This window comes from Gambusia affinis, linkage group LG13, assembly GCF_019740435.1.
Source record: "Gambusia affinis linkage group LG13, SWU_Gaff_1.0, whole genome shotgun sequence".
Lineage (NCBI taxonomy): Eukaryota > Metazoa > Chordata > Actinopteri > Cyprinodontiformes > Poeciliidae > Gambusia > Gambusia affinis.
Window position 1 is genome coordinate 15,694,841 of NC_057880.1, and position 281,881 is coordinate 15,976,721.

General features: G+C 37.5%; 24 protein-coding genes across 36 annotated transcripts in view; 15 read left to right on the forward strand and 9 right to left on the reverse strand.

Moving 5' to 3' along the window:
• The first annotated feature begins 5,973 nt into the window (after positions 1-5,973).
• On the forward strand, positions 5,974-10,675 carry LOC122842305 (tissue-type plasminogen activator-like). The gene is made up of 11 exons (XM_044136068.1): positions 5,974-6,115; positions 6,699-6,792; positions 6,879-6,912; positions 7,280-7,424; positions 7,506-7,588; positions 7,677-7,742; positions 7,825-7,999; positions 8,110-8,255; positions 9,169-9,309; positions 9,397-9,545; positions 9,768-10,675. The coding sequence occupies exons 2-11, from the start codon at positions 6,739-6,741 to the stop codon at positions 9,960-9,962; spliced, it is 1,188 nt and encodes a 395-aa protein (XP_043992003.1). The 5' UTR covers positions 5,974-6,115; positions 6,699-6,738; the 3' UTR covers positions 9,963-10,675.
• A 3,168-nt stretch (positions 10,676-13,843) lies between these two features.
• LOC122842294 (vinculin-like) lies at positions 13,844-41,492 on the forward strand. Of its 4 annotated transcripts, XM_044136049.1 has the most exons (23): positions 13,844-14,350; positions 21,508-21,578; positions 24,125-24,275; positions 24,796-24,904; positions 25,792-25,914; positions 26,874-27,034; positions 27,271-27,273; positions 28,925-29,015; positions 29,118-29,265; positions 29,359-29,512; positions 29,643-29,818; positions 31,296-31,486; positions 32,838-33,037; positions 33,268-33,396; positions 33,536-33,685; positions 33,788-33,896; positions 33,995-34,297; positions 34,395-34,519; positions 35,329-35,514; positions 36,583-36,759; positions 38,453-38,656; positions 39,107-39,211; positions 39,306-41,492. In XM_044136049.1, the coding sequence occupies exons 1-23, from the start codon at positions 14,183-14,185 to the stop codon at positions 39,450-39,452; spliced, it is 3,381 nt and encodes a 1,126-aa protein (XP_043991984.1). In that variant the 5' UTR covers positions 13,844-14,182; the 3' UTR covers positions 39,453-41,492. The 4 variants fall into 4 exon arrangements, with proteins under 4 accessions (XP_043991984.1, XP_043991986.1, XP_043991987.1 ...); XM_044136051.1 differs by lacking the exon at positions 36,583-36,759 and having other exon boundaries at positions 13,893-14,350; XM_044136050.1 differs by lacking the exon at positions 27,271-27,273 and having other exon boundaries at positions 13,895-14,350.
• A 192-nt stretch (positions 41,493-41,684) lies between these two features.
• Positions 41,685-48,529, reverse strand: ap3m1 (adaptor related protein complex 3 subunit mu 1). 2 transcript variants are annotated; one of them, XM_044136065.1, is made up of 9 exons: positions 48,233-48,529; positions 47,592-47,904; positions 45,815-45,986; positions 45,595-45,732; positions 45,414-45,499; positions 45,197-45,330; positions 44,388-44,595; positions 43,631-43,775; positions 41,685-42,894 (listed from the first exon to the last, which is right to left on the reverse strand). In XM_044136065.1, the coding sequence occupies exons 2-9, from the start codon at positions 47,862-47,864 to the stop codon at positions 42,794-42,796; spliced, it is 1,257 nt and encodes a 418-aa protein (XP_043992000.1). In that variant the 5' UTR covers positions 47,865-47,904; positions 48,233-48,529; the 3' UTR covers positions 41,685-42,793. The 2 variants fall into 2 exon arrangements, with proteins under 2 accessions (XP_043992000.1, XP_043991999.1); XM_044136064.1 differs by having other exon boundaries at positions 47,592-47,901; positions 48,233-48,453.
• Positions 48,530-49,250: 721 nt separating this feature from the next.
• LOC122842307 (adenosine kinase-like) lies at positions 49,251-59,614 on the forward strand. Of its 3 annotated transcripts, none has more exons than XM_044136070.1 (11): positions 49,251-49,410; positions 51,590-51,664; positions 52,422-52,475; positions 55,100-55,178; positions 55,273-55,445; positions 55,518-55,626; positions 56,647-56,817; positions 56,899-56,934; positions 57,027-57,141; positions 57,220-57,306; positions 57,382-59,614. In XM_044136070.1, exons 1-11 carry the CDS (start codon positions 49,319-49,321, stop codon positions 57,504-57,506), a joined length of 1,116 nt encoding a protein of 371 aa, XP_043992005.1. In that variant the 5' UTR covers positions 49,251-49,318; the 3' UTR covers positions 57,507-59,614. The 3 variants fall into 3 exon arrangements, with proteins under 3 accessions (XP_043992005.1, XP_043992006.1, XP_043992007.1); XM_044136071.1 differs by lacking the exon at positions 49,251-49,410 and adding an exon at positions 49,525-50,321; XM_044136072.1 differs by lacking the exon at positions 49,251-49,410 and adding an exon at positions 49,530-50,275.
• A 756-nt stretch (positions 59,615-60,370) lies between these two features.
• On the forward strand, positions 60,371-63,448 carry LOC122842306 (serine/threonine/tyrosine-interacting-like protein 2). The gene is made up of 7 exons (XM_044136069.1): positions 60,371-60,586; positions 60,729-60,854; positions 60,944-61,185; positions 61,900-62,116; positions 62,201-62,323; positions 62,399-62,616; positions 62,973-63,448. The coding sequence occupies exons 2-7, from the start codon at positions 60,730-60,732 to the stop codon at positions 63,209-63,211; spliced, it is 1,164 nt and encodes a 387-aa protein (XP_043992004.1). The 5' UTR covers positions 60,371-60,586; position 60,729; the 3' UTR covers positions 63,212-63,448.
• Positions 63,449-63,594: 146 nt separating this feature from the next.
• On the forward strand, positions 63,595-65,625 carry LOC122842321 (dual specificity phosphatase 29-like). The gene is made up of 4 exons (XM_044136091.1): positions 63,595-63,716; positions 64,002-64,243; positions 64,357-64,580; positions 64,675-65,625. Exons 2-4 carry the CDS (start codon positions 64,068-64,070, stop codon positions 64,914-64,916), a joined length of 642 nt encoding a protein of 213 aa, XP_043992026.1. The 5' UTR covers positions 63,595-63,716; positions 64,002-64,067; the 3' UTR covers positions 64,917-65,625.
• A 105-nt stretch (positions 65,626-65,730) lies between these two features.
• Positions 65,731-67,392, reverse strand: LOC122842322 (dual specificity protein phosphatase 13-like). Its single transcript, XM_044136092.1, has 3 exons — positions 67,187-67,392; positions 66,576-66,793; positions 65,731-66,473 (listed from the first exon to the last, which is right to left on the reverse strand). Exons 1-3 carry the CDS (start codon positions 67,390-67,392, stop codon positions 66,262-66,264), a joined length of 636 nt encoding a protein of 211 aa, XP_043992027.1. The 3' UTR covers positions 65,731-66,261.
• A 648-nt stretch (positions 67,393-68,040) lies between these two features.
• On the reverse strand, positions 68,041-69,899 carry LOC122842324 (dual specificity protein phosphatase 13-like). The gene is given in 3 exon segments (XM_044136097.1): positions 68,041-68,243; positions 68,330-68,544; positions 69,706-69,899. Coding segments are annotated over 3 exon segments (612 nt in total).
• A 345-nt stretch (positions 69,900-70,244) lies between these two features.
• On the forward strand, positions 70,245-76,362 carry LOC122842303 (sphingomyelin synthase-related protein 1-like). 3 transcript variants are annotated; one of them, XM_044136061.1, is made up of 6 exons: positions 70,245-70,398; positions 72,768-73,397; positions 73,552-73,647; positions 73,737-73,854; positions 73,975-74,125; positions 74,644-76,362. In XM_044136061.1, exons 2-6 carry the CDS (start codon positions 72,772-72,774, stop codon positions 74,946-74,948), a joined length of 1,296 nt encoding a protein of 431 aa, XP_043991996.1. In that variant the 5' UTR covers positions 70,245-70,398; positions 72,768-72,771; the 3' UTR covers positions 74,949-76,362. The 3 variants fall into 3 exon arrangements, with proteins under 3 accessions (XP_043991996.1, XP_043991998.1, XP_043991997.1); XM_044136063.1 differs by having other exon boundaries at positions 70,249-70,398; positions 72,771-73,397; XM_044136062.1 differs by lacking the exon at positions 70,245-70,398 and adding an exon at positions 70,508-70,776.
• A 3,157-nt stretch (positions 76,363-79,519) lies between these two features.
• Positions 79,520-84,701, forward strand: npy4r (neuropeptide Y receptor Y4). Its single transcript, XM_044136060.1, has 2 exons — positions 79,520-79,649; positions 82,912-84,701. Exon 2 carries the CDS (start codon positions 82,916-82,918, stop codon positions 84,302-84,304), a length of 1,389 nt encoding a protein of 462 aa, XP_043991995.1. The 5' UTR covers positions 79,520-79,649; positions 82,912-82,915; the 3' UTR covers positions 84,305-84,701.
• Positions 84,702-87,131: 2,430 nt separating this feature from the next.
• On the forward strand, positions 87,132-121,392 carry mcph1 (microcephalin 1). The gene is made up of 15 exons (XM_044136054.1): positions 87,132-87,242; positions 88,096-88,148; positions 88,235-88,326; positions 89,118-89,236; positions 89,351-89,435; positions 89,855-89,966; positions 90,039-90,170; positions 90,242-90,322; positions 90,551-91,654; positions 93,710-93,825; positions 97,535-97,572; positions 97,718-97,880; positions 97,974-98,051; positions 120,472-120,709; positions 120,801-121,392. The coding sequence occupies exons 2-15, from the start codon at positions 88,118-88,120 to the stop codon at positions 120,851-120,853; spliced, it is 2,442 nt and encodes an 813-aa protein (XP_043991989.1). The 5' UTR covers positions 87,132-87,242; positions 88,096-88,117; the 3' UTR covers positions 120,854-121,392.
• Positions 99,300-112,310, reverse strand: angpt2a (angiopoietin 2a). The gene is made up of 9 exons (XM_044136058.1): positions 111,624-112,310; positions 108,060-108,215; positions 107,069-107,190; positions 106,731-106,969; positions 105,967-106,094; positions 105,527-105,628; positions 104,685-104,851; positions 102,949-103,079; positions 99,300-100,500 (listed from the first exon to the last, which is right to left on the reverse strand). The coding sequence occupies exons 1-9, from the start codon at positions 111,879-111,881 to the stop codon at positions 100,328-100,330; spliced, it is 1,476 nt and encodes a 491-aa protein (XP_043991993.1). The 5' UTR covers positions 111,882-112,310; the 3' UTR covers positions 99,300-100,327.
• Positions 121,393-123,365: 1,973 nt separating the features above from the next.
• Positions 123,366-134,509, forward strand: agpat5 (1-acylglycerol-3-phosphate O-acyltransferase 5 (lysophosphatidic acid acyltransferase, epsilon)). The gene is made up of 8 exons (XM_044136104.1): positions 123,366-124,137; positions 125,276-125,345; positions 125,432-125,547; positions 125,645-125,734; positions 127,410-127,500; positions 128,317-128,478; positions 131,768-131,891; positions 132,716-134,509. Exons 1-8 carry the CDS (start codon positions 123,919-123,921, stop codon positions 132,939-132,941), a joined length of 1,098 nt encoding a protein of 365 aa, XP_043992039.1. The 5' UTR covers positions 123,366-123,918; the 3' UTR covers positions 132,942-134,509.
• Positions 134,510-134,965: 456 nt separating this feature from the next.
• tmem14a (transmembrane protein 14A) lies at positions 134,966-137,505 on the forward strand. The gene is made up of 5 exons (XM_044136106.1): positions 134,966-135,123; positions 135,475-135,557; positions 135,744-135,845; positions 136,838-136,925; positions 137,015-137,505. The coding sequence occupies exons 2-5, from the start codon at positions 135,488-135,490 to the stop codon at positions 137,055-137,057; spliced, it is 303 nt and encodes a 100-aa protein (XP_043992041.1). The 5' UTR covers positions 134,966-135,123; positions 135,475-135,487; the 3' UTR covers positions 137,058-137,505.
• On the reverse strand, positions 137,506-139,560 carry gsta.1 (glutathione S-transferase, alpha tandem duplicate 1). The gene is made up of 6 exons (XM_044136105.1): positions 139,358-139,560; positions 139,221-139,272; positions 138,874-139,006; positions 138,650-138,785; positions 138,450-138,575; positions 137,506-137,819 (listed from the first exon to the last, which is right to left on the reverse strand). Exons 1-6 carry the CDS (start codon positions 139,442-139,444, stop codon positions 137,682-137,684), a joined length of 672 nt encoding a protein of 223 aa, XP_043992040.1. The 5' UTR covers positions 139,445-139,560; the 3' UTR covers positions 137,506-137,681.
• Positions 139,561-140,394: 834 nt separating this feature from the next.
• On the reverse strand, positions 140,395-148,298 carry LOC122842333 (serine/threonine-protein kinase ICK-like). Its single transcript, XM_044136107.1, has 14 exons — positions 148,109-148,298; positions 147,008-147,285; positions 146,798-146,852; positions 145,377-145,498; positions 145,178-145,257; positions 144,962-145,094; positions 144,712-144,883; positions 144,028-144,195; positions 143,586-143,945; positions 142,542-142,753; positions 142,298-142,440; positions 141,473-141,589; positions 141,275-141,382; positions 140,395-141,118 (listed from the first exon to the last, which is right to left on the reverse strand). Exons 2-14 carry the CDS (start codon positions 147,106-147,108, stop codon positions 140,967-140,969), a joined length of 1,923 nt encoding a protein of 640 aa, XP_043992042.1. The 5' UTR covers positions 147,109-147,285; positions 148,109-148,298; the 3' UTR covers positions 140,395-140,966.
• A 902-nt stretch (positions 148,299-149,200) lies between these two features.
• On the forward strand, positions 149,201-154,024 carry fbxo9 (F-box protein 9). Its single transcript, XM_044136108.1, has 13 exons — positions 149,201-149,386; positions 150,254-150,325; positions 150,518-150,640; positions 150,767-150,824; positions 151,028-151,127; positions 151,419-151,549; positions 151,638-151,752; positions 151,848-151,966; positions 152,638-152,728; positions 152,819-152,914; positions 152,990-153,083; positions 153,325-153,479; positions 153,575-154,024. The coding sequence occupies exons 1-13, from the start codon at positions 149,384-149,386 to the stop codon at positions 153,681-153,683; spliced, it is 1,266 nt and encodes a 421-aa protein (XP_043992043.1). The 5' UTR covers positions 149,201-149,383; the 3' UTR covers positions 153,684-154,024.
• A 2,111-nt stretch (positions 154,025-156,135) lies between these two features.
• elovl5 (ELOVL fatty acid elongase 5) lies at positions 156,136-171,621 on the reverse strand. 3 transcript variants are annotated; one of them, XM_044136110.1, is made up of 9 exons: positions 171,336-171,492; positions 168,827-168,991; positions 166,640-166,704; positions 166,321-166,508; positions 162,809-162,886; positions 162,346-162,517; positions 161,906-162,030; positions 160,002-160,136; positions 156,136-158,455 (listed from the first exon to the last, which is right to left on the reverse strand). In XM_044136110.1, the coding sequence occupies exons 3-9, from the start codon at positions 166,695-166,697 to the stop codon at positions 158,336-158,338; spliced, it is 876 nt and encodes a 291-aa protein (XP_043992045.1). In that variant the 5' UTR covers positions 166,698-166,704; positions 168,827-168,991; positions 171,336-171,492; the 3' UTR covers positions 156,136-158,335. The 3 variants fall into 3 exon arrangements, with proteins under 3 accessions (XP_043992045.1, XP_043992046.1, XP_043992044.1); XM_044136111.1 differs by having other exon boundaries at positions 168,827-168,987; positions 171,336-171,465; XM_044136109.1 differs by lacking the exon at positions 168,827-168,991 and having other exon boundaries at positions 171,336-171,621.
• Positions 171,622-176,049: 4,428 nt separating this feature from the next.
• Positions 176,050-190,549, reverse strand: gclc (glutamate-cysteine ligase, catalytic subunit). The gene is made up of 16 exons (XM_044136113.1): positions 189,902-190,549; positions 187,965-188,077; positions 183,099-183,281; positions 182,680-182,793; positions 182,391-182,449; positions 182,045-182,181; positions 181,861-181,935; positions 181,424-181,540; positions 179,348-179,486; positions 178,824-178,936; positions 178,638-178,730; positions 178,448-178,552; positions 178,282-178,363; positions 178,092-178,201; positions 176,889-177,009; positions 176,050-176,778 (listed from the first exon to the last, which is right to left on the reverse strand). The coding sequence occupies exons 1-16, from the start codon at positions 190,049-190,051 to the stop codon at positions 176,597-176,599; spliced, it is 1,893 nt and encodes a 630-aa protein (XP_043992048.1). The 5' UTR covers positions 190,052-190,549; the 3' UTR covers positions 176,050-176,596.
• Positions 190,550-193,972: 3,423 nt separating this feature from the next.
• On the reverse strand, positions 193,973-199,410 carry klhl31 (kelch-like family member 31). Its single transcript, XM_044136115.1, has 4 exons — positions 199,376-199,410; positions 197,699-197,747; positions 195,516-196,716; positions 193,973-195,444 (listed from the first exon to the last, which is right to left on the reverse strand). Exons 3-4 carry the CDS (start codon positions 196,682-196,684, stop codon positions 194,712-194,714), a joined length of 1,902 nt encoding a protein of 633 aa, XP_043992050.1. The 5' UTR covers positions 196,685-196,716; positions 197,699-197,747; positions 199,376-199,410; the 3' UTR covers positions 193,973-194,711.
• On the forward strand, positions 198,856-206,409 carry eloal (elongin A, like). Its single transcript, XM_044136114.1, has 11 exons — positions 198,856-198,988; positions 200,430-200,486; positions 200,569-200,681; positions 200,770-201,658; positions 201,737-201,839; positions 201,910-202,077; positions 202,147-202,244; positions 204,152-204,332; positions 205,362-205,476; positions 205,906-206,015; positions 206,182-206,409. Exons 1-11 carry the CDS (start codon positions 198,911-198,913, stop codon positions 206,241-206,243), a joined length of 1,974 nt encoding a protein of 657 aa, XP_043992049.1. The 5' UTR covers positions 198,856-198,910; the 3' UTR covers positions 206,244-206,409.
• A 1,555-nt stretch (positions 206,410-207,964) lies between these two features.
• lrrc1 (leucine rich repeat containing 1) lies at positions 207,965-236,922 on the forward strand. The gene is made up of 14 exons (XM_044136116.1): positions 207,965-208,740; positions 217,632-217,749; positions 219,053-219,131; positions 220,696-220,785; positions 225,412-225,468; positions 225,546-225,609; positions 226,854-226,928; positions 227,581-227,725; positions 228,752-228,870; positions 230,324-230,407; positions 231,633-231,748; positions 232,826-232,989; positions 233,835-233,974; positions 235,600-236,922. Exons 1-14 carry the CDS (start codon positions 208,582-208,584, stop codon positions 235,756-235,758), a joined length of 1,569 nt encoding a protein of 522 aa, XP_043992051.1. The 5' UTR covers positions 207,965-208,581; the 3' UTR covers positions 235,759-236,922.
• A 370-nt stretch (positions 236,923-237,292) lies between these two features.
• On the forward strand, positions 237,293-242,713 carry LOC122842752 (disks large homolog 2). Its single transcript, XM_044136893.1, has 8 exons — positions 237,293-237,334; positions 237,615-237,806; positions 238,869-239,108; positions 239,284-239,373; positions 239,589-239,666; positions 239,887-240,144; positions 240,322-240,417; positions 241,520-242,713. The coding sequence occupies exons 1-8, from the start codon at positions 237,293-237,295 to the stop codon at positions 241,610-241,612; spliced, it is 1,089 nt and encodes a 362-aa protein (XP_043992828.1). The 3' UTR covers positions 241,613-242,713.
• Positions 242,714-252,444: 9,731 nt separating this feature from the next.
• The window catches only part of LOC122842340 (muscular LMNA-interacting protein), a 31,961-nt gene continuing 2,524 nt past the window's right edge, over positions 252,445-281,881 (forward strand). The window contains exons 1-12 of one of the 3 annotated variants that reach the window (XM_044136119.1): positions 252,445-252,606; positions 258,029-258,154; positions 263,790-263,927; positions 264,253-265,821; positions 266,933-267,007; positions 268,654-268,731; positions 268,810-268,893; positions 269,017-269,061; positions 270,102-270,146; positions 271,168-271,230; positions 271,307-271,429; positions 274,781-275,746. In XM_044136119.1, coding sequence (XP_043992054.1) covers positions 258,041-258,154; positions 263,790-263,927; positions 264,253-265,821; positions 266,933-267,007; positions 268,654-268,731; positions 268,810-268,893; positions 269,017-269,061; positions 270,102-270,146; positions 271,168-271,230; positions 271,307-271,429; positions 274,781-274,798 — 2,352 coding nt within the window. In that variant the 5' untranslated portion in view covers positions 252,445-252,606; positions 258,029-258,040 and the 3' untranslated portion in view covers positions 274,799-275,746. Of the gene's footprint in view, positions 252,607-258,028; positions 258,155-263,789; positions 263,928-264,252; positions 265,822-266,932; positions 267,008-268,653; positions 268,732-268,809; positions 268,894-269,016; positions 269,062-270,101; positions 270,147-271,167; positions 271,231-271,306; positions 271,430-274,780; positions 275,747-281,881 lie in introns of those variants that run through there. The other 2 variants (XM_044136117.1, XM_044136118.1) reach the window with 2 other exon arrangements.

Genomic DNA, 281,881 nt, shown 5'->3' on the forward strand with positions numbered 1-281,881 from the left:
CTTATCAAGCAAATACTTACAGTTTATTAGAACAGATTAAAGTACTTGCAGTGACAATATATAGTCTTTAATGTATGTCCACTTGACTTTAAAATGGGTTAATAGACAATGACATTGCAACATAGAAGCTTGTGTAAAGAAATAGTTTCACTTTAACATTCAGTAAAGTAGCCTGACATTTAACTCAAACTATAAGTGTTGATACTTTATGATATTATTACTCAATCAAAAGGCAAAATTATGGTGCAGTAAAACTACTCAACTTTTTTTTTTTTTTTTTTTTTTTCTAAAAAGTTACTCAAGTAAATGTAACAGTAAATTTAGCTATAGTCTGCCGGTGGTTTATTAACTTCTGGTGGTAGTCATGAGAAATCTTGGTCTAAATGATTTAATAAATACCTACAGCAGAAAAGATTAATGTAGTTAGGATAATTTTTAAAAAGTTGCCTGTGAAAAAGGAACAAGATCTTACCCAAAATAACAAAAATCATTCTAAGTTTTGAAACATTTAGCAAGGAAGTGATGATGAATGCTCCAGCTTGATCTGATTTAACTTGAGTGATAAAAATAGGTCCTTTTTTTCTGTATATGAAAATATCCAGGCAACTAAAACATCAGCTGATAGAGTATATTTTAAAATCATAGGCTACTGATCTAATGGTAAATTTAAAATCAGTTTTGTCAGACCTTAAAAATTAACCCCAGCTATGTCACTGACGGGAAAATTCTCAAGAAAACAAACCACAATAGGAAATAAAAAGTGGCTTTGGTGGGTAGCACAATAACCAATTCTGAAACTGAAGGCAAAACAGGATCTGTTCATTTACTGACAATAACATACCTACAATCAGCTTTACTTCATTGGAAATTTCTCAAAAGGCAAATGTGGGTGAGAAAGATTTAGAAGTGTTAAGGATGATGTATTTATCATTTGCAGCCATGAATACTTGCATTCATGGCTGCAAGTATTCAGGTAAATATTTTATTGAACGGTATGAATTTTAGTCTAATTCAAAGCAGCCAGAGCATCAAGAAGGAAAAAAGGTTCAGTTTGTGAGTGTTTGTAGCATCACACTGGCAGCACCTCAAACAAATAACGATTTATTTATCTTCACAGATAAATTAATACTTTATACACGTGCTATTATTAAACGCCAAAAAGAACATCAAAAATAGAAGAAAATGTATGAAACTAACTTGATACTAACTTGGTCATTAAAAACAAGAAAAAAAACTATAATAACGAACACACCTGAATATGTCTGGACTTTGAATTAAATGAAATGAAACGTTACTTTTCAAAAGTCCATAAAGAAATGCTATGAAATTAACATATAAAGGAGCAGAAGTTAATGGTAATTGTATTTTCACTACTGAAATAACGTCATTTTGTTGTGTCTATTGTTGTGCAATAGATGTGTTAAATTTACAGCTGATTCAGTTTTTCAGAGGAACTTCAAATTTCACAATGATAAACTAAACAATAAGCTCATTGCACTTTTCAAGAATATGCAGTCACTCACAAAATGTGATAACTCGACTATGGTTCAGTTCTACCAGCTGGTGCAACAAAGTCCAGCTGCTTTCTTTGTCATGATGAAAACAAATGTTATGCAAATCATCTGTCATGTTGATGAGATTCGTATTTACTTCAAAACAAGTGATCTGAGGTTTTAGGCTCCATTTCAACTTTGAATACGATGATATTGTGCAATTGTTTCCAAACTTAGCAAATTAATCTTATGTTTAATTATTTTATGGCCACAAATATTACAAATAATAAGTCAGTGCAGTTTATTTATGTGTAATATCTTTAACTAAAAAAAAAAAAAATCTACAAAATAATTCATATCTGATATGCTACATCATATACTGAAACTAAAACAAGAGCATGGAGATTGTGTGTGATGGTGATGGCAATATACCAGATTAATTTATTTCTGGCTCAGAAGTGGACAAAAAGAAATTTCTACTTCCAGTTTCTCGGAGATGTTTTGTTCAAGCATTGCTTAAGGAAGTTCAGCACATAATAGTATTTTTTTTTTTTTTTTTTTTTTTTTTTTTTTTTTTTTTAATAGAAATTTGCAGTATTCAACAGTAAGAAGGTGAAATACAGGTGCTGTTGCATATGTGAGAACAAGAAAAATTGACATTCCCTGTAAAGACACAAGCTTTTTTAATCACCATCTGGCATTAAATCAGACAAAACTTTTATTACGTTAAATCAGTTAGTAAAAACAAAATTATTGATATTTTTTGAATGCAAGAACTACAATAGATTTTGTTGCTTTATTTTATATTGCTTTTCTTACATTTAGTTACATACTTTTCTGTAGTATTTGGTGGAATGTCAAACTACTAGTGGCACCACCACATTGTTGTTGTTTTTTTCGCAAATGAGGGAGGTGAAAGAGCTTGCTGTTTATATGTGTTTCTCTATGACACATACAACATACCCTAAGTATGGTAACTAACCGTGTTCACAACAGGAAAACGAGGTTGTTGTGGTCAAAATTGATCTTGAGTGGGTGCTGAACCGTTTCTCATAAAGTTTTTTCCAGCAAGGCAAAAAAGAGAAACTGTATTCACAGCTCACTGATAAACTGAAATGTCAAAGACACTGATCAACTTATAGACGTCTAAAAATACATCTTTGTAATGCTGCATAAAATATAAGAAAATCTGAGAGTCATAACGTAACATTTGCTTTGCAAATGTTGCTAACCTGCTGGATCTCTGCCTCCTAGTTCTTCTCGCTGACTAAAGTGATGCAACATAAGCAAAAAGTATTTTTTATAGCTTTTTATGAAGATTAGACAAGAGGATGTGTTTGACGAACTGGCCTTTCTGCCTGCATGGTCCAGTTCCTCCACCTACTTGTTTACAGGATGTGAAATGAGGTCATGGGCTGTTCATCATTTACCATTGTCTTGTCTTTTATGTTGTTAACTATTGCTGTTAGCTATATTCTCAATAGAGTGTTCACTAGGGATTATTTTTACATTTACATAAACATTTATCTGGTGGAAGCTATGGCAACCCACTTGCACTTTGTGGACCTATACACTGAGTTTCCTTCCACAAGCCACTGACAGTAGTTCGCTGGTATTTTCCTCCTGACAGGAATTGTGCAATTCTTGGTTTGCAGGATGCCTTTAAAGCCATTTTTAATGTTTTGGTGACACTAATTACCTTTTTTTCAATGGTAGCTGGACAGGAGGTAGGACAGAGAGAGAAGGGGAAGACGTGCAGTAAATACGTTGAGAACTGCAACGACAGCAGTGAACTGCACTGCGTTGAGAACTGCAGCCTCCCCAGGTGGTGTGCCAGCTCTACCACTGATCCACACAAGGCACCAAATGTTCTTAGTATTTAATTTTCCTGAAAAGGAGAAGCAGCTACAGCTCTCTTGTGAGCAAATAGAGAAGCTGAATCATGTGAGTTTATTTTATAATGTGACTCAGAATGAAGCTACTTGTTAAAAGTAGTTCACTGACCTGTTGTACGTAACAGTTTCTAAAGCGATGGTTGTCACTAGCACCTTTTAAAAGGTGTGAAAATGATGTTTGCAAATGACAGGTGATAACTATTTATTAATGGGAATATTGTTTTCTCTCTCTTTTTGAGTAAGAAGGGTTAACTAAAGAAGTTGTATTCACACTTTTACCCAGATCACTTGCAGTTCTCTGAATGTATCCTAATTCTGTTATTTTTTGTCCTCAGAGGCATTAGTCACTTTTTTCCTTTCTCATTGTCTATCAACGCATGGGTATGCTTCCTGCAAAAATCTAGATGGGGTAGGTTGAATTACAAAGGAAGAACGCAATAGAGAACCTCAGAAACTTGAATTAGTTTTAAGTTTACTAGGAATTTCTCATGTCTTAAACCTGACTTAAATAGAACTTGAATAAATTTATAGTTGCAACTTTTACACATTTACACATTTACTATTTACATAAGCCTAAATTTGGAAATTTTCTTTCATACAGGCAGGTTGAAGCAGTTGTGTTAACTTTTTCTTATCAAAAACAAGATAACACTGGATATTTTTACACCTCCTCTCACAGCTGCAATAAATATTGCAATGTTGAAAATCTGGGGGAAAATTAGTGACTCAGACAGTCTAGAGCTTTAAAATCTAGTGTAATATGTCTGCAGGTGTGTGGAGTTTTTTTTTTTTTTTGTTTTTTTTTTCAAAAATGATTTATCAAACAAGCTTGGTTGCAGCTGTGTTGACCTAAAATGTCCTGGGTTTTCCTAGATGAGGCAACTTTACCATTTAGTTTCTTATTTCACAAAACTCCTACAGGGAAAGATGTTACTGCCTGAAATAATTAACATAGGGTATATTACTCAACTTTTTTTATGGTTCTTTTGTTTTTTGTTTGTTTGTTTGTTTGTTTGTTGGTTTTTATTTAATCTTTATTTTACAGGGAAAAAATTCATTGATATTAAAAGCTTATTTTTTATGGCAATAATGTTAACAACATCCTTGCACAAAGATATTATCAGAATCAAAGTGGAGGAAACATGAGTAACACAGGCAGCAGTCATTAATTACCGGAAAGTCAAACATGAGGGAGATTTCTACTCCAAAATTCCCCTACAAAATGTAAGACAATGCCCATTGTTCTAGAGGAAGTTGTATTACATTCCATTGGAAAGAATTGGAAAACTAAGATTTAGGTCTACCAGAGGATCAATACGGCTAGCAAGCATGTAACACTCCTGGACTGGCTTGTCTGAAGCTACGTTGATTTGTTTCTGAGCCAGAAACAGAAAGCAGGAGACCCACACGCTCATACCCAAAGTTAGGTTAGAGTTATCACGTAGCCAAAGTTATGGAGCTTACTCCTGTGCTGAGGAAGCTGGAGTGCCTGAAAAGAAAACATTTATCCAACATTTATTTGGATAAGCATTTATTATGTTTATTGTAAACATTTATTTATAATAAATTTGACCACATTGCAGGAAAGGCATGCTGATTGCAACACAGAAATACCCTGGACCTTTTTGCACCAAGGTAAAGCACTACAGTCAACAATGTCATGCCAATTGCAAAGAATCATTGATTATTGATGTGGTTTTATTTGCAAGAACATTTAAATAAACGTTATAAATGTGTACCCCTCCTCCACAGAAATTTTACATTTATTTTAGATTTTGGGCAGGTATTAGCTGACTGTAAAACAAATAACATACGTTCACAAGTTTCACTCAAGTTCAAAAATAAACATGAATGCTCACACAAGTTCACTCTCCTATTTATATTTGAGTATATAGCCATTATGACTTGTAGAGAAATCTCACACTTTTTGTAGCCATCAATAAGCTTCTTGCGTAATTCTGGCAGAATATTTGTTTATTGTCTGAAATGGTACAGTTAATGTGTTCTGGTTGGTTATCTGAAATGTACAGTTGCCCTGTTTTGCAGTTCAAAACCAGTCGGTCTATGGGATACCCAGTGGATTTACTTTTTTATTGTTCCATCTGCTTTGTGCAATACATCAGTACCACTAACAGCAACACAGACCATCATTATGATGCCTGATAATTTGAGAAGATTTCTATTTTGAAATCCTGAATTTGGCAACCCAAAAATTCAGGATTTTTGAATTGATGTTTGTCATTATTCCTGATGCCAAACATCAAATTTAAACTCTGGTTATTTATTCTGAAATAAATCTGAATCCGGAGGAGTTCTTCCATAATGATGAATGCATACAACTGAGCACTTTGTAAGATGCCTATAAATGCCTAAATGTCACTACTTGTCACATATTTCCATCAATAATCTAGCATGTCACTCTGTCAGATGCTTTCTTTGACCACATTGCCTATTTTGGATATGCTTTTTGAAGTGCTGCTTTTTAAGAGGAAGAGGGTGTTTCAGTATGTGTCACAGGACATGACAAATAATCTGATTTGCTCAGTTTCTGGATGTATGTAATGTTTTTATTAAGTCTCCTTAGCACCTCCTCCTTGTAAAATCTTTAAATTGGAAGGAGCAGAGGGAGGATCAGCACTGCAACATTACAAAAACAAGTTTAGTTTAGCCACAACTCTCTATCACGTCAGCGAAAGCAGAAAGAAGTCGAACAGAGGCGCCAAAGAGGTGAGCAGAAAACCACCAGCATGCTTTATGATTTCCATGGAATATTTCAAGATTTTCCAGCAAGTACATCTTTCACTGCGTAAAAATATATATGATTTTTATCGTGTCGATAATGTTTATCTGGTAGATCAAGGAGATAAATGTTTGATATGAGCATATTCCTGAACTAATTTGATGTAAAATGTGCCAGATGTCATAATCTACTAACCTAAATTCATATGAATTCATTGTACTGATAGAAACTATGTTTACAGAACAGAAGACAGGATGCTGTAACCATCCTCTGAGAGATGTTTGCACTATTTTTACTAAATAAGTTTGAAACAAGTAAATGTGTGCGCTGCAGACTATTGCTTCTTGCAATACTTACAAAATTTAACTTTCTTATAATACTTCACTGTCTAGTGCAGAATGAGATAGTGGCTCAGAGGTCTGAGTTTTTTTTGGAAGTTTGAAACCAAGAAGTAACAAAGAACATGTTGAGAATCTGTTTTGGTTCCATATTAGGACCATGGAAAGTTTACTTTAGACCAGTTCAAGCTTTTGCAATATTTCATTTCTGTATTTTTTTTTCTCTTCACAGACAAAAATATCCTCAATAAGCAGAAGTAAAACCGAAATTTATGATGAACCTGTTAGTCATCTTGTCTATCCTGACAGCACTCAATATCAACATGGTGAGCAGCAAGTGAAAAAAAAGCTTTAACTTTATAGGAAAACACAACCAGTTTTTGAATCTCTTGTACCACATCTCTCCTTTTAGGTGTTATCTCGACGCTATTTTACAAACAAACAAGGTAAGTTACTTTTTTTTTTCCATCTCTGTCTGATTTCCATTTCACTCTTTGCTCCTTCTTTTCAGCCCTGTTAACCCTGTTTGCAAAGGCTATAATAGCCAGTTTTTGATTTTGTGGAGTGGTGAAATGGCTAAGGAAAATGATCTTATTGACACCAAAATATTAGACATTTCAAGGACAGACTAGCAACAAAGGGAGAAGAGCTGCAGATGTCATATATATGCATATTTCCTGAATTAAGTACCAATGAATGGCAGGAGGGGGGAGTATAGCAGCAGGGATAACCCCTGGAAATGAGATTCAGCCCAAAACTCCTTGTAATTTCACTACATGTATTAATTTCTTTTCTTTTGTGCTTTGCTTTTAGCACCAGCAGAGTGTCGGGTTGGGAAAGGAACAAGCTACAGGGGAACAGTCTCTGTATCATCAAAGGGTTACAGGTGTCTCAAATGGGGCAAGACTCAACACTTTTTGGGTTATTCAAATGGAGTTGGCAACCATAATTACTGCAGGTACTCCATGTTTTACATGTAATGCTTCCACACGTTTGAAAGAAACAAGACACTTTTAATATATTTGCCCTTCAATTCTAGGAATCCCGACAACAGCCGGAGGCCGTGGTGCTACATTACAAGAAGAAAGCAGGTCAAGAAGGAGTACTGTGATATTCCCAAATGTAAGATTTGTAACTCCTCTAAGACACATTTCTCTGTATTTGATTAAAATTTCCTAATTGTGCCTGGTTTTTTTCTGCCCTAATACAGGTCCTACAGTAACTGCAAAACCAACAACAACAACAACAACAACACCTCCCAGAGCTGTAGATACAGGTTTGTTTCTAAAATCCTCTGATATCTCAGTGGCATCAGGTGAGTTCATGCATCAGGTATTCACACACTTTCATCCCTCCAGAGAGAACGTGTGGCGAGCGTTCTGAGCGGAGGACGAATAAGATCGTGGGAGGTTCTTTCGTACCCATCGAGTCACAACCATGGATCGCTGCTATCTTTCAAAAGAACTTCCTCTGCGGTGGTTCTCTCATCGCGCCCGGCTGGGTTCTCACAGCTGCACACTGCTTCTTTGATGGGTGAGAAAACGCCACCCCTACCGCTTCCTCTGCTAATTATCACACAAGAACAATGTTCACATGAGATGTTTCGTGAGTGTTTGAACCACTTTATATGTGTGTCCATTTAGAAGCCAAACCCGTCTCCATCGTCTCAGGGTGTATCTGGGAAAGTCTGAAATCAACCAGACAGATTCTGATAGGGAGCAACTTTTCTCTGTGGAGAAACTTATCATCCACCAGAAATACAACCCATCCACCTATGATAACGACATTGGTGTGTATGAGCATGTTTTGCTTACAATAGTATTTATACCTTTTGAACCTTATTATATATTATAACTAAAACTTCAGTGTATTTTATTGGGATTTTATGTGACAGACCAACATAATATCCACTTTATTCTGTAGTGGAAGGAAGGCTCTGTGACTTTCAGTTTTTTTAGAGACAGTTTTCAGAAAACTGTGGTATGCAATTGTAATCCTGTCTGATTCTACATTTTTTCTTTTAGTGCGTTTACAGCTTTGGCTCACAGAATGACAGTTTTGCACTTTCTTCTTTAAAAATTAGTTGAAACCCAGTTAGATGTTAGTTTTTCACCTCACCAAGTATTTTACCTACGTATATGTGGAAAAGTGTGGTGTTCTCATTATATGAGGCTCTCATATAATGAGAACACCACACGTTTGCTGTGTCTCTTGCATGGCTTGTGGGGTTAGCCTAAGAGAGCTGTAAAAAATATCCTTGCAGTTCATGAGAAGAGCAATATCTCAGAAAATATGTTATCTTTATATTCTCAGATTATTCAGTGTGTGTGTGTGTTGTAAGATGTTCAAAGTTTGAGATATGATTCTTAATGTACCAAGATCAAATTACACACAAAGAGATTCTAGAAGCAAATTATGTTATTTCTGCACAGAATTTGACTCGGGTGAATTGTGACATTTGTTTCTCATTTTTATTTGTAAAAAATATCATTCTTTTTCCACTTGACAATTATTCACAAGTTTATGTTGGTAAAGAACATACAATCCCAATAATATACCTGAATGTTTGTAATTTAATAGGTGGCAAAATGTGAAAAATAAATTGTGCAAAAAATTCATAAGGATGTTGCAAGACACTGAAGATGTGACATTAATAAGAAAGCTCTCTATGTGCAGAACTTAAATTTAAATTTACTTTACAGCTCTACTGAAGATCTCAAACACAAAAGGACAAGGTGCATTGAAGACAGCTTCAGTTCGGACAGTTTGTCTTCCTCCGGTCAACACTTACCTACCTGTTGGATTCACATGCAGCATTGCAGGATTTGGGAAGGAAGCCTATAGTAAGTACAGTAATATGAATAACCTGAGAGCCATTAGTGAATCACCCATTTCAGCGTCGCTTACACCTCACGCTGTGTCGTCTGCAGGTTCGTTTTCTTTCGCCAATCGGCTGAAACAGGCTAATGTGAAGCTGCTCTCCTCCACCAACTGCAAAGTGGAAGAGTCCTATAAAACTTTACTCACTGACAACATGATTTGCGCTGCGAGCCCTGATTGGAGCATCGACTCCTGCAAAGTAAGCATATAATGAAGTGTGTAAATATCTGTGGATATCTAGAGAAATCATATACATAATTCTTTCCAGACTGTAATGTTTCTTTTTGATGTTCACCAAAAACATAAATAATATTATTTTTCTCTATATCTGATTTATCCAAACATAGAAATATTCCTTAAAAGACTAATTTTTCTTTATTAATGATAAATTATCATTGATTCGCCGACCCTCTTTTCACAGGGAGACTCTGGGGGGCCGCTGGTGTGTGAAGCGTCGGGACGCATGTTTCTCTTTGGGGTGGTGAGCTGGGGCGAAGGATGTGCTAGTGAGAACAAGCCAGGTGTTTACACCAAGGTGACCCACTACAACAACTGGATCGCAGACAAAACCGGGCTTTCTGAGTACACAAAAGGATTGATGTATCCTCAAAAATGAAACTCCAGTGCATGTCAAGTAGTCTTCTGGTAAATGCATGTTTATAAAAGAAAACTCTGGCATCCATTTTAAGATGGTACCTGTACATAAGCATATGCTGATGCAGCTGGATTGGCTGCACAATAATGGTGTCAGCCTAAAAGGAACATTGACAGAAAGTGAAAAATTTACTTGAGCTTAGTCAAGATTGCTTCTTGGTTGTTTTACTTGGCTGGGAAAGTAGGACAATGTTTGCTGTCAGGTTTTCTGCAGTCAAAGTGCATTTTCAGCCTTAATTTGTGTTATAACATTTTCCTCCATTCACATATTCTAACTTTGACGGCCTAATATATAACCTTGTGATTACAGGGCTTTATTATATACCACCACTGACTGAGCTAAAACCAGCTAAAGCTGAAAACATTGACAAATAAATAATTATTTATATAGCCCTTATTTTGAGGGCAGCCGACAAGCTTTGAAGTGTATTTAAAATTATCTTTGCATAATTGTTTATTTTTATAGAGTTTTAAAAAATTTGTTTTTGTAAATATACAGTGATGCATTTTTATATATGTAAGAATGTATGCAGAAAAATAATATGTATTTTTTTTTCCAACATTTTACTTATTTAACTTAAAAAACATTTTCTTATTCTGAAGGCTGGTCCTGCTTGTTTCTTTTTTTTTTTTTTTTGAGTTATATAAAATATGAAATAAACCTTTTGAACAATATTGTGACATTTTATTTCTGGTCTCTAAATCTTTCTTTCTTTTTATATTTTTTTAATAAAAAAATATAGAACAAATACTTTTTTCTATATAATGATAACTAATATTATTAATAGCTGGTATAATAATAATAATAATAATAATAATAATAATAATAATAATAATAATAATAATAATAATAATAATTACTATTATTATTATTATTATTATTATTATTATTATTATTATTATTATTATTATTATTATTATTATTATTATTATTATTATTATTATTATTATTATTATTATTATTATTATTATATTGCTCTATCAGAATATTTGTATGTTAATGTCAATGGTTGAAACAGAGCGAGAGGATCTGTTTCAGTTACTTAGATGTCTGACTGGTTGCCTTTCGCCTTGCAAAAGCACCAGAGGGCGCTGTTGTGCTAAGCTGAAATGCTGACACTTAGATGGCCACAATATTGAAACTGAATGAGTTCAAAGTGCAAAAGCTTCAAACTGCACATGGCAGAAACAGTATGTCTCAAATCGTTATAAAAACTGTGATTTAAGAAAAATAAAAGTACATTCATTTCTCTGGGACAAGCCGGAGAGTCATAGTAAAGTCTTCAACAATTGTTAATTCGTGACCTAATTGTTAATTAATTACCTATTAATTAACACAAGATTACCTGATCATTACCTGCTCTTCTAGAGAGTCAAAGGCAGACATTTTCTTTCTGTGTTTTCCATGTCTCTAAGATCTCAGGGTGAACCACTCCTCTCAAAGATATTTCTGACCCAAAAGGAGAACGAAGTAGATAGGTGCTAAAGTTTATTTAGTGTTATGGAGAAGAGAACGAATAAGTGCACATGTTTTAGACAGGGCCTAATAAACATCCATTTAGAAAGATAATTGATAACTTTTGAAGAAGTAAAATCAGATAGGAGAACAGTTTTTTTATTTTCTGCAGTGCTTCAAGATTCCTGGTGAAGCTCAAGAATCAGGACTTCAATTCACATTTGATGTGTTTCCTAACATTTTCTTAAGGGATGTGGGGAATATCTGAATATGTAGTAATCATGCATATTTGTCTTTTTTATTTCTTTTTAAATAAATTTATATTCTATTCATAACTGTGGTACTGACTAAACAACTGACACAGAATATCTGCAATGCTTCCAGTATGCAGCGAAATTAACACTTATCTTAATTTCTCTGCTAATTGCAATCCAAAGTTGAAATAAAAAAGCTGTGAGCTTGGATTAGATGAGAGACAGGAAAGAGACATCCTTATTTTGCTTTCAGAAACATCCAGGCTTTCAACAAGGCTGTTTCACAGCTGTGAGCCATAAAAGGGGAAAATGCTTCCCTGCGTGTTTTAGTTCTCACTCTAAGTACCAGCAGAAGACCCTTACTGAAGGGGTGTGGAGGTTAAAACTAAGAGTTAAAATAAAAACAAAAACACCTAAAAAACTATTCTAAAATTTGCAGGTAGCCAATATAGAGACTTAAAAAGTGCACTTTGTTTTTAGTGAATATTTTGATATTTAAGAAATTAGAACGCTATTGTCAAGTTTGTTTTTTTCAGTAACTCAATTAACTGAATAAAAGCCATAACATAGATCAATTACACACAGACTGGTGTTTTAAAGCCCTCATTTCTGTTGGCTATGTTGATTTTCTGCTTGTAGCTAATGAAAACACAATATTGGAGATGAGACTATTACATCAGACCAATAAAGACATTATTAAAACAGAAAAGTGGGTTTTACATCTGTTTATAACGAGTGTACGTTTAGAAAAAAGGAGAACATAAGTAAGGTTATCACAACGGTACTCATTGTGCAGCATTGTGCAGACAAAGCAGATCAGCTCAATACAGCAGGTCTAACGTCACATTTTGTCACACTGCCTATGACTCACACCTCTCCGTCTGAGACCCCGTACCTGCGACTCTGTAAAAGGAACACTTCACAGGAAAGCTACATCACTTCTGCAGCAATGAAAACAAATCATTAGTGGTCTTCGAAGCATCCCAGCACATTTTGTTGTAAGCAATCGCATTCCAGCTGGTTGCTGCTGAAAGCATACTTGACCAAAAGGGACCAAAAGCAATGCTTTCTCTCAAACTGTGTTTAGACAAGCGCACATATACAAATTGCTAACAGTAGGACCTCTGGGACCAATCACAGCCTGCCTTACTCCTCCTCATCACTTACCCGCTAGTTTATATTACTGCTTCGTTTACTCGGGCTAAATCCATATACGGGTTTGAGATGCAGCGAGCGCAACACTTTACTCCTGTTTAAGGGCAATTCCTCCGGAGAGGAGATGAGATGGCAGATAAAAGACTGCAGGAATACCAGAATGTCCAGTCTGTCCTGTTTGGACAGCAGCTTCTCACCAGGACACTGCATACATAAACACAGCAAGGGTCACTTGGCCCCAGGCCCTTTGGTCAGTATGAGGTGTCGAGGGTATAAATACAGCTCGTTTTGCTGTTGAGGTCTCCAGTTTCCCCAACGCAGGATCAGATTTCAGAAACAGAGAGAACCCCACCAACAACCATACACACTCACACTCAGAAAGACCAAACCAGTGTGCCAAAAGTAAGATGTGAGGCATTATAACATGGGCTTTCACAGTTTCACGTTGGACTTGTCAGGTGGTTGTTGAAATACTTGAATATCCAGCTTTATCTGTGTTTTTAAGGCAATAGGTCAGTGAAACGCTGGGGCCCCTGTGGTGATCTTTGAGACTCCTTTCAGCTCCAGGCTGCAGCAAGCTGAATCCTTGGTCTTTATTTAGACCTGGACATTGAGGCCTGGAGACATGAACTCCTGACCTACCTTTTAGTGAACAGGGCTCAAATGTCAGATCGAGATTTAAAGCTTCATGAAAAAGATCGAAACCCCCCGTTTAGGTTCATACATTATGAGCAGAGTTGCTGATTTGGCTCTCCACCATGAGAGGCTGACCTTTGGGGAGTGGGGGTGTGGGGGGGCTGCACGGAGCGAACCCTCATGGCTTGGAGATGTTTTACCTGCAACCAGATCTTCCCTTATGTCTTAGAATTACAATCTCTTCCCATCGAGACTCATTAACTTACCCCAACACTTTCCTTTTAGGGTGCACTGGCACGCATGACGTAATTTAGGAAGAGCTCTCGTTTGCGGAGTGTGTGCTACAGCAGGCAGAGCGTCAGAGCGCACCAAGCAGCCTGGCAGCTGTATTTCTTGGCTCTGATTGGGCGGAGGGCGGTGATTCCTTCTGTCACGATTTGGGTCGCTCCCACCGGAGGACACCGTCCGCTCGAGTCCAGCTTTCACCGAGGTACTCAAGAGAGGAGGCAGGATTCCTCTGAAAGGGCTGGGCTGTCAGCTCGGTGTCTGTGTCCGAGGAGGAGAGGAGCAGGAAAGAGAGAGAGAAAGAGAGAGAGAGAGAATAAAAGATCATCAGCACTGGAGCTACCAGCTGCCTTTTATATTTTTCCTCCGTCGGGGCTGTGTTGAAAGTCGTTCACGATGCCGGTGTTTCACACCAAGACCATTGAGAGCATCCTGGAGCCGGTGGCCCAGCAGATCTCCCACCTGGTCATCATGCATGAGGAGGGGGAGGTGGATGGGAAAGCCATCCCGGACTTGTCGGTGCCGGTGGCCGCGGTGCAGGCGGCTGTGAGCAACCTTGTGCGGGTGAGTCCCGAGTTTGAAAAAAGCCATGGCGAAAATCCTGCCCGAGCGTCACATTTCTGTCCCAAACTTCCAGCGGTTCTGGGGACCAACTAGATCGATGAGGGGTGCAGACAGCCGCCGGCTTTATGGTTTATTCTTTCAGCTCCATGAATCATGAGGAGAAGAGACCATAAAACTGTCCTGGAGCTGCAGCTGATTATTTTCTGTGGCTTCCAGAAATATGGCTTGGAAATCCCAAGTTACTCCTCACTCGCCATTAAAAAGACATAAAGCTGTCGTGCACCAGCTGAGGTTCATGCTTGCATGTGTGTATTTGTTTGTGCCAGGCTCCTGATTTAGTTTTTGTGTTTCTGTCAGGGCGCAACATGAAATGTCAAACTTTGCACAGACTGGAAGAGAGACCTGCCAACTTTTCAGTGGAGCTTGGAGTTGGAGGGGTGGGGTCAGTATTAAAAAAAAAAAAAAAAAAAAAAAACAACAACAAAAACAGTGAGATGTGCTGATGCCCAGTGGCGGTTTGGTCATGAATGGTCCCCTGGGCCAGCCCCTCCTTCTGCTCCCTGTCCTCTGTTCAGTATTGAACTGTAAAGTTCAGGATCGCGCAGTCCGTTTTTTACTGTTATTTACGTAATTTAGATGATTAATACTGATCGAAACAAAATAATAAGTGTGAATTGTCATTATGATACCAGTTAGTAGCCAACATAGCCCAGAGATTGAGACTTGAGTCTGCATCCTAGACTCTTTTCACACTTCAGTCACAAAAACAAAGACCTAAGGCTTGACTTAGATCACCCTCTGAAAACTTGAGGTCTGAAACTTGTCATGATCAATCTTTACCTTCATGTAATTGAGTGAAAGTGAGCCAGTAAGTGGAAATATTTTTAGTAATTAATTAGTAATTAGTTGTCCCCTCAGAGTTTTTACCTGCACAAAGTTGCTGTGTTCGCAACATTGTGCGGTGTTGTGTTTCCCATCTTGCTGTTTTGACAACTTCTGCCAATTAAAAAAAAAAAAATGTTAAAGAAGTCTTTCAAGTTTGTCTGTGTTTTACATCTGAGCAGAATTTACAGTGAGTAATCCAGCGACCACAGCCTTGACACAGATGTGTGTTCTGGTGCTCAGTTGTGTTAAATGTTCTTATGTTAACTTAGGCTATATAGACTTGAGCCTTGACGTGGACTTGCAAAAAATGACATTTCATGGTACTCCAGTAGAGAGAGATTTGGCAACCCTGATGGCAGCTGAGCCGTAGGAGATTTGTGGGGTGGAAGAAATGAGAGTCGATTGAATTCAGAGGACGCTCCTCTACATGGGAGACCAGTGACAGGAGAAAAGTCACTTGGAGACACGTTTTGCTTTTTTAGCTTCAACAAACTGAGTCAAACTACCAGAAGCTTTGAGGCTTCATGAAGAAACTTAGCAATAAGATTTCCCTCATCTCGTTGTCTTGTGTTTTTTTTTTTTTATCCCTTTTTTTGTCTTCACTTTCTTCTTTATTTCATCTGTGACACAACTGAGTCACATTGGTTTTTTTGAGTAGAAAGAGCCCAATTTCAGTCAAATATTGATGCTTCCTGTGTGTGCTCTGGCTGGAAGAAAAAAAAAATCAGTATGGGCTGCATCATTTATGCTAATCTGGGTCGTTATCAATGCGATCTTCACTCTCTCGCTTGGCCACTCAGGAGAATTCAGGGGCAGACAAAAGTAAACATGCTATCCCTTACATTATAAAAACTGAAAAAATGCAGTCAACAGAAATCATCCTAACGGATGATTTTGGATGCTTTATCAGTGAACTGATATTTGATTATTTAGACCCTCATTTTCTGTATTTCTTGTTTGTCATTTGCAATTTAAAGAATCTGCTCTTCAAGTTTACTCTGAAAGAGAAAATTGTTCCATCAACTCCATTTATGTTAGGAGTTGAAATATTAATTTGATGAATGGGTAATTTGCAGTCCGCATTAGAGATAAGAAAGTGAGTCTACTCTGGTGCAATGCTATTCATCTTGATAGGGCCCTCAGTGTCCGCTGGCCATCAGACACTTTTTCCTTCTCTCTCTGTTCTTGTGGGTCCACTTCATTCAGACAGCAAGCAGAAGGAGGCTAAAAGCCGCCTCAGGCTTGTCACTGGGTATCACATCATGGATATGAAAGTCCTGAAGGAGGGATCAGGCAGTTTCACAGGAAGCTATTGAACACAGAACAAGCTCTCAGGATGGAGATTTACAGTAAAAATCAGAATGATGAGGAAGATATCACGATAGAGGCGAAGAAGGATGCACTTAAAAGTCTCAGCATTGAGAATCGCTGATGTATTTTTAGAAAAAAGGAAGAGAAAAGCTTTCAGACTACTTACTGTAGGCAGAGGAGAAAAAGATGCATTTGCTGACAGATTTGCAAGTCTAAAGAAGTGGGTGATAAGAGAGCACTAACGCTGCTTGAGAACGCAGCTTGTGAAATATCCACCACTCTGTTGCTGGGTAGATCAAGTTAACTGGATGTAAAGAACACCCAAAACCTAAAAGTGAAGCTGTTTGGAGCACACAGGCTTTATTTTAGAAGGATGACTCATATCTAGCCTTGTGCAGACCAAGTTAACAGAGTATGCTATACAGCAAGATGCCAACATCACCACCAGGGTCCCAATGCACACTGATACGGTTAAAGTTAACCCCATCCAGGGTGGGCTGAAGAAGGGAGGGGCGTTTGCATGCATTTAAGATCTTGGACCACGAAGACTCTTAAAATCGTTCAAGGCAGTGTCACTTTTGATTCCCCCTGAGGTTGAACGTGGGCTGATGCAGATTCAGCTAAAGATGTGGGACATACTGCTGCTTCTGGTGCATCTGGTTGGAAGTGCAAGTGTTCATAGCGTTCTGCTGATTGAAGAGCTGGCTCAGGGATAGAAGTGTCTGCTCCTGGAGGAGTCAACATAGGCTCCTTCAGGAGTGCATCTTTGGGGGGAGGGGAGAGGAGGAATAAATAGATTTAGCACTGAGTAAAGAAAGTGCATACTTTACTGAACAGAGAGGGAGGCGAGGTATGTGAGAAGTAGGCCTGTCAACTAAAATACAGTGATGTTATGATGCATAACAAGCTGAATATAATAGAGTGGAAGAAATGCCAACATTTTGCCAAAGAAAATGTTTTAAAAGGAAATGTAATTTAATTCATGTGTCAGCTCTCACCAAGGACAGTAAGGTCCATGTTTCTGCCAAACCTCAACATGTAAAACAAAGACTTTTCTTTTTGTTCTTTGGCACACCAGAGATGAGTCAAAGTTGGTGACTTCATGATGAACTGTGACCTTTTTACTTTAAAATTGGAATATTTGAAGCACTATGCGATAATGTCAATTTCTTCCTTGTAATGTCAGAGCTGATATCTGTGTCTTTAAACCACCAGAAAACCCTCCTTTTTAAGCAATGGGAGATAAAATGATGGCTGACACATTCATTGGGCATAACATTATGACAACTGATGAGAGGTAAAATGGATAACACTGTTAGTGGGAGATATTGGATAGCAAGTAAAAAGTTGTGTCTTCGAAGCTGAGTGATTTTGACAAGGTCCAAACGAGGAAGACTAGAAGACTCTAGACTACTGAGACTCAAATTGCTGCACAGGGTAATGCTGGTTCTGATAGAAAAATGTCAGAAAAGAAAAGGTCAACCCACAATAAATTCATGTTTTATAGGGTAAGACGGAGAAATGCAACATAAAAATTCAGCCAGCTTTAGCATTCAAATTCAGGACCCTCTTTCTGTTAAGCAACAATGCAAAGTGTTTCACTACTGTGCAGCCAAAACCCGAAGATGACCTGCATAGACGTAACTGGTTTGCTTTTGACTTTGAAAGTAAAGTTTGGTAGAAAATTATTAGAAAATGTTAGGTATTTTTATTTTTATTATGAAAGGTGGCATTAAAGTAAGTCAAACATATTATTAGGCTAATCCTAGATCTTCAGTATCCCCAAATCCACCAGTGTCATGGTGACTGAAGCAGATGATTTAAAGACAAAATCAATGTTGCAATAAGATGTTGGTCCACCACATTTCAGTTTTATAATTTCAGAACAAGCTGACATTAAGTTTACTTTCAATAATTAGATTCCACTTTTCCAAGTAAACTATAACTATTTTGGAGCTTTTAGAACATCATCTATCAGAATGGGGTGAGATGCCTTGCTCATCGGGGTTATTGCAGTATGGTGCTAGATAAAGCTGGAATTAAACCCACAACTTTTGAGTTGTAGATCAAACCCTCCTTCTATTGAACAGCAGTCGTCCTAGGCCCAGTTAGGATACTTTATTCTTGTCAATGATCAACTATGTTCAGACTTTTAGGTTTAAAGTTGTCAATGACTTTAAGAGGAAGAGAATGTGCCACTCGGTCACTCAGGAAGTGGCCGAGGTGTGCAGAGGTAGTTTAAGGTCGGACAGGAACAATTCTTCATTTACTTAAAACATCTAAAACGTTGTGGAGGGATGAGTTTTTTTACAGTCACTCAGCAGAAGCATTTTTGTGTAATTCAAAATAATCTGACGAATTTGAAGAAAGTGTTTTAAGTTGTGAGTCTTATGTGAGACTAAACACAGTTTGATAGATGTGATCGATAGCTGTCAGTTTCCTGCTGGAGCAATCACTTCTTTTAAAGATGTACAAACCCCACATACAGCCCGCTTCAATGTCCTCTGCAAACCACTTTACTCTGCATTATTAATGCATTGCACAATCAATAGAAAGTGTTGCTGCTTACAGGAAACAGAATTTGTCTGGACGACCCTTCCGGGTCGCCACACTTGTAGAACTGCTTTCCTTAGGAGTGTTTTTTGAACAAAGAAAGTTTCAAGACAGATCAGTTTCATCAGGTCATTTTGACATTTTCAGTTTCACTTTTTTGCAACTATATAGTAGGGTTTTAATAATAAAGTGCATCGTTACTTCATTCATTTTTATGAGTGTTTTGTTCACACAAAAGTGTAAACTGAATTTAAAGTTCCACCAAATGAATTTGTTCAGTTCCTACACCATGTTATTTTTATATTCAATGCATGGTTTCTGGAAAATAAGTTGTAAGTAATTCAAATGCAGGTATACATTCTGTGAGACTTCTGATGCTTCTCCTCTCAATGTCTGTTATGCAACTGAATATAACATTTGTCATACAAAATGTTATATGCAGTGTTTGATTTAAAAGGCTCACTCTTTCTTCTAATTAGACAAAAAGGTTTTAAAATTTTCTTTATTTAAACAATTTACCCTCTGAGATTTTATGTGATAGACAAACAGATTAGAACATGATTAGCAGGCTAAGCAAGAGCAGCTAAGATCCTGTTGGTAACTCTGGAGGAGCTGCAGAGATCCACAGCTCAGGTGCGAATAACCTGCTGACACAGCAATCCATGTTTCTTTTGGCTCATATGATGTCTAAATTTGGTTTGTACTTAACAATTATTTTATTTATATATCATTTATATTATTTAAAATTTTTAAAGCTGGCCACATTATGCAAAGGGCTCATAAAAAATATGGGGAAAAAAGATGCTCTGGCCAGATGAGAACAAAATTTAGCTTTCTGGCATACATGCAAAATGCTCTGTGGGATGGAAACCTAACATTGCATGCTAAATATACCACCCCCAGGGAGAAACATGGTCATGGCAGCATCATTCTGTGGGAATATTTTTCTTTGACAGGGAGCCGCTCAGAGTGGATGGGAAGACAGATGGGCCGAAATACAGAGCAATTCAGTAAGATAAACTGTTAAATGCTGCACAGGACGTAAGTCTTTAGTGGCAGGACATCTAGAACTACTATGGAGTAATTTGGTCTGCTCTGCCAAGGTCAACACCTAAATCTAATTGAGAATCTCTGGCTGTCTCTCAGGTATTCTCTTTACTCCATCTGTCTGAACTGTTGCAAAGAAGAATTGGTCAACATCTTAGTAAATATGCAAAGCTGATAGAGACAAAGACTAGCAGCTATAATAGCAGCTAAAGGTTGGAGTGCAGAGTATTGACTCACGGTTGAACACAAATACATGCAAGCTATTCAAATCTTAATGCATAAAAAAAAAATTCAAAGCAAGTACCATTCTCCTTCCACTTTACAATTATGCTCTTCTGTTTTTGGTCTATCACATAAAATATCAGTAAAAGCAGTTGGTGGTTGTAATGTGTGAAAATATGAGAAAGGTTAAACAGTATGAATATTGTTCAATTGACACTGTGAGAACAATAAGCATTATGGAGCTTTATTCTGTTTGCAAGATCAGCTAACACTGACCAGAATGATTTCTTGTTAGATTGCTAAGTCTAACCAATAAACCATATCTCTGAGTAAAATTTTTGTGGTCCAAATAAGAAAATGCTGCAGCTCAGATACCACAGCCCATTTGCCGTTTCCTGAATCTCTGGAGCCAAAAAGTCTATTAACAAAATTTCACTGAAGCAGCAGGAAGAAACTGATGTCATCATTTTGCTGTAATTGCATCTCAAACGTGTGAATGCTCAGGCATATGTGTGTGTGTGTGTGTGAGAGAGAAAGAGAGAGAGAGAGAGAGAGAGAGAGAGAGAGAGAGAGAGAGAGAATTTATTTTATATGTTTGAAGGCTTTCAACCAGGAGTCTCTTGGGATTCAGAGTCTATGTGGAGACTGAAATGCCAGACCACACACATTTATTTGACTATTTGAGGGCTGTAAGTTAATTTCAAATAATTAAAGCTGTGATTATGAAGTTTAGTGGAAAGGGTGTGCTTGTCCTTATGAGGCTGATCACGCTTGTGTGTGAAGGATGTAGTTTAGTAGCACTGAGCGTCTTCAGAAGAATCATGCAGCGAATTACTCTCTTTGGCTGTAATAATGTTACAAGTTGCAAAAATGAAATAAAACTAAATTTCTCATTTGTTTTTCATCTGATTTAATCCTAAACACAGTTAGTTTTGCTTGCAGAGTAACAGACAGGAGAAATGAACTGGAGCCCAAGCTGCTTTTCCCAGCTCATGAGAAATGACATGCATGCATGGTTGGAATAGGCGTGAATTGATACACACTCATTCACCCTTTCAGTCTATTAATAGTGCCCTTTAAAAAACATTTCCTGTCTTGCTGCAGCTAATGATAATAGAATAAACATGTGTGTGTTTCAGGTGGGGAAGGAAACTGTTCAAACCACAGAGGACCAGGTGATGAAGAGAGACATGCCTCCTGCTTTTATTAAGTAAGCCTATCGCTGAACCAGAGCTCATGTTCTGGAAAAATAAATGACTGCCACTGTATCTTTGTCTGACAGGGTCAGAATGCTGGAAATGATGGACTTTATCTCAGCACACAGAGAACTTGTTGAAAAGAGGATTCCAGGCGTTTTAATGTCAGGAAGCCTGGCTCTGTTCCCAGCTACAACAAAAAGCTACTTCTGAGGCCGAGCCCGGGTGCTTGTCCGGCTCCAGCATCCAGACTACTGAGAGGCTGTTAGCTGTTTTCCAGCTCGCATCCAAAGAGCTGACATAAAAGCTCAGGGTTCACCGAGGGGTTTAATACAAATGTTAATGCCCCAGCTCTGTGGTTTTCCAACTCTGGTACAAGTACCTTTCCTGGTACTTAGGTTGCATTGGTATCAGCCATTTACAAGGTGAATGTAAAAGTAATCAATAGCCAGAAGGACGAGTTGTTCGAGGACACTAAAATTTGCATCAAACAAAAACTACTCCTTCTTTTTTTCTTTTCTTCCCTTAATTTTCTTCTTCATAAAACTTTGTTGCAAATTGCTTTGGGTTCATTTCATATGCAGTGGACTCTGACAGCACGAAAGCTGTAATGCTCCACTTATGATAAGTATGATCTGGAGTGGACAACAGTGTGTGTGGCCACTGTTTGCCTCTAAAGTCTGGACATGGGTTTGTGAATTTCACCAAAATCAAGTAAACCATGCCCCAGTTTTAAGTCAAAAAACCGCTAAACTAAGCTAACTGCTATTAGCAATACAAGCTAGTAATTCGCTTTGTGTTTTAGATTTGTAAATACTGCAGCACCATCTTCACTGACAGAGGTTGAATTGTGTATATATCTAAAATAAACATAAACCATCAGCAGTGCAAATAAAAGGCTTAATGTCACTGCTATCACTCTGCTTCAAATACCTAGCAATGTTACATTTTGAGGTCAGGGTCAGAGTAGAACTTTCCACTTTGACATTTCAACATGAAAATTTAGATTTCTGAGAAAAAAAACACAATTAAGCAGCATCCTTGAACCAAACTTACAGAATCAAATGATACAAATGTTTTTGATATTTTCCTTTTCTATTTTCAGTCCTTTTGTATCAACACTGAAATAGTAAAAGTCCCGCTTTTTTAAAAAATTTTTTTATTGATGTTGATGCATATAAATCTTGGTATGCTTTAACGTATCTGACACATCAACATACAGCTTATTTCCCCACCCACTCCTCATTTTTCATTGTTGCCTGTTGATCAATTTTAAAATATTTTGCAGGTTCACAGAAATTATTCACATCTCCAGCAGGTCAAATCCGCTGGACTTCTCTCACGAATGCACAGGCTACTACACCGTAAATCTCGCTTGTGGGGCGTAGGAGCATGTGGGAATGTGAACCCGCCTAAATATAGACGAGCCATCGGGCATTGATACCCTGACCAATGGGGTCAGAATGAGGGGGGATTTAGCTTTATTTGAATCCTCATAAAATGCATCCCCTCAGGGTCAATCATTGACTGAAGATTAAAATTCATGCTTAGAAGTCGAGCCCACATTTTTTCTTAAAATTTTTAGAAACTGAAGATGGTAAAGTTGATCAAGTTGTCACTTGAATTGATTTGAAATTGTAAGCCTCTCAAAACAGAGCAGTCACACTCTGAAGTATATTCTTAATTTATAAAAAGTATGGCAATGGGCATTTTATAATCTTATTTAAGTCTCACTTTTGTCCTCATATTCATCTTGTGTTTAAGATATCTTTTATTTTCATATAGCAATATATCTGTCAAACATATTGTCTGCCTCACCATTCAAATTCTATATGCACACCTATCATTAATTTTCTCACAGAAACACATAATTTGACTCTGAAATACGACACAATCAGGAGGAACTTGCAGTCAAAACCTCTCTCCTTACTTTGCCTCAAATACTGTGCAGCTACTTATCTTTTAAAAGAAAGCATTTTCTTGGTTGACAAACTTTGTGGTCACTAACAACATCAAGTTGGTGGTCTGGCTGTTGACTCCCTGTTCAAGCTATCTGTTGTCGCTGTGAGATGAGTCTGTCTTTGTTGAGTGAGGAGAAATCCTCACCCACATTTTCCGCATATATAATATTTGTATCCAAAGTGCTTCCTTGGTCCCTTTCCTCTCCAATTAAAGGACACACATTCATTAACACAACTAAAAAGGTGGGTTTTTCAGGGGTGGGGGGTTTATCAAGATGACAATCCATTCTGGTCAATAAATACTAAATGTTATGCCAGTACTCACATGTGGAAGGGCTTACCTGGTTTTGAGATAGTGACTTAACAACTCAGTTTCTGAAGAGTGTATTTTCAAATTATTTTATCAACTTCATAGAACCATTTTTTCTTGTTTCATGCTTTTTTTATTTAATTTTTTTGCCTCTACAATATGTAGAATATGACGCAAAATAAATATTTGACATTTACCATCGCAAATCACTTTACTTAGTGATTGACTGTAGGTGCTCATCAATGCTTTTGTTGTAAAAAGATGTTCTAAGCCTGCTGCATGTTTTCAGGGTGGAGAACTCGTGTTCGAAGCTCGTTCAGGCGGCTCAGATGCTTAAGGCAGATCCATACTCTGTTCCTGCGAGGGATTACCTGATCGATGGATCCAGAGGGATTCTTTCTGGAACGAGTGACCTACTGCTTACCTTTGATGAAGCAGAGGTGTGTGTTTTCCTACTTACACCAATATACATTAGTGTCTTCATGCTCGCCATCCCTTCAGAGCAAGCTTTGGTCTCTTTCAGGGAATTAAAGCTTTATTTAGCAGCTGCACAGAGAAAGGAGGAACTCTTGGAGCCGTAATGGAGGCTCAACTGCAGCTAGATCTAATCACAGAGATCAAATGACCTCCCTGTGTCATAATTCAGGATGTTTGTGTGTTGGCGTGTGCATGTGTGTTAATGGTGGGGGTGGGGGTGTGTGTGTGATTGCATGAAGGTTTGATGGCAGCTCCATAAGTGAAATCACATTGGGCACGTGATTAAGCTCACCATGTCTAATCACCAGCCTCATTTTCAGAAGAGTCACAAGATGAACATCACAAGATTGTCGACGCACACACAAACCCCGCAGAAATAACGAGGGGCGAGAAAAGCTCTCAGAAGGAATGCATTTGCTCTTGTTATGAAAAGAAGCGCTTTGGCTCCTCGAGATCTCACCTGTTATTACATTGTGCTTGCAGGTGCGTAAGATAATCCGTGTGTGTAAAGGTATCCTTGAGTATCTGACAGTAGCTGAAGTGGTGGAGACCATGGAAGACCTCATCACTTACACAAAAAATCTCGGACCAGGTTAGTAAAACACAAAGCAAGTTATTGAACAGCTTGAGACAATTATCCACTGCTTTCCTTTGGTCTGTCACATTAAATCACAACCTTAGAATATACACATTCAAGGGAATTTAGTACTTTTGCAAGAATGGTCCTCTGTAAGCATTTTATTTATCCACTCTTTAGAGCAAAATGCAAACAGTTGTCTTAATTTGATCTAATAGGGAGTCATAAATATTGCAACTTTAGGCCTAAAGTCAGAAAATACTGTCATAAAATCAACCATTGTAATTTCTGAACACTTGTGATACTTTGCTAAAGACATATCAAAAGGTTTGTGAACTTTTAAAAAAATACTCTTAGTAATTTACTAAACAGTGTATTAAACCATCACATTAAGGACTTACATACCTCAGTATTAAAGGTTCAATACTGAGTTGAATGTGTTTATAGGAGGTTTCTAAATGAAACAATTAACCTTCCATTTTTTGTTTGGGTCAAAGTTTAATCTGTTAAGATGGAAAGAAATGAATTAACCATTGACTCCTCTGACATCAAGATACTCTTAGTGAGTCTTTCCACTGGCAGGAGGATCATAAACAGACCATTTATCATCAAAGCATCGGGTTAATTACATTTTCAGAATGCTGTGACTTAATATGCTGGGGGAAGTCTGATGCCAAGGCTTCCTCACACACCACTGGTTCAGACATTGTTCGAGCTCAGTGGTTCATGAAGGAACGACGTTTGAATGTGTCTGTTAATCACTGTACCAGCTGGGTCAAATTCAAAGTCACAAAGCATTTTCTGCCACCTACCCAGACTCAAGAGGAGGGGTTGAGTCATACTCACCTCAAACTCTCGTTGAAAGTCATTTCGCCGTGCTTTTTGTCTCTGTTTTTCACCAGGCATGACGAAGATGTCAAAGATGATTGAGGAGCGGCAGCAGGAGCTGACCCACCAAGAGCACCGACAGATGCTCGTCAGCTCCATGAACACCATCAAGGAGCTGCTTCCCGTTCTCATTTCAGGTGCATACGGGTGATCGTGTGTGGGCAAACGACAGTGCAGGTTGCAGAGCATCCAGCCGTTGTTATAGTAACACTGGTAATTACAGTCATTAGGTGCTTGGGATGTGAGACTGATGATGCATCGCCCACTAGCGCCTCATCTACAGTCTGACATGTTGAATATACATTGAGACGATTAAACATTTCAGCTATTACTGTAGCTGCAAAAGATTTCAAGTAAGGTAGCTTGGGATACAGGCTCTAACTAATATTTTTATATTAATAAGTCACAGAGTTTTTACAAAATTTCAGTGTCAGCTGGAACTCACAGGTTTGCTCCAAACAGCTTTACAAAGGCTTTTTGCGTCATTTTAGTTGGTTTGTGTTGCTTTGTTCCAGATCCCAAGAGTATGATTCACTTATGCTGCCTGGTCAGAAGTTTACATACACCCATCATTCATGTGATTTTAATTTTGTGCTGGTAAATGATTTAGCTAAATAACGTTTTTGTCTCCAGAGTCAAATTATCACATTATACATATTCAATAGACTTTGAAAAAACAAAAAAATACAACTGTGAATTCTGATTTTCTCTAATCCACACGCTGTCAAAATTGTACATACACCTCCACAAATATTTGATTACATGTTCATTCAATTACAAGATGTGATCTTAACTTGTTCTGGAATGGATAAAGCGGTTCCGGCAGAATGGCTTTTTGGTAAAATATTACCATGTGAAATGAAGACCAAAAATGCCAAAACATCTAATGTTAAACTTAATTTAATTTACAAAGTTTTGAGGTCAAATCAAATCTGCTCTCCATTGTGTGAGGCTGAATTGCGTCTGCATCAGCACTAACCTAAAGTCCAGGAATAAGTGAGGGATTTCGAGAGGAATAGCTAATTTGGCAGACAGTTTATTCATCTAAAATATTCATCTGGCAGTACCTGTAATTCGGTCAAATTTGTGTCTTCAGCTATAAAGATTTTTGTGGCAACCAAAAGCAGCCGAGGAGCCGGCATTGAGGAGGCTGAGAAGAACCGAAGGTTTACGTTTGAAAAGATGAGCGCCGAAATCAACGAGATCATCAGAGTCTTACAGCTCACCACGTGGGATGAAGACGCCTGGGCGAACAAGGTAAAATCTGCTTGGCACATGAGCAAAACGACTTTCCTCATTTTTTTGCCCACCAACATTTGACACAAAGTCGAACTTAAGACAATCACTCTCCCACGGAGGGGCATCTCTGAAAAATTCACTCTTTTACTTTCTGTCTCCATTTTTGTTTTTGCTCGCTAGTGTAACTCTTGGTTTTTCTTTTTCCCTTTCTTTTCTTTCTTTACCTTCTTCCTTCATTCTTTTCCTTCCTGTAGAAGGTAAGCCTGTCTCTTTCCCCCTCTGCGGTCTCCAGCATGCAAGCTTGTGGGTGTGTGAGTTTCTTTGTGTCTGATCGACACAGGAATGTGTCCTCACGCTTACATTCTGCATATCTGTCACTCAGGTATCCAAAAACAAGTGCGTCCAGTGTTTGTGTCAACTTATAAGCAGATGTGGTGATGTAAGGTGCTTCGTCACTACAGTAAATGGTTTTATGTGCATCTGTTTGTCAGTATATGTCCGACGACCAAAAATGAGGGTTTTTTTTTTTTACCCCTTTTAGCAGCAGCTGATTGTTGCTTGATAGAGAATCAAAAACTGTGCAGAAGTGATGGCCAGAGCATCAGCTAAAGAGTTTCCAGCAGAAGTGAAATCTGTTTCACTCGTCCAACCTGTAACCCCTGCATGTTTCTCGCACAGCGTGCTCAGACAATGATCTGTCCGTCTGTCTGTATATGTTTGCTGTGGGGATACTGCGTACATAGTGTGGGGGCTGTGACAAGAACTTACTGTCAGTTTGCGAGGGGAAAGCGCTGGCAAACGATGACTGCCATCCTCACGCCGGGTCATGAATTATAGAAATAAGCTGGTTGCTGTCCAGACACATTCATAATTGATGGCTTGTATTGAGCTGTTCCACTTGAGCGTTTCATTCTCCTCCCAGCTGGAAAAAGCTTTTTGTTTTCCTTGTTGGAAGCAGTCAAAAGTGTTTCTTTGAATATGCGAGGAGGTTGAGCTTCATTATTTTCCCCGTTTCCTTTCAGTAAAGCCTTTGGCTAATTGCTGATTTATAAAAATTAACTGATAACTATCAACTCAGCGTCCACTATTTGCAGAAAAAGTAGCAAGAGCTTATTCAGAAGATTATTTTACTGATTTATAAGTTCCTATGTAATGAAGTTTTCAGAAGCCTTTTTTTTTTACCTATATTAGCTGAAAGCCACTCTAAAGCCACTAAAGGTTTAAAATCTTATCATTTTTCCTGTGTTAGATCTTCTGTTTTTTAAATAAAATTGTATGGTGTAAGCTAATTAAAAACACTTTCTTTTGGTGACATTTATTAATGTAGGACACAGTCAAATCCCTGTTTTACAGAACATCCCCCCCGTTTGCCATTCTTCTCTTCTCAGAGTAAACAAGTCCAACAAGCTTACATTAGCTTGTTAATTAAACAGGATGTCTGCTGCTTGGGTAACTGCAGCCTTCTGCTTATGACATGCCAACTATGTTTATATGATCGATGGTTAAGCGGGTCTCTTTAGTTTCCCAAATAATGGCTCTTTGTGATTTCCAAGATCGGATATATTTATGAATATATTTCAAAATATTTTTTTTGTAAGTGAGGGAAAGTGCCATATTCCTGTTTCAGCCACCTGACCATGCACAGCACTTGGTGAGGGAGGGGCAATGCTGCAGTAGTCTAGTAGTAGTAGTAGTAATGTAAAATTCATTAGTTTTGAAACAATATATGTCCTAAATCTTAAGCTTTGGTACCCAGTTTCCAATAAGTCAATTACAGAATCTTTCCTTACAACTCCAAAACTCAACAGGCCGTATCGTAGCTGTAGAAATAGCTTCGTATATATTATCCTGCATCAAAAAGCTAAACTCTAAGTTAATACACATCATTGTTTTCTTTCTTTTCTTCAGGACATGGAGGCCCTGAAAAGATCTCTGGCTTTGATCGAATCAAAGATGGTGCAGGCTAAAAGCTGGCTCAAAGACCCACAAGGACAGCCAGGTAGCCCTGGATTTAATTTGAAAACTACAAACCTTCAGCTGAAACACATTAATTTTATTCAACATGTCCATCTCTGTGATTCTGCCACTATGTCCTCCTCAGGAGACCCTGGCGAGGTGGCGCTGCGTGTCATTCTGGACGAAGCTGGTAAGGTGGGAGAGCTGTGCGCTGGGAGGGAGCGGAAGGACATACTGGCGACCACCAGGGCTCTGGGGCAGATGACTGATCAGATTGGAGATCTGCGTGTCAGGTACTGTGCTTGTGTGTACTTCCTCCTTCTGGGTGTTTAAGTTGCATATTCTGATCTCATACTTCGGTTGACTGAATTTCCGGGCTTTGACAGAGGCCAGGGCCAGACTCCAGGATGCATGCAGCGCGCAGGCCAGTGCTTACAGGGCTTAGATCTGCTCTTTGGCAAAGTGGACAGTGCTGCTCGGAGACTAGAGGCTCTAATCAATGCAAAGCAGGCCATTGCCAGGAGGCTGGATGCTGCCCAGGTCAGATAAACAAACATTCAGTTTCCTGCAGTTTTTTTTTTTTTTTTATTCAGTTTATTTTCAAGAAAAGCTTGTACTATTTTTAGTGTTGTTCATCAGACATAAATGCTGTTGAATCCTGCCTTTTCAGGCATGGTTGGCAGATCCTAATGGTGGTCCTGAGGGAGAGGAGAACATCAGAGCGCTTCTAGCAGAGGCCAAACGCATCGCAGACCTCTGTGAAGACCCCAAGGAGAGGGACGACATTCTGCGCTCCATAAACGAGATAGCAGGACTCACCGCCCGGCTCATGGAGCTGCGCAAACAGTATGATTTCCTCTTACTGCAACCACAAACAATAATTAAGATTAAATATTTAATTCGTAGGGCCTTGTCTTCCAGATGGAGTTTGCAACCACGAGCCACCAATAGGTGGCCTTTTTTATCCATTTGGAAAATATGTTGTTGCTTGTCAACCGTACCCATCGCTCCTACCTTAAGGTTTCTAAGAATTTAAATGTGGTGAAAAGGGTTGTCGTGTCACATAAAGGAGGATACCGGGCAGAATTTAAAGGGAAATATCTCTTGATAAACAAGCTGTTTAACTGATGGAAAGAGAAAAGCGCAGCAAGAATAGCTACAATTCCTCGCAAAAGCATTCACACCCCTTTACTTTTTTCACATTACAACCATAAACATGTATATTCAATAGGACTCTATGTAAAAGACCAACACTAGTGTATAGTTGTGAAATAGGAAGAACATCTTTGAAATGTACAAATATTTAAAAATTTTAAATATTTTTCAGACACTTTTAGTCTGAAAATGTGGCGTGCATTTCTATTCAGCATTTTTTTAGTCTGATACCCTGAAATAAAATCCTGCTCCAGCTGAATTTTTGACCATTAGAGCCACTTTTCAATGCACTGTATGTTTAGGTAAATGGAGGTGATATAACAGTTGAGAAAGAGCAGAACAAATATATTGAACAAAAATTTTATCTGCTTTGAGCCACAAATTAAACCCAATTATAGACTCATTTCTCCATTTCTGGCCGTCTGACTTTCATGACTACAAAGGATAATGTTTAATCCTGGTTTAATGTCCATCAATATGAATTTGTATGTAATGCATCAGTCAAAAGACGCATCTTGAAGTGGGGAAAAGACATATAAGTCGCTCCTGATTATAAGTTGCACTGTCATCAAACTACAAAAAATTGCAACTTAAAGTCTGGAAAATGCATACTTTCCCTCAGTCTGTCACGTATGTCATGTAATTCTCTGAAGTTTTAAGGGTATAAATATTTTTGCAACCCACTAAAAGCCACTGAAATACAGCACTAGATAGTCATGAGGAAAGATATACATTTAAATGAAAGCCATGTGGCTGTACTTGTAAACACAGCTGAATTATCAAGCCTAATCTAATCTGGAACAGGGCGTACTGTATGCAACAACACAGATCATTCCTGTGTGATTTCCAAGAACCCAAAATAAAGACGTAATTTAAGTCCCTAAGTCTGTTAGATTGATGTTAGAAATATTTCTACATTTTTTGTGAAAGTAGAAATTATTCGTCTTTTTTAACACATTCATTTTATTGGAAAAATAAAGGTCAAATTTGAAATAAATGCTTCCAAGAGGCATTTCCCTTTTAAGATGCCGTCTAACATGTTAATAGCAAGACCTTTACCAGGTGATGGGTTTGAAGGCCAGATTTTAAAAATGTTTTTTTTCTCTGTGTAATGTAAATTTCCTTTTTCCTCCAATGAAGTCATTTACTGTATGTGCTACCATGACAGGGGTAAAGGCGACAGTCCAGAGGCCCGAGCTCTGGCGAAGCAGATTGGAGCAGCTCTGCTAAACCTGCAGTCCAAGACCAACCGGGCGGTGGCCAACATGAGACCAGCAAAGCCTGCTGTCACGCTGGAGGGTAAAATGGAGCAGGCTCTGCGCTGGGTGAATAATCCCGGGGTGGATGACAGAGGCGTAGGTGCGTTCACATGCATTGTGGCTGAAAGGACATGATGATGTTCTGCCTTTTTGTGTTTTTGGTGTAGCCTGTGATGATGATGATGATGGATACTGTGCAGAAGTAGTGGATGGCTTGCATCAATAACTGAACATGGTGACGTGGGATGCTTATTGTCCATGCTGTAATGACAGCAAGTGTCTTGCTCCGGAAACTGACATTCACACTGTGATTCAACTCATGCATGATTCATTAAATGACTCGGTTTACTCAGTCAGAGTGTTGTTTCCTAATCCTTTGTTACGCTGTCTTCCTGTCTTGTCTTTTGATTGTTTCCTCTCTTTCCCATGCTTCCCTCTGGGAGCAGAGTGTGAGAGGATAGAGTGGAACACAGGTACCTGCTCACTGTCAGCCATGTTGAAAGATAAAATGAAACACTACAACATGCATGGGCTGCTTTGAAATTCTCACAGTATGATAAAAAGTAACTAAATTGGTAGAATACCCATGTGCTAAAATTAGTAGCAGTTTTGAATTGCTGAAGGTTTTGCATTTCTGCCAAATATGACATGCTATTATCTCATTAAGCTAGTAGCTTAGCTTAGGTAGCATACAATGATCTTCTCAAACAAGATTGTAGCTTTTTAATTGTAGTTTTAATAATGTCACTTTAAAAAATGGAGTGACTGAATGTTTCCAAGCCACTGAGGTCAGTAGCTTTAGAAAGAGTTATCTTTCTTATCTGTGAGAGCAAAGCATAGGAGCCTAGCTAAACCTCGATGAGATGACAGAAACCAGCCCAAGCAGTGCTGTGAAAGAGTATTTTCTTCTCCAGAAGAAATTTTTTCTGTCTTTCTATTTCTTTTATTACTCTTAAGTGTATCAGATTCTCATATCAAACACTGTTAACAGACAGAGATTACCTGAGTAACTACACAGCAACAAAACTTGAAGATTTAATATATTATGTGAAAAAGCAATCAAAGCCATCCTGTACCCTGTGTATTGTGTATATGTATTGTTTGGGAAGGATTACAAAGACATTTCTAAGGGACTCTTTGGGACTCCCGTGAACCACAGCAAGTGTTATTTTTGACAACTGAGAAGAAACAGAACAATAAAAATTTATTTTTTATTTACTCAGGTTATCTGGCTAACAAAATAAATAATTAAAGTGTCAAGTAATTTCACAACACTGTTGATTTTTCTGCAACAAAATACAGAATCAGCTTCTCCCTTTTACAAAGAAAAAATCTGGAGTCAATACACACGCAGTGCTTGATACCGTTGCCTTAATATTCACTTGTCATTGTTCTGACTGAACACCAATAAGGTATTCTTGTCCTTAGATATTTTTCTCGCGACTCCACAGGCCAGGCAGCAATCAGAGGAATGGTTGGAGAAGGGAAGAGGCTGGCTGGAGGCCTGTTGGGTCCGTACCGACAGGACATGGTGGGGCGCTGCGACCGAACAGAGGGGCTGATGACAGCTTTGGCAGACATGGCGAGCAGGGGAGAGGCTGAGGCTCCTCATGCACGAGCCACAGCGGCACAACTGCAGGACACCCTCAAGGTATTGCTGCACTTAAAAAATAAAACCTGAATTATATTAAAATAAAGCTTTTCTTGGGCTTATTGTTCAGCATAAATGAATGTAAGTTAAGATCATAAACTTGCCTAGCAAATGCTGTGGAGAAAATAATCCTGTAAGAAAAATAGATAAAACTCAGTTGAGGATGATGTAACATCCTTAGTGCAGAGCTCCATCTTGTGGATAGATGCAGCATTTTCTGCTTCTACCAGGACCTGAGGCAGCACATGCAGGAGGTGATGACCCAGGAGGTGTCCGATGTTTTTAGCGACACCACCACGCCTGTCAAGCTGCTGGCGGTGGCTGCAACTGCTCCTCCTGATGCGCCCAACAGGCAGGAGGTCAGTAAACAAACAAAACAACAACAAATAAAACATGGTCTCAGCTTTGAACAATTGTTTTCTTATCACACCAGACTTTTTTGGTGTTATTCTTTAAAAAGGATTGCTGTGTTTAGACCAAAACAAGTGTTTCTCAAAGGTCTTTGAAGAACGAGCAGGGAACTTTGAAACCCATGCGGGACGACTGGGAGCAACCGCAGAGAAGGCCGCCGCTGTGGGAACGGCGAATAAGAGCACAGTGGAGGGTATTCATGCTGCCGTGAAACATGCCAGGGAGCTGACGCCACAGGTGTGCATGTTTATTTTAATTTTACCTGCACCATGATGCAGAATGATGAGGCACATGATCAGTCAAACTCAATCCGAACACGTCATGTTTGTTTATCTCCAGGTGACTTCTGCTGCTCGGATCTTGCTAAAAAATCCAGGAAACAAAGCAGCCTATGAGCACTTTGACACCATGAAGAACCAGTGGATTGACAATGTGGAGAGACTGACCGGTAAGGGCTTTCTAGATCCACTTTAAATTTTAATTTTCACAGTAATTTCAGCAACTGCATGTTCAGTTGATGTACATTTTCGTCCATGTGTGCCTTAGGTCTGGTCGATGAAGCCATAGACACCAAATCCTTGTTGGATGCTTCTGAGGAAGCCATTAAAAAAGACATTGACAAGTGCCGAGTTGCCATGGCAAACGTTCAACCCCAAATGCTCGTTGCCGGGGCAACAAGCATAGCGAGACGAGCTAACCGGGTCTTGTTGGTGGCCAAGAGGGAAGTGGAGAACTCTGAAGATCCCCGGTTTAGAGATACTGTAAAACATGCGTCTGACATCCTCTCACACACCATCTCGCCCATGGTGATGGACGCCAAGGCTGTGGCTGGGAACATACAAGACAAAGGTTACTGCTCCAAATGCAGCCATGTAGGATGCTGCAATAATGAGTTACTGTTATTTTCTCTCTCACCTCTGTCTCTTCTGAATGATTTTGGTCACAGGTCTACAGAAAGCATATTTGGACTCTTGTCAAAGGATCTTGGCTGCAGTGGGAAAAGTCAGAGAAGCTTTCCAGCCTCAGGAACCTGACTTCCCGCCTCCTCCTCCTGACCTGGACCAACTCCATGTACGCACATTCAAATTACTCAAACTGTCTGCCTTCCTCTAGTTTTAGTTTTTACATTTCAGACACTATTTCTCCAGTTTGTAAGGATTATACAGCAAACAATCGCCATAATTTTTAGAAACAAGATATGAGTGAAGTTTGAATTTATTATGGAGTTGCTGTCATCCACGCAGTATCAGCATATTTAGAGGCTCTAGTAAATATGTCTGGGTTATTTGGAGTAGATAACCCAAATACAGTATTAATCTCATTGATATTTGGGTTAAACTTTAACCCAAGTTCCTTTGAATTAAAGTCCATTTAAATTTATTTTCTTCTGTAGTTTTTAAGTAAAGTAAGTAAGTAAAATTGTATTTGCAGAACAATTAAAACGAAACGTACATTCAACAAAAGCCACCCTGAATAAAAATGTCATTTAAACCAAAGTTCAAAGGTTTGTCCAGGGAGCCCATTTAATATTGGCCTGCTTTTTCTTCTACCAAACCAAAGTAGATGTATCTGAGGACCTCTTATGATAAAATTTATTTTTTTCCCCATTAGAGTCAACCATCTTTGAGTTAAAATTTGAGAATTTAGAGACACTGTTTGGAAATGACTTCAATCGTCACTGAGTCCTTTAGGCTTTCTAATTTTAAACTTGTAGGTCTCCATCTTGTCAAGAAAAAAATACATTTTTGAAACGTTAGGAGAAATATCTGTTTTTGATTTGGCATACAATGTATGCCATACATGAAGCATTGACATTTGTGGAAATTAGATAAAAAATAATCAGAGTGTAAAAAGTATGAAGATGAATTCTGTTCTTCCAGGTTAGTGATGAACAGGCGCCACCTAAACCCCCGCTGCCAGAGGGAGAGCTGCCTCCACCCCGTCCTCCTCCCCCGGAGGAGAAGGACGAGGAGTTCCCGGAGCAGAAGGTCGGCGAGGTGCTCAGCGAACCCATGATGGTGGCGGCCAGGCAGCTGCACGACGAAGCGCGCAAGTGGTCAAGCAAAGTCAGTTCAAACAAACACACTCATAAATACTACTTTACAGAAAAGATCTATGCCAAGTGTCTGTTTCAGTGAAAATATTTAAACTACTATTGCAGAGTGTGCCATTGCTCTCCATTGGCACCAAGACGCTTTTCCTGCAATTTTGTTTGAGAAAATCTGAATTTTTCTTTTGTTATCCTGAAATGTGGAGATCAGTGGTTCGACTCCACTTTCAGAGGACAACTGGAAACTGTCATCTGTTCAGTTTGAAGGCATGCACACTTACATGGAGAAATTTAAGAAAAGTGCATAACATAAAGATAAAACAAGGAGTCTGTACTGCATGTGCTATATTAAGGTTTTTCTTAATACGGGACTTGATCTTGCATTGATTGATTTATTAGCATTAGCACTTTATGACCAAGTTTTGTCACTGAGGATAAAAACAAGGAGAATCAAGGATGCTCTTACCATCTCTTTGTGTCTCATAACTTTTCTCCTTTTCAGTCCCTCTGAGACGTTTTTTTTTTTTAAAAGCTGATTTTGATCTTCTGTACGCATGAGAAATTTGTTTGAAAACAGGTGCAAAACAAAAGTTAATTCATTAAGGTGCTCCTTCATGCTCATTGCTCAACTCTTTAGCCTACCAGTAATAAGCCAGACATTGATTTTGGTGGCAGTTAGATCCCTTTTGATGGTAGATCATGAACTGTCCACTCAGCCATCCCCTCAGGCACGTCATGCACTTGCAGCCCTCCTTGCAGATCTCTTCTGTCCTCTTTTCTTTTCCTCTCCCATCAAAGCTGTTTTTTGCCCTTTGGCGTGCCATTTCACCACCCTATCCCTGTTCTTTTCACCATGCTTCTGTTAAACTACCGGTCCTCTGTTCTTTCATTCAGTGCTGCTCATACTGTACTAAATGCCTCCCTCTCCACCTGCTTTCCCTTGCTTCCCCCTACCCTTCCTCCTTCTTTATTTCTCCCCTTTCCTCCCCCTTTTGTTCTCCTTCCCTCCCTGTTTCCTGTCAATCCTCCGACCACCACAAAAATCCCCCGCCCCTCCACTCGTCTTACTCCCCGCCTGGCCCAGCCTGAGGATGAGGAGGCAGTAGAGGAGAGGGAGGTAGATGATGAAGATGAGTTTACTGATGGTGAGGATGACTATGAGCCAGAGCTGCTGATGATGCCGTCCAACCAGCCTGTCAATCAGCCCATTCTGGCAGCTGCCCAGTCTCTCCACCAGGAGGCTCGCAAGTGGTCCAGCAAGGTCTGCGCACGTACATGCACATGAGCGTACACACACAGTTGAGACTGGTGGGAGAATCTACTAGCCCTGTTTGAGCCCACTCACACACCCACACACTGAAATACACTGCATTGCAAAAGTATTCAAACCCGTTCAAAATGTTTAAATTGGGCACTACCAAAGACTTAATTCAGATCGATGTGAAGTAGTTCAGAATTCTGAAGTGAAAGGAAAAGGATATGTGGTTTTCAAATGTCTTTTTATTGAAAATAAAGATCTAAAAAGTGTTGTATGCATTTGTATTCAACACCCCTGAGTCTTTACTTTGGAGCACCATCTTTTGCAGTTGTTAAAGTGCCTATCTTTTTGGGTACGTCTCTACCACCTCCACATACGTACAGACGTATTTTGAGAAGCTCAGCAGAGTGTCTGTAAACAAAGAAATTCAAGCCTTTAAAAAGATTCTCCAGTAAATTAAGCCCTGGACTTTGACTGGGCCATTCTAACACATGTGATTATGTTTAGGCTAAATTTGAATCTCCGCTCAAGTTTAGCCAGCCTCTTTCAGGATTACCCTGTATTTAACTCTATCTGTCTTTACATCACCTTTGCCTGTTTCTGATGAAGAAAAGGATCGCTACAGCAAGTTTCAACTCACAGATATTGTGTCCAGGGAAGTGGCCAGTATTCATTTTTTTCTTCTACTGTTACTGTTTCCCCTATATGACTCAAAGCAACTTTTTGGGACTTTTCTTATGATAATGCGTAAGAAAATGTTCACAATTTTAAAGAAAAGACATTGTCTTTAGCACGTCTCGATTTTGAAAACCACATATCATTTTCTTTTACTTCAGAAGTATGCTCTACTTGGTCAATTGGCGATTGTTGGTCTATTCCATAAAATATATATAAACGCATTCAGATTTGTTGCTGCTAGGTGGCAAAATGTTCAAATCTTTGAGAGGTATGAATACTGTTGCGAGGCACAGCACACCCAAGCATGCAGACCACGGCCATGCAGGACGAGAAACACTTCCTGGAGTTTTAGCAGACGGTGACTGTGGCTGTGTGAACCATCGACTGTGCATCTCCCACCATGGACACGCCCCACCAGCTGCAGCTGCTGTTTCACTGCTGCTGTGTTTCTTTACTCAGAGATGACTGACACACACAGGTATGCTGATCCCATTGCTAAAAGTTTCACAGTGGGTCAACGACTGTCCTCTCCACATGTTCATGAATAAAACGGTTCAGTGGAGGAGCTTCCGTCTCACTCTTGTTGTCACGGCCGGCCAACCAAAAAGACCAAAGATGACAGTTTCCTAAAGACTCCAGGGTGATGCAGCTTTGACATCTAACCACCTGCTTACTCAGTATGACAACCTGCTTCCGCTTCCTATCGTTCAAGTTTGCACTAATCATCTCAGCACCATGGCATTACTTCACAGGAACTAACCTCAGTTTGACTGTGATGTCAGGATGATCGTTAAAGTGAAAAACGTGATAAACTGCTGGAACGCTGCATGCAGTGGGCTGTTAAACATTCTTACATTTAATGCTTGTCATTCATTACCTCACAGCATTATTTTGTTGTTCTACATTATATTATCGGAGTATTTTGCGAAGACATGGCTCACAGTGAATGCTTTGCAACGCCCTGCTCCCCTGATTAAGCCTGCTTTGACTTCTCGCCACCCCCTTTTTCTCTGCACAGGGTAATGACATCATAGCAGCAGCCAAGCGGATGGCTCTGCTGATGGCTGAAATGTCTCGGCTGGTGCGTGGCGGGAGCGGAAACAAGCGAGCGCTGATTCAGTGCGCAAAAGACATTGCCAAGGCCTCGGATGAGGTGACGAGACTGGCTAAAGAAGTGGCCAAGCAGTGCACAGACAGGCGCATCAGGACGAACCTGCTGCAGGTAGAACATACAGCAAGGCCCAAAATTATTCATACAATGCAGTTTTGACTCAGGTTTACAGCAATTTTTTAAAATATTTTCTAACAGATTTAGTCTAAATGTAAGTTGTTTAACTTTTTTGAGTGAAGCAGCCAGAATCCAGACTTGAATTTACTGGAAGGGAAGCTAAAGATTAGGGTTATGGCAAGGAGGGCTTAGAATCAAGATACATCAGCCAAATGCCTGGTGAAACATGCAAAAAGCTCCTCAGGTGTTTGCATGTTTGAGTGCTGTAATGGTAATAAGATTGTTCTTTTGTCTTTTGAGAAGAATATGAATCAATTTCAAAATTCATATTTGAACTAAAATATAAATAAATGTTTTCTGATGCTCCTTTGACCAGACTCCCAAATGAATCTTAATGTGAAACTTTGATTGCTGTAGTTTCTAAATGATCTCCCCCTGGTACAGGTTTGTGAACGAATTCCCACCATCAGCACTCAGCTGAAGATCCTTTCCACTGTCAAAGCTACCATGCTGGGACGAACAAACATTAGTGAAGAGGAGTCAGAGCAGGTAACACAGAATAACACATCTGCACTTCAGGAGAACAATATTATCCTGTTACAAATTCACTAACAGCTCCTCGTTCGTTTAATTCCCATTCCAGGCTACGGAGATGTTAGTTCACAACGCCCAGAATTTGATGCAGTCTGTAAAGGAGACGGTGCGAGAAGCAGAAGCAGCCTCCATTAAAATCCGCACAGATGCAGGATTCACCCTCCGCTGGGTGCGCAAGACACCCTGGTACCAATGAACTCACCTGCTCTCGCTGAATAAAAGTAGTAACACGCGCTCTCATTTGGAGTAGGAGTATCAAGAGGAAACTGCAGGATTTTGAGCCATTCTCCACTTTAGTTTTAGGTGGGAATCTTTGATTTATTATGGGCGAGAATTTAGCTTGGCTCGCTTTTGTCCTCAAGTGTGCAAACACGCAGGTTTATCAGGAGACTTTTTAATATATATTTTTGGTATTTTGGGTTATTAGACTTTATCTAAATCTTAGGTATATATTTTTTGCATGACTCATTTTCTATTTTCTAAAAGCAGATTCTGACATGGAGACTCTTAATGCTTCGAGGATGTTTGGAATTTGCATTGTTTTTCAGTCCTGGTTTTGTAATGTATGTTGTATATACAATAATTGTCTGCTTCATGGATGATTCACCAAGTTTGACACTAAAGTGTAGAGTTTTGAGTGAGCTTCATGAATACTTTCAGTCATCTGAAAATCTATGAAATCAACAGAGGTGCATCATCACTGTTGCCACTGGTGATGTTTATATTTCAGTAACGAAAAGATCTTGTGGGTTTAAAAGTAAAAAAGCTTATTAAAAGTTAGTAATATAATAATAAATAATATAGTAATAATAAAAGATGACAGTATTGATTTGTGAGACAGTGACGTTTAGCTGATTAACATGTGTTTACTTTTATGAACTTTCACATTTAATGATGCCAAAGGATTTGTTTTACATTATTTACAAGCCTCTTTGAATTGTTTGTACACTTAAAATCCAGGTTATTACAAAAAATAATGCAGATCAGTTTCACTTGAGATGCTGTAGTAATGGTTGATGTTTGTTAATAGCAAAAAAAAACAACTAAGGTTCGTGAATGTTTTCTCTGCTTTGCATTTTTATCTAATTGTAGTTCTTTTGTGGCTGCATTCTGCAACAGTTGAACTGTCTGGGATTTACAGTATTAGAGCAAACATAGCTTTTACCCGTCCCAATCCGAGTTCTCTGATGCAACTTTTTTTTTTTTTTTTTAGATGACCCCGGTGGTTTGAGTAGTAGTTCTGTAATAACCAGAGCAACAAACTATATTTTTTAAATATATATACATTTAAATAATTGTTAGTGGTTTTAGTTAGTAAACTAAAAAGAAGCGGAGAGAAAAACTGATGTCACATACAGATCCAGTCAGAAGTTTACTTGCACTCATCAGCATAAATGTCATTCTTGCTCCATTCAATTTATTTGATCTGCATTTTATTTTTCTTTTTTTCAGGCAACTTTAATGGCTTTTAAGATAAGAATCAACTGCACAAGCTTGAGTCTATCTTGGGTTCTTTTTCTTTTTAAAAGCCCCACCTTAACTCCTCCAAACATTCTTCTTTTCTGTCAAAATCAGCTCAGGATTTGTCTCCCTAGATTTATTTTCTTCAGAAATCCTCAGGCTTGAAGGTGTTTATTTCTTTCCTCTCAGCTGATGTAAACCTACCCTGGTGTTACAAGATTGAGGGTTCCTGTGTTTTTTTTTAACCTCCTTATCAGTTTCCTGGATCTGACCATGGCAGCTGGAGAAAGATCTTTAAATCTGCTTTGTGTATTTATTAAATTAATCACAAAAAAAACCCCATGGCATTTATGCCCAGGATGAGTGTATGGAAATTTCCAAGCAGAACTGTACTTACAACTAAAGGAGTAAATGCATATTTTCATTCCATTAACAAATTCTTAAAAAAAAAAAAAAAAAACAGTGGGTGGGTAAATGTATTTGTCTCATTGAGACTGCGTGTGTGTGTGTGTGTGTGTGTGTGTGTATAGTCTCATTTTAACACTATTACTGAGCCGTCCCTGGTATGATTAGGGATGAAGTTCTGAATTGCAGCACAGACTGTTAGCCGTTTTCTTTCTTTTTGGGGGGGGGAAGAGGCGTACTGTAGTGGTCACTGACTCGGGATGTGGAGCTCTACGTCGTAGATGTTAATCCACACGCTGAATGTACTCCGATAGCCTCTAGCCCTGCCAACATCTGCTGTGCCTTGAAAGAATAAAGACTATAATAAAAACAAAAGAGTCGACATGTTTTTATGCATAAAACAAAGGAGGTCAGAAAAGCGGCGCTCCTCTCCGCCTCTGATGTCAGTTTGCAACGTTTCCTCAGTTCATCTCTGAATAACGTCATTAGCTGCATTTCAGAAAATACATTCAAAATATAACAGATGAGTCGTGTTAAAAAAAAAAAATCTAGACTTGTGGCACACGATTGGGAGGAAATTTATTACATTTTCTTCATCATAGATAACATTTGAGCTTTGGACAAATGTCTCATTTAGATTTTGGGATAAAAGTTGACACAAAAATAAAAGGAGAAAATTCAACAATGTAAAAGGCACCGCAAAAAGGATCTTCAAACATAAAGCTAATTGGCAGCTTGGATACAAGGACAAAAAACACAAGGAGGAATATAAAGATTTTACAATAAGGCATCTGGTTTACAGGTTCTTACATTATTTTTTTTAATAGGATATTTTTCTAATAGTGACTAAAAATTCTCTGCTCAGAAAAAACCCCCACAGTATCCAACAACATGTAGTTTCTACAGTTACTTCCAAAAAACACCAGAATAATTAAATTGGACCCACATCATCCCAATGTCACACTTTTCCTGTGTTCTTTAAACAATAGTTTTCAACATACTTCCCTCAAGTCTCCTGAGCTTGCAGCTTGTGCTGTAGTGTGTGTTTACAGAGCTCTCAGAACTCCTCTTACAAGGAATTAAACGCAGAATGTGTGCAGAAATATCTGCATTGCAAACATTCAGAATGTAGGCAGTACATACATTTTTCCCCAAAGTTTCATCTGAAATAAACCAATAAAATGGGCTTCCTAGTATCATGTAAAACCTTTTCTGAGGTATTCCTTCAAACTCTTAAGGCAGCGTGCAGATTGTACTGTTCAAGTTCAGAGATGTCACGTAAAGCAAGGCAGAGAGCTTGTTTTTAAAGCAAAATATTCCCCTTCTGCAACATTTTGAGCATCTTAGACAAAGAAATACACATGCTTACATATCAACTGATGCAGCAAATGGAAAATTCTCCATATGATGCATTACATCTAAACCCAACATTCAACAGAAATCACATTAATTTTAAGGCTTCCCTTTACAGGCCAAAGTTTTTCAGTCTTAGAAATTTAAAATACAATACCAAGCATGGTTTATGTGGTGTAATAAATAGCTGTTAGAATGCAGAGTTCTTCCATTATTGACCATGCAGATGTAGATAAGTAAGACTTGTCGCTGACTCGGCAGTGTGGTAACCCTCGCTCCCTGTTTGGTCATTCGGAATGCTGAGCTTTCCTCCCTCGCTCAGGTCCGGACCTGGAACTTTCCCGCTTTAGTCACATATTTAACCCCTTTAAATGGTTTGTACTTCTCTCCATACATGTCCAGACGACTCACTTTGAGACCTGAAAAAAAAAAGAGAGGGAAGCTAAATTGCAATGAATTTACTGCTACTTCAACCTTTAAAATCCTAAAATTAGTTCCATGGAATATTTGAGTATTTGGTTATTATAACATTTAGGCCCTGAAATAAGTAAGTGATTGACAACAACACTGATTTTGATGCATCATTTTCTTTCTATAATGAAAGAAAAAATATTTTTTTAAAAGACTCACTTCTGAGACCCTAAAGACAACAATGTCCGCTTCCTAAAATCTCCTGCAAAAATATTGTATGGTAATATTTTTTTTACTTTAAATATTCATATTTATAACGCTTATTATTATTATTTTCATGTAGTACTAAATAAGCAAACAAGTAATTTTCCTAAGTCCAAAATTAAATCTTAAGAGGCTACGATAGTTTTTGCAACATTACTCACAAAAAATTTGAGATATTTGGCTTTTCTGTGAAATTTCCAGATGAACCTAAACTTCATTAAAACATTGACGGGTTCACTTAATGTCAGCTTCTGCAAACATTTGAATGCTTTTCTAACTTTTCAATGTTTCACTTCTTTTTGCTGTTCTTTAATAAGATGCTGAACAACAAAATTCACAACAGGATTTAAACACCCCTCTTCATTATGATGCTCACATTCTCACATCATGAATTGTGAAAATTGTCACCATTTCGACACCTAAAAATGTCAAACTTCAGTAAAAGCTCAATTTTAGTTCCTGCTGATCTTTGATCTTTACCTGATATGGCCAGTTGTTGTATCTTCATATCAATGTTGATCGAGGGGTTCTCTTCAGGCTTCGGGGCCCCCGTCTGAATGCTGATACTTCCTCGCAGGTTGGGGAGCTTCTGGGGGTTAAGCTTCCCGACGTCCCAAAAGACCACCTACCACAGAACGAGTGCTTGAGGTCGGGATAGTACAACAAAACGCCGCTTTTATTCTCACCGTCAGGTTCTAACATCTGCACTGACCAGCCGGTGATTTATATAAAAATGCTTCACTGCCCTCCACAATTACTAGCATTTACTAGCAGACATTGTCAAATGTCTTTTGATTGATTCCTATTTTACTGCAACAGCATAATTATATTTTGAATAAGGCTTTATTTAGGAGTACATTTATTTATGCTGTGAGGGAAAATTATTATTTTTAATAAAAAAATAAATGGTGCCGACAACGTTCCCTCTAAAGCAAGACCCTCATTCCTTTTTTAACAGTAGGCTCATTGGGGACTTGTCTACATACTGACCCTTTGTTTCACACCAAACCCATTTTCAGCATTTGTTGTTAAAAAACTTAATCTAGTTTCAGCTCATAACGCATAAAAGTCCCAATAGGATTTTGAATCTCTGTGTTTATAATAGGACAGATAAGACAGGGATGCGTTTGAGTTCCTACCAGTTTTTACCTAAAGTACAGCATCTATTGCTAGCACAATAAAGTCAGTTACTCTTCATCGTGTATCACTGGTGAGGAAGGCCATGCTGGCTGATTACCTTGGTTGTTAAGTCAAAGGTGTAGGTTCCCTGAGTGGCTGTGAGATTGACACTGAGCACAGATTTAGGCATTGGAATAGTGACCGTCAAGCTCTCCACCGTCTTCCCCATGGTCTGCTTGGGTCCAATTGTGATGTCCAGACGACCACAAGAACCCGTCTCTAAGAAGCTGATGTTCTGCTTCACGTACACCGGAATGGCTACAAGACTGGGACAGGAAACACACACAGAGCAGGCCTCCGTCAGTAACGAGTGGACAGCACTTTGTTGACAGCAAAAAAAAAAAAGCTCTCTACTGGATGCTATGGTATATTCTCTAGTTTTGGAGAAATACTCCTATGTTCAGTGGAAGATGAGGCTAAATGCAGGGGAAAGTTTTAAAATTGATGAATAGACATTCGCCATCCAACCTGACTAATCTTGAGAAGACTGGGCAAAAAAAATAAAAAAAATCATCCTCTAGGTCAGGACTGCTCACTTACATGTTAAAATGGGCCAGATTTTCTCACACAGAGATTTCACAGGGCCAGACATCGTCTTTGGCCTGCTCAAGTAAGAATTACAACTCAGGAGACAAAACAATCCGCTGCATCAAGGGTTTACTACACGTGTTGTGTTCATGGTCCTAACAATTAAAAGAATTGCAATTTCTGCTCTAAATGTTCAACAAAATAGTAGGAGGCGTAATTTTGACAAAAAGTGGTTCCAAAATGTAATAACTACCTAAAATATTAGAGCTTGAGACAAAACATAGAAAACTCAAGATGGTTTTGTAAGTCAATGTACAACACAGGGACATCTGTGCTTACTTTTGAGAGCTGACATGATACGACATGAGCCTGAAGTTTCCATCTGGCGGGATGAAAGACAAGACGTGCTCCGACTCCCAGCGCTTAAAACGCACGCACGGGTGGAAACTCACGTCATCAAGGAGTCGTGGATTCTTAAAAGATTAGGAAAAACTTGGTTAAAGGCACACCGTGTCAAATTTAACATCTACTGTATGGTGAAATAAAACAGACCCACCATGAAGGACAGGGTGAGATCAGGCATCCCAGTGAGCTTCACACAGGCCTCAATCACACCCTGAATCTCCGCAAAGACAGTTGTACCTGGAGAAGACACGATTCTAGTTACATTCTGAAATACATTAAAACCTTTAGCAAATATATTCAATGAGATTGTTAAATAAGCTGATTTGTTTCACCCGATTTGTCCAGAATGGCATCGATTTCCTCTATCACATCGAAATAAGCCTCATTATTGGTGTATTTAACACCTGCCCGCCTCCAGGGAACATTAGACAACTGGCCTGTAGGCAACGTTCCCCCGACGTTGCTACCTCCTGGAAAACACAGGACGTAATTAGGAATAAAGACTTTACATACGGTTTGGCTCTTACTGCCTCAGCTGACTTCTGATTTTACCTGTGAGCGTATTTACGACCGATCGCAGGATGGTCGGAGGCCTTATCATCTCCTTGAGGACGTTGGACTCTGTTGCCAGAGGAAACCCGTTGTCCAGCATCTCCTCCAGAAGCTCGTAAACAGTCACCGTGTTCTCCTTGATCAAAACCTCTGAGCAGTCACCAAAGTAATCCTGTGGATAAAGAAGAAAAATGTCTCACGGAGGTCCGAACAGCCTTCTCGGCTCCAGGGGTCAACATGTGGAATTTCTTACTGGCAAAACAGAAAATGAACTCCGACTGGTGTCTCTTTAGATTAAAACTGAAGCAGGTTTTTCAGTTTTTAAATTGTGGGTCTTAATGGACTTTATTCCATATCCTTGTCTAACTATTTTATTCTGTAAGAAACTGAGGTTTAAGTTTTTATTGGTTGCAAGGAATAATCATTCAAATTGATAGAATTAAATCATGCAAAGCCGACAACAATAGTGGTATGTTTGCAGAACAATTCCTGTTTTCCGCACCAAAACAGAGCTTCGTTGAAAAAAGGAGAAGCACAACAAAACAATTTGATGCATCATGAATAAAACCACATGCACATGATTCCAATCTGTTCTCCTCTGCATGCAGTACATAAGTGAAGGCGTGAGGAGTTAGTGGTATCGAGGTATAACATTGTTATAAAAAATTTATGGTTTTGAAACCACTAAATTGTTCTGTAACATTGTTCCTATGTTGGTGAGTTCTTTAAATAAAATGCCAGAGAAAGTTCAGGAGTGACATGGGTTTCTTCAGCTTTATGGCATATAGAGAAAAATAAGCACTCTCCCTTCCCCCACTTGTTGCTGTGTACTATTTGGATCTATTCCCCAAACCCGTCACAACCTCCAAGTCTTCTGTTAATGCTTAAAATGAGACATAAAACTAACAGTGAGGCATATTTATTTATATTATCCCTCATCGTTGGAACATTCTTCCTTAAGATCGCCTTTTATATTTATGGATTTGTTTTTATTTTATTTTACAATCTTTGCACATTTCAGTATTTACTTCAGGTGCTGTTCAATTGGACACAAATTTGTTTAATCAGTTTTTCATCCCTAGTAATTATTTGATTTGTCTACCTATTTTTTTATCTACTGAATTTCATCATAGATAATATGTTATTTACAGCATGCTAGTCCATCTGTTTTTAAATGACTTGAATACATTTGTGAGCATGAAAAATGCTCTATAATAGGACTGATAATGTAAATGAACAAAGACATGTTTTAATTTAGCAGCAAGAATAATCTCTGCTTTTCACACCTCACAATCAATACACATTAGAATCTAATTCTAGTCCATTGCTGCAAATGTGTTTGTAGTTGTAATGTGTGTAAATATTTTTAATAAATATATGGCTAATACAATGCAAAATACATTTTTCAAATGCAACACAGGAAACAAAGAGTGCAGGGAAAAAGATTCCAAGTAAATATTTGCATAACGACCTCCACCCTAAAACCACCGTGTAACACTCAGCTAACATCTGTTGTCATCTGTTTGTTAGGGTCATAAAAAGGTGTGGGCTGATTGTTTAGTTATGCTTCTCCCTTTTTCAAAGAATAAAAATCTTAATACAAAAGTACTACAGCTCAATGGCATGATCACAAAAATTAAAACAAAAAACTGCATAACCGATCTATATGTACATTTTAAAAAATACAAAAACAGCAACTATCCATTCTGTTGCAAAAAAATAAAAAATAAAAATTATTATTACAGGTATAATCAACTATAACAGTTTACACTCCCACCTGAAAAGTATCTGCCACCCTGTGCAGGAACTCAATGACAAAGAGTGGGGGGACTTCAGTCTGGGTAACTGAGAGGAAGAAGAGTTTGCCCCTGTAGATAGAGATGAGATAGTGGTGTGGGGTCTGCAGCACAGGGGCCACATTCTCTGGGTCCCCTGCCTTCTCCTTGGCCTCCAAAAAATAGTCACACACACTCCTGCTAATGACACTCTTCCAGTGCTTCTCCAGGAAGATGTCTCCAGAGTGGCTGATCAGAAACAGGCTGTTGATCATCTCAGCTGGGACAGTGATGAGGATTGTTGTTGGTTTGCTGCTGAAAAAGTTCCATAGACCAACACAGCATCAGCAGACTGACAAGCATAACTTTTTCGCACGGGTTTTATAGTAACTTACTCTAATTAATACACGCAAAATGTTATTATTTCAAGTTTTTAGCCAGCTTTACTTCCTGTTAAGTCTGTGAAATTAACTTTCGCATCAGTTAGTTGACCTCTCGGTCTGGTTAGCAGTCGGACTTCGCACATATTTACCAGCTTTACTTTTAAAAATAAATTAATCGAACACTTACAAGTGTCATGATTATTCTAAAGTTTTAAACATGACATATTAAAATGAAAGTTGTAAGACTGTACAAAGTTTACCTGCTAACTGCAGCTGATAGTGCTGGCAAGATTTCTTCTTCTTCTTCTATAGCGTTTTCTATTAGTTTTCAAACTTTGTGTATTACCGCCATCAACAGGACGGAAATGTAATTCAGAAATTCATTTTTCCTATGTATCTTCAAATCTTAAAATAACAAAATTATATACATACTTATACACTCACGCATACACCCATACATACATACTAAATCCTCTCAGCTAACTTTGTATCGCTGGCAAGATTTGATGGAGACGCCTGCAGATGTTTGCCCACGTAAACACAACTGGATCACGTGTAAAAAAAAAAAAAAAAAAAAAAAAAAAAAAGTCAGAGTCACAAAATAAAGCCTACTTAATTTTTTTTAAAGTGTTCTAATATTTCCATGGGTCTTTTACAGATTGGAAAAACAATAGGTGTAGTAGACTGACTACCTTAAAGATTTGTTCCACCTCTTTTATGATCAGGCACAATTTGTGGGCAGCTATGAGCCGGCGCCTTGCGTTTGGCTGTGGAGAGCTTATTCCCTAAGTAAAGTCTTGCAGGTATTATTTGTAGTTCCAATAGTCGTAAACACTTAATTTACTTTCAAGGAAATTCGCAGACTTTGTACTACGTTATCTTTTTAAGGCTATTTTTAAGAAGTTCAATGATTTTGAAGCTTATAAAATTCAAAATCAGTGTGTACCCTTCACATAATTAAAATTCATTTGTCACTGAAGAAAACAATTGTATAGGAAACAAAACACATGTACAAATAAACAAACATGCACAAATCGGAAAATAATAAATTATTTAATAAATAATAAATATAGCAATTCTTAAATAAACAAATACATTTTATTTAACAACAAGTGGAGATGTTGTGAATGACTGTGGATGTGACACAAAGATTAAAACATACGAAGACCCAGTAAAATACATTCTTAACCTTTGTATAATTATTAACTTAAATTATGTATTTCTTTAAAACGGCTCAACTTTTAGCTGTCGGTGCCTGCGAGTCCTTACTCGCGGTTTAAAGTCAAGACACACGTAGTCTGACCGCTTTTCGTAAGGTGATTGCAACGTGCTCAGTCTGAACAGCCATGGCTTCTGATGAACCCAAAGCAAAGAAACTCAAACTTTCCGAGAATGAAAAGACAGAGTCTCCGAGCAAAAAGGCTGCTGCCGAACTAAGGTGACTAAAATCCGCTGTGACTGCTCTTCTGTTTTTCAGCAACACGGGACGAAACAGCGTTTACCCGAGTTGTGATTTGTGCGCCAAATCAAGTGTTGTGTTAAGCGTTACCCCGGGTGCAACAGTTTAGCCATTTATGTAACGACTTTGCACATTTGTGCAGTGGTGTCTCCAGTCTGTTAGTGTTCCTCAACCAACGCTGTGGAAATAGTCCTGCTGCAAAGTGTTTTTATCTTGTTATTCTTTAACACCGACAGCTAAGATTTAACCATTAGCCGCCCCTTAAGGTTAACAGTGAAGGCTGCGCTAGCTGGGAAAATATTTAACCTTAGTTCAGCATGACCAGCTGCAGAAATAAATGCCCGGACCGGTGTCCTGGAGACTGTCCACGCAGGATCCATCCTGCGCCAGCCTCCAAAGACAACAAAGGACAGCCAAGCGATCACGTGGTCTGCATTAGACAATGTTATCATTCTTCTTTCTTCTTCCGTTTCACTGTGAAGAAATCAGATCAGTCTAATTCATATAAGCAGCCGTTATCGGGACGCTTCTCACGAGGGTTGAAGCCAGTAAAATATAGCAGGAGTCTGAGAAGCAAGCCAATCATCGGGCGGAGGCAGGTTGCAGTGGCCCTTCCTTCTTCAGATGCCTCCAATCAGTCAGTCCCCAGTAGGAGGAGCTGTATATGCAGGGAAAAGACATCGATCCGCCTGCACGCTGAACTGAGCTCAAATTGTTTCTTTCCACCCACCCCCAAAGCTTAGCCTTTCCAGAACCGTTTTTTTTTTAAGGTTGCTCAACAGGTCTGTCAGTGTCTTGCTGGTGCATACATACCGGGAGAGAAGAACACCATGTCTGCTGTGAGGTAAGAGCATACTGATGGAGGTACAACCAGCAGAGCAGATGTGGAGGTAGGCATGGGCTCTGGGTTAGTGTAATTGGCTGCACAAGCCCATTAATCATCAGACTGCATACTACCAGATGGATGTGTTGAGGGAGATGATAGTAAGGGTGTGGTGTCCTCTGGTTAGATGTCATTTTCAGATTTTGGTGCGCCTCTCTGTAGCTCTGGTGACCGGTTTCTGAAAAGCTTTCATGTTTATCAGAGAGGCTTCCTGGCAGCACATGTTCATATGGAGCGAGCATCTGTCAATGGCACTTGCCATCTGCAGTTTTCTCACAAACACTGACAAGTTTATGGAAACGGCGAGTAGGCTCAGGCTTGTAGGAGCGAAACAAGCGCCATTACTAATCTGACTTTGTATTACTCATATTCTTATTCTCTCTGGCCTGCTTACTCATAGTAAATCCAGGGGCGGTAACTTGTTAGTTCTTTCTGTTCTCAGAGAGTAGAAGTTACACCATAGCCTTTCTTTCTGTTAGAGGTTACCTAATTGCCTAACAGGTTTTAGGTGCTGGTGTTATTACATGACACAAAGTGCAGACGTGTAGTTTAGCAGCTTTTTTTCTTCTTCTTCTTCTTGTCTGTTGGCATCACAAGACTATGATCTTCTCAGATGGTCAACCCCTGCGGTTAGTTTTGTTGTCTCGGAAAAAATGCAGAAATATGCAGTTTTCTTCTGTCAGTGGACTGGCTCGCTGCGAGTGTCATAATATAATGACATGCATGATTGCCCAGATCCTCATCACTGACCACATACATCTATTTTTTTCATGAATGCTGTATAAACATCTGCTTTATTCGAACTATTTCTGCTTTTCTCTTGTGAGGTTACTGTTTTTGCAAAAGTATTACTGCACACTCAGGGTTTTTATTTTCTTCCGAATATGAAAAAAAAATTGTCTCCACTCTATAATGAGCTTTGTAGCTGTTGTTATATGTAATAAACTTTAATTTAGAAAAATGTTTTTAATGCATTATTTAAAAAATACAGACATATGATAAATATTATGCACATTTAATTGTATATAAATACTTGAAATAATCATTAATAAAAATATTTCTAACAACAAATGTCTTTCAGCAACATATTTTAATAATTTAAATAAAAATATTTAAATAATGTAATGGTTATGTTTCAACATATGAATAGTGTTATTTTTAGATTTGTTAAATTATTTATCAAGCTTTCTCTCTCAAAACCGGTTTTGTCTGAGGATCCTTACAGTTTGTTAATCAGTGGTTAAAATGTCAACCATGTTTCTGTTTTTCTTGCAGCTCTAACTCGCTCTTTGGGATGGGAAACCCCTTACTCGACATCTGTGCTGTTGTTGATAAAGACTTCTTGGACAAGTAAGTTCAAATAATAAAACAATACAAAAAAAAAAAAAATTATTTTCCCGTGCAAGTGGCTTTTATTGATTGTTGCTGCAAATGTTCTAAATAGGCAAAACAAAATAAGTACGCAATAAGCGACTCCAGATCAATTGACATCCAGCCTTTTGTTATCAGTGAGGTCACAGGGAGATTTTAGACAAAAGAGATTCATTTAGGCCTGTGATCGATAAGGAAGGAAGCCAATAAGCACAGAAAAATCAGCTGATCCATTGCTTTAATGCATCCTGAACATGAATTAGCTGTCAGTCCATGGCTCTGTGTTTTGGTACAGTATTCCTGCAAAATGATTTACTCTATCAGTCCAGAGACTAATCTGAGTCTTGAATCTGCCCTGAGGGCTTGCTCTCTCAGTCTCCAGTGGACCAGATTTAATAGGGCAAAGGGCTTCTTTGGTTTCCATCTCCGTGTCCAGTCAGAAGCCCCTTGCGTAAACTCCTGGATTAGAGCTGAACCGACCAGCATCAGCTCTAATTCGGTCTCACTAAAGCAGGACTAAAACTGCACTTTAATCCCCAGCAAACCTTTGTGTTTCTTTCAAGGAAATCGCTCTCTAATTAGCCCATTGATTTGGAAAAAGACTTCTTATGCAGACAGAAATGGATTTACTTTGTGATATGAATACTGTTGGATGTTTTAGGAAATGTATTTTTTGCAATCTTTTGCAATAATTAATATTATATTCCTTCTTTTTCCCTTTTTTAATCATCTGCAGGTACACTCTGAAGCCCAATGATCAGATCCTGGCTGAGGACAAGCACAAAGCACTGTTCGTATCTCCCGTGTTGCAACATTTACTGTAGAGTATCTACGATATTAGCACCATCACACACGTGATCTTGTGTCACGGTTTTTTGCACAGCGAGCGAAAAATGCGTCCGAATTCATCCTGAGTTTGCGCCTCTCTGTTCTGGAGAGGGCCAGCCAAAACAGGCACACACAAGAAAGCTGCTACCACTGACCTCTGTTCCTGCGCAGACGGCCAATGGCAGCGCAGCGAACTGAGCAGAGTGAGACGGTCTCGTCCAATAACAGAGCGGGACACTTCACCTCCCCAGTCCCGCCGAGACCAGATCCACAAAACAAACATTTAACAGCAGGAGATAAGAGACCAGAATGTGACAGTTTTTTCACACTGATCTGGACTGACTCTCTCTCTTTTTGTTCCTTATAAATTAGAAATTATGTTGGTAGACATTTCAGATCTAAATCTTTTGGTTGATAAATGATTTAAAATTAATCCTCTCTTCTCTGTATCTGTGGAGCAGAAGCTGTTACTCTTTGCACCTCCTTGTTCATCCTGTCAGATTTTCTCATAATTATTTCTGAGAGCAGCATCATATTGACTATGTATATATAAATTTTTCGTACAACAGACAACTAGATGTTTTTCCCCGTCTGCTTCATCGCTTCCCTTCTCTGACCCTTCACTTCCTCTCAGGACCTTTACCAGCAGTGGGGTTGTTGCTGTTCCTAATAATACATCTGAAAACACACACTTGACAGCGCGAAGGCGACTGTTCTTCTGCAAACTGAAATATATGAGTGAAATAAACAGGCTGTAGCACAAAAGGGAAACATGAAAGCACGGCTGTGACGCATTACATAACTGACAAAAATGACATGGATTGCATCATCAGCAGTCGGTCATGCGTGTGTTGTGCATTAATTTTGAGAAAAGTATGACGCTGCTTTTTTCAGAGATGCCATGTTACAATGTTCCTGGCTTTCCAGTCACAGCTGTTATCAGACAATCTAGAAAGGGGCACAGACGAGTCATTAGTATGTTATAAAAAGATCTGAATACGTTGTTTAAATGGTGATGAGTAATTCTTGTTGGCCTAATCAGTGATGCTTCAATAAGAGACACCACTGGTTTTAATTTTCGCTGTGGCATAAAGCTGACATCACACACCAGCCGATTTCTGTTAGCTAGTCTTCAACTTGGGTAAGACAAGAGAACATTCTGATAAGGCATTAATGTGATCTTAAATCAGAAAATTGCTTCTCACCTAAAGTTGCTCAAATCTACAGTAATGACCATAATGTGCTGTTGACAAACAAGGCTGGACTTTGTCAGACAAGGGAGGTACAATAAAAATCTGTAAAGGTCACTATTAGAGAACTGCTGTAATTATCTCAGGAGTAGATTGTGCTACTTTAGTCTTTTCAGCCTCTTCTCCACTAGAGCACCTTTAACCACTTCTGGCCCAACCTGCCCTGACCAGATTCATCTCCATTAGCATGTCTAATAGTAGATTCTATATGGCTCTTCTCTGTTTTTGTGCATATTGCGCAAAAATGTTTTTGCTTGACAGCTGTCCGCATTCGTTGATTGGCTCGTGACTTACTTCACTGAAAACTCGAAACAGCATTTCTCATCTAGATTAGCGGTGGACCGGCAAACAATGCCGTTTGCTGTCAGACATAACTATGAGTTTAATCCCGAGCACCGCCAGGAGCAGACGCGTGAACCGTTGGACCGGAATGGCCGTGATTTAGCAGCGCTGCAAGCAGAAGGTCTCTCAGAAGAACGAGCAGCAATAAGGCAGAGAGACACAGTTCAGCTCTGGTCAACCTTAACGTCACAGTTACAGTTTTATGTTGACCAGCATGAAAATCTGAAACTACAGATCCACACCACATCTGGTGTGGTGTGCATTTTATTCTGTGTTTGTTTTAAAAAAAAAAAAAAAAAAAACAAAGTTCATGCAAACATTGCACGTTTTAAAAAATAATCAGCTGATCTCAATAGTTTTCATTAGACTTTGACCAGCAGTGAAATTCTATTAGACAAAATTAAATATCTATATCTGGACTTAATTATGCAAACAAAGCTATGATGATATACTGAAGTGTGCATTGTTAAATAACTTTCATATATAGATTTATTACTACAGCAAGTAATTTTCTGATGTATTCTCTCTTTATTATCTTTTTGTTGAAAACTAAGTGGATTAAAACATCCCCCAGATCTCGTTTAAGGATTTGTCTTGGTACCAGAGATGAACACATCTGGTTTTACTGGTCGACGCAGATATTCTTAGAGGTTTGATTAAGGCTGATTCCAATTTTCTCTCTAAAGATTATAACCTAAATAAGCTAAATGTGAGTGGCATCAACCACAAAAGAAGGAAAACATGTTGCTGGTTTCTTGATAGATGTAGAAGTTTTGAATCCAGGAGATAATCTTTGTTTATGAAGCAAATCCTTGTTCTGATTTTTAATAGGCATAGAAAATGAATATAGTGCTTTGATGTATTTACAGAATAAAAATGGGGTGAAAAAAATTTGATTTTTCAACATTAAAATCTCTGCATTGATATAAACTTGACGTTGTATTGGTTACTCTTGCTTTTATGAATAAATTCAATTTTTTTTTCACTTGTCTAGATTTGATGAGCTTGTAAAGAAATTCAAAGTAGAGTATCACGCCGGGGGAGCCACTCAGAACTCGATTAAGATCGCCCAGGTCAGTCACACACACTCTGATGTCACAAATGCTCGTTTCTGTGTGGAGATTTAAGTTGGCCAGTGCTAATCTAAGCTGTTGCGGTGACCCACAGTGGATGATCCAAGAGCCCCACAAAGTCGGCACGTTCTTCGGCTGCATTGGGAAAGATAAGTTTGGAGAGATCCTCAAGCAGAAGGCGGAGGAGGCCCATGTGGACGCTCAGTACTACGAGCAAGACCAAGAGCCGACAGGGACGTGTGCTGCTTGCATCACCGGAGATAACAGGTCGGTGATTAAAAGGAGAGTTGTAAGGCGTGTTAATGATGAATGTCTGATTATATTATTTCTGTCTCCCAGGTCTTTGGTAGCTAACCTAGCGGCTGCTAACTGTTATGAGAAGGAGAAGCATTTAGACTTGGAAGAAAACTGGGAGCTGGTGGAAAAAGCTAAAGTCTACTATATTGCTGTGAGTCTATTAACCTACCAAGGGGTTTTTTTAGAGCTTCAAAATTAGGACACTTAATGCCCAGTGAGTGTCTAATTTGTATGAGTGCTGCTGCTGCAAACTGAGGACACAGATATCCACCCATGCAAAGGCAGAATCCTTTTAAATACGGTGCAATCAGACTAATACAGGCTTAATCTCTGAATTAAAATCAGTTTTACCTAAGAGGATTTGTTGTATCTTTTGCATATCTTTAATAATTAAAGACGGAGCAGTAAGTCTCTTGAGGAATAGCATCCAAACACAGCAGCTGTGGAGCTTCTGCTCCACTTGGTCCTAAAATTAGTGAATGCTCAGCAGTTGCTGTCCACAGTTGCTGAGATTGCTTTAATCTATATGCATAAATGCTGGGAAATATTTTTAGTTAACCAGTTAAAATCTCTTCTAGTAGCTTTAATGAGTTACTTTATCTCTAATTGAAGTGGAGATGAAGTGCAGTTGACAGGTTTCATAAGTACGTTCACAATGCAGGGAGGAGAAAAGCAAGAGAAGGACCTAAAGAGAAGGATGGAGCAAAACAAACAAGAAACAAAAAAAACTAAAGCGACTGAGGGTGAAGATAGATGTGTAAGGTGAAGGAAAGTTAAAGCTTAATCAACGGTAAAGCTAAACAAACACAATAAAGGTTGGAGTGAAAGTGGGTTGAATTACTGGAGAGAAAATCTAACTTAATAGTAAAGTTAGACTCAATGGATTAAAAAGATATCTTAAGTTTTTGCTTTTTTTATCATTTTAATTCTATTCATCTTCCTGTCTTAATCAAACAATTGTACTATTAATACAGGAAAAGAGGATGGGGAAACAATCTGAGTCTTCAATTGAGGACCTAAATTTAGGAATATTATTGATATTAGGTGTAAAAGTAGGAGATTAGTCTTGATTTTCTGTCTGTTAAAATTAGCCCTGTCCATTTATTGTTGTAAAAGATTCATTAGTTGCTCTAGATGTCCGGCCTGTTTTAAGAATGGTGTGATTTTCCAGGGTTTCTTCCTGACTGTGTCTTTGGAGTCCATCCTGAAAGTGGCAAAGCACGCTTCTGAAAAGAACAAGCTATTCTGCATGAACCTTTCTGCACCTTTCATCTGCCAGTTCTTCAAGGACAACCTCATGCAGGTTATGCCTTACATCGACGTGTTATTCGGCAACGAATCGGTAAGACAGTGATTACCACATATTGATCTGTTGTACTTGATGTAAATCAGAATCATGATTCTCTTATATTTGCTTATTCAGGAAGCAGCAACGTTTGCTAAGGAGCAGGACTTTGAGGTGAGTGGACTTTCTTCTGCGTTTTCTTGTTTTTTGTGCATCCACTAACAGGTTCTGTTAAGTTGTTGTTTTCTTTTACTTTTTTTTTTCAGACTAAAGACATTAAGGAGATTGCCAAGAAAGCCCAGGCATTACCCAAAGTTAACACAAAGAGAAAGAGAATTGTTGTATTTACCCAGGGAAAGGACGAAACTATCATGGCCCACAGTAAGATATTCTTTCTCTTCATGGTTTTGTCTTTATTCTCTATTTTCATGTTCCCAGACTAAAGTCTCGTCTGCTTAGGTGATAAGATTGAGACATTCCCTGTCCTTAAGATTGACCCAAAGGACATTGTTGACACAAATGGTGCAGGCGATGCTTTTGTTGGAGGTAAGAATATTTGACTTTGCGTATCTCTTGTTTTACCTGTGCAGTCATATTAATGTTGTCCTCTGGGTGGTGCAGGCTTCCTGTCTGGGCTCGTCCAGGAGAAACCTCTGGATCAGTGCGTCAGGGCAGCACATTACTCTGCTAATGTCATCATCAGACGATCAGGTTGCACCTTCCCAGAAAAGCCTGACTTTAAATGAGGAACGCCGCAAAGCTTTTCCTTCAGCCTGAAAACCTCATAACCCACACTGCCTCCGCTTGTCAGATCCCCATTGTTTTTATGTTTTTTAATTGGTCAAATAATGTCAATTCTTTTTAAAGCGTCTGCATGTCTTTACTTGCCTGTTGATGTTTCGTCTGTCTCCGTTTTGTCCTCAAGAGGTCAGCAGAGGACCATTCAGCCAAGATCAAAGGGTTTTTGTTTTTTTTTGTACTTTTGATGCTGACAATTAAGAAAATAGGGTTGCAAGTTTCTATTTTTCTTTATGCAAAAAAATCCAATACCTTTTTCTTGTTGGAGTTCCTCCTCCAGCGTCTAGCTGCGCAGACACCTCGCGGACGTGGCTACTAGCACTCTTATGTCGTCTCTCGAGTCTGCAGCCACTTTCAGAGACTGACTTCAAGCACAAATGAGGACTACAGAGCAAAACGTCACTATCACGATGGGCTTTTGAAGATATATCTCTGAAACTTTCAGCGAGGATTTTAGATAAGTGTTTAATCTGCTTTCAGGAGTTGAGAAACCAAATGTTTTTATTTCTAATGCACAATTTTTAGTCGCAGCAAAGCTTCCACCACAGCTCATCCTGTTTAAACGGGTCAGTTTAACGTGTTTTAGTTGAGCTGTGGGCCTTTTTTTTCTTCTGTTAGTCCTGTCTCTGAAATTACTACACGTGGTGCTGATTGAATGAGCATAGCTCTGGTCCTGGACTATGAACCAAAATTAATGATTTTGGTAAAGTAATAGTAAGTTTATTGCAAAAAGCATCTGCAGGAGCAAGATGTCTTCATGCCCTAAGGGAAATACTTAAACTGGCTGAAACCGTTTTGTTCTGTTCATTGCAGATATAAATTTGGAGCATTTATCATGACATTAATTTCTTAAAATGATCTCTAAACATTGAAATATTTTCATTTGGATTCATTTCAGAGTGTGTATTATGAAAGGTTGAATCCTGGTTAAAACTTCTGAAAACAAACTACTGGACTAAATCATTTTATTTTGTCTTTGTTATAAAGTGATGTTTAAATCAGGCAGCACTCCATCTGATGGAACAAGGCCTCAACGTTTCCTATGTCTCAAGAAAACAACCTCATCATGTTCATAGGAAAAATACTAAACAAATAATTTTAAAAGACCGCTTTGTGCTTTAATGATAATTTTTTTTTTCTTTCTGCTGAAGAGCAGAATCGCCACAGCATGATGCCACCTCCACCATGTGCCATTACAGCCAGGGTGTGTTCAGTGTTATTGTTAACATCTTTAATTTATACATTCACACTTTTAATTCTTTAAATTATTAATAGTTTAGAATTTTCTTTTTGTTATTAAGATATTGCACCTCCACAACCTGACCGTGACTTAGCTTAATCAGTTTTACATGTGATTACTTGATGACTTTCTAATCAGTATTTTGTTACTTCTGGGCATTTTTTCAACCATTTGACTTAAGTGAGAAAAACAAAAGATTACCTGAAGTTGTTAAACCTGTTTTGTGGCACTGGTATTTATGTTCATGTGGAGCTAAGCTTAAAATACTTAAAACACCTGTATCTGGTAAATGTAAACGGCATTTCAAAGAGGTTGGAGTTGTTGGACGTTGTCTCAATGGGCATTGAAATGAACACTGACTGTTCATTTATTTTCTTAAAGCCGCCCTGGTCAGGACTGATCAGGAGAATGGAAAATGGATGTTGTTTTTTTAATCTGGTTTAAAAAAAGAGATGAGGAGGAAATTTTTGGAAGAAAACCACAGGGTAACTTTATTATACAGCCAAACAGCGTGAACAATTTCTACCTGTATTAGATTAGATCATGTTGAGAAAATTCTAATTGAACAGCTCTGACTATTGACAAAGTTAATACATTTTCTTTAGAAAAGTGCAGTTTCAGAGTAATGGAGAATATGTTTCAAAACTTGCCTGCTGGGAATGTTTCTCCATTTGAGGCTTCTCCATGTCCAGATGCACCAAAAAAGCCTTATGTGACCTTTTCTTTCTGGTCTCAAGTGTTGCTCAAGTTGTCCCATAACAGTTGCAGACTGTGATATTTGAAAATGAATAATAAAATTCAATTTAATTTTGCCAATTTCATTTGAACTTGATTATTTATGTCTTAAAGTCTTCTAAAATCCTTCTAACATGGTTTTTAGTAGACATGTGAATGAAATCTAAATTGGGGTCACTGCTCTTTATTAATACAGAAATAAACATCAAAATACTGTAAGAACAAGCAATTGGTTGATAAAAGCACATAATCTTAAAGTTTATTTTAGCCGAGGCCATGTTTAACTATCTGTCCATTGCACTGCAGATTCAGATAATCTTTCATGAAACACCTGAAAGGTATAATAGCAGAAAGTTGTTGCATCTCTTGTCCTAAAAATGATTTTTCTTGAGTTTCTGCATGGAAGCAGTTTTTAATCTCTCTCGTTTGTTGTATTTATGATTACTTGAATTTTGTATGTGTCAGAAAGGAAGCCAGTCTCTGCCAAAGCTGATTTATACCTTTTTAAGTACATTACCAATAAAACAAAATATCTTCATATAGCAAACACCATAATGTTAAACTAAAGTGGATAGTAATTCCATTCACAATATAAAAAGTAAATGTTAGATGAAATGCGTAACTAAGATATTACCGCAATGACTTACTTTGGGAAAGAAAAGCAAGGAGAAACGTAATATAAATGCACATACATAATTATGAAAACTAAGCAAAACAACAACAAAAAACAGTATTTTTGATTTGATTTGATTTGATATTGTCTGGTCTCAAAGCAAGACGTCCACTGACACAAGCAGAGCTCAGATGTCTAATATAGCCTGAGGTCAGTATGAAAATACACAACCTGATTTTAGAGTTCAAATCTGCAAAGCTGTCCACATGACTGAGAACTTGGACGTGTAGCTGAAACGTGTTTTAGTTTTAGTGTGTTGTACATGTATCGCAGTGTGTTTGTCATCAGTGAGTGTATGATTACTGAGTTATAAAAGGAACGAAGGTGCAGAAGAAGAAGCAAGAACTGAAGGAGAAATGTTTTTACTGCAATAAACCAAGGTAAGCCTGAGTGATTTATATTGCGAACACATTGGACTGGGGCGGCTTTAGGTTTTTGTCATGTCTGGCTAAGTTTATTACACACTGACTTGTACAGAATGTACTCTTAGATGGTGGTCATTGTATTTGTATGTCTGTACAGAATGTCTCTTAGGGATCCTCCATATGAACCTCCCTCCGTCTCTGAACTACAGGAGTTCTTGCTGGCAGACAGACGCCCAACTGGTCATGTCAATCAAGTCTGGCCTAATGTTTATATAGGCAACGAGTAGGTTGACCCCTATTAACATGCATGGACATGTGTAAAGTAACATCCTGCATCCTTACTACAGACGTGAACCTGTGATCATGTTTCAGGGTGGCAGCACGTGACAAAGGAGCTCTTCACAGTCTGGGTGTTACGCACATCGTAAATGCTGCTCATGGGCCTCCAACACCCGGCAATGGTCCCTGCTTTTATGTCAACACTGGCCCACGTTTCTACAGAGACATGAATGTGGATTATTATGGGGTGGAGGCTGATGACGCAACAAACTTCATCCTCAGTCCTTACTTCTATCCAACAGCGCGATACATCAGAGCTGCACTGGCAATGGGAGGCAAGTCAGCACACTTAGAGTTGCGCAGTGTGTAAAGCCCAGCTTGCTTTATATCAGTGCTTATTTCACAAACACAACCAAACAATCAATTGGTTAGTGTGTAAATGTAAAAATAACCTGGTTGCATGTGTGTTCAAACCTTTAAATGGACACTTTATTGAAACACTGTTGGTTCCATTATCCAAAGCCAACAGAAGACCAAAAGCATTTGATTGAACAGATGCCAGGATGACAGTAAAAAGTTCCATGTATACATGCTCTATGCCATTTTGGTCTGTCCAAAGTTCAGTTCAAGCAAATACTACCAGACTGCGATTTGGAGAGTTGAAAAAGCAAACAGGAGTTGCATTTTGTTTGCTGCAAACAAACAAAATCCAATGTTTGTATTTGGAAGACCAAATGCAAACAAACATTGTTAGTCATATTTTAAGGTTGTGTACATTCATGCAACAAGGGTGTAGCATCTTTTTTGTTTTTCTTTTTTTTTTTTTTAGATTTGTTTTCAGTTAAACTGAAAAGGATAAATATCACAGAAGCTGTAAAAAGTTTTGAAATAATGACCGGGGTCTAATTTTTTTACAAACCTGGCAGTTCAATTTGCCAAATTGAACTGCCAAATTGAACCTGGCAGTTCAATTTGGCAGATCCTACATTACTGATGTTTATGTGTACATATGAATAAGATGAAGGCAATAGGTAACATTTGTGTCCCAGGAAGGGTGTTCGTACACTGTCTGATGGGAGTGAGCCGCTCTGCAACCCTGGTGTTGGCCTTCCTGATGATCACTGAGGGCCTGCGGCTGCAGGAGGCTGTGGCTGCTGTAAGGCCACACAGAGACATCTGTCCCAACCCAGGCTTCTTGCTGCAGCTGCGTTGCCTTGACATGAGCCTAGAGAGGGAGAGGAGAAGAAAAAGACAGGCGCAGGCATTGTAAAACCACACTCGTACATAAATTAAGAAATTAGCATTAACCCATTAAGGCACCAGGGCAGACACGCATCTGTGTTGCTCCAGAGGTCATTTAACCAAGCAGGGAGAAACACCATCCCTGACAGAGCTGAGGGAAATTCTCTGGACCAACAGGAAGCCTGTGGGCTCGGTCAATGAAGTGTGGCCAAAACTCTACATTGGAGATGAGTGAGTAGTTAAGTCTTTTGTAATGTGGGAGAAATATATAGAGTGAAACACTTTGTGTGTGACTTGTGTCTGAAGGTCTGTTGCTCGAGATAAAACCAGACTGTCATCTCTGGGTGTTACTCATGTGCTGAACGCTGCAGCAGGTCAACATCGGATCAACACCGGTCAGAAGTTTTACACTGATATTGAAGTCGTGTATCATGGCGTTGAGGCTGCAGACCATCCAGAGTTCAATCTGCAGCCATTTTTCAACTCTGCTGCACTGTTCATAGACCGCGCCTTGAAGGAAGATGGTCAGTGAGACAATCCATCACAATCCATTCAAATACCTGGACATTTGTAATAAAAAAAATAATAGGTGGACTCAGCCAGAAAACAGATAATGAGTTGATCTTTCAAATAATGACCCAAAACATTTGACCAGTCACCACAAATTGTTGTTAACAAGTCACAAAACCTTCTAAAACCTGATAAAAATATTTATGCATCTTTACCGGGTGCAAGAATAAATATGAAAAGCACTATGCATGCTGCCTAAATAAAGAAATATTTATATTTCCTGATTCTTCAAATCACAAATAATACCTGTGTGTACAGCAAACATGCTATTCTTACTGTAAATGAGTATACTAAATAAAGTTTCTTTCAGGGAAAGTTCTCGTTCACTGTGCCATGGGTGTGAGTCGCTCTGGCGCGTTGGTTTTGGCCTATCTGATGATCCACCAGGGCCTGACGTTAGCGGAGGCCATCGTGGCTGTGCGTCTGTGCCGAGACATCGGCCCCAACTCTGGATTTCTGGAGCAACTCAGAAAGCTGGAGTTGAGCCTTCGTACACAGAGCAAACAGATCGCAGAGGACAGCAACGGAGGAAAACCTGTTTCTCTGTAATAACGTTTTACTGGAATGTCTCCCCTTTGACAAACTGGTTTTTTGAGATGTCCGAGTTCTAAACCAGTTTACAAAGATCTACCTACTTAACCGCTTAATGTTTTTCTCCATGAACAGTTGTCAACAAATGTTTATTGATCCACACCTGATCATACATTCTTGACTTGGACATTGTCTTAATAATTGTGTTGCTTCATTCTGTTGATTCAACTATGGTGTCATAATAAAAGAATTGAACAGTGGAAAAAAACTGCAAAAATCATTTGCCTGCTTGGACTATTTGTGTGTGCGGGCGTGGGCACGCGTGTGTGTGTGTGTGTCATGTTGTCCAGTTCAGATTTTGGCCCAGCTGTCTAAAAATAGACATCTGGGTCCAGATCCTTGTCAGTGTCTTTAGTCTTTCTGTGTTAGAAGATCTCTGTTCATATTCTCACTCACATATTCATTGCATGTGTTTCTTAAGAGAAGGTGGTCTGCTTTCTGCTTAGTGACAGATTTAAATAAGGTGAGTATTTTATCTTTATTTGCTTGTATCTATTTAATGCATCAGAGTAATGTGAGTCCAGCTTTCCTTGTCATTTAGTGATTCAAAGATGAACAATACAATACACAAAATCTGGTGTGTCTTCCTATTCAGGCTCCCTGAGCCTACACTTCGTAAAACCTGAATTTTACAAAATGAATTTCCAGCAGCATGTCTTGCCACTGATTTTTAGTTGGATTGTCTGAGTCATTCTAATACATGAATGTGCTTTGATGTAAATTTATGTTTGGGAACTCTTGTTCTCAGGGCCGACTGTGCTGCATGTTTCAGGTGTTTTCCTGCTACCATCCTTAATGGTAAAAGGAAGAGGTAATGACCTCGTGTGCAGTGACATCTAAGAGGAATCCATATGCAGCAGTGCAGGTTGACCCCGACAGTGATTACATCACACCAGGTACATTAGACCTGGAGCAGCTCTTCTGGGCAGGCACCACAGCTCCATACATCCATGTCAACCAGGTCTGGCCAAGAATTTACATTGGAGATGAGTGAGTTAACTCAGACAGCTTTGTTTGTATGCATGCACGCATACTATTAATTGTGTAAATAAATACAAGGTTTGTGCTGAAAGCTACCTATTGGATATGTTGCATGAAAACAGGAAAACTGCTCTCGAGCGTCCTGAGCTTAAGGACTTGGGTGTCACTCATGTCCTGAATGCAGCAGAAGGAAAGTGGAACAATGTGCTGACTGGTGCTAATTACTACAAAGACCTGAACATCCATTATCTTGGTGTGGAAGCTGATGACAAACCCACATTCAACATCTCCCAGTACTTCCTCCCTGCAGCAGAGTTTATCCACGAGGCCCTCAGCCAACCACAGAGTGAGTAAGGGAGTCTGATATACAGAAATTATTGCATATAAGCTTAACCTCTAAGCTTCTTTGGTCTAATGTGTTCATGTGATTTTTTTTTCAGACAAGGTGCTGGTTCACTGTGTGATGGGCCGAAGCAGGTCAGCCACTTTGGTCTTGGCGTACCTGATGATGAAGCACAGCTTAACTGTAGTGGAAGCTATTGAGCATGTGCAGCAGAAGCGCTGCATCCTGCCTAATCACGGCTTCCTGAAACAGCTCAGAGCACTGGACATCACACTGCAAGAGGACAAGCTGAGACAGAAAAGACACATGGAAAACCAAGAAGGCAAAAAAACAACATGATATACCTCTGTACTTTATTCTCTCTGTGATGTAGCCTGATTTTTACATAAGTGTGTATTTTTTAATGTGGATTTTTTAAAATCCACACAGGAACAATCTAACGACTTAACGGACTACAAACTGAACCTCTGAAAAGGGCATTTTGTAGCATCTTGGATTACCTTGACTTCTACATTTCTTATTATGATTAGTTCAGTTCATATAAATCTGTCGATTTTCTTGCACTCACCTGGTTTGCACGCATAAATCAAATCCCATTTTTATCAAAGTTGAGCTTGAGGCTATGGGTGGATCACTCCAAAACCTTAACATTACCTAATCTTATATGGTTTTGAGTTCAGCTTTGGGTGTGTGTGTGTGTGTGTGTGTGTGTGTACTGGTTTTCCTGTTTTAAGATATCCCTGCATGTCTGCGCCTTTATCATTCCATCGGTTTCTGGGATTTGTTTCATTCATTTTTCTGAGTCATTTTTCCTCTGTTTCTCCCTTGTAGTCTAAGCTTTCTGCTTCTCCTCAAAATAGCTATGTGTTAGTAACCAATTATCTGTTTTCACACCAGGAACCTTCTCCCCAGCAAACACTTACCCAGTGTCCTCATCTTTGTTAGATCTTCATTTTTTCCTCCTCCTGTCTTGCCAGTTACCTCTTTGGAGGTTCATGTCTCTATGTTTCCTGTTACTTATGTTAGTTTACTCCTCAGGTTTTCATTAAAATTCACCTCATCATAAAGCTTGTCTCTCTTCTGTTTGCATTTGCTTCCTCCTACAAAAAGTAATGAAATAATAAATGAAGTACACAAAAAATTACAACTAAAAGTTAATTGTAAAATCTATTTTATTTGTTTATCTTGTCATTGGGATTTATTAAAAGGTATGTTACTGCATCAAAGAACAAAGGAACAGCTCAATAAATGAGAAACAAACAATAATTTAACATGAGAAGGGCGTTCAGTTCATAAATTAAGGCAGTGTTATATATTTGGTCCGAGATGTAAAGAAGAGCACACAGAAATACATGTTCAAGCTGATAAATCAGCATCATGGTGTGGTGATACTTTTCTTTTAATTTTGGAGTTCAGTGATCAACATTAACACAGAAATAGATAAGAATATTTGGGTTGACAGACGTGAAGAGTAATTACATATAACGTATTGAGGGACCTTGAAATTACAACAACACATTCATAAAGTGCAAAAATAAAGAAAAAATAAAATAGAATAGAGACTCTAAATGTTTGACTATGGTTTACACAGATACACTATTTACAGCCCCTCCCTAAAGTGATTGGAGTGAAACACGCTGAGCTCATGTGAAACCAAGGACTGAGTTAAACGGAGAGAACAGCGTCAGAGAACAGGGCACAGCATCCTTTTTTGAGTCAGCTCTTCGTCCAGCTTCAGGAGAAGTGTCAGGAAGTTCCGGTTGGGATAAATGGCCCGTTTTTTGACAACATGTCTCAGAGCATCTCTTAGTGAAAAACGATGCCTCAGCATGAGGTAGGCCAGGACCAAAGTGGCTGATCGACTCACACCCATGATGCAGTGGACCAACACTTTCCCTGTGGAAAAGAATAATAATAATAATAATAAAAAAAAAAACGTGAGGGAAAAGGGAAATGAAAACTTAATTTTGCTTAATATATTTGTAAAATATAATGTACCATCTTTGCTTTTCAGGGCTTTATGAATGAAGTCAGTGGCAGATTTAAAGTATTGGCTGAGGTCAAAGTGGTCTGAGTCTTCGGCCGGGATGCCAAAGTAAACACACGTGTTCCCATAAAAGCTCTGGTCACCGATGCTGCCCTGCTTGGAGTGTGCTGCGTTCAGAACATGAGTGATGCTAAGCTTATGTAATCTGTTTTTGTTCTGTGCAACAGCCCTAAGAATCACAAAGAGAACATATATAAAACAAAACTGTAGGATTATACTAAATAATAATACTAAACAGTTTAGCAGCACAGACAGCTATGTAAGCATTGAATAAATGTTATATACCGGCAGTATGAACACACATTTTTGACAGCTTCAAGATAATATATAATTTCAGCATTTATATGAACTGATAGGCCTCGTAATAACTGATTGTGTTGGTTATCAATAATGGCAGTTATTTTTGCTTTGACGTGTGCTATAAATCATAGACCTGATCAAATCTTCCATATTCTAGATTAATAAAGGTTCTCCATCAAATTAGACAATAAAATAAAATATAGAAATTTAATTAAACAGCTTGATATGACATTGTTTCTGCTTTCATCCACAGCACACTCACACATTTCCTATGTATAAGTTGGGCCAGACTTCATCCACAGGTGTGAGCTCCAGCGTGCAGGAGTCCAAGATGAGCTCAAGTTCCTTGATGACCACCAGGTTCTGTCGCTGGCCGTTCCTCGACATTCTTCCTGCATGCAGAATCCGGCTCTGAGCAGACGCCTGTGTTGCCCCCTTATGCCACAGCCCACCGCCTCTGAGAGGCATGAGCAGCTGGTTGATTTATTGAGTGGCATTCAGCCCGGCTCCAAAATTAGCCCAGTGTTTTCAACGTGCTCTTGCTGGCGGGACGTTAGGAGTTATTTAATGGTGCTGGTGGATTGATTAGTCTGTTCACATGTTATTCTCTCTCTCTTGTTTTCTCTCTCTTGACACAAGGGTCAAAACAGATAGCGGAGGAGGAACACAGCTGAATAGTGTAGGTCACAAATGCAGAAAGTGATTCTCGTGGAATGATAGCAGCATTTGTATTTTAGTTTTTATGTTTTCTGTGTTCATATTCTGTTGGTGGATTATCTCTGTTGTTTAGACACCTGCTCATGTTCTCTCCCTCAGCTGTTTCTCCCCCAGTCATTACCCTCTCCTGTTATGCTTTCCAATAATATTCCTCCCCATGCATTAAAGTCCCTCTATTCAGTCACTCCTTAGTCAGATCCTCTTTTGGCTGTTTTCTTTGGTTTTTTGCTCCATACTCATTGCTGTTTGTTGTAAGTCCTTTTTTTCATCTAGTAAAACTCCAATAACAGTGATTCTGCCTGCCTCCTGCCTGCATTTGGCCCAACTCATCCACAAACAATAAAAACAACAGGAAACAAGAATAACCAATTTAACCAACTGATAAAAGAAATTTTCATTTCAGCTCATGTTGTCTTTTGACATCAGTGTTTGCTCAAGGTCTACAAGCTGTCGTAGAAATCCCCTGTTAGGGAAAATCCAGCGCTTCTGTTGCACACAGCGTATTGAAGAGCGAAGACTGAAGCCATGATGGATCATCAGGTAGGCCAAAACCAGCGCAGCCGAGCGGCTCACTCCCACAGCACAGTGGACAAAAATCTTCCCTGAAAACCATTTAAAAAAAAAACATAAATATGAAACTCTACTTGTTTGTCACTTGTTGTAATTTGTCAAAGCATGTCATCTCTACCTCCTGATGATAAAGCCAGGTGAATAAACTCTGCAGCAGGGTGGAAAAAAGGTGAGAGGTCGAAAGTTGGCAGGTCGTTGGCGGGCACGCCGTAATACTTCACTGTGGTTCAATAGAAATCATCACTGCCTTTGCAGCAGAGTTTCCCGTGGGAGGCGTTCACCACATGAGTGATTCCCAGCTGCCAGAGTCCAAACTTATCATGAGACATAAACCTGAAACAAGAGTAAAATATGTTGATTTGACAAGCATCACATAATACTTTGCAAAATTATTCATACTCCTTTTAACATCGAGATTTTTGAGGAAATTGTATGTAATAGACAAGCACAATACATGATTGTAAAGTGTAGGGAAAAAGATATATTGTTTTCTTTTTTTAACCATTAAAATGCAAAAATAGATTCATAAAAATGAATGAATCTCCCTTTTAGTTTCTCTCGATATACATGTACATATAATATGTTTTAATAATTTAATATGCCACTTTCCTCAAATAATCACAGTAGATTGAGATTACTGTTTATCCTTGAAACCGGTCCCAATTTTGCCATTCAATACTGTCAAAAATATATAAATAATTTTATATATTATAAAACAAATATATTATTTATTATTTGACATGGCATTGGGAGCTCTACTATTTAAAACCACCCATTGCTGCAATTCCAGTCGTTTTGGGCTATTCCTCTTTGCTGAACTGCCAGAGTTTGGTCAGATAAAGTGATCATCGGTTTTCAATTCTTGCCACAGTTTCTCAGCTGAATTTAGGTCTGGAGTCAAACCAGATACTTCAAAATTTGATCTATACCATTTTTTTTTTTTTCCTCTGGGTGTATGTTTAGAGTTGATACTATAAGAAATTGAACCTCCACCAAAGTCTCACATATTTTCTAGCCCCTAGCAGCCTTTCTTCTAAGATTGTCCCTAATTTAGCTTTGTCCATCTTCCCATCAACTCTGCTCAGTCTTTCTATTATCACGACTGAAAATTAAGGCCACATTATGATGCTGCCACCACTATGTTTCACAATGAGGATGCTTGTAGCTAGATTTATGGACTTCATAACAAACGGTCAACCTGTTGACATTTTATACCACCTGAGCTATGGAGCTCTGCAGCTTCTCTGTCCTTGCTCAGCTTTGCTCAGCATTAACTGATTTTTTTTTTTTAATCCGTGTCATATAAACCCAAATAAAAAGTTTGTGGTTGTAATGTGACATCATGGGGATGTATGGGAATATATCCCCATCTATGAAAAAAAACAAAACAACTTTTTGCATTCTGTCTCTACAGTCAACATGTGAAATACATTTCAAATGCACAATATTAGTGTATGTAACTATGTCAAGCTAATTGCAGATCAGGATACTCACATGTCTCCCAGAAAAAGACTTGGCCACACCTCATCTACATGGTGACATGAGCGAGGAGCTGAATGTAAAATCTCCTCAAGCTCATGAAGAGTTGGAGTCTCACCTGTGCTGCACATGTGTTCTTCCTTCTCCTCTGTGTCTGTCCACTTTGAGTCCTCTGTAACACATTTCTCCCCCATTACAACACCTGACATTTCTGTGTTTTAAGTGCTTACACCACTCTGTAGTTTTCCTGAAGAGGAAATGACCTTCCCCTCCACTCTGCCAGTGGAGTGGACTGCCACAAATAGGTGGTGCACTTTAGCACAGGCTGGTAAAAACTCTCTGTCATTTGGACACATCTTTGCAAACATTTCAGTCTTTAAAAGCCACAAAATAGTTCTTGTAAATCAGCCAAACAACGTCATAATTTTGTTCCTTTTTTTTTTACTTATTTGGTGTAACACTGCCTGTAATCAGATCCTTGCTTTTCCTAGGACTGGCCTGCAGATGTCAGTATGTTCCCAGCTGCAAGTCTGCATGAGGCAAGAAGGTCTTCTTTGCGGATGTTGTTTGTTAGTGGAGTCTTCCTGTTTGGTGTTGCCTAGCTGTCTGAAACATGTTGGCCATGACACAGTCCTGGGAGTGGAGAAACAGGCAGAAAGTGTATCTAAGACGTCCAGTACCACTGTGACACTTGGCCTTTTTGACAAGGTAGGCTAACATTATTTATTTAAATTATTTTTACAGGACGTTTAGAACAACATTCTATGTCTTATGTGACCTATTTCTTCTCAGCTCAGTATATTCCCCCCCTTTTTTAGGGTTCTAAAATAATATCTCTTTGTGTCTCTGCTTTGGGGACACTGTAAGCCCTTTGTCGAGCGGTCTTTGTCTGAAACACACTGGGAGCTTTCTCTGCCCCAGTTGGGTGTCACTGCTCCCTGTGACTCAGTGTAAGCTGACCAAATGTGCTGACATGGCACTTATTCGTCCCAAGTAAAGCCCCGGCCACAGAAGATGCCAACAAACACTGGAGCCTAGATAAAAATAAGCGATTTCTCTTTTAGGATCAGAGCAGAAGCTGTGCTGGTGAGTTATTTACTTTGGCCTGCTTGCTAGTTTTATTACTTGCTCTGTTGTTCACTGGTGACGGTGAATGTCAAATGATTTGCATTTAGTGTGTTGTAAAATAAAATAATGTATGTTGGAAACAGAGAGGTTTCAGTAGCAGCCTGAACCAACATTTCTCATATTTGAACCAGTACGACCGCTATTAGTAGAATAATGTCATAGTGGGCAAAACTGTTGTCCTGGGAAGATCCTCTAAAATGCCATTATGATAATCTAACCTTATAATTTTAGTCTTACTTATAGTTCTTTTTTTTCTGATTACCACTATTTCTAGTTCTGTTTATAGAACTAGGATGTCAACATTATTCCAGCGCTTTCAACAAAATGTGAACATTGAACTTAGGTTTTGTGGTATTTCTCAGTTGTTTGTTCTATTCAATAAGGATCAAAGGGTGTGGATACATCTTAAAACATAAATGGAAATAAGGGTGCAACCAAATAATTGGAAAAGCACCTATCAGGCTTTTCCTGATTTTCTGGTTACTTTTCAGATCTGGCTTTGTTATTCTTTTTTTTTTTTTTTTTTTGTCTAAAACAATTAGAAAAGACATACTACCACTTGATGGTGGTATAATGAACTTCATAAAGATAGAAAGCATCATGAGCAAAAGACATGCTCAAAAATTGGAACAGTGTCTCAAGGCATCAACCAATAAAATAAATCTTCCAAATGGACAGTGACCCAAAGTGTATCACCAGATTAGATAGAAAGTGGATTAAGGACACACATTTCCATCACATACTATGGAAACGCAATCATAATGCTGAATATAAAGACATTTATAAACACTTGTCTCACTCATTACTTGCATCATCTTGCAATAAGTTTTATATATATATATATTTTTGTATTTAAATTTGCAGCTCTTTGTCATAGTAAGCAAAACATATCGGTAAAAATGTAATATACAAAAATGTGTTTTTACCAGGTGAAAAGCCGGTTTTACAAAAGTGTTTTAGTCTAAAACTGGTCACGATGTTGGCAATCAATACTGCTAAATGTATATAGAAAACATAAAAAAATGTCCATAATTTTGTTAAAGAATTACGCTTGTACACAGACATTTATTGCAAGGTCAGTGCAACAAATAAGAGTGTTCAGCAGCCTCATATCTCCTTTAATAGTTAATTAATTGCAACATAAAATGTTATAATGTCTTAAATGAGTGTCATTTCATGGATTCTGTGTTGCAGATCATGGTAGTGATTTCAAGCCAGTCAAATGTCTCCTGAGCATGAACACTATCATTTATTTTATAAAGTTGACACAACTCTTGTCACGTTGGTGCAGAGTTGCAGACCTTTGGAGCAACATCATTGCGAGCTTATCAAAAAGGTCAAAGAGTGAAAACTGGGGGGGTAAAAAGAGCTGAAGCACCATAGCTAATTAATCAATGTTGAGTCTTTGTGCAGTACAGAAGGTCACTTACTTTGTTTCTGTCTGAAGATTTGCATACTTTGTAACTCTTGCTGTGTTTCTCCAAGTTATATGTTCATTTATTTTCTTTAATCGCTAAAACAACAGCTGTAGAATATAGAGGACAATTGTTTGTTTTGGTTTAACCTTCTACTGCTTCATGCGCATACAAGGTACTGTTTTGTGGTGGTGTGAACCGCCATGAACAAACAATGCGGGGTGTTTTCAAAAATAACATAAAATAAAAGACTTAGCAAACATAACATTTAATGACACAGCCGTACCAAAACATGGCATCTAAAATTGGGAACAGAATGAGGGATAACATTTCTAAATTTGAGCAAATTAATAAATAGATGTTGTAGGAAATATAAGAAAGCTAAATCTTCTCCCCAAAATTATCAAATAGTAGTGTGGCTTTGTGGCTTTACGGCAACAAATTTTAGAAAAAATTATACCTGTAAGTCTGTGAACTTAAACATTTTTTCAGATGAAAACAGGCATTCATGATGCTTTGTGCTTCTGTGTGCAGCAGGATGTCAGAGTTAAATGGCCGAGTGAGCGCCTGGACCAGTAGCCAAGTGGCCCAGTGGCTACAAGACGAAGGTTTCGGGGAGTACGTGGACTTGTTGTGTTCGCAGCACCGGATCGATGGCGTCAGTCTGCTGGCTCTGACTGAAGCCGACCTGCGGGGTCCTCCCCTTAGCCTCACCGTGCTGGGACACATCAAACGACTGAGTCTAGCCCTCCGCTGCCTCCAGAGGGAGAATAAAGCTGAGCTGGAGGAGCTAGGTCTGTGGCCTCCAGATGCTAACTCTGCTGGACTCTCGCTGGGCACTCCAAGGGCTGAGTGGAGCTGTGATGGAGCTGAAAGAAGGGGGTGTAATGGAGGAGATCATCTGTGCAAAGGGATGGAGCTGCGGCTGAGGAACGGTAGCAGTCTTGGGTGTGCGCCTGGGGCAGCGCTTTGTCAAACACACTCCAATGGGAGGTTTCAACAGCCAATGGTGGGCAGATTGGATCCTGAGGTCTGGAAGACGGTCATTAGTTCTGTATATGTATTCTTAGTGTGTGGACTGACCTCTTTTGTCATGGTTATTGTACATGAGCGTGTCCCTGACATGAGGACTTACCCACCTCTTCCTGATATATTCCTGGACAGGTATGAACCCACCTGCTTATCTTGTGTGTTTTTCCATGTAAACATCAGTGAAAATCCACACGAGGATTTCAGTACTTGTTCTGCAACACGTATTAGTTTGCAAACACATTCTCCTAATCTACAGACTGATATACATATTTTCCTTCTTTCACAGTGTACCCAGAATCCCTTGGGCATTTGTAATGGCTGAAGCTTGTGGCCTTATCTTGTGTTACATGTTTTTGTTGATCCTGCTCCTTCACAAGCACAGGTACTCCCTTTTCCAATAATCCAATAATGATCACTCTGCTCATTGTGCCTGGAGTTTTGATACAAGCTTTCATTCTGTCTGCAATTCAGGTCAATTCTCCTAAGACGGCTGTGTTCTCTGATGGGAACAGTGTTTTTGCTTCGCTGTTGCACCATGTTTGCCACCTCGCTCTCTGTGCCTGGGCAGCACCTGACATGTGCCAGCCTGGTGGGTTGAACAGAAGTGTTGCTGTAAACAACAGAGTCGCTGTTTTTATCCTTGAGTAAGAAGCTGGTAACTACAATCATGAGTTAACTGTGTGACTCAAAGTATGTTTTGTCCCTCAAGTCTTATGGTGATACGTGGGGAAAGATCCAGAGAGCCCTGGCCATATGGAGTGGGTTTGGGATGACTCTTACAGGTGTCCAAACCTGTGGAGACTACATGTTCAGCGGCCACACTGTGGTCATCACAATGCTCAACTTCTTTGTGACTGAATGTAAGTTGGTTTTGGGTTTGCTATGACTGTCTTGTTTCTTAAGAATAATGGAGGCAAAGACATTGCTCATTGTTTCTCTTGTGTCTGTTGTTGGAGCAGTTAATGAATTCTCAAGACTATGTAAAATATCCATCAGCATCACCTCAGCTTATATGCCAGGCACTCAGTTCTGCTAGCAGGAGTGTTCTCACTAAAACTAGGAGAACAGAGCACATCAACTCACTTTATAGTCCTTACACTGACTATAAATTATAAGTAATGGAGTAGATAAAGAACTGAAGACTTAGAATTAGCTCAAACTAATCTTAACCTTAATAAAATATCCTACTGAGTGTATCAATTTGAAGGTACACTCAAATTGTCTTTTTATCTTTTAAATACACAAAATCCAAAAAGATAACATGAATATGGAAGAAAAATGCATTTACTCTAGAAATCTGAGTTTGGAAAACTATGGAAATTTCACATCAAAATGTAAAGGAACCCTGATTTGTTCTGCTAATTTCTTGTACTTCCAGACACACCGAGAAATTGGAATTTGATCCATACCATTTCCTGGGTGTTGAACCTGTTTGGGATTTTCTTCATCCTGGCAGCCCATGAGCACTACTCCATCGATGTCTTCATAGCCTTCTACATCACCACACGGCTCTTCCTCTACTACCACACATTAGCCAACACCCGTGCCTTCCAGCACAGTCGCAGGGCTCGCATTTGGTTCCCCATGTTTTCCTTTTTTGAGTGCAATGTGAATGGACCTGTTCCTAACCAGTATAACTGGCCCTTCAGTAAACCAGCCTTTATGAAAACTCTAATTGGATAAAGAGTCTTGAACGATAATTGAGCTGTTTTGTAGCAGTGCCAAATAATTATTTTTTTATATTAATAACATTATTTTCAAATTAATTATTGTTTTTCTCAGGTTCAAGTGTACAGCTATGAAGTTTAAGTTGAGTACTTTAGAAATCTTTAAAAAGATGAGACTGTTTACACCACTTCTGTCAGTCTGCTAAATAGAGCTGGCAGCTAGTTAGCTTAGCATACAGGAAACTAAAACACAGACAAGGAGTTGGATAAAAAGCAGAAATAAGGCACAGTTTTTGTGCAAAGCACATTTAATCAATCTGACCTGAAATATTCAGATTCAGACTGGTGCTAGCTTGCACCAATGAACCGTTGACTCATAATTAGCATATTTCTATTATGACTGAGTTGGATGAGTTTTGTTATTTACAGCATGTTTAACTATTCTTTCATATTTAAATTGCACTTCTCTTGATGAATTAATAATGCTGACTTGAATATCATAAAAGCGGAGAATAGTGGCATTTTCTGGAAGATTGCTACACTATGTAGCATTTTTATTAACTTCCACTTTTTGGTAGTTTACAGTTCAAAGGTAATTTGTAAAATTCTGTACACAAAGTAATGCATGTAACAGGTTCTTTTTTATAAAGAGTGAATTTGCCAAAAGTTTACATTTTGCTGCAAAGAGCACTTTAGTAAGTGCAACCAAAATAGCCTTTTTATCAATATGCAACCAAATACTTGACCACCTCATGTTTTACAAAAAAAAAGAAAAAAAGATCTATTTCAGGGACATTTTTTTTCTGTCATTTTACCTTACAAGTGAATAGTTGACTTATAATCAATTTGAAATGTAAAATTAAGTTTATGATTCAGTTATTTTTTGGTATTTTTATCTTACTTTTGGATAGAGTGTAGAAATACTTGACATTTGTTTTGTTACTTGGTTGAAAAAACACTTTGTCAACCAAAGTCTGGAAGTTTGTTTACAATAACATACCTTTTTTTGTTTTATTTTTTGTCTTTTATCTTATGAATGAAGATTTTGCTTAGGAAAACTTTCATATTGGTCTTCTTCAGCTTTCTTTACACTGTAGCTGTGTACATGTGTCTTTATGTAAATGACCAAAAAGAGCATGTTGCATCATGTATTCTCTTCGTTCTAAAAAATGTCTTGAACACGCAATTTTAACCTGTGCACTTGTTCCCCACCTTAAACCAAATGTCTGACAAATCCCCGTTCAAATATTTGAATTGAAGAAATGCAGGGCTGCACACCCACTGATATAAACCATCATTGTAACTCTCAGCTTTCATACACTAACCTCTTGGTGACTACATCAAATCTCATCTTAAGATAGTATGTATTTGACAAATTAGGGCTGCTGTAATTCTTAATATATTTGGAATAAACAAATCTTTTTTTTTAAGACTCTGGTTATGATTTCATTTTTTTAAATGGCTCATATACCAATGTTATAAAATTGCCTAATTGTGTCATTATAATCACAGTGTAAATGTGTTTTTTGAACTTCTGACTAAGATTAAAAAACAGCATTTTTATTCTGTTATTTTAGGTAGTTCTGTGGCAGAAGTGAGCCTTTTTTTAAACAGGGGAAAATGTTTTATCTCCTAGTAAAACTAAAAATAATAATTCTGTCTGTGGGGTAAAACCAATTTGAAATTATTTAAGCAATTTTTCTCTGCTAGAACAATTAATCATGCTTGATTCAGTCAGGGAAGGCTTATGACTTTTGTGCTGCAGATAATAAATATAGATTATGTGTTTGCAGAACAAACAATGTGAGTTGATGCATTCTTTCACGTGCTGTAACAATATAAAACATAAAATTTTCACAAATCATAACACTGCAGGCAATTGTAATTGCAATGTTGTTTTTGAAACAAAATTTAAATTTAAACTATTTGAATTCATCCAATGTTCATAAACCCTAGACACCATAAAGCACCTTGTTCACAGATGTCTTTTTCTACAGGCTTCTCTCCATGTACTTGTTTTTTGTCTGCTGGGTCTTTCTGTCCTGTGTCACTCTGACTGCTTCTTCCAGGAGTTGGTGAAGAAAGATTTGACAAACCCTCCAAAAGGTGAGTAATATCTTGCCACCTGCAGAGGCAGACAGTAGCGTAAACAATAAAAGTGCAGAGGATGAATTGGGAAGGTGGAAAGCTTTCTTCATTACTCAAAGTGCTTTTAGAAAAAACAGCTGGGGTTTGCTTTAGTTTTTAAAGATACAAACAAAAGGTTTGAGTGCTCACAAGTGTTTAGGATGAGCATGATAGGAATTTCATAAGCTCTTGGACTTCAAGAATTCTTGGTGACACCTAACGCAAGATTCACATCACTTAGAAACCACACCACATAAATCCACACAGAGAAAGGATTAGCAGCTGTCGTGGATTTATCAGATAAACACATCACCTGCTTCGCTGAAATGGGTTCCATTTGTTTACACGCAGGATGTGTGGATGAAGATGGGAAGGAGCGGATTTGGGTCTAAATGGGTGAGAGTGCATGGAGTGCTCCTGCACCAAGGAGGATTTGAGCTGCCGCAGCATGAAAGGCTTTTATTCTCTTTCATACAATATTTCCCTGAATATTACTAATATACAATTGTCACCCCTCACAAAACAAAAATTGTGTTCCTTCTGAACATTTCAAACATAAGCTTCAAATTGCATGAAATCAGATCTCGTTCTCAACACCTACTTAATCTAACATAAATCTCATATAAACCGAATTGTAAGATTTAAAGTGGATATTTTCTCCAGGTGCATGTGTGAAAAAGTAATTGTTGTAAAGACAGATAATGTTCATGCATAATAAACGCAGACATCTGTGTTGGGGCATCACACACCTGTCTGTATTTGAAAGATTTGTGGAAATCTAATGGATGTTTTTCCGTTTTTTTAATTAAAAAAAAAGAGTAGCACTTTTATGCTGAAAGATTACTTACTGGGAATTAAATAGGCAGGCTACATAAAGATTAGAAGATAAAATACAGAGCCTGCTGAAGAGACTTTTCACATTGTATCATATTCCAAACATCCATTTTAATGGATTTCATGGGGATTTTTTATAGATCAACACAAAGTAGCAAATAATTGCGAAGTAAAAATGAGGACGCGTGTGGTTTTGTTTAAAAATACAAATTTTTTCAAACAAAATTATCTCAATGCCATGGAATGCATGTTTTTAAACTCCCCAAATGAAATTCAGGGTCAACTAAATAGAGTAAAACAAAATCAACCTGTGTGTTATTTAATGCTGGTATAATTTCAGTTACTGTGTGAACCCAGCTGAAAGATGGCCAAAAAGGTTCTGTTTGTGATAAAGTGAGACCAAAACTAAACTTTATAGCCTTCTTGAAGATCACTTTGATTTAAGCCAGCTGCTTTGTATGGGAGAAAATTCAAACTGCACTTCACTCTGAAAGCACCATATTGATAGAGAAACATGGTGGTGGCAGCATCATTGTGGTGATGATTTTCTTCATCTGAGACTTTGAAACAGGTCAGAGTTGATTTCAGCAGGATGATCATAATCATTCACCCATGGAATGTATTTTTATTATATAAGGTAACGGAATGAAACATATTCATATGTTCATCAGCTTAATAAAGGTCCAGGTCCTTTTGATAATCACCATCAAGACCTGAAAAATCCTGATATGATGGTGCAAATTTTGCAAAATGTAATGGATGAAACATGCCTCCATGTTCAGAGCTGGCAAAAACGCACCCCAACAACATACAGCTCGAATAGCAGAAAACAGGTAGTTCTACAAAGTACTGACTCATGGTGGCTGAATACATATGGATGCCACAATTGAAAAAAAGAAAAATGTTGTAATTTAAATAAAATCCTTTCTCCTGAAGTTCACAGTAATGTGCCACTCTATCTTTGTCTTCACATAATACTATAATGTGAAAAATTGTGAAATTGGGAAAAAACTAACCCAGTGACTTTATTTGTTCTCCTTTCTTTTTTTTTCTTTTTTTTAAAAACTATATTTAGCTTACAAAACCATCTTAACAATTATGTTCTTTCTCCCTGTTGGGTCTGAAGGATGCCTGATGAAACCAGATATCTCTGAGGAGTGTGGGCTTGTTGTGGATAAAGACGCCTGCTCTGCCAAGATGGTGCAGAAGTCAGACAAAACGCAGCCGTGTTATCCTTCCTGAAAACCCAATACAGACTCTAATGTATTAGAGTATACATTACTCAATACCCAATACAAGATATTGGACTTCAGTCCAATATCTTGATGCTATTTCACAATTGTATTATGGAGTTATGCAGTTTACACTCAGCATATAGCCAATAAAACAGCAGTACCTATCTTACTTTGTCTTGTCATAATTGAAAATTAACTGGTAATAAAGGTCCACCTTCCAGCTGTGATTCGTCTTTGCCAAGAAATTTGCCCACAGTCTTTGCAGCAGCTGCTGTAGTTTAATGATCCCACCACTGTGTGACAGCAGAGATCGACTCTCGGAGGGTCTCTGGCACCCAAACGGCTCCAACAGCCCAATTATAGCTGTTCTATCCTCGCTGCTGTTTCTGACAGAAACGCTCTGGCTATTATGATATTCAGCTCCGTCTTTAACTCTCCTCCCTGTGGACTCACACCTGTTCAGAGCATCATCTTTTGTGTTCAAGGCATCACAGAAACTCCTTATTCAGCCTCCGCCACACGTGAGTGACTTATGTCTTCCAGACAATAATGATGTAATGAATAAGATAATAATTCAGTGGAAGTGATTCTAAATATTTAGTCACTTATATTGCATGCAGTGTTGTTTATGTCTTGTAATCATTTTTGCTTATTAAGTATTTATGTTCATAAATATTTTCTGTATGACACATTTAAACAATAGTGTTTGATTGTTGTTGTTTTATAAGAAGTGTGTGCAGTTTTAGCAGCTAAAATGAAGAAAAGAAAAAAAAATCTGGGGAAAAGATAAGCCTTTTTTACAGCGCTGTGTGGAAAGGTAAAGATAACAAATCTCATTACAGTGGACATGTATTTCGAGGACTCACCTACAATCCATGACACCCCAAGCAGAGAACAATGGGAGTCAAGTCATTATTACAGATTGAGAAGACCAAACAGATTCCAGCTGCCTTCACTCTGAGCCTCCACATACAGAGGGCAAAAAATAAGAAAATTGGTCCTGAATAGCATGCATGTGGACAATTTCACTGGGTATATCTACAATGGATTCACGGAAGCAATATATATATATATATATAAAAAAGATATAAGCAGCATGGCTTCTAAGAATTAAAATTAAATGTCTTCTGAATAAGTTTAATTATACTAAAGCCTTTTTGTTTCAAGCGCATCAAGTAAACTGTGTCCCTGTCATTTTCATTCTAAGGCACATTCATTTAATCTGTGACTTCACTTATACATAAAAACACATTTAATTTCCTCAAAGGCTTATTACTACAATAAATTTTCTCAATGAATATTAATCACAACATCATCAAAGTTCAATTGTTTCTGATAAATGGAATATGAAATTGTAATTCACTCAATAAAATGTATTTTCTAAATAAAAAAGGGGGAGAATAAATGCTCTTATACCCTGTGTGTTCTGCACAATGCTGCTTCCTATGTATAAAGAAAAACCCAAGGTGAACATAAATTATGGTCGGCCATTTGTACATTACTATGCTGGCTATTTTCTGAGCGATGGACACTTTGATGAGGGAGAAAATAAGAGTACAATGGAGCAAATAGAGCCAGGCAGGTCATGATGTTCCCTCAATCTACAGCTTCAGCTCAAGGATGGGACCAAGACTAACACACCTACAAGCTGAATGTCCAGTCTGTGGTTTTGGATCAGTGCAATATGAAACAGTTAATATCAAGGGGTATTTTATCCTTGGTGTTTCTAGTTCTGAATTAAGCTCTGCTAGTTGTGGAAATACAATTGCTTTGCCACCCCTTAACAAAGGATGATCAGTGCTATGCCATACTGCCCACAGCTCAGTCCACACACTGACAGGGTAGGTTAGTAAGCAGGCAGTGTGAAGTGACTGATAGCTGAGTGCGTGTGCTGCTAATAGAAAGTGACAGTTTCATTTTGTTTATGATGTTGGCTTTCACAGCACATGTCCAAGGTTTGAGGGGAGACAGCTTGAATCCATTTTTAGGATTCTGACAATGTCACGCCCTTTCACTTTGACGTACCACATCAGTCATTGTGATAAAAAGAAAAAGACAAATCTGTACTGCAGGGTATGCACAATAATTTTAGAGTCACAAAGCTGTTGTCTTTATCTTGAAATGTGTGTGGATTTTTGGGCAATGAATGGAGAGGTCTTTGCGTGTAAAAATAAACAATGAAAAGAGGTTGGTTACTACTCCAAGTCAAACAATAAGGTGAAAAAAATATATGTATATTTTGGTTTTGGTATTTATAGGATTTCTTGCTAGGACTTGTTTAAAGTGAGATTTTCCCTGCACTGTTTGACTGAATTCAGGTCCAACAAAGTGTATTTTGCAGCATGAATATATAGGTATGAATTTTTATTTTTTTTTTAAATAGCTGGAACAAAAGAAATTTTCACAATGACCAAGTGATTCCTTGTTTGCTCAGATTCAAACTTCCTACAGAAAATGACTTCTGGCAATTTTAGGTTCCTGCTTAAATTATTCAAAGTAACAGCTTGAGCATATTCAGAAATATTCTTGCTAACATAATTTAAGTTTCAGCTTAGTGATTAGTTTTATGTGTTTTAAAAAAAGTGGTTTATGACTGGTAAAGATGGTTAAATCTAATTGTTAGATTTAACCAGGTGCTAGAATATAAATTCTAGCACATAGGTATGCTTTGATCTTAGGAGGAATATATGGCATTTAATCAGTAAACATGACCTATACGTATTGTGCACATTTCCAACTAACAGTTACCAACCATATTCAGTCTGCAGTTTTTCTGATGTCAAGAGATATTTTGACCAAAGTGCAGTTTCAACAGAACAGTCTTGTGTTTCTAAATTTTTCCGTCTCACACATTCAGCTAGTCAGGTGGTAGATTGCCACTAGCATGCCTTTTCTCTGTTTTTGTTTAAAATTCAGCTTGTAACATATTTTTACATGATTGCAGTTAATCACATAGTGACAAAACATCCTAAATGTTATCATGCTCCCTAAACTTTGCTTAAAGTCTAACTGTTGTTTTTAAGCTAAACTCTGAAAATCTCTCCCCTGCTCCGTGTGAGTCGTCCACATAGAGCAGGTCCCATGACTCAGACAGACAGGAAGGTGTAGCAGTAACACAGTCTCTTCATTTATAGTTAAAAAATTGTGTTCACTAAATATGTAGTTTTGCAAGCCTTACACACAAAATAGGCTGCTTTGAAAATTAGCAGTGCAAAACTGACCACACAGCTAGCTAGTTAACCATTGACATAGCAGACAGAAAAATGATTGGAACTACAACAATATGGGTCCGGAGGAGTCTACTTTAGCCAGATTCTCTGATGTTTGAGATTGGATCAGTATTACAAGTTAATACTGTATTTTTTGACAGAAGAGTCCACTGAATGTGTTTTTTACGTTTTGCTCAATTAATTCACTGCTAAGGCCCCCCCAGCCTGACTTAATGACAAATTAGTGAAGTTTTATGGCAATCAATTCAACTGACATTTATAAAACGTGAGCCTTTAGAAGATGCATCACGAGGCACAATAAATGCATTGCTGTCAAACATTAATGTCAATCATTAGTCATTTAAGAGGTGATTTGATGATGCTCATAAGCTTTTCTCTAAATACAAACTTCAATATAAGACCTATCTTTTGCAATTGTTTCAGTAATAGGTATAGCTTAGTACTAATACAGTTCTACTAAATATTGTCATTAATTTCTACATGATCAGATCATTTGACCTTTAGAATCCATTGCACCTAAAAGGTTTTTATCTGTTGTTCTTCTCTGTCTCAGATGTATGTTTCCAAAAGATTGGAATGGATGGTTAGGTCCAGAGAGATTTGGTGACATGTCCGTCAGTGCCAACACAAGCCTGTCTTCTTTACCTACATCGCCTCTGCTCTTCAATGGTTCTACCTCTTCACATTCTCTGTTCTGGGAGAAGGAAAGTGCCAATCATGAATCTGTGCAGGAATGGCCGGGGAACAAAACCCAGCTCATGTCAGACCTCTCTGTTCTTGAGCAGGAAGAGCAGTGCCATATGTCTCCTGTCCTCACAACATGTCTTGTGGTGTGGTACAGTGTTACAATGGTGCTGGGGTTGGTGGGGAACATCGGCCTCATTTGCATCATCACCCATCGCAGAGAGAAAGTCAATGTCACCAGCATTTTCATCTGCAATCTGTCATTCTCTGACATTTTGGTGTGCATGTTCTGTCTCCCCTTCACTGTCATTTATACACTCATGGACCATTGGGTGTTTGGATCTCTGTTGTGCCGTCTGGTGCCATTCATCCAGTGCGTATCTGTGACAGTGTCAGTGCTGTCTTTAGTCTTCATTGCTCTAGAAAGACATCAGCTCATCATTAACCCATCTGGATGGAAACCAAGCATTCCCCAGGCCTACATGGTTGTCATTTTCATCTGGATTCTTGCCAGCTTCACATCCACACCCTTTTTAGCCTTTCAACTGCTCACAAATGAGCCATACACCAATGTAGTCCTGCCACTTCATCCTCAGCTTTATCCTCCTGTTTATCTCAATGCATCTCCAACTCAGCTTGTCTCCACTACTTACAAAAACTCATCTGTGCCTTTAAATCTCTATCGCTCTCTCTTCTCTTATGTCCCCACCTCTCCTCATATGGAAGCCTGTGTGGAGCACTGGCCATCTCACGAACAAAGGGTGGCTTACACCACATGGCTTCTGCTGTTTCAATACTGCGGTCCACTCCTGTTGGTGCTGCTCTGCTATGTCAGAGTTTTTATTCGCCTTCGCCACCGCAAAGACATGTTGGACCGTGCCAGGACCCCAGAAAACCAGCGCTTGACCAACAGCCGGCGAATCAACATCATGCTGGTCGCACTCATAACAGCCTTCGCTCTTTGCTGGCTTCCGCTCACCATCTTCAACGTGCTGTCCGACTGGAACCTGGAAGCTCTGCCTGTCTGCCATCACAACCTGCTGTTTTCCCTCTGCCACCTGCTGGCCATGTCCTCCACCTGCATCAATCCCATTATTTATGGCTTCCTCAACTCCAACTTTCGTCAGGAAGTGCGGGAGGTGCTGCTCTACTGCCGTTGTTTCCCACAAGAAGAGGAGTTTGAGCATTTTCCCATGTCCACAGTAAACATGGAAATGTCTCGCACCTCTGTGCCTCTACAGTGCAGAAGTAATTCAGTCTGACTTTAGAAAAGTCTTGCCTCTATAATAGGATGTAGTCAGATAAACTGTCCAGTTTTGGGACTTTGATTTTCTTTGTTTTATTAGTGATTTAAAGTATAGTGTACTACAGTGTTGTTTTTTCTCGTTCTGTGCATCCTTATAATTAAATAAGGAATGTTAATAGTACAAAACCATCAGTTTTAAAAGATTTAGGCTAATGTGGAAGTATTAGGTAAAAGTTGCTGTAAAAAAGTATTGTGACAGACTATTTGTTTTCAAGTGGACTACTGTGATAAAGTTGTAGTATTTTTTGTATTTATTACAGTTGTTATGTAAAAGTGAACATTTTACAGTGAAGAATAAATTAAGTTTGTTCTGTGATTTTTGTGAAAAATAAAGATAACATATTGCTTTACAATATTGCTAAGACTGCTTTTGATGACCTTGGTTGTTTTTGACTGTGTTTATATTTTATTTTATGGTGTTATTAAAATTAGTATTTAGCTTTTGCTCAAAGGGGTGTGAGCAATACATATGCACTAGCTTAGCTTGGCAATGTTGTATTGTTTACCAAACACCTGCAAAAATTAAGAATTCACATTATAATCATTGAAATAATGACATTTCCAAATCCACTGAAACAGTAGCCTGATTGGTTTATTACTTTTGCTGCGCAAACTATTTTTCCACATGTTTTGCTTGTATTCTGATATTATTTTTAGACTAAACGTATTTTGTTTTAGCTTGGTTAGCATTACCAAAATTATTTAAAAGCTTTGAGAGATGACAATAAGATTTCTATCAAGTTTCTTCAAATTTGGAGTTTTACATTATTATAGTTTTTGGTAAATTACCTTTCAAACTGTGTGACTTTGGCCAAACATTCTGGGTATCATCTTTCAATGTTACATGCTTGATGACATCAAGACATCAACCAACTGTTTGGTTGATGTCTTGATATACTGCTTCAACATTTCCACATGACGTTCTTTACTCATGATGCTCCTATTTTATTAAATTCACCAGTGTTTTCTGCAGCACATCAGTCCAACAACATGATGCTGCTTGCAAATTTCCCTCTTTTTCCTCTATATCTAAATAATGCTTATTATTCTCAAATGTTTCAGTTCATTAGACCACAGGGCATATCACCACAAATTAAGGTATTTGTCTCTGATTGCATTCACAATCTGTAATCTGGCTTTTTATCTTGTCTTGGGGTCATTTTTTTCTATGTTGTTTATTAGTCTTTCAGCCCATGTCACTAGTTTCTTTTACTAGTCCCTGCTAATATTTTCACAAGGTTTTAGTTTTGTTCTGAGGTTAATATGCACATTTCATACCAAAACGTTCTTATTGTCATTATGGTGTTCACGCTCGTGTGTAATTATCTGAACAGATGAACGTGGCACCTACAGGCATCTGGAAATTGTACCACAGGCAAATTGTGGAGGTCAACAATTTTCTTTCTGATTTCTTCCCTGATTGAATTGTTATATTTTCCCTATGATGACACAAGGAGGAAATGTGTTTGATGTGTGCCTGAAAATACATCCACAGGTGTACCTTTGTTTACCTTGTTGTGAATTATTCTATCAGAAGCTTACAAAGCAACATCATTATTATCAAGGCTTTTCCAAATTGTTTTTAATTAAGGAGTGATTGCGCCAAATCAGCGACTTGATAAGAGTCAGGTGGATTTCCCAAGATAGAATACCAGTTTGAATAATAAACTGAACTTAACTGCGTTGTTTGAAGACTAGGATCCAGATGGAATCTACGTAATTGACTTCAAATCTGTTCGTACAATTGGACTGAAATTATTATTTTGTAAAGTGCCTTGCCTGGTTGTGAATTGGTGCTACATAAATAAACCGAATCAAATTTAAATTATAGTAGTCTTTGTTTCAGTAAACAAGAATTTGAAGAAAGTTTTAAAAAAATTCTCTAAAACCTTCTCTCACTTTATTCTGGGTTTAACAAAATAATTCTGGTAACCCTGAATGGTCTAAAACAGAATAGAATTAGTTCAATATGATATCAAATAGATATGTGTCATTTAATGCAATATGTTGGTTCAATTGTATACACTACAATATATTTTAAATATCAACTGGAATCGCTATTCTGTACTAGTTACTGTTTCATTAAATATTGGTGGTGACACACCTTAAGTTTTATTTACTATTTCAACTTGTGTCTGATGTAGATCTGTCTCTGTTCTGTTCTTTAGTACTGGTTATATCTAAACAATGTCCAATAGACTTTGGATACTTTGCACATTTTTATCTAAAAAAAAAAAAAAATTACATCCATTTTGGCTCTTTAATGGCACCTTCCAAGTGGTCAGAAAAATCTGTAGCTACAACAGCAGGAAGTTAGAATAATGAGTAGCTTAAGTAAAAGAGTAATCTATTTAAGTTCCTTATTACTCACATTAATGTATTTAAATGGACATTTAAAAAGAATGACAAAATTGTTTTAGTATAGCTCGTGTTGTCAAATAAATTCAATATATGGTTTTAGGATGAAATATAATTCAGTTTTATAGTTTTATACCTGACTGTCTTTATTTAGGATTCTTCAAAAAGTAATTACAGATGATGATAACTATAGTAAGGATCTATAGTTATCCTTACTAACTATAGATTACTAACTAATCTACTAACTGATAGACTACTCAACGCTGTGGCACTGTTGAGTCCTGGAGTCATTACTTTGTGACTATTTTATTGTTCAACAAGTGGTTCCGTATCGATGGAACAGCCTTCAGCTTTTTCTTCGAAAAAAGAAACAAACAAAAAAACAACAACCTGTCTTCCGCTGAACGGAAATGACGTATGTCACGTATCAGCCAATCATGCCCGTCATCCCAGAATGCGTTTCAACTCAAACTGCACGCGGCATGTATATTCGCTGGCTGAAGTTAGTAACATTTTAAACTACGCTGACATATTAAGTAAGTAACAGAGAGTTATTAAAACATACGTTGTATTGCTTACTGCGACATTATTGTCATCCTAACAATCAAAATATGAGTGACGAGTAATATTATTTAACGGAAGTGTGACGTTTCGGGGTCCACACCAAAACAGTGCTAACGGAAGCAAATTGTTAGCTTGTTAACTTAGCAGAAAATTGGTCAGGTTTGTTAATAAAGTCATACATTCACGGATTAATGCTTAATTACTGTTGTTAATTTGCTTTTTGTTATATTCTAGGGTAATGCATGAAGCAATTCCTAGTCGAGAGTTATGTCAGCTAAAGAACGTGTGTTGTAATCTTCTAGTGTACTGTCATCTTCAAGTTGTTCTTTCGTTAGCCTAAAATAGTTTGATCGCAATATATAGTGTCGGAGATATTTTAGTGTAGTTGAGAAAAAAGAAGAATGCTGGACTTAAAACTGCCTTACTTCCTGACATGAATTTTGAACCCAAATAGGACATATATTTTACCGTCATTATCTTTTACGTAGAAACGCAACAGTTCATGGCATTAATCTTTGAAATACAGCACAGATTAGATTTTAAATTTGATATGTTGCTAATATAACACATTTAGATGTGGGCCAGAGAGTAAATAAAATATCAGGACACTCTAAAATATTTGATTTGTGCAAGTTAGTTATCATACAAAAACAGTAACTGTAATATGTTTTGTTTTGCCTGCTTTTACTTCCTCCTCTATGAGACAAATCTACTGACTTTTAAAAAGAATTATTTAAATATTTACAGAAAATTTTATATTCTTTAAAAACATAATTCATTGAGTGATAGTCAACATCGTACAGTTTTTTTCTCACTGCTTTTCAGTAACTGAAGACTAAAGACTGTGATGAACTCAAGCAAATCCTCAGTTCTTAAAGGTATTATCTTTTTTTACTGTAGTGGATTTAGAGTGATTTGTACTGCTTCCAGTTGAAATGTGTAATTATGTCCAACGTCTTTGCAGATGTTGTTGCCTATGTCGATGTGTGGTCTTCGGATAAAAGAGCAAACTATTCAAAACCTTTCATCCAGCAGCTGGAGGAAATGGGTGCTCAGGTCAGACAACACTGCTGTGTTTTCAGATTGTAAATACAGTTGAACACAGTTATCTGCACACATTGTATGAAAATAAGCATAACCATTTTTTTTCTCACTGTCTGACATTAATTCAAAATATACTTTTATCTGTTTTAGATTAGAGAGGATTATCAAAAGGATTTAAATTACAAAATGCCAGAATAATCATCAAATTTTTTCCACTATTTTCATTATCATTATTTTAATTTTATTTATTTGTCTTTTTTGGATTCTAAATTCTTAAATGTCTCTTAAGAGGTTTGCATACATTTTCTTAGTATTTGATTTAATTGCCTTATCAACATCTGATTTGTGTCAGAAGTTTTGGTTATTCTTCCACATGCTTCTCACTGTAGTTTTCAGATTTTAGGCTCATTTCTTCTAACAGAAATAATGCAAGTGTCTGATTTGCTGGCAACCTTGATTCTTCACTGCTTGTGAGATCAGCCAACAAATCACTTTATGGCCTAGAGATCACTGCCATTCCAAAACATCCACATTGTTCATGATGAAGCACTTTCAAATAATCTGGTAGTATATTTAGGATTGTTGTCCATTTATTATCCTCATTGTTTTTGTATTTAGTAAACAGTGCTCATTTTTTATTATCCTAACTGAACTGAAGCAGAAAGTTTATTCAGATTTTTTATAAATATTTTGTCAGACAGACACTGAGAAATTTGTATATGTTTTTACACCCTGTATGTAAGTATCTAGTTTCAACTGTTTTGTCTGCAATAATTCAGTTTACTTTAACCTTTTCTTTAAAGGTATCAAAAGGATTTAATAAACAAGTCACACATGTTGTATTCAGCAACGGACATCAAGCTACATGGAGGAAAGCTAAGAAACGGAACGTCCAGCTTGTGTCTGTTCTTTGGGTTGGCAGGTGACAGGAGCTTTTTAGACTTACTTTGTTTAAGCAATGTTGCTAAATCATGAGAGAGCCCTAAAAGTTGAGAAGATGGTGTTCTCAACCCTTTCTATTTTGTGCTCTGTCCAGGTGTTACGATGATGGTTTACATGCGGATGAAAGTTTATTTCCAGCTTTAAATGATGAAAAAAACCCTGTGATGAAAAACAGACAGGTGAGAAGATTGAGATTTAATGGTTTCTAAAATTGAATCTGGAGAAGTAAAAAAAAAATGTTGGAATAGAAACGTTATCAAAAAAAGTATAGTAAATTTCTCACTTCTTATAAAATACCCACTGCTTAAATGATCATGCCTAAATCATAACAGGTATTGAGTGAATGAATGAAAGCTTTTTAAATGAATTTCACCTAATGCTTTTTAGATTTCAACTATCTTTGAAGTGATATTTGGTTTAATTAATTCATAGCATTTCCTTATATTTTGTTATATCTTTATTTAAAGCTGTACAGGTAAAGAGTCAGTGTTTTCCCACAGTTAAAATTTTGTCAACAAAGTAAGATGTATAAGGTGTTTGGAGTTTGCCTTTAATGCTTTTTATTAAAACATTTTTGTGATTTTTGGGATTCGTGTAGCATCGCTGCATGCTGCCAAAACATTCTCCTGAAAGGACTATTGAGAATGATTGGCGTTTGAAGAAGAAATTTGAAAAAATGGTGAAAGAACTGCCTTCGTTAGAACCTCGGGGTAAGAATGCCGGATTTTTCATTTTTATTTTACAGCACAGAATGTGATTGTCTTAACTTATTTTTCTTGCAGTTGTGGATACGTCACCAATCATTATCGATCAAGAAAATGGAATAATTTACAGCCCTGCTTTAAAAAGATCTGATTACATGGCACGGCGCTTGAAAGATATGAAAGAAAAACGGGAAAACATTTCACCCACAGGTAATCAGAAACGGAAAATTTAAATCTAGTGAAACTGATAAATACCTGATACACCTGTTCTTGATTTTCAGCGTCACAAGACCCTGATTCCTGCTCACCTACCGGTTTGAAGCCTTCTCTTGGAAGCACACCAACTTTCCTCAAATTCATCTGTAAGAAGACTTAGTCTAACCATATCACTAGTAGTCTTTAGTCAATTTTCAGATTATTTGCCTTTTGTTAGACTGTCTATTTCTTTCATAATGTTCAACTTTGTCATTCATCTTCTTTTAACTGCAAGAAGAGTAAGGTAGAAAAATAGTGATGAATCTACTGAAATTCTTTTTCTTTTTTTCAGAAATAAAATATTCTGAGTTTATTTTCTTTTGTCCAATATGCAGCAGATGACGAGTCTGATGAGGCTTTAGTTGCTGAACCTGGTGGTTCCCCTGCTGTGGAAGAAGAAAGGTCATCTGATGATGAAGACCACAATCTAAGTGGACGAGACTCTACGAAGCCTTGGCTCTCACCTTGCCAAGACGTGCCAGCACAGATTTCAAGGCCGCCTGCAGTTCCTATCCTTCACAACGAAGAAGTTAAAAAAGTGAAAAAACAAAGAAAGGCCAGAAGAATATCAGTAAGAAAAAAATCATCAGAGACCATTAAATCTGGTGATTTTTCACAGAGTCCTGTCCAGGATATTCCTGGTAAGAGCCAAATACTCCACAAAGAAAGACGGCAGTCACATGTAAAACCAACTAGAGTGTTACCCAAGGAGTCTGAAAATAACAAGTTAAAAATACCAGTGGAAAAGCCAAGTACAGACACTGAATCCCAAGTTTCGCCCAAGTCTTTAAATTGCCGTTCATCATCAGCAACAGTAGTTAGCGCTGCAACTGAAATGTCTAAAACTTCCCTGGCAAAGAAAACTGAATGTAGAACACCCAAAAAAGCCAGATTGTCATTTTCTGCCTTGGTTCGATCTTTCACTGTGCCCAGCGAATGTAAAAGTGTTGCCTCTAGTTCCACGGATGGAGGTAATGATGTGTTCGAGGACTACTTCTCTCCCTCTAATCACAAAAGACCTGTTTTGCCCAGTTTACCCATAGAGAGAAAAATTGAAATACCCTTTGAGTTGGACCCTCTTCCAAAGAGGCAAAAACCAAGGAAAAGTGCAATCTGTGGATCTGAAAAGAAAAAAAGGAAACTGAAAGAAAGTCATTGTGACAAATATCTCAATCGTGAATCTAGAAGAAACAGTGGGTCTGTTCAAGGAGACCTTGAAATCCCCCTCCTAGGACCTAAGAGTCCTGCTGTTGATGTGAAGCAAGTGACTCAAAGACGAAACTCTCTGGAGTTTTCCATCAACAGTAAAACTACAGAAGATGCTGAAAAACTGAGACCAGCGTCAACATCAGGAAACCCGCCCTTAGAAAAAGAGGATGTCACAGAATCAGAGCAGCAGAAAAACTTTGATTTCACTGCAAATTGTCATAGCTCCGAAAGTGAGTAGTACAAATATTCTTGTCTAGAATATTTTGCAATAAGAATCCAGTGCTGTAATTATTTCTGGCATTTTGAGCATCCTGAATTGCAGAAGCCATAGCAGTGTTTGAGTGCTAGAAGTGGTGGATATTTGTTAAAATGTGGTTTATCTTATTTTTATTTTAGTTGTTACATAAAATGGAATATTAAATGAATAAAGGTTTACCATAAAATGAGGCCTGATCTATTAATTTTCTCCTCAGAAACTCCAGGTATACTTACAGTTGGTCACTTTTAATGAAAGAAAGAAAATCTTACATTTCTTAGTTTTTATTTAGCAAGACCACCACTTTCATGCAGGTAAATAATCAGTTGCTTTTAAGTAAACTTTATTTGTAATCTCTGGGGAAAAAGTGATTTTGAACACAGAAGGGATCTTCTACTTAACTCAACAAAATGCATTTTTTAGCTAAGTAAAAAAGGACACCCCAACCCCTGTTAGTTGGTCTCACCTTCTCTTTTGGCTGAAATAACTTTATTGTGATACTTCTTACCCATCTTCCAGGCTATGGACTTATAGCTGTGAGATGTTTGCGAGGTTTCCTACATGTTCAGCCAGTTTTAAGTCGTCCCACAACAAGATCTGGACTTTGACAGTCAAACCATGAAGCTTCCACCTGCGATCGCTGATTTCCTGTTATTTTGAGATTTTATTCAATCGCTTTATCAGGCTGTAACTTCTGCTTTCTTCTCTCTGAAGACCTCAGTCAGCTGTTTTGATCTTCACTAATACGCGAGATTCAAACCTAGCGATCCTTCTTCATAATACTTAATAAAACAGCTCTAATGTACACCAGATAAGAAATGCCTGTCTAAAATTGTAGCCATTTTAAGTGGAAATAAATGTATTCCCAACCTGAAATTACACTTAAAACATTTAAGAGGGTAATCCCTTAATTTAATTTTATTGTTTATTTATGTTGCATACATTTTTTGAGCTTGGTCAAAATTAATATTGAATTTATGTCCTAATTTTTTTAACTACTGTAAATTAACAGCAGGCTACTTTTACAATAAACTTGTTTTTTTCCTGGATAAAAACATTCTTCAGGTATTTCTTTAATTGGTGTATTTGGGAAAACTGTTGAGCCGGTTTGAGTCTTTGTGACTGTGAAAACTTGTTTGATTTTGATCAATTTCAGTTTGTCACCTTATTCAGACACTTGCTATGTGATATATTTGGTTAATATTTGGATTTGAAGTAACCGAATTTCTCCTTTAAAGAAGTTTTTCAATGGTTAGATGTGACCTTTTCTCTCTGTGTATTCAAGTGAACCCGACTGTTGCATGTCGAGGATAATAGACCCACCGGAGCCTTTCGCCTAATAGCTGAAACATTAGGACTCTCTTTGGCTCTTTCTGGTATTTCTGAAAAGGTTTTCTATCTTGGCTTTGGCCTTTCTGAGGCCTGATCCTTTTCTGCAGTTTCTTCCCACAGTCTGAAGACACGGATATTTGGTTAATTGTTGATCTGAAGTGAGTCTGATTGTCAGTATGCAAGGAGGTCCGGCTCTGTTCGAGCCATCTGATGTACTGGGAATGGTTCTAGGTAACGGCCTGCTGAGAGCCAAATTACTCTCTAGAGGTTGGGTGGAAAACATATTTATTTGTGTAAATTATGTTTGGGGTTGTGTTTCCTTTTACAGAAATAATCTAACTCAAATTTACTGATCAGATAGTTATAATCTTAAATTGGCATTATTACAAAGCAATTATTATTGTAGGACAAATGCCCACCATGATTGGTTACTGGGATAACTTTATCTCTGATGTTAGTATGTTTTTGTTTCAGTGTTTTTCCTTTGATGCAGTGTGCTCTGTTAGAAGTTGCATTCTTTGTACTGAAATTCCTGCAAGTAATTTTGTGTAAAAATGGTGTAATATCCTCCAACTGTATGTCTTAAAGCAGATCACTGTTGAAAGGAAGACAGCCACAGCTGTTTGACAGCCTGACTGACACTCCCATTCTCCAGCTCGTCGCTATTTTAAATAGTTTGTTGTGTTTTCATATGTAGGTGGAGGAAATGAATGCACCGTCGCAGCTGGTTTCACAGAGATCGCCTCCGTCGCGGAAGAAAATCAAAATAAGCAAGCCGACGGGAGCCTTCAGAAGATGGTTAACACAACAAAGGTAAATAGATGAAATGCTTCTTTCTTTATTGCTAAATTGGATGTCAGTGTAGACAAAATCCAGGAAATGTTGATTGGATGAATTTGAATCCTTTTCTCTGGTATGAAATTCTGTGATAGATTAGAGATTGATTTTTTTGTCCCTCAATTTATTTTTTATGGATAATAAATAGATTTTCAGGCAAAGTAAATGTTTTTGCAAACAGTTTCTTTTGTGTGGCTCCTACCTCAGTGTTGAGCATTTTGCCATGAATTGTTTATCTTTTCTTATCCTAGACATCCATGCATGGGTATGTAGTTAAAAAAAACCTGTCTGTCTGATGTAGAAAGTTTTGGAAACAAACAAAATATCAGCTGTGTTTATTTAATACATGTGTGCGGACTTCCTCTTAAAGGACATACATGCTTCAATGGCTGACGACGTTGGAAGCACATAGATGAGAGTTTCTGTCTGGTCCTTCCTGTGTTTTGGCTGTTTGATGGTAGCAGAACTTCCTTGCTTGGGAAATGCACCTGCAGCTCTGTTTACGTTACGCTGCTAACCTCAACAAGCTGTTGCTGAAAACGGCTCAACTTTGTTTCACGCCCATCTGCGATCACACCTTTCAATTCATTGTTGCTCCTCTGTGTTTTATTCATAACTTCAAAGTATTGGTAATCTCAATTCAATATTTCCAGGGTGCAATAATTACCTTTTCAATCATCAGATCCATAGGATATTAGGAGGAATGCTTAGTTATTTGGTTTATTACTCAGGAACTTTGTTATGGCAGACCACTTTCTAAGAAGCGACACAGAATTTCTCTACAATCTTACAAAAATACTTCACACCTACCTGTAACTATGTAGGTCAAATACTTTTGCTGAGTTTAACGGTCGTCTTTCTTCCATTTTTCAGAATCTGAGGGTTTTTCAGAAATATAAGTTGTTTTCACCTACATTGTGTCACAAAGAAGAGTTGTGGAAATCAGAGTTTTTTCTTTGATAGAGGAGATCATCCAGAGTCACCTGATTGTCAGTACATGAACAAAACTTAATTAGGTTTTTTCATTCTATTTACTGCTGCACAATATCCTGCAAATAAGTCATCATTACAGTTAATATATCAAAAGACTGTCGGCAGTGCTCCACTCATTTATCATTATAAGTGTCAGGAAAACATGCTGTACCTGCCTGTCAGAGCTTTACCGCAGTAGAAAGCCACAGCTGATGCTGGTGATGGTTCCCAAGAAAATAAAGGTCACAGAGAGAGTTGGAAGCTGAGTAATGCAGATCATCGAAGTGGAAAGAAAATGTTAACTTATGGCAACCGATATTCAGTGATATTGCCTTTCCATTATTTTCTAACATTGCGCTGCCCTGAGTCCAATTAATTCTTATCTTATAAATGAGTGAATATTCAGATTGAAATAGTTCCTAACCCTAATAATAAATGCTTGAAAAGCAGTCACGCTTACTTGGACCTCTGTACGACGTTTTATCTCCTATCTGACTCATTAGCTGGAGATCTTAACAGGTTACATTTATGGAGTCTCAGTTTCTGACCGTGGCCCTGAATCTTAAAATACTTAATCTGATTCTGACTTTTTTTTTTTTTTTACAATTATCAGTGTTTTTTGTGTTCATACTACTTGGTATCCTCTTTAAATGTAATGTTGTCATTGTTTTGTTGTCCAAAAATTAAATTTTTTATTTTTACTTGTACATCAATTAATTCTCAGTCAGTCTAATTGTCAGCCACTAAAAAAACTACTTTTAGTAGCTTACTAAAAAGTAGTTTCTTTGTCTGATGATGCATCAAAACTAAAACTAGACCACTAACTAGCAAGAAGTTCTTTGATTCTTTGAATTTAGTACAATATCCTCATTTTCTGTTGGTCTCCAAACAACTACCTCTTTTATGTTCAGTATGATTTACATTCAATTGTTGAATGAAAGCATTTTGTATCTAGTTGTGCCTGTGTGGATTCTGGAAAACCAAAACCAGAAAAAACTGCTTTCCAGTCAGTTCAGTTCAGAAATACTTTATCGCAAAGGGAAATTAAAGGTTAACATAATTCATTTCATCCAAGATCTTCAGAGCTGCTGTGGGCAGGAAAGACCTCCAGTAGCAGTCAGTATTGCATTTCAACTGCATAACTCTCTTGCTGAAGACTGCTGCTGTATGACAGTCTCATGCCATCAGTTGATGACAAGCACTGCTCATCCATTTTGTTTACTTTTGTCGCTTCTTTTTAAATCTGTCTGGTCGCATGGTTAGGATGCAAAAATTCTGATTGGTTCATCTCTAACTTTTATTCTGCTATCTAGTATGTATGTCTATTATATTTCAACATTTGAAGAGAGTAAAGATGACAGCTCCTCTTGGATTGTTTGAATAGTGCTAAGTTCAGTGTGTCCACAACAGTAACTATAGAGAAGATTCAGTCAAAAAGTGAAGCACTTTCTTCATTCGCGCTCGGAGTGTTTGTGCTTAAAGGTCGTGCTGCATTTCACACCAGCTCCTTGTCACAGGCTCATTATGCACAGCTCATGCTCTTGCAGGATTTTTGTGCAGCTGCCAGAAATGTACATGCTATATAATAATCTCAAGTCGATTTTTTTTTTTTAAGGAACCCTTAGAAAAGCTGTCAGAATACTTCAGTTTTTGTACTTCACTTTACTCACCTTACTGGTAATGATGACCAATTAACCTGTTAAAACTCAGATCTCTCTTCTTTGAAGATAAAAGTGTGTTGAACAAACGAGGAGCGATCGAAGACAGTGCAGCAACGCCATTAGATGTTATTGTCTGAGTGGCTGCTTAATGTGCCATGTCAGGAATAATGTGATGTTTGACGACCACGGGTGTGCTTTGTGTACTGTTTTGACACCTCTGTGCTCAGCAGGCGTTAACCTCTGACATCCAGCTGGTAAACTGGATAGCAGAGTGTGGCAGGAAAAGGGCTTGGTGGTCCTGTTTGTAGCTGTCGCTGAGGTGTTTGTGTTGATGATAGCTCTCTGTATCTGGGCCAAACTATGTGCCTGGATGGTCTGCAGTCATCAGGGGAGAGATTTATAATTTGGTTTCAGTGATTCAGAATGTGGTTCATTTTTCACTTATCACATTAAGATTTTGTGTTTTATTTTATTTTTCATATCCAGAACATGAGAACGTGAGTTGTAAACAAATGAAGGATTTCCTCCCTATTAAAAAAAAAAAAAAAAAAAAAAACTTTTGCTTTCATTTAGATTTGATTGAGATATGTAACAAAATAATGTATTATTATTATTGGCCACTAACCAGGTTGACCAAAAAATTCCTGTGCCTGCTTTAATGAACCTTGTTATCACTGTACTCATTTGCCCAGCAAACTGGCCTTATCTAAACCTCTCAGAGAATCTATGTGTGAATTTCTAGAGTTACGTAAAACACCAGATTCTCCAATGCATATGAGCAGAATGCTCACAGTTCCATTTTAATACTCATATTTTTTTTATTTCTATGGATCTTATGGAATATTGTAAGAAACTGCATTTTTTGGTTTTCATTAATTCTTAGCCATAATCATCAGTATTAACATAAAATAATTAGAATATGCTACTCTGTGTAGATTTTATTTAATGTAGGAGATTTACATTTTTGTTATTGAAAAGTGAGAAGTTATTGAATTGCACCTGTCTAGCTGAAGTCATCCTTTTCATTATTTGCATGTTGCCGTTTGTTTCAGGCTCCGAGGACACTTGTCATGACCAGTATGCCCACTGAGTAGGTTCTTCTTGGCTGTTTATCCCATTACAAGAGTAAACATTCAGATAAATAAGTTTGAAAACATGTATGCAGTGGTTGGCAAAAACAGGAGATGTTTAACTGTTTGTTTACGATGTTTTTTACCCCCCTCTGCCTCCTTTAGGAAGCAGCAGACCGTGCTGCAGGTGGTAAAAGCTCTGGGTGGTTTTTCAATCATCGACCGAGTATGTGAGAGCACAACTCATGTGGTGTCTGGTGAACACAGACGGACTCTGAACATCCTGTTGGGTATCGCACGTGGCTGCTGGATCCTGTCTTTTGAATGGGTGTGGAAATGTTCAGAAGCCATTACAATACACTTCTGAAAAAGACAAAAGGACCTTTTAAGCATCTTTAACATACGTTTTATTTGTGAGTAGATTCTGTGGTGCTTGGAGCAAAGGCAGTGGATTCCAGAGGAGCCATATGAGCTTTCAGACCAGTTTCCTGCTGCACAGGTAGGAGCCAGTAATACAGACAATTATTCTCAACCTTAGTCTAATTCATGGTAAGTAGTATTTAGAAAATGATTTACCAAAGTTATATTCACTAAACTCCCATCATATTTACAGAATTTCCATCCATCCATCCATTTTCTTTACACCCTTCTTCCCTAAATGGGGTCGGGAGGGTTGCTGGTGCCTATCTCCAGTTGCGTCCCGGGCGAGAGGCGGGGTACACCCTGGACAGGTCGCCAGTCTATTTACAGAATTTAGAGTTCTAAATTTGAAAACCCAAATGTTGGCATTTGTTAATAATTTAATTTCTTTCATTATCTTTGGAGTTTAGCTATCTAGTTAAAAAAGACAAGCCACTGCCTTTTTTTAAATCAAAGCAGTAAGAAGTAGATGTTGCTAGTTGTTTCCCTGTCGCAGCTTTCTTGCTTTTTCCTTAAGCATCCTAAAAGTGATGCAGGTGTTGCTTCTTCCCAAATTTTACCTTTATGAATGTAGATTATTCTTTCTTTCAACACTTTACATGAGTGGAACATGGCTGGTCTTTGCATTGTTAAATAATATGCACCTTCCTTTTATGGAACATTACTGGAATTTACCAGTCTAGTAATGCAGCAGAGGACGTTTAGTCCTACACATATGAAACGGTTCTGCATTGCTTGTAGGGCTTTTATGAGAAAGTTTTGGACAGCTACTTAGTCAGAACTATCCCATAAACTACCCGGGTTCCTGGATAGTAATTACTCCTCATATTTTATGTATTCCCTGGGGTACAAATCTGATTTAGAGGCCCACGTGTTTCAGCCACGCTTTATAGTAGGAAAAACAAGAGAACATGACATTCAAGTGTGTTGATTTGTCAAAGTTACTCAGTGGCGAAAAGAAAACAAACCTTAAGAAAGAACTTTAGTTTCAGTCAATGTGAGCTTTGATCAACAAGGCAGGAAAGAGTGGTATCCTAGGGTTAGGAACCAGTTACAGTATCTTCACTACTTCTCTTTACTTGATGCACTATTAATTGTGGAGTGTGCTATCAATATTGTACAGAGTTCTGTAGATGGTCAGAGCCTGAATTTTTTCTGTGCAATATGTTTGATGTAAAAGCATAGTTTCTTTTGCTTGCTTTTTTATTGAAGCGATATATAATCTTTATAACAACATGGTCTGTTTTACCTAGGACTCTGCATCATTTTAATAAAGCATTATAAACACAAGCTTTCTATTTAGAAATGTTTCCTCTCCCCCATTTTTAATATATCACGCATATTTGTAGGAAGTAGACATAGATGACATATGGAAAAAGTTACATTGCATTCTACTTAAAAAAACAAATTTCTGTGTTAATCATTTTCATATGGTTGGTTACTGTTTGTTTATACAAAGGAACATTACACTGATTTTGATCCGTTTTGATTTATTGTTTATGTTGCACTTGTGAAACCTAAAAAAAAAAACATTTTTGCTAAACAATGTAGAAAATATTCTTGTTGAAGCAGCAAAGAGACGTGGAAACTTGAGTCCTCACTATTTGATGGTATTCAGCTTAAGTAACAAAATGACTCCTAAGGCATTTCTAATAAACCTGCAGAGCCAGTGTTAACAATTTAAGCTCCATCAAAGCAAAAATAATTATTTCGAAATGCCTTCGTAATGCAAAAACATAATCATCCTGCTTGTGTTTTAGTTCTGGCAGAATATATTAAAATATAGAATTTTTGAGTTTGCTTGCACAGTCATTATTAAGAAACTCAGATTCTAACACTCGATTTCCTCTATATGTATAGTAGACATAAATATTATCCCTAACATGAACATATAAATTAAACATCAAATGTACATACATTCTGAACAAAACAAAAAAACAATTTGTAGAAAAAACATTCTTGTGGTTTTAACATTTAGATCATAAAAATATCTGGAATATATCTAAAAATCGCTTTGAGCCAGTTATTTATCTTGTACCATGACCTATCTATACAATATCATCTGCTGGTATTCTGATCACAGTCGGATAAATACTGAAATTGTGCTGAAGTATTTATCTTTGTGTTGAACTTCTACGATGGCATTTACAGAATATAAATGCTGTGTCTGAGCTGTCAGCATTTTTTAATGTGCACAAACCCTTGAGATCAAATTTATAAAGACATAAATAAGGAGAAATTTATGTATGAAGAGACATATTCATGAAGTACTTTGGCTTCCACTGGAACCTTTGTTTTTGGTACTGGTGTTTTCTGGGCAGCATTTTTGAAACGCTTTATGTAATGAAGATGGGCTCAAAGCAAGGCTGAGAAGTCTGTCGGTCTGATCATCATGGTAGTCGACTTCAGTGAGTATCCTGATCCTTTCCAGTAGTACCATTTGATTCCATTGAAGCGGTTGGAGTTCTGGCCGTTTTGGTAATACATCCCATTCAAATTGGATGGGCCGCAGGCATCAAACCACCAGCCTGGAACATCAGAACGCATTAATATTAATGCATTCAACTGAATATGGTTTTAACTTCTACTTTTTCTATCACCATTAGTGAATACTTATGTGATTAAAGGAATAGTTTGGTAGTTTTCAACTTTTCATTTCTCAAGAGGACTTTAGCAGTTAATATCTTACCTACAGTAAACTACTCCTCAGCTTCTTCATTTAGTATATGTCTGTACTTGTTGGAATTGAAGGCCATAGCTTGGTCCAAAGAGGCAAAAACTAAAGTGAACGTCTACTGACTGAAAGTGGGAGTCTTCTGTAAAATAAACTTTTTTTTTTAGCTTCTTTTATGCATATTTGAATTTCCCATGGCAGCCATTCGGGGCTGCAGGTGCCTAAACGCTTGCTCTCTCAAAGTCCTGCTTATTTCCACAAAGCTCCTCCCCGGAGCTGCAGCCGCATAGTTCTGCCCTCCCCCATGCCTCCCCCACTCAGTTCCAGCAAATAGTAAACATCTGGTGGAACAGAGAGTCCACTGAGCTCAGTGCTTTTCACTGCACCACTCATAAGAATGGTTGTAAACGGCATAATGAACAGCACTGTCCTGATGACCTGATCAAAGCGGAGTGTTGGAAAAAGTAGGAGCTTAAAGAGACAGAGGCCCTATTTCAAGTCAAATTTTTTTGAAGTCATGTTATATATATAATGCATTTTTACAGCAACTGAGAGTAACATACTTACTCGATTGTGATATGAAATGGCATTATGTGCCTAGAAAATGCATAATACCACACTTTTAAAACAACTCCAGTCTCTAAATTACCTAGCAGTTTTTGCTGACTCTAGTAATGAACCTTCTAATGTCATCAGTGTTTCCATGATGCCTTTATTTAAACAGAGTCTGACTGTTATTTACACAGAAAATGGAGAAGGTTGCACCTGGTGCACCAGCGATGATACTCCTGTGTAAGGTCAAAATGAACTGCCGTAATCTTTTTGACCTTTTCTACCACTACTTTTATTTAAGACTGTTACTGTGGGGTTTTTTTTTGGTGGGGGGGGGGGGGGACTGCTATGCCATTTTTGTGACATGGCGGATATTGTTTTGAGACTCAGAAACCAATTAATCTGAATTTAGATGCCAAGAGATTCATCTCCTTCAGGTAACATGTTAACCTTTTAGAAGTGGAGGATTTTTGCAGAGGTTCACTTCATAAAACTGATTCCTTGAAGATGAAAAGCAATTTGTGGCCTTTGGAAGAGATACCAGCCATATAGTATATTAAAAAAATATTTAAGACTTGGAGCACCTTCATAAGACATAAACATATACTAATTTATGCATGAAACAAAGTTATAGTTTACATACCTATAAATAAAATCTAAGTAGCTTTCTTGTAACTTAGATACAGGTTTACTTTATACCCAGAAATAACAGAATGCTGTTTTTTTAAACAGTAATGAATGCAATTAAGTCAAAATCAGGCTATCTTTTCAATAGTGTTTAATCTCAGTCATTAGAAATAGTTCAGATTAAAAAGTTGTATTTTTTTCCACTTTTTCAAGTATTATTGACAATGCAACTTGATGAGTGAAGGCTCAGCCAGAGGTCTGGTTATATTAGGCTTGTGGGAGTTGATTATAATACACTTACTGATACTGATGAGGAGCATTCTACATAATTATATCCTTATTAAATCCACCCGTGCACTTCTTTTTCATTACGCAGCTTTTATCTGACTACAATAATTACAGGATTTTTTCCGTAGTTCATACCGATGAGGTTTGCTGTGACATTTCTATTGACATTTTTCAGCGAATATTCATATTTCCCTCCAGAACAACTAGTACATGTCTGTTTCTGACATTCTTTATTTGTTTTTGTGTATATTTAAAAATTGGAGGCATTTCTACCCATTTTCCATACAAATTTGAGACATTAAACTTTTTGTGTATTTTCTATTCACTCAGTTTTGTACTCACAAATTACTTCTTCTTTTTTTTCTATTTTTGTTTCCTTTTCTGATCCAGTCCCACCCAGTCATGACTGTTTTTTAATGGGCCTTTGAACCCTCGTAGTAGAAAAGGAGATGAGGTTACGGTTTTTATCATTCTGAACTTCTCTTGGCAGTCCCGGTTTCAGATAAAGAAAAGTTGAGTCACTTTCAGGGGAATTGTGAAGGGCTTTTTAAGCTGCTGGAGGAGAGAGGGAACAGCTCTGTTCCCAGGCTGTTAATGTCAGCTATTGTCAATGTTGAATTCCCCAATGAGCAGATCGGTGATTAAGCCCGAGTTAATTGTACTCCTTGACACAGCCATGAAAGGTACAGCGGCCTTTAAAATGTCCTTGAAGACTTTGGGGCTAGTGCCAGGATTTTTGTTCTTGGAATTGTTTTTTTTATCAACGGATTTATTTATCTTTTTTGGTTGCAAAATTACTCAAGCGCATAAAGTGTTTACAGAATGTATTTCTTACCTCCTGTTGTCAGTTGTGAGCACTTGCAAACACATTTGTCATTGTCTGCATCCTTTGTACTAAAATCACTTCCTGGCTGCCCAATGCTGCTTATTTTGCCTGCAGTTCCACTGTAGTCTTTAAGGTGTATCCTGTAGAAAGGAGAAGAAAAAATGGAGGAAGAGGAGGAGGAAGTCTGTGATTACCGTTCCTCAAAAGGCAATACTTAGTCCTTATAGTTTTTTTTTTCTTCCAGAAATCACTTGGGTATAATGCATGAAAACTAAACTATTATTAGTTTTTATAATTTCTTTAATTACTTATTTGATTAGTTTTTCTTGAGAATTTCATAAGAAATGTTTTCATGTTATGGAAATGTTTTTTGTTTGCTCTTTTGCAGTTTATCCTTTTTGAGCCACCAGCTTTAAGAATAACATCAAGCTCAACAGAATAAATACGTTGTTAAACAGGAAGAAACCTTTTCCCAGCCCGCATCTGGATATGAAGGTTTTGTTATTGCCAAATCTTCAGACTGAATGTCAAAAAAGGACATTTTATGTGCTTCCTATTTTTCAAACACTGACCTGGTTTATTCGATTTTCTTTGGGCTAATGCCAGTACTTCAGTGTGGAGAACCGCTTTTAAAAAAATTTACTATGGTATGTTTTGCCTATTAGGTGTAAAGGTAACTGTAACATTTACAGTTTTATGCATTTACTTTAGAAGTTGATTTAATAAAATTGCATCTGATTATTTATGCAGATATACTGATAGCTCGGGATAAGATGGTGATTAAAAATACCCTGTTCATACTGCTTGAGAATCTGCTTACAAATTTGAAAATAAAAATAAAATGTCTTCCTAAGATTTTGCAACTTTAGTCCTAAAATATTATTGTGTGTTTTTGTTATTTTGATACTTAGAGTAAGTCAAATTATAGAACGAATACCCACTGGGTTTCCAGGTGACTCTTGTGGATCATAATTAACCTTCTTGCCGTTCTGCTCTTTATAGAATACCTGAAGCTGTACAAATTGATAATTACCTAAATGTTTTGTCTGTGTATGTGTACAGGTAGCCAGTCTGCTGTTCGTGCATCGCTTGTCAACCGTAGCTTTAAATCAATGTTGCCTTAATAGGAATGATGGGTAGAGCTTTCGTTTCCACACTGTTTTACACAATCAGAAATAAGTTTAAAAAGAGAAGGTTGTCTTTAATTAGGGAAGTAATAATTGTATTCCGCTTCTTTTACATTAGTTGGAGAAAACTCCAGTTTCTCTGGCTCTTTGTCTAGCATCTTATTAAAAAGTCTACAGTATGTCTTTCAAAGCTGTCAAAACTTTTTATTTTTAAGTTTTGTATATCTTCATACCGTGAACCAGCCTGGGCCTACCTGTAGTGCTGCGAAGAGCTCATGATTTTAATGTTGTTCAAGATGGTGCACATTTAATTTGGTTGATCAAAATTACTTCTGTAATATTTTGAATTGTCTGAATGTTGACAAAAAAATTATAATTCAGAATAATTGCAAAGCGTGAGCTTTTATGCTGAACTTTCATAGCATCTCTTTGATGATAAATTGTCTTTAGTATTCTGTTTTTATACTAGTTATCTTCAGATAATACTCTTCAAAGCCACTGTTGTAAGACTATACACTGACTTCTTTTTCATGGTAAGCAGAATTTTGTGAGCTTTAATTATTTTTACTTAATCAAAATGGCATGTGCAAACGATTTTGCTGAAGTGCCCGAACAAACCTGTAATTTTGTGCCTCGCCATCCAGAGAGAACTGATCATATTGAGAGAAAGCAGAGTTTCCTTCCCAGTCGCTAAGCTGGACTCTTAATTTGTATGATTGTTGAATTGTCAGTCTGGAGACAAATTCATTTCCCAGCCAGTATTCACCTGACGGTTCTCCAAATCCCTGAAAAGACACAAAGAAATCTAATTAAACTCCATCAATAAGCTGATGGCAATATTCACCTCTTTTCCTCTTTAGCAAAGCCAGCAGAGTACTACTCCCTATTTTTTTTCCTTTTAACTGAAAGTCTCCCCACTCCTACTAACATATTTCATCAAAACAAAACAGACACTGATCTTCTCCACCAATACAACCTTTCAGTGTCGGAGTGAAAAAAATGAGCATGGTTTTATAATGACTGTATTTAGGGGTTATGGATCTTTTCAGCATCTTGTTGGCTCAATTCTCTCCCATTTTGAGTCATCAGCACTACACGCTACGCTTGAGGTTCATCCATACTCTTTGATGATGGCATATCATCAGCACAGTTTTTAGACGTGCCGACTGAAATAATAAATACACTGTGGTTGAGTTGACTCCTTTAATGATGGCAAATTGCTGACATTATCATGACTTCAAAATGCAGGGAGCCTGTGCTCAACTCCTATGCACATCTTGGTTGTTCTCTTTGAATAGAGTTCAGGAAACACCTCAGACTGACTATGCAGACTAAGCCAAGTTGGGAAAATGGTCAATGACCCAGACTAATTCAGGCTGCTGGTATGTAGATTTGGAGTGAAAACTGTAACCTAGGTTATGTTTTTTCTGTGTAAAGAATTTCTTCCTGATTGCCTCTACCTTTTTGTACTCCTGCCACGTACGGTGAAAGTCAACACGGCCCTCGAAGCGTTTCTGTAGTACCGTCCAGCCGCCTCCTTCTGTTTCCATGTCACAGAAAGCCTTCAGACACAAAGAAAACTGCTGTGATTGAAGGTTCGAAAATGGCCCTGAAAGTTAGAACGTGATGCTTATTTTTAATGCGATGGTGCCACCTAGTTTGTGTTCAATCAAGACGCTGTTCTGGGGAAAGAATTTAAAAGTTTCTAAGGAGATCACAGTTTTTGTTTTAAGATTGCATTTCTTGAGAAGTCTGTGAACATTATCTACCCACCCTCAGCAATGTAGAAAGCCTGTGAATCTTTGGTAATATGTATACTGCTCTTTCTCTTCTTCCTTTTTGATTCTCATACACACGTTCACCCTAGATATTGTTAGACATTAAACTGGAGACACTTTACCTTCACCTCTGTGGTGGTGTTAGGGATTGTGAGAGTGTAGACGCCACTTTTGATGTTTCCTGACTTATAGATAGCAGCACAGTCCATGTATGTAGTTGGAGTGTCTTGCATCATGGCAATTTTGGGTTCTGCAAAACATATTCTGTTATTTTATCAGGATACGTTTGAAGAGAATTTAGATGCAATACATAGCTAGTCATCATATTAGTTTCAGATATGAATAATTGGTACATAAATCAGTGTAGTTTCTGTGGATGAAACACAACTTCCTCACAAAAAGCAAACAAAAACAGCATATATTATGTTAAAAGAAATATACTTTTATAGGCCTTTCAAATATTTTATGTCTCTGTATCAGGAAGGCAAATTGTCTACAAGAAAAGAGCTACTTCCCCAAATCCAACCATATCTACAGCCACACAAAAATGTTTTCAAAACGAGTCAAAATGAGAAACGAGACTAGATGAGGACCCGAGTTTATCTTTGCACGACATGTTGAGGAGGATACTAAAAGTAGTGAAGAAATATCCAAAAGTTACTGTTGGAGATAGGTTGTTTTTTTGTTGTTTTCTTCTGTGAAATTAAAGACAATTTTGTTGGAAGGTTTTCCTCATATCTTGTCCAAATACATATGGAAATTGTGGTACAATTACAGCACCTGAATAAGTAAATGTGTGCTGTGTGGGAGAAAATTGAAAGATCCCTTCTTGTTCTGATTCAAGCAGTACCCATTGCTTAAAGATCCACCTGCTGTTACGACTCACCTTGAACAGAACCGGTAGATAATATCTGTATTAGGCTGTTCACTGTGTCCAGTATCTCCTGCTGTTGATGGTGTAAAACAGAGTTGTTGGAGGAAACTTTGAGCAGCTGCTGCTCCAGTTCCCCGATGATGGCCGTCTGTCTCAGTATTAGTGACTGAAGCTGCTCCTTTTCTTCTCGAAGGGTTTTTTGCTCCACTTGCCTCTGCTTCTCGATCTCTACCACTTTTTTCTCTAGAAGGCTACAGAGGAGGATAAAAGGCAATATAGAGAGCCATTCTGTCTTCACTTAATCCAACAATTTGTTGGTAACAATTCAGCTTTTCATCGCATTTCCTTACCTGTTTTTATCATTCAGTTTGCTGATTTCATTTGACTGCACTATGAGTTGTTTTTCCAAGTTGTTGGTCGACAGGGAGTTTTTAAGAAGTTGGCTCTCAAGTCGAGTTGTATGATGGATTACCTAGTACCAAAGGAACAAGGCATACTTTAACCGCCTGTTTCATTTCAATAATAAAAAAAAAAAATCTAAATGGATCTTCAGTAATTGAAGCAATATATGTTTAGCTCTGAACTCAAAAACATGTGGTGTTTTATTGTAAAGAAGCACTGACACTGTTGATATACCGTGAACAACAAATTAGTAAATGCAAGTGTGGTAACATTGATGACTAAATCAGCAAATTTACCTGTATTTTCCATTAGATTATCAAGTGGAACACAAAGTCCTGTTTGGACCTGTAGATTGAACTAATAACTGACTTTTCCATTGTAAAATGGAAAATCTGCACAGGAAAGCACAGCTATACTGCAATACTCTAGACGTACCTAAACAAGGGCAAACCACTGAAACCCCACATATTTTCACACTCCAATGTATTGAACTAAACTCGGGGGTTGTTGACCTTGCCGCTAATTTCCCAGTTTGGAGGAACTGAACTCAGCAAAAAGCAGGTTGTTTACATAGATCCTGGCTGTGTGTCTCCATTGGAGCTGTTGATGTCTTTGAACAGACGGATGTCTGATTGTGACAAACTGATAGACCCCTTCTCTGGGAATACGAGTGTGCTAATAACAGGAAATGCTGTACAGTTGGCTCACACAGGGTCATTGACGTGGAGCCACAATAATAAACTGACTTCGTCATGCCTGTTTTTCTCCATTGCTAATTTTTTAACCTGCCGCAGCTATATTATTCATCGCAGTGTGTCACAGAAAGCACTTAAGTGAGATTTTGCTCGCACAGAACAGGAAGGGTGAACAATTGTATGTTGCGTTGCCTCTTGCATGTTATTTCCATGTGTTTGGAAATAACAGAAGGTCCAGGCTCACCTGCGCTTCCACATTAGTGAGTTTTCTTGTTTGCTCAGCAGTTTGACTCAGCAGGTTTGCCCCAATTTCAATCATCGTAGCCGTGTGGTTGTGTACGGCAGCCTGTTGGAGCTGGAGCATGTCATGTTTCATGCTGTCCTGTATGTAGTTCTCCAACTGCAACACAGATTTTTTTTAAATGGTTAACTTGAGGCAGTTTGTAAGAGTTATTGATCTTTTCTTTCTCCGCATGACCTGCAGTTTTATTTTTTATTGATGTCAGGGTTCATGACAGGTGCTTCACACTTGTTGTGTTTTAATATAAATTGAAGAAGAAAAGGCTCCACCTCTGTTGCTGGAGGAGATAGAAAAATTAATTCATAACTGGCATATTCTGTTTACGAGCATCACAGAACAGGGGCATTTCAATGAATTAGAATATCATTGAAGAGTTATTTTTCTGACATTAACTTATGTCTCCAAACATAAATTAATTACACTCAGACTGACGTTTTCAGGCCTTTATTTCTGTTAATTATAATTTTCCTCAACATTTGAGATTAGAATTTTATATCAGATCACAAAGAAAACATTTTAACACAGAACTGTAGGCTCAATGAAGAGTATTTTTAATACATCCTTAAAGGTTATTCGTTAAAGGTACTTTTAATTTGATAAACAAGCCTCAAATTCCCATTTACTAAGATGTACCTGTATATGCAGGGCTCAAGTAGTTCTGGTTAACTAAAGAAAATAAATCCACTTCAGTTTCTTCAGTTTAAAGTCCTTTTGGATATAAACCACAGAAAGTCCTGAAATAATCTGTTTAATATCCGGACTGCTCCTCCCCCACTTGTTTCTACACTTTAGATGCAGCCTGCATGGTCAGATGCTGGAGGGTGATCATAAGGAACACCTGAATTCAGTGATCCAGTGATGAGTGAACCTTTGGGTGTACACCTTACTTTTGCAGCAGGAAGAATAATGGTTTTCGCACTTTTGAATAAGGCAGCTTGTTTTAAACATTTTTGTCATAGTATGGCTTGTAGAAAAAAAAAACTATAGTGAAAGTCGGTTGATGATGAGGTCTCTGAAGGTTTCTAATATTACTAAAATTTGATATTTTGATTCAGTGAGCTTTGATTTAATTTAAATTTTATACCACAAAGCAACTAAAGTTGTGACGTAGCGACACACATTCCCATATTTGTTCTTATCTACCTTACAGAAAAGCTAGATTTAGACTGAAACTAATCATTAAGTTATTTCCTGCTGTGTGTTCCTGAGCAGCAATCAGGTCACACGACTCGTAAACAGGATGGAAGTGTTGAGTGAGGAGTTACATCCTTCATTACAGTCCAACTGGAAACCAGCGTCAGTAGGGCTGTCTCTTTGTCACCAACACCAAGATTGCATAAGTTTTGCTTCTCTTCCACTCGGCCGTTAACAACACCAAAACATTATTACTATTTAGAAGAACTTCTGCTAAGATATTCAGTTTATGATTTTGTTTGTCTTCCTTTTTCTTGTATCTAGTTTGTTTATGTTCTTGTGTACACACAGATGTGTGGAGCGTTATTATTTCAACTGTGGGCAGGATATCCGATTGACAGTTCGTGATCTAATCAGTTGTTTACTCCGAGTGCCTGAAAAGCGTCAGAGAGAAATGACGGAGTTCCTCAATCACGAGAAACGTCCACTTCTTTTGTCTTAGCTGTCATCTGCTGTTGGAGAATGAATGCTCATTGGACAAATTAATAGACTGATTGGTGATGAGTTTAAATTAGCATTGGCACACTGCTTTCTGTTGACCCTGAATTGTTTGAAGTTATTTATGCTTCTCTTTCATCTCGACCATTGATTCATCCAGCAGTGCAGTCCAGAAAAAGGTTCACAACCTTGTTGAACTACTTTACTTACAGTTAATTGAGCCTAATGCATCATCCATTTATTCAGCATTCACCGCTCTTTACTGTCTTATCGCTCCTCGGGGTCTTATGGGGCTGAAACAGTTTGTCATGTTTTTGTGCAAAAATAAAATGCATTTTAAAACTGGATTTTCACATTTCAAGCTATTCTCCACTGGAAACTCTGTCTGCTGCAACATAGAAGAACAGAGTATTTTTACTTATAAGCTGTGTTAAGTGGGATTTATTATTATTTTGGATGAGAAAGGAATTGGATCAAATAACATCTAACTTCAAATAGGTTGTCATTTTAAAGCTATAGTTACTAGGATACATATATTTTCTCTTATTCTTTATTTATTCTCTGTTTATAATTTTTCAAAAACAGATTAGCCTATCTCACCAGTTTGACATTCTGGATCAAGGTTTGATCCTGGAAGTAATTAGGAGTGACGTTATCAGTCACATTGATTGCTAGGCCACTTTTTTCAATGCACAATGAAATATGATAAAATGTTACCAATGCATTGTCATTTCTTATTGTAAGGAATTGAATTAATTTGTAATTTATCATAATAAGTTCTAATCGATTATGTCTGCAAACTTTAGAAACTATCACTATGGTTGTGATTTTTTTTCTCAGTCTTATAATTATTATTTGTTTATTTAAATACATTTTGTTATTATTAATTTGTATATTTCAACATATGATTTTAATGCAAATATTGGGTGCAGTTTAGCTGTACAATTTAACTAAATACACTGTGATAGTCTATTGGATAATAGGGAAGGTTTTGTTTTTGGATCAACGTTTGTGTTTGTGGGGCTCTAGTTTCACGTACTGACAAATTAATGCCCAACAAGTTTAACATGTTATTGTCACTTTAGTTGTTATACCGACAGTTGCCACTAAATATTGAGATTAAATTTAAGTTCATAACACTTTGTTACCAGGAGAAATATACAGACTCCTTTACCTGCACAATTGGAAAAATTTCTGAAGTAGTCTTATGCACAATACAGATAAGTTTTTATAGACACATTATCAGCCCAAAGCAGTCTTCTTAGAAATGGTGTGCTTTGAAATATGCCCCCTGTTAGTGCACAAGTGGTGCTGTTAGAGCTTGCTTTGACATGCGAGGCAACACTGGAGTTTGTTTGAGTGAATTTCGTTGTCTGATGGTTCTCATGCGGTCGACCAAAACTTATTTTACATGAGATTGATTGTATCTATTTGGCTCATTTTGTATTTTGTTTTTAATCTCATGATGAGAAAGTGAGATTAAAGTGATTTAGAGAAGAAAAACACTTTCTTTGTCTTTACAAAAAAAAAATCTTTACTAGACAGAGACAAAAATGCATCCTGCAGCTGTGTTGAATCTTTGTCACTCAAATTTATATATTCATATGATTTTGCATGGGAAATCAGTCAAAATCAATACACAATTAGTTATATGTAACAGCTTTTCAGGCTTTCATTAAATGTTTTCACTTTGAGACACATACTATGGACTGACATTGATGTTTCCACTTTGCAGTTTTTCTACACATTTCTCTCAAACAGCATTGATGTTTTTTGAATAACTGAGATTTTATCTTTTTTTCTTAGAAATTTCTAAATCAATGATATAAAAGCTGTCATTGGTAGAGTGATATTGTAAGGCGATGAAAGGTTTACCTTAAGCAGCCACTGTGTGTTGTTCTCCATGCCCATCTCCAGCTGTTCTAGTCTCTGAACCGACTCGTCGTCCATTGGTCCATCCTTTTGATCAGGATAGTTGTAGGTGCTTTGGCAGTTCTCTTGCTCAGGCAGCAGAAAAGTGTAGCTACATGGGCCGTTTTGTATCTGATACTGTGTCTTGCCAACAGCACCATACTGGGTTCCCAAACCAAAGCAGAAACTTAAAATGAGTAAATCCACATTAAGCATCTTCATTACTCTTTGCTCAAAAACTTGAAGAGATTGATTTTGGTTAGTTTTTTGTTAGTCTTCTCTTATTAGAGGTCTTTCCCAAGCTGCATCCAACATAAACAGCTCTCTCAAGTTTCTGCAGACTCCTTTTAAAACCTCTTTGGTAGGTGGAGAGAAAGCAATCAGGAATTTGAGGTAGTGTGTCTTCACCTCAGTGGTGCTGGACTGCATGTGCTCGCCTTTCATCAGTCCCCGGACCACTTGCTAAAGTGGTCTAAACGCTAACTGTGAGTTTAAACCACTCCCCCCTTTACTGTGACCAGTCACTGTGAAAAGATGTGAAGTGGAGATTCCTTTCAGTACTCACTAAACACACAGAAGCAGATGCACAGACTACACATCCTCCACTATATCCTCTGCAGATCACACGTGTTGTTTTCAGGATGCCGCCATACACATTCAGCACAGTCTTTGATGCTAACAGTGTCTTCCCATTCATTGAAAATTGTTTCCCGGCTTACAACACACATACCAGACGCTTGAATGGGAGATTCAACGGAAGGCTTTTGTTTCCTCCTATTTCTTCCTTTGTCCTTTTAAGAGGTTGCATTCATTTTATCATAAGCATCCAGTCGTAGCTAGTTTAAATACGAATGTGAGCAACCAAAACTGACCAGAGTTTTTCACAGTCAAGCTAAAATCATGCAATGTCTATGAGCTAAAATGTGTATCTTCTAAACTGTCATACATAAATATATTATAAAAATTACAATGAAAAATACAGAATGGCTCTACTAAACAGTTCAAACGATCGTTCAACTTAAGGTAAGTTCTTATGTCACTTCAGTGATGTTTCCAGTGGGTTTTCAGATTTTTACCACATTTAATCTGCACGGAGACCTGAATATCATCCACAACGCAATGTGACAAGATATTCTATATTTTCTAAAATGAGTACAAAAGCTCTCATATATCAAATAAAGAGCAAAGTACCGAAGTTGAACCCCTGAGGAACTCCACAAGTTAGGGAAACTAAAGGAGAAGCTCAATCCCCTGATTTAATGTCTCTGCTCTTGACTGGTTTAATTATTGTGGACAGGACTTTATTTACCCTGTATGACTAAACCAGTCCAGAGTAGAGCTTTTAATGAAACAGCTGTTTGCATTTTTATTTGATAGTCTTCACTATTGACACTCTGTACCTTAAAGGATTATAAGGTAGAATAAAAACTCCCAAATTTGGCAAGTCTATTTCAAAGATTGTGAAATTGATCTGACCTGAGTTTGATCAAATGCCAAAAAAGAGAGAAAAAAAATAAGCTTTTACCTCTGAGAAATCAGAAGCCAACTTGAGTCTTGTGTCTTTTTATGATTTGTGTATCATGTGAATAATAAAACTCAACTAGGTTCTGTCAAATGTAAAAATTGAATAAGTAGCAACTTGTGAAATGCGTTTTAGTTGCTGCTGCCGCTGCAACCTGAAGTAATCAATTGGTGAATTTTGACAAAAAATGTAATTTGCTACATCTCCCCCATTTTTGTGAAAATATAAGTGGTCTTGGCATCATAGGAGAACGGTGCAGAAGTGGCTATTTTAATATCTGAGAAAGTTGTTCCCTTTTCTCTTAGCATTGAAACAACGTGTTGGGAAGTTTCTAAATTTAATTTGATCTTTGTGGAAATTTTTCAAAAAGGCTTTACAGCAAAGTGGTCTTAATTGTTTTAGACACACTCCAAAATTATCTGTTCTGTAAATTAAATGCAGCATTACAAGACTGCTTCCCAGAAATATGTCATGGTAGGTTACTTTCCCACCTGTTGGAATAGCTATTATGAAAGATGCTTACAAATAGTCTTCTGCAACATTTTCTATAGCCCAAACATTTTTTAAGAAGAAAACAGCTTAATGCATAATTCTCGCTGTACTGTGTATGATGTACGCAAATATTGGTTCAATTAAACCACCTTTCAGTGTCAACTACAGCATTAATCATTCTTTGACAGGAAAGCCTCGGACTGGCTCTCTGCAGAATTGTAGGAAGTGAGCTGATGTAACCCGGACTGTATGAGGGAAATGCAACATATTTAAGGGGCATTACTAAAGAGGAAGGACTTGTCGTCATTTTAAAAACACCAACTTTGTTCAGGTGTTCTGGCTGAGTCACTGTCATGGAACGTTCATTTGCACCACTTTTTTGTATCAGTTTGCTTTATGGTTTTTGACGGCACATGGGAGGCAGGGAACAGGAACAGTTATTCATTTTAACAGCATTACCTCAAGGGGCCATTCATTCACTGAATTTATCACTGGACCACATCCTATGCATACCACACGCCAGACTGTTTCCTCATGCTGTGAGCACAGGGAACATCTGCTGAACTGTCAAGCAAACACTGTTTTTCACTATGTGGGGAATGTCGAGATCAATTCATCCTTGCATGGTTACAAGGCAGCGCAGGCTGTCTCCCCGCTGACTCGCTGTGCCCAGCAAGATTAATGTTTCTATAATATATGGCAGCAGACATATCGACTGAGGTGCGGATGTGGAGTTTTCAATGTGAAAAAGAGGTCTGTTAATTTTAGGAGCCCAAAGGAAATATTGATATGTTGCAGGAAAATTTGTTAAGATACCATTTCTATAACAGTATCAATCATGCAGTGAAATTGAGTTTCTATGAGTTCTCCAGCTCATTGTTTACCATCAGGAGTGAGTTGTCACTTCATCCCTCGTTATTTTTTCCATTTGTTACTTTTACTTCTTTCCAAAAACAAATGGCATGGCACATGTTGTACTCACCATGCATCAGTTCGTACCCAGCAGGGGGGTGGCATTTATACCCCTATTCACAGTGGTATTTTTGTTTTCAGTATTCTACTATGTCAGCAGTAAGGGAACAATACAATATGACTGCCAATAGATACTATTTACCAGCAGGAGGCAATTAGGTACCTTCATCTCTTCAATTTTTTCATACAGTTTTACCCCTGTAATCCATGTGCTTCTTCAGCCTTTCAAATATCAAAACATATAGTTTTTTCAGTGCCTGATAGCTTTTATTTTTTTAGACGTTTAATATGTAAAAAAATTTTTTTTTACTTTGTTAAAACTATTTCTTTCTGAAGAGATGAACGGAACAGGATTTCAAATGAGTAAACATGTTGTTCTCTTCAAAAGCTTTTAGCTAGAAACATTATTCATATTTGAACTACACCAGAAGATATATCTATCACCAAATAGTTGCCCTTAAAAGACACAGTTTAAACATCATAGTTTTAATTAAATAAAGCTTTTCTTGCCTCAAGCTGATGACATTACTAATTGTACTGCTAAGCTAAACTCCTGCTTTCTACAACAGGTTCTTCCTCGTGCCATACCTCTAAATACATATTTACAATTTATACACATATCTCACTTTTTGGATTAATAAAATGATTCAGTTTGATTGGACTAAAATGCAGGAAAATGTCATCTTTATCTTGAGAACTACATTCTTCAGGATGGGAAAATTATATCCTCTTCTTAATGGAACCCCATTTAAAAAACAGATCAGGTTTACAATAAGGACACAAAGAATCATTAGCTTTTAACTTACTTAGTCCTCACTTCTGACAGCAAGACCGTAAAACCTACATATCTGCATTCCTCAAAGCCTTGTGCAACCAGTTGAATCCAAATCTTTATGGTAGGGCTGACATGGTTCTAAGGGGTTCTGCTTCTTTTAATCTCCTTTAAATAATTTGAATGCATTCAGCTTGTAACATTCACACAGCACAGGAAATTGAACTCCTTTCTCGTTTTGGTTTGATATCAGATCATGGCATGTTTTATAAAATGCCTAAAAGGGGACCAGAACCAAAATAAATGGAAATGGAGATCAATACAAACTCTTAGACAATACAACATGATTGAAATCAATTAAATATTAACTATTTTCAGGAAAAATTACCTCCAGAATTTATAAAAATAATAAACCATATTAAAATATTACTATATCATGACGAATTATTTGAGGTACAAATGAAAGTAGAAACCAATGAAATGGAAATTAATTTTTGACCTACTTCCATTTTTTATGTGGAGGCCACATACAAAATCTGAATACTCAAATCTCGTAACTATTTTAATTTAATAAGATAAGTCTTTTTTTTTTTTTTTCTTTTTTTTTTCCCACACCAGGGGGTCCTTTTTGTGGGCTCTAGTGTCCCTTTTTTCATAGTAGGCTGACAGGAAAGGGGGAAGAAGAGGGGGGAAGACATGCGGCAAATGTCGTCGGGTCCGGGAATCGAACCCGTGACGGCCGCGTCGAGGACTGAAGGCCTCCAAACGTGGGACGCGCTAACCTCTACGCCACTGGAGCACGCCCCATAAGATCAGTCTTTTTAGCAAACATTCAATATTACACCATATTTCCTATGATGTGGTTCTGATCTCAAACAGATTGAAACTAAAACCACCAAGTAGCCTACATGCTATTTACTGGAGTTGTAACAGCGATCAATTACAACAAACTAAGAGTAGTTTGTAGAAAATTACTTTGACATTTTGGTTGTGAAAGCAAGTTGTGAAATGTTCCATGGTCAGTTTTAAATATTTCTCAGCAAATGACCCCTCTTTTTGTATCCAAAACTAAGAAGAAAAGGGCAAATAAATGGTCTGCAGCTGAATCATTCATTGCCAGTTGAAAAATAATGCTCCATAAACCCATCTAAGGCTAACAACTCTGCAGCAAACAGGAAAAGGATACTTAAGGCCATTACTTGGTGAAAACAGGGAATCATTTAGCCACCATCAAAACCAAAAGCAGATCTAATAGGGAGTCAATATTATTGGACGTGGTTGGACTGAGAGTGAAAAACAAGCCACATGAATAATATTACATAATCATTTCCCTCTATGATTGCTCAACCTAAAAAAATTACAAGGGTTTGCTAACGAGGTTATTGATAATTTGTAAAGCAACAATTTAAATGCTGCCTCTGCTACATTTACTAGCCAAAAATCTGCCCTAAACTGTCCTAAACTGATTAAACTGTCACTTGGTGACAGCATAATCACACATTCTGCTTCTCCCACTTAGTTCTACCATATCTAACTAATCACTCTTGCTGTAATTAAATACACTCACTGAAAGTAGGGATGTGGGTAGCAGACCCGTTGGGTTTGATGTGGGGCCACTATGAATATGGATTGTTTTGGTTTATCCCACGGTTACTTGGTCAGACGAGAATCTGTTGAGTCTTTTAGACTGATCAAAGCCTTGAGGTCTTTGTTGGCATTTCTGTGGCTTGATTGGCCCCATTGTCCTGCTCTGGGGAGACCACCATCATCAGGGAGTGCCGTTGCCATGGGGGGTTGGTTGTACAGGTCAAAGTGGCATCCACATGAATACAAACACCCAAGATTTTTCTTCTGTCACTGCATTGCGATCCATTCACTTATTTTAAATGCTTTGGCTGATTGGCGTATAGTCTTAAATTAAATATGCCAGCCCTATTGTTGGTTCTTTTTCAATATAATTAGGAACTTTAGTGCATGACAAATGAAATGGCATTTTAACATTCAGCTGAATTTACAAGTGAATTTTTAATGCAACTGGAAGCCAGTTATAAAATGAAATTTATGTAAATCTAAACTGCCTTTGAATACAGCAAAGCAAGCAAATGTCACTGAGAGTTTGCTGAAATGTTGTGTTTGATTAAATTAATAGTGAACAACATTCAAGCTTTGATGGTCATTAATAGAAAAAGAAGACAATGTTCCTGTAAAGGTTAAGGCCCTTTTTAATTTCAGGCCAGCATCTTTGTTGGAAACATTATAAAACAATTGCTGTCTATTGGGTGTTGGCCTTTACTCATAATATATATGCACAAGATATGTTTTTCCTCCTGTTTTAAGAGATATTTAATTGTATTCTCATTCTTTCTACCCTAAAATGCCTCGGTAACCCCCGATTTCTTGACATGAGGTAAAACTGACAACATCAGAACTCTGTAACTTTCTTTCCAGGTGTTTGACTTAGAATGGTGTAGATTGCCCCTTTCAGTTTGTTAACCGACCCTTGTTGAATATGGAGCATGCCTTACTTAGAACCAAGCTTGTCACTCAGCAAGTCTGAACACAAACAGACCCTCAAAGAGCTCCTGTTTAGTCTGGCAGGACCCGGCTGAGCTGTCATTTAGAACAGGGTCGCAGAAATAGCTCAACTGGATTAATTAGTGTTAAAAATGTAAAACTTTCATAGATTATCAAGAAGTTAAGATTCATGATTTGCATACAAAGGTATATTTCTAATAGCTACGACTGCGGTGTTCTGGTGCTGAGTTTTCAGTAAGCAATAAGTTTGCCTGTGACAGCATGGATGAACTGTTTTGTAGTGCGTGAGGGTTTCAAAGCTTGAAGAGCCCTTTGGTGTAGCTCCAGCAGCCACCTTCAGGCCAACGGGGGTACTGCAGCATTAAAATAGCTCAAAGGAGGCTGCCCTGTCTTAGAAATCTGTTAAAGGTCAGAGTGGGAAATGCATTCATATGAATTGCAGCTCAAGATTTGAATGCAGGTTTTAATTTAAGTTAATGTACGTATTTGTGGCTGTACAAATATATTTCACACCAATATAATGTAAGTAAACACAAGGCTATTGGTGTTCTAGTAACTTTTTCAAAAGTTGATGATGATCTTTAATTAAAATAACATATCTGCATTTCTTGGAAAAAGTGCAGGTCACATTTTAAAGTGGCCCAAACATATTTTGCCTTATTTAAAAAAGCAGTTGCCTGCCCGTTTAACATGATGACTTAACACTGAATAATAAAACTCTTTTGGAAATTTGAGTTCAGTTTAAACAGCTACACTAAACCCTAATTACTCGGTGGCCTGTAAGATAAAAAAAAAAAAAAAAAAAAACATTGAACGAAATGGTATCCGGAGGGCTTCCAATTTGAAAATCACTGTTGACCAGAAACCAGAAAGCCGTTTTCAGATTAACCATAAAATATCTTTGGGAAAAATATTGTGTAGACTGGTGACATGAGAAACAAGGCCTTATGGTAGATGGGAATACTATTGTGTTATGCATAAAATTATTAAAAACATCCTTACTCACATAAACTAAGATTATCTTTGTCTGATAATAGGATTTATTTGATGATCTGGAGATTGTAAGTAAAAGCAGAAGAAATCTTCAGATGCCACATACCTTTTCACAACATTATTGCCCAGTCATGCTCATGAAATCAAAGATTAGTATCTTCCGTTTCTGAAAGGGTAGAGTCTTTTCTGCACTTCCCTTGGCAGCCTCACTCTGATTTTGTTGGAGTAATACAGTTCAACATCAATCATGATCATAGACACTTTACACTGAAAACATTTTCATACACCACAGTCTGTAAACCACAGTGAGAAATAACTGATGATTTGATTAACTAAACCAATTTAATGAACTGTGGGGCATCTCTGATGATGCTTCTCATTTTTATGCAACACAGAATATGACTTGGGTTGGGGTTATTAAAAAGGTTTATCTCTCTCAATTTCACACTCCTGGGACTGTGTTGCTGGCTCACTGTCATGATTTACAGGAGCCCTGGAGTATAACTGAGCCATTGTTAAAGTTGTCAGTAACACCCATGTTTTTCTCCTGTTACATCACAAAATAAGTGATTCAGCCCTGATGTTTGTTAGTATTTTATGTCTCAGTTTCCAAAATAATAAAATGAAACCATGCTTTCAGACATGTTTTTAAATTTAAACATCACAGTTACACAAGCACTCACACACTATTCAGATTTGACATCTGAAATTGTGCTCAGGTGCATCTGATTTCTTCTGACCGTCCTTGAGATGCTTCTGCAATTTAACTGGAGTCCAGCTATTGTAGATCAAGTACGTTGCTCATGGTTTTGAATGGAGCACACTTCTCGACAGAGCAGAGCAGAAACCAGGCAACAAAGTCAGAGCAGCTACATCTGGACCTCCAAGGCTGAATTGTGTTGAGGTACAATTTTGTCCAAGAGTACAAAAGATGTTGGCAGCACTCATTGCCATGTTGAGTGCTACCAACATTCCTTCCTTGTATCTTTCAGCAATGGCTAAAATCAGTTTTTTGTAGCTGTTATGCAATGGTTTGTAATGTAGGCATTGGAGTTTAGTAAACAAGGTGTAAAAAGGCTTGAATCATATGCCTCCAGTTTAGGGTAGGGAAATATTTATCTTTTTAAAGTTCAGAAGTAAATTAAATATAAGCTTTTAAATAGGTTAAAAAGTTTATTTTTCTTTGGTAATGTTGATCTTAATTGTCATTCATAAAGGTAATAAAATCTTCCTGAAATTTGCAGAAGTCCAGTATTTTTAATTTTGGTAGAAAATTCTTACATTTACAGAAACAAAACAAAAAAAGTCCAACAAGTTTCTTGATAATTATTGATGAGTGCGAACAAGAAAACTCATGTTCAAAGTGTCTTTGTGTTCAGTTCATACTGGTCATAACCAGTATGTCTGTTTAGGATAGAGTTAAGAAGGACATTTAATAGCATATTGTCACCAGATCTGCATGTCTGAGAATTGGTCATTTAATCACCAGGTGAAGTTCAGAGTTCAACTGGCTGTTTCTCCCGTAGATCTGTCGTCTCCAGAGGCACCTTTCTGCAGGAGAGCACCAGCAGGACCTCTTCCAAGACCAGCCACCCATGTTTGTGTCTCAGCGCTCCCAGCCACCCACTCAGAGCCTGGTGGAGCTGATCGAGCTGTGTGGAGGCACAGCCTGCAAAACGGTTCGGCAGGCAGGTATCTGCATAGGGAAGTACAGTGGCAGGAGGCCAGAGGGAAGCAGGATCCTGTCAGAGCAGTGGGTTCTGGGTAAGACAGTCCTCTAATGTCTGGGATACAAGCTAAATTATTGTTTCAGGGTGTTAATGTGTTTCTCTTGTTTTGTTTTGTTCTTTTTCAGATAGCATAACCAGTCTGAAGATCCTACCTTATGACAACTATGACTTGGAATAATGGCGACTAATTGTTTGGGGTTTTGTTCAGTATTATTAATTCTTCTGAGCGCCTGCTGTGACTGATCACACAACAGGCGCCAGCAAATCCCTGCTGTTCTTCTCTTTTCTCTGTTACTTTCATGGTTTCTAAATGTCTTCATATACAGTACAGACCAAAAGTTTGGACACACCTTCTAATTGAGTTCAATTAGAAGGTGTGTCCAAACTTTTGGTCTGTACTGTAGTTCATATAAATCCAATCAAATATATTGCTTTTCAAAAGCTTTAAGGTTTGCTATGGAAAACGTTTACTACTCAGCACCAGCATCAGTTCTGCTCTTGTTTATGTTACTGTGAAGCCTGACAAACTGCCTTTGCAACTGTATGTTGGTCCCTTGCCATTTACATGTGTTTACATTAAGTAGAAACCACTACAGGCCTTTTGGATATTAGATAATGTGACTTTTGAAAGACTTTCTTAGCCAGTTCCTAAGAAAATTCTTTATCCTGATAAAATGTGTTGTGATGTTATTTTTAATAAATCCATTTTTAAATGTGGCATTTGGGTTTTATTTTCAATAAATAAGGTTTTCAATCAGGATCATTGGTTATTGGTATGGCTCTGACACCCTCTAGTCTAGTTTGATAGATTTTGTTGACCTTGTTTATTCTTTTAACAGAAAAATTATTGCTGTGAGATGATCAGTTTGTGTGCTTCACAGAAAGTACAGAAAACCCTGAATATGTGACAAGAGTTCATCTATTGTCAGCTAAGATAGAATCTTCCTACACACTGGGTCAACGTGCATCTTTATCAAGGCAGGATTCAATTTTTGTTTGACTTCAGACACTGAGCCTTTTTATCTGAATGTGCTGTCTCTTAAGGTCTTATGATAAAGCGATGCGGTCAACTTAACTTTCACTTCACAGATAGAGAACTTGTCTGTAAACGTAAACATGCTCTGATTGCTATAAACTTCTTTTCACAAGAAATACCACCAAATTCGAATGACAGAAAATGAAGAAGTCTGTTTTTTTGTTTCCAACCATTTCTTAAATATTTACTCGCCTTTTGATATTTTATGTTACTTTTGAATAGATTAATTCTCCATGTTAATCTACACCTCTTATTTGTGCTCTCTCTACTTGAAGTCCAAATAAGACTCCAGATAATAAATCTCTTGTTTACAAAAATGTAGTATTTTATAGAGCTTTACATTTGTTCTGAGGTGAATATCCCTCTGATTAAGCTAGTCTGAGCAAGAATAAGGTTAAGTTGCAGCCAGGACCTGTATTATTAAATCAGATGTGCCCTTACGGTAAGCAATATTACCATTTAATAACCTCTTCCAAGTAGACGTCCATAATTCCTAAAAACACATCAAAGCTCTTCAGCTTTACAAATGAAAGCGTTTTTCTTAGCTTTAGCTTAGTTTCTATTGATATGTTAGTTGTAGAGTCCTTGATATGTAATTTTTACTTGCATCAGTGTTTTGGATATTGTGTTTTAAATTCAGCTATTAGTATGAGAGAATCCAAAACCAAAGCAGACTTATGCTGTATTAAATATTTACTGAGAACAGAACATATTAAGCGTATAACTGAAGCAAATACATTATACTGATTGAAGAGCACACCATATTACTTATTAATTTATTATGCTGTCTTATTTTTCTATTAGTTACTCTGACTGGAAATGCCTTATATGTTCTGTTTCAACCAGCCTACTGGTATTGCTAGTGGCCTTTTCTCTTAATTTCCTATGTAAATAATCAACTTTTCTGTAAATTACCACCCAACTCATGCAATAAACCATGACACATTCAGAAGGTTTAATTAAAGAAATAAAATAATCTCTATTCCAATTATTTGTTTAATAAGATAATAACACAATATATTTCCAAGTGCTTGCATACCAAGGAATTACTGATTTGATGATAAAAAGCTCTGCAAAAGTTAGTGTTCATTATGTCAAAATATGGTAATGTTCTTAATTTTTTTAACTATGATCCTGGTTTTATTTGAGGGGAGGAACCAGGGGTTAGTGACAGACATTCAAAACAAGGCATTAAAAAAGACAAAAACAAAGAAATATTTATTTAGATAAATAAAAGCTGCAGCTCATCAAACATTCTACTTTCCTTTCTTAAATTTGTGCATAAATTAACATTAAGCATGGAGAACCACTCCATCCAACTATTGCAGGTACAAACAAAGATTAGTAAGAAATATTCACACTTCTACAAGAAGTTTCAGTGCACTCAAAGCAAATTTCCTGGTTTTCTTAGACCCTGACTGGCTGTTAGCCTCTGGATTTATGCTCATTAAAGACGAAAATAAAGTTTTCTACTCCACGTAAGATATACTGACCGCTCCTAATCTTAAACATTATTTCAATAGACAGGAACTATACCTTTAAGAAAAGAAACTTCTACCTAAAAATTATGTGCTACAATTGCTTGCCATACAGAAGCTGCTCCTTCGCCGCCTTCTATTGCATCACTTAGCCAATCAACGTCCTCACTGCTCTAACGCGTCGTGACGTAGGGAGGCGTGTGTGACATTTGCTGCTGTAAGCTAGGAGCCGGATAAAAATGAACTGAGGCAGGAAATAAAGTATTTTTTTTTTCTTTTTAGCAACTAGTTTGACATTTTCTTTGGATTTTGTGGTCCTTCCAGCGTTAGAAGAGACAGTTTAGAGGGAAGGAGAAAACTTCTACTTTGGCCTGACACCTTTTATTATCGGCTAGCGCTTTTTACTTAACTTGTACAGTTCGGAGTTAGAACTGTTCTCGTTTCCATGGATGTTTCTAACATGTTGAGATAATTTCTGTAACTTAATGTTGTCTTCTTTTTCCGGTGCTGCAGCTTAAGCTGACTTTGCAAACTGCTTTTCTCGCCTACAAGGGTACATTTTTGCCTCCTTCTGCAGCTTTCTCACTTTCTTATGCTGACCTCTCGGGGCAGGTGTGTTGAAAGTAGGCCAGGTGTGCAGTGGTACAGATAGGGTACATTGTAATATAATCACGGTGTGTGGTACTGGTCCAACAGCCGACTTCAGGGATTTGTAAAAGAGGTGCCACCATGCTGCTCTCTCTTGTTGTGCACACATACTCGCTGCGGTACTGGTTTCCTGCCACCATAATGCTGGGTACAGCCCCAGCATATCTTCTGTCATGGGGAGTCTGGCGCTTACTTTCCACCGTCTTACCAGCAAGGTTTTACCATAAATTAGACGACCGACTATACTGCATTTACCAGAGCATGATCCTGTTCTTCTTTGAAAACTATACAGGGGTTGAGGTGAGTAAACCTTCACTTTGTGTGCGTAAAACTGAACTGACGTTTAGTTCTGAAGGCCTGTTTCTCCTAAAAACATTGCATTTGTGCAACTTTTAAAGTCTCGTGAAATATATTCAATAATGAAGGTAGAAGTAGTTGACTACGTCTTTAAAAGCAATCCGGATGAACCAGTTGGATGGAAAGATTCTGCATTTTTCTCTGGCACCTTCTTGCCACACCTTGCACAGAGGGGTGTGTGTAGACAAATCATGATAAAGAAACTGCCATAAAAATCTTTGTGCATACTATGATCTTGTGAAAGTATAATATTAGATGCAGGAGTATTTGATAAGATTAGAGTGCTGAATATAAATTCCCAGAGTGTTGATATCAGCAGAATAGGTTGGAAGCTAAACCTTGATTGAGTTTCTTTAGACTCTGCTGGTCTCATTTGTTTGTCTGGTAAAAATCTGTAAAATAAATTCATATAATCTAACAAGACTTAGAAAAATCTAATCTTTTACTTTGAGCACTTTTTCAGAGTTTGAGGGGGAAAAAAAACAATATTAATATCAGCGCAATATTCATATTGCAAAGAACTGTTCAGTGTTTAATGATTGTTTTCTTATACATTTCAGGTGTTTTTAATATGCATGTTAATGTAATTATTGAGTCTTTTGGCAGCAGATGCTCACACTGGACTCTTAATGACATTGCTCAAAATACTAAAGGTCATAGAGTGATTGGAGCATAGATGAGAAAGCAAAGAAAGAAGAATACAGGCATATATCATACCTGATATTGTTATAACAATGTTTACCATTAATAGCATCATCTCAAATTTATTTTGAGATGCCATAGGTCTGGGTTCAAATCCCAGGCTGGAGTCTTTCTGCATGGCCTTATTTTTCCCATGCCTTCATGGGTTTTCTCTGGGTACTAGAGTTTCCTCCTCCCACAATCCAAAAACACAACTGTTAGCTTAATTGTAATCTGGATGGATAAGTAAGTGTACTGAAATTAAAAGTTACTTATTAAAGCATTTTTTGTTGTGATTTTTACTCCAAGGGGAACATACTCTAGGTGATTTTACAGTTAAATATTTTCACCATCTATTTTTCTGACCTGTTTTTAAAAATGTAATTCTCTTTTCCTTTAGATAATTATATATGGAGATATACCAAAGAATAAAGAGAACGTCATCTACCTTTCTAATCATCAATGCACAGGTATACAGTATTTGTATATGCAGCTTCAAGCTATAATTACATAGAATTGTCTGTTGAAGGTTGTTTTTTTGCCTTTATCTTTTCAGCTGACTGGATTATCGCCGACATGCTGGCCATCAGACAGAGTGCCATCGGTCATGTCAGATACGTCCTAAAAGATGGACTCAAGTGGCTCCCGTTGTACGGCTGGTATTTTTCACAGGTGACAGCCATTAAGAAGTCCTCTACCAATTATAATCTAAAGAAAATTCCCATTTTTGTCTTACTATTTGTTATATGTTGTTTGTTTTTCCTTTTAGCATGGGGGAGTCTTTGTGAAAAGAAGTGCAAAGTTTAATGAAAAGGCCATGAAGAGGAAGCTTCTCAGTCAGACTCAATGTGGAGCTCCAGTAAGTACGCAGCTCTGGGGAAAAAATGACAAGACCACAACAAACAGTTAGTGAAAACAACATCTGTACCTTGTGTCATAGCCTTTTTTATTTCAGCATCTGTTTAATTCCAACACATTCTGCTTTAATGAGATAGTGACATTGGATTCTGAAAACAGTTTTTTTTATTATTTCAATCATTTGAAATTTCCTGCTAATAAGTCCCCAACACTTTTTTTTTTTAGTTAATCAAGTGAATATGTGTATAACAACTTTTTAGTTTTTATGTTAAAATTTAGAGCACCTATGTGAAGTTTCACTGATGTGAAAAGCAGTGCAGATTGAGTTGGAGGGCTTGTTTTTAATCATGTTTTTTGGATTTGACTCTGAGAGATTATGGCGTGTGCAGCTGCACAATCCAAATACTGCTAACATTCCGGCGACCTTTTCATATTGACACAGTTACAGTTTAGTTTACTCGTTCTTAAACATACACTGTTGTGAAAGAAAGCTGACCTGCTTACAGAGTTTGTCTGTCTTTTCTTTTTTTGTCACACTTATATGTTTCAGACCATCAAGCAAACAGAAATAGATTCAGCTGCGTGAAAAAACGTTTGCCCACTTTCTTATTTCCTCTTTTTTTTTTTTTTTTTTTGCGTGTTTGTCATGTTTGAGTGTCTCAGAACCTCAAAGCAATTTAAACATTAGTCAAAAACAACAAGTAAACACAAGCTTCAATTTTTAAATTAAGGTGTGTAATTTCTAGGGAGCAAACAAAAATCTAAACCTACATGGCTCAGTGTGAAGAAAAGTGACTGCTCCCTAAATCTAATAACTGGTTGGTTCACCTTTAGCAGCAGCAACTGTAATCAAGTGCTTGTAATCACTTGCAGTGAGTTTTCAGCGCTGTGCAGGAAGTTTGACCACTCATCTTTGCAGAATTGTGGTAATTCAGCCAAACAGAATCTGTAAGAGGAGTTTGGTTTTTCACAGCACTTTAAAATAAACAGGCATAACTGATTATATTATTAAATAGAGTAATCATATAAATTTGTTTTACTGTTGGTATTTATTCACTAGTAGGTGTGGTTTTAATTCCAGACCATTTTCAGATTGTCTTGGAAGTTTTCTAAGGTAACAAAAACAGGAGTTGTTTCGTTTTATTGTTTCTTATGTGAAACTCTATTTAGAGCCAAATTAGTACAAGGAAAGCTCTGTTGTGAAACCTGTGTTCACAAAGAAAAAAATCCTCAATATAATACTGACGCTGGGAAACTATGCCAATAACCTGGGATTAAAGATGCCATTCAGATTACTTTTATTTAATGAGTTTAATTAGCCCTTCCCCTAATGGAAGGAAAAAACTTTATTCGCTTGATTTTTGTTTTGTTTTGTTTTGTTTGTTTTATAGAAGAACAAACAAATGTGTGAAGTTTTCTTATTGGTATTAAAAGCTAATAATAAAATTAAACATATATTTTTCAGCTAGAATTCAGAAAAATTACCCAGTTTAAAGGATTTAACTCTGTCAGGAGATTTACTTTTACCATGCATAATCAGTTTAGTCTAATAAATCCTGTAAATTGTTCATTCCTGTACATTTTGAACTTCTATTTCCTAAATATAGAAAATATAGAAAATAAATAAACATTCAAACATCCGTCTGAATGTTTATTTTTCATTTTTCTCCCCACAGATGTACCTTGTCATTTTTCCCGAAGGAACTCGGTATAATCCAGAGCTGAAGAATGTTATCACCGACAGTCAGAAGTTTGCTGAGAGAGAAGGTGGGGGGAGGATTCAGCAGCCTCTCACTGCACACACTGTTTCACTGCAAACAGCTCACATCTGGAAAACAGCTGAGTTAGTTATGTTATGCAACCCGTGGTCACCTTGCAGGCAGCTGCCGTATCCATGAGAAAATTTAGAAAACCCCTAAATCCTGAAGTTACATGTTATTTACAATGCTTTTTTTTTTTTTTTTTTTTTTTTCCTTTTTTAGAAAAACGAAAATTTCTGACTGTAAAAGCCGGCTCAAATAAAGCTAAAACAGACATTTACGTACATGGTATAAAAAGAAACAAAGTCTTATTTTCCGTCTGTAAATCAGACAAAATATTTCTTGTTTTATCTCCCTTGGCATTACCAAAATTGAAGCCAGATAGACAATCAGTTAGTCACGCAGGTAGTTAGTCCTTGGTTAATGTGGGACCATTCTCTGCTCACTAATGCCTCACTCAGCAGATAAACTGATGAGCACATGCCATCCCTCCCAAGCGATTTATGTGGATTAAAGGGGAAGGCGATATTCAGAGCTGTGTCCCAGAGATAGGCTTAATCTCCACAGAATCTCCAAACAACATGAAGCCAGGCTGCACTTTAGCATCATAAGCGCCACCAGCAAATGCAATTAGTTATGCCTGCAACTAATGCAGTGTTGCTCAGTTCATTTCAGCTGACCTTGTGGACTAAAACATAAATAATCATGAACTTTTTCATGCTAATTGTGTTTGAGCAGATGTGAGCTGCTTCATATTTGTGCAGCTGTTGAATTTATTCCAGCTGTTGCTTTTTAAAAAAAATTTATTTACTTTGTTTTGCAGGACTGGCTGTTCTGAAGCACACTCTCACGCCCAGGGTGAAGGCGTCTCACCTCGCCGTTGACATCATGAATGAAAGTCTGGACGCCGTATATGACGTCACAGTAGCTTATGAGGGAACGCTGGACGACTCCGGTCAGAGGAAACCCGCACCTTCGATGGCAGGTACCTCTTTGCAACCGCATGGCATGTTCAAATCATTTTATAAGGAATTTTTTACATTTGTTTTTGTCAGGTAATTAATTAGTTTTTGTTCCAAGAGCACACCTGACAAAGAAATGTTGTTTTTTTGGGGTTTTTTTTTTTTTTTGCTATTTTTTGACAGGAATTGTAGTTTTGATTCCAACAGAAAATGAAAAAAATTACATTATGCATTGAAGCATATATTCCTAATCATTATCATGTTGTATCACACTAAAATATCCTCTTTTGTGACATGTAAGTACGTTTCCCTCAAGTATACAAACATAATTCCAGTTTTCTATTCATTTTGTGGCTATAAATTAAAGGATAATATTTTCATCGATAAAGAATAAACATTTATCCAATTTGTGCATTAACATATGAAAGAATGGCATTCTCCAAACAGGCTGTTGATCTTTAACATATTAAATTTACTCAAAAGGTTTAGAGCAACTCTTGTAGAAATTACAAAAGTATAAAAAAATGTATAGAAAAGAAGTCTAGATGAGAGTAAAATCGTTTCATTTTTATGCTGAAGCCTTATTTTATATATTTGTTTCAACTGGAGTTGCACTGAGAAGTCTACCTGTAGCCTTAGTTTTATTTTAAAAGAGGAAAAATTAGCTAATTGAATGAATATTTAATAGCTATTAATAGATAAATGAATACTTATTAGCTGTTTTTTCTCTTTTAAAAATAAAACTAAGGTTACAGGTAGACTTCTCAGGGCAACTCAAGTCTGCACAAACGTTGTTGTGTTCGGTCTTCCTGGTAATTAATCACACAGCAAACATCACCTTTTAACAAGCCTGCCTTCCTCTAAACTGCGTGACTCTCGTGTTTTTGGAGTCTCTGATTATTGTTGTTTGTTCCTTGATCTTTGAAAAACACTGTTGGAAATTTAGAATAAAAAAACAACAACAACAGGAGAAAAACATCCAGTTACAGTCAGGAATAAACGTGGATGTTTCTCGCAAACAAGGCAGAGAATAGAAAAGCATTCCTCTCATCACGCACTTCCTGGCCTCATGCGGTGAAGGTGGCTTTAGTGGCGTTAGTGGAAGTGACCCACGCCTCCGCCCAATCCACCACCGCTGCTCTCTAAACTCACTGTGAAGGCTCCGGTTAGAACTGTGACTTTCAAAAACCAAAATATTAATTTATTTGGATTGGATTAAAATAATGCAATAACAAAATATTCCTTTGGTCCACACAAAGGATGCATCTTCAGCTAAAAACAATACTTCTAACTTCATTGTGTGAAAAGTTCTTCCCTTTCTGTTTGATTTATCACCAACACAGTGTGGGGCTGATCTATTGATCATTTATTTAGACTAACATTCGGAGAGCAAACGTTTTTTTATCCTTTTTTTCTACAAAATGTCTTTTGAGTGAAGCTTAAACTACGCCACTTGAGGAGTTTTATTTTTGTGCGGTTTTGAATATAATGTTCTTTTAGCAAATTGCCTTTTTTGAGTCTTCATACTTGAGTTGACGATTAATCAATTGCTAAAGTAGATGACGATTATTTCAGCGGTCGATTAATCATTTCAGCCCTACAGTAGATATCCGAGTTTCTCCTTGGACTGAATGTCTGTGTGTGTTTTTTGTTGTTGTCATTTGAATTGTTTTACACAAAGCACGTGTTTCACGGTTGTTGTTACTTAATTAGTAACACAATAGATCAATTGATTTTTGTGCCTTCTCCTGACGTCCGTTAAAAACTTGTAACAGGAAATTGTCCACATGTGACTCTAGAGTCGCTGTGTTTTAATGATCCAAAGTCTTAATTTGTATTTTCCCCTTAACTTTTCTTACTTTTATAACTCTAGGAGGTGTTTACTACACTCACTACTGCAACACACTTCACATTTATTGGCTGATTTCAGATACTCTGATGCCAGAGTATCTGAGATCAGTTTGCAGGGAAAACGAGTCCAGAAGGAAAACCCAGACATCACATAAACTTGCCCTTATCTACAGTCAAAACAATAGATGTATGTTTAAATCTACTGGAACTGCAGCAAACAAGTCTGGTCTAATAAGTCTAAGTTAAGGCCAAGAACTGTGAGCATGACGGTAAAAAGAAAGGTTTAATAAAACTCATTGTAAGAGAATTACTGCATAGTCATGACATCTTTGGTCTCCAGGGAACCTTAGTAACCAAATTTAGTCCTTTTTTCTCCTTATATCTGCTGTAAGTTCTTGAAGCTCATATTATAGTGAAAACCTTCTGATTAAAAGTTTTACTTGGGGGGCAACTAATTAATCCTACAGAGAAACTTTATTCTTCCAACTCTGTCAATTAAAAGTTAAACAACATATAAGTTTGGTTATCATAGCAGAAGAAATAATGTTTTCTTTTTTCAGTTTATTAAAAATACATATCACTGAAGAAATCTATAGATTTTTTTTATTAAAATTGTTCCAATTCTTACCTCCTTCTTGTGATTGACACCTTTGACTTTATTTATTAAAGTTTGTAAATGTTATTTTGATAATGAGGTGATGTTTAGTTCTCCAGAGTAGAGAGTTGATTTCCTTCTTCTGTTCCACGTAGTTTCTGTTTAAGTTGTTGTTTGCTCTAACGAAGCCAGCTCTGCCTTCTCTTACATTTTCTGGATGTCATGTGTTTTTAGGTAAATTCTTTGTTGCTCCTCCGTATGTCACTGAGTTATGGATAATCATTAAGCTGATGTATGTTGTGTCTGAAGGCCGGTGTAAATCTGAGCAGCTGGTGTTATAGATGCTCTTTCTAGCAGTGAAGCAGCGCGTCGCTGTGGTCTTCGATCAAGTTTCCTCTTTTGGCCTTCGACGGCACATTTCCTGATAATATTGCATGTTGTGGAAACAGGAACCTGAGGTTCTCAGGGGGATACACGTGTAGCCTTGAGCCTTAACTCTTGGTTACGCTTTTATGTGTGACCTTCTCAGGCACTCTGACTTTTGTTTCTCCACTGATCGAACGGGCAGGTGATTTGGCTGGAGGCTTCATGTTGAAAATGTATAAATATTTTTGCATTATAGTATTAAAATGGACAATAAAGATGAAGCTAATGAACTAATCGAGATATTTGCTCTTTACATGTTCACAGCCTTGTTCGCTGCTCTTCCTCTCCTCAGGCTGCAGATTGTTTCAGCTCCGCATCCCAGCAGCTGCACTCCATCACTGTCACCCTGCGCCGATTTTAAGAGCTCGCTGTACGTGCCTCTTTGCTGAAAGGGACTTCCTGTTTTTGTTTAGCCTCTTTTTATTTTTTATGTTTGACAGAATTCCTATGCAAGGAATGTCCCCGCATCCACATCCACTTCGACCGCGTGGACATCAAGGGAATCCCATTAGAGCCCGAGCTTTTCCGCAGGTGGATGCACAAGCGCTTCGAAATGAAGGACCGGTAAGTGTGTGTTGAAATGCAGACCAGTCCTCGTGAAGTATGAGTGATTTATTCATTTATTTTACTTTATTTTATTTTTTGAAGAACCAAACTTTAACTGTATGAGGAAGAGAATTGCTACTTTATTTTAAAAGTCTAACTTTAGATCTTTCAAATTCTACCTTTTCTAATGAGGTTTTACAGGAAAACGTAAAGCTTTTGCCAAACATTTTGTCATTTTACCACATTTTGTCACCTTCCTAAGATAATGGCCTGAGTCTTTGCAAAGAAAGAAAATCACCCCCTATTTTTGCTAAAAGATAATTTAGGCAAAAAAAAAAATCTAAACACTTTTGACAAAAAAATGACAGGTATTTTATTGGGATGGGATATTTTATGCATGGGAACATAAAAAAATGCCATAGTGGTAAATTAAAAGGGAGTATTACCTTTAAAAGCTGATTTCTTATGTCACAAATGGAACCATTACTCCTTTTTTTCTTTACTTGAAGCATAAAAAAATCTGCATTAATAAAATAAATTTGCTTTTATAATATTTTTTTGAATATAGCTGAACATGTTATGAAAGCTTCCCATGTTGTTGAAAAGAATGAAGTTTATTTCCCAAAAAAAGTAAAGTCAGTTGTTTTATTGGATTAAAATAATTGATTTCATTGCCAGTTCAGCGACAAAAAAGCCTGACCTGTGTTTGTGCTGTAACTGCTGGTTCTGCCCAGTTCCTTTCACTTTGCAGTTTATTTTCACTCCCTCTTGCACTTCTCAGACAGCATGAACCCCCACCTAAGAGACCCGTACGTCTTTCTTTCTCTCTTCTTTCCTTAAAGGATGTTGACAGATTTCTACGAGTCAGAGGATCCGGACAAAAAGTGCAGATTCCCCGGCGAGGGCAGAATCTCTTCGCTGAACCTCTCCAAGTCCCTTCCCTCTGCGCTCATTTTGGGAGGGCTAACACTGCCAATGCTGCTGACGGAGAACGGCAGAAAACTTTACGTGAGAACCTGGGTTTACGGGACGCTTCTGGGCTGGCTCTGGGTGAACATTTCTCCCTAAAAGCTGCAGGGGAGACGGACTGCCATGGTGAGACACGGGGGAGACGCGGAAAGAGGTGCTCCTTTCCTGTACCCCAGAAACACTCGGTGTGTTTCAGATGCAGAGCCACACCTGAAGAGATCCAAGAATGTTCGACTGTCCAGCTGTTGACCGGAGACACTGAGAAATACTTGAACCTTTATGTAAAAAAAATATATATATATATATATTACAGATTTATTGCAACATCATACATTTCTCAAAATTTAAATAGAACAATATCCTAATATTATTAGATTTTGCCAAATTAGCATGCAGTTTTTCCATCAATCTTTGGCAATATATAAAGATCATGTTATTTTTTAAAAGCCAAGTGAGCTACTTACCTAAACAACAAAAAACAAGTCATAACTTAAGTGCACTGACTAATCAGTACCAGTTGTAATACTTTTAAGCCAAGTCCCATATCTGGAGGAATATGCACTTTTATCACAAAAAGTGATGTTTTTACACTGGCAAAACAAAACGGCGCACAGCTCCCCCCGTGGGGGTCCATGAACACGACACCAGCCGCTCTGTTTACCGTACTTAAATAGTCACGCTGATGTCCTTTTATTAAATGTTGTCTTATGACTTCGAATGTAGTGCTAAATTCACATTTATTCATGCAAATGTGAAGAAGCTGAGAATGCAATCTGCTGGATTGTTTCCGAGCACAGTTCTTTGTCACGGAGCTCGCATGGAGGAATGTGCGCCGACGATGCAAAATGTGTTCTACCAGTGTAAAATATTACTCAAACCTTTAAAGTCAGTCGTTGCCAAAAGCTGGTGTTTGCCATAATGTCGTGGGGGGAGTGTCTCTGTGTGCTTTATGTGTTTTGTTTTTAGCTCAGATTTACAGCTTCAGATTTGCTTCTGTCTTCTTTTCTTTTTTTTCAGTAAAGTAACCAGTTTCATTGCATTTATTACACCACCTTACAGTTCATGTGAAAGTATCTACCTAACAAAATGCTGACAAAGCCATGATACCAGTATATATTGCAGGTGCACTGAAAGCCATTTGTATTATCACATCATTGTATTAAGAAATGCACTGTTTGTCCATTGTTGTTTACTGTAAGAAAAAAACAATTCCATTTTCCACTTGTCACTTTGTCTGTAACCAGTCTTGTCCTCCTCTACTGTTAATCTTTTGTTTTTTCTTCATCTTAGTACAGCAATCGCATCATTTTTACATGCCGCTCTGATACCTCACTTTAATAATCCTTCCTTTAAAAAAAAAAAATCCTTGTCAGCCATTTTATACTCATTTTTATCCTGACAAGAGCGGACTTGTAACATCATCAGGAAACTCTGTAGACGGTATTTAATTGCCATCAGTTTTTTGGAAACGTGTGCCTTCTCTTTTGGGTGGCCACAGGCTCTTCTCCACCAGGCGACTGGTGGAGAAGAGCCGGTCCGCTTTGCTGGACTCAACTCTTACAACAGCTTGTGGTCATGTTGTCTACAGCTCATAGTGGCTTTTTTTTTGCTCTAAAAATGCTTTGATTTATACTTTTTTGAAGACTATTATTAAACAATGAAACCTGTAATATGGTTTGAGGTGTGGAACCTTGGGGTCAGATGGAAATAAAGATTTATTTTTTTTTCCTGGGGAATAAAATTTTTTGTTTTACCTTTCTTTTTTTAGATAATTTACTGTCTATGGAGTTAAACAGGCAAAATTTGAGGTTATTGTGATATAAAACAAAAAGCTCATTATAAATCATATCAAATCTATTTCCACGATGAATATTATCCCTTATGATTTGATATCAGCATTCAAAAGAAAAAAAAGATGGTACGAGGCCAGGAGGACTGACAAAAAGATGATCACAACACCAATTATTTTAAGTACTTGTATTTTATTTAGTATCAGGTCCAAACATAAATCAACATCTGAACAAGAATTGAATATCATTAACGACATTTTGTACTGACGTTAGTTCGTTATACTAAACGTCTGGAGATCAGAGCTGTTTCAAATTGGTACTGATTCGGGTAGCAAATAAACTAATCCAGTCACATTTCCAATTTTGATGAATGTCAGCGAACACAACATTAACCAAATCTGCCATGCGCAGTCTGAAAAGTGAGCAGCAACGACAGGAAGTGTAGGATCACAAATTGAAATCTCAGTGCTGATCTTTGATTTGGACGACAGGTAAGAAAGAGTTTCTCAGCGATCTGGGAGCTATTCATTTGGTATAAGATAAGAATATGTGTCTAAAGAAGTCGCCTTATTAAGAGCCTATTTCTTCGTTTTAGCCTCGGTTGTTCTGCAGTAGCTTGGTTGTGTCATGGAAAGACGAACAGGGACATCTAGCCGTTAATCCTGTGTACTACAGAGATTAAAATTGCGAAGCAATGCTAAGGAAGTTGATCTCAGTCGATGTTCTGAGTTAGCTAAACCTTTTACGGGACTGTGTGTGAATTGAATTATTTCTCGTTTCTCTTGATTGTTCTACTCATTTTCTCATGCAAACAATTTAAAAAGTCAACGTTGTGTTTGCAGCTCTGCACGGGCAATGGACTGGATTGCTTTCGGCTATGCTGCAGCCATCATTTTTGGTGGATTTATGGGATATAAGAGAAAAGGTTAAACGTACTAATTTCATTTATATTAATTTTCAGTTTATTTGCAATAACCTTTTGAATACTTAATTAGTTACAACACTTAATTTCCTTTTGGGATCAATAAAGCATTTTTGAATTTGAATCTTCATAGAACTCCTTCTCAAAGTTATGTATTTTTTTATCCTCACTGTCTTTAAATGATTGCAGGCAGCGTGATGTCCCTGATTGCTGGTTTAGTTTTTGGTGGATTATCTGCGTATGGAGCCTATAACGTCTCCAATGATCCAAAAGATATCCTGGTGCTGTTGGGTTAGTATATATTAATGCTAATTAGACCTTATCTTGGCTAAAAAGAAAATCAAGAAAGCCTAATCCACACATACAAAGAAGTAAGTTTATTGATTTAAGTTGTGTAATGAAGTGAAATGAAAACAGTTAATGAAAATGTGAAGAAGAGACGCTGCAAAAATGCATTGAAAGCGAATCTGTCGATATTTAGATCACCAAAGCCTCACAGACAAACATGTTGGGTAACGACCAAGAGCCCTCACAAGAGTTTTGCAAGCTTATTACACAACATATTGATGACTCTGTTTACAGGCATTCAGGGCTTCTAAATTGTACAATGCCTGTTAAAATGCTAGTCTTACGACATAAACATGAGAACATAATAAATAATTAACCTTTTCCCAACTTATGTTACAAATATCCAATAAAATTTTACTGAAAATGAACAAATCTGGTAGTAATAAAATTTAAAGGGGAAAACAACCTGATTTCTCCCTAATAAAAAATGTTTTTCAACCAAACTGTACAGTATTGATGTCACTTAGGAAATGGTTTGAAATTATGTAATTTTTACATTATTACGGTTTTTTTTAACATCGTAATAACCTATACCAATAATCATTTTATCAAGGCTATGTTTGTCTGCCTAGAGCCACCATCTGCTCCATGAAAGATTTATTACATCCAATGAAATTAATCAAAAGATTTGTTCAAGGGACAATGAACAATTGCAAAACAATTGGAAAACCTTTCCAGTTTGAATGGAAAGATGGGTCAAAATCATACCTGAGAAATTCATATGGGTAGTTTCTCCACAAAGTCATTTCTACAAAAAAACTGAATACATTTCAGCAAATGTGTGGAACTTGTAAACATGTGGTGAGAATTCCATGAGGACGGCCTCTTCAGGAATATATTTACTGGGGAAAATAATATGTAAAGTACATGTTTTCCCTGTTTCATGTCAGGGGGTTTCTTTCATTTCACAAACTTGACTTTGGTCTGTGTTTCAGCCTCGTCTGGGTTGCTGGCAGTTATCATGGGAATGAGATACAAGAAATCAGGGAAATTAATGCCAGCGGGGATTATGACGGGGCTAAGGTGAGTCAGAATTGCTTATCTTGCAGAAAAGCTGATTTTGCAATGACCTGTTGAAACAGGTCTGCTGATTTTTTTTCTCTCTTTTTCAGTTTGCTGATGGTGTTTCGCCTGTTGCTTCGGACCATAATGTAACCAACCAAGCTGTACTGACCACACTCAGACAACTCTTGACTCTCTACAAGCAAGTTTTCACAAAAGGAAGCTGTTCTCCCAAATCTGTATTTTTTGTGAGAGCTTTTAAAAAGAATTTATTCATGACTTGTATGTGATTGTAAGCAAAATTATACTAATGAACTCTAATTTACTTATTGCTGTGGCAAATATGTCTAAACACTGCAATTTTTTTGTATTTTATATCTGTGAATAAAATGCAAATGAAGATCAGAAATTTTTAATAATTGAAACTGTAACCTTTAATTCTTGCATGTCTGCAATTGGGAAACAGTAAATAGGAACTATGTCTAAAAGATATGTAAAAGCACAAAAACTGAAGGAATTTAACTTGTAAAGTGCATATTTTTTCATATAAAATTTTCTTAAGGCCTGTGATTAAAAATAAAAAACACAACAGCCTCTGAGATATCATCTCAAAACTTCTCCATTTATTTAGTTTACGCCTTTTTGAAAATCAACTCCTGTGAATAAGATTAGTTTTTCAGTACAGTGTTATCAACATACCTACACCAGAGATTTTTACATGATTAGGTTTATTAGTGCTTTCTTGATTAATGAACCAGATTTTGTTGGAAGAGATTATTATGGAAAGGGTCCGGTGATGTTGAACACTTCCTTGACTGTCTTGACGTAACCTTCATCTGGCTGCGGCTTCCTCTTGCTGCCTGGCTGCAGAAACCTGCTGATGGCTGGCTTTAGAGTCATCCTGCCCTGGAAGGACTGGAAAGGAAAATGCAAAAAACAAAACAAAAAAAAACTTTTAAATTCAACACAGATTAAGTAGTGAAGGCTGATAACTGGGGAGGAAAACAGGAAATAAATGTTTGAGGCATTGTGCTTTGCAGAAGAATTCACATCGCTTGAACTTTTGCACATTTTGTAACATTCCAACCAGAAACAATGTGTTTTATGAGATAAAATGGTGAATTGCTGTAATGTGAAAGGAAAAAAAAAAGGCTTCCAAACTCAAATCTGAAAATTGCACCTGCAAATGGAAGGAGATTGGCCCAACTCATCAACTTTTTGGCCTACATTTCGATTCCTACATACAGGTGAAGACTAACTATTAAACAAGCCATTAAACATATAATTTCAATATTTAATTGACACTGGAAATTTGTGTCAAGACCTAAAAAAATGTCTCCATCCAATCTGACTGAACTTGAACTACTGAATGGGAAAAACGGATCAGAATTGACATAAACAAAGATGGTGAGAGACATAGCCAAAAAATACTTGCAACTATAATAGCAGCAAAAAAAAATTTACACACATTACTGACTTAATAATGAAGAAAGGTGATAAAGGAAGCATGAACACTTTTGCAAGACTTTGCAGGTCCAGTCTTACCTTGATGTTGGGAAATTCCTTGAGTATATCAGGAAATTTCTCCTCCAGCATCAAAGTACATTCAACCAGGAGCACATCTGCAAGGCTTAGTTTTCCTCCCACCAGGTACACGGGTCCAGTGAGTGCCTGAAAATGTATTGCTTTAATTACCCTAATTATGAATGATTTACATTTTTAAAAAGTGAGTTATTACAGCATACCTTTTCAAATACCGGCAGGTAGCGCTCTTCTGCTTTGCTCCGAATATTGTCAAGTTTGGGTTTGGTGTCTGTGACGAAGGGGAGGACCATGATCATTTCCATGTGATCAATCAGTCCCTCTGCATACATGTTGATCCTAATGGGGAAGTTTAAATGTGTCGAAAGATTTAAAAATCACAGAAACAAACAGATTTAGATTAGCATGTGGTACAGCTGGATCGTACATGACACGTTCTTTGATGTCTTTTCCGTGGAGGTTGAATTTCTCTGCGATGTAGTACAGGATTGCTTTTGTCTGCACAAGTTTAAGGCCATCAATCTCCACCAGCGGAACCTGTTGAAACATGAGCGACCCCTCTGCAGAGAAAATAAAGAACCAGGTCATGCAGAACACCACTCCCAGCAAAAAAAAAAAAAAAAAGACATACATATTATCCTCCCTTCTTTTTTTCTTTTTTAACAGTGTTTCCGCATACAAGGCAACACATGCGGATTAAAGATGAACAGTTAAGATTAAAAAATATTAATTTTGCATAGGTTATATAGAGTCCATTATTATTGTTTAACCCACCATTCAGGAGTTTTAAGTACTCCTCTCTGTTGGTCAGATAATGCTCTTCAAACTGTAAACAGAAAGCAGTATAATGAGTAATTTCATGACAGTATCAAATATAACTTAGATGATTTAATATAATTGCCTTAACAAACCTCAACTTCTGCAACTGTAAGAAGCCAGCGGATTGACTCCATTTTCCCCCTTCCATTGAAATAGTGCAGAATAACTTTTCCAGACATGACAGCGGACTATTGAATCTAGAAGTATGTGAACGTAGAACAAAACGGACAGAAGACCAAAAACTTCAGAGCAAGGTTCAAATCTGCGAACTGGGAAGAAGAAACTGTTAGGTTCAAAATATAAAGTTGCAACAAAATAAATGGAGGCGTGTACAACTCCTGAAGCCTGTATAATTGGTAGAAGTGATCCAATAGCAACATGGTAGATTTACACATTACCGCAAAGCATCATGGATAAATGTCTAGCTGCCTTATTTTAACTATTATTTGCAAATAAAGAAACATAAGGATCATATGATAGTATGATTATTAGTTACCTAAATTACGGTTACACGACAAAAAAAAAATTCTCCCAGTTCACTAAAACCGTTATTTATTTAGTAGCTTTTTCCTTCGCCTATATACAGGTTTCAGCGCCACCATTCTCCTCGGATGTGAGGGCGATCTGGCTGCGACATCTGTCACCCCATTGATCGCTAGGGTTGATTCGGCTGATCTGGCTGGCTAGGCGGGTGTCCCCTTCCTCCCTCACAGCTCCATATGTGTCCCTCCCGAAGCCCTGCGCTCGGTGGCAGCGGACGGCGTCCCCCCCCCGGCGGACAACATCCTTCGGTGTACCAGTAGCTGCGCTCCCCTGCTAGAACCTCCAAACAAGCTCAAGGCCAAAAGGAGAAACGTAGGGAAGTCAAGCTCCAAGCTTCAGACACATCCAAATGCGGCGCTGCACGTGGCAGTCTGCCTTACCTTTTAATGTTGGCTGTACACATAATATAACTATTTTTGCCCTAGTTAAGTCTGGAGCGTTCGACAGCACCATAACACAGATTAACTCCTAATCCAGCAACCTGCACTCATCCATTTAAAAAAAAATAGAATGATGTGTCATTAAAAACACTCCCAAAGAGTTCTAAAGTGCTCTGAATAGTGTCAAGAGAGAGAAAATGGGACAATTTTTGACACACAAAATGTTTATTCTTAACTTGATACTTAAAGTTTGGGTTCGTTTTACTGTTGAAGCTGAAAGAGATTTATGCAAGATGGCGATTTATCAACACTAAAATTACAACATCTTTTTACTGAAAACATGAACACAAAACAATAGTTGACTGGCAAGGCAACTGTCATTGAACAAAATACAAAAAGTAAAAAAAACAATTAGCCCAAAAGAAATCACAGTGAAGATTTCATAACATTGTAATATGCATATTATATGTTTACATGTGGGTAGTCAGCATTCAGGGTAACAAAACTGAGGCATAATAACCTTTGCAGTACAACAGCAGCTATAATACAGAGACAGTAAGACAGAGAGAAAGGGAAGGGTTGCACTCACGTTTTTGGCTCATTGCATTTCATCATACTTTAAATAGTTTACAACTCAAAGCATTCATTGTACACTTATGAAACAAAAATTATTGCTGTGCAAAGTTTATATTTACATGCTTGGGTTATAAAACAACTAGGCCTACTCTTTGGAAGCAAAAGAGTTATTGAAGCTAATTTCTGAGCTCCATGGAGGCCACTAACGGTGTCCGTATTTGGCAGACCAGTCTGTTCGGCCGTGAATGCTCTGTAGTGGCGGGCGAGGATGCAGACTGGACGTGCTTTTGTTGGCTGTGGGTGCGTTGGCAGAGGGGTTCATCTGACTCCGACCAGACCGCCATGTTGCATAATCTATAATGACAAAAAATAAGAAAAATTCATATCAAGCAGATGCATGTAGCGCACAGCTTTCAGGTTTCACCAGGTTGCTCCATCACCTTAAATTATGGTAATACACATGAGAGTTTCTATCTGTAATGTAACAAACGGATATTAGAAAAAGCTCACTTGATGCTGTTGCTTCCACTGATGTACCCTGCCTTCCTCTGTGGCCAGCAGAGCCACCGTCTTTTTTGTAAAATGATGGGATGTATCCACCAGGGATTGTATTTGTACCTGAAGATGAAAGACCAGAAGACACAAATTTATTTGCAAGCAGTTCGAGGCAACAAACTGGCAAAAGTTGGGGGAAAAAAAGGGGGTTACCATGCGCTCCTCTGCTCGGCAGCGTTCCTCCAAAAGGAATACTACTGCCGCCCCAAAGATGGCTTCCAGTGAAGTCCTTACTGGCATCTATGGCCACATTCTTCTTTGTACTTATGCCTGAGGGAAAAACAGTTATGGATCACTGCAAACTGTACTCTAACACATAAAAAGTGTGATGAACATGAACAGGGTGTCAGTGAGTTTTATCCACCAAAAATGCTGGTCACACCCTCCCTTCCTTGAATTTCTGCAGATCCATCTAGTTCTCCAGAATAGAGCCTGCCATGCTGCATGAATGCTAAGGCTAGTTAATGAGTTCAATAATAACTTTATTCGCTAATTACTTGTCAGCTCTGGTAGTGTGTTTCTGCACACTACCAGAGTTAAGTACAGGCTAATTTAACTTCAATGCCTTCAACCTGAGTGAACTTCATACCAGCTGTTGTCAACATCTGAAATCTTCAATTTCATGCTGAGCCTTGAATTGACAAAACTCCATAAGTTAGAACACTGTTTGAACTTTATTTCACCAAGAAAACTATTAATTTCTTTAGTGAAGAGATGTTCTGTCCATCTCAGGGCTGATCACTGCACTACATAAAAGAATAATAACATCCTAATTCCTCAACCCTGATCTGCAATAACTACAGCTTAAAAGCTTCCAAATCTAATTTATAATTTTATATGAGGAATTTAACCTAATTTAAGATTTCTTCAGGTCTAACATTCTGATAATTACATTTAAGATCCTTTCAAAAGCAGCTACTACATCTAGAAAGACAGCTTCCAACCACACCAGCAGGTATTTAAAAATCTTTTTATTACCAGGTAAATATCTAGACTGTCTCAGGTAGTGCTGCTTGGCTGAGGCGGTTCTCGACGGCTCCTGATAGGCTGCGGCCTTGTTCAGGTTCAAAGGTGTGTCTTCTTTTCCACTGGGTCGGCTGTAATCCAGAACATTTCCGTACCTGTAAGAGGGGAAAGGTCGAGAGCTGCTTGTATCTAAACACGCTTTATCTTTTCTACGTATGAGGGAGCTGGTGAGTAAATCACTCGACTGCATCTTCACCTGCCCAGAGAGTCCTCTCCCTGCCTCCGCTTCTCTGAGGAAAAGTTATTTTTCCCCAGAATGCTCAAAGAGGACAGATCTCTGTCTTCATAGTTGTCCCAGTTGTCACTCTTGAGGTGTCCCGTGCCGTGTCCCCATCGCCGCCGCCCTCCTCCCTTTGGCTTCACCTGGTAGTTGAGAAGGTTTGCGCTGCCTGTCTCCTGCTGCCTTGGCTAAACACAGATATCAGCAACATGTGAGGAACAAATAACCACATCGGATCTATCTATCAATCAACTTTTTTGTATAGAACATTTCAAAGCGATTCACATCATAAAAGCACAAAAGTAAAAGTCACAAAAATATCATACAGCTACCAATTGAGATCCCAATAACAAACGTTAGATTTTGTCGAGTGCCATAATAAAGATAACCAATACACATCAAATATATTGGTCAAATGTTTATGGATCAAAATCAACTCTAAGCAGGTTGGATTTTAGTCTTGATTTAAAGGACCTCAGTGTTTCAGCTGTTTTCCAGATTTCTGGAAGTTTGTTCCAGATTTATGGTGCATAGAAGCTGAATGCTGCTGCTTCTCCATGTTTGGTTCTGGGGATGCAGAGCAGAGCAGAACCAGAAGACCTGAGAGGTCTGGAAGATTGACACAACAATAGAAGATCTATAATGTATTTTAAAGTCTTTTCTCTGAGCTACAGAGAACTGGTAGAAGGACTTTAGAATTAGGGTGATGTGCTCCATCTTCTTGGCTTTAGTCAGAACACCAGCAGCAGCGTTCTGGATCAGCGTCAGCTGTCTGATTGATTTTTTTAGGCAGACCTGTAAAGACACCGTTGCAGTAATCGATGTAACAAAAGATAAACACACAGATGAGCTTTTCTAGCTCTTGCTGGGACATGAGTCTTTTAGTCCAGGGAATGATCTTCAGGTGATAGAAGGCTGACTTTGTAACTGTCTTGATGTGGCTCTGAAGGGTCAGGTCAGAGTCCATCACCACAACCAGATTTCAGGCTGAATATGGTCAAATCTGACCAGACAGCTCACCTTGCTCTGCAGACTCTTGTCGACGATGTAAGGAAGATGACTCTGTGGCATGACCTCCGTCTGCTCCGGCTTCGGGATGTGCTTGGGCCCCGTGTGCCTCTGGTAAGACACCGCCTGGGAAGCTGCTGATGCAGGGGGTGGCGCGACCTGCTGGAGAGGCCTGGGGGGTGTGCAGTGCTGGTTAGAAGGTGGAGGCTGGGTGGGGGGCATGGGCTTCAGCAGTAGGAGAGGCTGCTGCTGCTGTTGCTGCTGCAGAGGAGGCTGCAGCTGCACTCGACCCGGCTGAGGTCTGCCCTGCTCCAGGATCTGCTGAGGGGTACCCAGAGCTTGGCCCACGTGGAAATACGAGTACCTGAGAGCCTGAAAGGGGTTTCAACCAACAGAGTTAACTTTTGTTCAGATCGTCTGGCTGCAAGAATGGAAGATGGTGGGCAGGCGGTACCTGAGCAGAGGCTGGCCTGTTCTTGGGGTCCCACTGAAGCAGGTCCGTCATGAGACGGATGGCGTCTGGACTGGCGTTGGGGATAAGTGTCTTCAGGTTACTGGGAACGCACTGAGGCCAACGGAAGTTCATGACGCTCGCCAGCTGGTATCCCTCGGGCCAATCAGTCTGCAGGGAGAAGCCAAAGTACATCTTTAATTATAGACTTTCACTGCAGCTGGGTTCATTACGGAAAATAATAACGCTTGGTCACTGTTCCATGAATAAGAAAGTTTGTTTTTCTTCTCTTTCCAACTGAAACTCCTTTGAACCAGGTTTGATTTTGGGACAGAGGTACCAATTAACCAGAGATGGGAGAAATGTAGAGAAACTCCCTACAGGAGAGAGACTGGTGGAAGGCACCGTGTACATGACTCATAAGATATAAAAGGAGAATTGTTATGTGTTAAGTTTCACTTCTTCTTCTTCCTTCTTCTCTCTTGCTTTTCTTTTCTCAGACGCTGATATTTACTTTGATTTTCTAAATAAAATGTCTAAAGACAAAAGACAAATGCGCATTTCTCTGATTGATTCAGAGTATCGCTCTCTCCCAAAACAAAAAAAAAAGATTTTTCCTAAACAATATGAAAACAAGTGTGTTTTTGATCTAAATCAAATGTTTCTGTTTCCTTCACCAATTATTACCTTCTTTGGCGTACCCAGGACTTGGCAGATCTTGAATATGGTATCCACTTCACTGGATCCTGGGAACAGAGGCCTGAGTGTGTAAAGCTCAGCCATGATGCAGCCGACAGCCCACTGGTCTATGGGTGAATTGTATGAAGTGGACCTGAGGAGCACCTCTGGAGCTCGGTACCTGGTTAAAAACACAATGGCAACTAAAACCCTGAAATTCTACTAATGTACAATGAACACGCACATCGTTTAATCTCACCATCGAGTTGAGACATAGTCCGTGTACGGCGGTCGAGATCTGATCTCACGGGCGAGCCCAAAGTCGCCGATTTTCACCAGCTCTGGGCCCATACACAGGAGATTTTCTGGTTTCATGTCCCTGTGGAAAAACCCTGACATAGACATCAAGAGCAGAACTCATCAGGACTAAAACAACAAGCGCGGTTAACATTAAGCTCTTGTGGTAGAAACATACCATGCTTATGAATGAATGCAAGTCCCTGCAGGATCTGAAACATTATGTTCCTAACAGCCGATTCAGGGAACAAACGTGTCCTGCAGCAAGACACAAAAGTCGAGACAAAAGTCAAGACATTGTTAGGAAATATTAAAATTTACAAAAGCTCTTTAAATATTTGGAAATTTTTCAAGAAAAAAAAAACAAAAATACTGACCGGTCTTTCATCAGCTGATACAAATTCTCCTTCATGTACTCAAAAATAAAGTACAAGTGATCATTTTCCCGGATCACCTCCTTGAGTTTGATTACATTAGCATGGTTTAGTTTCTTCAGGGACTGAAAGAATAAAACAATGCAAAAAAAAAAAGAAGATTTGAAATATGTACTTTAAACTAAATAAATCTAATCATGCTGGACAATGCAAACAGCTTTACTGCAGCACATTGAGAAGCACGACTTGCGGCTCCTGGATAAAATAAGAGCAGAGTAAGAACGCTGTGTGATTTAGGGAGTTATTGCTGCTGAAGGAGGATTTTTTGCTTAAAATTCAAAAAAAGGAAAATCATACATAAAACAACTTGAAAGCAGGGTGAATGCCCTGGGTTTATGTATTTAACATGCTACATTTTAGGAGGGAGGGGAAAGTGAAAGGGAGTCGAAGAGTGGCATGCTATGGCTAATAAACATAGCATTATTTTCTTGACTTTGCTGTTGATTTGCTGTGCTACGGGCGGGCCAGCGGTTTTTGTGAATTTAACAGCTCACTAGAATCACCTGCTGCTCTGAGAGCTGGGGTGAAGAAATTTGAACTCTGACATTTTGAACTGGCGTGGAAATAAAACAAGAGAAAGGTTTGGGTTACTTGACAGCTGAGTTACTAACAACATCAGAGTATAACATGTAAATCGTCACATTTGGTTTTCAACTTAAAGGACGGACAACTGAAATACTGAAACCCAATCAAAATACAGTGAGAACACGAGTACGACTCTGTATTCTTTACATATACATTTCTGAGATTTGCAATCTATTTCATCCATCATGTTTATTTTGCTGTTGTGTCTTTTTAGGATTATTTTTCTGGAAACAAAAATTTTAAAGTTCTGCCCACTCAGTTTTTACTCTAAGGACGTTTCACCTCTAATTAAAAACAGATTCTGAACATGGCTGGACGTAACATGCTTATGCTTTCAGAGAGAAGTGAAATAAGTACTCTATGTAAAATTTTAAAACATATTTAACCTAATTTAACCTAGAACTTTAACCTAGAGCTAACATAAATATTGTTTTAAGTTAATAATTACTTAAAATTGATTAAAATTACTAGTTCCACTGGCAGATTATTTCCCTTATAATCTGCCATTAAAAGACATAATTTATGTCTTGTTATAAATTAAATGATCTGCCAGTAGAACTAGAACTTTTCAAAATTTATGTTAAAGAATATTTTTTGGCGTGTATAAAAAAATTATTAAAATAAACAAATACCACTTACCACAAAATAGGTCAGTAATTGTTAATTATTCATTTAAATTCCACACTCTGGTTTGTAATTATGTAAAACCATTGTTATATGGTTTTACAAATGTCTGCTCTGGTATTCAAAAATCTAAAATATGTCCAATATAAACTTACCTTGACTTCTCTAAGGTTCATGCATTCCTCCCAGGAGTAAAACTTTCGTTTCATTCTGAAAAACAAATGTTTCTGTTTGATTACTTTGCGCTCAACACCTAAATCCTTTGTATTTTTTAAGTACGGTGATATACTACAGCACAAAAGTAGAAAATCTGTAACAAGTAAAAAATAAAAATAAAAAAAATCCCACAATCTCTACATTCTCACTTCTTTATGGCAACAAGTTCCCCTGACTCCAGACAGCGACCCAGGATGACAGAGCCATAGGTGCCATCTCCAAGCTGTCTAAGGGTGGTGTATCTATTCATTGTGCTTGTACTTCCATGTTATCCTTTGGAGGGAGCGTAGCGCAGATACTAATTAGGAGGAAAAGCAGTTGTGCTCCCCTTCTACTGCTGAATGCAACCAGATTTTTCTGTGGCAACAGCAGAAGACGTTCGGCTGAGCTGGAGTACTCATGATGTCAGAAATTTGTTTCCTCTGAGCTGAAAAGCAAAGAAAATAATGGAGCATTCAGAACTTTGAGATTATGTTTTGCAAGAAGTCTGATTGAGAAATGCAACAGATAAAAAACACGTATTCACCAATTAACTTTAAAGCAATTCTGCAACTTTTTAAGAAGATTTTGTACCTGAAATAACACAATATTTCAAATGCAGTTTCTTCATTATCTCAGGTACAGACAGTGCTTTGCAAAAGTATTTATAATCTTTGATCTTTTACATTGAAACCACTGATTTTATGTGACAGACCAACATATTGTAGCATAATTGTAAAGAAGAAGGAAGAAATCAAAAATAAATGAAAGGTGCAATTTTTTTCTGCAATTATTGTAAAAATATTTTAAACTCGGTTGTGGAGAATGTCTGTCAGCAACATCTTCCAAGTATTGCCACTGATTGGATTAAGGACTGGACTTTGACTGGGCCATTCTAAAGCATAAATATGGTTTGAGCTAAATCACTAAACCCCAGGTTCCCTTCAAGTCCTGCCTTGTATTTAGCTCCATGCATCTTTCCATCAAGATAATGCATTTGTAGCAACTCAGTTGACACTCAGCTGCTTCTGCTAACCTGGGAAGCACCATTAACTACAAGCTAACCGAGCTTGCTACCACAACCTGTTCCTGGTCTTTTAGGTTAAAAATTAAAAGGTTAATCGCGGCAAACACGTTAAATAATCGGTAATCGTGCTTTTTGTGTCGGTGGTGACCGAACAACGGGCCAACCCTGCAGAGAAAACTGAGGGGGAGAAAAGGGGTGGTCCTCCTAACTGACTCAAAATAACATGAGACCAAGTAATACTCACCCTTCCCGTGTCGAAGTGATAACAACACATAACCAATAAAATGCAGTTAATGTTTAACTTATCGCTAATGTCAGCAGTTTTTTAATAAGTTACACTGTTATACGACAACCGCAACCAGACAGCCGTGCACTCAGCGAGAATTAACTCTCAGCAAGGCCATTTCGTCAGCGCCCGCCATAATCTCGCGTTGTTACAGTAATTTGTTTTCTGACAACAAATCACAGGCTCTCTGCAGGCTTCAAGCAGGCGGAAAACATCCGAGATTTAGTAGACCGTGAACAACGAAAACATACCAAATAAATGTATACTCTAAATATTTTAATGCTAATAGTTACAAGTATGCGTACTTTACTAAAATAATCATATTCAACTGCTAATATATGAATGCGGAAGGAGAATATTCCTGCCATATTCAAGGATATGTAAAGTTTCTCATTGCAAAGACGGATGTAAGATGCTGATATTGCTCTTGAATTATTGGTTTGCTAAATGGATCAGAAAAGCAGTTCTCTTGAAATAAATGATAACTCATGTGGCACGAAAAACTAGATATGAATATTTATCTAATGATATTTATCTTTGCGTAGTATAAAAATTCCATACTTATCTTGAGAAAGTTGGCTTCATCAACAAGAAATATAGTTATGATGAGAAATTTGAAAAGTACTCAAAATCTCTATCACCTGTTTAGTGTTATAACTTTCTTCTAGCCTTTTACAGCGGCGGACCCAGAAATTGTGAGGGCAAAGGAAGGGCAAGATGTTTAGACAGAGTAGCAAAGCTGGACCGACTTTGAAAATTCGTCAATTTTCAAAGTGGGAAAATTAACACATTTTTCCTCTTTGGGACTTTGGGGTGGGTGGGAAACACAGTGTTTCATTACCGTGTTTATTTAAGTTTTGTGGAATAAAAGTAATCTAATTTCCTCATTCGTCTTGGTCTAATTAATTGCATCAAACTGAATTAAACTTTTTACGTTTTAATGAACTGACCAACAGTGAATAAATTGGAATGTGTGAAGCTTTATATGGGTTAGCGCTGGTGTATGGGGTTATCTTCGCATAGCGTCTCTCACTGGTTCTCTCTGCCCCGCCTCAGCTCACCCTTTGCGCGAACGTGTCACCGACGCTGCAGGGCCGCTCACCAAGATGGCTGCGTTCCTGCGAGCTCGTAAATATGTCTGCTGTGTGGTTCGTTTCTCCGACCGTGAACTGTAAACGGGACCGGTGAGCACCTGCGAAGATAACAAGAAAGAGTCCTATTGGCCAAAGTGTCATGGTGTGTGTCCGTGTTTTGTACGTTTTATTTGTTTTTGGGGGTTAGCCTGCTCTGTAGCTAACGAAGCTAACAGTAACGACACCTGGTTTCTTCCAGGTTACCTGTTTAGCTATAAGGTCTCTGCACGTACCTACTAGTAAACATCGGGGTTAGTTAACAAATAAACTACAAAATGCGCACACAGTGCGGAAAAACATTACCTTGTTCTAATATTAACGTGAGCTTGTAGTAAACAACATGGCATTTAAATTGAAACTGGCATGAACCATTGGTGGGCGTCTTACAGTTGTTTTTTAAATAGACATTATGTTTACTTAAAGTTAGTTTTGTTAAAAACTGACACATAACTCACAAATGTTCTCAATTTCCCATTTTCAAAATAACAGGTTGAGCTCATTGAAGTTAATGCACTGTTCCTTATAAAGGAAGGCATTTATTGATTTGCGTTTGTTGTCTCACAGTATTTCCAGTATGGAGTAAATACTGTGACTAAAGATAGAGCAGTACTTCCTACAGTAGCCCTCCAGGAAGTATTGGTTAAATGACTTGGGTAATATAACCAAAGTACAGTCAGGGAAGTTAAATGCAAAAGCAACTTCAGAAATAAACTGAAAAGTGATATGAAGACTGTTTAGCGGTAAGCAAGACCAGACAACAGTTTTGCAAAGAATCTTGGTTAAGCGTAGTGGTATGAAAAACTACGCAGGGTTCCAACAGACTGGCGACCTGTCCACGGTGAACCCCGCCTCTCGCCCGGAACGTTAGCTGGGGATAGGCACCAGCAACCCTCCCAACCCCATTAGGGACAAAGGGTGTATAGAAAATGGATGGATGGATGGGTTCTAACAGTGTTGTTTACCTTTGCAGGCTGATGAAAATGCTGATATTGGAGGTACGTTAGAGGATGAAGATGACAGTTCAGATGACCCAAACCTTCAGGTAATAAAACAATCCTATTGACTCATATTTATATTCTTATATGCATTTTGTTTTTCATTTCTTTGGTTATTTATCGGAAAGGACTTGTTTAAAGCAGATTTTCTTTATTTTGTTATGTTGATTTAAAACAGCTAACATTCTGCTAATGAGGGGGGGGGGAAAAATCCTTTATGTTTTCTTTTGTAATTTCAGCTGGAACTCAATGTGTTCAGAGCTCAGTGGATGTCTGAACTCAAGCCGAGCCCTGGAACGAGTGACCGACTGCAGAGGGCAAGAGGTGTGAAGAGGACTCAAGACATTGCTCGAGAGCAAAAAGTGAGCTGGTTTACTTATCTTTTTTTTTTTTGCGTAGTGGTATGAAAAACTACGCAGGGATGGATGGATGGATGGATGGATGGTAAAGTGTTGCATTAGATGACTTGAGATTCACTTTACTGCCAGGCTACAGAGCTGTTTCTGAGAGCTGTCCAGGAAGAGCAGAATGGGGCTGTCTACGAAGGCAAGTAAATAGAAAGTGGTGAACATGCTTGTTGGTGAAATGATAAATCGAATACAAAAATTATGTTCAGAAGCAATCGCAGTCTTATTTTTTAAATTATTTCCGTAGTATTTGAGCTTGTTAAATTGCCACCCGTACTGTCTGAGTTGTGTGTGAGGATTTACATAAGATTCAGTGTCATCCAAGTATGTTTTTATTTACAGCTATCAAGTTCTATCGCATGGCTATGCAGCTAGACCCTGACATCGAGTTTAAAATCAACTACAGCCGTCCTCCTGACGCAGACAGAGGTGGAGGAAATTAGTAAGTTACATTTTACACCTGATTAATATCACAGCAGTCATAAATTATGCAATGTAAAGTTAAACTGCTTCTCTTCTTTTGATTAAGTAATATTTTAACAGTGGGTTAATAGATAACTTTACCTTTACATTCTGCCACAACCGGGCCTTTGATTGAAGACATTCTTAATCTTGATGTGGCCCGAACTGAAAATGAGTTTCGCCTGCCTTATTGCATCAGATCATAAATTCCAGCATCACCATCTTGTTCGACACGGACTCATGAATTATCAATACATTTTGATTTTCTCAGCATGGAGGACAGTGACACTGATGGGGAGATTGAGGATTTGCTCACCTACTTTGGGCAGCAACTCACTCTGGAGAGCTCCTTTCCAAAGATCTGCACTCCTGAGCTTGAAGCGACTCAGACGCACATTTCAGGTGGAGATGACTTCCTGAGCCTTGTGTAAAACTCATCTGAGGTCCTCATGTCTGCATCTGCATTGAAAGCCGCGTTCTCCAATTGCAGCCTTGCCACGGGAAATCCTGATGTACATATTTCGCTGGGTTGTGTCGAGCGAACTGGACATGCGGGCCCTGGAGCAGCTGTCTTTGGTCTGCCGGGGGTTCTACATTTCTGCCAGGTGAGTGGCTGGTTTGCAGTCAAGTTGTTTCTGCTCGACAAGTTCAGAAGTATTCATTTTTTTGTATTATTTATTTTGTTTTGTATCTTCCTCAGGGACCCTGAGATTTGGCGTTCTGCTTGTTTGAGAGTTTGGGGACGAAACTGCACCAAAGTAGTGCCCTTCAAGACCTGGAGGGAAATGTTCCTGCAGAGGCCACGTGTCCGGTTTGATGGTAACGATACATTGTTTCAGCTTCAATTTTATTTTGTTGAAATGTCGGAATATTTAAAGGATTTATTTAAGGAATTAAGGAATATTTCAGTCTTTTTGTTTTTTTTAAATCGTGCCCTCGAGGGTTTTAAAAAAATGGCTTTTATTTCAGAGAAAAATAAAACAAAAAGACAGAACATTCTATAAGGAAGCAAAAAATACTCAGGAATTTGTAAGTTAAGAAGTATATCCAAAACCAGTCAAGAGGCAGCACAAAATTATTAAAAGGGCCTCAAATGGTTGTTGTGTTTCACTGTGGACACCCATGTAGAAAAGTCTAAGATACAGAACAGAAAAATCAGTGGAGTTGTGTATCCAAGTTGAAAAACACCAATTTGACTTTTATTTAATTTATTAGGTTAGTTATTTACAAGTCAGGAAGTAAAGCTGTTTTGTGCTTGCTTTGCAATTTATGTTAAATTTCATTAAAAAAGTCCCTAAAGTTTTGCGTTTAACTTTTACTGGGATTGTACTGTGATGGTACATGTTACAATATCCCAAATCCAAAAATTACTTTCATGAAAGAAGAATTTAACATATGTGATTAAAGAGTTCTTGTGAGAATATTGTTTTAGGAATAACTGTGTATTTAGTGCGTATTATTTATTGTCCCTTCATGCTACTTTTCCTCAGGTGTTTACATCAGCAAGACATCGTACATCCGTCAAGGAGAGGAGTCCTTGGACGGATTCTACAGAGCTTGGCATCACGTTGAGTACTACAGGTACTTCACTGTTCATTCATGTCTCAATTAAAAGGCTAAACACACAAAATTTAAACCTTTATCCGTTTTGTTTTGACATTGCCATTCAAGGTACCTCCGGTTCTTCCCCGATGGCTTCGTCCTGATGCTCACCACCCCCGATGACCCTTTGTCAATCGTTCCCCGCTTGCGTACGAGGAACATCAGGTACGGCTCTGTGCTCTACAAGCTCAGACATGCCATCAGCCACTGTGACCGCTGCGATTGTCTTTCCTCTTACAGAATGGATTCTGTTCTGCTCGGTCATTTCCGTCTTTCACAAGAGACGGACAACCAAACCAAAGTCTTTGCTGTCGTCTGCAAGAAAAAGGAGGATGTAAAGTGTTTTTTTGTTTGTGGTTGTTAATTTCTTCCAACATTTGTGTGTGAAATGGTGATGATCAGCATATTTGACGTGCATTGATGACGAAATTGAGAAAATGTAATGTTTATTGCCTGTTAAACACTTTAAACTGCCTTTCGGCTGAAATGTACTGTACAAATGAACTCGAACTTGAATGTTCTATGTGGGTTTTCAGGTCCTGAATTGGCTTGTAAGCGTTGTCGTTTCTTTGCAGAAAGCGACCGAGTTTCAAAGAAATCGGTTCTGCAGGCGGAACCAGGCTCCTGAGGCTGAGCACGCCTTCCATGTGGGGCTGCATCTGACCTCCAGAGGGCGTCAGAGTTTCAGTAAGCTTGTGTGGATCCACCACTCCTGCCACATCACTTACAAGTAAGACTCCAGAGTACCATCATAAATTAGTAGGGAAAAAAAAAAACCCTCTTCCTGCATTTATAGTTTTTAATTGACCATAATCATGTTTTCAGGTTGACTGGGGAAACTGTCATCACAACATTTGACCTCGACAAGATGTACGCGCCCTTCTTCTTTGCACGAGTGAAGAGCTACACCGCTTTCTCCGAGCAGCCACTGTAAGGAGCAGATACAGCCGTGCATGATCCCGTGAAAATCGCAGAAGCAGCTAACTCGCCGTCTAAATAAAAACAAATCGTCCTCAGTCTGTGCAGTTTGTGCTGTAGCAGGATTATGGTGTCACCTCTATCGCCCTCGTGTTTCCCCACACGCCAGCGTGTTTTGTTTCAGGTTTGCCTGTTAGGATGCTGCTTATTTTCTGATAATCAGAAATTACAGTGATTTGCTGAAAGCTACACTGATTAGCAACCTTCCCCAGCTGTTTCAAGCAACGAATGTGATTATTTTTGTTTCTGTTTCATCGTGCACTTTCTTCCTCAAATAAATGAGATGAAAATAAAAAAGAGGTCTTGGTGTTGCAATATGTAACAATGCAAATACATTTGTTTGTGCACGCACAGCTGTGGCGATAAAATGATGACTCGTGAAAAGGTAATGTAGATTCTATTACACAACCCTGGTGAACAGACAGCACAGATCTGATTTCTGACTTGCTGCATTTGTCCTACAGCTGAACGCATCAGTATAATCCATGTATTTTCTGAGAACCAAACACAAGCAGAGCCAAAGGGATTTACAGAGATAAAAAAAAAAAAAAATGGATAAAATTATTTGTTGCCTTTAGCTTCTTCAGAAGCTTTTAGTGAACTGATGTAAAAGTATTAGCAAAATGCTTCCACTTAAACCAGGGGTCTCAAACTCCAGTCCTGGAGGGCCGCAGTCCTGCAACTTATAGATGTGCCTCTGCTGCACCACCTGTATAGAATAATTAAGGCTCTGGAGAACTGATCTACACAAGGAGGAGGTAATTAAGCCATTTCATTTCAGTGTTTTGTACCTGTGGCACATCTAATAACTGCAGGACTGTGGCCCTCCAGGACTGGAGTTTGAGACCCCTGACTTAAACAATACAGCAGGGTTGTCTAAACTGTGGCCCTGGATCAATGTTTAAAGAAATGTTTTATCAAATTACAGGAATAACAGTTTTATTAACTTCTTCCATCTCACCATATCTGCCTGCTGAACTAGAGATCTTGCTATGAAAAGTGGTAAAAAGGATGACACCCTTCACACCCTTCAAATTTGCTGTGACAACGGGAGTAGCAGATTTATTTTTTCTGAGGCTTTTACACACCTTTACCAGAAGCGTCGAGAAATGTGGAGGGCAGCAGACACTTGACCTTTCTCTGCTGCCTCACAGGACGGCTTCAGGAAGTCAGGGAGTCTCTATTTGAAATACTGCCTGGGAAGCATGCCACGAAACTTCACAATGAGGTTCTCTGTTCTCCCAACACGTGGTGCTGTGTGTCACACTCCAGTACGCCAAGCCCACTCACACACTGTGTGTGAGGTAAGAACGTCAGAGCAAAGAAATCTGCGAGAAGCAAGTCTTTCTTTCTCTGGAATGGTTTTCAGAAAATGTATCTTAATTTTTCTTTGTTCACAATTTGTGGTTTGAGTCTACGGAACCAAATCAGTTACAAATGTTATCAGGTTCAGAGTGTTATGACCAAGAATGTCAAAAATGTGTGAAACCTTGGCCCTATCACGCTCAAAGTTCACCAAGGGGTGGGAGCCGTTGTCAGGAAAACATTAAGAAAAAAAATGTAACATATAATCTATTGATCTCATTTTTATATTCAGCATCCTAACTTTAACAAGGAATATTAAACATGACAAAAACAGAAATATTTATTTGATCACTTAAGTTAGTACTTGATACAAAATTATAACTTTTTACAGCTTCCAAGCAAAGTTTCCATTTGAAGTTGCCTGTAAGTTTCAAAGTAAGCTATCAAACTAAAGCCAACAAACGTTAGTCGACAAATCACTTAGTAATAATTATTGCAACACAGTTCTTAGCCTGTTCAGACAATGTTCTCATCGTAATGGACACAGATGTTGCTTAATTTTTTTCCAGGGAACGATTATTCATTTTTATGTCTTTAGGGTTATTTTCCACTTTAAAAAAAAAATAATGCTGGACGCCGTGATTGGTCAGAGTTGTAGTTTGTTTTTAATGTGTTACAGTAAGTAAAGCATCAGTGATAACACATCACCTGAAATTTACACCAGACCTCAGAAAAATAAAAATAAAGAAATTGTATATATATATATATATATATATATATATATATATATATATATATATATATATATATATATATATATATATATATATATATATATATATATATGTTATCCCATTACATTCATTTTTGCCTTCTTTATGAGTTAAACCACTGCTAACTCTGCTCATAAATACATACAAATACACCAGAAATTTAACAAAAACACCTACAGTTACGGCATGTTTTTATAATATCAGCAGATTGACGTGGACCATGTCTACTGCGCTGAGAAATGTGGACTTTGTTTGATGCTGATTCTCACATTTCCAATCTACTGAGGAGGGAACAGAGGTCTACGTGTTTGGGCAGCGTCTTACTGAGTCATTACCTACATGTGTGCTCTGCAAGCTGCAGTCAGTTAAACGGGCCAGACATTTTAGCTGGAAACATCCAACCTGGCTCTGAATGAAGCCATCAGATCTAAAGTGGAGGTCTGTAAGCTGATTTGTGAATCAGCCAGGGTGGGTGCCAGTGTCTACGCTAAGCTAAGCGTGCTGTCTGCAACCTTATGCGCTACAGTTTGACTGATTCTCTGATTTCTATCAAAATCAACTTGAGCATATGTTGTTGTTTTGTTTTTTTTTTAAAACCCCTGAAGATTTCTGATTTTCAATTGTTAGTGAGAAACAAATCAACCTGAGGGATTCTGAAGGAACTAAACACATTGGATGAATTTGATTAGAGAAAATTACAATATAACATTCTAACCTGTGTGACAAAATATATTAGGTGGTCCAGAAGGCAGCACGTTTATAGAAATGCTGTAAGCTTTAATTTTTTAACACATCAGTGGCCTTAAACATCACCTTTTATGTATTTCTATTCTTATCGTTGTATTAGAAAAGCAAAAGTATGCTAACCTCTACAGCAATATCTGGTCACCAAATTGGATGGCCAAGTTTTCTTTAATTTTTTTTTTTTTTGCAGTTAATAAAGTCCAGATTTGACAAGTCAAAGTATTACTGACAAAATTGGTCCAGATGTCAAAGAAACGAGTGAAATAGCCTTAACCACACTGCTTTAACCAATGCTAACTTCAGCATTTAGCTGATTAATGATTCTGGAAAAGTTGGGATGATAAATGTTTGTTTCCCCTTTTGAGTCTAGATAAATACTGAATTCCAAAACCGAAATTCCATATAAAACATTAATATTGCATGGAAAATACTTTGGCATGTGTGTTGTTTAAGAATGTAAGGTGCTTGAAATGTTTTGAGGGTTGTTTTCTCAAAGCAACCTTCTTGAATTGTCCTAGCATAAAAAGTTAACAGCGGTTAACTCTGTTAACTTTTTCCATTGCTTCCCTTTGTAAGATGGTGCTACTGCTGGTCTGTATGCTGCCAAGTTTCACTGGATTACTGAGAGGAACCTTCACTATTTTTAGCCATTCAAAAGTCAAAATGTCTGCTGCAAAACACATCTACTAAAGAGCAAGCAGAGTTACTCATACCTGTACTACTGATGCCATTCACAGACAGGGATTTGAAACTAATTCTTTCTGATTGGAATTATTTATTTATTTTTTCTTCTGATGTTCTACATTTAGGGATGAATCTAGATTTTTAAGTCCCATTAAAACTGTAATGCAGTGTTGATACCAAACTATTCAGTCATGTTAAAGTTTTCAGCACTCACAGATTTTTTAGTTTTTTTTCAGAAGTTTCTTAACATCCGTTCATTCAGGTAAAAAATATGTAGTGTTGAAAGCTTATATAACTGCCAAGAAACAACAGACAACCAAACATTTGAGCTTTTTGCATTTCTCATAATGCCCTGCATAATTTCTCCGATGAATAATTGAGTCGATGCAACACAGTGTGAAAGGAGAATTAATATTCTGACAAAATTATTTATTGTCCTGCTTTTGAAAACACAGTAGCTCTCCTTTCACGCTGTGACCACAGTTAACCTGAATACTAATATGAGCAACGCTTTGGTCGTAATGAGACAGTTCGGCATTTCAAACCGACCTGAAAAAAAAAAGCACCTGACTGAGACTAAAACTTTTGGATTATGCAACTGTGAAAGCAGGAATAAGATAAAGTGAGACACATATGTATCATATTGCAGTTACACTTTTAAGAAAACAGAATAATTGCTGTTTGTTTTAAAGCGTCCCTAAAACTGATATCATGATGTGCTATAAAATATTCTGCTAACATTCTCTGTTGTTAATCTTTGGACCTTTGTTGTGCAAAGCATTGCTGAATTTTTTCAATGTTTGTGTGCACTGAGCTTTTTCTTAGCAATTAACGGACCAAAAGGCGAGGGAGGCGTAGTGTAAAGATTCAGGAATACTACAGTACTCTTCACTTAGAGCTGTAATGATTCAGTAGTTCAGACCTATTTAGTATTTATGTGAGGGAAATAAAGGAAAAGGTTCTGCATGTGCTGTATGTGGCTATGGCTTATTTTATCTGAAGTGAGTGCTGGTCTGGTCTATTCTAAGTAAAAATATACATATAACTCTAGCAGCATAACCTAACAGGCTACAGTGGGAAACTGGTGGTAGTTTCTTAAATATCAATCCACCCTGAGCTTTCTGGGCTCCATCGACGCCGTTCCGTTGGCGTGTCTGTTTACCGACGCAGAGGAACCGTTCTGATGCTCCTTCTTTTGAGAATGGATGCGCTTCTTGTAAGTCTGGAGCAGAAAGAAAAGAAAAGAAAAAAAAACAAGTCAATTAAAGAGTACATTTTCAATTACATATATGTATACTTCTGAAAACAAAGTGAAGTAAAAGGTTAAATTGCACTTTGATAATAGGGCTTATGATGTAACAGACTGTATATCTCGGTTATAAAATATGCAATCAGCATAAAGCACATTTTGTCTCCTAAGAATATCGATTACAGAACAAAAACCACTTTATAGTTTAGGGTAAATTTAAAGTATAACTAAGAAAATCTTTATAAAAACTCCTTAATAAAACAAGAGCAACTAAAATGTGGCAATGCAATGTGTTAAAAAATTACGATAGATAAATATTTATTGAAAAGAAATTAAAGGTTTTTGCTGTCACAACAATAATTAATTCTGAATGGCTTTAAAATGGTTTTTCATAAGACTTTCCACCTTTCCAGGAATCAGGATGGATTTCTAGGATCATAATTAACACCTCTGTGATTTCACAGCATCTTCCGTCTACCAGTATAAAAATAGGTTAGTCTGAATTTATTACACACAAAAAACCCTGTTAGGAAAGCACTGCTTTTCATATTACTCTGAAGCCCATATTTTGGATTAAAATATACTTTCAGAATTATATTTTTCTACGGTTCATATTTTCTGTTACATTTAGTTCCTGTTTTCAATTTTTTAAAAATGACTAAATTCCCAGTCAAAGTAATAATAACATGTCTATTTCGCTGCTACAGTTGCAATAAAAACAGAAGTTTGCGCCCATGAAACATATTTAAATCTTGTTAAAATCTTGGACAAACTTCATACACACTATAAAATGGAGCGAATGTACAAGAATAACCCGTAATAGTTTTATTGCTGAAAGTCGCAGATTTATGCTACAGCAGCATTTTTTATCACCCTCACACTCAGTAACACTCTTCAACAAACAGCAAGCTCAGGAGGAGCAAAGAGGAACTTCCCTCTTATATTAACACCAGCAGTTGAAACACACAATAAACATAGAGAGGGGGCTAAAAGTTCAGAGTAGATAAAAGTTCAATGGAAACACGACCTCAAAGGCTCTTATTTCTTCTTAAAAATATGAAATACATTCCCAAAAACACATCACATTCCGCGGAGAAAAAAAGAATGGCCTGTCAAGTTAATATGCGTGTTAGCTTTCCTATTAAGCCATGCAGAATACACACAATATGACTGGAGCTACAACCAAAGTTATGATTTTCTAAGAAAGAAAAAACAGGCCACAAAACATAAAATATTGAATTGTAGAAAATGAGAACTAAAACTTTAAAGCAGAAATAAAAAAAGGAGCTCAAAAGTCATCCCAAGTGATGCAATTTATTAAAGAAACCATTGAACCTCATGTCATCATTCTGTTTGTTACTCTACAGATTCTACACGTCCGTGTTTAGGGAGGTTTGTTGCATAATCCACTTCTGGATAGAACAGAAAACAACTGGAGTGCTTCCTCAGCAAGTTTGGTGCGTGAAAAATGTTTGTATACGTCTTCGACTATCACATTTCGAAGGCAAAATAATCTCACCTGGAAGTAGAAATTTGAGAAAAGGACAATGAACGAGAACATGTAGCTTATTTGGAAGTACAGCCATCTGATGGGGAAGCCGCACGGCCAGACCACTGCCAACGCCGTCTGCATCACGGTCATACAGAACTGGATCTGCAGAGAGAACAAGAAAAGGTGCAAACACTGAAGAGCTTGAAGAAAAGGTAAGGCGAACAGACTAATGAGTCTGTATCAGCTGCTGCTTGCTATTTTTAAAATGCTCAGCAGACACACAATAAATATACTCTTTTTCTATTAAGAACAAACACTGAATTCCTATTCCACCGATTCCTTAACAGTTTTAAGACCTATAGATGGCTATATGTAAAACGTTACATGCCATTATTAAATTGCAGAGTTCCCATGCACCAGATGGTGCAAGAGATCAGTTGATTTAGACTCTAAATGGGACAATTATTTTAGCAAGACGTCCCCACAAAATCTGCTAATCTCAATTTTAAGCCATCTCAGTTGAGAAATGCTGTGAAGAAAAGTGACTCAAACTGAGCAGAGCAAGGAGAGTTTTAATCAGAGAAGCAGGTAAACACGGCTATGGTATCTGGAGCAATCTGGACAGACCCATAAGCTAGCAGTGTCCATGGTGGTGGCAGTATTATGCTGTGGGGATGCTTCTCTTCAGCAGGAACAAGTTAAACTGAAGGCAACGCTGGAAGAAAACTGGTTAGCAGCCACACAACACCTTCCAGTAGGACAACAACCCTTAACCTACAGTCAGAGCTACTTGTCGGAATGGTCCAATTAAAGTAAAGACCAACACCCAGATAAGAATCTGTGCAAAGACTTAAAATCTGGTGCTCACTATATAATCTGACTCAGTTTGAGGTATTTTCCAAAGAAAAATTGACATAATTTCCTTCTGCAGATGCACAAATCTGCTAGAGACAAACAAAACAGTGACTCAAACGAAGCTGATACATGATGGACCGTTCAGGGAAAAAAACAAAACAATTATGAATTAATAATTAAGTAAATAAGCATATATCTGCCAGTGTACTTTCCATTACTTCCTGGCACATCTGAGGTTTTGCTCCAATAAGGGTTTAATGCAAATAAGAGAATGTGTAGGAAGGATCAATTCAGGATGGTGTCTGACCACCTTGGGAAAAATTCTTCAACAAAACTTCATCAAGGACAGAAATATTCTCACAAATAGATCCAGCAAAATCCTCCAAGGTCTTTAAGCCACTCAAATGACACTTTAGAATACAGTGAACAAGAAGTTTTCATCATATAAACTTTCCATTTCAGAGAGCATAATGATTCAACAGGCAGCAAATTCATTAAGAAGAGCAACACTATTTCACATAATCACAGCTACAATATAACTCAATCTGAACAATCCTCAAACTCTCCACATATCTAACGGACTCAAGGCCACAGCTTTGTCAAAATGCAGGAGGCGATCTGAGGAAAAATGAAAAGCTGAAAATGTCTCACAGCTTAAGGCTTCAAAAACAGTGCTGTGCATCCGTAGAATGAAACTGTGTGTACACTGAAATACAACTGAGCTGACAGAAAAATATTCAGAAAAATCATGCAGAAAAAAAATCTGATGTTCCTTTCAGTTTGACACATTTGGTGAACTCTTTCCATGCAGACTAGGCAAACATTGTCAAAGTAAGATGTGGAGAACAGATGGAACTCAACATGTTTGTGTAAGGGTGTGCCTACTAATTCAACTAGATTTGTTTTCCATTGAATTGTAACAGAGGACAAGCTTTGACGAGATTTATGATGCTTTCACTTTTTCACATTACAAAAACGTGGGCAGGTATTTCAGCGGAGACTTTCCTGTGTGTCTCTGCCACGTCGACTTACTGCTTTATTCAAGAAAAGCAACTGATTGCTCTGAGTGAACCTACCAGCTGCAGCTGGGTGATATACCTCTTCCACCAGAGGTACGGTCGGAGGGCGGGAACGGCTGCGAGGCCGTAGTAGGAATACATCACAACGTGGACAAAGCTGTTCAGGGAGGCCCCGAAATATGCTGAGGAGAGACGTGAACTCATTTAGCCAAAAAAACATCAAACACCAAAAAAAGACACATGAATAATTCCTAAAGTTTTCTCGGGATGAAAAGCTCACAAACAAAAAGCTTTTCACACAGAGCTGCAGTTTTCAGGTTTAGTGTACCTTTTGAACTCTGCAGGGAGAACTAACTGTTTTTAGACGTGACTTTAACGTGGAAGCTCTTGAATTATTTAGCTCTATTAAGGGGCCATATGGTAAAAAAAACAAAAAAAACTAAAGAAAACAAAGGCTTCTGGAAGCATTGGAGTGTGAATCTGAGTAAAACACTCACAGTGACCGCAGGGTATCCAGTTCATGACGAACCACCAGATGTTCAGCATGCTGGCGTGGTGGTAGACGTGGAGAAATGTGATTTGGTGATTGTTTTTACGCAGTATGAAGAAAAAGGTGTCCATGAACTCGACCAGCTTGGAGAAGTAGTACCACCAAAGGACACTTATGATCTGCAAGAGGGACACGGCACGACGAAATGTCACAAATACAAATAAAAACAAACAAACAAACAATAGCATTTCTGGAGGTAGATTCTAGTTCAGAACAACATAAGGTTAATGTGGGCTAATTTTATGAATCACCAATCAAAATAAATAAAATCAAGAGTCATAAAAATATATATCAGTATTTATCTTTACGCTACTGTTTGCTTAAAGTGAGTGGAAACAAATCGTGAATTACAATACCACGTAAACAGCATGCAGCGATAAACAATAATAAGTTTGCGTAATTGTTAAGACCTTTTTATCCACTTCTGGTGCGCTGTAAGTGTTCTGGCAGTAGAAGTTGTATCCACCGTACCATGCAGACGTAGCAAGCTGCAGAGGAAGCCATTAAGATAAATGATGAATGAGTTGGTTGTAAAATCAGTAAGAGTGAAGTCAACAAAAAGACGGCGAGGAGCCTAAAAGAACTGCTCAAGCGTAAAGATTTGGTGTTGGGACTTAATTCCTTGTTGTAGTAACGACACAAACACATCAATAAGGAGCAACTTAGAAAAGCAGATAACGTTTTTTTATCTCTTGCTTAAGGTTGGATTGACCTGGCATAAGTAGCTGACTCTGGTTTGAGCTGTCCATCAATCGTAGATGATGAAACCACAGAACCTTCAAGCCCCAAGAGAAGATTGATGATCCAGCTGAGAGACACGCATGTCTCTCAAAGTATTTGTTTTTTTTGTTTGTTTTTTTTTACATCTGTCGAATAAATTGTTTCTACAGTGAAACAATTTATAAATAAATGAAAAATAGAAAACACATTTGCTGATCAGTAACTGTTAGGAAAGATATACCAATGACTTATGATAAACAAATGTGTCTTTTGGCTGTTTTGTTTTGCATATGTTATAATATAACACACAATGCAAATGTTTGTACAAATGTCTAAATATGTTTGGTTTCTTGCAATCATGTTAGTAAATATTTGTTTTTAACAAACAAAACAGCTATTGCCATATTTAGTGGCAGCCCAGACAACTGATGTAGAGCAATTTTATGTGAAACATTTTTAATGCTTTCTGTACTTTTTAAGGTCATCAGAGGTCATAGGATGGTTTAACTGTATTTTTAGGTTTAATGCTTTCCTTTATAAATGGGACAATTACTCAGGATGAGTGTAAGAGTGACAAGAGGGTATTTCTGCCTCTATTCTATCTATTGCTGTGCACTGCTGGTTGGCTGGCTGAAAAAGGGCTGCTGAACTTTACCATGGCTACGCCATAGACAAATTTGATTGTTTGATAATTCGTTTGGCACACAACAAAGTATGGAAACAAGTGTTAGGTAGATTTCTTTATCCTTTCTAAGCTACAACTTTATCTAATTGAAAAGGCGGTTTATTTCCCTTTAAATTGTGCCTCCAATGCATTTTGGAGGAAAAATGCATATCTGGGTTCACCAGCACAGCAGAGTACTTGAGTTGCTCTTAAAAAATGGAGCTTCACCCATAACAGTTATTAAAGTAATGCTGATTTAAACTGCAAAGTCTGTCCAGGGTCTATTGGGTTTACTTGGGCAGATAGTCTGAAAAATTAACCAGATAATATCAGCTTGTTATTTTTGAATTACTCTAAAAAGAGCAGAATGGCATAAAAAATACCTAAAGGTTACTGGTGAATTTGTTCATCTAGCATTACAACAACTAGGTGGTGTTATAGTTGTTTTATTATTACTATCCTATCCCCATGTCTACAGGTGATTGAAATGTTTAAAACCACTTGAGGAAATTAGGCTGAACAAAGTTGATCTTGCCACCATGCCAAACGAGGAGGATGATGAGGGAGGTAAAAAAAAAACAAAAAAACATCTATTTTAAGAGTTTTGTACACAAAGAATACCAATAACTGTAGAGAGAACTAAATGTGATAATAACACAGAAGAAAAAGAGAGATGTCTTTGTCCAGAGAACATGGAAGTAAAAATACATCAATTCTGTGGATCAAAAGCCAACAAAATGCTATTGCTTAAGTGGCAACAGAATGAAGATTGATTCTGTTTTGAGTTGTAATTGTTTCATTATGTGGACACAGACATTAACCTCTCTGTAACACTGACAATCTGGCATATTAAACAAAATACATTACAGCCTGAATATCGACTGAGCGCTGGCAGGCTGGCAGTCTGACAGGAAGCAGAGAGCTGCTCTGCACTTTGATTCACATCAGGTGACATCACATTTGGCCCACTAAAAGTTCACCCTGGGACTGGGCCATTCACATAGTCCAGAGTTTAATGAATAAAACTGTTCACTGGGACCTTACGCAATGGAGACGGCAAGACTGGAAGCCGGATGTGAACGACAGGACAGATATTCAAGACTGCTGCAGACAAACGCTACATCTGTGTCACAGAACACAAATGGACAAATATACATTCTTGCTGCTGTCACAGCTCAGACTATGCCAACTTGCCAAATACGCACAAGTATGCTTGTATCACTGTATCTATCAATTTCAGCAGCTTAGTCAGCTGCTTTAAAAAAAATACACAGAGAAATATAGGGTCGTGCTGACGTCAATCAGGACATGTGAGAGTTTTGATTTCTAAAACAGTCGGCCTATCAGCATCCTGTTGTGTCCTTGTCTTTTCCTGATAACATTGTCCTCAGGCACAGCTTTCAGTGAGACACAATCAAGACAAAGAGCACCAGCGAAGAAATGGTTGAAATATTTTTTTGTCTAATTTAGATGTGAAGATTCATTACAGCTGGATTATGATAATATCCAAACACTTGCTGATGCCCATAGTTTTTAAGGCTTCGGTCTAAGATAAACTAACTGTCTCAGGATCATCTTGTCCAAAGGGTTGAGAAAGATCTGATTTTGGTTAACATAAGAGCAAAGAATCACTGGGCAAATATCTTGAATGTTTCAGATCATCAAACAAATGTTAACGCCAGACAAAGATTTTGTGAGTAACTACAAAAAGCCCATTTATTTAAAGAAAATAGCTTTCCACACCATGTTATTTTGGCTATTTAAGCCACTATGATGTGAACCCATCGGTTTGAGGTCCCAAACCGATGGCTTTCACCTTTGGACTCCTCCAAGGATGCTCTCTTTGCCCAGTTTATGTGTTATTGTCATGAAAACTGACCTTCGGCGAGTCAAGTGAGATATGTGCTTTAGATGCTGGTCTGGGGTTTTACTGTGAACTCTTTGTGAGCTCCTGCAGAAACTCCTGTTAAATGTTTTCATTTGTTGATAACTGTTCCCATGTGAGGTTTGCTGGAGTCCCAAAGTCTTGAAAATAACATTATAATCTATTCCAGACTGAAATGAATTTACTTCAACAGGTGAACGGCTAAAAAAAATTAACTCAGTGAACCAAATAAAATTGTTAATTATAGGTTATTCATGATTTACCATGAATAACCTGGGTAGTTGTGTTTTCAGCACTTTTTTTTTCATATTAACTCAAGTTATCTTTGTCTGATATTACATTATTTTGATTATCTGAAACATTAAAGAATGACAGAAAACCAAAAACCCAACAAATTTTTAAGAATTCATAGCAATGACAGAACACACCTCTGGAAAAAATTAAAAGACCACTTGAAATGAATCAGTTTCTCTGATTTTAATTTCTATAGGTATATGTTTGAGTAAAATGAACATTGTTCTTTTTTTCCATCAACTACTGACAACATGTCTCTGAAATTCCAGAACACCTTGTAAATATAGATGAGCAAAACATCTTTGTTGTGACTTTGCACTGTTTTGACTCATTTCGACACGTTTCTGCACTCTGCTCACCTCATACCACATGTAGAAGGACAAACAGGTGATTCCCAGATTGTAGAGCACCATGAGGCCTCGGCAGGAATATGGCTGCCTGTGCTTCATGTACTTGGGCCCCATCCACACGATCAGAAGGTACATGACTGTGAGTGCAAAGGTTGGTAGGTAATTGTCAAGCAGGAGCATTCCCTGCACCCTCTTATCTGAAATATGGAGATAAAGAGGAATGCGAGTCAGATGAATTAGAGAAGAAAGGTTAGTGGGTGAAAAAGCAGAGAGAAATCATTTTATTAGAGTTTGAATGAACATCAAGGCTTTTCCAGCATCCTCTTACCTCTGGGACCCATCCATATTTCAAAGTAGGCATTTAGTTTGTTATTTAAGGTCTCCATTTTTTACCTGTAAACACAACGTGGAGATAAAAATTAATTGGCGACACGGTACGTGTTATTTAATGTCTAGCAAAGCTAAAGAAGGATTGCTTAAATATTCGCACCCAAGCAAAAAAAAAAAAGTCAACGTAACATGCAAAGTAAAAACAAAGGTTATACAATATCATCTTGTTACAGGAAAGGCGTTATGGCCCAACCGACCAGCCCGACTGAGTTTGCCAAAAAAAAAGAAATGTAAAAAATAGCAGCCAAACAAGCTGGTAGAGACACGTCAAAGAACTGATGCTGCAATTGCAGCTAGAAGTGATTATCAATTACCCATGTGGTGCACACCACACTTTTCTTATTTATTCGTGAAAAATATTGAAGACTTTCCTTCTGTGTTTAACTTTCCTTCTGTATTACAATATCCACAACTTTGTGTTAGTTCATCTCATGGAATCCCATTAAAACACACAGAATGTAAAGTTTTTGGGGTTTTTTCTTCTCCCCTCCAGGGCGTCTTTTTGTGGGCTCTAGTGTCCCTTATATGAAAGTAGGCTGACAGGAAAGGAGGAAGGACATACAGCAAATGTCTCCGGGTCCGGGAATCGAACCCGCGACAGCCGCGTCGAGGACTCAAGGCCTCCAAGCGTGGGTCGCGCCATCCCCTATGGGGATAGGGGCGGCCCAATAGTAGGTTCATGCACCTCAAGCCTCCACCTTGAGTTTCCAGAGGCACCAGCAGCTTCAAATAACTGTTTACTGCTTTGTACGGGCATTTTAACAACTGCTCTCTTAATCTGATGAATTTGTCGAACAGAAACCTTCCTCATTATGCCTTTATCTGTACACACCCATCTTTGCATGGAATCAGCCACAAATCTCTTCACAGTATGATAATGCTTCAGTTTTTGTTAAATATCTAATGTTTTCATACCTTGTCAAACTGCACTACACTATCTGATGATTTTTGTCAGCAGAGATCCTTTCTCTTTCCCATATTGCTTGAAACTTGTGGCTTGCTTAATAACGTGGAACATCCTTCTTAAGTAGATTTCCTTTAATTGAGCTCACCAGACAAACTAATCAACCCAGCTCTCTGAAATTAATTACAGTGATTAAAAGAGCCCTCACACACAATACCATCTATAAATTTCATAGCACAACAAAAATTGGAATCTTTATGACACTTAAATCTAATTTGCATAATAATTTGGAACACAGTGTAAATGTCCATGCTGTGTAGTTTACTCAGAACCAGGAAGTATTTTTGTTCCTGAACAGTAGAATCGGCAGCACAGCATGAACTCAAGAGTCTCAGGTCAGACTGATTGCATTAACCTCACAAAAATCAATACAAAAATACAGATAAATGGATTTATCGCTGAACATCTTTCAATTTTCTTCCTACTGTCCAAGGAAGATTAAAATGAGAGCAAGAAAGCTTCTTTCTTCATTGTAACATTTCAACAATAACGTCTTGAAGCTGTTGAAAGAAAAGCTGAATAAATCCAAGAAACCTGGTCACTCAAGGAAACAGCCTAGAGTCGGTATTTCCCCAGAGCTACTATGACCAGTCATACTATTTTCAACACAGTCTGCACTCTTTGTGATGTATTTTCTTGAAATGCATTAAAAAGCATTACACTACATCACAGACAGCGGCACCTCTCTCTGCGTAAGCACCTGCATCCTTGGCTGGAAGCATATCGGGAGACACAGCATGTTTTCCGTAAAGTTTATTTCCCCTGTCAGATACTGGAATTCACAATATATATAATTTGAGCGACAGAGTCGAGGCACAGAACTGTTTATTTATACTGTAAATGCAAAACAGGGTGAAAGGTTGGTAGAAAAACCTTAAAGTTTTTTTTAAAAGGAAGAAAGCAAATATAACAGATTTAAAATTCAAGGTGTTTAATAAAAAAATGAAATGAAAGAATGACTTGCACAGCATCTTCTGGGATGATGGTTTTCAGCAGTTTCTGACCCACAAAATTGCCACGGAAGAGACTCTGACTATGGATTCGTGAAAACAAGCATTGTAAGCTTTGTTAATCTTTTGGTGCTGCATTTGATAAATTGCTGTTTGGTCTTTACAGTGTTTCTCTTTTGTGTCTATAAGTCGTTTTCTCTGACCTTCTCACCTGGTTCCCACGTCCCCAAGTCACCGCCCCGACAATTGTAAGCACATCATTCCTTGTCGGACCTCTTTGGCGGGTTTTTCCAATTCCTCCTTTCTTTTTCACACTTGCAAGTTCTTCTTTGAATAAAGCATCGCTTTCTGTCTCCTCTTGTGCCCCTGAGGCTGACTCCAAATCCACCACAAGCATTCATTCATTTTAGGGGAACAATGGCAAAAGAAGTAGCATCAACAAAAGATCATTATTATTTTTTTTAAACAACTTTTTCCACCTATTATTATAGTTTGTGTTATTTATTTGGACTTCTGAAGAAGATAACAAAACCCCATACTTGATGATTCCTAACCCCCACAAAAAAATTGCTGCTAGTATTTCCTGATATGAATAATAAAAAAAAAAAACAGCAAACAAAATATACTACACAAGTTTAGAGAGAGTGAAACACTTTCTGGGGTAAATTTCAGGCAAGATGATATTTGGTTCCTACCCTGATCAGAGGAGATGATCCCTTTGAAACTAATTTTTCAGAACAGAAAAGCAAGCCAGCCTTTTGAAACAACATGATCAATCAGGTAATAAATGAATAATGTGTGTTTGTGGAGACACTTTATTCATATAGCCTCCTCCTTTATCCTAGTGAACAGACAGGTCAAACTCAGTGGGTTCAACCGCTGTCGAGATTATAAAGAATCCTGCTGACGGCTGCGTTTCTCCACACCTGGCTTATTTCGGTCAACTCTTCCTCAGTGATGCCCTTGCTCTGACTATCAGTTACGTGTTAGGCTGCACCAGTACGCCACAATCTGAGTGGCCATAACCGGAGCCAAAACAAAATATGTATTATCAGTCTGGATGCATGGTGAGCATGGAAAGCATGTAAAAAAAACACTTTTACACTGACCTGTCTGTGACTGTTCAGATATAGTTTTGAAAGAGTAGAAATTGTAACATGGAGTAAAAATTAGATGTGTGTAAATCTATAATGCGGGACATATTTGGACAAGATTTAACAAGCTTTGGCTACATCTAGCTCTTTCTCAAACTTAATGTGAAAGTTTTGTTTATTTTATTTTATTTTTTCCTTTCTCTGACATGTACAAAATAAATGAAGAAAAATAAATAAAAAATTGCCTTCAGAACTCACTTAATTAGTTAATTAGCTAATAGAAGAACACCTCATACAGGTCAGGGATAAAGTGATTTAAATTTAAAGAACAATACTCAAGCTATTAGCATCTTGCTGATCATTATCGACACATGTAAACAGAATGGCCACTCTAAGCCATTGCTCTCCACCTGAACTGACAAACTGGGTAATGAAAGCATTAATCAGGGAAGCAGCCAAGAACAAGTCCATCGAACTCTGGATTAGCTGCAGAGATCAGATGGGAAACTCTGTTGACGGGACAATTGCTGCAAGAAGAAAGCCGTTGTTCAGACAAATACCACGAGAAGTCCAATTTAGAGGCAGAAGACACGGGAAAACATGTGGAAGAAGCTTTTTGGTCTCCGTATGAATTCACAAAACTAACACTGAGACGAAGTGGCAGCATCATGCTGTGGGCATGCTGGTCTGAGTAGATGGAAAGATGGATGGAGATAATTATGGAGGTAACGCTGGACAAAACTCAAAAAGCAGAATAGCGATCATAAACAAACAACCAGAGAGACAATATAAGACTTTAGGAGAGAGCTGAATAAGACATTAAATTATGGTCGTAATGGCAACATCCTAGGTGATCCAAATTATAAATGCTAACAATGACTTTCCATACCCTGCATTTCCACAGTGGATGAAAATTTGGGTTTTTCCTAATCAGTCATCACAGCATTATTCAGCTACACTATCCCATAAGATAATGCAGCCAGAGTGTGGGAATGGCCTAGTCAAAGTCCAAACCTCTAGCCAATTAAGAATTGTCCCGAGAAATGAGCAGATGTACATTTGACTATGATATATAAATGACTGTCCAAAGATTACATAACATAATAGCAGTCGCTAGCCGCAATGTTTCAATATCAACTAGCTAAACTTGAAAATGTCAAAACATCTCCTGGTAACATCCGAGAGTGGAGATCATAAACTTCAAGAAGGCTCCAAACTTTTCCTTAGAAGGAGCTCTCCTAACTTTCCTCCGCCGGTGAAGTGAGCTCCAGTGCTGGCTTTGAAGCGTTCGTCATGGGAGACATGGTTCCTCGGGTCACCGCTTTGTTGTATAATAGTAATTTCACATCAGGCTCACGCGTGTAACCCAAACTGCACTTTATAATGGAAAATAAACCAGCAGCCTCCGGTGAAACTGAAAGAGCCGAGCCGATGGCGGCTGCTACAGTTACATAACAATCTGATTAGTCGAAGCAAACTTCCCTGGGATGAATTACTTGAATAAAAAAATACAAGCTTTACTTAAATAAATGACCGCTGTCCGGCTTTAAAGTTCAGACGCTTCAGCGAAGCGAAGTGAAGCATGTTAAAATGAGAGGAGGGGGAAAAAAAAAAAACAAGACTCACCATACAGGGTCGGTGGAGGAAACGTGGAGGAGAAGCAGCTGAGTGCAGCAGACTGATGAGTAACCTTGGCTGGCCGGGACGGTGCCGCTCTGCTTTGCTCTGTGTGTGCGTGTGTGTGTGTGTGTGTGTGTGTGTGTGTGTGTGTGTGTGTGTGTGTGTGTGCGAGAGAGTGCGTGTGTCTGTATCCGTGGAGAGGAGTGGGAGGAACACACAACCTGGCCCGCTGCCCTGCGCCGGGGTTATAGCCAGGAGGTGACCTGCTGTGTCGCAATGCCACTCACTATCAAGAGGATGACATCAGGCCATGGTCAGGAGGACGACTGGAGATGGACTCTAGACGAGAGTGAAGCAGGTGAAGACAGGGAGGATGTGAGGTGTCAAGAACCCCCCCCACCCCCCTCCATATATATATATATATATATATATATATATATATATATATATATATATATATATATATATATATATATATATATATATATATATATAAGATCAATTTTACATTCACTACCCTTCAATTATCCTCTGATGAAGCAGCATCCATCCAAATATAAATTTGGTAGTTTATAGAAAAAATAAATCCCTCTTTTTAATTGCCATGTTTTTTTGTTTTAATTTTTTATTTTTTGTTTCTGAATAAAACGTTTTTTAATTGCAGTAGCTCGCTTTTTTCAATTATTATTTCTCTGATCTGTGATAAGAAAATTTTAAGGGCTGTAAAACCATTAAGCGGTAAAGTTAAGCCCTCCCCGCCCACAGAGCCCGCTCTGCTCAGATTGGTCAGCTCCTCTGACCTGATCAAGCCACGCCCACCACTCCACACCAGTTCTGCTGAAATTTAAAAAAATTCAACAGGAGGCAAAGGTGATGCACAACGTTGCAGTGGAACGTTGTGCATCGTTGCACGTTGTGGGGCAGAAGTCACTTTTCTTAATGTTTTCAAAGAAAACAATAAGAAAAGTGTTTTCAAAAAGTCTGCTTATTGTTTTCAAAGAAAACAATAAGAAAAGTGTTTTCAAAAAGTCTGCTTATTGTTTTCAAAGAAAACAATAAGAAAAGTGTTTTCAAAAAGTCTGCTTATTGTTTTCAAAGAAAACAATAAATATATATATAAATATCCAATAATGCATGATGTAAAAACTGTTGTAACCTGCTTGCGCAACCCTTAAATTGTGCAACTTTTGATCAAATTTTGACATTTTTTCCACCTGATGTAGCATCTTATTTTCCTTGGAAATAGTTGGAATTCCCTGTTTACTTTCAGCTTACTAGCTGACAGCCACAGGTTCTGGGTCAAAGTTGATCAGCATTTGGAGTTTGTCATACATTCCGTCCACCTTTCGCTGCATCTGTCTTTTTCATCTTCGAAGCATGCTCAGAGCTCATCTACCTAGCTGAGTTTTCTTATAGTACTTACATAGTAAGTATTTCTGGCACAGTGCTTCTGATTTGCGTGTGTATGCTCTCTCAAACCCCAGTCATTTGTGGCAGACGTGCAAATGACTGGCGGTTTCTTCCTGTTGAAAGCGAGTTGTTCCGTCCACTGTCGCAACATGCATGCCCAGAGAAATTGCTGGAAAGTCGATGACACCACGCAGGCAATTGTCGCAACATGCTCATCTAAGAGGAGTGAGTGTTCCTGTGAAGAGAACACTCACAATTGAGGTACATATGTTCTGAATTAGCTCTATATCATTAAACTAAAATGAATTTAATTGAAATTGACAAAAAAGAGATTGTTGTCACAGGTCATTCCTGTCCTGGTAGAAATTCCTGCAGCTCCTCTTGGCAGTTCACCTCCTGTTTCCTCATTCATTTTGGAGTAATATCCAGCTTTTGTTAAGTCACTCTTGTTCCATATTTTCTCCACTTATTGATGACTGTATTAATTCTGCAGTGGTATATTGAATAATGCTCTGATCTCATGTTGTTCCTGTGTAACTTCTCTGCATAATGTTATGGGGTATATTCATTTATTCAGCCAGATTATTGCAGTTTGTTTTTGTCTGGTCATGAGTTGTCTGATGAAGATGATATTGTCTTTGAAAGAAGTGTCGAACCCGCCATTTTAACAGCTGTGTGTCGATTTTTAAAAGCCACTTTCACTGCAGCCTGTTTGCTTCCAGACTGAAAGACAAAATGCAACATCAAAAGTCAAAACACATACAAGCAAATATAGTTTTGTGATGGGATTTTATCAATATTACTCTTAGCTTCTAATCTTTTTATACAAATATATTGATGGCCATAGTAAATGCATTTCATTTGGGGATTTTCGCCAACAGATTTTAAACAAATCCATCCAGACACTGGAAATGTTTTTCCTTCATTTCCAATAAAATTTCCTTTTGCCTACTTTTGCATTTGGGTGATCCTACACTTTGCAAAAATTACTTTCAATCCCCTCACTTAAGCCTGATTAGAGTATTTTTTTCATATTTCATTTTATTAAAATGATTATGTTTTATTTATTGTTTTACACATTTTAGTGTTAAATTAAGATTTTTTTTTGCTTGTTTTTTTTCAGTGTTTATATCACTCAGCAGATCAAATCTGCCTGTGGATCTATGACATCTGATTCTTTGATGAATGCTCTCCTTGCTCAGCTTGTCAGTATTGATTGATTGATTTCTCGTTGTGCCACGCTCTTGAAGGAAAGATTTTATCTACTGGACTAAATAAACATTTACAACAAAACATTAAAAAAAAAACAGATCATGGCATTTTGTTCTGTGGATGACAAACTATATTCACAGGGTATTCACCTCAACTGGTAGCTCTAACACAAAGTGAGGCTTCATGTGTAATTTATTTATCTGATACAATGCAAAAAAAAAAAAAAAAAAAAATTACACATCAATAGGTTGAAACATATTGTCAAGCTGTTACTATGTTGTCCAAGCCAAATTGAAATCTGAGCACATTATAGTCTTTAGAGACGTCTTCTTCCAGTGGAAGAAAGTCAGGAGGCCCCCCTTTCTGAAAAACCTGGTCGCCTGATCTGATTGGTCGCTTCAGTGGCCTGATCAGGAACCACCTCCCACTCAGCATCAGCTCTGCTGAAAAATGAAATAATAGCAACATCTCATAGTATGGGGGAAAAAGTTGCTCAAGGACCTAAAGTGTAGTGATAAACCGTCATAAAACACAGAACTCTTTTTTTGTTCTGATTTAGCTGAAAAAAGTCATTTGCAACACCCGGGGGGGAGTGTTTTTAAACTTAAAAATTACATTTGCTTGTACAAGTGCTGTACAAGTATTGTTCTATCAAACATAATTTATAGGTTTACATGCAAAATGATAAGGTTTTATATTTCATACATTTTCCATTCCAGCTTATTCCCACCTTTGATAAGTATTTTCAGATAGACCTCATCTAGAGCACCAGTAGCCTGCTGCAGGGCAGCTTTACATACAAAAAGGCATTCAAATCATTAGACCTCCCACTGTGGTCAGAAATGTGTGGTTTCTTCTCCATTCAGGGTGGTGACATATTAAGACTCAGAAATTATGAATATAGTAATAAACCTGTTGGTAGGAGGTTCCGCTTGCCATGCAGTTCTTTAAACTGCTATTAATCATTCTCTGCATTTTTAGATAGCTATAGCTCATCATATTAACATCATTACATAGAAATTGACAGATAAAAATGTGCTACAGGTGATCAATCATAATAGTCTGAGAGTTAAAATGTGGAATTTTAAAACATCAGAATTAATCTGTCTGAACCTACAAATGTTCCCAGAGCTCTGTGTCCACTAGGTAGGTCTGCAGCAGCAATAATCATTATCTTATCTAAGAGGTCAAATTGAGGTAATACTCTCATCTGTCACTGCAACGCACTGTTGTATCAGTCTGGTTCAACAGCACCACCTTGTGGTTGGACATACACATTTCATGATGTGCCTCAAGTTGTTTTGATGCAGCCGCATGTAGTCACACGTCTTAAAAATGATCAAAAAGTTTATATTGGAAATTTAACTAAAAGAACCGAACTCATATTGTATAGATGTATTACTTGACAGACAGAAACCCTTCACTTGCAGGGTAAGTCACAAAAGGTCATGGCTAACAACATTTGCTGTTCAGGGATTTTATAACAAAGCCTATAAATGGAAAGTTTAGTTGAAGAAAAAGAAACAAGTCATCTGACGGACATGAAACAGAATCACTTGGTGCTACCAGGAAGAAGATGAGAACCCAACCCAAAAATCTAGATAACCTGAAGGCTGCTATTAAAGAAATCTGGTCTGGCCTAACCACTTCATGAAGCAACAGGCTGATCAACATTTCATGCCGCTTTGATGAAGGAGTTCCAGTGAAGGCCAAGTGTTGATTACAGTTAATGCACAATACCTGGATTACTTTAAAGTAGTCTGGCATTGCGTTTTAAAATCCATTTTTAATGGTTTATGTAATATTCTAATTTCTGAGAAACTAAAGGTTGGGGTCTTGTTAACTTTAAGCTCTCTAAAATGACATAAATGACTTGAAGTCAAAATATTTCCCTATTAAAATTAATTTGCTAAAAACAAAACTATGCAACATTCAGAGTAATGTTGAATTATTTTACTGTTAATTTGTTTTGCTAATACATGTAGATAGATATTTTTACCTGTTGAAAAATGGGAGTTTTCAGCTCTCCTGATTTGAACTATGTAGCTGTTAATATGCAAGTGGCAACAAGGAAAAAAAAAAATGAAGGAAAATAAAATGACTAAATGACTTGCAGATTTATTTGTAAAAAGAGTCACGTTACAAACGGTGCCTTAACATTTTCATTTGAATGCAACAATAATTTCAAGGTCCCTCTAAGAAGTCAGCAGAACGAAGCAAACAAAATGCAAAACAAAGAAAAATCAACCCTAATGTTAAATGTCTAATCAACAAATAGAAAAAACAACAAAAACAATTGTTAATGATTTAAAGAGCAAAAAGTTCAATATTTACAGGATGCAAGATTAATAGCAGCCTACTGTACAGCTCTGCCACATTTACAATTTCACACAAATGTGCTTCATTTTCAGACAAAAATAAATACACATCTGATTTTCTATTACATTACCCTTTCATAGTCCTATTAAAATAATTCTGTAATCATAGAAATCTCATACAGCATATATACACACATGTGATGCAGGTGTGTTTCTTCACAACACACACATGCAGCTGCATTCTTTTTAATTGGACCTCTTTCATTTGGTCTGTCTTCTTCATGCATGATTGAAAAAATAATCATGTGACATGCGTTTGGAGGTCTCTCACTTCACTCGGCTGACTGGGTTACCAAAAAGCTCGGGGCACTGCTCTTCGCCTTTAGCAATCCTGTCGCACCTTTTGAGCAGGTCGTAGTTGATCTTGTCAGTAATGACACTGTCCTGCTTGTACTCAGGGTGTTTAGCAATAAATTCCCTCATCCACTTGGCCATGGTCATCAGTTCTCCTGTTTGGATCAACAGCGGATGGAATCAGCGGGAACAAACGAACATTGGAGCACAGACATTTTTTTTTTTCTGCGTAGACTCTGAATAAAAACCATTACTGGTACTTTACCTGAGGCACGCTTCTTGATGAGCTTCAGATAATTCAAAATAGTGCACCTGGTGTCAACATCAACTTCCATGTTTTCCAGATAGGAGTTAAGGATTGGGATAAGGCCTTGAAATACTCCCTCCTGATGATGTAAAAGATAAAAATGACGCTGCAGGTGTGAATTGATGTCTTGAAATAGGGTAAAGGAAAGTATAGGCAGTTATATAAATACCTTGCTTTAGCACTAGATCTAACAAAATACAGTATTTTGCAAGTATTGATAAACCTTGAACTTTTCAGCTTTAGTCTTACAACCACAAACAAATCTCTTATTTTATGTGAATGACCAAAACAAAGTAATTAATTTTCTCTATGCAGGAGGAAATAAACAGCTTTTACAATACTTAAATATAGTTTTTTTTTAATAGATCTGATAGTATACTTCAATATTAAATGTTATGTTTTGATGAACTATAAGCAGAAAATTATCATAATTGTCAAAAATTAACACTTTCAAACACCCATCTGTGTGTGATTAATCTACACAACGTGTTTCTCTTGGTGATAAAGTTCCTGAAATGAATAGACTTTCCAAAAATATTCCAATCGAATAGTTTACAAAAGCATCTTTCTCTGCAACTAAAGCTACAGTTTTATTGAGATATGTCCTTGCATACCTCAAGTGGATTTAGTTCTGGACTTTGCTTGTCTTTTATAATCTAACCCAACTTTAAACTTCTCCACAACTTTATTCCTGACTTGTCTGCTGTGCTCCCTGGTCTTCATGCTGCTGTTTATTCACTAATGATCTCCTGCAATCCTCAGAAACCTTCACAGAACATCTGGATTTACACTGAGGTTAAATACAGGGCAACACTATTTACATGATTAGGTGAGTTCTGAAGGCAAATGTTCGAACTGAGTTTTATTTATTTAAATGTATGAGTGAGACATATTTCTCAAATATTCCACTGTAAAAAATGTTTTATGCAACTTAATTGCATGACTTTGTGTCGATCTACCACACAAAACCACAAGAAAATACATTTAAAGTTTGTGGCTGTGACAAGTTTAACCAGTATGAAAACTTTTGCAACACTTTCCTTTGACGTATCTAATGTTGCTAATTGCGATTGTTTGTGCGCTCAAATGTAACACTGAAGACTGGCACAGCAGTGAAGAGATGAACTCATCTGACTTGGGTTTAGTCTTGAACAAACTCACCTTCCCGTTGATGATTGTGTCGATGCTCATCAGTGTGTAATCCTCGTTACTGCCGTCAAACTCTACGCCATTCTGAGCAGAAGAAGCACAATCCAAGCCTGGGTTGCAGCCTGTTGGAAAACAACATTACAGTTATTTCCATCTGAAGCGTTCAAAGACACTTAAGAGATCCATTTTCTGTTGAGCACACCTTTAAACATGTCTTTGCGGAAATAAAACATGCCCTCCTGGACTGCGTTTCTCTTCTGTGCCACCTTCATGTTCTCATCGACCTGTTAAATCACAGGTTTGGTTTCTATTTAAATCTTAGAACTAATATTTCAACAAAAACAATGTATTCAAGCGGTTGTTAATACCTTTGATAAGGGGATTAGGAAATCCAGCTTGTAGGATAAGATCACTCTGGTAAGCAGGACAACAAAAACCACATATGCAGCATTTTCAAAGTCAGTTAGCTGAACCTGGAAAGTAAAACCAGAAACGTAACTCGTTATTAAAAGTCCTCCAAAATAACCCCAGATAAACAAACGTCTATATCACAAATACCTCCATGGGGCGAAACTCGACTCTCCAGCCGATGTCGGAGTTCGGAGGTGGAGGTTTGAACCGCATCGTCTGCCAGTTGGTTGACTGAAGATTCTGAATGAAAAATGAACGCCGACTGAGCTTAGACCTGTGTTCTGTTTGTGGAAAGATTTTAGCTTCTCTGAAAGAAGTTTTAAAAATCCTCACCTCAAAGTGATCCGATTCGTTTTCATCATCCAAGTGTATTTTCTCCTCAAAGACGGAGAGCGGGTCTCGTATGAAGAGGTGAGCTATGTGTTGAGCCAGAAGCTTGTCAATCCCTGCAAACAAGACATATTTAATGTACATCAAGCAGACATACTTGTCCTGGTGGTGGAGGGGAGCGGGGCCTTGCTGGAGGTCAGGTCATCAGTCCTCACATGATACAGAACCATGCAGACACACCTAAAGGTAATTTAGATCAATAAACCTAACACATGCTTTTGGAATGTGGGAGAAGGAAGTATTGGGAGAAAACCTACACATGCAATGGGAGAGCAGGCAAACGCCATGCAAAAGAATTTGCATGGATTCAAACTCAGAACCTTCTTGCTGCAAAGCAACAGTGCCCCTGAATGCACCACCTTACAGTATCATTATGCATTTATACACATGTTCCTGTAATTCTTTACTGAGCACAGATTGTAAAGTAGACTCCAACTTTAAAAAAAGTCTAAAAGAGACATCAGTACCTGCACCGAGCAGCTGCTTGTTGATCTCCTCATCTATTGTCAGATCGATGTCATTGTACTTCTCCCCACAGCAAGACAGGTAGCTGTCAATCGAGTCATACCTGGACTTAAAGATTCTGTACTTGTTGTTCTTCAGAGGCTGCAAAACAGAAATGAGAAAGCGCACGCACATTATAATTTCCAACTGTAAATCTATACATTTGCCCGTAATTAAATATTTGCATCACTCAAATTGTTATTTTATTTGCTTTTGACAAAAGGGAAATGATCGGGGAAAGAGGGGACTTTAAAAATCTTTCTGACCAAAAATTTTCTAATGCCTCTTTTCCCTTCCTCAAATGTTTCCATGTTCAAAATGCATATACTCTAGGTTTATCAGTTTACCATTTTATTCTATGTAAAGAGAGACACTTGACAAATTATATTGCTCGTTATATCTCATTAAGCATATTTTGTTTTACATTCTTGTGTGGTTGGGTGTGGAATGGATTCAGGTTCTCACCTATCGTCCGCCTAATCAATCAGTAACCCTCACAGTTCATTATCTTGCCCCAGAAGCTGAGCAGTAGAAACAAAAAATGCACTTTCTGGTGCACTGCTGGGAAACCAACAGCTCTTCCATTCAACAGACGGTGACAGATTGGGCTCTCTCAGTCACTAATTGATCTGTTTGAACTGAGCACAGTCATTTTCACAGTTCAAATAAAAAGCCACACATTAAGCCTTTCAGCACTCACTAAAACTGCTGTCCTCTGTTTCTATAATGTACTCTCCTTAAGAAGCACAATACATCTCCCTGAGCTGCATCAGAAAACAGTACAGTGTTTGAATATTTGTATTTTTTTTTGGCGTCAGTTGGACATGGGTCAGGTACCAATATTGAGATAAATCAAAGTTTAAAAAAAAACCCCCAACATTTTCTAATGTAATTTTTACAAGAAATCAGAGAAAATGTTCTCTGGCTGTACGGAGGCTAGATTAGTGCGATGGTGCCCCTTCCCCACACGTTGCTGCAAACTGCGAATGAGCTGCTACAATTTTCTTTTGCTGAAAGGGACAGTATTATGTAGTTTCCCAGGCACATAGAGTTATATAATGTCACCATCAAGTAATTATGTTACCTTCAATAATAAAAATGCTCTATACATCAAACATAATCTCAAAGAAATTTGACTTTGAAATTGGGCCTCTGTCTCTTTAAGAAGCTTCTGCTCTTTCTGACACGCCGCCTTCAGTAAGTCGTCACAACAATGCTCCTTCATAACCGTTCTTAGGAGGGTTGGACTGAGAAGTGGTTCATATGACAAGCTTAGCAGATGTGCACTTCCACCGGGTGTTTTGTGAGAATAAGCATTTAGGAAGCCTCGAATGGCTGCCAAAGGAGTTTCAAGGATTTGGCAAACATGCATGAAAGAATCAAAGCAACACTCCAATGTTTTTGATAAAGGAAAAACAGTCTAACATGACAAAAAGAAATAAAACAAAACATAACACTGCCCTTTTAAATAGGACATACCATGGAAGGTGGTGTATGACATAAATAGGGGTTTGATAAAGGTGTCCTTTTCCCAATCTCCATGTGCTTTGTGGAAGTAGTGATGTAGTTGGAGGGCAGAACTCCAATCAAAGTCTGCCACTGTTACGCTCCCCAACTCACCAAGCGAATTATTCACAACCCACATCAGCTGACTTCTACAGCAGTGAGTCAGCTTCCTGTGTCGAAGAAGTGATGGTTCATCATCACTCGACCATTTGATGTCACATGGTTGATGTGACGACCCGAAGCACGATTTAAAAGTGTAAACGAGACATTTCTGATGAGAAATGAATTAGGTCATATATGTGAACTAAATCTGAATCTTGTGCTTGGCTCTCATCAGGGTCGCTATACTGAGAGCTAACAGTATGGGGAGAGTTACGAAAGTTACGTTTTCCCACAGTGCCGATGCTGCACGCCACATCCTGTCTTCCTGTACTGTCAGCTATTGTTTGCACACTCAGCAGTGTGGAATATCAGGTCAACAGTTGTAATTTGCAAACAGCCAGTGGGAGCTCAGAGAGGCAGCTTGTCCTCACCACCAGGCCTCGTTCCTCTTGGGTCCTGTCATCCACTGAGGCTGAGATGACTCCCCAGCGACAATCAATATCAGACATGTACCCTCTGTAGAAGGGTGAGGCAGCACTCAGCGCCATCTGCAATGAAAGACAGGAGGTTTATTTACAAAACAATACCAGTAATTATGACCCAGTATTTTTAAAGTACAGATCTAGACATTTACCAATATTTGTATGCATCTCTTGATCACAGCTGAATAATTTCTAATGGGAAGCATTTAATATTTAATATTTATATTTTATTGTGTATTTTATTTATTCTGAGTAACCTCATTGAAACCTCAAAACATTGTCCTGAGCCGTATGCAACGAAATTTCGTTATGTATACACCTCTGTGCATACAAAATGACAATAAAGTCTGTCTAAGTCTAAGTCTAAATTTTATGCAACCACTCACCACGATGGGGCAGAATGTTGCTAGTTGGTCATAAAGATACCTTGCCTCATCAATGCTGCAAGCTTGGAATGTCACCTGCAAAAGCATCATAAATGAGGCTGAAGTCCTTTTATAAATCACCAATTGAGACGGTGGAGCAGACAGAGTTCTCAGAACCCAGCTTTGCATATTCAAAAATACGTACTTGCAGGCAGCAGTTGCCCATGCCGAAGCCCATGGCGTCCATGTAGATGTGGTCAGGAAGGGCTGCCCTCGCTGCTTCGCCGTCGTCCTCAGGGAACTGCTCCACAAATGGAGACGGTGTGTGCTTATCTTTGTAGACTGCAAGAGGAAAAGCAGCCAAATCACATCTTTTGCTTTACTTATTCCAAATCCTGTCTAAAGTCTATGCATTACTAAATTAAGGACATGAGTATGAATGTACAGCAGTTCTAATTATTTGGCATTACACCCATAACCTCACCCACATTTACAGCAGATTATAAATGCAGTTAATGATAAGATAAAGAAAGAAAAGGAATCAAACTTACTTGGCACATTTATCACAACTTTCTCTCCTCTTCGATGGCGTATGTTTCTGGTCAGAGTGCTGGAGAGAAGAATTAAATGTCAACATATAGAGCCTTACCAAAGTATCCATGTCCTTTGAACTTATATCCCAATATAAAACTACTAAAATGAATGCAATGATTGTTCTGTCCAGAATTTTACTTTTGCGTTATATTCAGGTCAATGCTTAATGTAACAGAATATTTAGAATATGATATTTAGCATAAAACTAGTAATTGATTTCAAACATTAGAAAGTCAACCAGCCCACCTGAATCTGGGGTGTCTGTTTATGGCTTCATCTGGGAAGAACAAAGACTTTGACACTCCCTTTTCAACGGGAGTGGGTCGGTACTCTGGTTTGGTGAAACCTGGACAACCTAACCTGAAAAAAAAAGGAAAGCACATGTCAACTGCTTGAGAAACAAACCTTTCAATTACACACATACAGCCCACTCAACTTTATACTCAAGCCACATTCGACAACTTGCACTCAACCACACACACACATTCACACACCGTTCTGCAACAGTAAGCGCTTTTCTTAGGGGCACAAGTGCCAGGAGGAGATTGGAATCAAATCCACAAGTTGTTGATTGTAAGGTGACTACTACTAGCTGAGCAACAGTTGCCCTATTAAGTGCATTAATAATTAATGGCTCTACATTGATCAACACAACAGATAAAAACCTTGGAAAGGAGGTGATGGTGCAGAGTGTCATATTCTTCTTCAGGACAGATGAAGCCTCCAGACGTCTCTTCCTCATGTTGCCCTCCACCGTGTTGAACTCTGACATCGTTCCCCCGTATGGCTGCCCAGGAGTTCCCTCGATCATGTAGCTGCCATACTCCGGCCTCCAAAGTGTCGGATGACTGTGGAAGTGCAAAATATGTTGTGAAATCATTTGTTTCATCATGTCAGCTGGAGAGAACCCTGTTCTCAGTATCGCATTGACCGTTTTCAGAAAATAAACTACGTTCTTTCCCTTTATGGAGGTGGCACCAGTAATCCTGGCACCATAAACAAACGCGATGCGTTTGTGCTTCAGAGCGTGCTCTTTGGTGTGTGCAACAGAGGTGCAGTAATGAGGTATGCATGGGATCTACTAGGGTCACTGCTGCTGGTATTTCCCCCTCCAGTCAAGTTAGCCATACAGATTTACACTGACGTCAGAGGCAGGCAGACAGGAGCCTGTATAAACACACTGAGGGACGGCTCTTTAAACAGGGCTCCTACACATCTCTTCTCATGTCAAATTTCAGTACATTTACAGAGTTTGGTGTTATTTTGGGATAAATAAAAGGTACTGAAGACCTTGTACATGGATGAAATTCAGGTCTCTGAACAGCTTTAGGTAGAGGAGCTCCACACAAAAAAAATTATTTGCATAACATTTCCAAATTTTGAGTTTATTGGGGCCTGCCCCATAGCAATGCATAAGGAGAGCCTCCATGCATTGCATGGCAGGCACCTATTGTTTTACACCCAATAGAACGCCTCTTTATTATTGGGGCCTGCCCATAGCAATGCATAAGGAGGGCGGTGACTGACTTGCAAAGCAAGTCAGTCACCGCTCGATCCTGGGAGGGGTGCTATTACTTTTGGTGGGATTTGGAGTTACCATGGCGACGTAAAAAGCAAAAAACGACCCCAAAATCTCTAACTAGCTCACCAGGTGCAACTCTGGTCGTCAAGGGGACGAGGCAACCACTAAATCCTGAAAATACCCTATTTTTGAGGATTTTCTGTCGTCATAACTTCATGTAGAAACGCCATTCAAACTTCATTTTGTAGATACGTCCGTGATCTCTTTTAAAGTGAAGACAGCACATCGATATGAATTATGGTTTGTCCACAACGTCTTTCTAAGCGACCCAAAGTTTTTGATTTTTTGAAAAATCAGAGTGTAAATGCTGCTCCGCTAGAGTGAGAGTCAGAGTGACATTTTGACCCCAAATAATTTTTTAACTCGCCCTCACAAATATTGCATAATTGGTATGAAACTTGGTCATGACATCGATACGCATGCCTGCTCCGGTCAAATGTTTTCAAAAATTATCTAGCGCTTACGGTTTTCTCTCCAGGTGCTTCAGAGCAAAGTCATGCGCCAGGGTAGCAGACAGATCTCACTGATTCACTTCCATGTATTTCTGAAAAATTTCAGACCTTGGCACACACCTTTTTTATCTCATCGCTGTTAATACTGTGAGTGAGGTAGAGATATGAATCGCAGGACTATCGGAGACGACAAATAGCCCTCTCATACGCTTCAAACGGTTTTTGAATATGTATTACGGTTCCCGAACAGGAAAGAGTTGTTTGCAATGCTTTTTTTAGTCAAACTGGCTGGCTCAAACAGAGAATTGTCTCCCCCTGGATGTCTCACTCACAGCTGGCAGAGAGGATTATTTACCATAGCAACGGAACCCAGAGCAGGGAGAGCTGCTTAGGACTACAAATACGCATCACTGTAGTTCTAACTAGTAGTTCAGCTAAAACGGAGGAGGACTGAGCTGGCCTTTAGAACTACTTGCTGCTATGGGCTGTATACAACTCATCTAACTCAATCACTGTTACAAATTTCAAAATAAAAGCCCTTGAAAATTTTTACATCAGGTAATTGCAGTTAAATTTCTTCAGGAATTTTCTAGTTTTAATATGTCCTGCAGTGTCCAAATTTGAAAAACTGCATTTCAAAAAGGTAATCCTTGGAAAATTTGCTATGGTATTTTCTTATTTTATTTTACTGCTAAACTGGGAAACAAAATCCTCATCTGACTTGTGTTTAAAGTTAACTGAGATTTTTAGAAAACTGTTTCAATACAAATCTGATATCTTCCAGTAGAAATTCCTCAAAAAAAGTGTTTGTGTCTTTTTAAAAACACAAGCAGGGGGAACTTTTCCACCTTTGTTGCTTTCTTCCTGCAATAATCAGTTACTGCTTTCAAACTGGAAACAATCTGTTGCAACATTTTACATATCAATAGGTCTGTGAAGGCCTTAATGGGTAAACTTCAAGTTATGCGACCCCAAGGAATGATGAGCGCTTTAACCTGTAAAAGGTTAAATCCAGCGGTAATGATTAAAAACTCTCGTTGTCATCCAGGCTTGAGTTGTTTTAGGAAAAACAAAGCAGTCCGCTGGCACCTGGCAGAACTCATGGGAAAGAATGTGCTTTTCATAGCAATACTAAAAGAAGCCCCCCAAAAATAAAAACACAAATACTCCTAAATTAGCTGTTTTTTAAATCATGTAATAATAATAATATAATAACTCTCCCGCATAAGAGAGCGCATACTTTGAGTGACAAGTATGAGCATGCATGCCAACAGCAGGAAGAAAAATATAAAAGGTCCCAGCCAGTGATTGATGGATTTCATTAAAGACAGCGATAATGGCACAGCTGGATAATAAGGTTCAGAGTTTCACTGCAATAAACAAAATGGAAGAGGAGAGGCTTTTCAAGATTCAGACCTGGTATCTTAAGGATTTAATTTCTCATCTGGCGGAGTTGTTCCGTGACTCAGATGTAAATCACACAGAACAAGAGTTAGAACTAGATTCTATCAAACTAAGCAAAGCGGAAGCACAGACATGACCCATGATCCAAACTGATGCAATCAACTTATGGGTTGAATTTTAGCTCCTATTTCACTGATCTCTAAGCTTTTCTTTCATTAGTGACATATTCTGCTTGTGTTACACCAACAAGCAACATTACATGTCAGAATCATTTTCCAAACTAATTTATCTATTTTTGCTACCGAACAGTGCTGATTGGAATGACGTCACCTGGAGTTCTTAAGGCTCTCAGGCAGCCATCTGACTTGTGCAATTGCTACAAAGAGCTTCTCTTAATGTCTAAATAAATATCTGTTTAAAAACATTTGTCATCTCCTTATTACTTTCAGCCGAAGTTATTTAAAGCCACAGTGCAGGGTCTGCAGCAGCAGCAGCGCTTCTTGGGGTTAACTAGCAGGATTAGGTTAATCAGAATTCATCTGCATGGTTGTTCTCTCCAGTGGTAACAATTAAAATTTCTATTTTTATTTTATATATATATATATATATATATATATATATATATATATATATATATATATATATATATATATATATATATATATATATTTATTTATTTTTTCTCCCACAAATGATCAATCCAGATAATTGTTAAATAATATTCTAAAATGTATATCTGATCTCTCTCTTTCCAAAAATGTTGTATGGGTGAAGACATCTGACAATCCTCCAACATGGTTGACATTTCATAATCGGTTTTCCTAAAGTAGTTAGGCATGGCCAGGTACTGCAATCAACGTAAACCAAGGTACAGAATGTTAAATCTAAAAAGTGTTTCTCTCAAGACAAAAAATATTTATAAAAGGAAGTTGAAGCTAAAATTAATCACCATTCATCCCCACTATTAAGCCAACTAAGCTAACGATCGGCATGCTAAGAAAGTGATATGCTTGCTAAACACATCACATGCAGTCTGGCTACCACAGCAGATAGCTCAACAAATTAACCAGCTAATTTTAGTTCGTTATGTGACCCTCTATAGAAGGAGCAGAATAGAATAAAGCAACATTTAGGCCAATTACCGCTGAAAACTACAACCATTTATAGCTGGTTTTTTTTTTTCTATAATAGTAGGTGAATCAAAAATAAAAATGTAATGCCTACATATAAATGAGATACATGTTTAAAAAGTCACATCAGCGGGATTTATTTAAAAAAAAAAATTAGATTACAATCCTTTATTGTTGAAGGAATATTGCAATGCAGTAAAAGTGGTGTGTTTATTGATACAATTTCCTTTGAAATCTGAATGCGAGTCGTCCTTATTCATATACTTCTCTCCTTGATTGTGTTGAAAAATTAGACTAAATAAGCCAGAGCAAATTTACTGTACGTCCTCACCAGAACCGAAGCTGGGTCAGATGTCGGGTCAGGTTACACCTCTCCTCCTCAACGCGACAAAAGTGTGAATTACAGAGTCACATTAACAAAAAGACACCTATAGCAGCAGTGGCCTTTAATTTAATATGTTTCAATATTAGAAGTATTTTAAACTAAAAAAATAAATAAATAAATAAAAATATCCCCCCGAAGGTAACTAAAAGCAGAAACTGTTATTTCATTTCTCAGATTTTAACAACTGAGCCAAGTAAGTGTTTCTCTGTCACAGCACCAGGTTTTAAATAATGCAGTGAGGCTGTAGATGATGTTTGCTACTGGATATGTGCATAAATGTACACCCAAGGGTGTACAGGTATGGGAACTATGTTCATTGTCAAAACAAAATTATAAAAACCGTTGATGAACACAACCGCTGTTCAAATATGTTGAAATTCAAGATTTTCAACAGATCTTATCTTCAGTTCTTAGTTTCAACTTAGACATTATCAAAGCTCCAAGTTTCACCTTACGCTGGTGTTTACATGCTTTCATGTGTACAAAAAATGTCTCAGGAACCCTTTTATGACACTGTTGTGAGTGAAGCTAATTAAAAAAAAACAGTGTGCATCAAGATCTCTGTACAGATGACTCACTTCGGGTTTGTATTTTCTCCCTGTTCTTGGAGAGTTTCCAAAACATCTCCACCGTTCAGCACCAGTCGAACCTTCTCATCATTGTCATCCAGCTCCACCAGCATGTACTCGACCTAAACATACAAAAATAAAGACACTGAAAATTTACACACAAACACAGGACAACTCCTAATCCTAGCACTGGCTTTACATTGAGCAGACTGGGAAGCCATCACATCAATTCCAATTCATCAGGAAGGTTTCCTTGACTTTGATTCTGCTGGGCTGTAATCCCCTGTCTGAAAGAGGGATTAATCTATAACAACAGCATTCCATGTCGATTCAAATTAAAAACTCGCTGTTCAAGTTGAAGCACAGTGAAGTTTTGTTACTCAGTAAAGGCTGAAAAAAAATAGGTAAAACTTAAAAGAGTCAAGCACATAACTCTTCAATATTTGTGTAGGAGGGATTATGCCATCAATTACTCGGCAAAGGAGGGCTTTTTTTCTTACAAGAGGTATTGTCTGAGAATTAACAGTCACTCTGAAACACACAGTGAAATGCTGAAGGGAAATATTGCTCATAAAAGCTGGACTTTCAGATGTTTGTGTTCAGGTCACGGGGAAGGCTGTTTGGACTTGCAGCAAATCAGGGCCATAAATACAGCATTATTCCAAGAAAGTTTGTAGAGTATTGTTCTTACACTGTGGAAATACACATGTCCTATGTTTTCATGCGCCTGTGTTTCTCTACATTCTGTATCCACTAACAGAGCTACTGCTACCATTAAAGTTGTGTCATTAGTTGTTCTTTAACAGAAAGCACTCTTAAACCACTGCTCCACTCCAGCAAACCTGCAAGACATGTTTGTTTTGGTTTTGTAGGTGTTACGGTTCTTAACACCTACAAAACAATAAAAGCTTAAGTAAATCAGTAACTGAAACAGAAATTTACATCAGCCTAGAAAAGCCTCATCTATGCATCTATATTCAGCCCCCAATGAGTCGGGGTAGTCGGATGCTCTTACTCATGCTGTTCCAGCTGGAGGATTCCCCCGTTAAAACAGACACATTCTTCCCCACTGTTGTCACATGCTTGCCCAGGAGGGCTGATTGCCACAAAATCATTGACTTTATGCAATTAGCTGGGTTTCAAGACAGATGCCATTTTATCAAGTAGTGTAATACACAGAATTTAACAGCATTGTGTTATAACTAGCATAGAATTTGTCTGGATGTTTTTGAAACTGAATCTCTCAGTATGACTGTAGAAGTGAACCTTATGTAAATATTTTCCTTTTTTACATTGGGTGTAGCAAATTTTTTTTAATATGTAAAAAGACATTTGACATGAGATAGTAGTTTTGAATCCAACAGAAAATCCCAGGCAGGGTCTGCTGGAGGTTTCTTCTTGTTAAAGGAGAGTTTTCCTCTCCATTGTTGTTATAGCCAAGCTCGGTATGAACGATAGCTGCAAAGTCAATGATAATGTCAGCAATTGTCTACAGTTGGTACAGGCTGCAAGTCCTTAGATAAAAAGACTTTCTCATTATGTTCTCTGTTCTACTGACTGGTGTACCACCATCCCAAAACTTGATCTGATCCTTAATAAACTAAAAAAAACTTTTTAATTAAGTCGGATTATTGAATATGTATTTGATCATATCTCCATGTGGTAGACTTCCATGTCTTGTTAAGTACTTTTTGATAATCTTTGTTTTGAAATTGGCACCTATAAACAGACAAAAAATAATAAACATATTAAACAACCTAAATGCAAACATTATGGAAAAAATACGTTTTTATAAAAAATAATCAAACAAATGTTAAAGTTTAACTTTACTGCATATAAGTAAGGGTAGAAACATTCAAGTATGCGGATGAATCAATAAAGGGGCCTAATTGCATCATGTCTCGCTGATCAAAAGTATTAAACATTGTTTAAAGTCATGTTTTTACCTCGTCACCCCACTTCAACACATCTTTCTGACGATCCTTGACCTTGTTGTAGATGTTGAGGAACTGGATGATGCCATGCTTTCGGATGTGGTCGGCAAACTTCCTTGTTTCTTCCCAGTTCAGGGGAGATCCTTGTGACAGTAACCCCATGGCGAACGGTGTCCTGCTGGCTGCTTATTAACTGCGACCTGCACGCCAAATGTTAGCTATCTAGCTAGTTGGTCCAACTTGTGGAGATCTAGCATGAAGTCTCAGTCCAAACAAGCGGTACAGTCTGGGTCCCACAGGATGAAGCAGGTAGCTCACAGGAATAGACTGATGATGCTGGTTAAGCGGTGTGCCTGTTCGGTAACCAGGTATCCAAGTACAGACAGGCCCCCCTGCTCATCACCTGCTAATGTCTGGTTAGCTCGGCCGAGCACTGTAGTTAGATGGGGACAAACTGGACCAGCTAGCCGGTGTCACGTGACGTCGGTTTGGTTGAGGGCTACGCACTGAAACCGTTTCTTCTGAGCTCCTTTACAAGGTGAGCCGTTGAACTTCGCCGTTGCCGAAACAGACTGCCGCTTCACACAGTTACACTGTCTTAAACATATGAACGCCCTCCCCTGGCTTTACACACGTGACGCCTTCGGGCGGAGCGAAGTTACGTCATCATGACTCAGCACCCTCTGAGCAAAGCTCCTCCTGTCGACCTGTCAATCAGAGGGTAAGAGACAGCGATTGCACGTAAAAATGAGCATTATTACTTATCATCAACAACAACAACAACAACAATAACCAATACAAATTATTATATTATACTTTTAACATTTCAATGATACCTTGGTAGTCTCCATGTCACCACGGTCGCACAATGTGCATGAAATGTAAAATTAAAACTTTTTAAATGTTATAGTCTGTATATACTGGCAGTTGCACTGCTCTTCATACTGTTACTGTTGATTGTTGTGGAATTTGTTGATAATTTACTCTAAATTGTGCCTATTTTTACACATATTTTTTCATATCAATGTTTATTATATTATAATGTATCCTTATTACAATAACAATGGTTTGCTCTTGTGCAAATTGATGCAAACTACATCATTCTGTGACAAAACAAATTTTATTATCTTATGAATCTTAGAAAAAGAAAGAGGTAAGAGAAAAACAGAGGAGAATGTTTTTCATTGTGATCTTTCCTTTTTGCATTTAACTAACCATCCATCCATTTTCTGTTCACCCTTGTCCCTAGTGGAGTTGGGTGGGGTGCTGGTACCTATCTCCAGCGAACATTTCGGGCGAGAGACGGGGTACACCGCGGACAGGTCGCCAGTCTGTCGCAGGCATTTTTGTAATTATAATTTTGCCATTTCCATAGTCATGCTAGTTCCAAAAAAATGAGGGCACTTAAATTACAGCCACTTTCAGTGCTCTTCCCACAAATGATGGTGTAGGGTTAGGAAATGTTTTATAAAACCAAAACTTCACTGAATTGTTTCAGTAACTGTCATGTATGTTGTGGTGTAACAGTTACTGAAATGTGTCAGAAACCAAAAGGATGCATGGAGCATTTGTGTTGAAAGCTTGTTGTTATGTTTGAGGTATTCAGGAACAACTTATAGGTCAGAAGTTGAGCTATGATATTACCATTTTCAGAATATTCCCCCTTCGTGATCCACATAAAAACCAGCAAGTTTTTTTTAAACATTTTTGAAGACATAAAAATATAAAAATACTTCGGAATCCCAAAACATCCAGTGGGCTACTACTACCCTGTAAACCCTTTCTAAAGTACAGCCTTGCTACACAATGTACAGATTTGATGTTTTCAAGCCTTTATTTTGTTAATTAGGACTTTCTAAAGTAAATGAATAATGATTTATAGTAATTTAAGATTAGACTGTTACATCAGACCATTAACATTCTTTTAAAAATAGAACATAGTTTCTAATTTATTGAGTATTACTGTATTTGATACAGTATTTGATACAGTAATACTCAAATATAAAGAAAATGTGAGATTTTCTTTGTCTTGCATTGGCAAAGAAACTCTGTGTAAATGAAACACAGACCCAACTGCTGTTGTTTGCTATTTGATAAAGTTAATTATTGTATAATTTTCATGTTGTAAAAACACTTCAAAGTCTTCTTTGAAAAACCCAGAATAAATATCTCATTCATGCTCATTCATTTTTCACCTTCATTCTGTATCAACAGAATTAGACTTTATCAAGCCAGTGTTCGTGTACAAGTAAAAACACAGAACAAAGAACAATGAAAAATCATAAAAATTCTTCAAAGCTTATGACACAAAATTAGGTCTTTAGTGTCTTTTAACCTGCTAATATTCATATAAAAATCATATTTTTATGTGTGTTCATTTTGGTTTTCCTTTGTGTTTTTGTGTTGAGTGCAGAGCAGTAGTGATAAGTTGCTTAGTCATATGACTCTGACTTTCTAAAAGTGAATGAGTCATGTTAATGACCAGAAAGTCAAAGGTGACAGCTTTTCATAAATGCTAGAAAGCACCATTATTCTAAGACAAAAACATGTGCAATAATAACATAGCAACTTCCATGGAATGGTGCGTTGACAGCAATTTCAATATCAAAAGAAGAAATTGAGCAACTCTTCTTTTGACTTCAGTCGCACCCATCCCAAGTATGGATGCAGTTAGCTTGCAGTGTTGTGATAAGTATGAGCAATGTATCCTGTTTTTTTAAATGCAAACACCCACACAGGAAAGAGGAAAATCTAAGAGCTTACATGTGTCACGTTATACTCAGTAATACTCTTATTGAGACTCTAAAGTTCTGGGTGAATGAATACAGCAAAAAATTTACACCAAACATTTTTTCCAAGAATCTTGAGCACAACACAAAACATTTAAAAACAACACAGTAGACATGGTAGAGAACTTGAGGCCTATGGCATACATGCCGCACCTGTGCAGCCCATTTCACATTTCATCTCCAGTCAAATATTATGTAAAGCGCCAACATGTTGCCACTGGCTAGTTTGTAAAAGGTGTTCAATAATGGGAGTGCCTCTTGGTGATCAGTATTGTGCAGCTCATTCATGACTAAGGGCAACTTTTACACACATTCAGATAAAGAGTATAGGTGCACAGGTGTGACATGAGTCAATATAAACAGTAGTGGGTGTGCAAGTCATGCTCAGGTTACAAGGCTTATGCAATATTTAAGCAGGGAAAATGTACTATAATGACATAGAACTGCTACATCAGTGACCACTAAATAAATGTTGCCTTGTGAATAAGTGTTTATTTTTTTTCAACTTTTACCTTATTTTCTTACCTTTTTTCTTCCTGTGTTCTTAGATGATATAACTTTCTAGCTTGTTTAGTCCTAAGTCAAATCTTAAGTCAAATTTAAATTCAAATTCAAACATACTGTGTTAATCTCGTAGGAAAATTAAATGTTATAGCAATTTTTGTTGGCTTAGGGAAATGCTCTGATTGAAATTATATTATTAATTTTGCAGTTTCTCAACAATCAGAAAAAAATCTAATAGCTACTATCCAAGGGGCATTGATTTGTTAAAAGTTCAGATTTACCAGAATTAAATTGCCTGTTAATTCTGTAAATGTGGGTAAAACAACATTTTAAAAAAAGTAAAGCAAATTAGTTTTTTCTCTTTTACTATACTACTGAAGCAGAGGCATTAATTTGTAAATGTGTACAATCGCAAGGAAAGAAAACCCTCTGAACTTAATTTCTATTTGTTTTACTGCTCTACAAAAACAAAAACAGAATAATTAAATTAATTCTCATGTTTCTGCTTTAAACTTTGGAGTTTTTAATAAAAAGAGAATCAGTCGATACAAATTCAATGAAGCAATATTTAACTTTTTTTTCCTATCAAAATGAGATACTAAAAGCAACATATAAATATTTAAACATCTTCATCATATGAAGACCAGCATAACATAGTGGTCGTTTTTAAGTTTTGTGTTTTGCTATACAATAAGAGCTTGGATACCTCGGTACTCACAGAATATATTATAAATAATTGAAAAAATAATTTTACCAAATGTTCCTTGGTGATAAAACACAGTTCGCAGAGAAGATTACAAGTCGTCACTTTAATTTAAAAACATAAAACATAAAACATATTGACATGAGCAGTCAGAAAATTTATGACCTTCAGGACAAGCTCAGGCTCTGAACGTTGTTGCTGTCTTGGATTTTTCTTTGTATTTTTTAAAAATAAATAATTCCCATCGGAACTCATTCATAAATCCAGTCACCTACTTTCAGCACAAAACCTGTTTGAATTATACCTGCAATGATTAAAACTCAAAATGAATGCAACTGAGATGCCGTGGATTAACTGAATACGCTGAAGCACTGATCACAGGCACCTACTCCTGGTAGATGTCATCACACTCATTCCATCTGCAGCTTCTTATTCTACTCAAGTACAGTATGAGAAGATCACAGTAGCAAATTGCATTATAACCTTGATCAACATTGTTCTTATGTTTCTTTCAACGCATCATATTTTTAGATTAAATTTGCCTTAGTTTAATTATAACGGCTGAAGTAAAAATATTCCAGTTGAATTGGCCCCTTTAAAAATTAGTTATGCGATATTATGTTTTGTATAATTTTAAAATATTATTTTACATCAAAAAAAGCAAAGTGTAACAGTAATGAAATAGTTTTTAAACATTTGGTAAATCTTGCAATTTTGCTAATCTTTAGTTAAATAAAGAAACATGATGTCCATTTGGTACCAAGAATGCAACAGACAAAGTGGAGATCTGATCGACTGAACTATATCATTGATGAGCTCTAAACCCCTATATACTGACTGGCGCAGATGAAACTGAACTGGCTCTGGATTCTCGTGTTTTCCTTGTAGGTATGGTGACGACACAGCATGAAATGCCAACTGTAGCTTCAGGCAACTCGTCATCTTCAGTCCATTCATTGAGATCAGGGTTGTAAACCTGGATGCACTTCTTGTACTTCTTCTCACCCTCATTCCAGCCCCCCAGGAGATAGATCTTGTTGTTCAAAATGGAAATGCCAGCGGTGCTAACCCCTGTGTGAAGGGGTGCGCAGTAGCTCCACTGGCCGCTGTGTGGGTTGTAAGATTCAACAACGAGGACGTCAACTCTCTCTCCTCGCCCTCCAAGCTGGCTGCCGCCAATAACATAGGCTCGATCTCCAATAGTAGCAGCACAGTGCCACCCTCGGGGAGTGCTCAGACTGCTTTTGTCCTGCCAGGTGTCGGTGGAGGGGTCATAGGCGCACACAGCCCTGGAGTAGGCATTGTTGATATAGCCTCCTGATACTAGGATCTTACCATCAATAACAGAGCTGGCATGACAGCAGCGAGGCACCTCCATGGCAGCTTTCATTTGCCACTGATTAGAGGAGGGTACATAGCACTCCATAGAGGCCTGGACACCATCAGCATTTCGACCTCCAATAGCAAACAGGAGGCCATTGAAGGTGTTGAGGCTGAAGTGGGTGCGTCTTTGGATCATGTTGTTCAAGTGAATCCAGGTGTTAAAGCGGGAGTCATACCTAAACAATGAAAAGCAATAAGTCACCACAGAAAAGTGACAGAAAGTAAACTCAAACAGAGTAGCTGGTACCTGCAGAAGTTGCTAACAGCATGTTTTGCCTGGTTCCTTGCATCATTCTGGTCTTCACCACCTGCTATATACAGGAAGCCATCAAGTACTGCCACACACTGATTAAAACTCTTTGCTGGCATTTCCGTCAACTTATTCCAAACTTTATCTTCATCTCTGTAGAGCACCTCTTTGCTGAGAGATTTCTCCGTCAAAGCAGGACGCCCTCCAACTGTGAGAAACACCTTGAGGCCACCGCGTATCTTTGTTCTACGTGACTGGAGGATGTTCTGCTGATACGGGAGGAGATGGTAATTCATGGCATCAACAAGTAACCGGTGGCACTCAGGGTCTTGCATCATCCTAGGAACACTCTGGACATGATTCACAAGGTCTTGAGCAGAGATTGTTCCAAAGCGGATGAGAGTTAGGAGATCTGCTGCGTACTTTAGCCTTTTCTCGTCAAAGTCCAACCATTTCATGGCAATTTGGAAGGCTGTGACTTCAGAGGGCAGCTGCAAGGAATCATCAGAGAGAAATTCACTGATCTGCTCATATGTTAGCTTCAGGAACTGTTCCATTTCGGAAAACTCAATGAAGTTCTCCCGCATGAACTTTTGAGCTGCTTCCTTGGTTTCTTTAAGGTCATAGGCATCAGCGATATTGGCCACATACATGCAGTTCTCTACACTGAGTTCCTGCATGAGGAAATCACTGCACATTTTTACCAGGGTGTTGATCTGAAGCAACCTGGCAGCAGCAATTGTGCTGCCAATACTGTAAAGGGATAAGGTAAGCTTTCCTGAGTAGCCATATGTAATTGCAGTTGCCAGACCAACTGGTGAGAGATCATTCAGGTCAATCTTCTGAAGGCTCGAATCCTTCTTCAAGATACTTCTAATGTACTCACTGCAAGAGGCCATGACAACCTTGTGGACATCAAATGTTGTTGATTTGGTGGTGACAGTGAGGTCACAGAGGAAGCTTTCTTGTCGCATGTTGCTCAAACCCTCCAGAAGATTTGGTGCATACACAGAATCTGTAACTTCAGTTGAGATGCAGCTGAAGCCATTTCCTCCCTCAATCAAAGCGTTTAGTCCATTAATCTTGTTAATGGGACTGTTTTCCACCATAATGTCATTTATGTCTCCTTTACTCTTCTTGGTCGTCTTGTTCTTTTTGGGTGCCATGGTTGTAGCAGTGGAACGCAGCCCGTATCCTTCTGAAAATGTGTACACATGTCAGAGTTTAACAGAAAATCATTTCAGAGATTAAGAAAAATTCAGAAATCATTCTGTGATGCAGCAAATGAGGTGTAACAAATGCATCCTGCTTATGTGTGCTCTGATCAACATTGCGATTGAAGCCATAAAGTACACATTTCTGACCAGCTAAACCTCATAGAAGAACCACTACTCAGTGGCAGAACCCTCAGGGCCAAAACATTTACTCTTAAATACGCCAAAGTTATGAGTGAAGGTTCACCTGGCCCTGAAAACTCTTGTGATATTTTAAAACAGTCAGATGAAACCTAATAGATATTGACCCAATCTCAGTGGCAATACAAACAATTATTTCTTAGTATGAGACAGTCCATACTTTAAACTGTAGAAGTTATTTCAGGTGGCAAGGCACCAACATAACCAATATTAGGTTGTTAATTTTTGTACTGTTTAGTTTACACTAATCTGTCTTTTCAAAGCTCTACATTTCTTATTTATTTTTCTAAAAATTGAAATGAATTTTGATAAAACCATTTCTTGAAAGCTTAACATGAGTGGAACCAGTTTATTCTGCAAAGCAGGAGTATTTCAACATGTCCCCCCAAGCATCTGTCGCAGTTTATCAGTAGCAAGTCCAGGAATAGCATTGCTGGGTGGCTCTCTCATGACCCTCCTTTTATAGTCTTTGGGACTTGAGCAGCAGACCTCGTGTCCTCTAGTAATTCAAATTGAAACTAAAAAAACTCTGTTGTATCCTTTTACTCGTCATAAACACTTTTATATTGTCCTAAATAAGTCTGCAGTCAACACCCTCCACACTGGAATAAAATCTCTTCACTGTATCGCATACTCAGTTGACTTAATGCTTGTAGTATTTCTGCACAGAGCTCTATAAAATATATTTAGCAATAAAACACTCAATTCTTTCAGCTGCATTTTCAATGTCATTATCATAATAAAGTTTTGTGAAGCTCAACTTACCTGAGAATGGAACCGAGGCCAAAGAAGAAGGAACCTGTGCCTCCAGTTACTGGAGCAGGAGAGAGAGAGAGACAAGCTTTCACCCCCACAGAAAGACATGGGGTAAACTCCTCCTCCATACAACTTAGTGCCAATCAACAACTGTATGGCAGCAAGAAGAGACCAGAGATTCTCCTCAACAAAACGTTTCCCATGGTAGCCTCCATTTATTATGACAAAACACTGTGAATGACTCAATTTGTATCTGCATTGAAAACCTATTAAAATAATATTTTTTTACCTTTTAAAATGGGGAATATTATGGGCTATATTAAATGTTTATTGGTCTTAGATTATGCTGACATCACAGTCTCTCCAGCCTTGTCCAATGGTACAACAGCCTCTTTATCAAACACTAAACTGACCAGTCAGTTAGGAAAGTTAAATTACTGGGTGACAACAACCATTCTGTAATCTGTGAAAGCATATATTCCATCACTCCCTTCTTCTGCCTTGGGGCTGGGGCTGTGAAGCTCTTTAGGACCCACAAAGGATATAAAATATTCTTGCCTCTACAATAACCACCTTGAACAAAAAAATAGCCCTCACTGTGACTCTGGAAACAATTTTGATTTGGTGAACTTGTCCTTCATAGAATTCTATCTTCAACTTGGAAAAACAATTTTCATCCAACAACAGTGTCTTACCTCACATTTGACAGAATACTCTAAATCTGCAAGGATAATCAGATTCCTAGGAGCCTAAGCACCTAAATCTTGTGGAAAGACTTTTCTAAAGAAGAGAAGCTTTCATGGTTGCAATGTGTTGAGCGACTTTGTACTCAATACATAGTCTTGTGAATTAAGAATTTATTGTTTATATATTTTGAATTATAATTACTTTAACCTTTAAGTTAATTTAATGTATACATAAGAGAGATCATCATTGTTTTAGTCCCCTTTAGTGATTTATCTAGAGTTTAATAATAATAATAATAATAATAATAATAATAATAATAATAATAATAATAATAATAATAATAATAATAATAATAATAAACAGAAGAAAATACAATAACTTTTTCAACAACAGCCGTTTTCACACAAATGCTGTTTGATCTAATTTATTTTCTCGAGTAGGGGTTGCATTTTCTCGGTCCCGCCCATTATATTACTTTCATCAATGGGCGCGCGCTGCCCGGTGTGCGCAAGCGGTTGCACGTGAACCGTCGTGATGGCCAGAAGCTCAGATGTGGTGAAGAAAATCATGCGGTTCAAGCTTCAGCTGTCAGACAAAGCAAAACCTACAACGGTAGATTTGATTTCTTTCTTTCTTTAAGTCCGCACAAAAAACCCAAAAAAGCAGGAAAAAAAGTTTAAATTTAGATTTTTCTTTTATAGCAGCCGATACAACCTTCTGTTTTGTATTATTAAGACCTCCAATTCTTCTGATACACTAGAAAAGTTCCCAACCACTCGATTTAATCTCATAATGTTTGCCGTATTTAACATCCATTTAAATTTAAAAACATAATTTGGTACTGAGAGTGTATTCCTAGAAAATTGCTTAAAGTGTCTTCAATTCATCTTTAGGGCTAACGCGGTAAAAGCCGAGAACATGCTCAAGTCTTAAAACTGGTAACTGCAGGAGTCTGTCTTGTTTATATGGGAAAACCTCAGGCTAAAACTGGCATCTCACCCATCTGCTCAACTTATTGCTGTTGTCCGTCATCAGAGAAGGTGGGGACGCTGTGCAGGCAGTTGTAACGCTGCATTTAAATATTGGACCAATTTTCACAGAAAGCACTTTAAATGCAAACATGAAATAGAAATCGTATTAGTTTTAAAGACATGAAGCCAGTAACCATTTATAAATTAGGGACCGAGATTAGTGAGTGTGGTATCCATACATAGGTCGGCTTTAAGTGCACAGTCAGCAGCTGTGCTGACCCCAACCCAGCACTACCTTATTTGGTGCTTCAACTGTTAGTTTCAGTGCAGTCATCTACCTATTGGCTGGCTTATTCATAAAATACATTTCAGCAGCTGCTCCCCTTCATAGCCTACAATTATTATATATTTCTCATCAGAAATGTGAAGAAAAAAAAGGTGGTAGTTTAATTTCTGTTTTCAAAATTAGAGATATAAAAATTAAACAAACACTTTTGCTTTTTGTGCTCCATAAAGTAGAAAAATAGAAATACAATGTAATTATGTAATTTTCTTTCTTAAATATCCAAAAAGACATGAGATAAACGCACTTCTAAAATTCTGGTGAGTTTAGAAAAAATACAAGTCATTCTACTGAATGGGTTCCATGATTCCTAAACATAAATTATATTTATAAATATGCATGGAGATTATTTGCAAAAACACATTTTCTTATAAACAAAAATGTCCCACATGTGGTCTATTTGCAAACATTTATGGTATTATAGAAAAACAATAACTTCTTAATTTTAGTTTCACTTAATTTTCTTTTTTAAGGTAATAAAAACCAAATAAATTCTTACATGTTGAGATCCTTTCAGACCTCAGGTGGCAGCAAAGTATTTGCTTCACCCCTTAATGTCACTGCTCATAAATGGTTAAGTTGCTCACAAATACAAATGTACAAATAATTACATGAAAAAGGAAATGTGTTTCATTCTACGCTTTCATTTTAAAATGACTTTCCTTACTGATTTTTCTCATGAGAACAGCAACTTTCAAAAACATGAACTCACCCAATATGTCTCCTATCCTTCTTTCAGGTTATAAAGATTTTGCAGAAGCTAAAGAATCTGAATATCACACTAGATATTCTTTCTGTAAGTTTGTATGCTATAGAACAAGTACAAATATTAAAAAAAATTTACTGTATGCTCTAATAAGTTTTGAAATTCACATTAGGAAACTGGAATTGGCAAAACGGTTAACTCCCTGAGGAGACACAAACAAGCGGGAGAATTTGCCAAGTTGCTAGTTAAAGGCTGGAAGAAATTGGTTCCAAAGGAATCCACAAGGTAATTTATTACATTTTTGATTGTAAAATTTGTTTGAATATTCCTGAATTTATTTTTTATCCCAATCTTAAATTGTCACTTTATGCAGCCATGGTGATAATGCAGAATGGTTGGATAGTGTTTCTGGTAAAAACAAAGAGGATGATCAAAGCTGTTCTGATAATGGGAGTCCGCAGAATGACGACGACAATAACTGCCCTACATCTAATCATGAGGTTCAAGATACTTCCGATGAACAGGCCCACAAAATTCTGAGTAAGAAAGAAGATTTTGAAGAGCAGAAAAGAAAACTCTGTGTGGACAAGAACGATAAAAAGCGTCAAGAAGAAAGCAAGACACAACTTCGGAAGGACATTTCAAAAAACAGAGTTGAAATACAAGAGGACAAGATGGACGACAATGTTGTCTCCAAGATGAGGAAACAAAACAGTGATAACACGCATGGAAACAAATCCTTTGAGGGTTCTTATAAAAATTCTAAATCTGAGTCTAGGGAAAAGTTGAATGGAACCTCTGAGAGAGAACGAGAATCAAGCACAAAATCAAAGCCATCAAAAGAATCGAAAAACAGAGAGACCTTTTCATCCAGTGTTAAGCACTCAAAAACATTAAAATGGGCCAAAGAGGACAGACCTTTGGAGATGTCGAGGAGCTCAGAAACTCGAAACAGAAAAAGGAAAAAAACAGACTATGAAAAGCATAACAATCTAAAAGCCCATCCAGATCCTGAAAGTGAGAAATATTCAAAACACAAAAAGGCCAAAATGGGGCACCAAGATGCAAAGAGTAGTGGTGATGAGGAGGAACCCTCCATGTCTTTTGAATCTTACTTGAATTATGACGTGAATGTGGAGAAGAAGAAAGAACATTCAGGAGTGAAGAAAGCTCCGAAAACGGTCAAGGCTGCATCAAAAGGGCCAATATCAAAGCATTCAGGGACCAAGCCTCAGAAGTCATCTGCTTCTTTTCCAGAACAGGTATACTTGATATTTAAACATTTATGTGTAAAATGGATGCAACAGTTTTTTTTGTAACAATTCTTAAAAATATATCAGAAGACACAGGAATCTTTCATGCATTTGATGGATGTCCCATTACCCGTCGCTCTCCCAGAACTGGAAAAGCCTTCAAACATTGACTACTACTTTGAAAAGAAAGGTAATGCTTGTTAAAAATAACATCTGTAATCTCTCTTTTAGTTGTTCTTGATATATTTTCTTTATTGAAGTTGATAAGGAGCCGGACTTTTGCGATGTTTCGGAGGAGTCTGTAGTCTTCACTGGTCAGCGACTGAATAAGAAGATGCAAGTGTACTCTGGTGCAAAAACCCTTTTCCTCCCGACTATGATGAGCTTGTTTCAACAGTGTATACGCACACTCCAGAACAACCTCCACTGTGAGTAATGTCTGAAAGGTTTTGCAAGGTATTTGGATTTTAGATTTAGAAGCATGCATCTCTTTTTAGTGCTCTATGAGACCGGTGGAGTCCCATTTGAACTTCTTGAGCCAGTACTGGAGAGGTGTACACCAGAGCAGCTGCTGCGAATAGAGGAATACAACCCAGTAAGAAGATATTCAATAATTTCTTGATTAATGCCAGCACAATGTTTAGAAAGAAAGTGATGGGCAGCTGATGCCTTCCAGCAAGCTTCTGGATGTAGTATAGTGACAAAGCTCTCATATTTAAAACTTTGTGTCTTTGTGCTAACATTGAGCTGAAGAAATTCACCCAATAATTTTGTTGATCTCTCTCACAGTGTATCTCTTAAGCTACATGACTAAACCTATACTATGTTTTATAATTTTGAGCCAAAATAATACAACAGAAATATATTTGGACCAGTTTATGTCCTGTTTGCTATTCAACGAAGAACTCTGTCTGCTATCCTTCCTTGCTGCTGTTCTTACCTCTAGTCCTGTGCTGTGGCAGCTCACTTCCCCAACTAAGAAAAAAAACCATTAAAGTTCTGTCAGACAGTGGAACGTATGGTGGCTACATGTGGGAAATTCCTAATATTCCTTGTCACAAACAGGTTTGTAGAAATAATAATCACGGCCATTTTTCCCCCCACAATTAGTGAAACTAGTGTCCTTGGTGTTTTCCGGTGATTGAGTCACCATCTTGGACAGGACCGACCTCTTCAGTGCACAAGACCTATTTACCCAAACAGGACAAAACAGCGATCAAACTACTACTGTTGAAATTGCTGCAGCTCTTCAGAGTATGACATTGATGGAAAGGTTTTGTTACCTAAAATTTCTATCTGTGTGTAAGAGCCTTAAATGTGTTGATCTTCTTAGCACTCCAGACTGCCAAGTTTTAAAAGGATTTCCTCTTGTAAATATAATTTAAAAACTAGAAGTTTTTCCTATGATATGAAATTATTCTCACTCAAAATACTCTTAATCCTTTTAAGATGTAAATATTCCAATATTTTAGCTAGTTTAAGTAGATATCACACATCTTTTTAATGCTATCTTGCTTGACATAAAATTTCAGAGTGGTTCAACTCCTGAGCTACCTCTTGCAATTAGAAATATATATATATATATATACACACACACAACTGCAATGTTTTTAGTGCTGTTTGGCCATAGGATAAAAACTGTTAACTTCACTTAGAAAAGTACATTGACATTGTATTTTTTCCACTAATAGTTTTGAGAACACATCAGATATCAACTGATTGAAAGCTCTAAATCAAATCCCTCTTAAGGATAATGTAATTGCGTTAGACAGCCACTAAGTGTCGTACTTGAGCAGCATGAATCCGCCAACAGAACGGGGGAAAGTAAATCTGAAGTAGCTTACAGATCAAACTATCCAAATTCAAACCGATCAGTCTCAAGTCTGGACTGATTATTGTTACTGTAGAAATGTTAAGAATGCATGATTTAGTTGGAGTAGGTCTCAGAACTTGGATTACCTCAATAAACTTACTTGCATAAACCTAAAGCTTGTTGCAGATTAATTTTCCATTAATCAATTATTACAGATTATTTTACTGGCTCTCATGAGCACAACATTCAGGGGCATGCTGAATTTAATCAAAGCTTAGTTCCACACTTTCCTTTGCCCTCTAATATTGCACATGCCATTTTACTGCCTATATGTGATACTCTTGTATGACTTTATAATCTGTCTGTAGATAAGCAATAGCTACATACCATTTGTCTTGTTTGTCAAGATACTTAGCTTACTGGGGCATTGCTTTTTCTGAAACAATCATCCCATCTACTATCACAAAACCTCCGACATTCATTCCTGAACTGCTTTCTTATGTTCTTATGTTCTAATGTTACATGCCAGCTTGCCAATCATTTTTCCATACATCAGGTTTGCAAGCAATTCTCACTTTGGTTGTTTAATTTATCTAAACATTTCTTTGTTCAAGTTATATATTCATCGTATGCACAGTTTTGCAATGCTTGAATGATTATGAGTTGACTTTTTCTTTTTCTTCCAACAGATATACATCGGAGTGACGGACCATTTATGGGGAAAACACTGCCAGAGGGATTTCAAAGACTGCAAACTTCTGGAATATGAGTCATGGAAAGAGATGCATATCAGACTGTCTGAGGAGAGGGAGAGGAAGCTCAAAAGACTGACAAAAACGATCGTCTCGGCACAATCTCAGAAGCCGAAGGGTGGGTTCTCTGCTCTGAAAACAGCTCTTCGCTTTCTTAAAAGACGAGTATGGAATTTTTGGAATATACCTCCTTAAAGACTGGTTTAATTTCATAATTCCACAATTTTGTAACGAGATGTGCACCTGGTGCAGGACTCTGGATTTATCTTTAAACAGATTATTTTCCTCATTTTTGAGAAAGTCTAAATCTACACAATCTCTGGGAATCTAGCAAGATCCTGAGCATGGCTAAAGTAGTAAAAGGCTCTTTAGGTTGTCTTTGATGTTTGACAAAAACTGAATCAGAAAAAAGCAAGATTATGATCAACCTCACTGTTCATGTTGAACTTGCGCCCCCGTCTGGTCTTGTGATATTCCTAGTTTTAAAACCTTATTATTGCTCTCACGTTAGATGTAAGCAGGCTTTGATGAGTCAATTTTCTTGAAATCATTTCCTAAAACACATCTGCCTTACTTGAATGGCATGACATGTTCTTTCACATTTTAAAGGATTCCTAAGAGTGAGTAATGGGCCTCTGTGTCGAGACATTTCACCGCCCAGGAAACCGGGAAGAGATGGATTACGATTCCCGACAATCTGAAGTGAACTATATATTAAAAAGTTATTGTGCTACATTTATTTAATGGGAAGTTTTAGTCATTAATTATAGCACCAGAGATTGTTAAAAACAGTCGTGTCTGTATATTCAAGAGGGTATATTTGACCAATTGACTTTGTTAACTTTTTTTTTCTGAATATTTAGGTGAAATTATGCTACTCCACTTTTTTTAAAAAGTTTTTACTCAACATCTACATGGCAAAACACTAATTTTTATTTACCTAAGCATTTTAATACTGTCATTTGTTTGAGAAAGACAATCACACGACTATAAATAAAAACTCACACTAAATAATTGGTTGTATCAAGTAAAAACTCTTTTAAACATCTAAACATCACACAACATATTTAAAATGCTGTTTTAGAGGTTGTTTTTAATGGCTAATAAAAGCCTTCCAGTCACCATGCCCTGTTTTTGCCCCTTTTAGGACGGCAGGTGAAGATGGCATTTATTCACACCGTTGCTAAGCCGCCAAGAGATGTGCGAATTCAGCAGGAAATTCATGGAACTGCTGTGCAGCAGCCTCATCAGCTCAAGTGCAGGTGGATGCCACCCACATACTGAAATTTAAGGCTGTTTCTCAATAGCTCGTTTGGAATTATTTTGGATGTCGCTTGTCATTTCTTTGTATCTTATAGACTTTATCCAAAAACCACATGACTTTCTGATGCAGCATAATCTTATTTTTGACAAAACATGTACACCTGGCTCTTCCACATAAAAGCACAAAGTGATCACAAGACAACAGCAGCTTGTAAGGGTCAGACTCATGTGATAACGATGAAGGAAATGCTTTTTGAGTGACGCTAAACAAACAAGAACTGGGAGTGTGTGCCAGACAAACTGGTTTCTGCTGCTCAGAGGCAGCTTTAGAGCTTTTGTTGTTTAGTACTACTTTAATCACCACTCTTATTTTCTTTTTGAATATTTATATGAATAATCTAAACCTATATGTTTTTGTATGTTTACAGTAGTAAACATCAGGAGAACCCAATGAGATCCAGTTGCAATGAGCCCTGCAAGTCTAGCAGCACCAGCAGCTCTGGCGGAAGCAACAACCAAGATCCTCGCAAAAAAATAAGTGAGCTGAGTGTTTGTCACTCTAGTTCTGACTTGATGCAGCAATTTGTCAGATAAATGTTGCTACTTTTTTTTTTCTGCAGTCAAATGAGAAAATGTAGTAGATAAGCATAATACTAAATAATGTCAAATTCCTGCTCAGTAATCCATTTTTGTTGTTTTCACAGAAGTTGCTCCAATGATGGCAAAGTCCTTAAAGGCATTTAAGAAACAGTTGGGACGGAGATGAACTCTAATATGTTTCTATTTACAGGTTGCATATGAAGAATTATGTACATTATCATTAACTTCAAATTATATTGTGTCTTTAATGTGAAATACTGAAATTAAGTATTACCATCCTTTTCTGTTTGATCTCAATGAAATAAAACTGAGAATGAACTCTGCAAATCGAACAATCTTAATATTTTGTCTTTAATGGAGGTGCCACATGGCTCAGAGGTGTAACAGATAGAGGCTGCAGTTCTCAGTGCAGTTGTTCCTGGTTTAATTCCTCACCTTGGACCATTTGCTGCACTTCTTCTTTATCTTCCCTACTTCCTTTCCGCCTACTGTTAAATAAAGGCCACCAGAACTACAAAAACCTTTTAAGTATTGAATGCTTCAATCTAAAACAGCTAACTAGGATGTGGCTCCCACAAGAGGATTTATTTCTCCCAAAATTTTGTCACTAAGCTGGAAAACATTTTTTTTTTCCTAAAGTCAGACGTTTTAGTGAATCATCAGTTGTAGATATGTCATACTTCTACCCAATAGCAACTTGAACAATAGCAAAAATGGCTTGTCATCTGTAGGAGGTCTTTTGGTGTGTGGGCCACAAAGTGCTTCATCTTTTTTCTGCTTGAACAAACATTTGAACAATGGGGAGCATTTGCCTATTTTCAATTGAACACATTTTAGTCACTTGTGATGATACAAACCCATTGCACCTCACATAAACATGCCCTGTGATGATTTGCACTAAATTATGCAATAGAGATTACTCTAGAGTTTAATACGGTTTGATGGAACTAAGGTCAACTCTCGACCTGGAAAGATGGAAGAAATTGCAGATAAAAAGACAGGGTGGATTTTCATCAGCATATATCCAGATCTGTTGGTCTGTAGGAATGCTTTTTGCATGATTTACTCTAGCCAAAGGGGGGTAAAACCATTTTGAGTAAACTGATGCACATGTAATCACCTTTGTCCAAAGTGGTAAATGTAAACAGTAACCAGAAAAATGTGACTGACACAAAAATCTGATTTTTGTGTCAAAAAATGTCTCATTTCTTCAAAATGTCTCATCTACAAACAAAATGATATCTTGTAGACATTTCTTTTAAATGTTTATTTTTATCTAAATGCTGAGCTATGAATCAATTAATAAAAGGAACCTCAGCTCAAGGAATGAACAAGATAGTTGAAAATATGAAGTTGTTTTATTTCCAACTACGTATTTATTGGCTTAAGCAAGGATTTCTGTTGAAACAAAACTTGGTGAAACTTTAAATTTTATTTTTATACAAGTTACTAGAAATTTGTTGCAAATTGACTCCCTTTTCAAAAATACTACTTTAAGCTAGTCAAACTCTTGCCCTTTTCAATATCCAGACACCACCAACTGGGAACAAGTTGTGCTATTTGCAGGACTAGCTTCTCACGATTAAAGAACAACAAATGACACGAAGTAATGAAAGGCATTTTAAACATGGTTATGATAATAACTGTGGAGGACAACAAGCACAATAAGAGTTATGGAAGACATTTTGAACAAAATTAAATATTTTTGAACTGAAATATCCAAATAAGCAAGCAAAGTACATGACAAAAATTTAAAGATAGTGATGTAATGACTGCATATTTCCATATCACTTATGTATGGTGAGGGAGTAAACTTAATGTCAGAAATATTCAATTAACAAATATTTAGAAAGTAACTTAAAAACTCCAGTATCTCCTAGAGAGGAGAAAACGGCATATCACAGTAAATTTGGATTCATAATTTGTTTAGGCTGCTTGTGTGCACTCTGAGTTTATGGGCCATCATGGCGGCCCTGTGCAGGACGGGACTATCCAGAGGAGGGACCGGAGGGAGGAGCAGCTTGGAGCGATGACGCAGGATAGGAATGAGGGAGTGAATGTTCCGGGTCAGAAACTGGACGGGAGAGGAAATTAACTCCGGGACAAAACGAAAAACAAAATCACAACATACTTACAGAATGCCACCCTCTGCTACGTAGAGATGTAACCCGTTATTTTTACTCCGGAACTAGTTTTTTTTGGCGGCGAAGGTCGAGAAGAAGAAAACACAGGTGCCAAACTACGAGCTACAAAGTGAGCCAACGACAGAGAGTGGATTCTCCTGTTCGTCGCGACCTGCCGAACGCCAGCTCGGTAGCCACTCGTTCACACCCGGAGTATCAGTGTTTACTTCGCGGCGAGTTTCGCACTTCGCTTGTGCTCTGGTTGGTGAATCGAGTTTGAAGACTGTCCCGCCGTAGCAAACTGTTGCATCCCCCCTTTTCCTCCCCGCAGTTTGTTTATCGCACGGATACGGGATTTATCTCCCTCTCCTTCCCCCCGTGATGTTTCACTGCATCCCCCTGTGGCGGTGCAACCGTCACGTCGAAACGATCGATAAACGCCACTGCACTCTGAATTATGTTCCCGACGAGATTTATCGCTACGCCCGGAGTTTGGAGGAGCTGATGCTGGATGCCAACCAACTCCGAGACTTACCCAAGGTAAGCAGAAAGCGGCTTCCGCTCGTCCATTTAAATGGCAAGTTCAGATGTATGGTAAAAAAAATGGCGTGTTTCTATTGATTAGAAATGTGTCCCAATGGTTAGTGATTCAGAGAACCGTACCGACAGAACAGGCAGGGCATCCCATGAGACAGCGGTGGGACACAGGAACAATAATTACGCAAGATCAGCAAGGTAGAGAGGTGGAAACTTTTCTTCTAAGTTACCTCCACCCATCTCAGGTTAACTGAAAGTATGAGACAGAAAGAGATAAACATTTTTATGAGAGTTCCAAATGTTTCATCCCGACAGCAGATCTCTGACTTTATGTCTAATATATGTCAAGAGCTCTTGACCTGTTGTGCTTAAGCTATTATCTTAAAAGAGGTTTACAATACAGAGTTTAACTTCCTGAAAAAACAAACTGATAAATCTAAGTCTCCATATAGGACATGATGACTGTTTTTGTAATTTGTAAGTTGAGGTTATTGTCCTTGCACTATTTCTCTTAATGAGAAACTCTAGTATTTTAATATATTTGTCAAGACTGTGGATTTTTGAGAAACCATGGTGCAAATTAGGCATGGTAGCTAGAGGAACCGGTTCTGGTTTCAGTAATCACCAAACTGTTCGCACAATTTAAAGTACTTCTATAAATTGTACAGAATTTAAAGCCACAGAAACCACTGCAGTGCTTTCTGTAGTTGTTTGAACCATCCAGTAACGCAGCACTGTCCCTTCTTGCTCACTGCCAGTAAGCTGGTTAAAAGAAGGCTACAATGGGAATTTGCATTACTCATCTTCTTTATTAAGGTAATCCTTTATTAAAGCTAGAGTTGAGAGGTTATTAGTAGCTGCATCTGGCAAAATACTGACTGCTGGCTATCCTGTATTTAATCCTAAAATCATTAAACAAAAAAAGAAAATGTGCATACAGCAATTAATTCCTGTATGTTTGTTTTACACTGCTACTGTAAGACCATTCTAATTTTACTCAAGGTTATCTTACTTTAAGAATCTTATACCAGCCCATGTCTGGTTTATATTTAACCACGGACATGGGATTGATATGACAAGGTATCTTTTCACAAATGTCATGAGATGTGACTAATGGGTATGGATACAAAAAAAGCTTGAAAATTACTTAACATATTTTGACAGTTCATCTATTTTTGCTGCCCACAATGTGTTGAAACATTATGAATAGTTTTATCTAACTCTGAAATATGAAACTGCATTTTCGTCATGTTTTTTCTTATAGGTATTTGTATCATCAGCATGATATAAATACAGGTACTAATATGTACTAATATGATAAAGTCAGGTTCATTAAATTATAAAATCTGTTGTCAGGTTATTGTTATTGTGGTTTTGAAATAACTTTTTCTACTTATTTCGATTTGGCCAGTGTTATTATTGCTTCTTGCAAACAAGTCTTTTACATTTATGAGACATTATTATTGATTTTGTTATGATCTCGCATTGACCGATGGACTGCTATAAATTAGGACCTTTGATTAAACCAGAACATTGGTGAGGGACTATTTGTTTGTGGACATTTACAGGACCCACATTTCCTATTATAGGAAATGTGATCATTTCCTACACGTTTAACCTGCACAGTGAGAGTCCATTTGGTAAATTTGGACAAAAATTCAAATATGCTGGCTTAGAGTGTTAGGAAATTATAGAGAGTTTGTTTCAATCATCAGCAAGTATGAAATATTTCAATGGTGGGAATGAGAGGATACTTTGTCATATTACCAAAAAGTTGGATATGTAATTAAAACTGCTGAAATACAAACAGAGGATGTAAAATTAGAACTGTCCCTAAGGTTGAATCTTATTTCCATTTTAATTTTAATTTAGTGAAATAATGCTTCGATAAAAACTTCTTTTTTTCTCACTATAATAAAACTAGGATGATTATTATTGTCTCCAGGCACAGGCTTTCCAGATTACATAAAGATAGAAGTTCTCAGTCACAGGGATTCTATTTTAGCTTTGCAGAAACCACAAAGAAGGACTGTTGACGAGCAGCGAGAGACATTTTTGAAAACTTGGGTTACACAAGTCTGCTCTTTTATATGCATCAGGGTTTTAAAAAAGTCTTCATGTCAGTGTTTGTAATCTAAAATGCCCAGTTTCTGTTGGTTTTCCTACCTACTTATTTCCTGTGTTGCTACATTTGTTTTCTTAAACCTATCCAGAAAACTGTCGTAGAAAACATTGTCTGTTCAGCTCTTTGAGACACTAACCGTGTCCTTGTGATTGATGGACACGGTAAAAAACAATGGTGGTACTGTTAAAAAGCAAAGAAGTGTAGTTACTAATTTATTTGATTCGCAGCTGTTGCAGACTAGTGGGCAAAGTATAAAATGAGGCTTTAGCCCCCTTGAGAAACTCTCCTGAGCTCATAACGGCAGGCATTGTGTGTCTGGTGGGAAGCTTAGCTGGATCGAAGAACTATTTTGTCTTTGCAGCATTTTTTTCCTGCATTGACAAGTGTGAGGCATGATCACTCAGTTCTAGTAGCATTATTAACTTTTTGTACAGAAACCTCTTCATGCCTGTGGCACATTTCTTGCTTTCTTTGCTGAGGAGCAGGTATCTGGACAGAAAACGAAGGACTGCATTATGTGTTTGGTTTTCACTGTCTCGATCAAGCTGTTGATTGTGTTGTGTTGGTTTTCTATTGAAATCTTAGTAAAATGAGGAGGTGAATAGTTAAAGTTTGTATTAGCCAACACACAGGGAAGAATAGGACAAGATGCTTGGTAGAGGGAAACAGTTTTTCCCCATTTCTGCTTGAAAGTTTGTATTTAGCAGGTACACTCTCATTGCGACAGGACTCACATGACTGCGAAACAGTTTAGTCACGTTGGGACTCAGTTTTCAAATATTCAAAGTATCTTCAGATAATGGAGCTGGATTATTTCCATGTCAAGAAGATAAGATTTTATTGTGCTCCTTGGAATGTAAATTGAGTCTGAAGTGCTTGTTGACCAAACCCCTGGAGATGAACCTCAGGGCTCACTCTGCTCCTTCACTAAGATTTACTCAGAGGTCTTTTACTGGACATGCCACTAACTTAATCATTGTATCAGCAGTGATGCAAGGGAACCAGGGCATGACAACATGTTCCCAGTCGATCATTCGCACCAGCCGACAGATAAAAACATGCAGGTGTAAAGAAGAAAGGCGTGTTTGCTATAAAACAAGACAAGACAAGCTCAACTGGAGCGAATAGCTTCAATAGTTTTGAAAAGAGCAGATTGAGGAGATAGACCAATGGGTTTATAATGTCCAATTGGTCTTCTTTTGTAAATTCTTTTATTCAATACGTGTATTGAGGAAGTTCAGCAGCTTGGCAAACATTAACTTGTTTCTCTAAAGTTATTCTTGTAGAATGTGAACGGTGTGCTTCTATGGGTTTGTAAACAGCACTTTAAATGAAAAGGGAGACATTCGAGACTCGTTGGTTGCTGAGAGGCTCTTGCCAGTTTAAAAATGAATGCAGTTTCCACCTTTCCCAGCTAAGATGAAGCTGTAAGACAGGGTTATGATCTCAGCTGCAAAGCTTTCAATGCTTCAAATGTTAAAACGGTAAAATAAAGTGATCAGTAGTTTCTTGATGCATTTTTCTACCCCAAAAGCCACAATTTTTAGTGATTTTGGTTAAATGTAAGAAGAATTTAGACTTTTATGGCTAGTTTCCACAGGTTGGTTCGGTACGCTGCTTTGTCTGTTTCCGTTTGTGTTTAACCTGCACAGTGAGAGTCCAAGTGGTGGTGAATTTGGACAAAAATTCAAATATGTTGGCTTGGATGAATTCTTCATAGGGATTAATCATGCAATATGAAATATTATTGTAGAATAATTTAATTACTGACTCCTGATTTAATTTTTTTGGTGTCATCATGACTGACAACACTCTATAAGTTACATGTGAAGTATCACATGTAACTTGTAGGTAATGATTCCTCTGTTAGATCAAATATATTATTGACATCAAGACTGCTAATGCAAATGAAATGTTAAAATTAAGCGTTCATCCCAGAACTGTATCAATCAGACTTTTGGTGGCTGACACCAGTTTGTGGTTTTATTTTTGGTCTGACCTGCTAATTTGTAAAGTGCATCAGTTCCTCCTGAAGCACAACACTTCAGCAATATAATACTGCTACCATTACACTTCACAGGTGCATTGATGTTCTTATTGTTGCAAACTTCCACCATTTTTTGTCTAAGTGACATAGCCAAACATTTACGTTTAAGTTTCATCAGACTACAAGACATGCCTCCAAAATGGAGGTATTTATCTCAGAGTGCATTTGAAACTCTAATCCGCCTGGTTGCATATAACTGATTGTGCAGATAAATAGGATATCTTCAGACATCTGGGATCCAAAGTGAACCAGACCAGTGGAGGTCTACAGTATCTTGACAAACAGAAATAGTTTTGGTAATCTTCGCTGTCAGACAGCAAGGAAAAAAGGCTTGTGTCTTTTTATTCAGTGCATGTAGATATCTGGCTACTGCAGAGCATTGTGAAGTCAGCTGGTGCATCTACATTTGAAGCCTTTTGAATGTTTGCACACAGGGATGGGGAGATTAGAGTAGAACAACATTGGGTTTTTCAACAGGAAGCTGCAGGGTTTATGACCTGTATGAAGTGGTAAAGGAAGAGCTGCTGCGACTGCCAAGGCCGAATGCTGGTGGTCAAACTGACAGCCTAACTCTCATGTGGTTACTGGAAAAAGTGCTGTAAAGGTGGTGCAGTTGTCAAGAGTCTGACCAATTCCTGGGACCGTTTTAACTTGAGCATGTGCTGCGATATCTGATACCGAGTGCGCTCCGAAGCTGTGTAATGTTACAGTGAAATGCGTATTTAATTGACAAGATATCAAACTATGAGATCTCTTACTTTGAACATTTGCCTTTGGTGTTGTGGCTTGAACTTAGATTTTTAGTCACCAAAAGAAAAAAACGGCCCAGTGTTTATTGAATTTTGTCTGCTGCTCATGCTCCCCAGAAACGCGCATGCGAGTGAAACTGGTGATTCAGACACTGTAGATTTCAAAAATAGCTGTTTTCTTGACCGGACCAGTTTTTGTTTTTCTTTGTCTTTCATGGTGGTTGTTTTGGGGCGGGGTGTTGATGACACTTAACGGGAAGAACAGGTTTGCAGTCTGGCCTCCAAGTTGAAATCGCAAAGACCGGCGCTGTTTTGAAGCCAGCAGCTGATAAGACCAGCGACACCAATCAAGCTCACCTCTTTGTTGTTTCGATTATTGGTTTCACCATTATAGAGAAAAAGATGCTGTTTCTTTTTCTGAAGCTGACTTCTTTCTGTAGTTTCTGGTTTTGGTTTCATTTGGTCTGATCTCTCTCAGTGGAAAGGAAAGGTTTTCAAGAACAAGAGACCAACTTAAGCACTTCCCTTGTGGTTATTAAACCGGTTTTAAATAGACCTGAAAGTGAAAATAATAATTGGAACCTAAATGCTAATCAAACATGGCATACAAGTTTGTTTGCAGGATGAAATGATGGATTAGGGGATTTTCAAACTGTCTTAAGATGCTGGAATGTGTACCAGGGTGAAATTTGACTTTTGGACTCTGGCTTTGTCTATTTTGCACACATTATTTCTGTATCTGAATATCGTTCAGTTATTACAAGAAAAACCAGTTGCAGATGTTATTCAGACCTGATTGACATAGCGATGGGCAATATGGCTTAAAAATCGATTTTTTTTCTCTTTGTTTCTTGAAAATAAATTAGAAATCACTGAAGAACATTTGTCTTTTTCCATCATTCTTTTGGGAAATTGACCTGAGTTCAAATTCAAAATAAATGCAAGCTGTGAAACATGGTGGTTGGTCCTGGACTCTGGAAAATCCAAGTAGTGCATTGTATTTTCTAAAAATTAAAGCTTCACAAATTGTATATTCAATTAATCCAGTCCAGGGTTTACACTAAGTTTAAAAATTAAGCAGTTGGAGCAATGATTACATTTAATTAAATTCATACTGAAGATCAGAAATTGGTTGTTATAAGATTCTCTATGTGTGAAAACCTTGGGGAAAAACTACCACTATGATACAATTCTAAAATTATCTTAGGACTTTTATTTGGAACAAAAAAGCAACAATTATTCCTCCCGTTGCTAGAATCACTTGATTTTTGCAATTACAATAATGTTCACATCCATTGTTCTTTTAATATATGGACGTATGCAAACATAAAGAATATACATTTTAGTAACCCCTGAGCCGGAAAAGGGTAGAGTGCCTTCTCCGTATCAGGGGGGGAGGGAGGTGTGTCCTGCCCCAAGTGGAGGAGTTCAGGTATCTCAGGATCTTGTTCACGATTGAGGGAAGAAGGGAGTGGGAGATTGACAGGTGGATTGGCGCAGCGTCTGCCGTGAAACGGCTGTACCAGTCTGTCGTGGTGAAGAGAGAGCTAAATTAAAAAGCAAAGCTCTCGATTTACCGGTCGATCTACGTTCCCACCCTCATCTATGGTCATGAGCTTTGCCCCCTGGACGCCTCCCTGGTGAGGCGTTCCGGACACGTCCCACCAGGAGGAGGACCCGGGGAAGACCCAGGACACGCTGGAGGGACTATGTCTCTCGGCTGGCCTGGGAACGCCTTGGGATTCCCCCTGAAGAGCTGGAACAAGTGGCTGGGGAGAGGGAAGTCTGGGCCTCCCTTCTGAAGCTGCTACCCCTGTAACCCGACCCCAGATAGAGCTGAAGAAAATGGATGGATGGATGGACAGACTTTAGTACTGGTTTTCAACTGCTTACTTTGCAGAATATTATTCATTTTTGCCATTTTGATAAACAAATGCCAAACAACTTGATATTAGCTTGTAAATTAGTCACGCTATCTGCTGTGGTAGAGCCTGCCTTAACAGACATATCACTTGCAGCTTACCCATTGTAACTTTTATCCTTTCTTATGTTATTCAGGATTCTCTCCATGGCTCAACTAGAAAATATTTCCTAAATTTTGTTGGTTAAAAATAATGGAGTGATTCTTTTTTTAGCATGGAGCAACTTGTGGAGTAAGAGCAGCATTTGTCTCCAAACGACTGGAGAAACCCCCTAGTCATTCTAGCACTTGCTCTGGTATCTCATTAAAAACTGGAACAACAGAAATTGTTGCAGTTCTTTAATCCGCAACTTTTTAAAATCTCAGTCTACCTTGATGCCAGTAACCATATATATACAAAAAATAAATTTAAGTCTGAAAGTGTAACTGTATGTCAGTCTGATAATAGGGAACCAAAAGAGGAACAGTCTAGTTTCCTCCTTAAAATGTAACATCCCAGAACTGTTGACCTCCACATATTTAAAGGTTTTAAAACCTTTACTCCTCCTCTCTCAGCCCCATAAAATATTAGTAGAACAAGTTTGTGCATGGAGCGAAGGAGTAGACATCTCTAAACTCTCTTAAGAAATAAAGATTTGCAGTTAAATATAGCATAGAATGTGTAACAAACTAAGAGATTGATTTAATAATGAATATATCGTGCAAAGTTTAGCAAAAGGCTTCATAGATAAGTCCTTATGGCTGTTGGTACCTGCGAAGCAAAGAAAATGCAAAGCCCCAAGGGGACCTCTATTTCCTGCCAATATATTAAGACAACCTGAAGCAATACAGTGTTGTTACCGAACTGCTGCACAGCTATGCAGGCGAGTTTCTGTCTGTTCTTGTCAGGACATCAACTTTTTAAACTCATTTCGTCCTTTTTAAATTTGGATGTGTATTTTTTCAGCATGGATCGGTGAAAGATGCCATTGGATTTCTTCGCTTTATCAAATGGAAATGTGCGTAAATTAAAATGTGGGTTTCATTAGTCAGTTTTGCTTCAATTATTCAGACGGATTAAAACTGAACTGGAGACTCAAAAGCCACAGAATAAAATTTTTTGTAGCATCTGATGCGAGCGACAGGATAAAGCCATCGTGATGCGAAATCCCAAAGATGGAGATGCACTGATGAGGCATTTTATTGCAAATACTGGTTTATTAGAGGTGTCTGCTCGGATTTGATCAAATTTCGATTTTTTTTCTCTCTTCCATTAGAATTGTAGCACAAAAATAAAAAATAGTGGGGTTTCTTAGATTTATACCATTAATAAATGGACACAAACCTGACATCTGAGTGATTGACCTGCAGATTATCGATCAAAGTCAGTTAAAGGCAGATTTGCTGATTTGGATCTCTTGCTCTGTGTTCATAATTTCTCATTTGCTTCTTGTTCTTAGTCTTAATTTAGTGGGAAAATTATGAAAGTCATTGTCTTTCATAAGTACTTTTATGTTTATTGCAAACATAAAAATATGTTTGCAATAAAGAGGTTGCAAAATACCACAATATTCTAATCACCGTACATGCTTTCTCTATATGCCTGCTTGCATTTTCTTTCATTAATAAAAAATCATGAAATGAAGCAGATTTATACTCCAGTACCGAGTAGGAAAACGTATCTTTAATTTTACCACTATGGATGTGTTGTATTGCTTTCTGGTGTGACAGCAAAGAGAGTCTGATGCAGCTAAATATGTTTGACCATCACTGATTTGATCTTTTGCTGTTGTAGGTTGCAAAGTGACGCAGCACAATATTAAGCTTCTGCAGTTTTTCCTCTGATAAACTCACCCACATATTATATGTAGTAGGAAGTATTTTAGTATCTCTCAAAGTGTCAACAGATACTGAAATGTAATGTTAATTTATCAAGCAGTTGTGCAAAATAATAACCCATAATAGTTGATCTTTAAACTTTGTTCAGGATATCCACAGTATTTTTTTGTGTGTGGTTTAAAATGTGCTGTCTTATAAAAGGTTTCACTGATTGTATGTCGTTTGTTTTTCCAGCCACTTTTCCAACTGTTGAAACTTCGAAAACTTACTGTGAGCGACAACGAGATCGCAAGACTTCCGCCAGAGATCGGCAACCTTATGGAACTAGTCGAACTGGATCTTTCTCGTAACGGTAAAACAAACAAACCAACTGTGCAACACCGAAGTGAGCCAGAAGAGAGATGCAACAACATCTCTGTGCTTTATAGGAACATTTTTATTCCTAACAGCCTGAGCATCCTGCATTGAGCAACAGCGCAGAATTCAGCAAATAAATTAACGTTGACAGGTTCACTCCTCATTTGTGAAGCTGATGTAACCAGAGAACATAAAAACACAGAATGGTTTCCATTAGCAAGAAGCTCTGCAAGAAGAAATACATTCAGAAGGGAAACTAAATTCTAAGTTGTGATGATTTACAGTAGGCTTTTGAATGTCCTGTCAGAAATCCTGTATCTTGCAAAAGAATGATCTTTTCCCATTTTTACCTGTTTCAGCTTCAAAACCTAGTGTACTTTAACAAAATTTTGTTGCATGGATCAATACCAATTATTAGATAATGAGGAAGAAGGAAAAGGTTTCATATGTCATTCTGTTACAAATGGAACGCTAAGAAGTCTCCTTGGTTTTATCTCTTTATTCTGAGATTCATTGCCATCAATTGTATGTTGCATAACTAAAAAGATTTCTTGTGTGTGTAATTCAATCTCAATGTAAATGAAAATGTTCTCAAAAGGTCTCAGAGGTTTTTTAGAGAACAAACAGAACCCGGGAGACAAAAGTGAATAGTTATTGTTGAATGTCTTTTTGTCAAAAAAAAAAGTACATTTTTGGGACTTTTAAAAATAAATCTACATTTCATATTCTGAATAAAAGAGGGAGAACTCTACTCATCTACAGAAAAGTTAAAAATAATTAATGAACTGCGATGATCGTTCCTTTCTCATTAGGGATATTTCGGATCTGTTATGGTGCAGGCAAAACATTTTCTTCTGCTCCCTTGAGTATTTTTCCTTCATAAATCAAGTTTTAGCAGCAGCCTCACCTGTTTGTGTCGATTCTAGGCAGCTCTTATTTGTGCTCTGCTGCTTTACAAGTAAAAAAAAAGGGGCGGAAGATGTTTTTTTATTGAACAAAATTTTCCGGAACGTTAATATGGATTTGCAAATAAGTGAATGTGAGTGTGCTCACACTGCTGACCTGACTGTAGTTCACTGTCAACACAAATGCATTTAAATGTTTCATCTCCCATGTATCTCACACAGGATGTATGATTTTAGTTTATTTTAAACTGAATTTGCTTTGAATTATTTATAAATCTTTTTCTTCTTTTGTAAATTTCACACATCACCTTTATGAAAACAGTTTTGTAATGTCTCATTACTTCTGTATCCTACATGTCTTATTAACAAAGATTTGCTTTTTCCTTTATTCAGATATTGTAGAACTTCCAGAGAACATTTCAAACTGCAAATACCTGCAAGTGGCAGATTTTAGTGGAAATCCATTATTAAGGTAACTTAACAGATGTTATCTGTTATCCAAATTAATTTTAGGGCTCAGTTAATTTAACAATACTGTAGATGTTTGCTTAAATTTCCCTGCAGAAAAGCATTTTGCATTGTTCATAGAATTTCAACTTCCTTTGCTGTTCTGTTCACCGTTAGAAACATTTATGTGTCTAACATTTTGCTTCTCCTTTTTTTTTTTTTTTTTTTTTTTTTGTTGAAATCCGGTCTAATTAACACCTCAGCATGAGCAGCGCCACACGCCTTTGACAGTGTGATGATTAGGAAGCTGCAGTGGTTGGAAGCAAAAGTCTTTGCAATTCAATAGTTTACACATTTAACCCCATCAGCCCTTTTTCCACAATAGGAACCCAATTTTCCACTTGTGCATCACTTGTTTTCCAGCTCTTATTTCGCTGTGGTTCGTCTCTGGGTCCATTGGGATGTGAAGCAATATTGTTCATCAGTCTTAGATAAGAAAAAGGTGCAGTGGGTAGAAAGGAATTCATTACAAGAGCATAATAGACTTTTCCTAACTGTTACCTTTAATTTCAGTTTTTCCTTGGGGTCTGATCAGCTGATTCTCATTTTGATTGATTCTCCATCAATTGAATGTTTTGAATCCAATGCAAAATGGGTAAAAAAAAATGTATCGTATTTAAATTATTTTCTTACTTAGATTGTGTAACAATGTTTATAAAAAGCAAGCTTTTAGGATTTTAGAAATCATGCCCTGATAAAAGACTGATCTATAAACCTTATCTGATTTTGAGCTTGAGTTCAGTCACTCACCATTTAGCACCTCATTTCATGCCCACATGTTGCCAGTTTGTTTCTTTCTATGCCCAGTGAATCCTTTTAAACAAATCATTTAGTACCTAATGTACTTAGCCATTATGTGTCAATTTATTTCTCTTGTTTGTTTATCATTTTGATGTATTATGAAAATAAATTCACATATAAATTCTCAGATTTAGTCTCCTGTTAGATATTATTTTTTGGGGGTCACATGCTCACATTTTCTTATATGAGCAAATGTTAGCAGATTTCTGTAATTCATATATAGTCAAAGCAGGTACAAATTATTGTATGGTTGATGTGACAGACAGCTCTGTTTTTCATGTACAAAAGTCAGAAAAATACAAAAAGGACAAATGACCAGCCCTGTTGTGTATAATTTGGAAGTCTGAATTATGTTTTTGGCCCAAATGTTGCAAGGAAATTGTGTTTTTAATAGGAGGCCAATAGAATGCCAAGCGCAATTAGTTTTGAATAATGTATCACCCCAATAATAAGACAGAAATAATGAATCTAAAATGCTTGAAATTGTAGCGTAATAAGCAAAATGGTAGTGGTTGCTCCTAAAAGTTGTGGTTGTTAGTAAAAGTATCCTTACTGAAGAAGTGAAATTATAAAATTTACTAGACGTTCCTAACCAAAACCTGTGTATCCTGTCATTTTTACACCCCAAGAACAGGAGAAATCATTAAAACATTCTGGACACTAATCATCTGATCTGCAAATGTATTTGGATTCTCAAATTGTGCTTTCTGGCTCTCTTTTTTTCCCAGGTTACCTGAAAGCTTTGCACAGCTTCAAAACTTAACGACCCTCTCTATCAATGATATCTCATTGCAGGCTCTCCCAGAAAACATTGGAAGGTAAGGATTTGGACTTTATGTGCATTAGAAGTTGACATTTATCATATTGTATCACCTAACGATAAGATTTTTATTTATTGTTGTCCCAATAAATTCCAATTAATGATATTTAAAAACCCCTAAAACTGTCTGCATTGTTGGGATTGTTATTTTTACCTTGTTACTCCACTGTTTATTCAGAAGAGTATAAGCAAGAATAGATGAATGTGAAAATATGATTAAATGTAGTTACTGTGTCCAGTTTAGTGATGCAAATCACACTTCATGTGACTGGTGTCCTGAATAAGAATTTTCTATAATAATAAATAGTTATTTTTGTCACTTTTATTGATATCACAATAGTAGCAAAAAATATTGTGACAAAACCTTAAGTCCATATCACCCATCCCTAATGTCCATGCTTAATTAACAAAGTTTGCTGAAAACTTAACATCACCCATTTAGGCTGTGCCCTTCAAATAAGGCTTTGCAGTCCAAAAAGCCAAAAATAAGGAACATTACTTGCTTTAAAATGTAGCAGCCTTTCTTTTTGTGAATAACTCATGTGGGCTGTGAAACAAGCTTGCATACAGTTGTTTCTGTTGTTTTCTTTTGTCCTTCGGAGGTAAATCCACTGGACTTTAAACCTCCCACACATTCTTGTTTTTTTGTTTTTTTTTCAGAAAATCATAACTATGTTCCTTTCAGATCACAACTGAACGCCCAGCTACTGAAATGTAAGCAGCAAATGCTGTCAGGAACAGGAACAGACACAGCAGGACTGCTCTCTTTCATTGTCTTGTTTTCTTCCCCAAACAACCACATTGCTGCTTCCAGATACATTAGTCACTGTTTCTGGGCTGCATTGTCTTGGTTCTTAGTTGGTCCTGAGTACCGTAGTGAATGACACGTCTGCCAATATTCTGCCTCTTGTAAGCTCTTCTTTATTGTGGAGTTTAGCTGTAAGTGAATTTAATATCAAAGCTATGTGTTTTTGGATGAAGGGGCTACAGGGAATGTTTTTTTAAAAAGATCTGGAATGCAAGGATAAACTGGATTTGAACCTTACAGGGGAAGGATTTACAGAGATGCAGTTAATGAGAAAATGTATAGTGCTGGTTTGGGGTCAGCATATGGCATGCTTATCTTTAATTAATTAATTTATTTTTAAAGGTTTTCATTGTCTCTAGTGGCCTTTATTTGAAAGTGGGTAATGAGAGAGGGGCAAGACATGCGGCAAGGGTCATCAGGTTGGGACTAAGGCCTGTCATAAATATAAAAAAACTATACATGTTTTGTTGCTGAATCAAATATCAAAATTTGTGGGCTTGTGTTGAATTGAACACGGATAAACAGATTTAACTTTTTTCTTGTGACGATAAGTAAGGTCAAAATATTTACGTAGATTCAAAGATATACCCACACTCTTATTTATATTGCTTTTGAAGTCCTATAGTAAGAAATCTCACACTGTTGGTAGAAATCAATAAGCTTCTGGCTTAATTCTGGCTGCATATTTGACCATTCTTCTTATTGAAAGAGGGAGAGGTCAGTTTTTGTGGTTGTTTTTGGAGCATCATGTTCAAATCCCATTCAGATGTGTTTTTGACAATTGTCCTATTGGAACACCCAATTGTATTCAGGTTTCAACCATCTAACTTTACATTAGTGGTCACAGACTTTGTGCAATGCATTAACACCACTGTCAATAAAAACCCCAACCTATGATTCTTTACAGTTGATACAGTGTCCTTAGCTTTTAAAGACTTGCCTTTTGTCCTTCAGAGGTAGTTATTGACAGATATCTCCATCTTTGTGTCATCTGACTGCAAAACGTGTCCCAATGGTAATTTAGTTTGGCTTCAGGGGCAGCTGCAAATCTCAGTGAAGCTTGAAGGTGTCTATGCTAAACTCTGCACAGTAACACTAGTGTTTCAGTATTTTCCAGTTTATGATGGACTGGAGCCACAGTGATTCCTGTGTTGCTCCATAACATCCTGACCAGCTTCCTTTCATTGCAGAGGACAGCTTGTCGTTTTTGTGTCTTTGTCTCGTTATCTTTCATGTCTAGTTCCTTTGCTGACATTAGACTTCTTTGTCTACTTCAGGGCATAGCTTTAGGTATAGTTGAAGGAAAATTGGAAATTCTACTAGCACTAGAAAGCTGTTGTTGTTTTGGAATAATGAAGCTGATAATCAATGGTGTGAACATGTTTTGTGTAACAAAAAGGTAAATAATTGTACGGTTTTGTAGGTTCTTTGGGTAAAGTAGGTATTTAAGGCAGCCGACTAGAATAAGTTCTTGGACTTTGGCTGCCTTTTCCACCCAACCTCAATTAAGTAGTTCTTCAGTCAAAATCTCATGTTCCTTAGTAATCTCTAAAGTGAGTCAAAGAATCATCCATACAGTGCTTTAGAAACCCTACAACAAGGAACCAACCAATATAAATGAGCTACAAGTACTGATGAGAAATGGCCAACTTTCTAGCCCAACAAGACAAAATTTGTTTATAGATTCAGAAAGCATGGGCTTTCTAGATATTTACTTTACTTTGAAGGGAGGAAAATCTTATGAATCCATTTAATTCTAAGAGCTGTTCAATATTCTGGCTTATTTTTATTTATTTTTAAGAAGCCAGTATTGAGTAATTTGTTTTATCTAGGAAATAATCAATTAACATTACATTCATATTTATGACCAGTGAAAAGGATTTTCCCAAATGTTAGTTTTCACAGCCCTGGTGTATCTACTTCCCACTCGTCACCCAGATGAAATATCTTTGTTTCCTATTTAGGTTCTGGCTTGAATAACTCCATATGTTCAGGGATTATGGATGGGTACGGGATGAAAATGAGAGAGCTGTTAATACCGTCATCCTTTTATTTTGAGTTGCGCTCAGCATCACATTCAGTCGCTTAAAACAGGGACATAAACCCAACTCTAAAAATAGTTTCACCAAACTAGGTAGGGATTTAGTCCTTTTTGGATTAAGCGTTGCAACTTTGAGAGTTTCATTTGTGTATTTGTTTTGGGAACCCTCATTCAGAGTCACTTACCTACACATCCAAAATTACTTTAAGGTAAATTAATGTTGTGGCTTGTAATTAATGATAGAAACAACATGTTGCAACAGTGTTCAGAGTATCTCCTTCCTTTGCCCTGTAGTACAGCCTATTCCCTAAACACGTGCTGTATTTCTCTTTTATAACACATTGGCTGGAATGTCTGCTCTGTGTCAAGGGAGACGGTAATGAAAAGCAGAACCCAGTTGGCGTAAAAGGCTACAGGTTTTCAGAATAGATAAGATAAATGAACGAGGGGTTAGAAGCCAGCAGTAGTTTATCTCTGGGATGGAAGTTTTTTATTTTTTTTTTCACTGACGAGAAATCTGTTTGGTAGCTTAGTGATTTGCTGTAGTCAGAAATAATACAAATAGTCATTAAGAAGAAGCAAGATTAAATAGCATTTAATGTGGGCTTAGGTGATAATCTCTTTGTGGTTTAAGAATGACTTTATATGGTTTATTGCAGGATCCAATGAGAAAACACAAGATTCCGGTTTTCTCCTTCGCTCAGCCTAGTGAGAAACATTTACTTGGTTGAACTCTGCACAAATGGGAAGGCTTATGCTACAATCACCAAATGATATTTATTGTGTTACAATGTTATGCAATAGCCATAAATAAGTAAGAGCGTTATCTCAGTTTTGAAGGAAAATGATACATTGTTTGAAAAATTGTTTGGGCACAAGCAAACATATAAAAAATGTTGATGTGCGTTTGTATTCCCCCAAAGTCTGATACCCCAAATAAAAAATATTTCAGTCACTTGCCATCAGAAGCTACTTAGTTAATCAGTAGAAAGCACTCGTGTGTATTTTATGCCTATAATGTTTACAGCTGTTCTGTGAAGATCACAAGTTTGTTAGAGAAAATCATCAAACACACAGCATCATCAAGACAAAGGAGCACAGCAGACATGTCAGGGAGGACGTTGTAGAGAGGATGAGCTGAGGGCTTGTAGGATATAAAGCAATATCCCAAGTTTAAAAATCCCAGAGCAATCAATTTTTCTGAAAAAAAAAAAAAAATATATATATATATATATATATATATATACATTTGTAAACGGACAAATGAACAGAGTGCCTCCTTCCTTTCCTTTTATTTGTAAATTATTTGTTATATGTAAGCATGTGTTATATATTTTAATACATTAGTGTAAAAAATACCAACATGTGTACCGTGTAAACCTTCTCAAATTTCACAGATTCATTCAACACAAAAACATCTTGCTCTACTTCTAGTACTTCAGTCCTAAATTTAGTCTCTAGTCTGCAGTGAACAGGCTAGACTAAACTAGGTAGACTTATAAAATCTGGTTTTAATTGAACACTTGTTGACAGAAACAAGTTGTACTTTGGTCTATCATATCTGGTTAGACATTTCACATTATAATTTCAAGTGTGGAGCAGTTGTTTATTCTGCTGCAATTTTACAGTTTGCGATAAGACTGACACACCTCTAAAAGTACTTCCTGTTCCATGTTATCTGATTTCTAGGCCATATGGTCAATTTTGGCTGTTTTTATGAACTCTTTGGTTTCCAAACATATAATCATCATCCTCCTTTCGGTTTCTGATTTCAGCCTCTCTCATTTGATATCGCTAGAACTTAGAGAAAATGTTCTGACATTCCTGCCAGAGTAAGTATTGAATTTATACATGTACTTTTAGTTTTTGTTGCCTTGTTTTCGGCTTCTAAAGTATTTGTCACCCACAGGTCATTATCACAACTTCACAAGCTTGAAGAACTTGACATAGGCAATAATGAACTCTACAATTTGGTGAGTTTTTAAAATTATTGTTATTTTTTTGTTTGTCAGAGATTTTGATTCTTGAGAAGTAAGAATCAAAACCTTACTTCTCAAGTAAGATTTTGATATGGAAAAAACATTTAGTTTTTTCCTCAACAAAATCTAGAAAAAATAAATAAATAAATGTCCTCCTATTTCCTGTTCTTGTCACATGCGGGCAGATTAGCATTCCCTGAGAACAGATTTCCCATCTTATCGTGCAGATGGTAGGCTGTCTGTTTTAAGCCTTGGTTTTAACTTGTAATCTCATGTTAATGGCTTTACTTTAGACGGTGACGGATACAGAGGCTACAAAGAGCAAAGACAGAATAAGACTTTTTTTTATGTATATTTAGCTGAGCAATATCAGGATTTTTTTGTTTTCATTTCAAAGACTAATAAATAGGGCTGATTAATGATTGTTTACAGTGTTGTCCCATCTATTCTTGTAACCACAACATAAATGTAAGCAATCATAAATAAGTTTGGACAAAATTGTCAAGAAGAAATTTCCTTTAAACTATTATTTTGAGCTGGATTGTGAAAACACTCCTCCCTACATGTATGAAGATTAACTTTGCAAGATGGGGAAAAAAATCCTCTACTTTGCTATTACAAGGTGACATATTAGAGGATTGCAATTTAATTGTTTCATTAATCTCCTGCAATTCCAAGGTTTTTATTAGTTTTCTTTGTTTTTGTCTGAAATATACCAAAAGTGTTGAGCGGTTAAGTTTTGAAGAATACTGTAAAAGGTAATAGAGTTACAATTAAATAAGTTTAGGTTTTGAGCATTTATCACTCACCAACAAATAAAATATGTTGACAAGGCAACCTGCCCATTGAGTCCTCAAAATGTCCTACATGTTTGGATGACCAAACAGACAATCCTGTGAGGAACCATCTTCCTTTGTTGTGCAACCTTTTCCTGTATTTGAACTTGAAGTGAGATTTATCTGGGCAGCGAGAGACAGAGAAAAAGGAAAAGTGTGAGCCCTGGGTTATTGTTCTCATCACTCCCTGTTCAGTCTATAGAAATGTTTGTAGTATTTGGTATTACTTCTGCCTAATTGTCCCATCTTTGTTTTTCTCTGCTGCTGTGTTTGCGTCTTGACTCAGGCCATTTAAAATTGTAACGCGGCTGAACTCATTATGATGCTGATTATTTTTTCATTCCACCTAATTGTTTTCTGTCTTCTGTGTCTTGGTCTCTTTCTCTTTTCTTTCATCTTTAGCCTGAGTCAATTGGCGGCCTTATCAGCCTGAAGAACTTGTGGCTGGATGGAAACCACTTGTCGGATATACCTGCTGTAAGTCATTTAGTCTTTGTCTGCATCTCAAATTCAGAACTTTGTCCCTTAGAATATTATTGTGTTACAAGATTCTAGCTGACTGTTAAGAAGATAGAAATGTAACCGATAAGAATATTAAGTGTTTTATGTAAAATAAATATAAAAAAAAATACTACAGCCCAAAATCAGAATCTTTGCTTCTATTATTTCTCACTATTTCTTTTAAACAAGAAGAAAAGCATCTTGTTATTGCAAGAAAAGGAAAGTTATTTCTGCAGGATAAAGTCAGAACTTTATAGTGAGATATTTTTCTGGAATATTGTTTTTTTTTTATAAAAATGAAATGAATTGAACAACATATGAGAAACAAAGTCATTGACTCCTGTTATACTGGTAGATGCCTTAGAAATGTAGATGACTGACATTTCTAAGGCTTTACGACTTTGCTGGGCATTTCCTGAAGTGACTGTTCTACCAAATTTACTCCAACAGGTTGTTAACAACTATGTGACTAGAAAGTCACAAAAAACCCAGAACAATAAATATTTCATAAAATCAATCAAATTCACTAGAGTAGAAATTTACCCCACAAATGAATTTTTGTTAGATCGGGGCTTTGTTTTTGTTATATGTACATTCACCAATTACCTGCCTTTGTGTCACACTTTAGGAGCTGTGCAATATTAAAAGCCTGTTGTGTCTGGATCTATCTGAAAACAAGCTGGAGTTTCTTCCAGAAGAGCTAGGAGGACTGGTGTCACTTACTGATTTGCTGGTGTCACAAAACTCCCTTGAATATATTCCAGAAAGCATTGGTAAGCATCTAGATTCTTCATTGATTCTTTTCACCATAAATGTACTCCCTATTATGGTTATTTCTGTATGACTTGGTGATATTTTTGAAGTGGACGTTTTCCTCATCAATCAATTCTATTACACTTCTGATCAAAACCTTTAGAGTAGCAGTTCTTATTGGGTCGTGTTGATAGACCAAGTCAGAAGAAGATTCTCAGCCAAGATGGATGTTCGCTCTGTTGTTCCGTTTAAGAGGAAAAACACCTTAGATTTTTGTGGAGTCTCCCTTCAGTGTCCCGTTGCACTTTTTAAAGTTTGACTGGACTAGCTGTCATGGTAATCCTTTGTTGCATTTTCCATCTTATGTTTATTGGGTTGCAGTCAGGACCAGTATGAGTTTTGAATGACGTAGAACATCTGTCCTTATTTTTATGGGTAAGCTGTTGGATCTACCGGCTTTGCTCAGATGGTATTTTTGGGGGTTATTTTCATATTATATTATATTATATATTTAAATTAATCAGGAAATTATTTGAAAACCAGATATTTGTTACAATTTACACGCTTTAGGTCCTGGCCTTTAAACTTAAACAAATAATAGTGGTCGGACCACCTGAATTGAAATTTGCCTCCTTGTGTTGTAGTCATGCTATAAGTTAAGCTTCAATTAGTCAGCACTAAATATCAATTCTTAACAATATAGTAGTCATTTTCTCCCTGATTTTAAGATTTTGTTCAACAGTGCGATTTAAAGAGATTTACAAGCTTGCAATTGTGTGTTTCTATGTTAACTGATGGTGCATGCACCATTTGTAAACCTCTTCACAGAAAAGTTCAAATTTTACAGTGTTGTATTTGTGCTTTACTGAAACCATATTACATTATATTAAACGAAAAGGAACATTTGTACAAGTTTTTACAGAGGTTTGTAAAAACAGTTTCCTTCTATATTCTATGATGACTTCAGATTTCTGACAGGTTATGGTTTTGCCTCTGCCCAAAAAAAAAAAAAAATGTTTAACCAGATGTGTTTGCTCTCTCTGCAGGAAAACTAAAGAATCTTTCCATTTTGAAAGCTGACCTGAACAAGTTAACACTTCTTCCAGAAACAATTGGCAACTGTGAAAGTCTTACAGAGCTCGTACTCACAGAGAATCAAATACAGGTTGGTCTTTCTCTATTGTGTTTCAGTGCCTCAAAATGACAACAGTGTCTGATTACAGTTTAAATTAGAGAGCAGCTTGTAATTGCCAACCTGGGCAGAGGCCTAAAAGCATGCCACACATCGGGGAAATGGTTCAAGCAACCATGTCTAGTGATTTAAATCCACTTTAGACTGACCTATTGGTCAGACTGCTTTATTATGACAACACTGGGTCAGAAATGGAGGAAAAATGTTTATTTATTCATTCTAATAATGCCATTACTTCCTGTGTAATAGATAAAATATTTTCCACAATATGTAAGATAAAATGTAATACATTTCTAAATAACTTTAATTATGTACATAGGTTGCATAATGTTGTAACCAGTATAAATGCAGTAATGTTCTCACAACAACATAAATGGGGTACGGCAGAGATGTATAAAACATCTCTGCCAATCAGAGATGTTTCATACATCTCTGATTGGCAGAGATGTATAAAACACTTTACAATAAATTGATCTTTTATTGGAGTAGCCTAATTTATTTGTGAAAATATTCAGCAAATAATACTTTAATTAGTCATTGAATGAGTAGACTTTTTTTCAGTGGGTGGAAATTCTAGTTCTGAGCCTGCAATTTTTTTTAGTTCCTTATAAATACCTATGTTAGCTGGGGGAACTCCAATATTTTCTATAAAAAACATTTCTAGGTGGATCCATCAAATTTTAACTGGTAATCCATGATCTTCTGCTTCTCTTATGTGATGTGACACAGCAGCTCATTTGTTGGCCAACTTTTCAAAGTAGGAAACCCAAGTGAACATGCCATTCAAGTGTGTGAATCCACGCCTAAAATGTTCTTCATCTAAATTTGTCCATATTTAGAGGCATAGCTAGTTTAAAGCAAGCTGCCTAGTAGAGACCAGACTGATCTGATCCAAGTCTAGCTGAAGAACTGTTGCATAGTGGCATGCTGAGGTCATCATGTCTCCATAACGGCCTAATTTATTTTGTTTAATACCGAGGGCTTAAGTATAAGATAAGTTATTGACTCATATCTGCTTTATTACCCTGTATTATTAAAGTTTGCATATAGCTCTTGCAGATCACTTAATTTAATTTCTAATGCATTAAAGATTCAAGTTCATACAGGGAATGTGGTTTAGCCCTGATGAACAGCAGACCACTGAAGCCTTTTAGGGCAGTCTATTTGCAATTTGCTTTGTGTAGTGATGTGTGAGTAACGGTACATAATACTGAATCCAACTGAAACCTTATTGATGTGTTCTTTGCTGATGTCTGATCAGTGAGGCAAACAACTCAATAAAGTTAGACTTAAAAAAAAGTATTTATTTGCAAGATTCAAGTAAGGCACACATATATTCTGTGTTTTAATGAAGACACCATTTTGGGTTTAAACTCAGGAGGAACATGTTGATATGTTATCTGATTATGGTTTTGTTTTCTGACAGACTTTGCCTGCTAGTATTGGGAAGTTAAAGCGACTGTCCAACCTCAACTGTGACCGAAACCATCTAACACTATTACCTAAGCAGGTATGCCTTTCGCAATCACTTAGCAATTTGTTTTCAGCTTGTTCCAGATTTGTTGTACATAGATGCTAAATGCTGCTTCTCCTCGTTTGGTTCTGGGGATGCAGAGCAGACCAGAACCAGAAGACCTGAGAGGTCTTATCATAAAGTTTGTTCTAAAAACTTTTCAATTCAGATCCTACTTTCACATCCATCTAAAACACCCATGTTTTAGAGTGCTTGAACTGTGCTCATTAACACCAAAAAGCGTTATATCAAAGTTTTCCCTAAATTCTTAAACCAACCTGAAGCTTTTTAGCAAACTGGAAACATGAATTTGACACCAAAGTTACACTGTTGTCAACATAACGGTCCAATAGTTACTGCTGCGGTTGAATTAAAAACTAAACTAAAGCTCTTTCTTTTTTTTTCCTACAATACATTTGCTTGTTGTGTGTCTACTTGCAGATTCAGCTTCAGCTCTGTCTTGAGTATCTCCATTGTGTTAGAGTGTGTGACATTCTTCTCCAGCCTCTTGTCTGTTTAAGTGAAGTCACGCTCGGTTTAAAGCTTCATCTGAAAGGCTTATTTAACGCTCATACAATGTCCCTGTGTGGGAAAGATGCAAAGCCTGCAGTGTGTGCACAAGAATAGCAGTTTGGTTATGAGGCAACAAGACCACTGTCATTGTGCAACCATTACCTCAGGTTGGCTTAGTTTTACAGATTGTGTTCATTATTGATTAGACTTGAATAAATATAAGAAATTAAGAAATCACATATTTCTATATTTTTACAACATTTGCAATTTTGTAGTCTTGTTTTGAAATGTTTCTTTTTTGTGTGCTTTTCATGCCTTGTTAAGCTGATAAATCTAATAGTAATTGGAATAATTTTAACATCTGCATCACAGATGCAACAGCTGGAGCTCAGCCGGCCCATCAAATCTTTGTTTTGCCTGGCTGCCAGCCCTAGTTGTTCCTAAATTTAGGTCCCTCTGCCACATCTCATTAACACACAATTGCCTCTCCCTCATAATTACCAATGGACACACGACCACCCACATGCTAACAGATTTCCTCTGGTTTCAGTGTTTTTTCCCAGCTGTTTTCACAACAAAAATAAGTCTTGCACCACAGTATTTACACTGCATCTGTCATGTTTTTTATTGAGGAGGCTTCTGATCATGTTAGCATTCTTCACATGATGTTTGTGCTGTGACTGACATGAATGCTTGTGTTGTTGTATAGATCGGAGGCTGCAGCAGTCTCAACGTCTTCACTGTGCGCGACAACTACCTGAAAAAGATCCCACCAGAGCTGTCGCAAGCCACCGAGCTGCATGTACTGGACGTCTCTGGGAACCGGTACGTTTAGTGGCAGAAGTAGAGATCATGTTCAGACAACAAAATCATTTCTTATTAAAACTAAGGAAAAACCTGCAGGATTTCAATAGGTGAAACTATTAGATTATTTAGATTTAATTTCAAAAATTATATTTCAAATGGTTATTTCTTTTAATTTGGTAATAATATGATTTAATAGTAGTGCCTTAGAGCTAACAAAAATCCAAAATTCATTAAAAAAATTTAAGCATCAGAGCAGTTAAAAAATATTTTTATGACAGAAATTCCTTCTGTTATGTAGTTTATACATTCAACATGTGGTCAGGCTCTTTTTGCATCAATTACTGTATTATTTTGTTGTGTCAGACGATCAACGTGCTGCTTTCCTGAAGTGGTAGTGAAGCCATTTTGCAGTTTAGGCCAACTCTTCCTGGAAACTAAAATCCTGATCTTTGTAAAACATGTCAACAAAGGTGTGCTTGAAGTTGCTCTAAGATCTCCTGGCAAACTTTCTCAACTCTGGACTTAGAACTTGATGAGAAGTGGTGGACTAACACAAGCAGATGACACGTCTCCTCAAATCATCACTGAACGTAGAAACTTCACCCTGGACCCCAAGCGATTTGGATGCTTTGCTTCTTCACTCTCATTTCAGACTTGGGAACCATAGCTTCCAAAATAAGTGCAAATGAATCTGTTTTAGGATCGGTGACGCCCCAAAAATGCTGCACTAGCAACATTTCATAGATACATCTGTGCATATCGGCTCTTGAAGCACTGACTCCACATGGGGTTAATATCTTTTTATAGTTTTGTTATTTATAATCCAGTGTGACTTGTATACGTATATGTTCATTTCCTCTTCTTGATGTATTATTTTAGCCTGATAGGACTTATACTTTGAAGCAACTTGAATTCATATAATATATTTTTCACGCTTTTAATTAAATTACTGAAAAACATTTTCATGTTACCTGTTCCTCATAATCCTCTTTATTCTGTTAGGAATGTTTGTTGGATTTTAATTTGATTATCACGCCAGCAACAATAACCTGAAGATTATTGTTGGTTCTGTGGTTTCTTTTTCGTTCTGTTTAGCCTGCCGTACTTGCCGATGTCACTGACCACGCTACATCTGAAGGCCCTTTGGTTGTCAGAAAACCAGTCCAAGCCGCTGCTCACTTTTCAGACGGATGAAGATCCTGACTCAGGAGAGAAGGTGCTCACCTGCGTTGTCCTGCCTCAGCAGCCTAGTGACTCAGGTACGTTATTTCTGCAAAAATCTTGAATAAGTTTTAAGTCATGCATGTTATTAGAAGCAGAAACATTTTTCTGATGCCAATTTACCTCCTGACTCAAATTACAATTCATTTTGATTACATTCAGAAGTGTCTCATCAGTTCTTGCCCAAACATTTACCTCCCTGCAGTTTTGATGATATTATCACATTATCTGCTTGGCGAACCATTATGGGTTCTGTGCGCTCTGGTCCTGCGATATCTGTCAAATACAAGATCCTCTAAAGGATTGCTGAGCCTTTGATGGATCAGACTCTCTCTTGTCCCCTGAGGCCTTTGGCTGAGTTTTTCCAGAAATGTTATGGACTGTGCAGCCAAAAGAGGCTTAACAGTGCCTGGCTGGCTGACATTGAACACTCGCCCATATGGCATTGGGATGCGAATGACTGGCTGTAAAATCTCACCGATTCTTGTTTGAATATTATTTCAGATCTTTGCAAGTATCCCTTTTTTTTTTTATCAGTATGTTGCGCAAAAACCTGCTTATGTGGCGCAGCATTAAAGAGACACAGTCAGCTGGGTGAGGCTGCGGTTGGGGGCAGGGGACCATGTTGCTGTGAGCCTTTGACTAAGCTGGGATTTGAAACTGTGATCTGGCAGTTTCAGTCTCTCTCTTATTAGCAGCCGGGTGTGTGACAGCTCTCATTTATTGAGCTGGGAGCAGATTGTGACAAGCATATCAACTGCTGAAATAACTTCCTTTAGTTTGCTATTGCTATTTTTAGATGTCATTTTCTTTCGGTCAGAGCCTTACTAAGACAAAAATATTTTGTTTCTTAAAAATGACAACAAAAAAACCCCCACTCCAGGTTATGACAACCTGGCCCGCTTTGGAGCTCTGGAGAGCCTTGTGAATGGGATGGCTGATGAGGCTTGGGACGGCAAAGCCATGAACAGAATCAGCTCCATTCACTTCCTGGATGACGGTGAGGACGACGACGACGACCCGGTAAGATCAAGGCGCATAGACACAGAAACACCTCAGTAAATTAGAGCCTTGAAAAATGTATTTATTCCTGTAATTACATTCATAAAGTGATGCTTCTTTATCATAATGATTCTTGACACGGGTACACTTTCTTTTGTTTATAGGTGATTATCGTTCACAGAATACACAAATATTCTGCTCTGCACAATCAGTTGTCCAGCAGACAGTCACTAAGCCCCCTATAATGGATAATGGAAAGTTTAGTTTTTAGAAAAGGTTTTAGAAAAAATATCAAATACTGAAGCATTGAGATTAATGTGCAGCAAAACGTCTTTAAACAGTTAATGGGGAAATTGACAAAGTTAGGACCGTGCCAATTTATTTTAAGTATAACTCATGAAAAATTATTACCTTTTGCGTTAATAGTTAAAACCAATGTGCAGATTTAAAAATACAAAAACCCAGTTTTTCATGTGCCTTACCTGATGCAGCCCAGCAGCTCTTCTTCCTGTGTTTCACTGTGATGGATGTTGAAATACATGACGATAGTCTCTGACATGACTTGACCGAGTCTTCATTTTTTTCCTAAAGTGAGGCTAGTTAAGGAATGAACGCTCATTTGTTGGAGGTTTCAATCATTCATTTTCTCCAAGATAAGCCTGAATTCTGTGTTTTTGCTCTTTCAGCACACTCTAATGCATAACCTAATGCACTCAGCATTACCTTGCAGTACTTTCTAGCCACCTGGATTGTGTGTTTGGAAAAAAAACCAAGACATTTTCACATGTGACCAAACACGTGAATCTACACAGATTGAAAACATTTATTTGGTTGGGGCAAACGACTTGGGCAGAAATAATAGCTTTTAACTGAACCCCTTCTTTCAAAGGTTTTTCCATTTATAACCCTTCCTATGAAATACATCTAATGGAAGCAATTTAACATATTCTTAAAGAAGATTACAGTATTGAGGAAGTTTTATTTAAAATCCATAACTTCTTGTTTCTTTGAGGTATACATAAGACATCACTGTGTGTGTAATTTCCCTTTTCCACCTTTTTAAATAGGACAGTTTGTCCTAAGTTTATCTTACCAAAAGGTACAGTGAGGAGAGAGCCATGTCTCCATAAGCAGACACGTCTGTCGTACAAAGTACAAGGAAAAATAGTTTGTTTTTCCATCCTACCAGCACATCCTTCCAAAAATGTTGGAATGAAGACTAGAATGAATCAAATCTATAGTTATTGTTAATCAAAAGCAGCTCTGAACAACTGGCTTGATTTAAAAGAACTCAATTTCAGCATTTTTATACTTTTCTGGATATTTGTTCCTTCTTTCTGCAACAGCAACATTCCCCAAACATTTACCATCCTACAACTTTTATGTGCAACTTTGCTCCTCTGCACCTGAATCTATTTTCTGAAGTTATAATCAGTGATTTTGTACAACACGATTAGTTGTTGACGTGGTCAATTTACACGTTTGCATTTTAGCAGATTATGTTGCTACAATAAAAAAAATAATATATTTAAGATTTTTTTATGCTCAAAATAAGCAGTGACTCTATTTCTCCTATGTATTAGTATTCTATATTAAAAAATGTAAAGTTCCAATTATAACTTACCCAATCTGCATCCGTCTCACAGGGAACTCTGCTACGAAGGGCCACTCCTCACCCCGGCGAGCTGAAAACCATGAAGAAAGCAGCCGAGAACCTCCGCAACGACCTGAACGCTGCCAAAGGCCTGGACTCCAACAAAAACGAGGTCAATAACGCTGCAGACGGAGTCACTACGTCTGTCTGACCTTTACCTCAGAAGTGTTTTTTTAAATCCTTCTGTGTCTCGCCATATTGTCCTGCACAACCTTGCAGCCCTGTGTTTTTGCATTTTGTTATTTTTATGTTTTCCCTAGCTTTTCTTTTACCCACAAGTCTCAGTTTGACCTCCCCATTCGTTTGGTCATGGCACGCAGGAGCCTAAGACCTCCAACTCCAGTCCTGTGGAAAAATAAAACTGTACCTGGGCCGCCGTGCCTTCCTCAGAGAGATGCTTCTTTTTTGACAGTATATTTTTAAGATGAAATACTTTTTCAAAAGTGATCTTAAAAGAATTTTTAGGTAGTTGCACTATAAACCTCTTAAATGTGTTTTGTTTTTTTTTTTAACACTGGGTCTTTCTACATTTTGGGGCAAACAAAAGCAGGAGTGTTTTAGGACATTCTTATCTAAAAATTGTTGTAAATCTCTTGTGAATATTGATACTTTTATACTTTTGGCAGCTCAGATGTAAATAAGTGTATAGCAAGTATATTCTTAATCGTTTTAAGATTCCAGCTCTCTTTAACTTGGTACATCTTTATATGTTTTGCTTAAATCAAGGTAATGAACAAAACACTAATGTCTTATTTAATCCACCTGGTGATCTTATTTTTGGATGTTTATTAGATTATTCAAATTGAAATTCAAGTACTGCACATCAAGTTTAAATTGCCATTTGCAGTGTTGTTACGCTGTAAGGATTCTGTTTTATTTAAATGTGCTGTACCTTACTGTTTTGCATAGTTTTTTTTAATAGATGCCAAAACAGATGTATTTGTACTTTTTAAATTTTGCCTCCTTTTAAGGAGTACTGTGTAGATGATTTATCAGAGCTTTGGGAAGGTTGAGGGGTTTTTTTTAAGCATAATGATCACTCTAAAATGCTATTTTTTTTCTCAGATGCACTTCTTATTGTTGCTTTCCTCCTTTTTTTTTTTTTTAAATGGTACTTGATAAACTGTTGTTTTGTTGTTGAATCAATGGCACAAAGTGAGCCAGAGCAAAAAGTTTCAACAATTTTCTTTTTGTTTCTAATTATTCTCCGATAAAGCTGCACAGAACAGATCTCAGACTGGCTCTAAACCTTGAGATTTGCTGACGTTTTTTTTTTTTTAAACCACTGATCAATAAAAATGAGTGCAACACTAAATCCACATGTTTGGTATTCCTTCAGGTTGCTTTTTGCTTCACGGTGATGTGAGATTGACAGAGCATAGTAAAATAAATGGCTCGACGGGGTTCAAAATGACTCTTGTCGAAAGATAACTGGCTGGTGAGGAGAAGCGAACTGTCTTGTTTTGACGCAACGCATTAGATCCCAGATCCTTTTGTTTTTCCTGTTGCGTCCGACCAGCTGAGCATGATGTAGAGCAGAGGGGCTCAAGTCCAGTTCTGCTGTCCTGCAACATTTAGAAGCATCCTTACTCCAACAAACCAGGATCAGCTCTGAACAGACCTGCTAACGAGGCAGTCATTTGATTTAGGTGTGTTGGAGCAGGGAAGCATCTGAAAGTTGTAGGATGGTAGAGCTCGAGGACTGGACTCGAGACACCTCTGATGTAGTAGGAAATCTCCTCCTTGCATGTGCTGCATGTTACTTCTGCTTTTGATGTTGTCTTTTCACATTCCAGGTTTAATCTAATGTATGTATTTGCATTTTGCAGTTACATTCTGAATCTCGCTTCGTCTTTTAACCCGCTGCAAATTAAGTAGATTTTGTAGATAAGGGAGCAGGATTTTAATATAGCTCCTGCTTTTTGTCAAACAGGAGACTTTCTCCCTCCACATATCCACCAACATCTTCTTCTTCAGCAATAGCTGATTTCTTCTGATTATCTATAGGAGTTTAAAAATCCTCACAGTGATGCGCCCCCCGGGACCGGCTCTCAAAGCTGGACAGTCCCGGACTTCAGCTGGATGAAGACCAAAGAGAGGCTGCAGGGGGGACCTCAGATGTTTGCTGTCAAGAAAAATGTGTGTGCTCGCTGCTGTGAGCTGGAGAGGAGCAAAGAAAAAGCTGAACCAGCAGAGGAGGTCTGTTTCAGTGACGTTATTTCACGTTCTGTGTAGATTCTGTTTTAGCTGGATAAACAGGATTTGCTTTACTTTTTATTCTTACCTTGGGTTGCTCTAGGATGCCTGAGGGTCTTTCAATGACTGGTTCCCTCTGATTTCCTGTAATATGATAAAACATAAGTTAGTTTGCACACTGTGGAGCAGCACACATTGTGATTAAAAAGAAGATAAAAACAGAAGGCTTCCTATCATAATGATGGCAAGCCTTTGTAAAATAAAACAGCAAATTTTAAACAAATGGAAAAATTCTCTTTTAGAAGAAAGAAATATATCAGCTAGAGGAATTGTCTCCCCAAGGTTTGGATTCAGCTTCAAAAATGAACATTTCTATATCTGCTTAGTTATCTTGAATACTAAATCTTTTTCATGCAGTCCAGTCCAAATACTATAGTCATTATTAAGATGTAAGAAACATTTCTTGAAGAAAAGCGACATTGAAAGTCTGTTAATACTTTTTATGAAAGTTTCATGAGTTCAGTCATTTCTAGTTGATCTAACAAATTTTGTAGACTGATCATTCAGCAGCCCCAGTTGAAAGTGTGAATTCTCTTTTTTCCTCTTTGAAACTTACTTGTGCTGAAAACAGTCTGTCTTTTTTTTAAATCTGTAAAGACTGAAAGTTACTTAGTCTGTTGTAATTTTAATAAATATTTTGTCAACATGTTCTCCTACCTGAGCTCCTGATCTCTGCAGCTCCTCTAGAGTTACCTTGGTTCTAATGGCTGCCTCAATAATTAACACTGAATCAGCACAGGCATTTCCTAAAATTAATATTTCTGTCACACGAATCCCAATAAAATTCATTAAGGTTTCTAGTTGTAACCAGTCAAATTGTTCTCAAAAATTAGAAAACCTTTGAAAGACCTTCAGAAGTAAGAGCTGTTGGTCAAGAACACTTCAACCTATTACAAGAATGTATTTGGAAGATATCTAAATGAAACAATAAATTATATGTTTGGAAATGTTTGCATGTTTGTCACCGGCGGACAGTGAACACACCAGTTTTTCTGTAATCACCAGAGCTGTGCAGGCCGCCTGTCCACAAGAGAAGCTGGGCCGTGCCTGTTTTGCCATCAGAGAGGTGAAGCACAAGAGGGCAAGAATTTTTCACACCCCAGAGCTCTTAATGCAGGGTCCGGTCTCCATGGAGACCCTGTCTGCAAGATAAAGACGTCATCAGTCACAGGCTTCCTGAGATCTTCTCCACTGAGCGAGACGAGTCCTCCTGCAGAATCATCCACCACTCAAGTGCCATTAAGAGTAAATTCGCTCTGCATCTTACGTAAATGTCAAAACATCCCTCTGGCATGGCCAGAACCATATCGGGAGCACCTGTCTGTGTATTTATAATCCATTTTCACCTCTTTGTTAGTTATACAGAGCAGCTCGTATCATATAATCTAAGGTTTATTAGTGATCAAAGCATTTCTTTCAGTTGCAGATCAAAGTATCTGGCCAAAGTGGTCGTTTGGGGATCAGCATCGCGGGTGGAAAAGGTTCTCTGCCTTATAAAGATCAAGATGAAGTGAGTGGTGGAGTAGGAGAGCAAATATTGCCCAATCTGTTGCAACATATCTCATCAGTCATTCACTCAGCAGCTTCTTGGCTCCCTGAACGAATGTGATCTGAAGCATCTGCCTCTAGAATCTCAACAGCATTTACAAACGGACAATACTTTGCATTTATTGTTAGCTCAAATCTTTATCCAGGCCAATAAGCTTGCTTTGTTCTTTCCCTCAGGGCATTTTTATTTCCAGAGTAGCTCAAGGAGGGCCATCCGAAAAGGCTGGGATCCTTGTTGGAGACAGAGTACTTGAGGTAGAAAACAGAAACTTTAATTTCTTTTTACTCTGGGAAAATATTCCATGAACAATCTGCTGTACTATAAATCTTTGGTTTATCACTTGTCACCAGTGGGGGGCAGCACATGACCAACAAAGGATTCTCAATAAATCTCCAGACATGTTACTTCCAGTCTTTGGGCTCCCACTTCCATTCTCTGATGCAACAATTTCTAACTTGACCTCTGCCCTTCCAGGTCAACGGCGTCAGCATGCAGTGTGCAACCCACCACGAAGCAGTCGCTGCCCTCAGGAATGCCGGGTGCTGCATTAAGCTAAAGGTGCTCAGAGAAAGGCTGCTGCCCTCAGACAATTACGTCCCGACCGTGCTTCTGGATCCACCGGACCCGGCGGGTCGGCCGGTGTGCCAGATTAGCAAACAGTCCCAGCTGGAGGAGTCAGAAAAATGTTTGCCCAAGAAGATTGAGGCTGTTGTCTGCAATGGGAACAGTGCTGTAGGTGTTTTGACAAAATCTTCAGCATGAGCAGAAAAAAATCTTTTAAAATCAGACATTGTTTTACAGCTCACAATCATGACAGATACAGAACAGAACACTGTCAATGTTTTCTCTTTCTTGTACAGCTTGTTCAGTTTTGTTGATACCGCAAACTTTTTTTTTTATGTGTTTCAGTGCGATTCTGACAGTGATCTGAACAGAACCCTGTCTAAAATCGAAGCAGAGGAATTAAAATTGGACTCACTCAAAGAGATGAATCACATAATGTCCGTAAGTAGATTAATGATTATTTACAATTGGCTATTTATGCTGCCAGTATTTGCACCCCTTGATTTCTTTCACATTTTTCCTCTGGTTACATCCATAGACTCAAGCAGCATTGACTTTTTTTCTTTTTTTTTTTAGATATTCTGTTAAACCACTACAAATTGTATAATTTTGAATCTGGATTAAAAAGATTTGTTAAAATCCAAATGAAATGTTGTGCATTTCTGTTTTGGTCTGGTAATTTGTACGTTTTGAGAGTTAAATTTTTTTCCCATTTTTCTTTTCAAAATAAAACAAATCCAGTCATATCCAACTGAGAGCCTTTATGAACAGGAAGTGTCAAGTCAAGGACAATTGGCTGGATAATTCTAATGCATGCCGCCCAACTTCAATATGAGCGTTCTTCACATCGTCGAGAAGTGCTCAAACTGGGAGAATCAATGTTACACTTAGCACCTGCAACTCTAAACCGAACAAATTAAAAGTGGTGTCTGCATATGGACAGTGCAGCTTAAAACAATGTTCATAAGAGATTCTACAAGCAGAATCTCGATAAGTTTGCATCTATGCAAGACTCTTTGTATTTTTGAATAAAAGATTACACATAACCATATTAATTTTAGGATTTTAAGGATTTACTAAAGATGTTAAGTGTTGAGACAACCCTAAAGCCTCCTACATGCTTCATCTGAAGCAGAGCAGTTCACCTAGTTGTGGGCCGTCCATTTTCGCACACACCTTTCATACAGTGGCGTAGATCACCTGGTTTTTACAGTACATCTGTTTTCTAATTCAATCCATTTTGGAATAAATTACATGTTTCACATTTTCCATTGTAAAAACACTTTAAAGCCATGTTAGCATTTCAGTGATGCTCATCTTGTGTTTGTCCATCATGCAAAGTATAAAATAAAATACCCTGATGTTTGTGGTTGTAACGTGACTCAATGTGGAAAATGTCAAGGGGTAGAAATATGTTGCAAGGCTCTATAGTTAACACATAACCTCCATTTCTCCCTTAAGCATGTAAAACTAACTCTTAAAGACATCAGATCCCTTACAACTTGCTTTTTTTCCCCTCATTCTTTTTCTTTTCTTCTTGCAGATCCCCCGGATTATACTCACTCACCCCTCTACCTCAGATGAAGATGTTGAGCTCTTGTCACAGATTCCCAGAAGAATGTGGCTTCGTGACTGACAAGCAGACCAATGTGGGCACATTTACTCATTTGGAGCCCATTTTGGAGTTTTGTGGATGCAATAGAGGGACCAGTGGTGGTTCCTCTTTTTTTCAGGGATATACATTGAAGCGTAGGAGTTTACATTCGCTCAGCATGGGCTTGTTAACCATATTAATTTTAGGATTTTAAGGATTTACTAAAGATATTTTAAAACATGTGGACTGATAATACAAGATACAAATTAATAGATTTTACAAACAAGAATCTGATGCAAAAATGTATATTTATAGCAGATTTTCTCTGGTGCAGGTTCAATTATAACACATTCCAATTAATATTTAGATAAATGTTCCTTAAGGAAAGAAACCTCAACCAACACCCACTATGTAATATTTTTTTTTGTTTCCTGCCACGGTCAAGACTTTTTTCCAGTACATAAACTTATTGCTACCAGGCTCTATCTGTTATAAAAATGATGTTTGAAATAATTTTTCTTTTGAAAAATCCCAAAATAGATGCAATAAAGGTTATTTCTTTTCTAACTGTGCCCAAATTTCAATGCTCTAGCTGATGAGTTGAGATTATGATAATGAATCTGAACACTGTGCTATTTCTGAATTGACCCCCCCATTAACATTGAAACAGAATCTTAGCATAATACTGCCACCACCATGCTAGGCAGCTAGCATAATGGTATGATGTGTAAAAGTATTAGCTTCATTCCACTTGCTATAATTCTTGTCATCTCTGCCAAAAAGCTTAATCTTTGGTCTTATTTGACCAAAATTTTCAAATAACAGAAGGTATGTGTCTACACAATTCAGCTTGTTTGTACAAATTTGATCCTGTGTTTAGGACTTAAATATTTATATTTAAAAAAATATTTAGTTTGTATGTTGTATCATTATTTAAAAACTTCATAGGATGCACCAAAAGCCTGAAAAAAGCTCCAAGTCCACCTAACACTCATGGTGATTTTTAGCATACTTAAAATTAAGACCAACAGTGTTGCTACTGAGGATTACTGTAAAACCAGTGGAAGGAATTTTTAGCATCAACCATAATTGCTGCATTTAGAGTTGAATTTAAGTCCGACGAAAACTTTTTTTTTTTTTTTTTTTTTTTTTTTTTTTTATAGAACCAATTTGTGAAAGTGAAAACACTTGTTTTGTTTGTCAAAAGCAATGACTGATGTTTGCTATATCTGTGTTACAGCGCTCTGCAAGATTTAGGTACCTCACACTTACATAAGTGTTTCTATTCCTGACAGTGTGAAGCCTTTGACTTTTTTTGGTCTATCTTGAGATGAAATGACTCATTGTTAAACAGATTGCACGGCAGGAAATCTGATCTCACTGAGGCATTATTTTACGTCTTCACATTAAAGATAAATGATGTCTCATGAGAATAAACACAATGCAGAAAAAGATAATAAAACATCTTTTTATTCACTTCACAAGACAAGGATATGTAAATTGTAAATGTGGTTTATACTTTACTTTATGTTACATGTTTTCATATTCTCACGGTAATAAAAGCAATTCTTTTTCTTAATAAACTGCAAACATCTGTTCCAGTTGTTGTTTTTGTCTTAAAGAGGCAGCAGAAGACATTTCCAATGTGATGTTTAGGCTGAAAACAAGAAAATCACTGCATATCACTGACTATTCTCCACAAGTTCTTGAAATACACAACAACCCCCTGTAGGTTGGCAATTGGTAAAATAAATATGCGTCTTCCATGTGTTGCTGTGCAACAACAGCTTTTGGGTGAAACTCCTCTGAGGACACAGTCTTGTTGGAAAGCTCTTGTATTTGCCACAATCTAATTTAGAGTCGATTAATGGAAGGTCAGGCTGACTCTGGGGAAGTGTCTCAGGACGCCTTTCTGTAAGTCAGGGAGATGATTCAAGGGGGAGGAGCACAGCTTTCACGGGAAAATTAGTTTTCCATCAGGTGCCCTTGTTCAAAATGTAATGCAGTCGTGGCTAAGCGAAAGTCCACCCTCTGCCATTTCTAGTTTTGCATAATGAATAATCTGGTATTCAGCCAGAATGTCCAATTATCTAGATATATTCCCAAGTGTACAAAATCCCGCATCTCAGTTTCCACCATGTCAATGTTATTGATAGGTTTTACATTAGTTGTTTAATAAAACCTAATCTAATAGTTAATGTTGAATAAATCATGTAAGGTTTAATTTAGATAAAATGATCTCCAGATGTTTTTTCCACACATGGAAAAATATGAATAAGAAATATCCCTGATGTTACATAAGTACTGAACCTGCTTATTAGAATATAAGCATTGTTGGTGTTGATGAAATCTTTAAATTTAAAGAAATTAGCTACCTTTATTGCTCAATGGGATTTTGACCCATTCTGCAGAATTGCACACAAACTCCTTAGCTCTCTCGGGTTCTGTGAGCTCCTTCTAGGACTTTTAGTCCTTCTCACTAATTTTCTATAGGACTCGGGTCAGGTGACTGACTGGGTCATAGCAGTCGTATTTTCTATTTTAGAAGGTGATTGAGAATTTTCTGGGCAGTGTGTTTCAGATCAATGTCTTACTGAAACATCCATCCTTGTTTCATCTTCATCATCCTGGTTACCTGTGGCAGATTTATATCAGAAATGTCACAGTACATTTGTCCATTCATCCATCCTTCAATTCCATCAGGACTGCCAGTACCCAATGCTTTTGCAGGCTTGTCTAAATTTTGCTCAACAAACTTTAAACAAGTTTCAGCAGGCTTAGAAAAGAGCCAAAATAAAAACTCTTTACTGAAAAGTAAACCTCCCCACCGATACACCAGTTGGTTGATCCAAAATTTATTAGGTAAATAAACTTACAGGTTTAGCAATTTGTTTTGTTGAACACATCAAGTAATCAATTCGTTTTGCTTTTACTCTGCAGCCAGAAGCAAATTACATCTTTCCTGAATAAATAAACCAATATCCATCAAATTTGTCCACAGATGGAAACTCTAAAAGTAGATTTTACTTTGCAAATAAAATGGGCAAACCTCAGAAAATAATAATCTCTATTAATTTTAAAATCTAACCTTCACACTTCTATTATTAAAAGAATGAATAAAGTTTTTCACCGGGAACAAAGACCACAACCATGTATTTTTTTATTCAAACTGTCTGGAGGACATTAAAGTTGAAAAGGCTTCATTACATATTTAAAACTTTAGTCTATTAACACAGGGAGTACCTGGTGCTGCAGTCTCTCCTTTGGCACCAAAAGGGAATGAGGACAATTGGGATGAAAATGTTGCTATTATACAGAATCGTATTGCTGTCACTTAAGAACATAAGGTTTTGAGCACTTTCCTGTTGCAACATAGCAATTATACTGTGCAAAAGTGATGATGTATTTTATAAACTTAAGAATCAGATTGTGTAAATGTGATAACTTCATCCACCATCATCCAGATGGTGGCAGCACTCTGCATTAAGTGCATGCAAACGAAAGATGTTGACAAGTTTACAGGAAGTGGTCAAGTTTTACTTCCTGCTTGGTGTAAGACATGGAGAGATACTGATATCCCTTTTAAATACTTTTTCAGCACTGTGTAAAATAATTATTTCTTATCAATCAGTATTTGAATATTTTGGATAACATAATTTTTCTGTGTTGATTAATTCTGCATTGATCAGATAAACAGCAAGCGGACCGCTGTGCTCAAACCAAGGTGCAGTGACTAAGTGACTAAGGAGACATGTCTAAATAAAACTTTAAATTCAACAGAACTGTTTACTGACGGACCCTACATAAGAGAACAGGATTGGCTTAGGTTGAGAGACTACAAAGGAGAGAAGCTTTTTGGGAAATATGTGGGAAGTGTAATTGGTAATGACACCCTGGGGATCACCCTTGGGATGCTCTCTTGCACTCTCCTTTTGGCAAATATTTCAAAAAGTGGTATGGTTATGCACTTCTCACACCTCTTCAGTGCCAAAGAAACTTGAAAGAAGTCTCTGGAGAGATGTGTGGAACCTCTAAAGAGTCTTTTTTTCAACCTCAAAGAGCCTGAATGTGGACTAAGGATAAATGACTGAAAATTAGGAATTATGAAAAGATGGAAGCTGCAACAACAGACATGTTTGCTACTAATCTTATTTTGAAGTCAAGCAACAGGCCAGTTATCTTTTGCTTCTTTATCTTTTGATCACCAAAAGATAAACAAGAAGTGCTTTGTCCAATGTGACGGTATTGACTTTAAGAAGTTTAAAGGGTATGAAATCTGGCTAACTTTAAAATAATATTTATCTGCTCTACTCTATCTGTGAGTGGAAGTGATTTTGCTCAAAGGGCCAAAACACAGACAATCCCTGTAACTTGGCTAATAAGGCAACAAAATGACTTTGAGAAAAATCTATAAAGCATAAATATGCAAAGAGATAAAAGTACTTGGATACAAAGACCCTTTGAAGAAAGAAAACTGACTGACTAAAGAAAACCAGAAATCACATCCATAAAAGCTATTAAATAACTTAACAATAGCCCTTTAATTGAACAAAAAAGAAAACATTAAACTCAAAATGTCTATTTAACAAGATTTTATTGTATTGCTTCTTTCAGTGTCTATTGTCTTTTCTTCATCTCTGTAGACATCAAACTTCAAACTGGAATAGCCTACTAACATTATTGTGTTGTACTGTTGCAGAAGAGGGTTTTTTAAGCTTCTAATAAAAATAACAAAGAAAGTCAACAAATGTAGCTTTATAGTTCTAACAAATGATGAGTTGCAACTGCATTTTCAAAAATAAAACCTTGCATGAATGCCAAAATAGTTTGTTCAGTTATCAATTTATTTGCAACCAACTTATGAATTCGTTTTCACGATTCACATTTTTAAGATTTATGAGCGTAAACTCAGGTGTCTTCAGAGACAACAGAAGGGAAGCAAACTTGTTACGAATGCTTTGTAACTTCTATCATTGAATAAACAAATACCTAAAACCTATGAACTCGTTTTTACATGCAATCTTGATGCATGAAGTCCTCTTTCTGTCTTTTTGATGCCCCTGTCCACCATCAGTCAGTAGGCCAACAAAGGGATCACACTTAAAAAAATTTGAGTTGTGTTTACCACAGTGGCTTTAGAAAATGAAACAAAATTTTATCTAATCATAGTGGGCATTGACTGTTTTCCTGAAAGTTCTTCTCCCCAATTTTTAAAGTACTTCACTGCAGTGACAGTGGAGATGGCAGGAAACAATTCACAACATTTTTTGTTCAAAATGGGAATTATTCTATTTTTACTGTGGATTGTAAAACATTTTCCAACCCCCAAAATTCTCTTAGGTCTTAAGCCACTCATGCAACTGTATCAGGTTCTTAGAGAGTCAGATTTAAACTCTAGAAAAAACCCCTAAAGATTACAGTTCTATCACAACATAAAACGGATGTGAAACTACTTTAAGGAAGGTCAGAGAAGTCTGGCAGGATAATCATGGGATGCAGCAGCTTAGTCCCCATCTGATAATATATTCATGAATCAAAGGTTCAGAGCTCTACATCTACATCTGTAAAAAAGCAGCACACGCATTTCAAGTTTTTGCCTGAGTTTCCGACTGCAGATTGGCAGTTTGTGTTTGTTGACAGCATTTACAAACGGAAAGATGAACAGCAGGGCATGCATTGATGAATTCAGGATGATGAAGGTAGTAATTTTGCACAATTCAGGAAGTTAAAAGCTTCAGTGTAGAAAGAGAGGAGGAAATTACCTATCACTAATTCATTGACTTAATACATGCAGAGATGGGAGCAGATGAGTGTGGGCGGGGGTCACTAGTGTGACCAAAGTGTAAAGGTTATTGACATTAGGAAACACATTTGACACTAAAGGTCATGAGCAGTGAGGAAAATGAAAGAAAGAAGATGGTGAGATAAAAAGAGACACAATGTGGGCTAAAATTGGATGAAAGTGAAAAGGATGCTGCATTAGTTTTCAGGAAATTCAGTTTATTTTTTTGTTTGATTCACAGGAACATTTGTGAATCAAAAAGACAGAGATAGACAATTAATCTTATGTCAGGCTGAATTCTGCAAACATTAATGACACATTGCAGTGTTTCCATGATGGAGGGTTTTTCTAATTTTCTCCAAAGGTTTCTTCTACACAATCTTAACAAACCTACATGTTTTACTGTTTTTGAATAAGAAAACATTTGTTGTTCAAAGACTAACTTTTCAGACTTGAATTATTAACACTTTACATACAATATAAGGTAGCAAGTTTGTTCTTAAATTAGATGTATCCATGATCATTTCCTCTTTCTATCATAAAGCAATTTAATTCACTCATATAAAGATGCAATTATTAACACTTCTGTAATTTTGAACAAAAAAGCCATAAAATCAATAAAAATGTTATTGCAGGAGCCTATTCCAATATTGTATGAATACAGCACCTTCTAGCATTGGTAAATTGTTCCCAAGGAGGAACCAGACTTAAGCAGCTGTCCAGTTCTCTGCCTGATATCTTGGTTGATTTATTTTGACTTTCCAATCATGTCAAATCAGAAAGCAGTGTTTCAGGTGTGGTCTTAAAATAAATCCACACGTGTGCCTCCAATTTACTCAAATGTGTCTGCCTCTCTGTCTATCTATAATAAATTATGTTAATCAGAGAAAATACTACCGTAAATTTACAAGGAAACATAAAGAGCATTGGGGGGTCATGTGATCTGATGAGTTCAGATTTATCCTCTTCCAGAGTGATGGGCGCATCAGGAAAAGAAGAGAGGCAATTGAATTGATGTACCCATCATGCATCATGAGTCATCTGGGGCTGCTGTCGTTGGTCAGCTCCAAGTTCACCAACATTGTGTGTCTAAAGAATGAGGTCAGCTGGCTGCCTGAATGTACTGAATATATTGTGATTTTTTTCCCCTTCCCTGATTGCACAGAAAGTGAAAATCCATAACACATCAATATTTTTTTTCTTGGAGTCTGTTCCATCCCAGAGAGCATGGAGCTCAAACAAGAGTTCAGTATGAGTTGGATCAACTAGTCGAGACGCTTCCAGCACATCGCCACCTTTGATCTGTACTTGGCTGCTCTTGCTAGCTAATCCACAAGGTGGCAATTAGCTGACAGCTTAGCTCCTTTTCAAGTGTTGTAAAAACGCACATCCACTGACTCAATTGCAAACTCATTAAGCAGCATCAATTTCAGGGTGCTCTGAAGCCAATATGTTTTACATATGGAAAACATACTTGGTTTGGATGGGACAGAATGTTCTTGCACTTCTATTATATGACTATTTTTATTACAAGAGCAGTAGAGCCGCTAAGGAGATCATTTTCCTGGCCACTGACTTCAAACTAAAACTAGGCACGTAAACACAAACAAAAATCTCTGCCAGTTCCCTGACCTGAGGAAAGATGCAGATGGCGTCTCGTATAACAGTGACCTACAAAGCTTAGGAGCCAAGCTTGATGTTGATCTAAGGCCACTACTGCTTTTTACCTCCAGACATGAACAGAGTCCAGCCCCTGATCATGAGACTGGTTAGGACTCTGGCAGTAAACCAGGGTAGACTTAATTTTTACTTAATTGACATCTCCCATATTTTACATTTCATATAATCTCAGTTAATATTATGCTCATGGGTTTAAATAAATTCAAATGTATTTTTGCAAAACAAAATGAGAACTTTTCATTCTGACAACTTGGAATTGGCATATTTTAACATAACTTTATGCTGTAAATGTTTTAAAGAGATTTTTTGGCAAAACTTGCCCATGTTAATGCATGTTAATAAGTTTTCCCCTTCCTGACTTGATCAGGCTGTCTACTGATTAAACCATTTGATCAGGCTGTTGCACATGCAACGCTTCCCCTGTGCGCTGCTGTTATTAACAAAATATATGCCTTAACCCCAGTCATCATGTTATTCTGCCAACATGCTGTGGCTCTGAAAAGTGTGTAATGACCGTTAAAATGCCAGAATTAGTCATTTTAAAGATTGTCAATAAATATTGTGACATTTATTTTTTACATTACAATTGAAAACTGAACAAATGTTTGAAACCATTGTTGTAAATGTGTCCACACCATTAAGCTTATACTTTGTTGAATTACTGGTTGATCTAAATTTAGCATCCAGTCTTTAATTTGGAGTCTATTAGAATGCCAGATCTTAACTAGCCAACATTTTGCCTTGAAACATGTCTGAGGTTGAGAGGACAGCTCTTGTTCGCCGCCCTCCTCAGTGGACTCCTTTACAGGGTTTCTGTGAAGTTTAGTTCTGGACTTTGAACAACACAATTTTCTTTCCAAGTCATTCTGATATTGATTTCAAAGCCCTTTTGGACTCTCTGTGGTCAGATACAATGAAATCTTTCTTCATTTTCAAGTTTCTATCACAGATCTCTGCGCTGCTCTTGGCAGGCGAGCGAGACTGAAGTTTTTCATCTCTTGGGATTCATTAACTTAAAAAACAATTTTCCTTCTTTGTCTGCAGGAAAATGTAATGAACCTCCATCCTAAAAACTAAAACTAGCTGAACATTTGAATTATAATTAGATTTACTGACGTAGAATTACTGAGAAAAAACTTAGAGCTTTATTTTTACACATTAATAATTATAATGCTGTTTTTTGGAGTGTACTTGTTTGATTTTTAATTGGGAAAACATATTTGACTTTTATAATCAAAGGGCATGAGAAATATCTACATATGACAGGAGGAAGCCGGACTTGCAACCTTCTGACAAACCTTTAGCCACAGTCACCTTCATCGTACATCAAAATTCGAATCAAAGTTGCATGAAAACTTATATTTCTTGTCTCATATTCTATCTTCACTTTTCCTTTGGGTTTCCTTCCCTGTCTTCCTGTCACTGCAGGTCTGGTTAGATGATAGAGAATACTCTACATAACATGCTTTGTTACTATGTCTTGCCTCTGGTAAATATTCAGTTTGGGTCCCACTTATCTACACTATGTATAGATATCGTCTTATTAATATGCAACACCAAAAGTGGCTTAAATGCAAACAGGTGGCAGCACAGGACCATGCTTTAAGTCATTGTAGTTTCCTCTGTGGGTAGACAGGGGGAAAGAGCCAGCAGGAAGAAAAACAGACAAGAGCAGCTGTGACAGAAATGAAGACGGTAGTAAGAAGGATTAGAACAGAGGTCGGCTTTCTCTCACTGATAAGGGAGATACACAAACAAACAACCAAGCAATAGAATTAGACTCATGCTGACAGAAAGCTTATTATTGGAAACCACCATATCAGTCAGTCACAACAGACTGTTGAATAGTTTGGATTTGGATCACATTGAAGCAAACAGGTTATATGATACTGTTTAAACAGATGTGTAAATACAGAAGTGCATTTAACACTTCTTTAACAATATTCAAACGTAAGAAATTCTTTAGACTATATAGGTTTATTTTGTGTGACTCATTCATTAATCTGTCATAACTGTTAACATCGCTCAATATTTTCTTAATTTATTTACAGCTAATTTAAAATAATTTCCTAAATAAATCAATTTTTAAAAGGTAGCTGGCTCAATTAAAGGAGAAAGAAAAAGGCTTGTTGTGCATTTCTCTGAAATAAGTCACAGTACATCCGTGGTTAGAACAGTCGAAAACTGCGATTTACATATTATAATATTGTTACATTAATCCTCTTACGGGGTCTCTCTGCGTGGAGCTTGCATGTTCTCCCTGAGTATGCATGTGTCCTCTCTGGCTACTCTTGCTTCCTCCCACAGTCCAGAAATCTGATCTGTTAGGTGATCTGGTTTTCTTTTAGCATGAGTCCCCGGAGTCCTGCCAGAATAAGTAACAATAGACAATGGAAGTCCAAAAAATGTCAGAGCACATAAAAATCGAAGTCCAATTACATTGTTTATTTATACTGGGATTAATATGCATTTAGGCAATTTTTAAAAGCCTAAATGATGATGTCATGATTTTTTTTTAAGACACCACAACTTCAAAACACATATTGCAGTGTACAAATGCACTCTGAGAAAAACATGTTTGTTTTTGGAGACAAGTCATTTGGTTGGATGCAAGTAGAGTGTTTTGCTGCAGACGAGCCTGGTGCACTTGGATTCATTGTGAGTTCATAATTAAGTCGACTCAGGTATTTTCAAATATTACCCAATCACGGCTTCAAAAGATCTTCACTGTGAGTTTCACAAATAGGCCTTTCAGATAACCTCATGAAAACCGGTGGCCTATTATAAAAACTATGATCCTTCCAGATGAGACCAAGACATAATTCATTGAAATAGAAAATCCTGCCAGGGGAAACATCCATCTATCAGTTTAATGCTTGTGGAGATTTCATTGTTCACAGGCGAACAGTTCCTCGGCCCTTCAATGCGACTTCAACATGTCTCGTCATCTGTGTGGGGTACTGAGGGAACATGGAAGAGAGTTTGAACACATGTGTTTTCCAAATTAGTTCCAAAGAAGCTTCATATACTACAGTACTACAATTTTTTGGAGTGGTCATAGCAAAGCTCTGATCTTATAGAAAATTCATGGACAAAAGGTTTTTGGGACAAGCTGGAAGGACAGCCCAAAAGGTTTGAAATATATGTAAACTTTGCAATTTTAAGGCGGTGAAAGACAAACAAGCAAAAAGTTTATTATTCTGATTTCTTTTTATAAAGTGTTCGCAAATATGTGTTTTCAAATGGGTGGTCAAAACTCCTGTTATTCATAAAGTAAAATAAATGAGCTACTGTGGAGCTGTCAGTTTGTCCTGGCATGTAGCACATTGTTTCTGCTTCCCAGCATACAGACTGGTGTCTGCAGGCTATTTGTGGATATAAGGCATCTATAAAAGGAAATCTGTTGGACAACACAGGTTGACTCTATTGCTCTTTCAGATTCACGATAGGAGCTGAACAGTGGGCACCTTACTTTGATGGGATGTGAAGCTTTGTTTGGGAACCCGAGGCTGTTGCAAAACCCTTTAAATGGAGAAGAACCAGAGCAGAACAGTTGAATAAGAATGTGGGAAAGGTAAGAAGGTTTTAAACTATATCATTTCATCGATGTTCATTTTAACCATCCTCTCGGGTGTTTTCTGTGGAATGATCTCAGCTAACCGCTTTGGTTCTTTGTTGATCTTTGGAAACATAAGGTCTACAACGGTATTTTACCCTAACGTCAAATAGAGCTGTAATATGAAACATCCTAATTAGGTTATTTTACATTACATCACCGTTCAATGCTACCTTCTCATGTTACCCCCTACTAACCATTACCACCCTGCAGGGTTACACACATAAACAAATGGACAACATAGTGACAGACACTGTCACTTGATACTTAACTTGGCTTCCCGCCTGGACTGAAGCGGAAAATCACTTCAGATACATTTAGAAAGTCAGAGTTACTCTTATAAACCAATTTAATGTCAGAATTACATAATAAACAAAGTAAAATTATTAACACGGACCTAATATTTATACATTTCTATATTATATTTGTTTATTCTGTGCCACTTATTATTGGAAAACTACAACTGAAAATTCTACTGACTGAAATATGTACAGTATATATAATTTTTCACTTAGCTAATTCTCATGTAAGATGCATATTATGATCTCAGTATATGTTTGTAGTCCATTTTTAGCACCCTGTGGGCTCAGTAGCAGCTGTTGGATCTCTAAATTTACACCCACTTTCCCGTCTGACAGGGGCTGTGAGCTTGTCTGTAATTAAACTCTTTACTTTGCAACACGCCCAGCAGTTTATGCATACATCATGTCGCGGCCTTCTGTTCAAAAAAGCCAAAATTTCCAATAAAGGCCGTGGGTGGTGATAGGTGGATTTTCAATTTGTACGCACTTCCGAGATGATTTATTTATTGTAAAAGTAGAGACAAAATAATTACTAAAAACGTCTTGCAACTTAATCGAAACAAAAAATTATCTCAATTTAATGTTTGGAGCTCTACAAAAGTGGTGTGAAGGTATAAAAAAGTGGTCAAAAAATAATTTTAAAAACCTCACCAGACATTTACCAAACAATACTCCACCAAGCGCCCAGTGTGTTCTTAATTACTCAAATTAATGGGAGGGTCTAAATATTAACAACGTAATCTAAACAATTCCAAATCTAAAAATTAATTACAAATTTTGGTTCTAAATGAACTTAAATATATTCTAACTACCCAAAGAACAAAACTAAATTGGTAGAAATCACAAACTACAAAAAATTTAGCATAAATTTAGCATAAATGGCCACAACATGTCAACTATCTTGATATACACCATGTGAAGGTCATTGGAGCACCTCAGTCACATGCCTGAGCTTTAATTATGATAAATATATTAGCATTCATGAACAAATGTGGATGTTAGCAGGAGGACAATGCTAAATGTCTCAAAACCATTACAAAAAACATCATTAGACAAAAGAAAAACAGCAGGGAAACTTTCAAAGTTTTTAATAGCCTTTCTTTCTTTAGTTTCATTTGTCACTTACTGGAAGGTCAGAGTTAATGTGAGTGGCCGTAAAAAACCCACACGCAGGGGTGCTGGTTCTCCAGGAAGTGATTTACTGGCTCTTACGCTGGGCTAACATGCCAGCAGCAATAACTGGGCACGCACACACCGTGACGACACGCAACAGATTGAACCAGGACCAGCTCTAAATGTGACCTATGAGGACGGTATGATCTCGGCAGGCCTGACAGCGATTACTTTACAGGAGGGCTTCACTGGCCAAGCAGGAAACACATGCTCAGTCTGTCACAGGGTAAACTTACTCCACTGAGATGATGAGCAAAGAGTTTGCAATGACATAACCACATAAAAGAGGATTGTAAAACAGCATGCAACCATTCTAACTAAAAGTTGCTTTACAATTTTAACTAAAAAAGATAAACTGCATGTCGCTGAAGGTCTCACTGTTCTCATTGCCTTTACTAAACTAATGTATAAATGCATTAATTGCAAAAATGATGGCTGTTTAAAATCTATTCATTCTCGGGACACTTTATAATGTATACACTCACATTTATCCATGTACATGTGATGAAAACAAGAAGATAAAGTTTATGCTGAGCATCAGAATGAAGGAGGGGGGTGGGATATATTTTATCATTACAGGGAATGGTATAAGAATCAGATGTGTCAGTGAGCATCTGAAAATATTTTGATGATGTCAAGAGGCAAATGGCCAGAGTGTTTAAAAATGCTAAAAAGCCACAAACATCTCATTACTCTAAAAGCATAGCCAACATTGAATCAGTTGGGATGCTGCTCCTGTGAGAAAAAAGGGATGTTGAGGCTAAATTTAAAAAAATAACAGATTGGAAAAGCTGTGACTGGTCTGATTAGGCTTCAATGATCATAGGGCAAGAACAGCAAACAGCAAAAAACATGGATCTGTCCCACCTGATGGAGGTGGTAAAATAGGAGACCTGAATTGGGACTGCCTCTGTGTGTGTGTCTACAAATGACATTGGGATTTTTTATATACATCTGAGTTCTCATATTTACTCATTAAATGTAAACTTGGTGAAACATACATTTTATATACTTCTGATAGGTCAGGACTTTTATTGAGTGCACAAATAAAAAGAATCAATAATTGTATTGAATTTCAAAATACTGTTGGTATCATGGCTGTTTTATTTTTTATTTTTTTGCCACAGAACCTTTTTAAAATCTCAGCAAATTTGTCACAGCAAATTTATATAGTGAATAAGAAATTAATTTAATTTATTCCAATCACAGTGTTGCATAAGGGAATTATGTTAGAGATCAAAGTAATGAATAGTTACTGCAATAATGATTTTTTAATAAGATGGTTTTCAATAATTTATGAAGTGACATTGGGTATAAATAAGTAATATGAGGTCTGGCAGATTAAGTTGAATAATAGTTGCAAGTTTTCAAATTAATTATGTTTTTGTGTAACTTACACACAAGGCCAATATGGAGAAGCGAATTCCTCTGATTATAATCGACTTCTTATTATTAGACTGCATTGCTTACTTTGCTTCCGGTTTTTTTGAGCCCATACAGGCTGAAACTAATTTGTGGCATTTTAAATAAAATAATGTTTCCACACTGCAAAAAGTGCCCTTTCATAAACAAGAAAAAAAGTACAAAAATAAGGTATAATTTTCTTAAAATAATAAAAATGATCTGCCAACAGAACAAGAAAATTGATCTTGTCAAGATTTTCTAAAACAAGAAAATATATCTAACCAAGATGAACCTACAAATATCTTAAAATTAGTGTATTTTTACTTAAAACAAGCCAATTTTACTTGTACAAGTAAGATATACTATCTTATTTTAAGAAAAATGTTCTCAAGTAAAGAAAATGTTACTTGACATTGAATTTCTTGAAACCAGCATAAGGCATTCTGTTACACACTCCTCCCCATAAATTAGATGGGTATAACATAAATTATTAAAAAACTACTACTGAACATATAATATATTTACATATGCAATAGTGTTGTCATAAAGTTGAATATGAGTAGATTAACAAAAAGTTCTCTTAATTCATTAGTTAAAATATTTTAAATCTGAAATGTTTCCAAGATGTGTGTAAATAAAAGATTTGTCTTTTTTTGTACCTAAATCATAGAGTATAAAATCAATGGGCAAACCTAGGCAGGCAGCTATTCTCCCAACTTAAGAAATCTGTTTGATCATCTGGAGTCATTTTCTTCAGCATTTTCTTTCCTCACATTGGTTCTTGATTATCTTTTGACACAATCAAGAAAAAAATGTGCAAGAAAAAGAGACATGTACTCTTGAGTTTTCCACCACGCTCAAAGTGTGAAAGAAAACATTTTACAAAGTTAAAGTCAGATTGTTGAGTTTTTCTTTTCACATACTACTGTTATGTTGTTAGCAGTACTAATTTGTGAATTGGAAGGAATCCAAAATGGAAGCAAAACGTGTTATGTTCTTCCAATTTGGTTCTAATAAACTGAACTGAGCCAATGTCATGGAAAGTTTTAGTATTGTGATATATACTTTATATATATACTCTAAAGGTAGACTCTCTAAATATAAAAGAGCAACATTTGCCTGTTGTTGTTAGTTGCCATTGAGTCACACAATCTTTGTAATCTTTGCATTGCCATGCACCACATTCTCAAGCTCTGACGCCATAAAACCTGTCCTATCTACAATGCTTCTTCACTAGGTGCCACTTAAAGTACTTGACTCTAAAAGCAAAGGAAACCAGAGAGGTCAAAGCAACAGGTCAGCTGTTCCGACAGTGCAGGCCAAATGTTATTGGAAATGGAGAAGGGGTCCTTTTACTGTCAGTTTAAAATTTGACATAAGTTCTTCATTTTGTGGGATACTTGATGCAAGGTAGGATAAACAATGTGACTGTCTTTGATAACGAGCTTCAATTGAGGTGTTTGAAAAAAAAAAAGAGACAAAAAAGTTAAAAGCACTTAAATGCACCACGGAGACAACAGAGCTAAAAGCCCAACTTCAAAAGGACACATTAAATAAAAAGAATAATAAAAAGAAAACTCATTGAAATTGCTGTCATAGCAAGTGTGGGTGGACTTTCAACATAACACTATCATCTAGAAATTTGGGGAACAACAAAATAAGCTTCAAAGCAAAACACCAATATAGAAATATGGAACCTTGTTTTGTGAAAATGAGGAAAATTAAACAGAAACTTCTTTAACGGATAGAAAGGTGCTTGATGAAAATGACTGCACATCTCATATTGTTATAAAATTCAAAGCACTTTCTTTCTGGGCTTCATGAAACAGACTTTTCCACACCTCTGCCCCAGTAACAAAACTCCCAATTTACAACTGTGTTTTATAAAATAGACTTGTAAAATTTTGATAAAAACTACTAATCTCTCTAACATTTTACTCTTAATTTAGGCAAAGTTGTTACACCTCATTTTGTCAAGGGTGCTCTCATGTTAAAGTAATTAAGATCTAGCACTGCAATAGGTTAATTTAAATGTATGTTTTGTTTCAAATAAAGGCTGTGAGGGGTTTCAATTTAATACCTATTTGTTATTTTTAAACTGGATGAGAGCATGACTTGATGTGACAATAGCCAAATGGTTCCCAAGAATCTGGGCATGTCAAAGCTTTGAACCACGCTGTTTAATTAACTCGCCTCCCTGGGCGTGGTTGTGTGTGTGTGTGGCTGCGCGTGTGTGTGTGCGTGTGTGTGTGTGTGTGTATCTGAGTAATGATATATCATATGTGGTGAGGAATATCACCCTATAAAGGAGAGACATAACCGAGAAAACAACTTTCAAACTCAATGTGTTCTGCCACTTTTCATAGCAACAATTTCACTTAGCATGAACAGCAAGCAGATTTTTTGCTCATGTGTATTTCAAAGACATTAAAAAGAGGGTCTTTCCAAGTGTGCATTACATTAAAATGCATTTATTTTTTTCTTTCCAATAATATTTGCAGGTTACAGTAAGGATGCCCGCTAAGCCTGCAGCATTTACCTTTGTGCCTGTGGTGCAGAAGCTGCCAATTAAAAACATTCTTGCCAGTGATGAGACGTTTTCTGCTCAGAAAGGAAAGTCAGATAAGGTAAAGCTGCAGAAGTGACATTTTACAACACATTTTACAACCTGTGATGCCACAGTTCAGGGTTTAAACACATATACTTTTAATTAACAAACTAAGGCTATGTTCACCCAGCAGGTGTTGATGCTTAATTCATATTTCTACTGAAATCTGATTTATTTATTTATTTTTTGCTTGGTCGTGCTAAATTATACAAACACAACTCTGTATGGATGGCTTAGGACCTGAAAGTGAACTGCATGCACAGAAGAAGAACGTAGACATCAGACTCCAGATGCTATTCAGTAAGATTTTTACTGCTTCATTGTAGATCTCAACTAAAGGCCAATTAATGTAATCTGTAAGGCTAACAATACAAACAGTGCTACCATCTTTCAGGAAACTTGTCAAAGACAATTCTAATCTGAAGGTTAAAACAAAGGTTGATGATCTGGCTTTGCGAGGTTGGTGTATGAACACCGATGTATCGGTGGTACAAGGACTTGCTTCCAAGGTGAAATATTTATTGGAATTTTGCTTTTCAAAAAATACTTTACAAAGATAGATTGTTTCTCTAAAATTGAACTTCTTCAAATCCTCACACTCTAACAGGTTAATGAAGGATTTAATCTATTTCAGCAACTGTCAATTGTGTGAAAAGATTTTCATCTGAAGTGATTTATCAGGTCAGGGAACTGAAGATTAAATTTGTTCACTACAGGCGTATAATCAATCTCACTTTTACTGTACCTACAGTACTTTTGTACCTCATCTTTGGGAGCGAGCTGGCAAAAATAAATTCAGTTGTAGCAGCAGCTGGTGAGGCTTTGTTATATTTCTACAACATCCTTTTGATAGAAAAATTATTGTAAAAATATAAACACATACAATTTATTCACAAGTTATTCACTCACCTCCAAATTAGTGTTTTTGGGAGTTTCAGTCTATTAAAAAAATGAACTAAAAACAGCATCTAACAGGTGTATACAGAAATTTGTGAAAGAATGGGTCACTGTGAGGAGTCCAGTGAATTACAGGGTAGTGATGAGACAGGATGCAACCTGTGCAATACGTCAGATCATAAAATAAAATCTAAATACTCTACTAGATACTAAGAAATTAGCAGTTTCTGGGAAAAAAAGAACTGAGCCATAAAATCTTAGGCTCCAAAAATTCTCAGAAAAGAGTGAATGGATGGAGGGGAACATTTAGCAAGTAGCAGTCAACAAGTCCTGGTAGCTACTTATCCTCATATGGTCTTTGGATGAGCTCCATTTTGATGGAAAAGGTTTTCATGTGTGAGTGGCTGCATTTAAGCCTTTCTGACCTCAAAATGCACACTTAGTAGAAAAGTTATAATGTTCCATAAGCACACTGCAAAACCCTGAGGAGAACTTTCCTAAAAATGTGGGATATGTTATAGTCAACGTCGTATTGGGGATTCCTCTTAAGAACATTTGTGTGAAATTAAATTGAGAGAACAAGCTAACTGCCTTTAAATTACATCTCTGTTGCATCATTTCCAATATAATGTGAGATTCTGGTTCAAACATTGCAGAAATTGCATTTTTGTCTATTTGAAATCAACATCAAATACTTTTCTAAGTGACCATAGAAATCCATTAAAATGCTCTTCTACCATAAAAGTGAACATCAAAGTCAAAATATAGCATTTTTACACAATTTAATCTAAAATTAAAAGAAATATCTTCTTCTCAAAGCTATTTTTTATGAATCAAAGCATAGCGAAATGTACAGATACATGACAGTGCACTGCGATATTAAAAGTAACCTTTCCACGGGGCTCATATTGACCCCCTATGGTGCAGCTTGCTGGAGGGCTTAAAGTGCTAAAAGGTGTTTATCCAGTATCGCTGTCGTAACAGCACTACGGTGCTGGAAGCTTGATGTCAGCTTCCTGGCTCCCAGCATGTAGACTTCAAAGGTGGCACCATTTATTTCTGAATTTCCTCCAAGGTTATTAACCCAAGGATTGGCAGGCCTTTGGGAAGTCACAGTGAGAAACATAAAAACAAAAGTTTTTCCTTCTAAGAAAGAAGAAATGATTTGTGCATCTGGCTAAGCAGTTGCCATAACTCACATATTCGGATCCTGGTTTTAACTGTACAAAGGGTTTGCTATAAAAAATTGTAATTTAAACTAAACTAAGCTAAACTGTGAAGTTTAGCGCATAAATAACAGCAGAAAATACAAAAACTGAATGATAGGAGAAAGTAGGGAAGTGGTAGGGATGTCCTCAAGCAATCTGAACCCACAGTGGTAACTACAGAGAAAGCTCGGGGTAACCTGAGCCCTCTAATTATAAGTTTTATCAAAATGGTTTTCAGCTGAGTCCTAAAAGTAGACAGGGTGCCTGTCTGTCTCAACTGGAGCTGGTTCTACAGGACAGGAGTGTCATGGCTCTTCCTGCAGCCTTTTCAATCAGCTGGAGGCATTTTGAAGATTTATCCCGTAATTGGTGTTTTCATCTACCTACACAGAAAAGACAATAGTCCAGCCTTAAAGTGACAAACACATGGACTCTTTTCCTGCATTACCCTGTTATTTCATGATAGATAAAATAAGGAAGTGGAAACCACGCTATAAAATGTTCAGATTATTGTCTTTGGCAGGGAAAGTTTGTGAGTTTACTCTGGGGGACCATGAGATTCCTGATTAATTGAATTTAAGTCTTGTATTAAATGCATAATTACATGAATTCATCATGTAAGAAACTTAAAAAAGGAGGCATAAAATAATACATTTTAGTCAGAAATAAAAATTCAAAGAAAAAAAATCTGTTCATCCTGTTAAAAAAAATCAGCATTTTTGTTATAATGTCAGTTTTAGGCAATCACCTTTTCATTAAAAATTATTCTCAAAGTAAAAACATGCAATAAAGTTATTTTGTATTATTTATACTGAATGTAGGACTGAAACAATTAATCAGACTAATTATTGATTGAAATAATTGTCAACTAATTCAGTAATCAAAAATCTTTTTCTAAATGTAGAAGATTCTAAAACAGGCAATTTAAACCTTTTGCTCTCCAATTTTTAAGCAGTTAGTAAAAAAAACCCAAACAAACAACAAATTCAGCAGATAATCTCTACAATGAATTGACTTGCTGTATAGTCTGAATTTGCTGCAAATAAAGTACAAAAGATGTGGTATGTATTCATTATGAGGACACATCACTACATTACGCAGAGGAAGCATGGGATCTTTGTTGACAGGGGTGATTTTTGTTCTTCTATCTGGGTCAGATTAGATCAGGGCATACTGTGCTTATATTTGTTTACTTACACTTCATCTTGGCAACTTGACTGACATTCATGAAGAATATCATATCAAACAAAACCAGAAAGAATATCAGAACCTTGTAGAAAGAGGTGTTATACAAACCGAGATACAGAGTATGAGTCTATGAACCCAAAGATGAATATGTTGAGAATTGAAAATAAAGAAACATCAACAAGAGTTACAATGTCAGTAAAAGTGTAAAGTAAACATGAGGGAAAGAACATCCATAAATAATTAGCTCACAGTTTTCATGTGGAAGGAACGCTGTACAGTTGTGGACGTGTGGACTCCAAAACCTATAGAAATGTTGAGTGAAGAAAAGGCACATTTCTTCAAAGTAATATTATACTGACTACAGATTCACTGAGCCATACCCCTGAAGAGTAAAGTTTATGCCTCTGCCTTGATGTTTTTATTTCCCTGATCAGAGCATTAGAAGCTTCTGTGTATGGCCCTCAAGAGAGTGATGCCTCCAACTCAAAGAATCAAACATGATACATAACCCAATGTTCACACCCAGGCAAAATAAGTCACAGGCTGCTCTAGAAATAGCTGCCAAAAGTGATTATTTGAAGTCCTGAAAACCAAGGAGATAAGGAAAATGTCATCAAAAATCTTAAAGATACACAAGAAAGGTTACATTTGGACATTTGGCTGCAAATCACTTTATCTCTGTGATAATTTCTCACTGCTGAAAGTTGCAGCTGCTGGAGGTTTCTCAAAACAAAAAAACAAAAAAAGTTTAGAAAGAGCACTCTCAAGTTCGGATCATCAATTTGCATTCATGTCTCTGACAAGAGCTCAGTACCACAAGTGTATAAATTCTGTGTCCAATTACAGTGTCACTTTAAATTAGACTGTGTTCTTTCTCGTTAAAAAAATAAAAAGCAGTTTTTAGAAAAGTTACATACTGTAGCTTTAAGTCCCACATAATTTTTTTCTTTTGCTGATAAATAGTCTGAAGGGTGATATATTTATATTTCTATGCAAATTTTGACATTTTCACATACATTTGTTTTGTTCTGCAATTTGTTGCCTAAAACAATGTCAGGCTGCCCTCCTTAAGGCTCTGCTGAGTCGAACTGAACTGGTTCTCATTGTCGAGAGACAATGAGAACTGATATTCTGTAGATATTAGAATATTTATGTTACTATATAACATTTTCAAAACTTTTTATGTTTTCAACTCATGACATATATAAAAACCGTAAAACCATCAGGCATCAAATTACATGAGAAATAGTTAACTAACTTAATTAACTTTTCTCCATTCAGGCTCCATCTGGCTTAATATGAATAAAATAAAATAAAATAAAATAAATTGTCAGTCTTCCAGGAAGCTCTCATCTGGAAGCCTTTCATTTCTCTGACTGTTGGTTATTTAAAGAAAAGCAAGGGAGCTCCAAACAAAATTTTAAATGAGTTCAGATGATTGGCGGCTGCCAATCGACTGATGTGTATTTTTAGGATGATCATCACCATGAAGTTCTTGGCAATAATTTAGCACACTCGAAGTTATTGCTCTTTTGAGCTCCCTGTATGTGGGCAGACAACCTTCCCAACGAAAGAGATATCAACTTTTTCTTCATTTAAAAATTCCTTCAATAGAAGGAAAACATTACAATTTGACAAAATCTTATGTAGGCATGGCTTATTACGCTGGACAATGATTATGTCATGACTGGGTTTTTTCTTTATTCATCAGATGCTTCATTAAAAGACAGGTTCAGCTTGAGTGCTTAATACATCCATCAGTATTTGACCCTCCAAAGATATACAAGAAATGGGTGAAATTTCAGACGTTTTTAAAAATGATGCCCAAAATTGCCAATAGCACTAGTAGATTTAGATTGAAAGCTGTTTTTATTAAATCAAGACGTCTCTTTGACATCATTAAAACAGTCTTATTTTGAAGATCTGGGACTTAATTAAAGGACATTTTGAAGGGACCTGTAGAAAAGTTATTCAACTCTACACATAAGCTTTTACAAGGCTTGAAGCTTGTTTACTTGCTAATAAAAAAATCAAAGTGTAAATCCTATAAATCTGCTACACTAAACTGAATGTCAATGCGTACAATTGTTTATAGATTTTACTGTGCATAAAATAAACTTGAACTCAAACAAATAATAATTATAGAAAAACAAATACGCCTCAAACAAATCAGCAACTTCTCCAGATGGAAGGAGTTGCTACATTGATGCCAGCAGGGCATGTGAATTATCTGGGGTATGTGTTGTGGTGAACCCATGCTCAGCCTAGAAGCTCAGCCAGGCTCTATGAAGTTCATCTCAGCTCCTCTCAGGTTTCAAAAGTTCTCCTCCACATAAATGTTTTTGCTTTTTTCCCGGTCAGAACACAGCTGTGTCCCAGGAGAGGACATCCAGAGAGACCATGTCAGAGGAAGACATTTACAAAGCGGAGATTGTCTTTATCAAGGACGTCTTGGAGGGAGGAGAACGAAACACAGTCCAGCTGGAGGCAAAACCACGAGTAAGTCAGAAATAAAATATTCTGCATGATAGTTTTATTAAATTTACACATAAAGAAGAAATACTGATATTGCCTGACCCAAATATGTCATTTCTAATCCACTTAATTTGAACTATTTTTTGTTTAAAAATGTAGTAGGAAGATGATTAACAGATTACAATAAATTTAAGATGATCTTTCAGATGTACATGCACTGTAACTGACAGATGTAAAAAATGTTATTCTGCATGTCCAATAGCATTGCTCACTTGTCTTGTCTTGATTCTAAACAAAATTAGAAATAAAATGTAAAAAAATAACACAAATTTAATATTTCTTTTTCCAGTTTAGTCCTTTGCCAGATCATAAGAGCCTCTCTCGAACCAAGGCGTCTCCTTCAGTCGGCGCCCCATCTGAAAATACACCCGACCATGAGGCCATAGCGACGGTCTCCATGGAAGCAGTTGTTGACAAATGCAGAGGCAGTCCCTGCCTGCAGCGTCACAATATCTCTGGACATTCTGAACATAGCTTGGGCTACTTTGCAAACAGTGTGTCTGTGCCAGAAGACAGAACAAGCCCCACAAACTCTACAGACCTCTTCCCCACCCCGTTTTCCTCCAGAGAGTCCATTCTGTCAGAGGGCTTGGATAAAGAGCCGGGTTGGTACTCCATGCAGCCTTCCTCTGTGGCTTCTCCTGCTTCTTTTAGCAGAACTGTTTCTCAGTGCTCATCTATCCGCTCTGGAGTCTTCTCCCCTGCTGTGGTTCAGATCAGGAAGCACTCTCTCGCACCTGGCTCTAGTCTGATTCACACTCCTCAGACCTGTTTCTCGTCCTGTGACAGCCTTTCCTCCTCCACATGTCTGCAGACCCCCACTTCCCGGCGTCGCCCCCCTCTCACCCGGCTGTCCCTCCTCACTGCCATCCTCAGAAAAGGTCGCCTTCCTGTGCTGTCTGCCACGCTGCAGAGGCCTTACACCCCCTGCTGGCCTGTCAACCCTGTGACTCTGTCTGTGTGCAATGCATGCTCAGCCGCCTGCAGCGTGGCTTCCATTCCTCTGCAGTTTTCATCTCAGTTTTCCTCGTCCACCTCTGTAGACAGTCAAAACCCTGTTTGCCGAGAGCCCAGCGGCGTTGTCAGTGCTCCTTTGATGGCGGAGTCAAGTAAACACCATGGGAAATGTCTTCAAACTCAGGTGACGAGCGGCGAACTTAGAAAAGCTCAGGTAAAGACCCACAATCTCCCCAAAACCACCCCACCTCTGTTTCCAAATTTGAAATTAGTTTCTGTGACACAGCATGAACAACCAGCCATGGCGGCTACAACAAAGAATTTTATTTCAAAGCGGCATGAGCAGAGGCCCACCATGCTCCTCAAGGACCATTTTAATAACAACTCCAGAAAACTCTTATCGCCAACCTCTTCATCTGTTAAGGAGCCAGAGACCTCCTCGCCGCGGAAATCGACCTGCCAACCAAACTCCTCTCTCTGGAGGCTCCGAATGCTCTCTCAGCAGCTGAGATCGCCGCCGGTCTCCCCTCCACATCTGCAGCCCTCTCCGCCACACATCACACCTTTGAACACACGTTCCTCTCTCCCTCACTTACAACCAACAACAAAGGTTGGAGGACGTGAATCAGAGGGGAGCGGCCATGTTTCCAGAGGACCCACACCTTCTCAGACTCATCCAAAGCCCCGCAGTCTGTCTCCGTTTTGCTACACAACCATAGCTTTTCCCGGATGGTCGTCGCCCACAAGTACGCCCGCGCCTACGCCCACGCCTACGCCCTCTCCCGCTCCACCAATCAGAGACCTCACCTCTTCTCCTTCCTTGTCCCTCTGCTCCACGCCGTCCCCCAGGCCAGGGAGTGGAATATCAGACTGCAGTGACAGGGAGGGTAAAAAAAGAAAGGTAGTGTCCTTGTCTATCACAAGCATGACTTTGATGCACTAATGGTGTTGTTTTCTATTCCTGGCTGACACTGTTCTCTCATGCTGTGTGATTAAAATGAGCTGTTGCCTGCTGTTAGGATGTCAGGTTTTGTTCTCTGTATTTAGATGTCTGTCTGTGTTTGTCACATGAGCCATTGCTGCTGCTATGGATTATCAATCTGCACAGGTTTCCACATCAGTGCTCATGACCACACATCTGGAAAAGCTGTTTGGTGTCAAAACTTTGCATTTATGATCTAAAATAACACAGCATGCCCAGTAATGTCTGTTTTTGGACTATAGACGAGATGCCTAACACACAGGGCCATGCAAAGGATTTAAAGTCCTTAACTTTTTATTCATTTTATTAAATTTTTTTTTACAATTTCTCACATTACAGCAGAAGAAAATCAATGCATTTTGTTCTAATTTTCTTCTTTTTGTTAACAAATTAAAATCTGAAAAAGCCTGTAGGCATAATTCATCTCCCCTGAGCCAATCATTTGTAGACTCTGCTTTTCACAGCAATTAACAGAAATAGTCCCAATTAGCCAATTTGATTTGGGTCTGAACTGTGAAAGTGTCATTCTAACCCACACTTACTTAATCCATTGTACCTCTGGCTGGATTTTAGCCAGAGGTACTAAAATACAGCCAATGTATTTTAGTGTATCTCTTACTGCCCTTCAACTTTTAACTGCTACACTGTTCATGACCAGGAAAAGCATCCCCATATCATAATGTCACCAGAGAAGGAGTTTGTCAAGATTAATGTGTTGTTAGTTTTCCTCCATACATGGGCCAAATTTTTTTTATTTATTTTGGTCTCATCTTCCACGTTTTCTGTTATAAGTAGTTTTATAAAGCGTTGAGGGGTATGAATATTTATTTTCTTGACTGCTTCTAATTTTTGCTAATTTGGAACATTTTTATGTAGTTTTGCTTTAGGGTGAGTTACAAAGCTGAAATGCTCTATGAAGTGCAACTCCAGACATTTTAGAAGGATATTATTTCATAAAATTACAGAAATCTGATTCATAATTCATTTGTATACATTGTCTGCTTTTTTTCCTCTCCCTCTCCCTAAACAGCATGCACACAAGATTAAGTCAAGCTACAAATCACTGGCTGCAATACCAACAAACACGATTCTCTTGGATCAGCAAGTGAGTTCACATATTTAACTCTAATCCCTCTAATTCATCCTGTGATCCCGTTAAACATCCAGAAGATGTTTGTAATGCCCAAAAAATTTACAGTGTCGGTGAGAATAATTTACATGTTAATATATGTAAAAGGGCAAAAGAAAGTTTAAATAAAATCTCCAGTTTTTGAGTTGTGACATAAAAAAAACAAAACAAAAAACAATGAAATGTTTCTTGAAGAAATTCTGTAGCATGTTTCTTTTCTTTTTTTAACTCTCCTTGTATAAGAAAATACATTTATTTTAGTCACCGAAAATCTTAGCTTCAGGAAGATTCTCCCAATACATCGAGTTTAGGCACTTTACAAGATTTCTTGTAGAAAGCACCGATTTTACATTTCTTCTGCTGCTTCCCAGTTGAAAATTGTCCTGCCTTTTTGACTTCCCCAATACTTTTTTGGTAAATTATATGTTTCCTATGTGATCATCTAAGAAAAGGAACACAAAAGAACAGTACAACTCCCCAGCATTATTGAAACTTTGAAATGTATGCAGTTGTTTTCCTTGACTTATTTCACCTTTCAAGCTTTCTTCTAGCATCATTTCTGAACGAAAAGAATCGCAACAATTTATAAAAAAATCACTTTAGAAATCCATGGTCTCTGTCTGTTTCTGGTTCAGTGTGCTATGTGTGGTTTGGGTAAAAAAAAAAAAAAATTCTATATTTTTGTTCTATTCTATTCTTCACAGACACTGATCTTTCAAGTTCTTATTTTATGATGGTCAAAAACTTTTGACTGTCTTCCAGTCATGTGTAATAAATGCTGGCTTTTGAATTTCAATTTCAGTCCTCTGAACTTGTAGAGATTTGGTGGTTCTTGGACTATTTAGAAAAACTAATAGATGCTTTATTCTTCATCTTTAAAGATATGAACCTAAAATTCAAAGTACAGCAACAAATGTAAACAACTCTGTAAAGGATCTGTAAAAATACATAAGGTTTTGCACAGTAGCATAATAAAAATTAAAATAAAAAACAAGTTTTTAATTTCAGTGCTTACAAATAGTCAAACAAAAAAATCCAACATAAAAAACATACTTAATATAAAATCAGCTGTGCCACATTTCTTGTTGATTCTGCTTTTCAAACTTCGTACAACTCCGTTCTGACAATACGTTTGACGTGGGTTTGAGGAACCGTTAAGTCCTAAAAGCAATTAAAGTTTGTATTTTTTTCCTCTAAATTTTTAAGTTATGGCACAACCTATCAGGAATTAATAACTAATCTGTCAGCTGGTGATTTTCAGCTAAACTCCATATGGAGAATGTGTCCATTCTCATTCTCCATATATTCACCTTTTTGATAGTTGGGTTGAAAACATATAGAACAAACATGGTCACTTTAAATAGACCTGTGCTGTTATCATTCATAACACCTATTGAAAGATAACAGTCTATAAACACATTTTCTTTCTGCAGTAAAAAAAAGATAAATAAGGTCTTCAGAAGAAATATATTTTCAAAATCAAGTCATTCTTGGAGAGATTGAATATGGTCACAGTGATGCATTTCTACTACCTTGGATTTTATACAGACAATAATTGATGGATGATGTATTTTGTACTTTTTGGTTGAAACTTGGCCCTTTTTATTTCTTTGTTTTCATAGGCAATAGATGAAGAAGTGGAAAGAAAAATTAATGACTGTAACTCCATGGCTAGAACTCCGACAGACACCCATGCAGAAGTAAAAGGGCACAAAGCTTCTTATTGTATTCATGCATCATACTTCATACAAGTGTTAATAATCTTGTTCTGTCTGCAGATGTGCTCTCCTGCTGAGCTCCGTCAAAAGTCAGAGGACCTTTACGCAGTTATTGATGAGATCCTGGCAAACTCCAGTCCACCAGTGAGTTCTGTGATTGATTGCTGAAATTAAAACTAAAATTATGCAAGAGCAAATTGTGAATCACGATATTGAAAGTGAATTAATGGAATAATTTATACACCTTGTAATTGCAAAACATCCCAGTGCCAGAAAACCTCCAAGTCATCAACTACCAAGGAGCATTTTCAGGTAATTTGTAACATTGTGCTGTAGATACTGGTTCATAATACACGTTTGACTGTGAGTCAAATTGCTGGAGGTTATATGAGAAAATTACCACAACTTTTTGCTTTTGTTTTACTTGAAACCAAAAATAATGTACAAACAAATCACAAATCGCTTTAGGTGTTTGTATAAAATTTCTGCCTGCTTCACAAAAAATGAACTAATGTCATTCATGCCAGGTAATTCACATAATATAAGGCCTAAAGCAAAGATGCTAAATGCATGAAAATATTAGGCACCCATTGACTATAAATATATTTACATGTTTATATATATTACAATACTTGATCAGGTCTCCTAAATTAATATGGAGGCAGCTAGCTTGTGGCATGATGAATCACCTTTGGACCACTAAGAAACAGTCGAGTCCCCTCAACTCAAGGAATGCAACAGGTGTAGTATATGTCCTCATTACATGAACTATGCACTCAGAGTATCTGCCCTCTACTCAGGAATTGTTAACCCTGCTTTCTGAAATGGGGCTCTGTTGGCTCATGAAGCACTGACTCCAGCCATGTCTCGACAATCTTCCCAAATCTTTGAAAGGGCTTTGCTTCAAAACCCTTCAAATGGTTACAGGAAAATTGTTTTTCTTTCCACTTATTTTTTTATTTAGTATGCTTAGATGCAGTATGTTTGCTAAATAGGATACAGAGAATAGAAATAATCAGCTTTCACGTTCAATCAGAATTTGAATTAAAATGGGGAATTACCACAGATGCAAACACTTCCTACAAAACTGCTTTGGACTTTTGTAAAAAAGATATTCTCATTTATGCTGAGACATTAACTGTATGAGGGATTAAAGAGAATTTTGACTCCATAAAATTGGTATGTATGAGGAAAAAACACATTGATTTTTGATCAAAGGAGACAGCCTCATGTAGTTTTCAGAATAAACAAGATCAGCTCAAAGTGTCAAGCAATATTTGTCAGTGTGCTGTGGATTGAAGGCTGTTTTACAAATAAATCATTGTTTTTACGCCTTACTTTTTCATTTTTAGCTCAGACCTTCATTTTCAAAATCCTTGGGCCGTGAAACCAAATATGTGAGTAGTTTTTCTTTTCATTCATTTCAAGGTGTTACTCCCAACAGAACCTCTGCAACATCTTGCTGCTCCTTGTATTTTGTTTCTTTTATATAATATCAGTCTCTAATTAGTTTTGTCACTGAATTTAGGACTACTTAGTTACACTTTTGTCATCCATAGAATATATTTTACAATATATTCTATTGCAATATTACAATAGAATATATTACAATATTCTATTGTAATATATAGAATATATAACAGATATGTTACCTACACAAAAAAGAAGCTCTCTTCTAAAGGGAAGAGCTGGTAGGTAAAACCAAAATCTTTACTTTGACACAATAAATTTAATAGAACTGTTCAAATACAAAAATGGTTTCCAATTGAGTGAGGTGAGAATACCAATGAGGGATGATTTATTTTGTCTGAGTATGAACACAGAAACTAGTAAGAAAATATTCATCAAGCTGATTTGGCCCTCAAAAAGTCCCCGAAATTCTTTTTTCTTTATTAAATAAATTGTGGCTGTAATTTTTTGACATTATGATTCCACTGCATTTTACATTTTGATTTCTAAGAATGCAACAGGTGTAGTGCATGTCAAGTATATTTGGTCAATAAGTATACAAATTTGCTCCCACAAAAACACTGTTTGGGAATTCATTAGTATTTAATTAACAAAATAAATAACTGCTGAAAGTTTCATTCAAAATCCTATTGACATTGTTATATTTCATATGTATTTCATCAGAACTGGCATACAGGAAAATGACAGAAATTAGCTTTTGTGTTTTATGTAACTATCTCTTAAATACACAATAATGCAGTGCTATTAAGTTATTTTTTTTGTTTACACAATTAATGCATAGTTAGGAGGACTACATGTTTTTCTTATACAGTACTTAGTTTGTGTTCTGTAAATGCACACACCAAGAATGAAGTAAACAATTAGCTGTATATATGGTATAATTTTTAAACAGCATGCAATCTTCTGTCATTATTTCCAGCAAGCATTCAATGCTTTCTTTTTATTCAGGCATCATTATGCAGCCTGCATCCGTCTGCCAATAAGCCGAGGAATCTAACAGATGTTGAAAAGGTACGAAATCTTTTACCTTGTAAATGTTGGTATGTTAAATCTCTGCTCGTAACAGATTGTTGTTCTTTTGGTCTAGACAAAACCTGGGATGATTCGTCCGATGTCAGCTATTCCAAGACTTACAGAGGAGATTGAAGATCGGTTTAAATCAATTTCCTTGAGAAAATATTTTCATCAAGCCATGCCTGATAAGAAAAAGGTGAGATTTATGATGAGTTTGATGAAGAAAAACAAAAAAGAAAGAATCTGGGACTAATTTTGAGTAACAGATATCACATTTTTTTTATAACTGCCCTATTTGGTGTAGCGTTTGAGAAACTTAGTACCAAATACCTGTATGCTGGAATACAAATATACAGTAGTAAGAAAAAGCACAATCATTAAGGTTCACAAGACTCCTTCTTTACTTTAACTAATGAACCTTCTCTTCTCTCTCTGAGCATCAATTAGATATGCAAAATATCAAACATTAACTGCTGAGTTTAGTAGCTCCATTATAGTAGAGGGCAAAGATATATAGATGCAATTTGTGAGACTGGACCAGCGGAGCAAACTATAGTTTTAGATATCAGTTGCTGAGGTGACAGTCATGGTAAATGAGAGGAGATTCTGTTCCTGTATATCAAAATAATAAGGTGTCTGACCCAGGGCAGGAGGACAGATTTAGACTGCATATTTTATGATCGCTGCCTCTGAGTGAAGATGTGCACAGTGTCTATAAAAAAAAAGACACTGCTCTACATGGAGCAGCGCTGGCCCTAGCCATGTTGGCATCCTGAGATTTTATTTGGTGCCATCAGCTTGTTTTGTTCATCTATGTTTTATTTTTTGCCTTTTGCATTTTCTCCTGGTTTTGATTTTCAAATATTTCAATATTTCAAATATTTATCTGAAAATGTGACTAAAACTAGAAGTGCATGTTTTACAAATTAAGCTATATTGATCTTAAATAAATAGTCGAAATAATTTTTTCTATTTTGAAAACTTTTCATTTCAAACAGTCATTTCAAGATTGTTTTATTTTATTGTCATTCTTCAGAAGGTAATAAAGTTATTTTATCTCTCATCCTCAAACATAAAATTCCTTCACAGTGTAAATGAATACAATTGGAAGAACTTGGTCTCATTTGGTATTGCTAATCGTAGGAGTAAATCTCTCTGGTTTTTCAAATTCCAACTTCAACACACACATTTGTGTTACATTATTCGAGGTTTAAGCATAACCTGGTTACTGGAACAGCAAAGCTGCAATCTGAGTATTCTTGAAATAATACAAAATAGGTTTTATGAGACCAGATTTTACTCACATTAATTTAACTCTCCGTGAAACTGAGTTTTTTTTTGTTGTTGCTCCAGAACTTTTTCAAAAATTCGCCTTAAACATGTCAAGCACGTTAGAATTAGCATTTTGACAATGAGCAGGCATTGAACAAGCTGAGTACATAACATCTTCAAGGTTGAGGACAGGTTGGGGATTTGTTTTAGAAGGATTATGAGTCACGGTAGTTGTAAGGAATATATTTTCGGTTTATTTATTATCATTGTCCAAGAGCAGTGTTTCTCAATCTTGATCCTCAGGGGCTATTGCCCTGCTTGTTTAAGGTGTTTTCTTTTTGGCCTGACCTGAATAAGTGGGCGATAAACAGGCCTCTTCAGCACATGTTGGCTGGCAGGAGCTAATGCTATCATTTGAATCAAGTGTGCCAAAGCACACCTGATTGCTGGCCAGTTGTGTCTGAAGACCAGGTTTGATGAAATCTGCCCAGGAAAGAGCAATCCCCTTATCTAGAATGTGAGGACTTTGTCCACTGTCCACTGTGACCAAACCACACTTTATATACACAGTGTGCAGAACGTGCTCTATGGCCACCTTCAGCTGATAGAAGTTTTGTTGGGGAACCAAAACAGATCTAAAATTGATCTGTTATGGTCAAAACTTGGAAGGATGTTTTTCCCTTCTGCTCTCTCTCTCTTCTTGTAATACACAAATATCAACAGCATGTGTTGCTTAGCCTGTAGCATAATTAGGGAGTGCAGTAATGTCTGAACTGTTACTGGAACCTGGCAGAGGTAAATTCTGGGCACTCACAAAACACAGAGTAAACACATTACTGAGTTGTTTTTATGTTCAGCAGAGACAGAAGTGAAACTTCTTCCAAGATTACTGAGAAATTTTACAACTCTGTGTACGTCAGTGCTTCAGTTTTGAACACACACAGCATGTGAACACACATGATTGATTGTTTATGTACCCATTTAAAAGATACATGTGGATTAGTTAATCTAATGCATTTTAATTAGATAAAGTAGAGCTATCAGCTACTACATCACCAGACCTTTTGCTGTAGAAACATCTTCCTTTTAAACTTTCCACAACCAGGGGTGAACCAACCAGGGTCATTTAATACAGAATAGATCAAACAATAATTTTGGAAGGAGACCAGCTTTAATGTCAGTGTCAAGTGTGTGGCTAAAGGTAACAACTCTTTGAGTCTGAACGTACCCATCAACTAACTAAGTGTTTCAAAAGGTTATGTCACAGCCTTTTGTTCCATAAAAACAAATTTTCATTAAAGGTTGTGGGTGGTAACAGGTGAGTTTTGGATTTGTCTGCAAATGGCCACAACAGGTTATTTTGTACAACTGGAAACTGCTGATCAGCATCCATTAAATTTAAAAAAGTACTTGAGCTATAACCCCAAATTTTAGAGTTGACATCAGGTGAAACAGGCATCGTGGATGCAGAACAAGATCAGCCCACTCCAGTTCAACCTTATCTTATGCACCCCTGGTCAGACAGTCAAAGCCACTCTCAGAAGAAGACAGAATCTCTGGCAGTAAAGGTGCTTTAACACAAAGATGGCACAGACAGACAGTGGATCACATCCTGTGAAGAAAACCATACACAAACCAACTGTGGGTTTGACTGTATGTCTGCTAAACCCACTGTAAGAAATCCCTTCAAATGTGGAAAGCAGAACATCAATATCAGTGTAATTTAAATGGTGTATTGTAGTAAGTCATGATTATACTAGTGTGGTGCCTGTGCCAGGCATTGACAGGGTTCCATATATTGATAGCTGTGGGTCACTAAGTCAAAGTTCAGGGCTGTTTTGTTGCCCCACTCCATCCCTGGTTGCCAGACTGCCCACTACATGAATTTTTTCTGCCCAATACATCACCACAACAACTCTTTGAAGATACTTGCATGAAGTTATAATAACATTTAATATCCCCTTTGGGGGAAAAAATAATTTGTGAATTTAACTTGTTTGGAATCTGTTGTTCGTAGTTTTGGATTGTCATATTTAATTTTATGCAAATGATTTCAGAACCCTGAGAAAAACCTCAAAATTTTTATGTTGTACTTTATAACCGACAAAAGCTGTACTTTTCGTTTTACCATGACAACAGATATGAAGGCTGATGCAGATTTGGTCAGAGTAGATTTTCTGAATTTGTATTTTTTTTGTTCAGGGTGTTGACAAGATGAGTGATTGCACAACTGAGCTCTGGTTGATTAAGCTTGTTTCTTTATTTGCACACAAAGCCAGGAAGATGCATCTAATTACAGACACTCACCGGGGATTGTGCATCTGCATTCTAATGCCAGAGCTGAAGCGACGTACTTCTGCAGTTAAGTAGATTACACGACAGTTTGCTGAACAGTTTTCTGGCATATTGACTTACAGGATTACCAGAGCCACACATCAGAAGGGATTATGGCCACAGTTCACTAATAAGAACTCAAGTCTCTTCAATTAAAGCATGTCCAGGGCTCTGGAAGAGGAAGAAAGTTAAACATACAGCTCAGACAGCAATCTAAGAAAGGTTGGGGAATTTTTTACCAGAGATCATTATCAACAGCTCATACATAATTCGTAATATAATGATTAAAATGTTTCTTTAATTCTAATATGGACAAAAAATGCAAAATCATAAGTATCAGAAATATGTTTTTGTTATTTCTGATGTTACACTGTAGACTGTGAGGTGAACATTTCTTCTCTAGAGTATCAAGTCACTGACACTTCACAGTATGAGGCAACATTGCAAACAAACTCATCAACCATAATACCACAACAGTAAAACTGAATGTTGGCAATGTGGCACATTTTGCAGATGTTCGTCAGCTTATCTGCTGCCTACTCTTTCCTATTTTGGGCCTTGTTCTGTCACTAACAATTACAATGTGTTTCAGTGATTGCTGCCAAAAAAAGGCAGCCACATCACCACTCTATGTGGTATTCCATTGGCTTAAATTTTGAGACTCTACGATGGAGAAAAACTAAAAGAGAAAACGTCATAAGCACACAGGAAAAGGTTAAGCAAAAGAAAAAAGGCTTGAAGGAGATGGAGAAACAGGCAGGGTTACGTGACACCAAATATTCAATGATTTCACTCTCCTCTTGTCTCCCATTTTGAGCTAGGAGACAAGAGTTGGAGAGGAAAAGGAGATAAGATCTCTTAGTTGATTAACTACAGAGACAAATTCAAAATACAGTAAATTTTAAACCTTATTTAAAGCCAAACAGTCCTTTTCTATTAATTAGCTGGAAAGAATCACATTCAGCAAGTTGTTAATTAATACATTTTTTCAACTTTTTCACCTTTTGTAATGTTACAACCACAAACTGCAACATAGTTTGTTGTATGAAACCAACAGTTCATAGCAGTAAAGTGGAAGGAAATGGTTCACGGAATATGCAAGAAGTTTAATTCTTGGTGCATTTCCACCAAGACAATGCTTAATGGAATTATTCTTCATATTATTCTAGTTACCTGTTATGCACTTCCACAGGTGGCAGTGGATTATTTTTTCCTTTCCTCCTCGCAGAAAAGCTCAGCCTTTCTCAGACTTGTTCAAGTTTGGATACTGACTATGATGACTAAACATGTAAATATGGTCTGATGATTTAAAGTGTGTTGTTGTTGCTCTAGCTGTAGGTTTAGGGTTATTTTACTGCTGAAGACTGAACCTCCACTTCAGTGTCAAGTGTTTTCCAGCCTCCCACACATTTTCTTGTAGGAGTGTCAGATGGTTGTGGTGGAGTTTGGCAAAGAGCAGGTAAGCAAACAGTTGCTCCATAATGGTGACCATGTATGTCTATTTATTAAAAGAGAGACTCATAAATTGTGGAACTGGTTAGAGAGGGCTAAAGAGTAATAAACTGGAAGCAGCAAAGCAACTGGAATAGAGAGAACCACCCTGCTCCACCTCAGGCTAAAGAGAGCAGAGGCAGGAGTTGTGACGAGGTTTGTGGTGAGGGAGAATGGGCAGAGCTGTCAGCCAAATTGCTCCAGGCAGTGTATCCATGGTGGGACATTTGGGGAGGGAAGAATGGGTGGTGAGAGGAAAATCTCTGAAGTTGATTAAAGGTCTTGGTGCAGGGAATGTCACTGGGAAGGAATCCACAAGGTCTTTGGTCTGCTTCCACATCTGCTGGCAGATCTACCAGAAGAATGATGAGAAGTTCATATCGGCATGTCATCTGACAATTGTCCACCACAGTGAGGCACCTTCAAGGGAGGACAAAACCGACCATGTCAAAGAATTACCTCAACAAATTTTTTTAGTCTATGAATAATATATACAATATATAAATTCACCAGAGAAATATCTCAAGAAACTAAACTCAGTGTGTCATTGTGCTCTTCATCTTATTAGTTGTGGAAATTGTGTCCACCATTTGCAGATAACTGGAACTACGTTTCTCTGAGCTGACTAATTTTATAAGTAGGTCCAATATGCAGTATGGACTTCATTTCCGTTTGTTTCTTCATTATGTTTGTTCCCAGAGCTAAGACAGATCTGGGTGTGTAAATATGTTGCTCACATCAGCCTGGAATGACTTTCAACAAGAGACACTTAGTGAACTAAAAGTAATGAAGCTGTGAAGAAGAGTGGACTTGCTTTTGACAGTCAATCAGTTTTTAATCATCTTTTTTATTTTATGTTTTGATGCTTTTAAGCTGAACAAATGTATGTTGCGGAGTGAATGACAATGCTGATTGTAAACATCACTGCTAATTTGCCAGGTCCCTTTTAAAAATGAGACTGTAGATCAGGTCTGGGTAAATTATTATTATTATTATTATTATTATTATTATTATTATTATTATTGAGTCAAGGAAGCCGTGAGGCTCTTATATTCTGGGCAATAATAAGCATATCAAAATAATCCAAATACAAACCAAACAAAGACACAAACCCAGACAAATATTTGTTATTGCTTTGTATTTTGCCTAATCAATGGGCAGAATTGATTGAGCAAGCTTGAGCTAGCATTAGGTAATGACTGAGCGAGCTGGTCAGAGCTGTCAACTCTGACCAGCTCCCCTTTTCAAGAAAAACATTTCCACAGCATGATACTGCCACCACCATAGTTTGCCTTGGAGATGAAGGGAACTTGGTGGATGTTTAATGTTAATTACTGATTCACACTTTGTTCACTCCTAACTACGTTTTCTTACAGCCTTGATGGAAGTAAAAAAACACACATCATTTTCCTTCTGCTCCACAGAAACAATTGCTTTTTCTTGGTCAGAAACTTAAAATCCCTGTGTAATAAATTCAGATTTATGGTTGAAACAAAATCACTACTTTTTGTTTGACATACCTCATTTAACCTTAAATTAGCTGAACAGTGGCATTTGCTAGAAATCTGAAAAGTCTCCAGCAGTATTTCTTCAACCATTTATTCATCTTTTATTCATCTTCTTGTTTGTTTTCTACCCCATTGCCTCTCACATCAGATGCTCCCAGGGTGATTCAATTTTTCCTTTACAAGCTGCTGATTTTCTGGCCTGTTCCCCAAACTTCTTGTCAGAAAGATTCAATTGGAGAGCAGTAGAAAATTGAGACTCCTCTTTTTGCCTTCATGCAATTTCGTGCATTTACGTCCTTCCTTTCTCATGTTAAGCACACTTCACTTGAGTGAGTCTATTAAAAAAAAAAAGGAAATGGTGTTCCGTTCTGCTGAGGAAAGACAGGTTAGAGGAGCTGAAAGTAAATAAGCTGACAATTCTGCTTGCACTATAGAAACAACCATTCTCACAGGTATTTCAGAAAACCTTCTACAAAGAGTCTTCCTATAAGGAAGGACTCTGATGCAAACTTTTCAAGACCTTCAAACTGTCATACACAGAACATAACATAGAAAACTTGTAGCCAAAGAAATTTGAGAATTTTTCCCATCTGCAAATTAACAGGCTTTAAAAATAAAGTATAATACGAAAAAAAAATCCAGTTTGAGTTTGCAGTTATTAAAAAAACTGCAAACTCATTACATATATAGTGAAAAGTAAATAAGTTTATTTATGTATATGTATTAACAAATAGCAAAATAGGCATTGCCCAATTTCCTTTGTTCCCATAACAACTTTAATTTTATGTAAAAGAACAATGATATCTGTGACACGTCAAAGATTGATCATTGTATTAGGCTGACCTTTTTGTCCACTTCAAGATGGGTTCAAGTGCACATGAATTGAAACCACAACAGCTGTCATTCATTAAGCATAAGGACCCAGAGGCCAGGTCTTTCTCAGAAGCACCCAGACTTTATGGCACAATATGCAGATTTAGGCTGCAGTGAGAAGATAGTTTTGGGTCACATAGAAAATAAAACATTAAACCAGGTGGTGTAAATCAACAACCACTAAACTGATGGGAGTTTAATGTGGTTTAAATGTTGCACGTCTGATCTACATTTAACTCAAAAACACTTTGAAAGAGCTTTTGAGGTGAAAGTATTTCAAAAAATCAGTGAATGTGTCTGCTGATTTTAAAAAAGACACTTTTTATAATTCAGACAATGCATGACTAATGGAACAGATTCAAAGAAGAAAATACTGATATGTAGAATCAAGCCAGATTACATTGAAGTCAAGGATGAAAGTCTTGAAGGAGTTATAGACAGCTGGGCATGTAGCTTCACAGCAGAGCTGACAAAGCATGGACCCAGGAAGAGGTGAGGTGGCTCCATCTTGGAGGGTAGAGGTGAAAGCACAGGAGGTGAGAATAGCCGGTGGCTCCAGGGAGTTCATCATTATAAAATCAGAACAGAGACTTTGGCAGAAGCAGCATAACTGTGAGACAATAAAGCAATAAGATACAATCACCAATCACTTAGCTGACAGAGAAATTACATGTTTCAGATTTCAGATTGTGTTAGGGGCAAGAACAGTGAAATTTGATGTAAAAATGATTGTTTTTCCATGAGAAACTGCATGGAAAGGTCTAGTCAACTTGCCTATTTCCCCACATTTTTTTTTTGCCTTAGATAATGAATGTTGCTTTCCTAAAGCTAACATATAATCACTGCTAAAACTGATAAAATTTCATGACTCATTAGATAAAATATAATGCTTCAGTAAGTTCAAATCTGTTTAAAGGGTAATATTTCTCCATCAAGGAACCTAAATTGCTCATGTCATGAAAAGAATAATATATATCAATACCCAACACCTTAATAAGAATTTTGATTGTGCTGTACCTACTCAATAAAAAAAATCAACTATTTAACCATTTGTAATCACAATTAATGATTAATTCTCTCACAAGACAGAAACGAACGAAGAAGAAACCTCACTATTGAAATGCAGAAAGAATTGGAAAAAGAAAGCCTAAAGTATTTTCTTTTTCTTTTAAAGACCTTGCACTCTGTCTCTGTTTTGACTGACAGTTTGTCCACATAACTTGGATTTTCTGAATATGTAAAAGAAGTCTGAAGAAAGAATTTACAAATAGACAAAGGAGAAAGGCTTCTTGGTCAGGCTCCAGAAACAAACTTTCTCATTGGACACAAGGGAGTTTCTCCAGTTGGGTCAGACACAATTTTCTTTCTTGGAACCAGTTTTGGCCTTTGCGCTGGGTTTCAGCACTTCTGTTGAAGCTTGGTTTCTCCCAGCTGAAAAAGTTCATCAGCCATGACTCACACAGTCTGCTGTCTCTCGAATGAATTTACTGTGAGGTTAGAAGGATGTCCAGCGTGCCTCTCTTTTGAATTTTGAACCAAACTGTAAGCAGAAATAAAACCTACTTCACCGAAAGGTGAATAAAAAAGTGCAATCAAAATTTGAACAAGTGAATCTAACTTGTCTGGATGCGATTGGGCAAAGCTTCGCGTTTCTCTCTGCAACTGTCAAACTTAGACTGCCTCCATCTTTTTCTCCATCTCATTTTTTCTTACTCTGATCACAACCTCAGTTATACTTTAACCTACAGAACAAAATATGCTGTAATATTTACCCATAAAACAACCATAATTACTATGACCCTAAGCCTAGTAAGTGTTATGTAATCCTTCAAATGTGCTGCTTCTTGATGAGATGCTGGGAAAGTTAATTAAATACAAGACATATGTAAAAAATGTGTTTCTCACATTTTACTCAGTTATGATTTGTTGTTATTTTAAGATACAGCTTGTAAATAATTAACAGGTTAGTGCCTTGTGGACACTAACAGCTCATTTAACAGTTAAATGAGCTGTTAAACTCAGCTCATTTAACAGCAACCTGTAAACACAACATGTATAAGAAAAAGAAAAATACACTAACTCCCTGTAATTAAAATATATTGCTTCAAACCGTCAGAAAATATCTGAACTTTTGTTTCAGTGAAAGCAAAACAGAAAGCAAAACAAATGTTGTGTTATGGGCAACATTTGTTTTGCTTTCTGTTTTGGAGAAATAAATACATTAATACTGTGTTTACGAGGAAACATCCATAAGACACTGGAAATGCTATTTTACATTGCTTACAAGTGTGAGAAATTTGTCAATACCTTTACTGCCTTCACTTTTTCCAAGGTTTAAAATGTAGTAATGTTGCTTTCTTTGTGACAAAAGCAAAAAACAGAAGTATTACAAAATGTAATAGAACATTGAAAAGAAAGAAATGTACCTTGGTCCAGTCAGCTCTGAGTTTTTATTACGCTGCAGTCCTTAATTTGAGGCAAACCTTGGGGCATGGAATGATTTTATTTTCTGCTAAATTCAAGGCTTTATTCCTTCACTTCATAATTCTGTAAAGAATCTTGGTACTAAATACAACTATACATGATTTTCAAAACATTGTTTATAAAATTATTTTTGATCATTTAATTTCTTTGCCCTGTTGTACATCAACACAACTGGCAGATGTTGGCGAATGACTACTTTTACCTATTTCTAAATTAAAATAGATGCCTGTGTCAGGAATGTTACAATTCAATCTGTATGAGGTGACATAAACTGCGTAACAGTCTCTACACAGTCTCCCAATTATTGAATTCTTGGTCTCTGCTCTGTTTAAGGTTTTCTGCTTTCATGCTTTTTGTGCTAACGTTTATGTGAATACGGAGAAATCCAAAAGCATCAAAGTGTGTGAAATTTAGGCCATATAAATGAAGGAAATGCATACAGGCATTACATCGAAACAGATATTTTTGCCTGTTCTTTGCAATAATAGTTATGACTTTGCGAGATTTAGTTTACAGATTTAGTCTTCAGTGCCAAAGGGTATTTTGCACAAGAGCACAAAGTGGACCAGCACAACTGGGCTAACATTTTTCTGCTTGTTTGAATTTTATATTTTTGATGGAATAGAGAGTTATGTCAAAGTGGATGAAATATCAGTTTTTGACAAAAACCTTCAGGTGTCTTTTAT

What these genes read in the sequence shown, in the direction of transcription:
- eloal (XM_044136114.1), top strand. Translation starts at nt 198,911, where the DNA reads ATGGCCAGAAGCTCAGATGTGGTGAAGAAAATCATGCGGTTCAAGCTT. An exon ending in ACAAAGCAAAACCTACAACG is followed by an intron (nt 198,989 to 200,429) that starts GTAGATTTGATT and finishes TCCTTCTTTCAG; the next exon opens with GTTATAAAGATTTTGCAGAA. An exon ending in GAATAGAGGAATACAACCCA is followed by an intron (nt 202,245 to 204,151) that starts GTAAGAAGATAT and finishes TTCTTCCAACAG; the next exon opens with ATATACATCGGAGTGACGGA.
- LOC122842307 (XM_044136070.1), top strand. Translation starts at nt 49,319, where the DNA reads ATGGCTTCTGATGAACCCAAAGCAAAGAAACTCAAACTTTCCGAGAAT. An exon ending in GATAAAGACTTCTTGGACAA is followed by an intron (nt 51,665 to 52,421) that starts GTAAGTTCAAAT and finishes AATCATCTGCAG; the next exon opens with GTACACTCTGAAGCCCAATG. An exon ending in CTAAAGTCTACTATATTGCT is followed by an intron (nt 55,627 to 56,646) that starts GTGAGTCTATTA and finishes GTGATTTTCCAG; the next exon opens with GGTTTCTTCCTGACTGTGTC.
- agpat5 (XM_044136104.1), top strand. Translation starts at nt 123,919, where the DNA reads ATGCTGCTCTCTCTTGTTGTGCACACATACTCGCTGCGGTACTGGTTT. An exon ending in TTCTAATCATCAATGCACAG is followed by an intron (nt 125,346 to 125,431) that starts GTATACAGTATT and finishes TTATCTTTTCAG; the next exon opens with CTGACTGGATTATCGCCGAC. An exon ending in CGCTTCGAAATGAAGGACCG is followed by an intron (nt 131,892 to 132,715) that starts GTAAGTGTGTGT and finishes CTTTCCTTAAAG; the next exon opens with GATGTTGACAGATTTCTACG.
- tmem14a (XM_044136106.1), top strand. Translation starts at nt 135,488, where the DNA reads ATGGACTGGATTGCTTTCGGCTATGCTGCAGCCATCATTTTTGGTGGA. An exon ending in AGATATCCTGGTGCTGTTGG is followed by an intron (nt 135,846 to 136,837) that starts GTTAGTATATAT and finishes TCTGTGTTTCAG; the next exon opens with CCTCGTCTGGGTTGCTGGCA. An exon ending in GGGATTATGACGGGGCTAAG is followed by an intron (nt 136,926 to 137,014) that starts GTGAGTCAGAAT and finishes TCTCTTTTTCAG; the next exon opens with TTTGCTGATGGTGTTTCGCC.
- LOC122842333 (XM_044136107.1), bottom strand. Translation starts at nt 147,108, where the DNA reads ATGAATAGATACACCACCCTTAGACAGCTTGGAGATGGCACCTATGGC. An exon ending in ACAGTCTAGATATTTACCTG is followed by an intron (nt 141,590 to 142,297) that starts GTAATAAAAAGA and finishes TTTTTCCCTCAG; the next exon opens with GCATAAGTACAAAGAAGAAT. An exon ending in GCCGAGCAGAGGAGCGCATG is followed by an intron (nt 141,383 to 141,472) that starts GTAACCCCCTTT and finishes TTTCATCTTCAG; the next exon opens with GTACAAATACAATCCCTGGT.
- LOC122842294 (XM_044136049.1), top strand. Translation starts at nt 14,183, where the DNA reads ATGCCGGTGTTTCACACCAAGACCATTGAGAGCATCCTGGAGCCGGTG. An exon ending in ATTGGAGATCTGCGTGTCAG is followed by an intron (nt 29,266 to 29,358) that starts GTACTGTGCTTG and finishes GGGCTTTGACAG; the next exon opens with AGGCCAGGGCCAGACTCCAG. An exon ending in GGTGGATGACAGAGGCGTAG is followed by an intron (nt 31,487 to 32,837) that starts GTGCGTTCACAT and finishes GCGACTCCACAG; the next exon opens with GCCAGGCAGCAATCAGAGGA.
- angpt2a (XM_044136058.1), bottom strand. Translation starts at nt 111,881, where the DNA reads ATGAAGATGCTTAATGTGGATTTACTCATTTTAAGTTTCTGCTTTGGT. An exon ending in ACACCACCACAGAGGTGAAG is followed by an intron (nt 105,629 to 105,966) that starts GTAAAGTGTCTC and finishes TTGTGTCTGAAG; the next exon opens with GCTTTCTGTGACATGGAAAC. An exon ending in CGTGGCAGGAGTACAAAAAG is followed by an intron (nt 104,852 to 105,526) that starts GTAGAGGCAATC and finishes GTGTCTTTTCAG; the next exon opens with GGATTTGGAGAACCGTCAGG.
- gclc (XM_044136113.1), bottom strand. Translation starts at nt 190,051, where the DNA reads ATGGGGTTACTGTCACAAGGATCTCCCCTGAACTGGGAAGAAACAAGG. An exon ending in TGGGCAACTGCTGCCTGCAA is followed by an intron (nt 181,936 to 182,044) that starts GTACGTATTTTT and finishes ATGCTTTTGCAG; the next exon opens with GTGACATTCCAAGCTTGCAG. An exon ending in AAGAGGAACGAGGCCTGGTG is followed by an intron (nt 179,487 to 181,423) that starts GTGAGGACAAGC and finishes TCTGTTTTGCAG; the next exon opens with CCTCTGAAGAACAACAAGTA.
- mcph1 (XM_044136054.1), top strand. Translation starts at nt 88,118, where the DNA reads ATGAACTCAAGCAAATCCTCAGTTCTTAAAG. An exon ending in AGATGGTTAACACAACAAAG is followed by an intron (nt 93,826 to 97,534) that starts GTAAATAGATGA and finishes CGTTTGTTTCAG; the next exon opens with GCTCCGAGGACACTTGTCAT. An exon ending in ACCAGTTTCCTGCTGCACAG is followed by an intron (nt 98,052 to 120,471) that starts GTAGGAGCCAGT and finishes TTTCTCCCGTAG; the next exon opens with ATCTGTCGTCTCCAGAGGCA.
- npy4r (XM_044136060.1), top strand. Translation starts at nt 82,916, where the DNA reads ATGTTTCCAAAAGATTGGAATGGATGGTTAGGTCCAGAGAGATTTGGT.
- LOC122842303 (XM_044136061.1), top strand. Translation starts at nt 72,772, where the DNA reads ATGTCAGAGTTAAATGGCCGAGTGAGCGCCTGGACCAGTAGCCAAGTG. An exon ending in CTGCTCCTTCACAAGCACAG is followed by an intron (nt 73,648 to 73,736) that starts GTACTCCCTTTT and finishes TCTGCAATTCAG; the next exon opens with GTCAATTCTCCTAAGACGGC. An exon ending in ACCTGACATGTGCCAGCCTG is followed by an intron (nt 73,855 to 73,974) that starts GTGGGTTGAACA and finishes TTGTCCCTCAAG; the next exon opens with TCTTATGGTGATACGTGGGG.
- LOC122842305 (XM_044136068.1), top strand. Translation starts at nt 6,739, where the DNA reads ATGATGAACCTGTTAGTCATCTTGTCTATCCTGACAGCACTCAATATC. An exon ending in CAGCACTCAATATCAACATG is followed by an intron (nt 6,793 to 6,878) that starts GTGAGCAGCAAG and finishes CTCTCCTTTTAG; the next exon opens with GTGTTATCTCGACGCTATTT. An exon ending in ATTTGGGAAGGAAGCCTATA is followed by an intron (nt 9,310 to 9,396) that starts GTAAGTACAGTA and finishes TGTCGTCTGCAG; the next exon opens with GTTCGTTTTCTTTCGCCAAT.
- gsta.1 (XM_044136105.1), bottom strand. Translation starts at nt 139,444, where the DNA reads ATGTCTGGAAAAGTTATTCTGCACTATTTCAATGGAAGGGGGAAAATG. An exon ending in TTACAGTTGCAGAAGTTGAG is followed by an intron (nt 139,273 to 139,357) that starts GTTTGTTAAGGC and finishes TTCTGTTTACAG; the next exon opens with TTTGAAGAGCATTATCTGAC. An exon ending in AGGAATTTCCCAACATCAAG is followed by an intron (nt 137,820 to 138,449) that starts GTAAGACTGGAC and finishes TTTCCTTTCCAG; the next exon opens with TCCTTCCAGGGCAGGATGAC.
- LOC122842752 (XM_044136893.1), top strand. Translation starts at nt 237,293, where the DNA reads ATGGTAGAGCTCGAGGACTGGACTCGAGACACCTCTGATGTA. An exon ending in CTCGAGACACCTCTGATGTA is followed by an intron (nt 237,335 to 237,614) that starts GTAGGAAATCTC and finishes GATTATCTATAG; the next exon opens with GAGTTTAAAAATCCTCACAG. An exon ending in TCTGCAATGGGAACAGTGCT is followed by an intron (nt 240,145 to 240,321) that starts GTAGGTGTTTTG and finishes TATGTGTTTCAG; the next exon opens with TGCGATTCTGACAGTGATCT.
- klhl31 (XM_044136115.1), bottom strand. Translation starts at nt 196,684, where the DNA reads ATGGCACCCAAAAAGAACAAGACGACCAAGAAGAGTAAAGGAGACATA. An exon ending in GCTGTTAGCAACTTCTGCAG is followed by an intron (nt 195,445 to 195,515) that starts GTACCAGCTACT and finishes TTCATTGTTTAG; the next exon opens with GTATGACTCCCGCTTTAACA.
- LOC122842322 (XM_044136092.1), bottom strand. Translation starts at nt 67,392, where the DNA reads ATGCCTCTCAGAGGCGGTGGGCTGTGGCATAAGGGGGCAACACAGGCG. An exon ending in AACTTATACATAGGAAATGT is followed by an intron (nt 66,794 to 67,186) that starts GTGAGTGTGCTG and finishes TGTGATTCTTAG; the next exon opens with GGCTGTTGCACAGAACAAAA. An exon ending in AGCCCTGAAAAGCAAAGATG is followed by an intron (nt 66,474 to 66,575) that starts GTACATTATATT and finishes TCTTTTCCACAG; the next exon opens with GGAAAGTGTTGGTCCACTGC.
- LOC122842321 (XM_044136091.1), top strand. Translation starts at nt 64,068, where the DNA reads ATGACCTCGTGTGCAGTGACATCTAAGAGGAATCCATATGCAGCAGTG. An exon ending in AGAATTTACATTGGAGATGA is followed by an intron (nt 64,244 to 64,356) that starts GTGAGTTAACTC and finishes GCATGAAAACAG; the next exon opens with GAAAACTGCTCTCGAGCGTC. An exon ending in GGCCCTCAGCCAACCACAGA is followed by an intron (nt 64,581 to 64,674) that starts GTGAGTAAGGGA and finishes TTTTTTTTTCAG; the next exon opens with ACAAGGTGCTGGTTCACTGT.
- elovl5 (XM_044136109.1), bottom strand. Translation starts at nt 166,697, where the DNA reads ATGGAGACCTTAAATAACAAACTAAATGCCTACTTTGAAATATGGATG. An exon ending in CACCAGAAGTGGATAAAAAG is followed by an intron (nt 162,518 to 162,808) that starts GTCTTAACAATT and finishes TCCCTCTTGCAG; the next exon opens with ATCATAAGTGTCCTTTGGTG. An exon ending in ATATCACCCAGCTGCAGCTG is followed by an intron (nt 160,137 to 161,905) that starts GTAGGTTCACTC and finishes TTCTCTCTGCAG; the next exon opens with ATCCAGTTCTGTATGACCGT.
- fbxo9 (XM_044136108.1), top strand. An exon ending in GGGTTCTACATTTCTGCCAG is followed by an intron (nt 151,753 to 151,847) that starts GTGAGTGGCTGG and finishes TATCTTCCTCAG; the next exon opens with GGACCCTGAGATTTGGCGTT. An exon ending in CATCACGTTGAGTACTACAG is followed by an intron (nt 152,729 to 152,818) that starts GTACTTCACTGT and finishes TTGCCATTCAAG; the next exon opens with GTACCTCCGGTTCTTCCCCG.
- LOC122842306 (XM_044136069.1), top strand. Translation starts at nt 60,730, where the DNA reads ATGTCTCTTAGGGATCCTCCATATGAACCTCCCTCCGTCTCTGAACTA. An exon ending in AATGTTTATATAGGCAACGA is followed by an intron (nt 60,855 to 60,943) that starts GTAGGTTGACCC and finishes ATCATGTTTCAG; the next exon opens with GGTGGCAGCACGTGACAAAG. An exon ending in AGCTGCACTGGCAATGGGAG is followed by an intron (nt 61,186 to 61,899) that starts GCAAGTCAGCAC and finishes TTTGTGTCCCAG; the next exon opens with GAAGGGTGTTCGTACACTGT.
- ap3m1 (XM_044136065.1), bottom strand. Translation starts at nt 47,864, where the DNA reads ATGATCAACAGCCTGTTTCTGATCAGCCACTCTGGAGACATCTTCCTG. An exon ending in TGCCATTCTGGACAAATCGG is followed by an intron (nt 45,500 to 45,594) that starts GTGAAACAAATC and finishes TGTCTTCTCCAG; the next exon opens with GTACAACTGTCTTTGCGGAG. An exon ending in CCTTTGACTTAACAACCAAG is followed by an intron (nt 43,776 to 44,387) that starts GTAATCAGCCAG and finishes GTTCTGTGGTAG; the next exon opens with GTGGTCTTTTGGGACGTCGG.
- lrrc1 (XM_044136116.1), top strand. Translation starts at nt 208,582, where the DNA reads ATGTTTCACTGCATCCCCCTGTGGCGGTGCAACCGTCACGTCGAAACG. An exon ending in ACTTGTCGGATATACCTGCT is followed by an intron (nt 226,929 to 227,580) that starts GTAAGTCATTTA and finishes GTCACACTTTAG; the next exon opens with GAGCTGTGCAATATTAAAAG. An exon ending in AGGACGACGACGACGACCCG is followed by an intron (nt 233,975 to 235,599) that starts GTAAGATCAAGG and finishes TCCGTCTCACAG; the next exon opens with GGAACTCTGCTACGAAGGGC.